Genomic DNA, 288,358 nt, shown 5'->3' with positions numbered 1-288,358 from the left:
TCTGGGATGAACAATTTTTCACAGGATTGTATCAAATGTAAGGCGAAATATGGATAGTAATATAAGACGTAAGATGGGACAGAAAGTCTTGCTCTATTTTCCTTGTATTAATGGGAACATCTTTACCAACTCTCTCAGGTGGGCTTACACACATGTGCACTTACTTCATCCTGCCATTGTCTGCTTAGTTCTTATGGCTCCAATCCTGCCAAGATAACAACAAATTGTTCCAGACAGTAGATTGAAAGCTTGCGTATATTTCTTTGTGTGTGTGTGAGTGTGTGTGTGTGTGTGTGTGTGTGTGTTCACTTTGCAGGTTGACACAAAGATAGGAACAGTATACTGAAACCATGCTCAGAACATAAGAACCCTTGACATTATTTAAATAACTGTAACTGATGGACTAACCCTTCTACTTCTAGATCTTCCTAGGAGTGTTTGGGAATTAAGATGATATGAAACAGTGGAGAAGATGTCTGAAGTAGGATGCTAGGAAAATAGGCTAAATGTGTGTCTGGAAAGAGAGTAAGATGCAGAAGAGAAAAGAAAAGGAGGTACAGGTCAGCTAGGGTAAGTGGAGCTTTAAAACCTTTTGTTGGGTCAGGGGAAGCAAACCTGATGGCACAAATTAGATCCCCAACATGGTAAAGAAGGGCACCAGCTCTACAAATTGTTCTTTCACCTCCACAAGCACACACACACACACACACACACACACACACACACACACACACACAAAGGTAGTAAATAAAGAAACACTAGTTTTTTGTTGAGATTTTACCTTTCACAAAAGGCAATGTGAATTTATGTTAATCAGAGAAAGCTGACCTCAAGCCATGCTTTAATCCTCCATTGTTCTCAGGACTATTTTCTTTTACTATTGAACCGTATTGGCATGGACTCCATTGTTGTATTACCACAGTGATTTTCTTACAAAAGTCATGTGTTGAAAGCTAACCTTGAGCATATGTGGTGACAAGAGTCTTGGTGAATGCTTATGCCTTGAGAGCAGAGAGCCCTCGGGAATGGAATTGATGCCATTTCAAAAGATACCTCAAGATTCTTGATCACTCCGCCAGTGAGAAGACAGCAGTGCATGCCTTCTGTGGAGCACAGAGCAAGCCCTCACCACGCATCAGTGAGCTGCTGCCTCACACTTGAACCTCCAGAAGGTTGAAACATCTATGCCTGCTACACAGAGATTGCCAGTCTAAAGCATCCTGTCACAGCAGCAGAAATGGACTAAGAAACACTTTGTGTCAATCAATGACAGCAGCATGAGTTATTCTCTGAGATTCCAGATACCCAGTTCGAACCTCTCCCGTGTCACTTCGACTGTGTGAAAACTTAGCTCCATCCTTTGACTCATTGGTTATGGAGTCTTCAGAAGTAAAACTCACATTCCACTAGGCTTTGTCCTTCGGTTAACAAACTTGAGGGTCACAGCATGTACATCAAGAAGCCAGACTTAGGTACCCATCCCACGGAAGCCAGTTTAAAGAGCCAAATTAATAGTGAAGTGGCTGGGGGGAAAGATATTCGATGTGGCCACATTTGGAAGAGGGACAATGAGATACAGGGACCTCCCAAGCTCCAACTTTGGGATTCGGAAGTGAGGTTAAAAGATGGGGAGAAAGCCTGGATCTTCATATCTAAGCAGCCCTGGCCTAGATGTGATCTTGATTGTCATCCTCCCACCTTTGTCTCTATGAGGCTGTGAATCTCTTTTCTGAAGAGAACCATTTCCATGCTTTTCTTCTCCAAGCAGGAAACTACAAGGGAAATAAAAATCTGTTGGAGTTCATTGTTTTGGTAGTCTGATAGTTATAGTGTCTTTTTAGAATCTATTCATTTCTTTCAGGCTGGCTACAGGGACCCAGACAGTCCCTTCTACTGTCTTTGAGCTGTAATGTAAATGTCTCTTGGGTAAAACACACAGACATGCACAGAAGTGCACGCGCACGCACACACACTCATGCATGCACACATATGTCACAAGCACAGTCAAAATGTTTCTCTCTGGATTTCTTAACATTTCAGCTCATCCTCCATTGATCCCTAACTGGTTTTCCGAGTGGTGTTCAAGACAAGTAGCAATTTTTATCAAGATCTTCTTTTGTTCTTTTTATTAACTATATTGCTAGAAAGTTCCATATTTCTTATGAAGTGCCGTCGTCTACCTACTCATTGGGAGGATGTTACTATTTCCAGGACTCCAATTTCCAGGTATGTCTAATGTCATCTAAACCCATTTTCTAGAAATATGAAGCAATTTCCCAGTGAAGCCTCTTCAATCACGTCCTTTTACTCAAATTCTCTTAAACGTTTCTTTGCACGCTGTGGTCTTATTTTATCTTTCCACTCCCAGTCCTCGAGTCACTAAGAGGAGACTCAAAAGCATGTTTTTCTTGCCCAGATTGATTGAGCTCTGGTTTTAGGAGCTTCCTGCTTCACAGAAACTTTGCCTACATGGCTCTCTACACAAACTTCGTTCAGTTCGGAACACAGCACTTTCTCTACACCTGCTACACTTTCAAGATAGAGAATCTGTGTGAATGAGTCAGGAGATTCTCCTTGGCTCTTCATAGAACTCTAAACTAAATGCTCCCCTCCTTGCTCTGAATCTTCCTTTCCAGTGTGACAGTTGGTAATTTTGAGTTAGCCTACTTACACCCAGTCTGAATCAGGGCCATTCATCCTTTTACATAATTTTGCCTTGTCTGTAATTAATCATCATAAAGTTGTTAAATTCCATTTATTTCTAATACCATTAATCTTTCATATGGGATAATTTGTGGTCTGCCACGATTAGCAACACGGCATAATTAGCAGGTTCTGGAGATCTGGAGCATAACCTTGGCTAGAACTCAGTTAGCCTTTCTCTCACCACCGGTAATTTCCGCAGGAGAATAACGAGGCTGACTTGGCCAGAGTCCTTTCTCTGGGGATCTTTACCTGAGCAACACGTTATGGTTAGAAGTATCTCTCACCACACTTTCTACTTTTTTACACCCTCTACTTGGGGATGTAGATCAACTTAAGTAAAATGACAGTTGAAATCATTTAAATATGTAGATGTTCTGCTAAATATTTGGCAGGTGCTTAATATAAGATTGTTTTCTTTGTATGTGCATATGTGTATGAGTGTTGTCCGTGTGTGTTCCCACTTGTGGAAGAATGCCAAGAGGGGCCAGAAGGGGACATCAGATCCCCTGGAGCTCGTTATAAACAGCTGTGCCCCACTCAGTGTTGGTGCTGGGAATTAAACTCTGATCGTCAGCTCCAAGACAAATGTGGAGAGGAAAAGGAGGAGCTCAAAGCAGAAGACCTACTAGCACGAGGTTGAAGTTGAGATTCTGCACTGAGAGTTGGTGAAGCCAGAGGTCTTAGAGGTGAGCAGGTAAGGACCAGTGAGACAGCTCAGTGGGTAATTGACTTTGAGACCTAAGTGGTAGAAGGAGAGAGCCAACTCCCATGAGCTGTCCTCTAACAAGTCACAAGCATAATAAGTAAATAAATAAACATGTAGTAATTAGAATATTTTAAGGGAATGTGGCATTTTAAGAGACTTATTGCTAGATAACCTAATGGTTTAAAAGTCTGATGAGTCACTGAAGACAAGCATCAGGAAAATGAAAATTGTTATTGTTAGATGACTACATGATGTGACAGGTTTCTTAAAACTGTATGATACCACTTTCAACACTGCCTGTAGTATTTAAGTTCCTCTATTATTAAACAAAATATATTTTAACTTAGTATTTCATTGCTTGGTATGTATGCTTCTCAGTGTCCACCAAGAACTTAAAGAGAAGAGGATCACTTTCTAAGCTTAAGTACATCATCTCATACATCTACGTAGTATTTTTATCTTATTATGTGAAATAAAATGTAATGCCCAATGTAATGGTTTGTATATGCTCTGCCCAGGGAGTGGCACTATTAGAAGGTGTAGTCTTGTTGGAGTAGGTGTCACTGTGGGCATGGGCTTTAAGACTATCTTCCTAGATGCCTGGGAGCCAATATTCTGCTAGCAGCCTTCAGATGAAGATGTAGAACTCTCAGCTCCTCCCGCACCATGCCTGCCTGGATGCTGCCATGCTCCTGCCTTGATGATAATGGACTGAACCTCTGATTCTACAAACAAGCCCCAATTAAATGTTGTCCTTAGAAGAGTTGCCTTGGTCTTGGTGTCTGTTCACAGTAGTAAAACCCTAACTAAGACACCCAATTGCCTGTGCGTGGGCACCCAGCACCTGTGGAAGGCAGATCGTGGACCCAAGGTCCATGCCACAAGTCATTATCAACCACTTGCTTACTCATCCAGATAGGCTCTCTCAATCAAACCCAGAGCTCATCTACAAAGCTAGTCTTGCTAGCCAACTCACTCTGAGAATTCTCTATTCTCTATTCTCAGAAGGCTGAGAACAAATAACAAATGAATAACCACCACACCTACCTAGATTCACATAGATCCTGGGGACCTCTGGTTCTGGAGCTTATGAGGCAAACATTTTAATCATTGAACTATCGCCCCCATCACTCAGAGTAGTTGGTGGTGTTATGAAAACTCTACAGAAAGGGTGAATTACTTCCTGAAGTCCTCAGAGTAAGGAAGGAGAAGAACGATATTTCTTACAATATAATTGATTATTCCTGTCCAATATTTTGCTGGCTTACTGTCTTTATTGCTGGTAGGCAACTACGCCCCCCCACACACACACACCCTGCCATCTTGTAGTTTAAAACAATGATCATTAATTTCCTCCAATATGGGAAGATGGCTATTTGAACTGCACTCATTCAGGCAATCCCCCTGCTTCTGTTGCACCAGGTGGCTCTAGTTCCTGCAGTAATCTGGTATTTCAGCATGATCAGCCGTGGTTTCAACACACCCACCATGGGCATCTTTCTATATATGTTTTTTGGGTTGGGTTGGGTTGGGTTTTTGTTTGTTTGTTTTTGTTTTCTTGTTTTATTTTTTATTTGTCTTTGTTTTGTTTTGTTTAATCCTCAAAGAGATCAACCCGAGCTGCATACAGCACCTGGGCTCTCAAAAGTAAAGACCAGATGTTCCAAGACTTTGGGGGCTTATCCTTTTAAACTGCTGATATTGGATTACCTGTTTCACGGGTCAAAACCAATTACAAGAGCAACCTAGATTCCACAAAGTAGAAAGGGCACTCAAGTTCTTGGTTCCCCAGCAGCCCCGCCTCTGTGCTCAATTTGGACTTTATAACAATTGGCAAATGCATTAGTAGCATCAGAGTGGGCCCAAGTAGTTTTCCCAGGGCCACTGCTTTGAGCCTCTTGGCTGCCTCTAGGCTGATGCTTTTATGGGGCTTGTGTGCACAGCTGAGAGGTGGAGAATCTGTTATATTTCAGATGCTATTTGCTCCCTTGGCTGGAAGCTGTTTAGGGCTGTGAGAACTGCGTAAGTGTGTTTGATAGCCCTCGCTCCATCTGACTCTGCTTTTGCTCACTGGCTTGGAAAAATGTTTCCAATAGTTTACTTCAAAGTAAGGAATTTGCGAGAATTATATTGGAAATGTTTGGCGGAGGCTGGCATAAGAGTATCCTACGCATTGTTAGCCTGCTCCCTTTTCTAAGTTTAGGTTCCCTTCAGCGACAGTATGCCCACAGCAGGTAGGTTCTGTCTGCTCATCTGCAGAGTCAACACCGATCCTGGTTCAATCCGGCTTTCATTTAGCAATCTGTCCAGAAGGCTGCTGTCATCCGCTCTCACTCCACGGCGGAGCCAAAAAAAAAGCTCTACTGAGTGTAATTTAGACACTGAAAATGACCACGCAGCAAGCATTTGCAAAGCTGCAGTGTCACCGTTTACAGAGGGGCAGAGTACTCCACATTAAGGCCAGCACTGTGTTTATAACGATCTCAGAGTCTGTGCCCATAAAATGCCAAGACAAACAGCCGCTCTCAAGTCTCATTCCCACTCTCCAAGAGGACACACAGCAAGGTCACCACATGCGACTTCGCTTCCTTCACTACTGCGTGCATGGACAGTGCCTGAGGCCCAAACCCAGCCTCTCCCTCCTTTCTCTGTCTCCAGCTGTGAGCTGCTGCATCCCCAGAAATAGGTCACAGGTGTGCACAGGTGCAGATCTGGTCTGGCTTTGAGCCACTGGGCGAGCTCCAGGACGCCAAGTGGCTATGGCCAGCAGAGCTCACGCACAGCCACTGTGGTGTCCTTAAATACTTCTTGTTTGGATTCACAGAAGGTGAAAACAGTATTATGGATCTAGTATTTACTCATTGACACGAAAGCGTAGCTTTCTGGATGCAGTCAGAGCAGAATTTCTATTTTAAGCACCAAAAGCTGTTTTATGGCCAACCTTGGGGAAAAATAATCCAAACATTCTGAGAGGTGTAACCTGAAGTACTAAAGCTTATATTTTCCCCTCCACATTCAGAATCCAGCCTCCCCCAATCTCCCGGATGCCATAAGTAAGTACGTGCATCCACATGTTTATATGTGTGTATAAATATTCATGTTTATATTCCTATAATTTATAGTGAAACATTTAGTATACTGAGCATGCTCAATTTGGCTTTGTCCTTTAAGATGTTCCCTATGCCCCCCACCTCAGCCTGTCTGAGATGTCAGACTACAGTAGATTGTATGGCTCATGAGGAACAGGAATGTGCTCCTTGCAATTCCAGAAGCTAGAAGGTACAAAATCGGGGTACCAGCAGATTTAGTTCCTGATAAAGGTTGTTTATTACAGATGACCATCCAGTCACTCATAGGGAGAAATAAGGTATTTGTTTGTGGTCTCTTTTTATAATGGACACTAACTGCGTTCATGTGAGTTCTACTCTCGTAGTCTCAGCACCTCCCATGGGCCCTGCCCTCTGCTTTACTCTTTACAGTGGGGATTTTGGCTTTGAATTTTCATGGGGAGGAACAGAAAGTTCTCCAGCATAGTAGACCCCTTCTGAATCATATGTAAGCATCTCCAGTCCTTCTAGCTATGAGAGTGACTCGTTGTTTCCATGTCTGTTTCAATAATTAGCTTCTATGGGCGAGCACTTTTATCGTCTCCAGTTAATGACACCATCAGGAGCCCAAGCAGACCAAGGAAGCCTCAAGCCCTGGGTTCCCCAGGCAGCCTCACTTTTTTTTTTTTTTGGTTCTTTTTTTTCGGAGCTGGGGACCGAGGCAGCCTCACTTTTTATTCAGTCCTTGCTAGTGCCAAGCCATGTGACCCAGGGCAAGATTCCTCACCCCTGCTGTCACAGTATTCGATAAAAAGTTTCAAAAGCAAACAACCTGTCTCATTCGGTGTCACTGTATCCACTTCATGCTCACAGGAGAGACCAGGACATCTGCAGTTAAGTTTTTGTCTATCTTGTTCCAAAATATCTACGGGATAAAATAATTCTTCCTTTGCAATCCTCATGTCGAGTTCTGAAGGCTACTTCAAGTTATCACCAGAAATGTTAATCTCATCTGTCCCTTCACATTGATCTCAATTTATTCAAGTATTTGTGTAAAAAATAATTCATGTTCATTTTTATATCCTTTTAATTTTAGGCACACATGCAAGAAAATTCTCCTTAACTTTTGCTTAGGAGCAAAGATCTTATGAAAATCTGCCATGAGATATGATAATTGAACATCACTAAGAGATACAAAATGTATCATTTTTTTTGTGCGAAGAATATGGATACACTGTAACGCCACAACATTATGTGGAATGTAGCTGTATGTCATGTGTATGAGATGTGATCCTATGTGAACATGTATATAAGAATGGATTGTATATATGTCTGCTCTAACAAGTCCCAGGAGAATTTATACTGGGTGTCACTGATATGACCTGTAGTTCTGAATCCTACCAGCCAGAGATCCAAATTTCAGGGCATGGTTCACCAATTCGAATCCCAGAATAGCCTGTGTGGTGTTTAGCTTGGTTGTCCACTTGGCACAGTGCTGACTTACCAGGGAAGGCAGTCCAGTGAGTTGTCTAGATCAGGTTGGCCAGTGGGCATTTCTGGGGGAATGTCTTGACTGTCTTAACTATCAAGGGAAGAAACAGCTAAAAGCAGTGCCACCACTCCCTGATATAGGGCACTACACTATCAGAGTAGAGAAACAGGGCCGACACTTCCAACTTCCTGTGTGGTTTGGAACCCTGACTAGGGATGGCAAGAAAATAAGGGACAGACACACAAACACACAGAAAGGCAGGGGTTGAATGGGGTGTGTGCACCCTAATGGAGTGGAACCTCAGCGTGTTTATTGTATGCAGTGCAGGGGAAGGGGTGGTCTAGCCTTCATCAGAGGTGTCTGTGGTCAGCAGTCTCAGGGTATTAACATCCCGGAAGTAGCTGAAATTGCCAGTGTCCCATGGGTGGAAGCCTTGGTCTTTGTCATGGCTCTGCTCGTATCAGTAACTCACAGTTCACCCTGGACTTTAGTTCCTCAGGGCTTTCTCTTCTTCCTAAAATGCTGAGTATGTATCATTTCCCTTTGATCGTGACTACAGAAGTGATGTTTCTAGTTTCAAGTTTCCGTGGCCTTAACGTCCCCCAGGAACAGACTGTAATCTGGCACTGTGAGCTGAGGTAAACCCTTTCTGCCCCAAGCTGCTCTTCTATCAGAGTATTTTATCCCAGCACGAGGAATAAAGCTAGAACAAGCCAGTGCTGTATACGCCAGTATATGCCCACCATGCTTACTCTCCTAATGCAACTATTTACCATTAGGTACTTTGAACTTGAAAACAGAGTTGTCTTCCAAAATAATTTCTAAATATAGACCAGTGGTTGTAGGTTTAGATTTCTCAAAACCTACTTTTAATAAGAGTTCATAAATGCCTTTACCCTACCTTCTAGCCACCACCTACCAGAGGCAGTAGAAAGGAAAGGATACAGGGGAATTAGACATAGTTCTTTGGAGCACATCCAATCTTCGCTGTCAGGGTGTATACCAGCAGTCCAGTTCAGTAGCATCAGGATAGAAAACACAAATGAGCAGGGGTGGCATGACCCAGCAGAAACAGCCAGGCCTCAGCACAAGTCAGTAGGAGTGACCAGGACCAGCTGGGAGACCAGGAGACGTTCTCTGCTGCACCTCTCTCAATGAAGTAAAGATCAGCTAAGAAGAAGACTCAAGGAAGCATTGCAAAGCTAGCTATGCAAACTATGCAAGCTATGCAAACTAGCTATGCTGTCACTGTCTATCTTAGCAAAACTCCAGCTGAGTCTGTATCAGCTGACGTCACTGCCAATCAGCCCAAATCCACAGAAGTAGCAAGAAGCCACCAATACACCATCAGAAGTTTTGTAATGTGTTTCTTTCTATGAAGTCACAACAAACTGTAATCATTAAGGAGTGGCAAGGTGTACCAATACCATCTAGCATCATCCACTGACCGTTGGGTCCTTCTTAACATCATGTGTCCTTTTCACATGTCTGCTTTAGCAGAACATCCTTTTACTTGCGTCCCCTTCAGAGCAATGTTTGACATAACTGACTTTCCAAAGAAGCCAGAAGCTTCGACTACTAGTGGTGATGTGGGGAACCCAGCCCTCAACACACCAAAGCTGGAACTGCCCAGCTTTGAAGAAAGTTCTCCTGGGAACTGTTGCTAGAGCTGGAACAGTTCCCAGAGCCCTCCAATAAGCTGTTTCTTTCAGTAAGTGGCCTTTGAGCAGGGCTGTTAGAACTCTCTTCAGTATAATCTTAAAGCTTGGACAGACAGATAGACAAGGAATTGGGAAATAGCAAGGTACAAGCCCACAAGTTGAGTCCAAGAAAGACTTAGGGAGGAGGAGATCCACGCAAGGCCACATAAAGGCTGTTCATTTACTGGTCTATATTACCTTGACCTGTAAATTCGAGGTGCAGTTCTGATTGGTTATAAGGGTAGAGCCGAGTAGCAGGTGTCCTGCATGTGGGATATTGACGGCTTGGTTTTCCACATCATCTGCTTCTAGGAAAACATTGTATCCATGTATTATTTGCTTTCAACTCTACTAGAAGCAGACCTTTCCATCCCTGCCCATCTCAGCCTGCACAATCCTGGTGCCTGGTTTCCACAGCCTCTGGAGGAGGATGGAACTTGTAGCCCAACTCTGCTAACTGCTCAGTCCCAGTCCAGAGCTCCCATTCTGAATGGGACACCATGGCTCTCTGAAGCTTGCTTCCTTGCTGATACTAGGAGAGGTTACTACTGTAGGCACAAGTGAGACCTCCCTAGAGGAAAGAAGAGAAGAGAAGGAAGAGCAAGAGAATGACATCAATGTTCCATCCCAGATCCCGGCATCCCTGGAGGCCCTGGGACCCTGCAACACTATGGTGACAATTGTACTATTGCTCCTGTTTCTTTGCTTAGGTTTTCCTGAAAGCAGAGGCTGGAACAAGGATTCCCAGGAGTTTAGGAAGTAATCCCAGAGAACAAGAACGCAGGTAGGATGTAGGGAAGAGAAATGCCAATAGACATAGGTGTCCACTGCTGGAGAGAAATGACGCCAAGGGCTCTCAGATACCCATAGGCATCGCCCTGAGTTAGCCACTTCTGAGCGTAATAGAGCATTTGTCTTCTAATTCCTGCTTACACAGGCTAAAGGGTGGTCCTGCTCATCAATAACTCTCCTTCCACACATGTGCGTTTATGTGTACGTATGTGTTGTGTATGTATTTGTGCATGTATAGGGTGACATGTACAAGAGAGCAGAGGTGGGCATCTTCACCTCAGAGCAGGCAGACTCCAAAGTGAGAGTTGGTGTGTGGGACACTGAGTCGCCTGCCACAGTGTACCTGGGCGAGGTCATGCAACTGGTATTGGCTGGAGTACAACATAGGGATGAAGGCGTTTTACCTTTGGCTCCCAGCCAGCACAGGGTATGGGCTTTTGATATATATATATATATATATATATGTGTGTGTGTGTGTGTGTGTGTGTGTGTGTGTGTGTGTGTATAATCAGAACTAAACAGAATGAATTCTGTTGTCAAAAGTGGGGATCTGGAGACCTCTTCCCTGTCCTGGTGTGTTGCTGTGTGCTAACTGCCATAAAATATGTTTCTTTTGTCTACTGTTCCTCAGAGAGAAATCAGCACTTTGTGCTGCTCTTGTAGGAGGGAAAATGCTCTATTGTCTGGTGTTTGGTTATGGTCTCTGCATTGTAAGAATGACTTGGAAGAAAGAAAGAAATTACAAAGAAACAAGGGGCCCAGGACCTATGGCTTGCCAGAAACATTTCTACCTCCATTACCACTCTTTTTTTTTTTTTAATTGGGAAATTCAGAGTTAGGAAATTATATCCTTTTACAAAACAAATTTGTCATTCTTTGAATACAAATTAGACTACTTTATCAGCATGAAAACGTTCAAGCACAATGGCGGTCTACTACTTGTGTTTGATGCTAACTTACATCAAATTGGTTTAATAGTCGTGGCTATAAATCTATCCACTTATTTTGCGCCCAGTGATAGATACCTTTGCGGGCATATTTACACACAGAGACAGATATTTATATGCAGCAAATGGCATATCTAGGTTCGTCAGTGATGTGTGTCAAATTCGTGTTAAAAGTCAAGAACTGGGGAGACGGCTCACTGGGTGAGAGCACTTGCTGTGAAGACATGAGGGCCTGAGTTCAAATCAGTAGCACCTATGTAAAACCCCGAGTGTGGCTACACATTCCTGTAGCCCCAGCATTAGGCCATAGAAAGCCATTTATGTCCCTAATAATAGGTGCTCACTGGCCAGATTATCCAAAATGGTGAACCTCTAGTTCAGTGAGAGTCCCTGTCTCAAGCAATGAGATGGAGAGCAATCTGGAAAGCAACCAAGGACCAAAGGCAGCCCTGCCCCTGTGGAGAGCAGAGAGCAATGCCTCATTTGAAAGCCCCTTTTTTGTGGCATGAGTCTGTTCACAGTCCAAACACCTCCCAGGAGAACTGGTTCTGCTATTCCATTAAGGACTGAGATTCCAACAAAGGGGCTTGAGAGGATACGGGCAGATATCTGAAGCCTGGCTTTCATTCCTAACTCACACAGTCACCAAATCCATGCAGCAGTCCCTACTCACAGGCCCTGAACCAGCAGGGCATTCTCATTCAGAAGAAATGTCACAAGCAGTGTCACCTCTCTAAATGTCCGTCTTCTCCTGGCTGTCAGGCTTGGACTTCTCTTGGCTTCTTGGTGCTTTCTTACAAGAATTTTTCCTAAGGGCTGAAGATGTAGCTAAGCAGTGGAGTCTATGCCTGGCATGTGTAAGGCTCCAGGTTCGATCTCCAGCATTAGGAAGGAAGGAAGGAAGGAAGGAAAGAAGGAAGGAAGGGAGGAAGGAAGGAAGGAAGGAAGGAGTGAAGGAACAAAGGAACAAAGGAAAAAGGAAGGAAGAAAATGTTGTTCACGAGTCCAGCAAGATGGCTAAGTGGCAAAAGGTGTCTATCACCAAGCCTGATGACCTGAGTTTAATCCCTAAACCCCATGTGGTAGAAAGAAAGGATCAACCCTCACATTTACCCTTTGACTCCTATATGTGTGTCCTGGCATGTCTACATATATGCCTCCCTACCCCCAACACAAACTCACACAAAAAAATTTTTTGCAAAATAAGTGTTCTTTATATTTTTCTCAATGTATAACTAAATTAACTTGTTCACCATCACCATGTCTCTAACCACTTCATTAAAAAAAGTTCAACAAAACTGTGTTGTCTAGGGTCTGTCTTCCAATGTTGAAAGAAACAAAGCTGCAGTTGGTACTTATGATCAGATTAGAAAGTCATTTTTATGCTAATTAGTGAGTAAAGCTTTCCAATGTGTGCTTATTGGCCATAGATCATGTTAATATTTTGTATTTTTATTTTTAAATGCTTTATGTGTGTCCTAAATTACTTTCAATATGCATTATACCCTCATTTTCAATTTTGTTCTGCTCTTTAGGAAGGTTTTTCTCTCTTTAATTGATGATTATAAGTAAATTTTAAATTTCATTTCCACTTGTCTTTATCATCTGCCTTACTAATACAATATCTACCGGAGCTGAAGTACCAGCGAGAATATTGTACCCATCATGCCTTTCCTCCTCCCTGTCTACTGAACAGTAGTCACATGGCGCTCCACTTCCTGTGCTGAAGACAGCCTTAGTCTAGTCGCTGCCTTATTAGTTGCCACACTTTTTAAAGATTCGTTCTCATTGCTTTACAGCCCACAGAGACGAGATGGTATGATAAACAGCCACTGTTGAGATTTGTATGTGACTGTATTTGACAGTTCTTTCGGAAGTACCCTTATAAATCTACTGAAAGGAATGCCGGAAGAATCTAAGACATGTAAAATCTGCAGGCAGCATTGAAATTGCGAGATGTCCTTTCTGAGTCCGAAGGCTCTGCCTAGCTGCTTCACGGCTATAATTATCTAAGGGAGAAATAAATCCAATTCTATACAACTTCCTTTCAAAGATAAAGGCCAAGGGGACGTTTCACGGCATGTTTTATTAGGACTGTACAGCCTTGACCTCGAAATTCGAGAAAGACGTTGCAAAACGAAGAGGAAAATAAAGAAGTCCAAAGTTGTCGTGAATACAGGCACACACCTCTTGAGTATGTATTATTTACCTAGCAATACATTGGAAGTATAATGGGTCAGAATAAAAAGGGAGCATGGATGATAATCTAGAAGGGGGAAAAAAGAACAAAGGTCATAGTACAGTCATAGACAAGTGTCAAATATTACCAGTGACATCATGGACACATATCAAATATTAGCAGTGACGTCATAGATGTGTCAAATTTTAGCAGTGATGTCAGTTACGGATATGTAGATACTCCAGACTATTCAGTGCATGGTTTAGAAAGTGATTCCTTAAACATAGAAAGAGTGAAGTTAATACTAAAACAATGAGAAACATGACTCAATCCCATCTTTACAACAAGAAAAATGTAAAATAATAAAGCCCAATGGACTTCTCTGAGTCCAGCAATATGATAATGCTGCCTGTCCTGGGACCTGGGGAGACTGGCCAATCTAGAGAACCAACAAGGACAGATCCAAGATCTTCGGAATCTGTAAGTTGGGAGGCATATATGCATGGTGATTTTACAGACACTATGGAGGCCACTGTGAGAACTTCAGGGTCTTCAATTCTTCATGTTCTATTCATAGCACCAGACATTGGTACACTGGCCTTACTTGCAGAAATCATGTCATGCCCTCACATGGTGAGGAACTGAGAAATAGTTCTTCTACCCTAGCAAGAAGAGGGAAGAACTCTCTTGGTCAAAAAATGCTCAGAAGATTCTTCATGAGAAAGATGTGTTGTTGAGGGGGATGCTGCTCTTTATGGGAGGCACATGTTTGCTGGAGAGTCAGAGAAGCAAATAGAGATAAAGTACCCAGATAATGAGGGTATCCAGGCAGCCCAACTCTGCCAGAGTAGCATAAAATATCACTGCTCGTTCCTGTTACCATCTGGTTAGCATTCCCATGTCCTGTTCTCAACAACAATGAGGAGGCTAGAACGATACTGTGGTAATTTGGAGTAAGAATGGCCTCCCAGTTCATCTATTTCAATACTTGCTCCCTCATTGGTGGAACTATTTAGGAAGGATTGGAGATGTTCCCTTGTAGGAGATGTGTCGCTAGGGGGCGGACTTGAGGTTTCAAAGGCCTGTGTCATTCTCTGCTTTCTCTCTGCCTCATGCTTGTGGATCAGGATGTAACTCTCAGGTACTGCTCCATCGCTATGCCTGCCTGCCTGTCTGCCACCATGTTCCCTGCCATGATGGTCAGGGGGGCTAACCCTCTAGAACACTGAGCCCCAATAAATGTTTTCTTTTGTAAATTGCCTTGGTCATGGTGTCTCTTCACATTAGCAGAAAAGTACCTAAGACAGGCATGTAGGTTTATAGACTGAAATTGTACACACTGGTACAAACTAAAGCTTGCCAAAACACCAATGCAGATGGTCATGTGCACTTACAGATACCAGCACGCCATGGGTTCTCATGGACACGGGCGTTTACACACTCTTGCTGCTCAAATAACCTAGGAATAGCACCAAGCTGGGAACCAGAAGCACTCATGTACCTGAAGTCCTAGTGACAAGAAGAGGTACGAATGCTAGGAGGAACACCCACTTCTTAAATTAGAGCAGAAAAATATGCAGAGGAGACCAGGACATCTGATAGTATCTTAGAAAATTAAATTCTTTTAAAAATAACTACTGTTCTCTCTTTTTAAAAAAAAATAGCCTAACATGGATGCTCAAATTCAGTAGTTGTAACAAGTCAAGAAGCTATCTCAAAAATTTTTAAGTTAATTTTTAAAATCTGGAAGGCATAAGACATTGGAAACCCATACCCCACAAGCATTAGTCAAAAGCAAAAAGTGTTTGTGACTATATTAACACAATCATGTGGCATATAAAGTGCCCCTGTCAATAACGGGCCACATATAAAACTGGGATACCCAGTGGCACTGTAACTGCCTTTGCTGGTATCAACTCGCTCTATCGTGTTCCAATAATGAGATCACAAAAGGATGTGTTTCGCAGAACATGTCCCTCATTAAGAGACCCATGATGCTAAGCGAAATAGACCTTAAGGAAAATTAATACCAGCAGCCAAGAGGAGCATGTCATAAATGATGGAAGATGAAGCCATTCTAACATAGTGTCCATCTAATAATGGGTCTTAACATAAGAAATGGGGACAAAAGACATCTGAAGACACAAAGAACATTGAATCCACTATCACAGTCACATTAAGGGGTAAGGAAACTTCTCTTGGCAACAGAGGAGAACCCACTACAGAAACCGCAACCAATCAACAAGCTGCAAAGTTGTAGAGCCCGGTCTCAATGAATACATCCACAAGATGCTTTTCACACCTAAGACTGAGGGAACACTACTGCAGAAGGAGTGCAAAGATTTTAAAGGCCAGAGGATCAGGGGCTTTGCTATGAGAATGTGTCTCTTAGTAGACATCAGAAGCTACACCCATAAATTACCACCAAGTAACTGCCCAAACAGGAGCTGGACGAGGACGACACTAGTGGGCAAGCCAAACTAGATGTGAATAACTAGAGTCCTCACTACATGGAGAGCTGTAGGCAACTGGGGAAAGCTGGGGTAGGAGAGGTGGTCCTCTCCAGGGGTGAACACACCAATTGGTTATCCAGCACCAAATGGTCAGTCCCAAAAATTTACATACATGCATGTATGCATGCATACATACATACATACAAATAACATTATATAGACTGAATAGATTATATTTATACAATATACACATATGTTCGTGTAATATCAGTTAGCGTATAATAAGACCATGAATTGTCAGAGGCATAGGAAGGCATATATAGGAGGGTTCGGAAGGGAAAAAAAGGAAGTGAGGAATGTAATTATATTGTAATCTCAACAATATTATCAAATTAAAAAAATAAAAGAGAGGTTAGACACCCCCTTTAATTATCGATAGACAAGAAAAGTCAAAGAAATCATCAGCTTGGTATGAGACCCCTGGGAGAGCCATGGAGTAATGCAGAAACTCAATATCTTTGCCTTCGCAAGCTAAATGCCAGCCACATGGCACCCCATCTGTGTCCACGCTTCTCAGAACTAGGGATGAGGGGCTCAGCTGTGACTCCCCTCCCCAATTCCATAAGTACTGTCTAAGCCTGAGTCACCAGACCTGCTCCCCATATAACATCAGAGCGTGTCTGTTTTCACAATCTATTCAGTCTTCTCGAACAAAAACACCTCAGACTGGAAGCCCGATAAAACACACACACGAGTTTATTTTTCAGAACCGAGTGTCAGAGTCTCCAAACTCAAGGCGAATTCATGTCCCATAATAATACCTTCCCAGTGGGTCAGTCGTTCAGCATGAAGCAAGCAAGATCTCAGGGCCTCCTTCAAATGACTGCCAAGTCCTTTCACAAAGACTTTCCCCACATATTTCCAGTCACTGTCCTCAACCCCAGCCTTCAACACCATCACACTGGGGATTAGGATTTAAGATGGGTGTTCGGGGTGGACACACTCGCTCAGATCATAGCCTCAGAAAATTATTTTTACCCCAACCCTTTTTAATGCAATTTTACCTGTATTGGATGTGCCTGTCTCCGGTGTGTGAATGGAAATGTCTTAATGCACGATAGACCAAGTAGCATCGCAAACTAAAAAATGATTTTTGCATTGTTGTAACAGTATAAATAACATGTATTAAGCCCTTAGCCGACTTTGCTTAAATTTTCTCATATGTAAGATAGAGTTAATAATAGTTATTCTATTCTCTGGCTTCAATGACACTTTATGAAGCCGTTCACATGGTGCCTAAAATTACAAGGATTTGATCAACTACTGTGATAACCACATTACCTGAGCTCCCTGCGGTGGAGGGAACTTGATGACGTAGAGCCTAATAGTAGCATCGGTTCTAGGATCATCAAGCTTGGTTCTGGAGACTCAGCTAGGAGTCTCTGCTCCTCTCCAAAATATCCTGCCACTGTCGGGGTCAGGAGAAGAAGCATTGTGGCTACAGAAACTCAGCAGACCTGTGGCTCCTTTCCCAGCCTCATCTCCTACTGCCCACTGCACATCACGCATCCTTCATACCACAACAGGTAGATGAGGCTGGACCCTGTGAGCAGCCCATAGTTTACATCTTCTGATAGTGTTAGGAGGATTGTTCTAGAACAGCGATACCTTCCTACATATCAGCTCTGTGACTTACCAGCTGGAAGACTTCTCCGTGCTCTCCGATTCATTGATCACATCCACAGAACTATTGGATAAAAGTGAGTGCCTGCCAGGCGTGATGAGGATGCACAACCAAACTACTTCTGAGGCTGAGGCAGGGGGATCACAAGCTTAGTGTCAGACTTTAAAAGGGGGCTGGGAGTGTAGCTCAAGCAATATAGTGCTGGCCTCACAAAAGCAAGGCCCCAGGTTCAACTCGGGACGATGAAAACAATAGCCTTCTTCCGTAGAGCTGTTTCGGGGGTGCAACTGGTCACTACGTATAGAAGTTCAAAATAGCGCCAGCCATAAGTGGCATTTACTCTGTTATTGTTGTCTTTTCCTGTGATGACTTCTCTAGGTTTTACAGATTCAAATCTTCTTGTTCTTTGAATATGCCAAGACCCTCTCCTGTCAAGCTCCCCTGAGGACCTTTTATATCTTAAACCTTCCAAAATATTTAGCCTTCCATTTAGGACATACATAGGATATCTACAACAGTAATGCATATGTGCAACCGTCATAGGAGGCAAATGCACACAACTCTCAAAACTGTTTAAAAACATAATTTCATCTTTCGCGCATATTGGAAACGCCCTGCAGATGAGTGTTACATGGTAGTGGTGAGGTCATGGAAAACTTCTCTGGGCTGGGAACTGTGCATGGCCCAGAGCATTGTTATCCCCCCGGGACCCAGCTAGCAGTTCTTTCCTCTCCTCTGAAGATCTGCTCCATCAGGGCCTCCATTAACAAGGTCCCTGGGGCACCTCACACTGAAGCCCTTGGTGGGAAGTGAAGAAGCTGGCCAAGACAGGCTAAGCTCAGCTATGAGGTACGGGTGAAGCGAGGTTGAGCCAGAAACTCCAAGGTAAAAGAGACTTCTGCTTTTAGCATCCAACAAGCTGAAACTGGGCCTGCTGTCTAGAGTCGGCATTTTTTTATTATTCATCCATGCACTTGATTAACTACTGATGTGTTGCTCACCAACCATAGCCTTCTCTAGTTGTTGTAGGGTTCATTTCAGGATGCTATCGGTCTGTCTTAGCTACTTTTCTGCTGTTATGATAAGACACCATGACCAAAGCAAGCTATAAAAGAGAGTATTTCGTTTGGAGCTCATGGTTCCCCAGGGTTAGAGTCCATGACCGTAGCAGTGGGGAGCATGGCAGCAGGCAGGCGGGCGTGGTGCTAGGACAGATAAGAGCTTGTATCCTGAGACAACCATGAAACAGAAAACACTAAGAATGTCATGGGGCTTTTGAAACCACAAAGCCACTCCTAATGACACACTGCCTCCAATAAGACCACACCCCCAACCCTTTTCTCAAACAATTCCATCAACTGTGGACCAAACATACAAGCACCATTCTAGTTAAAACCACCACAAAGTCCTAACTTTACCACACCAGCGGCAAACAGTGAGCCCAAGTTTCAGGAACTAATGAGTGCTGAATTGTTTGAGAATGGTTGTTCTGATGGATGTATGACTATATGAATGGCTGTTCTGTCTCTGGCTTAAATGGAGAAAAACAACGACATACCAACTGGGTAAACCGAGGAAAAAATGTCTCCCCAATGCTTCCTTCTCTTCCAAAGCAAACTTTATTTCGAGGTACACAAAAGAGCAAAAAAATGCCCTTCAGGATATTTTGTTTAGAAACAATAAAATGTTTATGAAAACTAGTTTTAAACTTCCTGTATTTTTATGGCGTCTGAGACTATGCTCCAATTTATAAAATGTTTCTAAGCTCCACTGATTCAATTAATATTTGGGTATTTTTTTTTGATGAAGTAATAAAATTATTTGCATCCACTGATTCAAAGAATATTTGGTTGTTTTTCTTGTTTTAGAAAGTCGTGCATTAAATGATCTTGCTATTGTTTCTGATCATTTGTGAGTCTGATTAAAATGACAAGAGACGTGCTGGGGGAGGGGCGAGAAGGAAGAGGAGGAGAAGGAAGGGAGAAGGGGAAAGAGGAGCAGGAAGGGGAGAAAGGGATTAATAAGAATAGAAAGAAGTCAAGTGTCCGAACACGGGGCCTGAATAAAACCTGATGGGAACCTGAGCAGATACGAAAGATGGGAAAGAAGCGCCATTCATCCCCAAAGGAACGAGGCACTTCCGAAGAGAGAGGCAAGGTGGAGCTGAAGATTAAAGAATGGATTTAAGTGCTTTAAAGACCTATGTCCTCTCACCCTCCCCCCCCCCCGGTATGAGGCACTTCCAAAGAGAGAGGCAAGATGGAGCTGAAGATCAAAGAATAGATTTAAGCGCTGTAAAGACCTATGTCCTCTCACCCCACCCAGAGATCCTAGTGATGTCTGTCTCATCTTGGAAGAAGTCTATATGCTCACTTTCTCAAATCTTGTCCCAAAATACCATGGGGTCCAGAAGAGTGAGGCACAAAAGAAAACCCGAGATGGAGTCAGCCTGGAACAGCAGCAGCCCCCCACCCATCGGTTGCTAGCCCAGTAGTCACGCATCCTTACACTGGGGGTGGGAAGGCTCCCTGCAGACACAACGCTTGTAGTAGTCACTACCCCTCCCCCACAAAAAAAGGGACCAGGTCTCTGATCAGTTTACAGTAGCGTGAACTGAATAAGAAGAACAAGTCTTCAACTGTCACTGCCATCCAACCCCACCCCAGTCCATCTCAAAGAGCAACTGCAAGGACCAGCTTGGCACCATGCTTCCAAGAGTAGAGAGTGGCCGGCCAGAGGCGAAAACATATGGAACAGACACAAAATTCAAAAGAAAAGAGAAGTATGTTTCCTCCATCCTGGATGTGGCTTCCATGAAAGGAAGAGTATGCCTAAAAAAGTATTAGAGGTTTTAAAAGATAATAGCATAGATGAGAAATGCAAAAGGCATGTTTAAATATGGTAAGGAGTCAAAATTAAGAGATTGACACTGGAGGAAAACATTCCCAAAGGGTCTGCTGAGGGTACAGAGGTGAGAGCACACAGGCATGTGCCCTAATGGAAACAGAATAAGGGTCTTAATAGATAAGTGAATAGCCCATCCACTAATTATGCTAATTAACTAAATAATAAAATCTTAGAAGAAATCTCTACCACTTAGGTGTTTCTTTTTCCCCATGTCTTCTCCAAGAAGATGACTGGTGTGCCATCACAAGAGAACTTCACTCTTCCTAAATACGTATTTCCCACAGTTTCTCATGCTGATGATGGGTAAATTATGTTAATCTGATTGAAATCCTGAAGCAAGTGCTCTTACCCATTGAGCCACATCCTCATACTTCCGTTTATTTTACTTTAGAGATGAGTTTTTACCTAAAAGATACAGTTGCTGAATATGTTTCATATCACTGTTCTCTGATAATAATTAGTGGCATTTTAAAAGTTGTTGCAGGCAGGCTAAGGTCTCGCTGTGAGTGGGAGTAAGTCCTCCCCAGGGAAGAACACACCAATTGGGTACACAATGCAAACCTGAAACCATTTGCGTTCAAGTAACACTCTGTATTCCGTTGAGTAGATTGTATCAATGCATTCAGAGTCATATGTATGTGTGTATCCAAACAATAGCAATGCAACAAGAAGAGACTGAGAATTTCAAAGGGAACAAGAGAGGGTACCTTGGGAGGGTTTGAAGAGACAAAAAAAGGGGAAGGGTAAATGATGCAATTATGTTATCATCTCAAAAACTATTTTTTTAAAAAATTAAACTTGTGGACAAGGTTTAGAGAGACCTGAGTTCAATTCCCAGTACCCAAGTGAGGAGGCTCACAGATGCCTGTAACTCCAGCTCCAGGAGAATCTAACACCTCTAGCCTCCCAGAACACTCGTAATAACATGTGTGTGCATGTGACACATACGTGCACACACACACAATTTAAGTTCTTCAAAAAATGCTTGTTAAAGTTGTAGGCATCGCTCTTATTTAATGGAAGAATTGGCAGAACTAAGGAGCACACCCCAAAAGCTAGAACTACATCGGGGAGGTGGGCCGTGCTGTTGTACCCTCCTTAAGAAAGTCCGTAAGCCAAGGAGCCCTTTGCTGCTGAAAGTTACCCCATCTTCTCCAATCACTGAATTTGCATTTGAAGTAAACATCCAAACTATAGATCTACAGCATGGCATGCCAGAGACTCAAGGAGCCCTGGGAATGGCCTCCAGTCCATACGTTACTTTCCACCTGTTTCCGCTCCGTGGAGGTAATAGAAAAGCTTAATTGGCCCCAGGGTTCCTTTAAATAATTAGCGTGCTTGTTTGCTGTATTTTCCCCCATGACGAAAGGAACTCGGGGAAATAATTCATCCTGAAGTTGAGTAATAGCCTTGGCTGTGGGTTACAGGAACAGAACAAAGCTCGTCTGACAATTCTTTAAAATGTTATTTCAATTAAATTCAAAAGACAAATGGGGGATTTTGATCGGCACAGAGCAAGTACACTCCACCCTGAATTCTCTCCTTACAGTGTCCTTGAATTTATTGTCTTCTAAGGGCTCTATTGATTACGGCAGTGCTCTGATTATTAAAAAATTCAAGTGTCTTTCTTGATCCAGTCTCTTCCAAGAATCAAATTCACATCACAGGCAAGATAGACAGTGAGCGATGGCTTAGTCATTTCAGTTTAACTCATTAAACCTCTACAGAGGCTCCACACTAAGGACGCACAGCCATGATACAAAAGGGTCCCCTGCCCTCTAGACACACGAGTATAGACACCTCAAAGAATGTTAGAGCTGCGTCCACACGTTATAAAAAGAATCTTTGAGCAGAAGGCCATAGACAGGAGAATGCCCAGTACCCAGTAGCCAGTTCGGCATCACAGGACAAAGAATTCCTAGGTCCTCAGTACCGTAGGAAAGGGGCTGAATGAAGTGTCTGTGCGACTGGATTCTCCCTTCCCCACCACCAGGGGGCAGCCTTCTGGGTCTCCTGTAACTGGGGAGTCTAGTGGGGCAGCATCCGACAGACCCACTGACCCTGAGCGAAGTCTTGAACTCGGGGCAAATGCCCTGCCATATTGGGTTTTGTCAGCAAAACCGGTTGATCTAGGAGGTTTCTATTTTTGAAAATTTATTCATTTGTTTGGGTTTTTTTCTTTTTATTGGCTTTTTTTTATTAGATATTTTCTTTACTTACATTTTCAAACATTAGCCCTTTCCTGATTTCCCCTCTGGACTCCCCTGAGTCCCCCCCTATCCCCCCCAACTTTCCCCCAATCTCCCCCCCCAACCTCCCTCTCCCCCCCCAACCTCCCCCCCCCAACCTCCCGCCCCAACCTGTTCCCCAACTCCCACTCCCCCCATCTCCCTGCCCTGGCTTTCCTCTATTCAGAGGCATTGAGCCTTCACAGGACCAAGGGCCCCTCCTCTCAATGATGCCGGATAAGGCCATCCTCTGCTACATATGCGGCTGGAGTCATGAATCCCTCCATGTGTACCCTTTGGTTTGTGGTTTAGTCCCTGGGAACTCTGGGGTGTCTGGTTGGTTGGTATTGTTCTTCCTGTGGGGTTGCAAATCCCTTCAGCTACTTTGGTCCTTTCTCTAACTCCTCCATTGGGGTCCCTATGCTCAGTCTGATGGTTACCTGCAAGCATCCACTTCTGTATTTGTCAGGCTCTGTCGGAGCCTCTCAGGACACAGCTATATCATGCACTTCTTGGTACCCACAATATTGTCTGAGTTTGGTGGCTGTATGTGGGATGGATCCCCTAGTGGGGCCATATCTGGATGACCTTTCTCTCAGTCTCTGCTCCACACTTTGTTTCTGTATTTCCTGCTGTGAATATTTTGTTCTCCCTTCTAAGAAGGACTGAAGCTTCTACTCTTTGATCTTCCAGCTTCTTGAGTTTCATGTGGTCTATGGATGGTATCTTGGGTTCCAAGCCTTTGGGCTAATATCCACTTATAAGTGAGTGCATACCATGTGTGTTCTTTTGTGATTGGATTACCTCACTCAGGATGCTATTTTCTAGTTCCTTCCATTTGCCTATGAATTTCATGAAGTCATTGTTTTTGATAGTTGAGTAGTACTCCATTGTGTAGATGTACATTTTCTGTATCCATTCCTCTGTTGAAGGGCATCTGGGTTCTTTCCAGCTTCTGGCTGTTATAAATAAGGCTGCCATGAACATAGGGGAGCATGTGTCCTCATTATTTGTTGGATCATCTTTTGGGTATATGCCCAGGAGTGGTATAGTTGGGTCCTCAGGTAGTTCAATGTCCAATTTCCCAAGGAATGTCCAGACTGATTTCCAGAGTGGTTGTACCAGCTTGCAATCCCACCAACAATGGAGGAGTGTTCCTCTTTCTCCACATTCTCACCAGCATCTGTTGTCGCCTGAGTTTTTGATCTTAGCCATTCTGGCTGGTGTGAGGTGAAATCTCAGGGTTGTTTTGATTTGCATTTCCCTGATGAGTAAGGATGTTAAACATTTCTTTAGGTGGTTCTCAGCCATTCAACATTCTTCAGTTGAGAATTCTTTGTTCAGCTCTGTCCCCCATTTTTTAATAGGGTGATTTGGCTCTCTGGAGTCTAACTTCTTGAGTTCCTTGTATATATTGAATATTAGCACTCTATCGGATGTAGGATTGGTAAAGATCTTTTCCCAATCTGTTGGCTGCTGTTTTGTCCTGTTGGCAATGTCCTTTGCCTTACAGAAGCTTTGCAGTTTTATGATGTCTCATTTGTGGATTCTTGATCTTAGAGCGTAAGACACTGGTGTTCTGTTCAGGAAATTTCCCCCTGTGCCCATGTGATCGAGGCTCTTCCCCTTCTTATCACCTTGTACAAAGCTCACGTCCAAGTGGATGAAGGACCTCCATATGTATTTGCTTTAACTGTGATTTCAGGTTCTTCAATAGATTTAAGTTCTTTATTAGATCCTTTTGGAGTTCAGATAGCATGTTAGTCACTCTCTTCGTTGCTGTGACTATAACCTGACCAAAACAAAAATAACCTTAGAGACCGGTGTTTGGTTTGGTTTGGTTTGGTTTTTGGTTTTGTTGTTTGTTTGTTTGTTTTTGGCTCACAGCCTGTGGGTACTGCTAATCCCTGAAGGGAAGGCATGGTGGCAGGAAGGTTAGGCTCTGGCCACTGTGCCTCCACAGTCCACAAGGACACAGAAGTGAATACTGGTGGTCAGTTTGCTTTCTCATTTGGATCCTCTCCCATTCCCAGCCCAGGAGAAAATGTCACCCACATTAAAGGTGAATCTTTCCGTCTCAAGTACTCCAATGTGGGACACACCTTGCAGACCTCTGCAGAGATTTGTCTGCAAGCTGAGCCTAGATCCTGTCAAGTTAGTTGGGAATCATAGAAGCATCACAACTTTTGAGAAATGAAAGTACTTGTCTGAACTGTCCAATTTAAATGTGCATTGGTTGGAAATAGTTTATTATCCTTTTACAGTATGAGTGGTCTCCGTTGTTATTGATCCTTATCTGTGGCAATGGTATTGATTTGTATTCATATGCTCTGTGTTTGTTTGTTTGGTCCGTATAAAGTGGCGAATCAATTACACCGACCTTTTCAAAACGTAAGAATTTGGTTTCGGAAACCAAAAGACTGTTGCTGATTTTAATCTGATTTCTTCTATTATCTTTGCTTTTTCGTAGTCTCCTTTTGGTTTTCTTTCGGGAATCTCGTATGACAGAAACCTTGGTTGTTGACTTGAGATTCCCAGTCCGGTATAAGATTTCCTGACTTGAGCTGTGTTTCCCACTCTCCCGGATGTTGAGCTTCTAACCTGAAAAATCTTGAAATGTGGGCTTATTTGGGGTAAGACATTAATTAATTAAGTTAGTAATGAGGTCATACTGAAGGAAAGTAATCAATCCCTAATCCAATATGGTGTTTGTTACACTTCTCCTGATAAAGAGAAAAGCAGAACACCTAGAGATACCAGACATAAACGCAGCCAGCTCTAGTCAAGTAAAGGTCCGGGAAGAGACTCCTCAGAACTCTCAAAAACTCCTAACCTGGTCAGCACTCAGATCCCACGTGCCTGGGCTTCAGATCTGTGAGACACTAAGTTTGTTACTCAAGCCTTCTAGTTTGTGCTATACTGTTCTCACAGACTGGGCAAATCAAACCACACGTTCATTTTAGTTTTTGCTTCCAGCCTTAGTTGTGCCTGAAACCTAGGGACTTTCAGATGCTAAGCATAAATGTGTCACAAGCTATACCCATGGTACCCAAATGTAAGCTATATGGACTCCCCTTAGCCAAAGCATTGCTTCAGTTGTAGGTCATACGTCTTGCTGGTTTAGTTTTTCAATATTGTTATGTCAAAACATTTTATGATTTTCCTTAAGATTTCCTTTATGACCCTTGGGTCATTAATAAGTAGCACAGCATAGAGAAGTTATTCCAACTATTTCGGGATCTTCTAGCTAATTTTCTTTAACTTGTTTCTTGTTTAATTCTATTTTTAAAAAAATTTGTAAGTCTTCAACTCTTTTTAAATGTCTAAAGTTTGTATTATGGGTTCAAATACGGTAACATTTGATAAAGTGTTGCATCTAAGCTTAAGAAGAAAGAGTATTATGCTACCACTGGGTGAGATGCTCTGCGATTCATGATTTGATCCACGTTGGCTAATGATGCGTGCTCTAGTTACTTATATTTTTTATGGCTTTTATTTTATTTAGACAATAGAGTAAAGTCTGAAAGGTATTTGTGAATCCAACCTATCTATATACCATTTCAGTTCCGTGAGCCTTTTGGTTTCTAAAGCTGGGTGTAAATGGAGTGATAGTGACATATCACACACATTTATAAATGTTATATGCTTAGTGAACTGACCCTTTCTGCCATCATTTGCAATAATGTAGCATAGTCCTACTTCTGTTCATCTTCTGTACTTCCAAGCATAAATTGTCTGATAGTATTACAGATTTTACAGCTTTTTATGAGTAATAGGGTCATGAAATTTTCCTCTCCTTTTACTTTTATTATGCCTACTCCATTATATTGGGTTTGTAATAAGCCACACTAATGTAACTATTAAGTTCTTAACTCTGTACCAAATACATTTTGGATGCCAGATGTATAGTGTGGAGATCACACATTTTATGGAATCTAAAAAGAAAAGTCTGAGTGTTAGTCTGAGTCACTTAGGATTTATATTCTATATTCAACTCTAAGCATAGAATTTAAAGAGACCTGTGGTGCATCCGGATGCCCTGGAAAGGAAGCCATCACCCTCAACTAGATGCTTTCACTGTAAGGAGTGGCCAAAGAGGGAACCAGAGGACAAAAGCTAGCACTGGAGAAATTAGTATTTTCTAATTATTTCTGCCAGCCATGGAATTTTCTACAGAGCCCAAATCCCAACCAAAGACCCATCTTCCTACCAGATCTACTTTGTTTCTATCCTTCTGCTCCCAGTTCCCAGAGCTGTAACCAGTCTATTGCATCTGTCTTATCTTCCATAAAATGTTGGCAAGACCCTACATCGTCTGAGACATGTGACCTTCTTACTCCTTTCTCTAGCTTAGCATGATATTTACTGGGCTCTATCATAATTTAATTCAAGTCATTGACCTTGTAGCTAGGAACAAGGCAGAGAAGAGTTTTTATGTTGAAGCTCACAGAGCCTGGTATCATTCTGAAACAAACTATAGCACTCTCCTTAAATAAGAAAGCATGAGCCACTTCTTACAGTATAAAGAGGCCAGTGAGAAGCTGAGTAATATTTGGGATGTATCAACACAGATCTCACAAACCAATGTCCCATTCATTATTTCCTATCTATCACATTTATCATAGCAAATCTACCTTAAACGAAAGTATGATTTTCAGACTTTTCCATCTCTTAAGATGAAGACCAAATCTTGGCCCACAGCTCAGCTTCCCTTTGGTTATAAAAATAAGAAATGCCGTGTATGGTACTTTTGTGCTAAGCTTTTTCTTTTAATTGCATATTAACCATGATTATAATTTTTCCTCAGAATCAGTTACAGGTAGCAACAGTGACATAATTTCACTATTCTTGTAGTATGTATAATATAATGCACACTATGAGATGTACTATCTCCCATATATTTTGAAAATAATAGCATTTTTTTTCTGATTGTGTATTCTCTAGCACCAGAATTCCAGTTGTATACTCAGGATCTATATTTTAATGGGACCTTACATTAGAGGATAATTGGGAGTATACATGGAGTTTGCTGGCCAGTGCGTGGTGAGAGATATGAACCTAAATCCATTCCCAGCATCTTTCTCAGGCTCTTCCTGGCATCAGCTACCACAGAGTAGGACTGGAGGAAAAGCAGATTAAGACCAAAAATCAACACAACAACAATCTTCTAGGACACGCGCTCTTGGAAGCAGCATTTTGATAGGAAGAGAAAGAGATGGGGCTGGTAAAGGAAGATGTTGGGTTCTAGGGAGAGGTGAAGTGGAATGGCCATCCTTCTGAAGTGTCCTGAGTAGGGTGAGGGGTCTGAGTGTCTACAACAGTGTTTCAGAATACACGATCACATGGTTTTCTAAACATCTTTTTTTTAAGTTCACAACAAGTTCAAACATAAATTGAAATCATAAATTGAAAAGGAAGTTACAACAGAGAGCCCAGAGATGCTTACACGTGTTTCCATTAAGACTAGTTATCTAATTAAACATTCACTGTCTGCCCCTAACTTCACAGGTTCATTAAGAGTTTAAAATAATAATTCTTATGTCTAAGTTAGCACTGTTTTATTAAGAGGCACATCATCTGCCTGGTGTCTCATTAGCATTGAAGTTTTGCATAGATAAGCCAGACAATACTTTATTTTCTGTCCTTGCACCTACAATAAATTATCTATACCCAGTTTAATGACCTTTCGTTATCAGATAATATTTTCACAGAAAGAATGCTTTTCCAGATAGTAAATCTGTTTCATGCCTGCTTTTTTATCTTAGTGCAATTAGCCCATGACACATGAAGGTTTACGGAGCTCTAATTACAGCTTTCTAAGAGACGGCTCAAAATCATTTGTGTAAGTTTAGGAATGCTATGGAATCATTATTAGGAACTATGAAATCATCATTTTTTTTCTACATAGCACAACTACAATACAGTACGTCTTTGTTGATCTACAGGAAATCTGCCACATAGGTTGGACAAATGCCTCAGGGATTATTGTATTAATTTAATAATGATGGGAAAGGAATTTCAGCTGCAAGAATCAATCCTGAATTGAAATTTCTGGAAGTCTTCAGAATTATCCAAGATAGATCACACAATATATTGTATGATCTCCAGAACATCATTTGCATGCCTTTAGCCTTTCCTAAATGACTCCCAATAGACTAGGAAATAAAAAATCAAGTCACAGGACGAGAAATGGCTTACAGTTAACAGCAGTGACTACTCTTTCACAGGACCCAAACCTCAAATAGCAGCTCATGACTACATGTAACTGCAGTGCCAGGAGATCTGATATCCTCTTTTGACCTCTATAGGCACCAGAAATAAATGATTCAAAGACCTACATGCAAAACACCCATACACATAAAATGCTTTAAAAATTACAGGTATAAAATCATTCACCTTCTCTCAGAACATGTGTGAAAGCCCATGAGACAGAGTAAGACAAAGAGTATTCTTCCCTTAACTGTGCACTGTAGGCTTCCAAAGCAGTGAGACAGGCTCCTGCAAAGGCAGAGTATCAGAAAAGCAAGCATGGTGGTATCCACAGGAATCCCAGCTACTTTGGAGGCTGAAGCTGGACCATCACAAGTTCCAGTACAACTACAGTGAAGGATTAATGTCTGTCTATACACACACACACACTCACACACACACACACACACACACACACACACACACTTTCACGTCATAATCTACCACTGAGGCAAGGCAGTCAGGGCAGGACTCAAGAAGGAACTTGAAGGTAGGAAGTGATACACAGACCAAAATAATAAAAATAAAAAAGATATGCTGCTTGCTGGCTTATTCTCCATGGCTTGCTCAGCCTACTTTCTTATATACCCAGAGTCATCCATTTAGAGGTGGTACTAGCCATATCAGCTGGGCCTTCCCATGTCAACAGATCAAGCATTAATAATAATTAGTAATGAAAATAATTAATAAATGCTCTGCAAACGTAACTGCAGACCAATCTGATGGAGGCATTTTTCCAACTGAGATTCCTTCTCAAATGACTCTAGCCAGCAACCTGCTTATTTCTTACTTTCTACACTCACAATCTGTGCTACAGTTAATGGTCTTGCACCCATCTTCTGGGGTGACTTTTTTTTTTTTTTGGTTCTTGCGTGTAAGGAACCTGCAGAAACGCTGTTATTTAGTTGAAATGCTCTCTTTAGCTTTACTAACTATGCCCAATTACCCTTGAAAGTGGTGGTGCTAATTTACACCTCAAGAGTAAAAGTGTTATCATTTCCTCAATTTATCTCACAATAGGCTAAACAGTCAACCTCCAGACCTTTCTGAAAGCAGAAACCTGTGCTAATAGTGTGACAGCCAGCCATCTATTCAGGGTAAGCGAGGTTTCTAATTCAACAAACAGTAATGTTGACCGTATTCAGAGAGCGTGTGAGCTCTTCAGAGTTCCCTTGTCTAATCTTCACAAATAGTTCTATGCTAGAGATGACCGGATGTCAGGAATAAATTCCAAAGTCAACTCCAGAGCTGAAGTCAATCCTGCTGATTGCAAGTTTGAGGCCACATGGCATGAGCAACTGAGGCAGCATGAAGTCAATGAGCACAAAACAACAGCTTATATTTCATGCCCATCTAACTATGTGATACATTATTCACTTCCTTGTTTGCAAAATGTTCTTACGGCTGGCATGGCACTCTTATGAGTTCACACTACTGTGAGTCAATGTCGGGTGGTATTTTATCTAGATTGGAGAGGTGAAGAACCATGTCTGAGGTCACACGTTGCCATGGGATTGGGATTAGTATTTCAATACTAATATAGAGGCTAGTGGAAGGGATGGACCAGTGGTCCAGGGTCCTTGCTGCTCTTCCAGCTGACCCAAGTTAAGTTCCCAGCTGTCTGAACTCAAGCTCCAGGAAAGCCAGTGCCCTCCTCTGACCTACATGGGTACTCAAGTATGCATGGCATACATACACCCAGATACACAGATACATAGACACACCCGAAGACATACACACACAAGTCAAAATTAAACACATTTTAAAAAATAAGTAAATACTAATGTCTTGACTCCATGGGGTATCAACACTGGTATTTCCATTCATGAATTATGTTAGGTTATACTAAATCATAAAACACAGTTTTTATTGGACTTAAATTATTTTCTGATAAATTTGACTTAATAACACAGAAAAATATATTCCAATGGCATTAAGCACATCTATCATGCATTGCAATGCTAAATATTACCATATCCTCCACCTTCAATTAAACCATATCATTATAATATTTCAGGTATATGAGTGGGAGAGTGAATGTCAAATGCAGGGATGTGGAATATTTCAAAGTAGACAACATATCAAGGTTTTGGGTGGTTATGTGATGGCTACATATGAAAGTATGAATAAGGGTCTAGTAGGGTGTTCTAGATCTCAAAGTTTCTAATAGAATAGTAGGCTCATGGTAGATATTTTTTAAAGGAGGGTCTATCAAGCAAAGCCTGAAAAAAAAAAAAAAAAAAAAAAAAAAGTCTATCAAAGGAAACACTGGGGGAAGATCTTTAAAGTTGGCTATGTACCATTGAGCACCTTTTGTCTAACAGTGCTACTGCTTAAAGACAAAAGGAAAAAACATCAGCAGAGATTTCTATAAAATATTTAGACTCTCCAACAAGTCTATGTTCTTGTCTAAGGACCGAAGGAGGTATTTATAATCAACCGCTTAACAAGAAGAGATAAGAAGTCTGGTGAAGTCGCATGTGACTGTTATGCTGTGGGAGACAGTGTGGTACCCTGGAGGGAAGGCATGTGGAACTGGACAGGTTCAAGTCTGTAGTCAGGGTCATCATGAAATCCATTTTGAGACGTACCTGGCATTGTACTGAAATGAAGATCATCAAGTCGCTCTTGTAAACACTGAAACTACGCTAAAGACAACAAAGACTCTAAAAGCTGTTCCTCACACTTCTAAAAGCTTTGTTTCATGTAGAGAAGTGCTTTTCTGGGTTCAGGACCTCTGCCTTGAGACTCACAGCTATTTTTAAATACCACAAAAGTGCCACATTTGTAATAGTTCCCACTCAGCAGGTGGCAGGCTGTACTGAGAGCTGCCAATTTCCACTTCCCAGGCTTTTGGGCCAAAAATAGATGTAACCTGCCCAGCCGGTGCTCCGGCTCCAGGCTGCTGCTGTTCACTGGCCCCTGTTCTACTGCACCTGCTCAGTGCTTTGCTAAGTAGTCAGGATGAGAGCATATTTGTGATGCTTTCCATATGGCCAGGAGTTTGTTCTTCCCACCGCACTCTCCCTCCAAGCTCAGCACAGTCATATCTCACATCCTGTAGTCTGAGATACACTTGGCATACACCAGTGTGAAAGGAGAGGGTGGAGTGTGTGTGTGTGTGTGTGTGTGTGTGTGTGTGTGTGTGTGTTTGTGCACACGCATGCATGCATGAGAGCACTTGCACACACATGGAGGGAGGCTACTAGAAAATTTCAAGTCATCTTCAGGAGCTGCTTCTCGTGCACTGTCTACCTTAAAGAAAAAGAACAGACTGGGCCTTTCATTGGTCTGGAACTAACCAATAAGGCCAGGCTGGCTGCCAGCCTATGGACCCACTTGTTTCCAACCCCCTAGGGCTAAGTCACAAATCCATGTCATCATGTCCAGCTGTTTTATATGTACAATGTGAGTTGAGTTCTTATGCTTGCAATGCAAGCGCTTGATAACCTGAGCCATATCTTGAGCCCCAGAATATGTTTTAGCTTGGCAAGTGGGAATAAAGAGAAAATTACTTAAGAGAACCTGGCTTATTAGTTACTTCCTTTTTTTCTCTGAAAAAATATTTGAGAGTAGCAATTAAAGAGCAGGAAGATTTCATTTGAATGAAGATTTTGTTTGAATCACAATTTGAAAGACTATAACCCATTTCAGTGAGAGTGTCATGATGGTGGAATAGCTCAAATGGCCTCTACTTACACCTTTTCAGTAGTCAGGAAGCAGAGACTTTTGGCATGAAAAGAACCAGCTATCAGCCCCAAAGCCTGTCCCCACAGCAACAGGCTTACACCAACTAGGTCCCACTTCCTGAAGGTTCCATAACTACTCTAAACAACACAACAACTGGGGACAAACTGTTCAAATTGTAACTGTCAGGGACATTTCATACTAAAACTCTAACAGTTGAAATATCAACTTTCACAACGTATCACCAAGATGGAGATATCAAAGGAAAAGGCTTGGAGCCTTTGCTAAGTATCAGCCCTATTCTGAAGGTGTGGACACAAAACATTCATGGAAAGATGCCCAAGGGTGTAAAGTAACACTTGGTGGGCACCCTGTAAATCTGCACTGAAGTGGGTAGGAGGAAGTGTACTCTCAGCTAATGACCACCACTTCACAGCCTATTCTATGGGAGTTATAACTTATTCATGGTTTCCTAGGCAATGAGACAAGAGGGACCACAATCAGCCCTGTACTTAGCTCTATCCAGGACTCGTAAACGCTGGGTAAATCTACCCCAAGGAAAGAGAACTATATTCTGACTCCATTGAAGAAACACAGTAAGAGACGAGGAACCCATTTTCTTGATTCTCTTGGTGACTCATTAGTACCTATTGCTCTTCATGCATCGGCCAGAACTAGACCCTGGTGACAGAACATGAGAAACAAAAATTGCCTGTCCTGCTGAGTTAATGGGCCACCATCAGGAAGCACAGGAAGATGCGCTATCCCTCCTCTGAGGCGCTTCTCTACTAGGATGTCTTATTCACCATCGCTCTCCCCTGGAGACTCCTTTACTCCTCAATCACAATGTAAGGAAAAATAGAGATGCCACATACAAGCAACACCCTTTCTGGGACACAGAACAATTAGCAAACATCACACTTTTGATCATTATAACAATTATTGTCTGTGGGACAGGTACCAGCATCCCATCCGTTGGTTGCAGAGGCGCTAGGAATACCTTCAGCCCTAGAGACAGAAAGGCTCAGAGATGTATACTTCAGATTACACCAGGAAATCAAAACAACTCTACACTGGGATGCTGCTCTTCTGATCCCTTGTTACCCGATTGTGTTTTGTCAACTTTCTAACACAGCTGATGGTATCAGGTAACATTGTGCCCAGTTACTGGTTTTCCAGAAATAGAATAGTTCATCTACATGGAGATTCAGTGTTCATACCCAATCTCTGACACGTCAAAGGGAAGCATCTCACCAGATCCGGACCCTGTAATACAATCCTCCATATTCTCTCTCTCTCTCTCTCTCTCTCTCTCTCTCTCTCTCTCTCTCTCTCTCTCTCTCTCTCTCAATAAAGAGAGTAATGGAATATAAAGTTGGGTGGGTAGGGAGGTGGGGAAGACGACCCAGAGGAGTAATGAAAGGGAAAGAATATAATCAAAGTATATTGTATATTTAAAAAGAGCATAATGTCAAGTTGACAATCATGATCAGTCATCACAGTTGCTCATGACTTGTCATCTTGAACATGAATGTAAATGAAGAAAGTCCTCCATGAGCTCATCAACTCTTTACAGTCCTAGGACACCTACTACTGAGAACTATTAGATTCATCTTCTTGATGCAGGTTGAGTAAAGTTTGTTTGAATTTTGCCTGCACATATGGCTGTGCACCAATTGCATGCCTAGTCCCCACAGAGGCCAGAAGAGAATATCATACCCTCTGAGTCACAGATGGTTGGGAACTGTCACTGTGGGTCCTGGGAATGAGGAATCAAACGTAGGTCCTCAGGAAGAGAAGCCTTAGCCGCTCATAACCACTGAGCGTCTCCCCAGCTCCTTGCATAAGTTTTACATTCACTCTCATATTCAAAACCTGAGCAACTGTCACTCACTGTCCATCAGTAGAAACTGTATTCCTCTCTTTACTGTGGTTGTCATTGAATACTCTGACAGAACAGCTTAGGAGAGGAAGCTGGGGTTTATTGGGGGTTTATTTCAGCTTACAGTTCCCGTAAGATAGGGTTCACATTGGTAGAGAAGAAAGGACAACAGGTGGGAGCACTGGATGTCTGATCACAACGTATCTCTTTCAAGAAGCAGAGGTTGAACATCTGAACAATAACCCCATACTTCGTACAGTGGGGCTTCATCTCCTAAAGGTTCTATAATCTTCCCCCAAAGCACCAACAGCCAGTGGGCATTTCTGTCTCAACACACAGAGAGCAAATCCTTTCCTTGGAATGCAGAGGATTCAACCTCTTTTCAATGCTTGCGTCTTTTGTGCCCCTCTGCACAAATCTACACCTCTAAGAATAGGAATGTTCACACCTTAGCTACGGCATTGTTCTTATCTTACAGTTTGCACAAAGTGCTGTCCCTAGATGTCATCGCCACAGAGGCCATTCCACTCTGTTTGAGAGCAATCATCTACACTGTTGAAAATGGTCTGTGTGTGTGTGTGTGTGTGTGTGTGTGTGTGTGTGTATGTGCATGTGTTGTGTGTGAGTGTGTGTGGGGTGTGTGTGCGGAGTGTGTGGTGTGTGGTGTGTGTGTGGTGTGTGTGTGTGTGTGTGTGTGTGTGTGTGGTGTGTGTGTGTATATGGTGTGTGTGTGTGGTGTGTGGTGTGTGTTGTGTGTGTGTGTGTGTGTGTGTCTGTGTCTGTGTGTGTGTGTGGGGGTGTGTGTGTGTGTGTGTGTGTGTGTGTGTGTGTGTGTGAAGGCCACAGAACAACATTTTAGGAATGCCATCCATCTTCTTTGATGTAGTGTCTCTGTTGGCCTGGAGCTCACCAATCAGATTACACAAGAAGGACACCAAGCCCAAACAGTCCTTGTGTCTCTTCTTCCCTGGCTCTCTGATTAAAGTACACTGCCCTATCCAGTATTTATTTGTGTGCATCAAACTCAGGTCCTCATGCTTGCAAGGCAAGCGATTTCCCCACTGATCCATCTCCACGGCCCTGGAGTGTTGATTTTAATGTGTTCTAAACACCATTTTAGGCCTTTTTAATTTCTGCTTTGCATGACAGACTTCAGAACAGATCCTGAAGAGTAGATGGTTTGTCACTTCCCTCCATCTTCACTCAGAGCCATCACTGATAGTTTCCCACAGAGAGTCAAGAAATACAGTCACAGCCATTCCACTCTGTCTCACTCCTCCCAGGAATAAAGCTCTTGCTCTCTAGGTTCCCAGAGGAAGTAGAACCTAGGCAGTGTTCTCTGTTATTACTGATTCTACTTTTCAGTGGAAAACCATTCGAGTCAATGGTTTCTCTGAATGCACGCAGGGGGCCCATCAACCGCTTACAGCAATGCCTGGGAGGGCTGGCAAAAGTTAGTCTCCTTGGCAACTAGAGGGGAGGCACATGTTGACTGGGCTAGGAATGTAAAGTCCTGGTAAGGGAACAGACACTCATACTCCAGCACAAGGAAAGCATGTGCTTAATGGGGAATAAATGGCATTTCATTTCAAACTCCTGATTCATTCTGCCCTCTACTTATACACTGCAAGATATGAAATAAGTGTGTTGATTTAAGTCACTTACTGTGAGCAAGTGTATGAGACACAAAGGAGTTGGACACATGAAAAAGTCATAGGGGTGTGTGAGCATGCTTCCGTAGGACCAGCTTCTGACTCCTCATCCAAACAGGGAAGATAAGTGCTCATAATCAAAGACCAGTGAGAAGTATGAGAACCAGAAGTTAATGTTGGTGAGTCCCCAGTGCAGAGTTCCAAATAAATCCTTCCAGTTATAACTGATTTTAGTTTTGAACAGATTTGATGTTTACTGCCTTCTCATCAACACTAAAATGTGAGTTAGTCGTTGTAAATCATTCTACTTGAGGCTGGAAAGATGACTTAGCAGATAAGAATGCTGGTTGTTCTTCCTGAGGACCAGGATGCAATTCCTAGCTCCCACATGGTGGCTCAAAACCACCTTAACTCAGTTCCAGGAAAACCAATGGCCTCTTCTAGTCTCCACAGGCATGGGGCCCAAAAGTTATGCATACAGGCACATGTAAGCCAAACACACATATGCAGAATACAAATTAAAATAAAGTTTAAAAAAGACCTGCATAAAGATGAAACACCCAAAATGTGGGTGAGATGCTAGAAAAATCACTCACAAAATAGTTTTCAAATGGTCGTTGAATTCTCAAAATGATAATGACTAGTGAGTGGGAAAGGCACTCTAAGATTTGAACAAGAGGTTCAGAAAAGAGAGTCTCAAAAATAACGGAACTCCTAGAAATTGAATGTTCAATAATCCAAATTAAAAAACAAACCAACTCTATGAAAAACATAACCATAGATTGTATAAAGCAGGAAGCAAACTTTTAGGGCATAAAGAGACGCTTGGGAGGCAGAGTCAGGAGGACCTAATAGTTTATTGGCCAGTCAGTCTAGCAAAATTTAAAAACCTCAGGCTTAGTGAGAGAGCCCGCTTCAAAACATCGCAACCAATCAACATGCAGAGCTATGAACCCGCCCCAATCGGTACATCTACAATATAACTTCTTCTACACCTAACGCTCATTGATCACTGTGAAAGAGGAGGCAGAAAGATTCCACGAGCTAGAGGAACCTGGAGTTTGCCGTGAGACTGTCTCCCAGTAAGGTCAAAAGCCACATCCGTGTGTCTCACCAACGTGACGGCCTAACCATGAGGTAAGCAAGGACAACAATGGTAAACGTGCTAAAGTGGGCAGAGGGAAGACCAGGCCTTGTGTGCAACTCTACCCAGAGACCAACAGGCAGCTAAGGGAAGCTGTGAGTAGGAGAAACAGCCTTCCCCAGGGAAGAGCTCACCAACTGGTTATCCAGCACCAACTGGTCAGCCCTGAAACACACATCCGAGTACCATCACACAGACTGAGCAGGTTGGATTTAGGGACAGATATGAATGTACATATGTGCATGAAACAGGCATGAAAAAAGGAGGCTGTGAATTTGAAGGAGAGTGTGGGAGGGTTTGGAGGGAAGAAAGGGAAGGGAGAAATTATCTAATTATAATCTCAAAAATAAATAATTAGAAAAGAAATTTTAAACTAAATATTTTCCTGGGAAAGCAGGCGTGGGACTACTTTCCCCTGAACATCTGTCATCTGGCTGTCACGCTGGAACGTAGATTCTATGATCCCATTGTGTAGATCTCTGCCATCTCAAAGAACTGAATTTCTGTCTGGGGATTCCCAGGATAGAGGCAGGAAAAATTCCCAAGCTGAGCTTTGCCTTATTCTCTGCCGGCCTCTCTCCACTCTCAGATGAGCCTTCATGTTCCTGTAAGTGAGTGATGACTGGCATGGGGTACTCAGGATTTTTTGGTACAATTGCTAGGCTTTGGAAAGGAAAGCACAGGATTGAAAACAAATAAGTAGATTTTAGTAGAACTATGCCTCAAGCGATATTTGTGTCCCGTATTTTATCTAGCTATTTAAAGAGGGTCTTTATTGAATTATCTCATGCAGTATATTCCCAGGCGAATCCCTATTTCTAGACTCCAGATAGAGCTACAAAGCTGTTCCTCACTACGTGTGCCTTAAGGAGAATGATCAGAACAGAACAGAAACTTTGTGAATCTTTTAGTGCTTGGTAGAAAATATTTTATAGAGAGGAGCATTCAACAAACATGTCTGAAGTGTATTTTCTTAATCTTAACTTACATGTTTTAGCAAAACTGCACATCAGGATCTTTGAACTGTCAAGCAAAATATTGTAAGACATTAACAGAAATAGAGTAGAAATAAAAAGGAAAAAAAATCATAGTGAAATGAATTCGAGGCAAAGAATACAAACCCCTGAGCCATGAAGGGTCACGGTACACATAAGAAACAGGAGAAAACCGTCCTTTCCAGGCATGAGCTGTAAGTGTCTTACCCATCTCCAAACCTAGGATTGTTGCCAGTTATGAGTGGCAAGCACCCCACCATCTTATTCCCTGCCCTCACCCCACCCCCACACTAGAATGACATGCTTAGCTTTGACCAAAGACAAATCTGAGTTAGGAGACGGCACAAAAGGTTGGTTCCATTTTCTTAGGATGCAGGCTCTCCCCCCAAGCATTCCAGATCTGCACCTGGACTGTATATCTCAGCTGTGACATATAGTAGGGGTCACCATCTCCTAAGAGAAGCACTTTGACTTATTCTCTTGCTGAGGACTTGGTCTTGTTGTGAAGCCTGGTGAGCCACACCCAGCTCCCTCTCTACTCTTGCTTCAATAACCAACCTGAGTGACGTCACACTGATGTCTCTTTGCCTGCCTCCTCACTCTGCTTCTTAATGTTTGTCCCCACCACCTTGGCTGCCACTTTCTTAATAAAGAGTACATTTGGATTGCATGTCGAGGCTATCTCCATTCATCTCCCAGAAAGGATGGAAAGCAAAAGAGACCAAGATTAGCTTCTGAGGCACAGATTAAACCATTCCCTTCCACCCGGAAGTGCAGAAGGTTTTGAGATGCCATACCACTCTTCATGCGGGCAGCTAGTTCTTCCACACGTTTAGAATTTTAAGTGTTTCCCCAAAGATTGTGAATACTAGAAATTAGCATCGTGACTCTGCTATTTAACATTTATTCTCAGGATAACTGCTTCTTGCCTGCTATTTTGCTATTATGTATTTATAATAAGACACCTGAGTTTTATTATTCCTTCCCGTTGAATGCTCCTGATATGCTGAAGGAAAAAAAAATCAGGAAGAAAAGACAGAAAATAGTTCATTGTCTTTCCAGGGGCCTGGCATTCAAGGAATCCATTGTAATGCTTAAGGTTTCCCACAGTTGTGTTCTGTGGCAATGAGCTTGTGACATAGAAGGCTAGGGAAGTATTAATTATCACTCATTAGGAACTGGCAAAAGAGACCTTAAGGCAAGATTCCATCAAAATCATCCAGAAAGACTGTAGGGAAACAAAGAGGAAAAGCCTCCCAATTCTAGTAATCTCTGTCTGCCTCGGCCTTCCCTCTGCTGAAACTTCCTCTCCCTCCTGAATCCCACAAGCTCTTTCAGGAAGCCTTAGGAAGAGCCAGGAGGATGATGGGATGCAGGAGGTCTGTCATGACCTCCATCGTCTCCAATCCTACATATATTTACACAAAAAGAAAACTAACTTTTCCACTGAGAAATTGTTCTTGCATATAGTTCGTGTGTATCAGACAAATAGCCATTTTAAGAAGTCTTTGAGAGAAAATAACTCAGCTGAACATGGGAGGGAAGAACCAGGAAGGGCATGGATGCAAACTTTCCTAAGCAAGCTGCTAGACATGGCCCTAGGAGAAAGAAAGCAGTTGAGGTGGGCAGAACAAGTCATCAAAATATGTCTGCCTACAGAGATGAGCCCACGGAATTAAAGCTAAACACGAACAGTAAAGACAGAAGAGTGTACAGTGTGACTCTTTTTATTATGAAAAGTTCAAAAAACAGACAAAGCCAACGTCTTCTATTCAAAGTCAATATGGGTTGACATTTTATGGAAGAGGCGAGGGCTCTGTGCTACAATGCCTTGTCATGATTCGGGTTCTGGGTGGCATCAACTTGTCCTGCCAGGGAAATCTGAGCATGCTCAGCTCTAGATGAGTTCGTCCTCCATTTTCATTTAAATATAATCTTTTCATTAACTCTGAGAACTTCACACAATGCATGTTGGTAATAGTCACCTGCACTTCTCTCTCTAATATATGTCAAGTCTACCTCCACCTTTCATGTTCTCCCAACATTCTGTCATTAAAAAAAATCCATTAGGTCAAATTTGTGATATGTGTGTATACATATATATGTATATGTAATGTATATATGTATGTATATATGTGTGTGTATATATGTATTTACACATACATATATATACACATACATATACATATACACATACATATACATATATAGATACACACACACACACACACACACACACACACATACACACACATCTTACATGACCAGGGCCATCCACTAGAGCATGGGCCAATGGAGGCTCTTGAACCCCTTCTCACTCCATGCTAAAATGTTGACTGGTCCGATCCTGTGCAGGTCTTGGACAGGCAGCCACACTACTGTAAGTTCATGAGAGTAGATGTCCTGCTGTGTACACAAGGCTTTGTTTAGCCACAACCCTCCACCCCTCCTCCTCAGTGATTCCTGAAGGGTGGGTATAGATGACTCCTTTGTGATGACACCAGTTCTCTGCCATTGGACCAGTGGTGAGCTTCTGGGTTAACCAGCATGTGCGGCCCCATGAGACATCGCTAATGAGTTCTGAGAGTTGCTTTACTATATGGGCCCCAGACAGGAATGTTGCGGGCAGTTTGGCACTGTGCCCATTCAGAATAAAAATGGAGGATTTGCACACAGTCTATAAGCTCCCTAAACATGGGTTCTTGGCCAGGTTATCCATATGCCACTGTGAAGTGAGCCTTAAAGATGCACATACCATTCATCCTTAAAGAAAAAAAAATAGATTGCTTGTTAACTATCGTCTAAGATGAGCGAGTTCTGTTCATCAGTCTCAAGGATGAGATGAGAAGTAAATTAGCTCCCTCTCTCTTTTACATTTGCCTTTGAATTCTCTCTATCCCTTTCTCCTAAATCGAATTGGCTTTCTTCTAAAAAGCTAGTCTATCTAGGGCTTGCCTCTGTTCCCTGGAAAGGTAAATCCCATATTTTATGCAACTTTCCCCTCCTTACAACCTCCAGTCCTCACAACCATCCACTACTGAGAACCCCGATCCTTGTGCCTATATCTTGAAATGCCTTTGAAGACTACTTGAGAAGCCCCAAGTCATTTAATCAAAACATTGCTGTACTGTTTGCTCAACCTGCAATAACAAAATAATATCAACTGGCGATTTAGACATGAGACATTTATTTTTTCCACAACTCTGGGGCCTGAAAATCCAAGATCACGGTGCCACTAGGGTGAGGTGGTGACAGCTCTTTCCCTGGATCACAGACAGTTGACTTTTCCTTCTCTGTGCTGGAGGGGCCTCTCGTATTCTTTAGATAAATACACCAGTCTTCTCCGATAGAAGACCAACCTGAAAACCTTGTATAGCCTGTTGTGTCTTCCCTCCAGACACAATGCCCTTGAAGACAGCCTTCAGCAAACGCATTTGTAGAGAATGACATTCAGTCCTCAACAGTCACAACACATCCTTTTAACAGTTTCTTTAGCATTTTTTGGAGTGACAGAACTCATTAAGTGTGGCTTCCCTCTGCTTGTGAGAAACCTCTTTGGAAGCCACTCATGTAATTTTTGTGTGAGATTATGTTCATCATAATTTTGAGGTGTATTTATCATTTTGAGTGTAATTACGGTATTGTTATCAATTTCAAAGTAATTACAGGCACCATCAGTTGCCAAACTTCCCATGAATTCAGTGATCTGCAATATCATTTCCACGTCTGTGTGTTCAAGCTTGCAGCACTGAGTAGAGCTTGGCTTGTTCATTGCTTGACTTCCAGTTCAGCCGAGTGGGAGACGACAGGAGCAGGGCGATGACTGGGATTGCTCTGCCTGACCCTGGGAGAGCTTCTGCATGCTTGACTGCCAGGATGTGTGCAGCTAACTGTGTGCTCCCATGCCAGGTACCACAGGCATGGAAAAGCACCAAGGGTCCTCTTTCCTCAGACATATGATCCAGGCTGGAGTAAAGTCTGTGCATGATGGGAGAATAATCTTTGTCATCTGTCTGACAATGGCACAGAGCAGGTGCCCCAGGACACATGTGATAGTTAGAGGACAACCTGCAGGAATCAATTCTCTCCTTCCACATAGGATTCAGGGATCAAACTCAACTCATTAGGCTTGGTAGCCAGCACCTATAGTGGTTTGAATGGCCATGACCCGCACTGACTCATAAATTTGCATGCCTGGCCTCTAGTTGGTGGGTTAGCTTGGAAGAATTAGGGGGGTGGCCTTATTGGCGTGGGTGTGGCCTTGCTTGTTGTACTGAGTAGGTGTGTCACTGGAGGTTTTAAAAATCCACACCCGATCCCAGATCTGATGGCTCTCTCTCTCTCTCTCTCTCTCTCTCTCTCTCTCTCTGCTTTGGGATTAGGATGTAGCTCTCAGCAGCTTCTTCAGAACCATCTCTGCCTGCCTGCTACCATGTTGCATACCATGATTATAATAAACTAACTCTGTGAAACTGTAAGCAAGCCCAGAGCTAAAGGCTTTCCCTTTTATCCGAGTTGCCTTGGTCATGGTGTGAAGACAGTGCTGGAACAGTAAGTCACAGCAATAGAAGAGTGACTGACACAGAGCTTTTACCCTCTGAGACATCTCACGGACCCAGCTCTGTCCGCCTTTTGTATTGTGCAGATGTCTATGTCCAGTGACAGTCAGCATTCCCTGAGGACTTTCAAGTCTGCTTTATGCCTTTATAACATATAGGATTCTAAAACACAGAAAGCTGTACAGACACTAATAGTGGGTCCATCTATGACTACCTGGCTATATCTTGTTTTCCTGGACTGTAAAACAGTGTCTCCTATGAGGTGCGTTGGACTGTGGTATCAGCATTTTAATGGGGTTTCTTATATTATCTTTGTTTCCATCGTTCATGTTTTCATCACTAATCCGCACATACTTACTAGGTTGTGCTACACACAAAGTACACCTGACATACAATAAAAACCCTTTAATTCGTGACCTGGCTCCAAGTAAGCAGTGAGTTTATCCCGCCTCTGTTGCAAAGATCAAGAAGCTAAGATTGGGAGGGAAAGAATTTGCTTAAGGTTGCAAGGCTATTGCTTCATCAAGTCTATGAATGTTTTTGAAAAGGAGCCTGAGGCTGGGAGATGGCTCAGTGGGTGAATCACATGTTGCACCATTGAGAAGACAGCTTGGAGCCCAGTACCTATGCAAAAGCTGCGAGCATGAAGCAGTCTGCTGAGGGGAAGGTTGCCTTAGGTTCCTAGGGAGAACTGTCAGCTAGGTGGGCTAGCTGAATGGGCATGTTCTGGGATCACCAAGAGACCCCGCTTCAGTCAATAAAGTAGAGAGCGATCAAGGAAGACACCTGATGTGAACCTGTAGCCTCCATGCATACATGCAATTATAGCTTCATAACTGTGAGCCCATGCACATGCAAGCATGAATACACACATGCATGTTCAACACACACACATACACACACAGAGAGAGAGAGAGAGAGAGAGAGAGAGAGAGAGAGAGCTTAAGAAGCTTTGTTCTAATTGAACCTTTGATCTTCAAAAAAAAATTCCAGAAACAAGGAGGTGAATTGAGAGACCAGAATGTTTCCTGCCTAACAGCCTTTGCCTCTCCAATACAGAGGCTTCCTGCCACTGTGCCCGTTTAAGATGGAGGACTGGGATCAACCCCGATGAAGCATCCTGTCCACTCACACTGTACCCCAGCCCATCGGTGCTCTCTGACATGGATATTCCAGTCACTCTTCATTTCCCCAGACCAGGAGAGCAAAGGCCACTCTCTTCTAGCAAGAACAGTAACAGGCTACTTCATTGGCTAACGAAAAGAAGTGCGGCCACCCACCACTTTAAGAAACTTGACAATTACTTCAGAATTTCGAACAAAATAATATCAGTAACCGAAGATAAGAATCCCAGATAGCCCAGATGTGTGCCTAACACTCCTGGCTTAACATAGAGGATGCTGGACAGCTCAAATGAGATCATAACAGGAGGGGGTATTGTCATCCAGGCTGCTGCCTGCCCAGTTCACTCTGGCTTGTAAATTGGTCCAAAGTGATTTATGTGTCATCTGGCCGGAGGAAGATCTTTGTCCTTAAATTCCCCAAGATCAAAGCAGAAGAGGGTCAAAGGCAGAAACTGGAGAATATTAAATCAGCTCCACTGAGGATTCATAAACACAAAAGAGAAAACACGGTCATCTTTCAAAAGAAAGCTATTAATGACTGCTTTCCTGTCCTGATGAACTAGGCAGCAGGGGATTTGCTAGGGGTGAGGCTGGGTCTCAGCCTTGGATGATGATCATGTAGAAGGCGTGATAATTAATTAATTGCTAGGGTAACAAGGAGAGGTTGCTAAGATGAATCTACATGTTTGCAAGTACCTCACACAGTACATGTTGGTACGGCTGATCCTAATGTCACTAACACAGGTGCCTTTGAGATGCTACTGAAAGCTCCAGGTCTTCCTAGATATATGTTTGTATTAGCATACATCCATTTAATTCCAGGACCAAACTAGAATCCAGATGAGGAATGCATATCCTACCAGGGATGATGAATTGCACATGCCTGTAATCCCAGAACTCAGAAGGCTGACACAAAAGGATTGAATGTTGAGGCCACCTAATCCTGCATAGGAAAACTCTATCTCACAACAGCAACAACAAGGAATACAGGTACATTTTGTTCTGGCTAGTTGTGTCAATAAAATTGTAGTCATCTGAGAGAAGGCAATCTATAAGACCGGGCCATAGACAAGCCCAGGAGGCATTTTCTTAACTAGTAATTGAGGGGGAAGGGTTCAACCCATCGTGCCTGATGCCCTCTCTTGGTTGGTGATTCTGACTTCTATAAGAAAGCAGGCTGAAGAAGCCTTGATAAACAATCAAATAAGAAGCTCCCCTCCATAGCTTCCCTACCTCCAGGTTCCTGCCCAGCTTGAGTTCCTGATCTGCGTTCAGTGTTGAATTAATGTATGAAAGTGTGTATGAGTGGAGAAAATCCCTTTCCTCCCCAAGTTGCTTTAGTCATTATGTTTTACCACAGCAATAGTAGCCTTAACCAAGAGACATTTAAACTCAAAAATTGCAAGTGATCTCCACTTATACAGTTATGGTCAAAGTAATTTGTCAAGAAAAATTTACAAAGATGGTCTTATCAGGGACCTAGAGGGAGGAGCAAGGTAAGAGTTAAATTGACAAAGGGAAGAAAAATGATTTGAAATTTATACTAAATTGATAAAATATGTTGAATTGCATTAATGAAGGTAAATAATTAGTCATGAACACATTTAAAATTTGTAAAAAATATGTAAATACAAAGGGAAAGAAATGAAAAGAATCAGTGTATATGCATGCATGCATGTATGCATGCATACATACATATGTACATACATATGTCCTGGCCAGGAATGGTAGTATATGCATGTAATCCCAGCACTTGGTAGGCTGAGGCAGGAGGATCATGAATATGAGGCTGGCATGGGTAATATATCAATTTACCATCTCAAAAAATATAAGGAAAGAAGAAAGTGACACAAATGCAGTTTATTAATATAACATGTATATAAATAGGCGTTGAGTTTGTTTAAGAAATGTATCCATGAATGCACAAGAAAAATTATAGTAGTTGCTATGAAACACAGGGAGATAAGAAAACACTTAAACTTGCCACATCAAGAAAAATGTCTGAGTATAGGTCAAGGGTGTATTATAACTGAGACAAGAAAGTACAGAAGCAGGATGGTTATTGCTAACATGGAATCCAAACCTCCTTTGTTTATTTATTCATCAATGATAACTGTTCATGAGGACCACCTCGCCATCTGGGTACTTCAGAAGCAGAACCAACAGTCCATCAGCAGGTACTTTCTGCAGGGAAGTATTGGGAGGTGAAGGGTGAAGGAGATAGAGCATGGAACAGGAGGGAGAAATCAAAATGGTGGTTTCAGGCATCATCCTGGGCTCTACCTGACTGAGTGTAGAAGCAAAAGAGCTTAGCTCTGTTGTTCCCATATCAGCCACTCTAGTCTAGTCAGGTCTTCTATTGTCTGGGTAAAGGGGATGCAACATTTGAATACATTCCCACTTCTCTGGGCAAAAATATGGCTCCAGAATCCAAGGCAATCCTCTGCAGCCAGCCAGGATTAACTCTCAGCCAGGAAACACACAGAAGCTGATCTCTGCTTGCAAAGGATAAACGAAGTCTGCAGGGATGTCCCCGGGGCACTGGTCACATGGCTGCGTTCAATAGACTGCAAGTTTCATGCTCTCAACAGATAAGGGGTGAAAGTCTAGAATCATGCTCCCCGGCATGGGAGCCACTAGCCATAGGTAGCCACTGATCACTAGCAAACTTGATAATCCATGAAGAGCTGTGTATTCCATGTAAAATAGATGTGCTTTATGAAGACTGTCAAGGCAATAGGAATATAAACTATATCTTACCAGGAACCCTTTATATCAAATAATCTTGAAATGAAATTTGATACGTCTTATAAATTGACAAAATATTTATTAAAATTTTGTTTCTTTGGACTTTTAATTTATATCCTAGAGATTAAATTTATATAAGTGCCACACATTACATTTCTATCATACGTTTTTGGCATAAATTATTTGGGACCGTGCTAGACAGTAGCAATACTGGAGTAACCGAAGAGAAACACATCTCCTGACCTCGGGAGGGACACAGTCAGAGGTTACAAGGAAAAGCAAATCCATGAATAAGCACAGTGTTATCTCCATGATGGGAGCAATAATAAGGCAGTCATAACGGATAACATGGCACAAAGATCAATGGGCCTATTACATCCCAAGAATAGGATGAGCATCAAAGGACTCTTTGGGGAGGAGTGTTTGAAGGCGCATCTGGAATGTAAAGACTGGACAGTTATGAACGTGCCTATGGAATGAGAAGAGAGTTGGCAGGGAATGGCTGAGTAGCAATGTGTTTAGCCTATTCCAACCTAGAGGCCATAGACAGTACAAAGGAACACCCACGGGCTTCAGTGTTTGTGTTTACAGGAAATTAGTGGGAGTAATGGAAAAGAACACCGAACTCCAGACATCAGACTTGATACATGCAATCAATGTCTAGAAAATTAATCATATTTGAATGTTGAGTAAGGAAGTCTTTTTTATCTTTCCCTGAATAAATTCAGACTCATTTCAGACAGTAAAATCTAAAATAGTTGGGAAACCAAAGTCTGGGGTAAGAAGACAGAATTTCTGCAATTACATTAAAATGGAAACTACTGGGAATTCAGTCTAAACAAAACCACATTGGCCTGATACTTTTTCGTTTGGAGATTTCAAAGTGATGTTAAATGTCTCATTCAACACATGCAAGAATTTTAGATAAAATTTTTAAGGGAAAAATCACAGTAACTTTCTTAAGGGAGATAAATAACAAAATGTTTTTTACAATTTTAACATCCATTGAAAAATTAGGGTAAAATTTCTTAGTATAGGAAAAGTTCCCTGATAAATATAATTTTACCGTAGCATTCAGATTTTAATATTAGTTGACACATAATTCAAACTTCTTCAATTCGATTATTCTTAACTTGAAAATGCTTGCTTCTTTATGTTATTTTATACTTATGATTCTAAATTACATCTTTTAAAATTTGATCTTATTTATCATTTCAAGTGAAGTTCAAGGCCAAAAAGAAAGATTGGGCGAGGTCTAACCTGCAATCCCAGTACTCAGGAGGCTGAGGCAGTGAACTGTGAGTCCCAGGCTAGCCTGAACTTACACATGAGACCTTGTTTCTTAAAATGAGCAAGAGTCGGGGAGGCAAGCGAGGCGATTTGGTTTAAAAGATTTTATTTCGAAAGCTAAAAATTAACATACCCTCTAAATTTGAGGAACTGGCAGGGGATGGGTGAGACAAGCCCTCACTCTGTGGGCCAGGTTGTACTAGAACCCACTCTGTAACCCAGGCTAGTTTCAAACCCAAGACAATTCCCTTGCCCCACTCCCCAGAACCAGAACTACAGACATGAGCTACCCACTCACACCTGACTTTGAATTAGTAGTTTGTGACAAATATAAAACCAGAACCCTAAGAATAAGAAAATCCTTCAAGATTTATAATTATTCTTCTGGAGAAGAGAATTAAGCAGAATTACTTTAAGAGATCTATTCTGACTTTTATTTATCAGTGTGTACATGCCTTTGTACATGTGTGTATGTTCCATGTGTATGAGGAAGACAAGAAGAGTACATCAGATCCCTTGGATCTGGAGTTACAGAACATCGTAAGCCCCGAAGATCAGTGCTGACATTGGAACTGGAATCCCGTGGAGAACTCTCTTAACTCCTGAGCCATCTCTCCAGCCGCCAGAATCATTTTTACAGGAAATTACACGCGTGATGCATATTTCAACATGGTTTTGGTGATTGTATGTGTTCATTACCATGCAGCCTGTTTTATTGAACATTGGAATAAGCTATGGCCCCTGCACACGCAAGACTTCCTTCCTGTCTTCTTCCTTCCTGTTCTATCGCTTTGAGGGAAAAACCATGACCAAAGGCAAGTGCGATAAAAGAAAGCACTTAGCTGGGCTTGCTTACAGAGTCAGGGGGTTAGACCATCCTCATGGCTGAGAGCACGGAGGCAGGCAGGGTGCTGGAGAGAAAGCAGAGAGCTATGCCCTGATCCCGCTTGGCAGGCAGAGATACCACAGGACCTGGGATGGACTTTCTCTGCTGCTGGAGGGAAGTGATAATTTAGGTGAGCCACGACAGAAGAAGGCTTTTACGAATGCCATCTAGGGGGAAACATCCTTGGAAAAGGAAATATGAAACAGACAGAAGAGTGAAACAGTCGGAGACAGTCCCTCAGAGCATGGCCAGCAGGGCTGCACAGCCCCCACCTTAGACTGAGGAAGGAGACCGGTGACTTTGAAGGAAAACGCTGCAGGAGGAGTTTGAAATGCAGTCCTTGCTCCTTGTAGTGTATAGCATTTAAGAATGTATACAGGTTTGAATGTGGTTTCTTCACTTTTATTGGACAGAAAGGAAGAAGCTGTGCGGCAGCTCTCTCTGATGCTGGTTTTCTGAGGAGACTCCTCTTCCTCCTCCTCCTCCTCCTCCTCCTCCTCCTCCTCCTCCTCCTCCTCCTCCTCCTCCACCTCCTTTCTTTCTTCTCCAAAGCTGCATAAGCATCTGCCAGGGAGGATCATGGCTTCCTCCCTGAAGCTTCTGTGCCCACTCTACATGTGTGCATGTGTGCATATGTGCATGTGTGTGTTCATGTGTTTGTGTGTGTGTGTGTGTGTGTATGTGTGTGTGTGTAGTGGTGAACAGGCGCTCATGTGGCTGCAGATGCACTTGCACACTTGTGTGTGTACATGTAGAAGTCAGATGTCAACACCATGCTACTTCAACGCCTCTCTCCTTATTTACTGAGGCTGAACCTGGAGCTTACAAATTCACCTCAGCTGAGCAGCCAGTGAGCTTCAGAGACCCTTCTGCCCCTGACTTCCCAGTGCTGTGATCACAGACACATGCCACTGTGCTGGTTTTTACCTGAACGCAGGTCTCCACACTTGTATATGAAGCCCTTTACTGACTGAGTCATCTCTCCTGACTTTTTTTTTTTTTTTTGGGTAAGGCCTTCTGACTACCTGCTCCATCCTCAGCGACCCACAAACTTCTTATTATGTTAGTTCTCTCTGTTTTTCACTATGATGCTGATTGATTTGTGAGCAAATTCAATGTGTTCCTTTCAGACGATCTGAGTCAGCCTGACAACCGCCCTGTAAATAGACTAATTTTTGTCTTTACGATTTGACGTCTCCTGTCCCAACAAACCAATGTTTTGTTAAACTTGGGAGAATTCTTCGTGTTTGACAAGGTAGTGCTAAATTAGTCTCTGAAGGCTGGAGAACATTCTACACACATGGAATAGAAGTAATCAGGCTGATTGTACTTCACTAAAGGTCATAAGGGAACCGTGTGCCCAGGAAACCACAGTATGGGATTATTCTGTAGCTCTTGTATGGCTGTGCTAACTAACACCTTGGCTTTGAAAAAAAAAAAGACTAGCCCATGAGTCAGACACAACTTAAACATTCAGCAAACTAGGTAATTCTTGGCTTAGATACAAAGTATTTGTTGTTTATATTTGCTATTGCTTGGATGTGAAGTGTCTCCCCAGAAGCTTGTGAGGTGACCACTTGGCTCCAGCTGGTGTGTTATTTTGGAAGGTTATGGAACTGTTAGGAGGCGCGACCTAGCTGGAGTAAGAAGGTCACTAAAGGTAGGTCCTTGGGCAGATCTTATGGCTGGCTTCCTCCTGTCTTTCTCTCCCTGCTGCTTGTCTACCAGAAAGTAAGCCGCCTCTTCCACATGTTCCCATTACCATGGTCTTCTTCATCATGGTCTCATAATCAAGGGGCTCAATGACAGGTGGAAATCTCTAAAGCTATGAGCCGGTATAAACCTTAAGTCATGTGCTCTAGCGCAATGACTAGAAAATGAACTCTCGTGGTTTTCTTTGGGAGAAGGGACTTCAGGATCCTCCCCTGCATTCCTTCTTCTATCTCCACACTATTAATATTCATACTTTTGAAATTGTTAAAGTCCTAGGAGAGAAAGGCTAAGAAACATGATTTCCGACAGAAGCCTGGACCACACTCCTTGCATCCTTACTCACTGTTAAGACATTAGGCAAAAGGTCATGTATTTTGAAAGCATTCCTTTCTCCAGAGCAGAACTACATGCTTTACATTTAAGATGGTTAAAAGGAATGAGGTAATGCATGGCCCTGCTATTTGCAAGTGGTGCAGCTCTCTGTAAATGTAGGTTATTACTACTACTCATGAATCTCACCACCTGAAAGGGTCAGAGATAAGATACAATTATGCTGATGTCACCCATTTGCCAAATATTAACATTGTCTATTTGATTAAGGACTCTGTAGACCATTGCAGTTTGGAGAATGTCTCTGTGTCATAGGCAAGGGAAGAACCAGGGTGGTTTTCAAGGTCAAAGTATTTTCCAGTGTCCTAAGATCAATAGGAAATGGCTTCCTGCCTCATTGGTCATCAAAGAATTGAAAAGTAAGTGTCTTTTAGGGATAGCGATATAGCTCAGTTGGTAGGATGCTTGGCTGCCATGGGAGAGACCCTGTGTACATTCCTCAATGCAGCATGAAACCAAGCAAGGCAATAGCCCCCTGTAATCTCAGCACTCGGGAGGTAGAAACAGGAAGATCTCAACCCCAAAGTCATCTTGGCTATATAAGAAGTTCCAAGCCAGTCACACAAAGTCACTATAATCTTGTTTTGTTGTTATTGTTGTTCAGGAGATGGGATCTTGCTATATGGCCCAGACTGGCCTGAAATTCATGGCAATCCTCCTACCTTGGCTTTATAAGTTCTGGGCTTACAGGTATTTCCCATGACACTCTGTACTGTTTTAATGGATTTTGCCCTCTTGGGCTGCTTTACTGGGATTCAGGATATGTAAAGGATAGAAAAGTTCTGTTTTGTTTTTTCATGGACAGTCCCATGAGCAAATGTCTAAGGGGAGTCCTTGGGTTACCCAACAATAGCCACAGCTCAGTGGGCCAAGTGTTTGCTGTGTGTTAAGCCCGTGTTAGGATGCACAATCCTTTCCAAATGTGAGTGGCACTCGGAATCAGGCATCAGCCTCATCCATCAGAAAGGAGGGTGACGTTCAATGCCTAATGCCCGTGTGGGAAAAACCACACTGAATCCATTTGCTTGTACAATTAAATAGGGTAGTAATAATTAAAATATCAAAAATATGATCCTGAAACCCACTTGACTTTTTCTATACATTAATGAGTGCCACATAGTTGGTTTCCTCCAAAGCCTCAAATGTAAGCACTAGACTGTGATAGTGATTGATTGAAAGAGAGAGGGAGGGAGAGAGGAAGAGGAGAGAGAGAGAGAGAAAGAGATAGAGAGAGAGAGAGAGAGAGAGAGAGAGAGAGAGAGTCAATTGGTCAAAGGAGTAGTAGACACTAAGTCTATGGAGATTCCATTGTGAGGCTTTTACTTTTATGACTTAGAAAGGTTCACATTGTATACACATAGCCAGTTTTTATCTCATAGAGCCTAGACAAGTCACTGTAAATTACTTTTAGTAAGTGCTAGGCCAGGACAGTCGCTGTAGCTTATAACTGCTTTGATCCACGGTGGCCATCTGAGACAAGGCACACAAGACCACTCAGGTTTTAAGCAAACTCTTGTTGGGGCCACCTAAGCAGCATTTACTGAATGGTGTGCAAGCCAGACCTGGGCTTTAATAGGCAACTGTCAGATTAATATTGAACCAAGGTCACAGCTTCATATGAGGTTACTGGGTGGAGAAGTAGGATTTTACTCTCTCAGCCTTTGGTGAGACCTTCAAATAACTGAATGAACAACCTGGGTGTGAGCCATAGGAATGTGTAGCTAGCTATTGTGTGTTGTCTCTATGGAGCTTAAGAAACAACTTTTCATATAGTCAAGGTGACAAGATAAGTTAGCTTCTTGTGGCTGTGACAAAATACATCACGAGAGCAACCCAAGGGAGGGAGGGCTTATTTGGATGTCCATCACTGTGGCAGGAAAGATGAGAGAGAGTACAGGAGCAGGAAGCAGTTGGTGACATCGTGTCTGAAGTTGGGAAGCAGAAGAGTGGATAGGAAGTGGGTTATTCTATAAAGCCTCAAGGCCCACCTGTAGTGACCCACTTCTTGTAACAAGTTTCGTCTACTAAAGGCTTTGCAGCCTCCCAATACAGAGGCTCCATCTAGGACAAAAGCCCAGGAACATGGGCCAAAAGGTTCTCAAACCACAGTACCGGGGTCGCTGTTCGTCTTAATTTTAATGATGTCTCGAGACTTCACACACTCAGATTTAGCCTTCTGTCAGTCATGGGTAAGAAGAAGGTAGATTTTATTTATAAAAAGTAAAGAGAGAAAAAAATCATTCTCATTTCAGGGATAACATGCCGTTTTCTTGAGATACAAGGGAAAAAAATCTTAAAATTCTTGCAAAGGAAAAGATTCTGGATCTTTCAAAAGACGTATGATTGAAAGCCTAAGATCAATCCCAGCTTCATGTAGAAACACGTGCTTTAAGAAAAAGTCACATCTTGTATCAGAATAAGGGAAGAGAGGATGATTATGCTAGGAGGAAGACCTGCTCGTAAAAAGAAATTTTGAAATCTAATAATCCGTACAAATATGACAGGAGGATTAGATCTTAAAGATCAGAAAGAATGGCATAAGAGAAATAAGTCTCACTGGTCTTAAAGAGGACATCAAAAGAGAAGAGAGCTGTTATAGAAACTCAGCCTTTTGAAAAGGAGCCCAAAGGAATGCCCAGAAGACAGTAAATGAACTTCTGTATGAGACTGAAGTGTCTCTATCAGACAGAACCAGGACACAGGTCCTGAGAAGAGATGACATCATAAAACTACATAGACTGAGTAAGAATGGCTGGAAAGCTTGGTGGTCTGTGTGAGAATGGCTGGGAAGCTTGGTGGTCTGCACAGTGGCCACAGAAAGCCTGAGATTTAAATGAGTGGGGTCTAAAGGGCTGGCCCAAAATGAAGATCCACCATGAAATCTGCTTTAAAGTGGCATTGCCATAGGAAATAGATCAGAAGTATATCCTGTCTACAATGCTTCCCGCAGATAGATCAGAACAGCAGTGGGTCCCAATTGCCGTTTTCACCTAATGCAACTAAATAGAAAATGAAGCCACTTTTATTTCTAGAACCTGTTGAGCTTTTCTTTGATTTCATGTAAGCCTAATTTTATCCTTAGGACAAAAAAGAAAGGTGGTGGTGGTACACACCTTTAATCCCAGGACTCAGGATCCAGTGGCAGAGGCAGGTGGATCTCCGAGTTCAAGGCCACCTGGTCTACGGAGTGAGTTCCAAGACACCTGGGAGTAGCAGAGAAACCCTGTACTGAAAAAGTAAACAGAGGGTGGCAGGGGGCAGATAAAGTACTTTTTCATAACAAAAATAATGTTGGGGCTGAAGAGATGGCTCAGAGGTTAAGAGCACTGACTGACTACTCCTCCAGAGGTCCTGAGTTCAATTCCCAGCAACCACATGGTGGCTCACAACCATCTGTAGTGAGATCTGATGCCCTCTTCTGGTGTGTCTGAAGACAGCTACAGTGTACTCACATACATAAGATAAATCATTCTTAAAAGTAATAATGTTACATTTTAGACAGTTTTTTTTAAGTTTACTTCTCTTTAAAAGGTAAGAAATATTAAGAGGTCCACAGTCCAAAGACCATAATCAGCCAGCAAATAACCCACTTTTAAGGGAATTGGGATGGATAATGGGAAATTCGAACAGATATGGTCAGAAAAGCAAGCTTGGCTTGAGCTGTAGTGAAACAGTAAAATGACCATGAACTCTCAGCAAAGCTCCTCACAAGACATAAAGCCGAGAGGACAGGCTCAGAATTGCTCCCCCTTTCAGCTGAAGTTCTTGAAGAATAACCAGCTTTGCGTGGGAGCAGAAGTTACCCAAAATAATCCAGGAAAAGCCGGAAGCCACCCCACACTTCTTGCTGCCTTGGTTGCTTATCAGCCTCTGATGTCATGAAACTTCCCAAAGGTACAGTTAGAGCCCTGATAGCTCTGAGTGTGAATGCTCCGGGAATTCACACTCAGACTTGGGTCCTGGCTCATGAACTGAACAGCAGGGAAACAATATTCTTTTCTAGCCATGGTTTGCACCTCTCCAAAATGAGATTGAAATCAGTTCAACCTCATAAGAACGTTGTAGCAATAACAGGATGGTTTGAAATCCTTTGCTAGTTATTATCAATCTTGTATCCTTATGTTGAATGCTACATCTTTCTTCAGAAAATGTTTAAAGACTAGAACTCATCATCAAATGTGTGTTGAGTGGCTGCTGTGTGATAAACACAGACTAGACTACGGGAAGATATTAAAATATAGATTGACATTCAACCTTAAAATTAAAATGATACAAATAAGTACAATTCCTACTACTGTGGCTGAATAAAAGCAACAATGAATTAGAATGGTGAAAACCACACTGGAAGTCACATTACCCCCAGACCTAGCCCGTAGTAGGAACCTTGTTAGTAAGGACTTAACTCTATCTTCACGTTGCTTCAATTTTCCAAACAAAATACAACTTTCAAAGTAGGAAATGTATTGACATTTCTCTGCTATTGTGAAGTTTAAAGAAGCCCGGAAGAGTAGACTTCTTTGGTAAAAATCTTATTATCTCCATGAGCAAACTTCTCTCTCCTATATTTATGTGATGATTTTTAGACCGTAGACAGCCTTCTATGCTCCTCTGGCTGTTATTAGACTTTTAAATTTGTATTCTATGGTGATCAAAATAGAGACTGAAAATACACAAGGAACTAAAAGGAATTTTCAGCCTTACAGTACCCAATACCTGAGCTTGTTGTTTTCTGCCTTCTGAAGCAGAGTATACCCATGGACAGAAGTAAAAACTGCCCACATATTCCATTCTTTACCCTAGAGCATGCTCCAAGTCTCCTCTGCTTGCCCGGTTAAGTGTATCCCAAGGGGAATGACCCCTTTCTGGGCAGTCAGCAGCACGGAGAACAGCAAAAGAAGGGTTCTGCTCCAACCAGTGGGTATTAGCAGTCCATTGAGACGGCCCTGAGATGAGCAGACCTGAGCTCCAACCGCAGGGAGTCCACTTTCACACTGTATAGCATGGACCTTGTACTCAGGACTGCTGAACTTCAGATTTTAAAATAGAGACTTGTGCTCGTTAATTTTAACTGTCAACTTGATGCAATCTAGAATTGATCACTTGGAAAGTGTCTTAATAAGGAATTATCTAGCTCAGGTTGGACTCTGGGATAGTCGGTAGTGGGTTATTTTGATAAGCAATTGAGGCGGGTCTTCCCACACTGACTATGCGTGCCACCATTTCATAGGCTTCTCCCTGAACCGTGAGAAAGCAACTGCAGCTAGCTGGGCAGGAGCAGCAGCAGGAGGTAGCGTGCATTTGCTGCTCCCTGCCTTTAAAGGTGAGGGAATATGACTGTTCTCTCAAGCTGCTGCCGCAGCGACCTCTCTGCGATGACAGACTATAATCTGGAACTCTAAACCAGATGAACCCATTCTTCCCCTAGGTTGCTGCTAGGGCATGGGGTTTCGGCACAGCAACAGAAATTAAATCGAACGGGACCCGCCATCTTGCTTGGAAAGCTGCAAAGCGGAAATGAGGCAAATAGGACGCCACTCTGCAACACGTTTCTCTAATTGGGCGGGTCACAGATAGTCTCTTTTATGCCAGGCATACCTTTAGAATAAAAGGTAACTGGAGAGAATAATCCACTTCAGTGAGAAATTGGGGGTGTTTGCGGCATATGGATTTTATGGTGTTCAGTCCTCTGAGAGGACAGAATGTATTGCTGTCGGTAAAAACCAAAAGCAGAGACCTAGAAATGAGGACCAATATCTCAGATAGTAATTTTTGGTTAGCAACAGACTTTATCATGCTCCTCCCCTACCTCTCTCTGCAGTTCTAGCTGAAGGTTGGTTGCAATCAGATCAAATTGTTCGCCATCTGTTCATGGTAAGATAAAACCCTGTTTCCTCTGTAATAGATCAGCGAGGATTTAAGCACAGCAATTGTTTCAAATTTCAGCATCAAACGACTGTGTTTATGCGACCAAAACTTGTGCGTGGGGGAAAAATAAAACAAGATTAGGCACGAAAACGCAGCCATAGAAACTTTGAGAGCCCCGTCTGTGTCTCCTTGATGCATTTAGTTTGCATTTTATGGAGGAGGAGAGAGAAGCAGAAATGTACTTATTAAAGTATGTTTTACAATTTTAACATTTACCTCCTTCAAAAGGATATTTTTAGTCCTTCCGATCTTTAAACTCATTTCAGGACTTAATTACTTTTCTGCTCTATATATAGAGGGAAAATTCTGTATAATATTTTACACACAGTTTATATTTCAAATAAAATATACATTCTAACATCTATTTAGAATCTCAATATACCTCTTACTTAGAACCAGTAAGTAATTGAAGGCCGAAGACAAAATCTGGTCAAAAAAAAAAAATCTATAGTCTATGGGAATTAAGGAGTGAATTTAACAAAAATAATTAGATATGAAATCGATGGAGCAAATTTATTTCTAATGAAAAATGGGAAATAGAATTTCATGGAAGAAATAATTTAATATAATTCATAAAAAAACTAAGAGGCATGTAATAATATAATGTTGGAAACGATGAAGCAAATCCAAGATCACTCACAGAACGTCTCTACAGCTGGGGGTCTACAAACCCAGGGGGCCAAGTGATTTGCATCACAAAGACGTAATTTTTTTCTCACATTGTCTAGAAGTACTAAGAACTCCCAATCCAACTTCCCAGTGGGAGAAGAGGTTCATAAGCCCCCACCCTCCCTGAGAATCTACTAATAGTTCATGGTTTTTGGAGGAAAGGGAGACATTATCTCCAGTGGTTTAGCCACTGGTAAGTTCTCACATTCCTGTAGTAGCCCCTGGCCTACGCTCCCATAAGCAACCCCAGTGATATTTACTGAGTCACATACACGCACGTTACTTTTAATTAGCAAGTGCGTTCTAATATTTATATTAAAATGCAGGAGCTAAATACTTCATGGACACCTTTGCAGAAGAACTAACTCAAGAGTAGAGGACTCACACTGCCCTATATCCAGAGTTATTAAATCTATGGTGTGACGCCAATGCAAAGACAGACAAAAGGCAGTAAACATTTTAGAAGTAGCGAAAACGTGAATACTTGCTTTAAGTATGCATTTCAGAGCAATCTATTTTAAGGCAATGAGTATAGGATGGAATTTAAAATTATGAGGCTGGGTCAGTTATATATAAATATAAAAATGATCTTGATGTCAAACTTAACAATATATGCAAAAGTCAATGCCAGAGACATTTCCCATCTAACTGGGCGAGACAAACTAGAAGTGATTTTCAAACAGAACAATAGCAGCGTGCTCATAGCCTTGGGATAGAACTCTGAGTAAGACAAAAAGCAGCTGCTCAGTAGATATACAACCATATCAAAATTGAGAGCTTTTGTTCACTGAACAAAAACCCAGACTAAGATGTGGTTCAGTGGTACAAAATTGTCCTAAGATGTTCTGTTCCAGGCCTTGGAATCTCCAACACCACAGAAAATGTGAACAAACAAAAGGGCGTGTAAAGGGGAAGTCAAAGATTTGTGACGTCACTGGAAAATATAAACTCCCCCAAAATAATCATATCTGTGCCTTAATTACGCCAGTGGCACAAAAAAGTTTGCTGCAGTGACTCACACCAACAGGATGAATGGACAAGTCACTGTGCTTGTCCACAGTCTACTAAGCTTTCTCCTTAGCGGTCTGCACCACAGAGACTCACAACCCAAAATAGAAAAAAGAAGAGACTTTGACTGACATTTCATTAAATGTAAATCTAAAATATAAGTCTAAAATGTAAATCTAAAGAATAATTTGATGCCGTGTGCCCTCGGTGTATTTGCACTAAAGATTCTTGTTGTTGTCACTACTACAGTGCAAAGCCAGGGAGGCTTGTGAATTGGTGCAAGCACACTAGAAAAGCATTTGTTGAAACACCCATGAGGACACAGGGAAAGAGGAATCCTCATTTACCACTGTAGGAGCATAAACTGGGGCAGCCACTATGGAAATCAGTATAGAGGTTTCCCAAGGCACCCAAAATAGAGCTACCATATGGCTGGGCTTTACCACTCCTGAGCATGTACCCAAAAGTCTCTACATCCTGCCAGAGGCTCTACATCTCCCCTGCTGCTCTGTTGGCTGCAGTGAGGGAATAAAATCGGGCTGGGTACCCATCATCAACAGGTGAATGGCACTGAAAACGTGGCACACAATGAAATGTGATGTGTGCAGGAGGAAAACTAAAGTGATGTACTTTACAGAAAATAGATGATCAGTGGAATTATTATATTAAGAGGGGTAAACCAAACTTGGAGAATCAAATGCCATGTTCTTTCATACATGGATCCCAGCACACACTCTCTCTCTCTCTCTCTCTCTCTCTCTCTCTCTCTCTCTCTCTCTTTCTCTCCAAATACATATATATATATATATGTGTGTGTGTGTGTGTATGTATATATATATATATATATATATATATATATATGAAGAGTGTATATGTGTATTGGAGGATGAATAGACAGATAATAGAAGAAAGTTAGATAACAGGTAGTTGATAGGTATATAATAGAGATTGATGATATATGACTGATAGATCAACAGACTTTTAACAAAAATAGATAGATAGACAGACAGACAGATAGATTTCATACTACCAGGAATACTCTCTTATGCTCTAGAAATATGCCCATTTCTGACTGAAATTTAAATGTCTTAAAGTTTAAAGAACGTAAGAATATTTTGTTTTTTACAGTCCTGTGCTGTAATGAAGTAATCTATCCTTTCAACTTCCCACGTGCCTTCCAATGAGTAACATGAGGCCATCCATCCAGGATGCTCTGTAGAGCCCATGGAAAGTTCATGCTAGGCATCCCCCTGCCTCTTAGCTCATTATGCAGAAGGGTGTTGATCTAAGGACTCACCCACCTGTGGCACTATACAAGGCACCCTGGTTCCGGATTGAGCAAAGGCTTGAAACCCCGGTGAACCTAAAAGGGACAGTAGGTGTTTCACCCGACTCCCGGAAAGCCAGGCCCCTGTCACTAGCCACAGCCCTCCCTAGATTTGTGACCATCAGTAAGGGCAATGTCCCAAGCCCCTCCACATGTAGAGGACATGACCACAGGTCACGTAGGCTCAAGACAGATCTTCATTATAATGAGATACCTAAAGGCCTGGAGGCTTAGCCAATGAACGTTCCTTCCCAGACACTCCTCCCTACAAAACATATTTAATCTCAGGCCTACCCTGAGAAGTGGGGTATGGTTTTACTCATACACTTCCTGCCATGACAATAAATGTCTTAAAGCCAGAGACTGTCTCCTTTCATCAGGATTCACCCTTGGAAGCCACAGAGAAGGCCTTCACCTATAGAGCCGCTGTCTAATTTCCCACAGAAGGCCTCCCTGTGCTCCCAGCGCTGGTCACCACCAAACACAAGCCTACTACAGTCCAGCCAAAGACTACCCACCCCCTTCAGGACCAGCAGGAGCTCCTCCTCTTCCCCCTTGCCCAGGTTAGATCCAGCCTGTGGACCCCCACTCTGTTCTAAACTCTTCTGTGGCTCCCAGTGGCTCCTGGATGCCCAAGAGCCTGAGAGTCTGACTGCCTTGGAGCCGTGTCCCAGGGCTTCCCACAGCCCAACACCCACCAAGCGGCGTTGTGGAGTAAGGGCGGTCAAACTTCCAGGATTCTACCTCCCTGAGGGGCCCAGCCCTGTGGTGGAGCAGATGTGGGACCCATAACCCTAGACCCATCGAACAGAAGACCACCAAAGGACTTAACATACAGCCACGTGTATGCTGCCCATGCAGAGTGATGGAAGATTCTCTTCTCTAGATATTGGTAAAGGAAGAGCTTTCGAGGACAAGTCCTGAAACAGTGACTAGAGTCTGCCTCAAGTCCAGCTACCAGTGTAGATCACCTACTCTGTGAGAAGAGTAATGCATCCGCGGCATCCCTTTGAAGTGAGTTTCTCCCTTACCGTCATCATCTTACTAGCTCATCGGCTGCTCTTGGTGAACTTCCTTCCTGTCAGTGATCGTCCCCATCTGAGAGCTCCCGCCTCAGCCAATTGAAAGTCTCAGTGGATCCTCAGCACATCTTGAGAACCAGCAAAAGAGAAAGTACCTCCTTTCCTTTATTTGAAAGCTTCTAAGGGATGAGATCTCTGCGCTCAGCTTTACCTATACTCAGACACAAACCTACCACAGACTTTAGCTTCCGTATCGCCTTATGGTGAGTAGTGGCAGATGTAAATACAACAGCTGGGAGATCCATGCAGGCATTTGCTCACATCTCTGCCCCAACTTTCTGTGTTTGATCCTTAGCTGCAACCATAGCTTGTCGAAATCTGTGAGCAAACTCATTTCCTTTCGAAGAACCATAGCATTTATGTCTCCTGCTCTGTCTGTACCACCCCCAAAATATTCAATAGTGTTCTGTTCCTTCTATGGATTAAGACTCTTCGGTGGGTCAGGATTTACATGTTCTGTGTTTGTGTGTGAAGACGTGGAGGTGTTAGAGTGCATTCAGTCACCAAGTGAGAGCACAGTTGTGAAGAGAGAAAAACTCCAGGAGCCTGGACTTAAGCAGCAAAGTAAAAATTCCTACATGGAATAGATCAAAGGGAAACTTATGCAAAGCTGCTTACAGAGATAAAAATGATCCCTCAGCTAAACAAAAACCAGAAAACCGTCTGAGTGAGGGGTAGGGCATCTACCCCAGCATGGCTGATCACAGGAACAGCTTGAGGCTAGACCAAAATATTGGGGTGAGGTGAGAAAGTTAGGGCAACAGATTGTCAATATTCAGGACAAAATGATGCCCCAGAGACAGCTCAGCCCAAAACACTGCAGGCAGAGACTATAATATTCTCACTGCATATTAGGTAATCTTCCAACCACAGTGTTTTTTCTTAGATTCCCTTTGTTCTCTGTGATCCTTACCACCTCCCTTACTATCCAAATATCCCTTGCCCACACCAGAAGTGAAGAAACAATGAACTGAAGATAGTGTGCACAGATCTCTGTCTGTCTGTCTGTCTGTCTGTCTCTCTCTCTCTCTCTCTCTCTCTCTCTCTCTCTCTCTCCTCCATCTCCATCTCTCCATCTACTCCCCCTTCTCCCCAACACATACATACATACATACATACATACATACATACATACATAGGCATATTCAGAGTAGACCCGCAGTGCTAATTTATATGCACAGGTTCTGTACATCCATGTATGTGCACAAGTTATTGATGTGTTTTTATTGGCATGCATTCCTTCCCAAAAAACTCAGATCAGTTCTGAAGCAGAGAAAATCCATTGAGTGAAAGAACTCTGAATGTTTTCCAAAGAATGATAAAGCAATGTCCTCCGGCCTATAGGATGGGTAGTTGAGATACGAAAGACAGCAGAAGATACAGAGTGGAGAGAGATAAGAGGTGACAAGACATTTGGGGAAGTCAAAGACAGTTCAGATGGGAGAGATCTGGTAACGTGCAGAAGTGACAGGAAATGGTGGTCAGAGGTTGAAACATGAAAACGGATTGATAGGTCAAGGCTCGCAAGCACATTGTGCTAGACATAGATTACAGAGCTAGAAAGAGGACCATGACAGAAGAGAAAGATGTGATTTCAGGAAGATAGAGGGTAATGGAATATATTTGATATGAAAGTGGCAAAAAGAGTTCACCTGGGGTAGAAGAGCGAGAGGGGGAGGGAGGAGGGAGATGAGGAAGGGAGGAGGGAGATGGAGGAGGAGGGAGGGAGCAAGGAGCCTCAGTCAAGACAAAGTGTGTACAAAAATGTCAGAATACAGCCTATTGCTCTGTAGGCTAATTAACAAAAACAAAACAAAACTTCAGAATTTAAATTAAAACACGCAAAAATAATTGTGTTGAAATCTAACAAATGCCAAAACCTGACTATTCTATGTCCTTTGGTTAAATTGATCATTTAGCGGATATTGTTCTCCATAAATCTGGAAAGCACTCAGGGTTAGGGATGTGACTGAAGGAGGCCATTAAACATGAAGCCTAAGCCACTCACCTGTGTATCTACTGCAGTGTTTGACTCCAAGGATGGTGACAGGAAGCGAGACAGGAAGACTACAGATATGGCGTCCAGTTCTTCAGAAATGGCCAATCAAAGGCTTTAACCACTTTGACACACCTATTCTTTACTTGTGTTCTGGAAAGCAAAGTAGACCTGAGGTCTTTGGTGGAGGCCCCCCACCTTTCCATGTGGCATGTTGCATTAAGAGCACATAGCTTGGTCCCAGAATATAATGACACCTTTACATAGAATGTACATGTGGCTCAATGGTTAACTGTGTTCACAGGTATTAAATGACTAAAAGAATGTCTCACGATCCAGTGGAACATTCTGGAAAATATATTTTATACTTCTCCCTGGTGACACTGAGAGAACCATGGGAAATGTAATTTTAAAAGAGCAAAGACTGTTATAAATGAGTGACAGGCCTCCAGCTGGGGAGAATTGGGTCCGGTAGAGAAGGATGTTGGTGAAGTGTCAGGGCAGGAATGTGATTCCTCCGGATTGATTGGTAGGTGGACGAGGGGCTAGAAAGATGAGGTCAGACAGTTCTTGCTCCTGCGTGTGGAGAGGGAGAGCGGGTGGGCCAGTTATAAACTATAGGCAGTCTGTTGCTAACGCTAAGTACCCTTTTCCATTTTCCTTTCCCGTTAACTGCTATGAGCATAAAGAACCAGGTGGTTTCGTATCCTGATCCTATAGCACGTTCACACTGGGTTATTTGTTCTAGTATTGCTTTAGTGACCCTGAACTATTTTACATTCAAATTGTCCTGTCTCCAGATAAAGGCAATTCTATTTCTCTCTTTCCAGATGTTCCCTTCCTCTGGTTTCCAATGCTTCATTACTCTGGTTAGACTCTTATAGGGTACGCAAAGAAAATGGCATGGGGTGTCATTGCCCTTTCCTGGGAGACATTTAGCATTCTGTGTAGCGAAAGGCTCTAAACCAGATAAAAATACTTCTTTCTGTTTTTGGTTTGATAAGCATTATGTCTGAAATATATCTGTGGCTTTTTATCAAAACTTTGGGTCTATCTGTTGGGATGACCGTTTTCTGAGTCTCTTTCAAATGTTGAATTATATTGATTGGTGTTTGAGTGGTCCATTTCCCACATAGCCTCTGTTTGGCCATAATGGAGATTGCTCTTTAGAAATTGATTGATGAATAGATTCAAAAATTTGCACATTTATGTTAGAGGGCTCCCAGGGAGACGGTAGATCGACACAATGTGATGGAATAGCTAACTTTTTAATCAGAAAATGTTGGCCTCAGAGGGGAATCATCCAAGTAGTCTTTCCTCTTAGAGATTATTGGAAAGAAGTGTGTTAAAACAACTCCTGCCATGCCCTAAAATATTTGGTAAAGTTCACCAGGGCAACATCTGGGCCTGAAGTTCCCTTGAGTGGTTGGTGTTGGGAAATGGACTCAGATCCTCTCCCAGGCCTTAAACTGTGTTTCTTGTCAATAGTATATACAGACATTATATTATTTTGTTTGTTATATATATACTGATGGTTCTTAATGTTATGATTAATACGTGTGACTTTGAACAGACTGCTCTCTGGTTAGTTCCGTATCTGTCCCATTTTGTTCTTTTCCCCTTTTTGCTAATGTCTAAGCTTTATTCCGTCTAAAATAATTTTATTATTTAGGTTTTTTCTCTGTTATTGGCTTATTTGCTTTTTCTTTCTTAAGGTCCTGCTTCCGGTGTGTGTGGCTCCCCTTTCTCGTTCACTGTCTACCCACCCCTTCATATACAGTATGATCATCTTAAGATACAGACTTTCCAACCTATCCCTCCTAGCATTTGTATCACCAGAGATATCAGGATCAACACCCAAGCTCTGATCGTCTGAATAAATGAGGCTTGGCCACCCATTCACAACACGTTGGTTAAAAATACACATAATCTTAAAAACAAGAGAAAGGCGATTTACTCAATGTTGCTGCTTTGGGAAGAGGAACAGATAAAGGGGTCCAGTTACCCCCACATCTGTCATTCAAGGCTGCTGGCATGAGATATGGGTTTAGGTAAAGGGCATGGGTAACTAAGAATTCTTGGTTGAGGCATTAGTTCTGCCCACTGCTGACCCATTGTCACTAGACTACAGTGTAGCATGATAAATTGTAAGAATACAAACTCTGAATCTAGGTGACCAGGGCTATCATCCCCGGTCTCCTACACCCTGAATCAGAGGCTTAAGTATTCTCCTTTTATTTTTAAAGATTTATTTATTTATTTCATGTATGTGAGTACATTGTCACTGTCTTCAGACACCTGAAGAGGGCATCAGATCCCCATTACAGATAGTTATAAGCCACCGTGTGATTGCTGGGAATTGAACTCAGGACCTCTGGAAGAGCAGTCTGTGCTCCTAACCACTGAGCCATCTCTCCAGCCCAAGGTGTTGTAGTGTTGTATGAGTAAATGGCAATATTGTGTGCAAGTCATTTAGAGTACAAGGTCAAAGTACAATACACACTCAAGAAATGTAGCTTGTCACACAAATGCACACCCACACATACATACTATACACATTCACACACTATTATAAACTATGCATAAACATGCATAAATATGTATAAGATATGTATTGTTTTGACTTTCTTTTGAAATGTTCTGAGTGACAGCCATAATAACCCTGAAGGGACTTCCCTTTTATATATGTTTGCTCAGCAATAAGGAGTGGGTGTCAGCCCAGTTCAAAAGACCACCCTGGAGCTTGGGCTGACGAGTAGTAACCTCAGTTCTTAAACTGTCTTAGTTAGGGTTTTACTGCTGTGAACAGACACCATGACCAAGGCAACTCTTATAAGGACAACACTTAACTGGGGCTGGCTTACAGGTTCAGAGGTTCAGTCCAGTATCATCAAGGCGGGAACATGGCTGCTTACAGGTAGGCATGGTGCAGGAGGAGTGGAGAGTTCTACATCTTCATCCGAAGACTGCTAGCAGAAGACTGACTTCCAAGCAGCTAGGATGAGGGTCTAAAAGCTTACACTCACAGTGGCACATCCACTCCAACAAGGTCGCACCTACTCCAACAGGGCCACACAGTCTAATAGTGCACTCCGTGGGCAAAGCGTATAGCATATACAGACCATCACACAAACACCTTACAAACTGTAATGAGGAAAGAGAGACAGTCCGATGGAAATCTATGCACACAATGAGAGAAGTGAGCCATTGAAGACTTACTTGGGACTCATTTCAGAGGAACACCAGTCCAAACCAGAGAAAGGCACAACCAGAAAGAGAAGAAACAGGAACTTGCCAAGTATAATTTCCCAGGGCTCTAACTTTTCCAGTAAAAAAAAGTGGAAATCCACAGGCTTTTATTTCAAAGATGAACAAACCAAGGCAGAAGAGCCCTGGGATACCTGCTAAAAGCTCAGGTTCTTCTAGCAAATAGACCAACACTGACCTCCCGAGTCAACCAAGTCACTGGCTCAGTAGCTGCCATAGGCTTTGTTTGCTGTAAGACTGCAAAGGCCAGGCCAGGCAGCAAGCACAGCTGCTCCTAGGAAAGGAGCCCTGATTGAAAGAGGGGCTCAGAGGGTAACCATGGAATCCTGCAGACTATAGCTTCTCTAAGGAAGATTCTGTGCATCTTGGTGATTCCGTGCCTGCGGGATGCTCTGAAAGAACAGATTTTCTAGGAGAGAGATTAGGGCGGGGCCGGTATCTGGAAACTAGAACAGGAAAGCAAGATCTGCCTGCCTCCTGCCAGCTTGTTTGCTTTCTGAGAGCCTAAGAAACTCCTAAGTTCAACTCTTGCACCCCAAGAAAAGTCAGGACTTCCTGTGGAATCATATACAGGAGACATTGAAGGATTATATGCCTACACCTGAACCTTGAGCACCCTAACAATCCAGGATCAGCTACCTGTTCTCAGTAAGAAAGCCAACAAGTAACAGTGAGAACAGAAAGGGAAGATGTAGTCAATGTGGAGATGTGAGGAAAAGGAAGCAGAAGGCCCTGGGCCCCGGCCCTCCACCGAACGCATCTCCCTATTGTAATGGAAAGCTTAGGTTTAACAGGAGGCCAGTGATAATTAGCAGTCCTGGTCCCTGTCCTTAGCATCATTGTCTCAGATCCAGCCTCTCAGTCTCTCCTACAAGGTGGGCTGAGGAGTAAAACAGACTGTGCTTAAACAAGGTCTCGGCTGGCTGGCCTCAGGCTAGCCTTTCCCTTCTCCCAGTGTGAGACTCCAGGAGGAATCCTAATTTCTTGGAGTCCATTGTTCCATTATCACAGCAGTCAAAGGGAAAGAAACAAACATCTGTTTGCAATATCTTTATCCTTGGAGGAAGGTTATAGGAGCCAGGGTGGGTGGGATTCAAACACCCAGAGTCTGCAGTGCTCCAGAGCCTATGTACAGTTTTGCTCAATGTATACCATTTCCTTTCTTAGGGGCAGATTCTGACAGGTGCTTTAAATAAAAATGTCCCATCCCCATCCCCTGTAGGCTCATAGGGAGTGACACTGTTAGAAGGTGTGGCCTTACTGGAGAAAGTGTGTTGCTGGAGGTGGGCTCTGAAGTTTCAGAAGCTCAAGCCAGGCCCAGTGTCTCTCTCTCTCCTTGCCGCCTGCCTACCAGATGTAGACCTCTCAGTTACCTCTCTAGCACCACGTCTGTCTGCCATGCCACCATGCTCCCCTCCATGACGATAACAGACTAACCTCTGAACTTTGTGTCAGCCCCCAAAGAAATGTTTTCCTTTCTAAGAGTTGCTGTGCTCACAGTGTCTCTCCACAGCAATAGAAACCCTAACTAAAGCATGCTCCTCACCCCCCCCAACCAGACACATGCTCACACAGTCCACACAGAAATGACAGGATAAGCTCAGAGCCCAAAGGGCAGGATGGCAAAAGATTGCTCTTGGTCTTGTTTTGTTTTTCTCTTAGAAGATGAAAGAGGTCATAGATTTGTCTAAGCGTCAACAAAACAACTTTTACTTCTCTGAGCACCTGCCTCTTCATATTAGGAGACCAGAAATGGCAGGCAGCATTCTGATTGGCAGGTGGGGCTCTGGGATCACAACAAGAGAACCAGGGCTTCCATGAGCCAACAGTAGGATCCCTGGCCCTCAGTTCACACTGTAGATACAAAAGTCAAGCTTGCTGAGCTCAACTCTGACTCCCAGGACCCTGCTGGGATAAACTTCACACCAGGAATTTCCAAATTGCTCTCTGGGGAACTAAGTTGTTGCTTCTGTTTTTGTTTTTTGATTTTTTAGTGTTTTGTTTTGTTGTTTTGTTTCTGAGAGTCCCTGCTGAGAGGAGTACAGGTTTTTTTATTGTTGCAAATTTTCAGAAAATTTCAAAAAGATATTTACTTAGTGATCTTAATAATTTTCATGTTATAATTTTTGTTAAGTGTCAACACTCGTCCCAGAGTTATTACTACCAGTACATAATGGTTTCTGTCTTTGAGTAAATTTATGTATTTGGTACCTGAAGCTTAATGCATTGACATTTTGTCTTAGTCCTCCAAGGGCCCCCTGTTATTCTGTCCTCTGCTCAAATTATCTCTCAATTTGTGAAAAACTAGAAGAGACCACCATGCTGACAGACAAACTGGGTCTTTTAGAGGTAAATACACTTAGGGCACACTAATTGCTCACTGAAGAGCAGTTATTAAATGGCACACTAAGTGACCCAATTCCCAGATTAGTGCTATAAAGCAAGTGCATTTTTTCAGATGAAAAACAGACTCAAGAAATTAAAGAGATGGAGAATGCCTATAATCTCAGCACCTAGGTATCAGAGGAAGGAAAACAGTAAGTTGTAAGCCAGCCTGGGCTAAGATCCTATCTCAAAAAAATAAATTTTAAAAATGAGATTTAAAAATAAGGAGGAAATTAAATGTCCTGTGAAGGTTGCTGTTTCATTGCTATGAAGGGACAACATGACCAAGGCAACTCTTATCAAGGAAAACATTTAACTGAGGCTGGCTTACAGATTCAAAGGTTTAGTCCATTACCATCATGGAGGGAGCACGGCAGTGTCCAGACAGACATGAGGCCCTGATTCCAACTGGGGGTTGGAGGGGAGGAGCCTGACCATAGGAGACCACCAAAGCCAGCCTACATAGTACTACACTTCCTCGAACAAAACCACACCCACTCCAATAAGGCCACACCTTTTAATAATGCCACTCTCTATAGTCAAACATTAAAACACATGAATCTATGGGACCAAACCTATTCAAACCACAACAGTCACATTGCTGAAAAGCACCACAACCAGAATGGGGACAGAGCAGACACCACAGACATTTCAACAATCTATACTTGTGGAGATTGGCTGGATCACCATTGAAAAATGTCACCTAGCGTACCACCAGATGTTCAATGTTTATTGAATAAACACATGAATGAAATACCTTATCAAGGTATAGACAGAAAAGATTTACCCTCCCACCAGCAGCAGGACTCAACAATGTCTAAGTTTTAGACACTAATTTAATTTAATTTAACTTGTGTGTGTATGTGGTGTGTGTGTGTGTGTGTGTGTGTGTGTGTGTGTGTGTGTGTGTTCCATGTACAGGGTGGCACATACATAGCACGGGGTGTGTGTGGAGGTCAGGGAACAACTTTGTAGAACTGACTCTTGATTTTTGTCTTCACTTGGTTCCTGGAGGAATCAAGCTCGAGTTGTCAGCCTTTAGTAGCAAGTACATTCATCTACTGCTCCATCTCATCAGCCCTATGTCTTAGGAACTATTTATGAACAAAGCTGTCCATGGTGGTTCATGACTGTAACTCCAGCACTTGGAGGCTAAGACAGGAGGATCCTATGAGTTTGAGTCTGGGCAACATAATGAGGTTCAGCCCAGATCAACCTGGAGTAAAACCCTGTGTCAAAACCAAACAAACCAAACCAAACCAAACACACAAACAAGAACCCAATGGAACTAATGATTGCCACAATTTTAAACTATTCCAGCATAAGAATTGTAGCCACGTAAAGCTTCGGAATTCACCCATACAAATTCTATTGGTTTCTACACACCTTTAATGCCAGCACTCGGGAGACAGAGGTAGGTGGATCTCTGTTGAGCTCAAGGCCAGCCTGCTCTACAAAGCCAGTTCCAGGACAGCCAGCGTTGTTATACAAGAAACCCTGCCTTGAAAAAAACAAAGCAAAACTACACACACACACACACACACACACACACACACAAACAAACAAATTAACTGGGGAGAAAAAGGACTTCTTTTTAGCTCACAGTTCTAAGTTATAATCCATTGCTATGGGAAGTCAAAGCAATGGAATTTGAAGCGGTCAGGCACGTCGTACCTGTAATCTTAATACTTACCGGAAGGTACTCAATGTAGTACTCAGCTCACGTCCTCTGCTCTTAACACAAACCAGGACCCTAAACCACTTTTAGCCTAGGTCTTCCCACCTTAACTAAGTCAGTCAAGACAATTTCCAACAGACTGTCTCCCCACACTGAGACTCTGGTCCTAGATGATTCTAGGTTGGGTCAAGTTGACAGTTAAAACTAGTCCTGGGCCAGAGAGTTCACTCCCTGAGGATAACCGCAAGAGACTGGTTGCAGCTGGAATCCCAAGAGCCAAACTAGGCAGGAAACCAGAAACTCTAATGTGGGGACAAAGTTGGTTCCAGATATTTCCCATGCACAATCCACTGGTCAGCTGTGTGGATATAAATTTTACATTTTAGGTGCTAACTTTAACATCAGCTCACTGGCTATTTTAAAAATTCATGATTTTCCATTTTGTACCAGTTTCATGCTGGACGGTTTAATAATATCCCCTGTCAATGTTCACTGAGCGTAAATCTCCCTTGTTTCTGCTCTGTTTTGCATCAAAGGTTAAATAAATTACCAGAGGGGTGCAGACACAGAATCTAAATCACCTATCAGCATGAATTCCTCCGCGAGTTCATTTCCTACTCACTCTCTTGCAGATCTACCTGTTACAGTATTTGTCACCAGCAAAAGGAGCGCAGCTATCCCTCCTCCCCTCACCAGCCCTTGCTACCTGGGGCTTTCTTTTCAGAAGAATCCACCCAGGAGTCAGGACTTTGACAAAGAACCAAATTTCAGAGCCATACAGATATGAAGTTGTTTATAAAAATAGAAGGAAAGACGCTTGGGGCGGGGACAAGCAGGGTTCTTCGAAGTCAGTATGTATGGGATCTCGGTGGCACTAAAGATCGCTAACAGTGATTCTTCTTTCTAGCGTTGCTGAAGGCCTATAATTTGTAACAGGTTTAAAAGCTAAAGAATGCCTCTTCTCATTAAACGGAGCTGTGAGTTGCATTACAGGGGCAACATTTTCAAGCCCTCTGAGTGAGAGAGCAGAGAGACAAAGTCGTTCGGCGCCTTAGCCCTAAGAAAGCACTGCCTAATGACGTCCCTAGTTGAGCTCTTTCTGGAAATGCGTCATCCAGCCCTAAGTGAGAGCAATTTATTTATTGACTTTGACAAGGAGCCTTTTGGAAAATACACATTCTTTCTGTTAGCCATTAGGTCTTTATAGATGGAATCTGACGTCTGCTTTTCCTAGCAGCAAATACAGATCTGGCCCCAGAGGCAGAAGACCCCCTGCCTCTCCCAGCCTCATCTCCCCATGTCGCAACTCTCTGTCAGTCTCTCCTGTCTCTGTCTGATTTTATAAACGTACAGACCCATGCATACAAACAACAGGCATGCGGACATATGCACCAGTCCCAGACACTTACATATGAATGTACGGAGGGCTCAGCTCCCAGGCTGCCACTTTAACAATTTAAGATGGTATTAGCCAGTTACCCTAAATTCTCCTGTAACAAGCACTGTTAGGCACAGGGAGCTTTTAATGCCAGGTGGAACAAGTAGGTATTCAGATTGCCTTTGCTTTACTTCCCTGCATGCTAGCATTTCTCACTGGGGGGTTGTCCCAGTGTTTGGGAAATAGGTGACCTCGAGGGCCATTTGGGAACTGAAATGTGAGGCTCCAGGAGAGCGGCAATAAAGAAGCTGAAATTGGCAATTAAGGAACAAGGAGCTAAGCATTTGTGGTGTGGGACCTTAATGAGTTTTAAAACTGTGGACACGGAGACCTGCTGTGACCTAATGGATGAAGCAGTCCAACCTCTCTCCTTGAAGAGAGGAACATCAAAGCCTCAGGGCCGTGATCAACTCTGAGGAGCACATAGCAGGAGCTCCCATCGCCGTGCAGCATGGATGTAACTCACAGAGTTACATCTCGTCTTTTAAACCCACAGAGAAGGTAGGGAGACAGACAGTTGATAACGGGCTCCCTAAACAAGCATGGGGATCTGAGAGCATATCTCCATCTGAACCTTCATTTGAACCTAAACTCCTACCTACAAAATCAGGAGTAACAGCTTACATTTATAATCTGTATGGGGGCGGGGAACAAAGACAGACAGAACCCAGAGCTCACTGGCTCGTCAGATAGCCTAGTTGATGAGATCCGTGTTCACTGAGAAACCATATATGTGTGTCTGTATGTGTTTATGTGTTCATGTTTATATGTGTACATGTATATATGTGTATATGTGTGTTGCTGTAAAATTATAAAAAAATATTGTCTTTTATCCTGTGCTAGATCTGGCACTATAGTTCCCCAAGATATCTGGTAGATACTTCATCTCAGTCAGCAAAGCCTCTCACCCGCTCTGCTCCATCCCATATCACACTGATGATAGCTTCTCTCTGAGCCTGGCAACAATCTCTCTGCCCATCTAGTTCCCAAGGCAGGTGTCCACCATGCCAGAAATATACATCCCAATTCCGTGGCGGCCTAGTGTCTCCAGCTGCCACACAGTCTCTTGAACTTAAATCACCACATGAAAGAACACACAACACAATAACCTCTGATCCAATTGATAAGATATAATTGCCCACCTAGACATACAAAGCCCTGTACACATCCATCCCTTAAGAATATTCATAACAACCTGTAAATGTGCGAAGAGGAATCTTAACATCCACCTCCATGTTCTCTCGGCGGCTTCTCCCCCGTCACTCCAGGCTCCTCCTCTCTATAAAACTTTTCTCTCACCCATCCTTCCTTCTCGTCCAATGACAGGCCTCGTTCTATCTTGTACCTGCACTCACCTATATGACATCATTCTACATAGGTGTATATATGTATATATGTATATACACTACATATGTGTATGTGTGTGTGTCTGTATATGTAAAATGATCATGAAAGACGCTTAATGTCACCCTCTGGCCTCCACACGCATCCACACACATGTACACATACACAGTATCCACACATGAACACATCCATACGAATACCTATATATGCCACACACATCTACATGGGGGCCCCTCTATGACAATGATGTAAAAAAAATCTAAGAATCTTTGCAATGATTACCTACCTCTTACTGTCCTGATCCAATTCACACCATGGCTTTTCTCACTGTTTAGCTTATGACATTGTATTAACATTTTGGTTTAGATGGGTATTCTTCTAGAGGGGCGTTCCTACATGGAATTTGGGGTCCAAACTAAGTCCTTAAATATCCGAATGGTGTTTCAAATGGTGTGTTGTAAGCATGTTTGTAAATTGTAAGCATTTTGTATTTAGACCATCTTTGAGCTATCTATCCCCCATAACTTCTGTATTTACCATTGGAGTGCCTCCTTCCAGATTTCCTATAAATAAAGAGTAAATGTACACATTAGTGTTCAGAGGAGCTTGCAAGCTGCATACTGGCAGAGTCCAGGATGGTAAACAGAGTGGTTAAGGTCGTACGGTAGTCAGGGCACATGCAAGAGCTGGGCAAGTGGCCGCTGGGGTCCTCACTGAACGGTGTGTCAGGGGCCAAACTGGGGCCCTGTAGGGCAGTTTCTACAGGGCAGCTTATGATTACTTTAAACCAAGGCCATTAAACTCTTGAACCTTTCGGCTTCCTTCTATTTAATTAATGAATCTAGGTGTTTGCAGGTGGGTGTGCGCGTGTGAGTGTGCAGGTGTGTGCTCCCATAACCCCGTTTGCATGTGGACACCTGAGACCAAAGTCGCATGTCCTCCTCTCTATTGCTCTTGTATTCCCTTGAGACAGGATCACTCAGGGAACAAGAAGCCTACTCTTTGAGCTAGGTTGACTGGCCAGTGAGGTCCTAGGACTTGTCTGTGTCCATTCCCAAGCACTGTGGTCGCAGCACACAGCCATGCCTAGGTCTTCATGTGGATGCCTGAAGGTTCAAATCCAGGCCCACATACATGCCTAGAAAGCACCTTTAACCATTAGTCCATCTCCCCAGACCCTCAATTTTAGTTTCCTATGGCAAAAGTCATAATCTTTGATTAAGATCAAGCACTAAACAGGAATGTAGCACACACACACACACACACACACACACACACATGTATATGTATATATATATATATATATATATATGCAGGCAATATTCATTATAAAACTATTCCCTTAAATATTTGTGGTCCTTTAAACTGGTCTCTGCACAACATATAAAACTCCACTTTCAGATGTCATGATACAAGAGATGGGCTTGTCTCTACTTTGCTGACCCTTAGGTCAAAAGAGGAGCTTGTTAAATCAACAAAGGGTTAATAAGAAATGTTGATATACTGATTTTCTTTTTCGTTTTTGTGATCTGGATACTTCTTGGGACAGGAATGTACACCCCTGTGGGATATTAACTCTCCCAAGCCTCTCTACTGCACTAACATATCTCCTTTTCACAGTAATTGTCAAGGTGGTATAAAAACCCAAGAATAAATTACCTTAAAAGTGTTTCAAAAGCTGTAAAAGGTGTCCACAACAGAGAAGTTGATAATTGAACGATAGAATTGGCCACATGTGTTGATTTCATAGAGCAACACTCTGGTGCTCAAAAAAAATTTTCATATATATTATCATGCGCGCTTTAAAAACTACTTGTGCTCCACTTGGTTTCACTTTCCTGACCCCGATTCCCAAAGGAGAACTATTTGACCCCAAAGCCCTGACACAAAACAAAATGTCCAGCTGAAGGACTGAAACCCATCAATTAAGCAGAGGCCCAGCACAGAAATAGCTTCTGAATCTCATGTGCTGTGTTGTAATGGAACATGTCTGAAAAACAGCTTTGCAAGCCGGTGAGGCAAAGCACTAGTAAGGCAAACGGGGCCTCTACTGTCCGTGCAAGACAAAGACAACTTTATGTGGAACGACAGAAAGCTGGGTTGGACAGGGCAGGACTGGCTTGGACAGACACCCAAGCAAGTTACCCTGTTCCATCCTGAATACCGGTGACTGATTTTCCAGATATATTTGAAAAGAAAATCACAATCCCACAGCTCTATGCCAAGTTAGCACTAGAACAAGCAGGTATTTTGGTAATGGGGTTAGGGTTCAGAAATTCCAGACTTACTGATCAAAAATTAAAGTTCTTATTTTGCCCTTCCCTTTTGTAACTTCTCTCAGGTGGACATGTGTGCACGGATGTACACATGTATGAGCATGCATGGGGAGGTCACAGGACAGCCTCAGGTGTCATTCTTCAGGTCCCGTCTACCTTTATTTGAGCCAAGGTCTCTTCCTGGCCGGGCACTCGCTGAGTTGGCTCAGCTGATTGGCCAGGGAGCTCCAGGAGTCTGCCGCCTCAGCTGAGGTGTTGTGAGCATGCTCTGTCACACTCGTGTGTTTTGTGGTTGTTTGCTTGTGTAAAATGAGTGCATAAAATCCAAACTCTAGTTCTTAGGCTTCTAAGGCAAGGACTTTCACCAACCAGGTGGTTCCCCCAGCCCTGACCCTGCATTTCTGCTTTATTTGATCTTTTCTATTTATGTTAGTAAATTCTTATAATAAATTTGCAACTTACTTTATATAATTATATATATATTCATCATAAACATTGACCATTACAGGCATGATATAAAAATCATATCCCCCTTTTATCCCTTCTCTCAAATTCACTTTCTAGAGTTCACAGTATTCACAGCCCTATTTCATCTTTGGAGGCCACTTAGCATACATAAAAATTGCTTTTGTAAAAAAAATGGTTGCATTATTAAGGGAAGCACATGGAATAACAATTCCAAATAAAAAAGAAATAAGGAGAAATTTGATATTAGATATGGAGCCCCAGCATCATGGATTCAAGGAACTATAATAGCGCTAGCTGAACCACATATCTTGCATATTAACACATAGAAACATGTACATGGGTGCACATAAACGCAATGCATTGTTGACCAATATCCTTTATGACCAGTCTTGCTTGTATGTGCTGTGTTGGAGTGTGTGCATGCATGGTAGTCTGACAGGACCATTTGGAAGCGAACCCTGGTAGCAGCGGCTAGTCAGATAATCAGAGCAGCAAACCCTAATAGCAGTGGCCGGCTAGACTATCAGAGTTGCAGGAATTTCTTCCCGTATTTTTTAAACCATTCATCCCACTGGGACTGACAACTACAGGCTGGAGAGAAAGGAAGTAGAATTATTTTTGGTGTCTCTATGCTGAAGAATCAAACCTCTCCCATGGCCTTTTGGCTGGCGCCTGGAAATTTTCTCTTATAGTTGTGGCATGAGTTGTGGCTCCCAAGGGCTGCAAGTGGAAGGCGTCTCACTTTAAGCCTTCTGCAGCCCTTTGCCATAACAGCCTCCCTTGCAGACGGTGAGGAGTGCTCCTATAGGAATGGAGGGAATGAATACACACTAGGAGTGGGTCACTGGGATGCAAACATCTGATCAAGGCAAACACTGCGCAAGGTTCCCACCTCGTCCCCTTTCTGACTGCCTGGGCTCTTCCTTCCCCATCTCAGAGAAAGACTGTCTCCTGAACCTAGGAAGACCCTCAGGAAAGATACATTCAATGCCAAGATCAAAGCAGGTCTCCTGACAAAGTATCAACTAAGGTGTGTTTTGTTTATTTCAAGAAGATATTATGCGTGACAAAACATCAAAAGGAAACATTTAATGTGACAACAGAGCTGCACCTGCCAGCTTCAAAGTACAGACAAGCTTTTTAAAGTGTCGTCAAGGTTATTATGTTACCATAGAGGATATTGTGGTTAGACTGACTCCTTCCTGCTTTATTGGCTTAAATATTCTCGCTTAGATATTCTTGCCCTATCAGCATCTAAGCATTAATTTCAATGCCAGCCTAATGGTTTATGAAGAGACCCTTCCAGAGATGATCTGCCTTTAGTCCTTGCTCGAGGAGATTCCATTTTGGTTTATCCCCGTGCCTTGTAGACAATGTCATAAGGGGATATCTTCCCACTCTTTAATTTCATATATATAATTCATATATATATATATTATATATATATAATTCATAATATATATATATATTTCTCTGGCTAAAGTCCATGGGTTAGAGGAGGCAACGTTTTTAGAACTATTGAGATGAATCGTCTGATTTCTCACACTAACCATACTCTCAAATATTATGAGGTTATTTTAGCCAACATCCAACGCATGTTATAGCATGAATGCATATTAAGATGATTGATTTTTATGTGTATGGGTGTTTTGTTTGCATGTATGTCTGTGTACCCCCACATGCAGTGTTTGCATAGTTCAGAAGACAGTGTCAGGTCTCCCAGAACTGGAGATATATAGGCTACTGTGAGCCACTATGTGGGCGAGGGGAACTGAACCTTATTTCTCTGCAAGAGCAGAGAGAGAGAGAGAGAGAGAGAGAGAGAGAGAGAGAGAGAGAGAGAGCTCTCTTAACAACTGAGTCACTTCTTCAGCTGCAGCAAACTTGTAAAGAGACCAAGCCTCTCTGACTTTAGCCTAGAACGTTGTTTCTTGCTTATTTGAATGACTACGATTATACATATTTCTGTATATTTTGAAATTCTAATATGTTAAAGAAGAGTCTACACTGGAAATGAAAGGCTGTTGCAAACAGCAAGGGTGTTGTTCCTGTGCTTCTGCCCTGGACGTCATAGTCTCTTTAAAAAGAGCAGCAGACCTATGCTATCATGGAGAGAAGAGTGGCTTAGCCACCTGCAAGGAGCCATTCTCCTGAAGAATGATGCCTGCTAGGGCAGTCAGTACAATCTGGTTTTGTGTGTGTCCTGAGCTTTAGCTCAGATGTCTCAATAATTAGAAATATTTACCATGGAAAATAGGGAGAAGCTGGAAATTTTGAACAAAATCATTAATAGGCACTTACATAATTTAAATAGCAATGTCTTTTTATCTGAACAGGACATTACTCTATGAAGAGAACAAAAGTTATGGAATGCCCAATCGAGCATCTCCCCAGGTATTTAACAAGTAAAAAGCATCTTGTCCCTTATGATCAAGTGCTCAGACATGCGGTCTTCGATGTTCCTCCAGACAAAGGATTGACTCTTTCTGCCCTGTGATTGTCACTCTTACTCTAGTTTGAAAGTGGCTGTGTAGAGTCTCTCCTACTCACTCTTCCCTTGGGCTGCTGTATAGCTCAGCTCAATAGCGCCTCCTCTCAGCAGCCTTCTGAGCACCTGACCTGAGCCATTCACCATATCCTCCCTTCATCTACCTTGTCCCCAGGTTTTAATGCCACCACGCAAATATCCTCTCATAAAGTCACCTTAATCAGAGTGCAATTGTCTTGTTTCTTTGTTTCTGATCTGTCCTTCTTGGATCACATACAGGGTCTAGAGAACAAGGGTGTTTTTTTTTCTCTCTCTCTGAATAATGTCCAAAACCTAGAACAGAAACTGGTTTCTTGATAGATATCTTGTTTGATAACACTGAATAAGTATCCACTCAATTGTAAAGCTTACTTTTTACCTTACTGCACTCAAGGAAAATAGATTTTTGATATTTGAACTGCTCAAAAATGTTTAAAAATGAATGCTGACTGTTCTTGATCGCCAACAGGTTCCATACACGCGGTGCTACACGGGAGCCATGTGAGATGCTGGTGAAACTTGGGCTCTTAGAGCAAAGCTTCAATGTTCCCGCTCAGGACCATGGAGAGCTGATGCCTGAAGAAATTCCTCATCTGAATGAGAAAGGGCAGCATGCCCGACTTTCCTCTCTACCTGTTCTATAGCCTTCTAAACTAGCCATCCCTCCCTATGGTAGACAAAGGAAGAACAATGGAGTTCATGAGGTTTCTTTGTGGAGCGAACAGGAAGATGAACCCAAGCTTCTTGTCCATTTGATGTTGTGAATTCCTCCTCAGTGTCTTTGCTGCAAAATAGCCTGGCACATCAATTATGCATGGACTCTTTAAAGACCTATCCCTTTCTCACTGCCTAACCTTTACCCGAGGAGACACTCTCATTCTATACTTATTTTCCGTGTTTGGTTTCCTTTATTTCTCAAATAGCCTGCAGTCTTCATGTTTGGAAAGTGAAGGCCAGAGATCACGAGTTCAAGGCCAGCAGGGGTCATGTGGTGATAATCTGTATCAAAAAAATACATCCTTCAGTAAAAGCAAAGAAAAAAAGAACTTGCTAAAGAAAGCTACATTTGGATTGCTCTGATTATACTTACAAGATGGTGGCACGCAAGATTCGAAGTTAGCACCATTAGAAAGGTTGTTTCCGCTTTTTATATAATAATAGAAATAGTCCTGTCTCTAGAAGTGGTTATTTTCCTTTTGTCTAAAATAATTCCAAGGTTAGAATCCACTGTGCTTTCTGGAGAGTGAGCACTGCTCTTTTATTTTATGGGGTTTTGTTTGTTTGTTTGTTTGTTTGTTTGTTTGGGGGTCTGAACCTCACTAGACTGCCTTTCTCTCTGGAAATACCAGAGAGAACACAGACAAAGCTAATCGTTATTGAGAAAGCGCAGTGTCTGTCATATTAAACTCATGCACGTAGCATCAAAGCTAACAGAGACAGAGGGAATGGATGTGATCACCCGGTGAGTCATCCGGAGAGTGTGAGACTGCCCACCTAGGACTCACCCTCCTCTCTTGCCATACTGCATAAAACCATGGAGTGGGTGGGTCTCTGAATGCCCAGGGAGAGCATGGGGACCTTAAGGAACAAGAATTACTACTGTTGGTGTTCTGTCTAAGCTCCACCCCCACAGCTACCTGGCAGCAGCCAGATATGCTCCGCCCCATAGTTGCCCGGCAACAGCCAGCTGTGCCTGACACTATAAAAGGGGCTGCTTGCCCCCCTCCTCTTTCTCTTTGTTCTTCTCTTCTCTGCTCTTCCCTGTCCCTTCTCTCTACTACCCCTTGCCCCTGCCCCTTCCCTCCATGTGCCCATGGCAGGCCTTTCCTCTCCTCTCCTCTTCTCTCATTAAGTCTCTCCAAGTGGAACCATGTTAGCTTGGTGTGTTCTGTCCAGACGCAGGCCGAGATTTAAACCCCAACGTTGGTCCTAGTTGTCAGGCAACTGTGGGGCAGAGCAGTTGCTGCCAGGTAGCTGTGGGGGTGGAGCTTAGACAGAATACCAACAACTACCTCCTCACTCCTTTTGCTCTGTTTGCAAGTCTCTCTCTCTCTCTCTCTCTCTCTCTCTCTCTCTCTCTCTCTCTCTCTCTCTCTCGTGCTAGTTCGTTTCTATCCAGCACAAAAATAATATTACAACATCACTCGGGAAAACCACCCACAGGGTGATATTCCTTGTTGTTGATAGTATTATAGTATTGTGTTAAATTATTTTTAAATTAATTTTTTTGAGATTATAACTTAAGTACATTATTTTTCCCTTTCCTTTCCTCCTTCCAAACCTTCCCATATATTCCTTCCTTTTTCTCAAATTAAGAGCTTCTTTTTCCATATAGGTTGGTATAAGCCTATGTGTTTATATGCATATATATTCCTAAATGCATGCATACAACCTATCAGCCAGTATAATGATTCTTGTACATGTTACTTTTGAGGCTTGTCCTCTCACAGAATGACAGAACAGTGGTGGAATCCTACAGAATGGAAGCCATTTGCTTGAGCACCCAGAGCTGGGCTAAACTGTGACCTTTGATAGCCTGTCTGGGATGGAGCCGGCCAGTGAAGAGGATTCCCAAGCATGAGAAACCAGCACTAAGGTCCTGATGTTGGGCTCCAGAAGGAGACAGCTGTCACAGGGCATGACACTGCTTTGCCTGTTTGGGAAAATAAAATGCATTCATTTTTCCTTCAATGTTAGGAATCACTATATACAAGAACCTGAAAACATTCAGAAAATCCCAAGAAAGACAGGTGCTGTGAGACTCTCCCTTCACCACTAGGATTTTCTTTTTCCTGCAAAATTACAGTCATTCGCTCGACAATGGCATGTTGGTTTGCTTGTTTCGTAGTATTGGGACTGGATCCTAGTACCTCTTGCAGGCTAGGCAAGCATGCTAGGACCTCCTGTGTGCTAGGCCAGCGTCTTTAACCACTGGACTACCTCACTAGCCTCAGAGTAAGCTTCTTTACAGAAAAAGGCTTGCTCGACCAAATCCACAACCCTCTACAGTTGTCGCCATTGCTCCTGCTGCTGCTGCTGCTGCTGCTGCTGCTGCTCCTGCTGCTCCTGCTGCTCCTGCTGCTCCTGCTGCTCCTGCTGCTCCTCCTGCTGCTCCTGCTGCCCGTGTCCTTAATTGTAGCATTAGAAGTCTGAGCCACCTTCCTTTCTTCTGGGGGAGGAAAAACAACCTCATTTTTCAACTCTGTTCTAAAATTTTTAATGAGGAAAGGATCCTGTTGACTGCAGTGCTGTGATGGCTAACTTCTCTTGTAAATTTCCCTGGATTTAAGATCACCATGAAAATACCTATGGCTGTGTTTATGATCACGTTTCTAGAAAGGTTTGGCTGAGGAACCCTCTCTTTAGCTGTGGTCCCAGCCTAAAGAAGAAAGAAAGAAAGAAACAAAGAAAGAAAGAAAGAAAGAAAGAAAGAAAGAAAGAAAGAAAGGAAGGAAGGAAGAAAGAAAGGAAGAAAGAAAAAAAGAAACAAAGAAACAAAGAAAAAAACAAAGGAAGAAAGAAAGAAAGAGAGAGAGAGAGCTGAGCTCCCACATTCACCCTCTCTGCTTCCCTGCAGCAGGTGCAATGACCAGGGATCTCCTGTCCCTGCCCGAGCATCTTGGTGGACTCCACCCACAAACACTGAGCCAAATCACACCCCTTTTTCCTTAAGCTACTTTGTCAGAGTTTTTCTCAGCAATGACAAAATTAACTAATGTGGGCATAAAATTTCACCAAACCAAAATGCCCAGGGTGTCACTTCCTCCTGTAGAGAAGCTAGAGAGAACAGAGCCATGAGGAACGCTAGAGAGGAAGTGACAAGCACTCAGAGGGCTCAGTCCCGACTGTCCGTACGCACTTCCTAAGGTCTGTTTGCCTGAAACCAATCACCACTTTCTATTTCACGTGCTTTAGTTTCTTCCGGAAACACAGATATAAGACGACTCAAGAGGACTATTTGGTGAGGTTCTTTCTCCGAAACAATATGCAGGAATAAAAAATCAATTATATTTTAAAAATTCATACTACATGCTACATGGACACAGTACATGCTCCAAATGAAGAAAGCGCGTTGTGCTAATGGAAGTCTAAAGGGAACTCCTCTCAGCTCTGGGCGAACCTGAAATTGTTTGTCCTGGCGGAATAACTGAGCATGGCCTTGTTTCTAAGACATCTTCATTTTAAAAGCAAAAACTATTACAACAACAGCAAGAACAGAGGACCTCACAGGGCCGGAAGGCCATGACCCCCTTGAAGTCTCTCTTAGGTAGCTTTCTGAGTCACAGTCACATGTGCCTGTCAGTAAAAGCTAACACGATCAGCCCAAAGCCAGGGCCCTGGACATGTGAGAGTCCTGGGGAAATGGACAGAAAAACAGACAATGACAAGAAATGGAAACCGCTGGATGTGTGAGTATGAGGACTATATTTATGTAGTGTGAAAACATGAGAAATTGACAAAACAAAACAAAACAAAACAAAACACCTTGTAAACCACAAAGGCCGGAAGGGGCACAGCCCAGAGACTCCAGAGATATTGCCATGCAATAAAAACCAGCTAAGACAGGAAAGGGGTCCTGCTGAAAATGGGATCATGGCCAAAGAGGGAATGAAGACATGAAAAAAAATGGGAGGCACCAATGTTAAAGCTGAGAAAAGAAGGGAGAATTTGAAAGCACGCTCATGCAGTGCGTGAGACACAGCTGCGAGGTGGAGGAGACAGACAGTACAGGGGTTAGATAAGATCAAGAGGGAGCACTTGTGCTTAGAGACTGTGTTTGCCCACACAGACAGAGTGCAACAGGCAAGGCATGAGTTTCTGGCTGCACCATGATTGGAAAAAAAATTATATCATTTCTACTGGCCAAGAATAACCAACAATAGGTATTTTAAGTTCCCGTTCACAGTAAGAACATGAAATATGAAATACTTTGGGAGTGCTCTAATAAAGGATGTGTGTGACGGTAGCGGAGAGATTGCCAGACACCGTTGTAGGAAGTAATGATTAAAGGGAGATGAGGTGGACGGCGGAAGAAGTCACCATCGTAAAGATGGAATTCTTCCCAACGCTGCCTCTGAAGGTCATAAGGCAAAACCAGACAGGAGCGGCAATTCACTGCTAAGATTCATGACAAGAGGCAAAGCCTCTCTGCTAGTCAGTGTCCCGTTACTGTAATGAATATCTGACCTGGTCACCTTACAGAGAAAAAAGGTTGAAGGGCTTTGGCCACACTCTCATAAGTTCTGTCTGCGGGGCACTGACCCTGTGGCCTGAGAGTCTGTGGTGCAGGGAATTCTCTCAGCGGGCACAGCGTGAGCGCATGACATATCTGAAATCTGCTCTATGTAGAAGAGCTCACACATCCACTGAGGATTTACTACGTAGCTTGGATTGCACTGGGCATAATGAAAACACCAGAGTATGATTCCAGACACTGCTAAGGCAGAGACTCAGGTGCGGAAACAGAAGAAAGAAGAGAATGGAATTGCAGAGAGAATCATTCTAGACTTAAATCTAGGGTATAAGACATAAACACCTCTATTTCTTTGGGTATGATCCAGAAGAACAGTCTATAGCACTAGAAGGTTTTTTTGTTGATTTTTTTTTATTTTCTTGTTGTTTTTGTTGTTGTTGTTGTTGTTGTTGTTGTTGTTGTTGTTGTTGTTTGGTTTACAGTGCTTCTTACTCTTACAGAGGACCAGTGTTGTGTTCCCAACACTCGCTTCAGGAAGTGCCAAACCACTCTAACTCCAGCTCCAAGGGATCCGGCACCCTCTTCTGGACTTCACAGGCATTGCATGGAGTTGCCCAGACCCCTCCCCAACCCTATCCCAGGTATACACATCTGCACAAATAATAACAAAAGTAAATCAATAAAGGAGGTGTTATTAACTTATAAGATGTTAGAACAACTATATAATTTGGGGAGCAGAAAAGTGACTTGTAAAAACCATGAAGACACGCGTAGAAGCACAAATGTTCTGCTTAGGATCAAGCAGGGGATGAATTACACAGTTTGGCATTTAAAATATAGCCTTGGTGAGATTTTTTAAAGCTTTAAATCAGCCAAACGTAGTCAAGGCTTGCTTATTTTAGAATCAAATTATCTTAATGGCGCGGAGAAGCAGGAGAATATCGTGAGTGAAAGTCATACTCTCTCTACGTCGTGTGTTTTTTATGTGTGTGTGTGTGTAGTAGTTTGAACAAGAATGGCTCATATATTTGAGTACTTGACCGACAGTTAGTGGAACTGTTTGAGGAAGGATTAAGAGATGTGGCCTTCTACCCAAAGACTATACATGGACTGACCCTGGGCTCCGACCTCATAGGTAGCAATGAATATCCTAGTAAGAGCACCAGTGGAAGGGGAAGCCCTTGGTCCTGCCAAGACTGAACCCCCAGTGAACGTGATTGTTGGGGGGAGGGCAGTAATGGGAGGAGGATGGGGAAGGGAACACCCATATAGAAGGGGAGAGGGAGGGGCTAGGGGGATGTTGGCCTGGAAACCGGGAAAGGGAATAACAATCAAAATGTAAATAAGAAACACCCAAGTTAATAAAGAAAAAAAAAAAGAGATGTGGCCTTGTTGGAGGAAGTGTGTCACTGGTGAGGTTTCAAGAGGCCACGCCATTCCAGTGTCTCCCTGCTCTGTCTTGTGCTTACGGATCAAGATGGCCGTCTCAGCTACTGCTCCAGTGCCTTGCCTGCACACCCACCTGCCTGCTGCCATGCTCCCCGCCATCCTGGTTATGGACTGTAAGTCGCTAAGGCGGTGTCAGATGACCTTCTTGACTATCAGCCTGACTGGATGTAGAGTCACCTGAGAGAGGAGCTGCTGGAGTCACCTGCAAGGTATTTTCTTGACCGGGTTATTTCAAATAAGAAGACCCACTTTAAATGCAAATTGCCCTTTCCGGTAGCAGCCCAAACAGAAGGAAGTCTGAGAGAAAAGCTTTCACGTTTTTGCCTCATCGCCTTCTTATCTCCCTGGCACGTTTATTTAGCCTGACACTGAAGATGATGCTGTCATTTTCCTTTGGAAACCAGAACCCAGCCTGTTCCGGCTTCCGTCAGGAACTTAAGATCAAAGACCATTCTCCAGAAACCCTCTAAGTTTTCAGTTCAGCACCAAGGTGAGACTCGGAGGCATCCAGCAAGGTGGACTGAGACGCTACCTGGTCCTTAGCCTCTCCAACATGAAGACAGCCATTGCTAATCAATCAGTATTGTGTAATCCAATCTAATTAAACTCCTGTGTGTGTGTGTGTGTGTGTGTGTGTGTGTGTGTGTGTGTGTGTGTGTGTGTCTGTTTTACCCAGGTGACCTCAGAAACACCGTTGTGGGACTTTAACAATAGCTATGGAAAATTTATTCCTAGAAAGGCGTAGGCTGTGTTTTCAGCTGTTCTGGACCTGAACTCCCTGCACTGCCATTTTCTTCGCAAATTTCTGCAGCACACGTACTTCTTGGAGTCATTTACTGGAAGCTGCAAATGGAAATCAGGGCTTCTGTGGAGGAAAGCTGGGACCTAGCAGGGCTTCTGGCCAGGCATGCCCCTGCCTCACTGCTCATGACCCTTAGCAAGCTGGACTCAGAAGTAACTATAGGTAGCACTGACTTCTTATGGGACAAAATTGGAGAAAGGCAGACAGGTCAACCTAAGAACTTACCTATTGCTGTGGATAATGATTAAATATATCCACTCTGGCCTCATCTTAGAGAAGCCCGGGGAAGCACCAACCTACCTGGCAGCGACTGCATGGTGTTAAGTGTGTCACTGTAAAATGAACACACATGAGACTGGCTCACTCTACCCAGGACAGACCTGTGAGAACATCATAGTGAAGCCTGGTTAATGTTTGTTGGTTGGTTTGTTTGTACGTTTTACAATCCAACTAACGTGTAGGCATTGTTTGTTAGGGCTTGAGGGAGAATTTGGGGGCGGGGCAGGGGGAGACGAGATTCCAGTTCTAAGATCTGTGGGAAGGTCTGAGATCCAGGTCAGTGAGTCATGATAAATTTTCCTTGAACAAACATAACACTATTAAACTAGTTTATTGTTGCAGGGAGAGTGCTCCTGATGCACAGTTAGACCTTGTCAGATTTAGAGAGCGCCCTGCAGGAAGGCCATTCCAGCTGGTAATTCCTCAGGAAGGAATGCCTTTAAGTGACAGCCTCATTTGTGCCATGTTCTCTCCATCTGACAGAATAAAGCTGATGCACTTTACTGAGCATTTAGAGAGCCATGACTGGTCCTTTCAAAGCAGCTGAAGGAAGCCAAACTTCCTTGTGTCCGACTTCTCACTGAGTGGCATGTGCCTTGGCTGCCCAGATCAGTCTACGGGCATCCTTGGATGGGCTCCGGGCTGAACAGCAATAGTGATCAGAGGCGTTATCTGCCTTCAAGGATCACACACAGCTGGTGAGCCCCAGACATCAGGAACTCTCTAATCAGTGGCACTGTATTTCTACTGAGATGACTACAGTCACAGAGAGAGTGATTGTTGTTTCTGGATGTACTCGGAACAAGATCATCTTTGGCAAGTTTGGGGTCGTCTTCCCTTCAGGGGCACTCAGCCCTTCTCATAGCCTGCCTCAACTTCCCAAACTGAACTCTCCCAGTGGACCTTCTCCCTACCTCTGAGAGCACTGTCATCCAAGACTATTGTCACTCAACTCACGAAGGCTTGACAATGTCCTGCTATCAAAACTAAGCATCCCACATAACAGAAACCCAGACACAGAACTTGTCTTGCTAACTGCAGGCTAGAAACCTGACATGTGGCTATTGTTCCACACTTTTCTGGCTTCAGCATCTAAGATACCAATACTTAGTCTCTATATGATCACCTGGAAGAAAAAAAAATGATGGCTTGACACACGTTCCCTACATTGCAAACAATCTTGCACAGAGAAACATGATACCATCTTCCTTGATGGCAACCAGGAAGAGAAAGGCAACAGGGAGAGTCTAGCTAACTCTGAACCACCCAGGCTTAATTCAGTACCCAACGCACAGCCAACAGCCCAGCTCTTCCTCTGTGTCCAGCGCAGTCAAACCTATGTCACACAGACCTGGACCACAAAGACCCCTCAAGCCGATGAGAAAGAGAGGCAAGAAGAGAGATGAGTATGTATATTTTAACTCATAACTGGCCCAAAGGCTGACTGACAAGATGTGCGTGAGATGGACAGATCTGTTTGGAGTCAGGGAAAACTGTGTTTAAAGTATGGAAGGAGAGTGCTTGCCAGAGTTGGAGGAGCATGTGTGCCATGTGTTGGTATCACTGGCCTGTGTATGACCAGGTTCTATGGTTTCCTCTGTCCTTCCTTCCCTCCTTCCCTCCCTCTTCCTCTTCCTCTCTCTCTCTCTCTCTCTCTCTCTCTCTCTCTCTCTCTCTCTCTCTCTCTCTCCCTCTCCCTCTCCCTCTCCCTCTCCCTCTCCCTCTGTCCCTCTCTCTCCCTCCCTCTCTCTCTTTCTTACATATTAGTATTTTGCATTCATGTATATAATGAACACCATATACATGCAGTGCCAAAGGGGGCCAGAAGAGGGCACTGGACCCCTTTAAAACTGGAATTACAAGTGGTTGTGAGCTGCAGTATGGGTGCTGGGGACTGAACCGGGTCATCTGTAAGGGCAGTGTGTGCTTCTAACTGCTGAGCCCTCTCTCTCCAGCCCCTGTTTCTGTTTATTACAGGTCTTGAATTTTCACTTGAGGCTAAAAATAAGTTCTGACGGAGGTCAGGAAATAAAACAGGAGGGTGCGTCTCCAGGCAGCCATTTTTACTGCTCTCAGAGTGCACTTTGGAGTTGTGACTGTTCGTCGTCTGCAGCTAATGGGAGCTGGGTTTGGAAAGTGCTTCGTTTCTGGTACTTTTCTAATTGGGTCAATAAACAAACACACTAGTCAGAAACTAGCTCCGCACGCTTCTTCCAAGCGATGCATCTGGAGATTGCCCTGGAGACCCTGGCTTTAATTAGTTTCAGTAGGGGGTCTAGAGGCTCTTCGTGTCTTTAGAATTTTCCAGTGTCCCATGAATTTAGGAAATGGTGACTAACGAATGACGCCAAAATGAGGCATCTAAAAGTGCGGTCTGATTTTGCTGCTGTTGTTTTCCCGACAATATTCCTCATTAAGAATCTTCTCAGTGATCTACTTTACAAAAAAGTAATAATTTCTAAAACGGAGGAAATTTGGCTCTGGCTGTAGCATTATCGAGTAAAGGTAATAGCCTATATGTATCATGATAGATGGGAAAATCAATAAATCATGGGCATATATAGATTCTATGCAGAGCCAATTGACCTTTTAGACCTAAATACACCGTCATAAAAAGAATCTGTATGTAGAGCAGTAGACTCATTACAGTCCTAGTTTTGAAGATATTCATATATGGAAGAAGGCTAAGGATGAGGTTGGGTTGGTAGAGCGATTGCCTAGTATGGATGAAGACCTGGATTTTTGTCACCAGCACCATGTAGTACCTGGCAGGATGCTTCAGACCTGTAAATACCAGCACTCAGGAGTTAGAGGAAGGAGAAGCAGACGTTTACCTAGTGAGCACTTATGAGATATATAAGAACGCCCCCCACATACACACATACACAAACACAGACTGATAACACTGTTAATAACATTTGTTGTGTTTCAAATACTACAATACAAGAAATTTTTTAAATTGGAACTCTCCTTTGTATACTAAAGGTGAATTACTGATATGTGGGTAACTGGTGTAATTAAAACTTGTAATTAAAACTAAATGAAACTATGAAGATATGAAGGCAGCAATAACGGAGAGGCATGCTGACCTGGTAAGCAGAAGAATGAGACAGTGCCATTCAAAAGGAGCTTCTGGGAGTGGACCCTGGAGATTCTGTCCCTTCATGATGGTCAGAGAGTGAAGCCCCAGAATTCAAAGATGTTGCCATAAGTCTTCCCGTCCATCAGTTCCCTGACTCACCCCTTTTCATATGCATCCGGCCCACTGAGAACCGCTCACAGGAGGACATCAGCTTGCTACTGCCTTGGGTATGACTAGGCACATTGAAGAATATGAAATAATTTTGAATGGCCTCGTAATTCCCAAACAGAATGACAGAAGACTTGGGGAATACCTGGAGTATTCCAGGCATGGACCTTGGCTCACCCCTCTGGCCATGGCTTCAAGACATCGATGAGGAATCTGTGCTCTCTCTGCATTGCCAACTCCATCAGATAACCTATCCGATGTCAGCCAACTTGTGGGCCTTGCAAGGTCCCTGGAGAACTAGGCCTGGCCTGGCACAACGTCATTGTCTCCACTTTCTAGGAATCAAAACGCCCATGACCAGGGAGATTCAAGGGATAAGTAAACACAGGCTTCCTCTTGGGTGGGAAAAGCTACTACTTGGTGACCATAGTTACCCAGGATTGAATTTAAGGGAGCAAGTCAAAGCACAGAAACACTCGCATCCCAGGACTGAGACTTGGACTCGGATTCAGTAAAGCCAGAACGAAGCTCTTGGATGATGAATTATCAGTGCCTTTGTCGCAGGAATAAATGAACCAGACACACCCGATCGCCTTCCCTAGACCCTCAGGGAGGTTAACAGCTCACCTGTGCGAGCCTTAGCCTTCACACGTAGTGAAGTCACCTTCTAACTCCATTTCTTGCTGTTCTGAGGAGCTACCTCAAGTTTTTCACAGAAAGATACTTTAGAAACGGAGGTATTTCTGGTCAGAAATTGCTTTTATCTGTAACGTTTTCAAATTTTCACTCATCTACTACTATTGTCCTGATTCCTTTGTTTCACTTGTAGAGTTTTGTAAAAAGACTCCATGTGGAGTCTTTGTATTGGCTGGTCTCATGTGAAGGGGTTAAATTTCTCCCAGGAGAGCTAAAGGCAGAGGCTTTATTGCCAGTGCCACTTAACCAGCTCTCACAATTCTGGTGAATCAGGGTTTTGTCCTGTAAGTGCTAATTTTTAGCTCTAATTTATTCCCATGTCAACCAGCATCAGCACCTGTGACCTGCTCACTTCCTGGGATTCTTTTTATAACTGCTTCATTAACTGAGTCCTATGCTATCCCTTGAGAGCAAGAGATATGCCTGCTGCTGGCCACGCCCCCAGTGAAGGCTGCTGCCAGCAGGGGTTGCCAGCTCTGCCTCCAAGGCGGAGCCAGTTCCAGAGAGTGATCATGTTCAGCATTTCTGTCTTTCTCCTCTCCTCATTCTACTGTCCTATTGAGAGTGCTTTGCAAACCACACAAAACTTTCAAACATGTTTTAGTTTTGTTACAAAGTAGTACTGGGACCTGAGAGGATAGTGCAGTGGATAAAGTTCTTGCTGCCCAAGCGTGAGGACCTCAGCTCAATCCCCAGGACCCATGAAAAGTCAGGTGAAATGGTCCCAGTGTGTAATCCAAGCATCAGGGGGATGGAGACACACATGTGCACACACGTGTACACATACATGACCTGATTTTCAATTTCTCATTGACTTCATATTTAATACACAAAAATGAAGATTTAAAAAATATTAACTTTATACTACTTTTCGAGCAAGATTTCGTTAAAGGTTACAAACGAGTGATGTATTCAGATTTGTAGTTTAGAATTAATAAAGGGACACATTAAAATAAGGCAGCACAAGGCACCTGTGAGTCTGTCAGTAAGGCTGCACTCTGAGTCCAGGTTGTAGAGCAAGAAGCGTATCTGTATTAAAGAGTCAATATAAATTGAGGGACAGTTTAATGTAGGACTGAAGAATGGGCAAGGAAGAAGATACTGTCATTGTGATGGCTAGCTGTAATTGTCAACTTAACATCATCTAGAACAGTGGTTCTCAAAGTTCCTAATGCTGTGACCCTTTAATGCAGTTCCTCATGCTGTGGTGACCCCCCAACCATAAAATTATTTTTCATTGTTACTTCACAACTGTAATTTTGCTACTGTTATGAATTGAAATGTAAACATCTGACATGCAGGATGTCTTATATGCAACCCTTGTGAAAGGTTGGTTTGACACCCAAAGGGTCAAAAGCTACAGGTTGAGAACAACTGATGTTGAATCACCCAGGAAGAGAATCTCAATGAAACCAATGTCTACATTGGTCAGGCTGGTGGGCATTTTGTGAGGTTTTGGATTAATTAAGTTAAGTGATGTGGGAAGACTGAGCCCACTGTGAGTGGCACCATTCCCTAGGCTGGGGGTCTTAAACTGTATAAAATTGGGAAAAAATACAGCTGAGCATAACCCAGCAAGCCAACACACAACGCATGCATGTCTTTCTTCAAGACCTTGACTGTGGGTATGATGCAGCAAACCGCTTCAAGCTCCCGCCTCCGTGACTTCTCTGAACTAATAAACTATAACCTGGGGTTGTAAGCGAGGCTAAACCTTTCTGCCAATAAATTGCTTTTTGTTAGGATATTTTATCACACGAACAGAAATAAAACTAGAACAGTCATACATCTAGGATAATATAAAAAAAACTTGTGATTTTTTTTCTTGGATTTTATATAGATCCAAATGTCAAGCATTTCTCAACACATACAGCCCTCCAAAATTCTTGTGTGTGTGTGTGCTAATAATGTTACCATAGTCATTAGCTACATAAAACAGTATGAACAGCACCCCTGAAGAAATATGATAGAAACCAGACACAAAAGGCATGTACAGTTTATAGAGAGGGCCAAGAGCCAGTACTAATGTGCACTGTTAAAAGTCAAGAGAGTGGTGGAGGGTAGAGGATGTGGGATAGTGTCTGGGCAAAGCCCAAGAAGGGGTTGGAGGCATAGTCTGTGATTTTCCATCCAGGTGTCATTGTGGAGGCATGTTCATAGTTTCTTTTGAAAATTTGACAACCTATACACTTACACTACACCACACACACTTTCCTTAAGCACATGTGTGTGTAAACGTGTGGGTGCGTGCATGCCACAGTGTATATATGGAGGTCAGACAATAACATGTGGGATCTGTTCTCTCCTTCCACTATGTGGGTTCCAGGGGTCAAACTCATCAGGGATCATCAGGCTCGGTGGCAAGTACTCTTACCTGCTGGGCTATCTGGTCAACCTATAAGTATACTGTGAATGAGAGAATTGCAGGTCCTTTTCCAGTTCCATTCCCAATGCTAATTCATGACTGTTATTTCCCAAGTTCTATAAAACCACAGACTGTCCTTCACAGCAGCCTTCAGACACAGAGTAGTGACCCTTGCAGAAGTAAAACTTTCCCCATCAACTTTGTAACTAATTATCCTCTCATTGAACGGTTACCTTTTTTGTTAGTCTTGTAGATGAGATTCATTTCCTTGCCTCAGCTCTGCCAGAGCGTGGTACCACACAGCTATGGCAAATCAGAGAGAACGTGCCACATCTGTTCTACCAGTGCAGATCACAGCTGCTGTCCAGCATGTTACCTCCAGTGTGTCACCCTGAGTGTGAGCAAGATGCTTTAATCTATAAATGCTAAATTACGTTTCCCCTGTATCCAACTAGGACATGCAAAAACCCACAGAAGCTGAAGAGATGGCACAGTGGGTAAGAAGAGGAGGATAAGGAGATGCTCTGTGGGCAAAAGGTGTGTGTGTGTGTGTGTGTGTGTGTGTGTGTGTGTGTGTGTGTGTGTCAGGGGGTGGCTCAGATCTCTTGAAGATGGGATATTAAATGAATGTATACACATACACACATGCACACATAAACATGCATATACATGCAGCTCTTTAAAATGGGCATTTGGGGTTGAAAAGTTGGCTCAAATAGTATAATGCTTGCCACACAAGCATGAATCCAATCCCCCAGAATCCATGTAAAAGGCTGGTCATGCTTATTATCCCAATACTGGGGAGGCAGAGACAAGTGGATCCCTGGGGCTTGCTGACCAGCCAATCTTCCTCAATGAGAGAGCTACAGATTCTGTGAGACACTGTCACCAAAAATTAGTTGGAGAGTAACTAAGAAATACACATGGCATTGACTTCTGGCCCACACATATATGTAGGTACATGTACAACCACACAGAGACATGAGCACACATGTGAACCTACACAAGAAAGAAAGACTGGAAACCAGCTATACATTCTTCAAGAGCAAGAAATATTGGCAAGTCATGGCATATGTGAAAAACAATGACCACATCAGTATGGGTAAAATTATAGAAAGACAATTTCAGAATATTACATCCAGTGTCATTCCAGGCACATAAAATGAAGAAAAACTAATATTTAACCTAAACATAGAAACGTTTGTTAAAATCACAATTAAAAGGGATTGTTTTGGTTAATTTCAAAAACTTGTAGAGAAGAGAGACAGAAATGAGATAAAATTAGAGAGAGACATATACAACATTGCTAAATTCTAATGGTGCCCATTTTAATTAACTCAGAGTTCTGAGTACATAGATGTACTCATTTTAATGGCATTGTCTGTATTTTTTGAGACAGGACCTTACATGTAGCTCTGGCTGGCCTGGAACTCTCTGTGGAGACCAAATTGGTCTTGAACTCATAGAGATCCCTCTGCCTCGGCTTCCTCAGTGCTGGAACTAAAGGTGTGCACCAGCCCTAGAAATATTACTGCAACAGAAATTATAAATTAAAAACCCAGTGACACTTGCCAGCTATAAATAAATAAAAACTTGAGGAAGACAATGAAAGGAAAATGAAATATTTCCAAAAAGCAGCATATGAGGCATAATAATGCAAGCAACTTTCTGAATATTTGTGCAGAAGTGTTCATGAAAATATTAACAACTACAATCTGATGGCAATTTCTCTTCATGAAAAAATGATAGAAAATTTGGCAATTAACAAAACGTACCATTTACTTTTGAAAAAGTTAAAGACAAATAGTATACCTACAAGTGATGACAGATCACCCAGTGGAATGAAGAATAAGGACTAAGAACTTTCAATCAAATTAATGATAAGTATTATTTCCTCAATGAAGAATTGGGAGAGAGTAAACATCAACCATTGACACCCGCAAGTTCATCCCTAAGAGTCACAGGCATGTCCCCATGGACCTGCTCTCTTCTTTGCACTGTAGCATCCTACTCAACTTGCCAGGAGTCTTCCTACACATTTTTGGACTTAATTGGCTCTTGTTCAATTGTCAGGTGAGCTTTGCTTTGCTTTAGAATTACTTAAGATTTACAGAGAGGTTGTTAAGAAGGGCAGAGTCTTCATATGACTCTGTCAGACACTCGCATGACACAGGTATTGAGTGAACAAGTCAGCATCAGAGGATCATTACTAACTACCAGCAACACTTCAAGTTGTTAGGTTCAGAGCCAAAGCCCTGGTAGCTAACAGGCTAAGCTCAGCCGCCATCTTTGATAGACCACTTAAAGAGAGAGAGTGAAGAGAAATGCAAGAAAAGGCGATTTAGTCGATGTGACCACATCAGAAAGAGAAAAAAAAGAATGTTTGTGACCTGCCTACCTCCAAGTCCATCTTCATGGTCCTGACATGCACACTCATCCAAGCTGCCACCTGTCGCTGTAAGCAGGCCATTTGCAGCTAGGTAAATCCTAAATGAAATTCAAGCCTTCATTTGCAACTTCACTGTGATGCAACAAGCAGCACCTGACTCAGTGTGAACCAAGGAACAGACACTCAGCAGAAGTCACACTAATGTCATGCTGTCTATGTCTCTGAAGCACAGCACCAGTACCACTCTGCCTAGGCCTTCACACTAACTCTCAGAGCTCTTCTTCTGGAAGTTACCTGAGGACCGAACCTCAGGTAGCACCTGGCCCTGTTGGTCCTGTTGAGTTCCTTGTCTGAAAGATAGAATGAAGAGCAATGGAAAAGAGAAAGGGTTTATTTTGGGTTCTAGCTCCAGAGGGACTGTAGTCCATGATGGTGGGAAATGAGCAGCATCAGGAACCATGGGGTTGGCCCGGAAGTCAGAAAGCAGAGACGAAGAACAGAGTGTGCAGCCAAGCTATACACCTCACATCCCTGCCACAAATGATGTACTTCCTCCAGCAGGGTTCACCTCCTAAAGGCTATATAACCTGTCAAACACAACACCAGCAGGGTTCGGGTGTTTACCAGCTGTTCCTGTGGGGCCATTCCCTTTTCAAACCACATCTGCTAGGATGTGGGAAGTTAGGAGTTGCTGAGATGCATACTGGTTTCTTTCATAGCTACACATTACGTACGGTGTGCATGTAGACATCTTGGGTTGAAAGCTGCTTGGCTCTTGACTGACCCCCATAGTCACAAAGCAGCTGTTCACAGCTGTTTGGAGCTCTATACCATCTGTCCTGTGTGTGCCAACACTCTCTCCAGCTCCAAGCACCCGCATATGACAGGACACCCAGAGATTCTCCAACACATCCTGACACCATCACGGCAAGTCTCTAAAAGCTCCCATGCTAACAACCTTCAAGAACGGGAAGAAGCAAGAGAGGGGACACAGTGGAATCATGGGCTTTTGAAGGCGTGTCGTACTCCGCCGCAAAGTGAGAAACACATCTGGTGAAAGCAAACTGCCATCACTCACAAAAAGCTATCAGGGCTCAGAGTCTAATTAGAGGGGGGAAAAATCAATAGTGACTCACTTCCTTGTTAGAGGAATCGATTTTCCTGATAAGCTCGCAATATTCCTGGACTTTGTCTTAATCATTTTCTGGCAAAATGGCCTGGCTCCAGCTCTCCCAAATCACACAGTTACATTGAGATGAGTGGTTTGCGGCTGCTGGGAGTCACAAATCAATCTCCTTAAAGAAGCTGCATCCACCAAGGCAGGCGAATAGATAGGAACAGAAGCCAGCCCGCGCTGACAGATAGTCAGAAGGTATTTGAAATCCAGAAATCCAGGCGTGGGTCAGGGTCTTCTGCTTCTTATTTGGACCTTAACACTGAGGTGAACATTGACCTTCACCATTCTTTTTCAAATAAATGAGCCTACTCCTTTGTACTTAGAAGACTCCTTTGTACTTGAAAACGCTTGCTGCCCTTGCAGAGGGCCAGTGTTGGGTTCTCAACCCCCATATGATGGCTCACAACTGTAACTCCAGTTCCGGGAGATCTGGCTTTCTCCAGCACAGCACACATGTGGTATATACACATATGTGCATGCAAACATGCATACAGATAAAATGCATAATAAACCTCAAAAGGACTTCACCCCGTATGCGTTTTTACACTTGCACTTGAATATTTATTTTATGCATTTATCCACAGCCATGCACTTATCCACAGCTGCAGAACAGATATTCTCATTGTATAGAAACTCACTGAGATGTATAGATTTTGACTCTGGTTAATTTTGTTGTGTGGCTTTGTTGTTGCTGTTGTTGATCTTTGCAAGTATTTTCATAATAATTTTAAAGATTCAAGTTTGATATCTCTCTCTCTCTCTCTCTCTCTCTCTCTCTCTCTCTCTATATATATATATATATATATATATATATATATATATATATTTATATATATATATATCCCCTCTCTCTCTCTCTCTCTCTCTCTCTCTCTCTCTCTCTCTCTCTCTCTCTCTGTCTCTCCTGTCTCTTCTTCCATCTTCTATATTTTGTGCCTGCGAGGCCTGGAGAAAAATAATTTCCCAGTTCTGAATACTTTCTTCATATTTAAAAGGAGATTGGAGTGCGTTTGACATGCATGCAGGCTCAGAACAATTTTATGAAATTCAACAATTGTGTGCAGTAGATATGGCTCCAAATGCAGCGATCCCTTCAACCCTCACATGACCCAGCGATGGAGATGCCAAAGTCATTCTTACTTACAGACAAGTACATGAGGACTTGGAAGGTCTTAGGTACTCTTTTCTTTACCCAATCTTACATCACATCCTACATGAGACACGAGATCTTAATGACTACATCTTGAGCTTGTCGCCGACCTATCTTGCTCTAGTTTTTAGCAGCCATCCCTTCCAAGCAGGTGTAGTTAAACTTGGTCAGTAATGAACAGTTGCTGAGTCAGTGATTGAAATGTTGGCAACTAAAACACCAGTCTTCTCTACTCTTCCGCCAACATGTCTCCGTCTAGCTAGAAGATCCGGATGGTAGATGTGTTAAATAAATCACAGGCTTTGGAGGCTTCTTTCCCTTAGGAAGGAATTAAGTCTTTTGTGGTCACATAATAATAGTCATAATTAATATCAACAGAAAGATGTATTGGCATCATTAACGGAAATCCGATGTGACAGCTGATATTCTGTCAACTTGACTGGGCTGAGAGACGCCCTGATGGCTGGATAAAATATCACTTCCGGATGCATCCTCCATGTTGTTTCCAGAAGGGGTCTGCATCAGTGGTGTGCTAATGGGTGAAGGAGATGGGCCTCACCAATATGGACAAGAGTTATCTGGTCTGCTGAAACCTGGGTGGTGTAGGAAGGTGAATGAATGCTCATGTTCTTTTCTCATGCTGGGACGTCCCTCTTTTCCTTACCCTCACAACAAAGGCTCTGTGTCTCAGACTTTTGGACTCTAGGACTTCTACCTGTTCCCAGTGCCACTAATTCTGCTTATCCATGGGTCCCTGACAGGGCAGGCATGTGACATGGATGCTGCTGCCTTCTGATCCATCGCCTGTGGCAGACCATAACACTCATCCTTTGCTACAAAGACTTTATCATTCATGCTCCGGGAAGCCAGGATTGCTTGTTTAGACTAGACACGAGACACTATGTTCCTTTATTTCTCTGGAAAGTTTAGTGGCATGGGTCATAGCAAAGTGGAATTACCTGAAAGTCACAGGTAAAAAAAATAGTATCTAGTGAACAGTATATGTGTAACATAAACCACTATGCTCATCTCCCCAGTAACATTTCTCTCATAACCAGCAAACAACAACAACAACAACAACAAAATCTAAGCAGCAAAACAAGGGACTACGACTCTGCCTTTCTGTTTCTGTGATTGAAAGCAACTTAGAAGAGGAACAGCTTTATTCGGCTTACACCTTCAGGTCATAGTTGAGCTCTGAGGGAGTCAAGGCAGGAACTCAAGCAGGAAGCAGAAACCATGGACAGAGTCAAGGAATTTAATGTTCAAAGTACCATCAAGGCACGCTATCTATCTATCTATCTATCTATCTATCATCCATCCATCTATTATCTATCTATCTATCTATCTATCTATCTATCTATCTACCTATCTACCTATCTTTCTATCTACCTATTTATCTATCTTTCTTTCTATCTTTCTCTTCAATGATCAAATCTCTCCATTTTCTCATTTTCATGCAACCTATGTAATTAGCATAGTTTTTTTTTTATATTTTTAATGGCTCTGGGAAAAGGGGAGGGATATTTCCATGAAAATTATATGCAATTTCTATCTCAGTTTCTTGCAGGGCAAGCACATCAGTTGATTGACACCGTGTCTCTGGCCACACATGTTTACCGGCATGATGTCCCTGGCTGCTTTCTTGATACAAAAGCATCACAGAATGCTTGACTTGGAGTCCGGCGGCCTCTGACCTAAAACATTTCCTGTCTGACTCGTTAAAGGAATGTGTGCTAACCCTTTCTTCCATATGCTCATACTTTAAGACAATGTGTTTTAACTGATAAAAACGTATACATTCAACAGAGCAGACCCCTGGAGCAAACTTCCTTAGCCTTTCTGTTTTACTTTTATCAGTAGAAGGCATATGGTTTAGTAAAACTCTGGGGGCTTTGGGCCTGGGATGCAACTAGGCTACCTTTATGAAATGAGTGTTGTTGGATAAAGCTGCATGAGCCTTCTTAGTCTCCACATTACCTCAAACCTGTGTGAATTTAGCCCTGCACCTACCGCAAAGCTATCAGGTGATAAGCATCAATCTTCCGTACCCCAGCAAGCATCATGCACTAGAGGAGCCGCTGCAAACAGGCACAAGGTCAGCGTGCAGCCTCAATTGCACAGTAATGGAGAATAAGGATCAGACAAGTACACCGTACACCACTGGCTTACAACCCCAGTGCTCAGGGTGTTGAAAAGGAAGAGTAGTATGTTAGGGTTATCCTAGGGTAGAGAGCAAGTCTGGGGTGAGCATGGGAATGTATGAAACCCTTCTCAAGAGTGCAAGGAAATGCAATGAAATGAGATAAAGTAAAATAAAATAACATAGCAGGTAACCCCAGCCTGCTTCCTGCAGCTGACTTACAAGCTTCCTGGGTCTGTCTGAGGGAAAACCATGACATGATTCACAGATCATTCCGTTTCATCTGTCCTCCTGCACAGCTCTCTAGACATGCCTGCTTCTTATTGCTCATGTGCCCGAAGTGAGGATGTTTTGATCCAAGCTCTTAAGAGGCAGAGACAGGAGGATCGCCATAAATTCAGTGTACTCTGTATAGCAAAGAGACACAGTTGAAGGAAGGAAGGAAGGAAGGAAGGAAGGAAGGAAGGAAGGAAGGAAAAGAAAGGAAGGAAGAAAAGGGAAGAAATGAAAAGAAAAAAGAAAAGAAAAGAAAGAAGGAAAGAAAATTTTGAATGCTACAATTCTAGCTGCTTCCCAGCTCTGATACAACTCTGGGACTCCAGCTCAGCATCCTCACAATGGGAAGGGCTTGGAGGGCTGATCACAGCTGGAATTTGTTCCCCAAATGCTTCAACAAGTTGAATGGTAAAGTGAACGTTGTCTCTTTGCTGTAGGAGTGATGAGCACAGGAGTATCTGGCCCGCCTGGCCCCTCAGCTCCCTCTGTCCTAGTATCATTCCTGTTTCTCAGGCCCGTATATTTTTTAGGTCACATTCCTTTAGCAGAGAATTTTCTGAGAGAAACACCTGGCCCCAGGAACTGATCAATAGAAAGTCCTATGGCAAAATGCGTGGCCAACGGTCGTCCTCCTTCATCTCTCATCTAGAGCTCCCAGATCCAGGGACTAACTTAGCAGCTGCATAAAGCTGGCTGCCACATTGCTTCAGCACAGGACAGCACCCTACTGTGTCTTGGACTCTGCTTCCTCCTCCCCTAGCCCCCAACTCACCAGACCAAGGCTGGACTCCCCTGTTGCCATTTTTCCTGCTCATCGCCTTCCTCTTTCCTCTCACCCTAGTTTCTTTCCATCTCTTGCAAGTTTTTGTTGTTTGTTTGTTTTGTTGTTGTTTTGTTTTGCATGTTTACTAAAAGTGCTTTATTCTTAAATCACATATTCTTGTTCCCTGTTACTAAGTCAGCGATGTAAAACAGCTGAACAGCAGACTGTGTCAGTTCTGAGAGGGGCTGCTACCTCCCCAAATGGGAGCCCCTCCTCCCAGTGCAGTTAAGCATGGATGTCTTTCATCCTAATGGAAGAAACAGCTCCGCCAGCTATTCCAGAGATAAAACTGGGAGAAGGAAACCTACCCAACTCAAATGCATCCACGGAGGGAAACCAGACTGAATGATCCATGAAAACACAGGGCATGTGACTGGCCTGAGCCCATGTCCAGCTCTGAGACCACCCTACGAGGATGAAGTCTCTAGGAAGATGCTTCTCTCAGTAATATGACACTTGAGTTGGTTACAAAACATATTTGCATGCGGGCCTGGGAGAAACACAGAGCCTGGAAGTATGCAAATCAGATGGTTCTCTGGAGTTATATTCTTGGAGTTAGGGTCCACAGACAGTACCAATGCCAAGTTGACATAAAGAAATGTATGGCCCTTTTGCAGGGTTAAGCCACAACGGGAGTCAAGATAACAAGAAACAAAAGCCAGTCCTGGGAATAGATGAGAGGTCATAGAGACTTAGACACCATATCTGATCATCATACTTCCTGACTGGAAAAGGGAAGGGGCCACACTGATTAGTGAGGAGCTGTGTCAAGCCCACTAGGGGTCTAATAGTACAGAAGAAAGGAAACAGCAGGGAGGCCATGGTGGTAGGAGGCACAGGCAACATGCAAGCCATCACCCATCCTGGCGGGTGTCAGAAAAGGCAGTAGCACCTGACAAATGTCAAGATCAGATTCTGCTGAATTGACTTGAGCCTGCTCAGGTGACAGAGAAGTAGTTAGGACATAGCAGAAGCTAAGAGAAGATGAAGGGAGGCTACGGTAACAGTCTGGTCTAGTAGAGGAAGCTGGGCTTCAGAGGCCAGTGGGGCCAACCCTACAAGACACATGGGGGTGCTAAGGAGGGAACACAAGGTAGAAGGGGACAGAAGCATGTTCAAGGTTCCTTTGAATCACTGATGGAGGTACAAGTGACAGGGGTGACTTACTAGAGAAACTGAGACAGTGTGTCACTGGGTGTCACATGTGTCACCTGTGACATCATGTAACTAAGGAGTTCATATAAGGCTTTATGGAACAAGAGAGACTTTCTAAGAGGTAAAAATATTCTATCTTCTTCATAGACGTTGGTTACAATTTTAAATAGTATCTACTGTAGCATTTAAAATACCCACTAATTATTGTCTATGAACTATATAACTACCATCTATTAAAAACTTACAATGAATATATACTGATTATGTCAGAGTTAAAGGTAATTTTACTTGAGGCTTCAATTAACAAATCAGTTGCATTACACATTAAGTCTTTCTTTTTACAGGCAGCAAATTTGGGCCCTGAGACTGCAAATTAATAATAATCGCTTTGGACATTAATTGGGTTTAAAAAATAACACTCAAAGATATCCGTGTTTATTTAGGTAATAATCCAATATTTCATTTTTTTTAGTAACAAGCTACATGGTTCTTTTCTGAGCCTTCTTTGGAAATTGTGTGTTTGTGTTTTAATGTGGTTACTAAAATTCCAGTATTTTCTTCTTTCCAGGATGGTTTATAGTTCTCGTGTGTACTGAACTATAATACCCACAATAAAATTAACTGTCTTTATTTGTGCAGCATTTTTTAAATTATGCATTCTGTATGTCCTCAACAATTATTCCTTGTATTTCAAGCATGCTTGTTTTTCATTTTGTTAGTGTGTGTGTGTGTGTGTGTGTGTGTGTGTGTGTGTGTGTGTGTACATGTGTGTAGGAGTCGATTTTCTCCTTCTACTATGTGAATCCTATAAATGAAACTCAGGTCATCAGGCTCAATAGCAAGAACCTTTACCCACTGAGCCAACTTATCAGCCCTGTATTTTAATCTATCGTGTGGTCCAAGAGCAAGTGGTCTAGCCAATGGGTGCCTCTGCCTCCTTGGGTCACCTTGGAACTTTTGTACCTCCTAATTTTTTACTCTGCTGCTTCCTAGGCCAGAGAGTGAATAACTGTCACATCTGCATTCTAATCACCAGTGGGCAAGGGCAGGTGGCTTCAATCCTGAGAACCTACTGATTCCTCATAACTTGTTGACAGGAATTGGTGGCATGACCACATCTAGTAGCAGTGGTGTTCAAAGTGGAAACTTACGGGTTCTCTGGAAAATCAGCTGTGTTGGGTGGTGTTTTCCTGGGACAAACATGTAAAGGACATGAAGCAGACACGGGAGAAAGGATGTCCTGCTAAAGCAAGCACATGAAAGGACACGTGATGAAGGATTCTTTGCTATTAACACTCATGCATTGATCTGCCTTACATTGTGTGATGAACTCCATTTGTCTGGACTCCATAGAGAGAAACTGCACCAAAAAACTTCTTGTGGTATGCTGCAATTTCTTGCTGCTTCCTTGGGCTCCGGCCAATTGGCAGAATGACGTCAGCTGAGACAGATGCATGTGCTGAGGTAAGACTCATGGAGGACACATGATGCTTGAAAGGAGTATAGAAGGGACTCAACAGACAATGATGAAGACTGAGCTAGGCTTGCTTGTAGAGCTCGTTGTGCAATGCCTGTGGGTCTTGCATCTTTACTGATCTTTGATTCCCTGAGAGAGGCACAGCCGAGAACTTCTCCTGGCATCCCTCCTGGTCCCTCCTGCTGACTAGTGCTAAGGCTGAGGCCTGGCTGTCTCTGCTATGTAGTCACCACTGCTGACTCATGCTTGCAATACCAACTCGACTGAACTGGACTGCTAGTGTAGCCATGGAGTGTCTACGTGTGGATTGAGCTGCCACTGATGATCTGTGAACTGAACTGCAGATTTCCAGACAACGTAGATGCTTCAAAGAACCATTTCTAAACAGGTCCACTTTCCCCATATCCTTTCTTTTCCACTACCTCTGGTGGGTGATGGGCTAAAAGGGAGGTTGAATCATTTAAGAACTATCATTAAAAGATGTGAAAAGAATTAATCTCCCAGGTATTAGTAAAGGCAGTCTGGGGGAGAGCTGGTATATGCCAGATAAGCACGGCCAGTTCTCTCACACAGAGAGAAAAAGATGAAGACAATAGATGCCAGGAGTGTAAAGACTCTCTTCAACACCTGTGGCAAGGCTCCTGTGATCTCTCTCCTCAAGAAGTCGCCAAGTTTGGCCTGCCACCAGGACAAACCTCATTCCAAATATCCCAGAATGCTTCCCTGGAGAACACATTGTGTGCTTGCTTGAGAGCCAGGGAAGCAGGACGACTTGCTGGTTCCAGCAAGTTAGAACAGGGCTCATCTCCTGTGAGAGGACCTAAGGGCCAGGAGCAAGCCCACCGTGGGCTCACATGGGCCAACACACTTCTTGTGTATCTTGACTTTTCCCCTGCTCTCCTCCTTCCTCTTTATTTTTTCTCTTCCTTGAAGAAAGTAAACTCCAGCTATGGTCTATATGATGTTGATGGCGTTCTTACCAACACTCACACCAAAACGTTATCCCCAAGGCAATGGGCTGAGGAGACATCATGTCTGGGCATGGTGATCATGGTTTGAATATAAAATGTCCCCTATAGGCTCATGTTTTGGAAAACTTGTCCCCCAGGTGGTGGTGCTATTTTTGGTAGCACAGGGAACCTTAAGAATGTGGGGCCTAGGTGGAGAAGGTGGACAGCTGGATAGAGGGCCTTGAACTTTACTGTGTAGCCTTCCTGAGCCACCCAGATGTGAGCAGATCCTACCACCAATGTCCAGAGCCATTCCTATAAAATGAATTATTTTAATATAAATGTAGCCAATGAATTAATCTGTCAGTTGTATATCTTCATCCTAGCTGGTTCCCAATAATGACATAGAGAGAACAAGATTTATTTTAAAGCCCCACCTCAATATCTGAGCAGTCTAATGGTTAATTATATTAATTATTTTGATAATTATATTAATTATCCCCGAAGCTAATCTGACCACCTCCCAGCCAAATTTCCATGTTATTTATTATTGGTTTGGTTCTTTGGGTTTCAGGTTTGTTTCCACGATCTCTGTCCAGATCCTTCCCTGTGGTTTCAAACCCCAGACCCCTCCTCTCTCCTTCTCCTGGCTGGCAGGAATCCCACCCTATTCTCTCTTCGGCTCAGCCACTGGGTGATCAGCGTTTATTGACAAGGCAGAGAATAAATGGTAAGAACTGTTTTCACAAACTTGAAGCAGGAAATTCTTCACCTAAGCCTTACAGTGATGGCTTGAAACTAGATACGAGGGCAGAGAAACCAGCATTTAAATAACGCAAGGGTAACCTTTACACAGTGCACAGAAAACGTTCTGCCTGTGCAGTCCTTCAAACCACAATGGACATGATGATCATCCCAGAGCTGTCAGCTAAAACAAACCCTTCCTCCCTTCCGTCAGGCAAATTGTCACTGATGGGAGGATTAACTGAAGCACTGGTACAGTCACAAGTCCCGTGATGAAGCTGGCCATGTCACCAAGGAGACTGTGGCTATGCAGCATTCCCGCAAGCCTTCAGCTTCTTTTTCACTCCATTTTTTTCTTTGACCAGGAGTCTTTGCCCAGATGTCCACAAGGCTTACTCCATTGTCTCCTGAAAGTTTATTCAAGTTTTATCCTGACCTGACACCTGTCTTTAAATTCAAATTCTCTCCTTTAGCCTATTCCTCCTACCATCGGATCCTTCCATCCAACGTTGGCACAAAGAAAGTTTCCAGATGTCTCCCTAGGTCCTTCGGGCCATCACCTCTGGCACAGTTGGCTCCATAGACTTTGGTCTAAGTGAGGAGAGATGATGAGGCTTTGTGTCCACACTGTTCTTCCAGGAATACTCTATTGTCAGCATGGGGAGCACAGAAGGCTCTCTGTGAGAGAGATGAGTCATTGTCTTTCTGATGACAAGTGTGACTGAGACCAGGGCCGAGGAGTACGAACAGTCTGCAACCGAGTTGGTTCCTTTCCCACTCATTCCATGCTAAAGCCGCTCCAGCCCAGAAAAGACAGAGAGAATGAAACAAGAACTCAGGGGTGTGTGATGCAGCCCCTTCTTACCAGACTCCTGCTCCTTTGAGGAAAGTGACAAAAAGCATAAACAATGAGATCAAATAGATCAAAGAATCAGGACGAAGGAAAATAAAGTCTAGTCCCAGGAAGTCTGAACAACAGTTGTGGCCCTGAGATATGAAACTTTCCCTGGAGATGGATGGGAGGTAAATTTGACGTGAGACTTCTTAGCATTCCAGGAGAAGGAGTATCAGCCAGAGCTAATGAGTCCAGAAAGTGTTTCCTAAAGAGAAAGAGAAACTATCCAATGAAATGCAATATTGACCAAGGAAGGACTTCTCCGTGTTTGTCTGTTTGTTTGTTTGTTTTCAAAAATTAAACAGAATTGTGAAGGTGCCTCTCTCAATAACACGATCTGCTAATCATTTCTTTTTCCATACCTCAGGTCAGAATAATCAATTAAGATAGGTACACCAAATCGTGTGCAACTAAATGAAGGGTGAAACTGTCCTGAGCTCACAAACAAACTGAATAATTCACTGACTAATGAGGGCATCCATCACAGTTCCTCCATTTCCATTTCATTTACATTATTATATTTAGTCCTTTGAAATGGTTGGGATCGTTTCATTCCACTTTTAGAAAAGGGAAAAAAACTAAGACTTACGGGGGTCAAGGACCATACTCAAGGCTCCATACCTAACATCGTAAAGAGAGCTGAGTTGATTCACATCCCTTTGACTCCATGTTGATTTTGCTTTGAGTTTTTTAATTGTTTCTTTTTAGAGTTTCCCATTATTCTTCTTTGTTAACAATATGCATTGCACGCACATATGTATATGAATAATTTTAGTGAATGCCTGTTTAGTAGAATATACCCACAGTGTACTGGTTAGAAAAGTTTCTGAAATATAGGAAAGAACTTGAAGCATCTCAAAGGACAGCAAAGAGGCTGGGTGTGGTGCCTAGAATCCAGCATTGCAGAAGCTGAGGGGCTGAAACGAACACTTATGGGTGACCCTCAGCTACACAGGAGCTGCAGGCTGGCCTGGGATAAGCAGCGAGACGCTATCTCAAATAACAAGGACAATGGCTAAAACAACAGTACTTTTGTTGTCCTGAAACAGGAGTTGACAGGAGCAGGAGTCATTGCTTAGTACTGAATGACTGGTCTCCCTACCACCCAGAAAATCAAGGACTTCCATTGGCCGGGTTGCCATCCTCACAAGGTATCTCCAGTAGTTTCCGTCATCAAGTTTAAATACAACCTCATGTAGCAAGAGAAAGATCATATTTTAAATAGCCCTATTGGGATCCAGCTCACATGTCTTCTTTGTGTTTGTTCTATCTTGCATTGAAAGTAGAGTATTGTAATATCTATGGTCAAGTTGCCCATTTGTGCAGATATTTATGGCAATTTTGCTTTATATATTTTTGTTCCCGGTTATTAAGTGACTATGTGTTTATAACAGATTTCTTGCAAATTGACCCTGTCACAATTGAGAAATGCCCATCTTTGCCTCAAGTAACATAATTTGCTTAAAGAATATCTTGGCTGATGTTAGTGCGCTTGGCTTTCTTGTAGTTGCCCTTCATGTGACATAACTTTTCCTCTATTTTGATGGCATCTTTCAACTGAAAGTGTGTCTTCTATGGAACACATACAGTTGCATTTAGGTGTTTTATCCAGTTTCATAGTCTATCGAGTGGTCCATTCTAAGTGTTATTACTGATATAATTAGATTTATGTCTGACATTTTGGGTTTCGTTATCTGCATTTTATGGTTTGGAGTTTTATTTTGTTATTTTTCTTATACTTTATTCTTTCTTTTGTATTAATGGATATTTTTTAACAGAGCATTTTAATTTGTTCAATAGTTTTAGCTGTTTTATTAGTCATTCTTAGTGATTACTCTGGGACACATAATAACATTTCAACTTACCAGAATTAGTTTCTGGCTTACAAATTGCAATTAGACATAAAAACAGAAACGTCTACAATTCTATTTTCAGCCCCCTTTTCGTTTTGTTCCGTCCCCCTATTTTGTTGAATTATATAGTTACATTAAAAAATGTTGCCAGTTTTTTATTAAAATTACCACTTTATATAATTTTGTAAGATCTATTTGTGTGTGTGTGTGTGTGTGTGTGTGTGTGTGTGTGTGTGTGTGTGTGTGTTGGGGGAAAGAATAGGTTCATATCATACAGATGCTTGCAGAGGACAGAAGAGGGCACCAGATCTCCTAGGTCTGTGGTTAACCAGTAGTTATGAGTAGCCCAACCAGGTTGCTGGGAAATTAACTCACATCCTCTGTAAGAGCAGGAAGCCTCCTAGTCACAGGTACTCCTTGCTTTTTCAGGGGGATTTGGATGTCTGTCAGAGTCACTTGCTTTCAGCCAGAAGACTGTTGGTTTTCTTTAACAGCTAGATTTTCTAGAAATTCAGTTTGTGGATATTCATTCTATTTCACCAGTATTTTAATGAGTGGATACACAGTATTCTTAATTGGTAGCATTTCTCCTGTAGTCAGGACTTTAAGCATATTATCTCAGTGTCTTCTGACTTCTGTTATCTCCATGGGGAAGTCATAAGTTAACTTGTATAAAAGTCAAGGTTTCCTTGTTGATGAATCTTTGTTCTCTTACTGATGTCTTTCTTTTCCCAACTTTTACTTCCAACACCTTTACTATAATGTATCCATTTATGAGTATCTCTACAGATTTAACCTACTTGGAGTTGAGCTTTCTAGATTAGGTATTCATTGATGTGTGAGTGCTCACGCAATATCTCTCAGTAAACGTTACTCATTTCTCTTTCTGCTGACTGGCACTCCCCTTACGTGGACATTGACACCTGCTGGTGTCCCATCTTTCTTTTAGCCTCTGTTTATTTTCCTTCATTAATTTGACTGGTTTTGCTTTTGGATTCTATAAACCTTATTGATCTATTTTCACACTTATTATTTTCTTGATATGTTTATATATATACTATTAATTTTTTAATGCATCACTATTTCCTTTACCCTACTCTCAACTCAAATTACTAATGTTTAACCTTTAATAAAACGTCTGCACTGTCATTGATATATTCTGTTTAGTGAGCTTATTGATATGATATATTCCTGGAATTCTCTAATCATGGCTTATTTACTTTTTAAACACAGCTGACACTCTGAAGGAAATATACTGTATCTGAAATCTGACCTCCCTTAAAGACCGTTCCGTTCCGTTACCTTCCTTCTTTCCTTTATGGTATGTTGATCACACACCCCTATCTCTTGGTGCTTTTCATCTCTTCTTTTTTTTTCTGGAAATTAGATATTTCAAAACATATATTATGACACTTGGATACTGGGACTCTCTTCAGGGTATCTCTGATAGTTGCTCATTCGTTTGGTAACTGGCTGGGTTACTTTCATGACCACTCTGTCCCATCTTCCAGTGTTAAGTTTACTAGCTTGATTGTCAGTAGGCACAATGTTGGGTTGGACCACAGTCCCTCTTGGGTATAAATTGTTTAGGCAATCACTGTCTTCTCTTATCACCCCTTGCACATAGGGAACGCAGTACACCCTTGTCACTCAGAGTTTTCTTCTGTGTCTCTCTCTACCTGGATGACTCTTTCTCTGGTAGAATCAGAAATATTTTCCTATTTAATGAAGGTCTTAGGTCAGTGTTTTCTTGTCTCCTCCCCCTCACACATAATTATTAATGATTACTACTACTACTATATATAATTTAATTAAAATAGAATCTACTGACTATGAATGTGGCTAGAGGAATCTTCTCTAAACATGGTCTTTGCCTGCCACGCCCACTATATTATTTTGAGACCTGAAAACAATGTCATTGCACAAAGTAGGATCTCACCAGACTTTGTCCCATAAATGCAAAAGGAGATCAATGAGGAATGAATGCATACTGATTCTGTATACTCTCCATTGCAAATGGAGAAGGGTGCTCCAGGGAAGAAATGGGGGGGGGGTGTGGTAAGAGGAGAGGGCTTTCCTCCTAACTCCTTTCCTTCCTCCCTCTCTCCCTCCTTCCCTCCCTCCCTCCTTGGCTTCCTTCCTTCTTCTTTCCCTCCCTCCCTCCCTCACTCCTTCCTTCCTTCCTTCTTTGGCATCAAGGACGTGACTCCAATATGACAGGCTCCTCTGCTTTATGTCTTGGCTCTGAAATCCCACAAATCCCCAACTTGAAGGTGCTAGCTCAGGAAGAAACGTGAGTTTGACTGTGTTTAAATTTCATAAGCACGTTCGTTCTCTGTCTCAAGGGAATGTGTCCAAAGACAACTGTAAAGAATTGTATTATGTCCGTGGAAAGAAAGCAGCTCTAGACGTCCATACAGTTGCTTCTGTCAGTTAGAATTCCTTCCGAGATTCTTCCAATGGCCCTTAAGGAAAGAGACTCAGACCCTTGGTTTCATGAAAAGATTCCACAGAAACCAGCTTTAGTCCTTTCCATGTGGATGTCATGTGACCCGTTTCCTTACTTCCTTGGCTCTTTTCCATTCCTGAAATAGATCCTTGGTCTCAGTACAACCGACCCTCCACCCTGCACATCTCACCCATCAGACACTGCTGAGACCTTTAACTCTTTTTAGGTCGTAACTTAGATCTCCAGTCCACCAGATGTCATCTCATCACCTCCAAGTAAATATCTTCCTATGTTAGGACACAGCGAGCCACGGTAACAAAGAGACTTTTTAAATGGTTTAAACATGGTGGATGTCTGTGTCTCACTCACATAGGAACACAAGGAAGGATAACACAAGGTGCAGGCTGATGTCGTCTCAGAATTCTTTAACACTTGGCTCTGAATACCCACAAAGGACTCCAACCCTGTCAGTTGGATCAGGCTAAGGGCATGGAGAAACAGGTATGAGACCAAATATGATGTTGAAATCTATCACATCTTCTTGAATCCCATGGACTAACTGAAAGGTGATGGTTTGGATAAAAATGACCCTCATAGGTTCATATATTTGAATAGCTGATTTTCAGTTGGTGGAACTGCTTAAGAATGATTAGGAGGTGTGGTTTTATTGAAGGAGGTGTGTCACTGGGGGGAGGGGTTAAAAAAACATGTCATTTCTAGTTGACCTCTCTGCTTCCAGTTTGCAGATCTGATGTAAGCTCCCAACTACTACTCCAGTACCATACCTGACTCATGCTTCTGACCATGACAGTCATGGACTCATCCCTCTGAAGTTGTAAGCAAGCCCCCAGTTAAATGCTTTCCTTTATGAGTTGCTTGGTCATGGTGTCTCTTCCCAGAAGTAGAAAAGTAAGAAAGACAGATATTAATCATTAAGCCTTGACTGTCAGCAGAGGAATGAGAAATGCTGAATTCTATCTGAATTTCCAGGAAGAAAGGAACTTGGATACCTGAAGTAGCAACTCTGCCCCAGCGCTTTATTCTATGTTGGATAGAACCTGACATTTCTGTTCCATGGAGCCCCATATGACTACCATACTCATGTCTTTCGAAGTTCTTAGAGGCAGATAGATATTGCGGTGACAACTCCCACCTTATCCCTCCTGAAAAGTAGGCTTACAGTGAACACAACACTATCTCATTGGTCACAGGTGTAGGATATCAGTCATTTCAAAGAGCAGCCTGTAAGGCCATCTTTGACAATTAGGTTGGCTAGTAGATCACAAAGGTGGGGGACCTATGGGCAAAGCTTGCTTCCGTTCATCTTAAATCTCGTTGAGTATTGAAATCCTCACCTTCATGGGATACACTTGAAGAGTAGAGTGTTTATGAACTATGAGAAGTCAAATGGGCTATAGACATTCAGCAGGGAGAGCTTGGTGAGGGAGGGACTCACACATGGCCTCCACCAAGGCCTACAAAGAAATAACACATATATTAATGAATGACAGTCCTAGTTCTACCCCCAATTAGTCAAATCTGTGTCATGCATGGGTTCAGAGCCAAGAGCACAAAACTTCTTTCTTCTTTGAGGAGCCTGGAGACTTGCAAGGGACCTAGGATCAGTTTGTTTTGGAAATACCCCTTGGGCAATTTTCAGAAGAATAGGCAGGGCAAAAGAAATAAAAAAAAAGACAGCCTGGAAATAGGCTTTCATAGTCCAGACAAGAGATGGAGTCCTATTTTTGTTTTGTTCTCTTTCCTTTGTAGCTTTGTTGATCATTCTTTTAAGGACAGAGAGGACAGAAAGAGGTCTTAATGAGAAGGGCCAAGGGGTTTAATGGTCCTTTGCATGCCCATGAGGGGCAGAACTAAGGCACAGAAGTAGATAGCTGCTGTGCAGATAAATGTCACTGGATTGATGTACTGTGCTTAGAGGATCATGCTTTGTCTAAATTCCCTCCTCTCTTCCAATCCCTTACAACTGAGAAATCAGAACTGGAATTAAGAAGCACTGGGCTCTCAAGCACCTCAGACATTGAGGTTATGCAGTCTTCTCCAGAAATCTGCATTAATGTTCAGCCTCTACCTTAATCCCCTTAAGTGAGAGGTTGAAGGCAAGGGGCAGAAGCCCACTCCAGGGCGTTTGCATTCTGTCATTTGTCAAGCAAGAACACACTTTCTGCTGGCTCTTTGTTTCTCCAGGCTCTGAGCTAAAAATAGTCTTTCCAAAGAAAGCACCCCTTAGGTGGTCCTACAGAGAGACAATTTACATCATCAGCACTGGACCTCAAGACAAATTCAGAGCACTCCTGGATTTGATGTGCCCCATTTTTTTCCCCAGGGACCACTGTATTTTGTAGACCAACTCTAAGAAAATGCTCACTACAAGAACAGGTCTGAAGCCAGGAATTAGGCTAGGAGGTGGAATGGGGCCAGCATAGTTCAGACTCTGCATTATAAACTGTTCTGCCCCGTTTTCTCCAATGTAGAGGTTTAAAGTATTTGCCTATGAGAATCGCACTCCTCTGAGCTTTCTGATAAGCGTAGAGGTTTTGCGTGCGTTCTTTCTTTCTTTCTTTCTTTTTCTTTCTTCCTTCCTTCCTTTCTTTTTTCTTTCTTTCTTTCTCTTTCTTTCTTTCTTTCTTTTTATGACTTTAATTTTTTTACAGTTCAGCTGTTGCACCCCTCCTGATCCCCTCTCCCACAGTTCCTCATCCCATTCCTCCTCCCCCTTGTCTCCAAGAGCATGTCCCCCCCACCCCATCAGGCCTCTACTCTCCCTGGGGCCTCAAGCCTCTCAAGGGTTAGGCACTTCTCCCATTGAGGCCAGATCCCAGCCAGCTTCTGCATGTTGCCTGGTTGGTGGTTCAGTGTCAGAGACCTCAGGGGTCCGGGTTAGTTGAGACTGCTGGTCTTCCTATGGGGTTGCCCTCCTCCTCAGCTTCTTCCAGCCTTTCCCTAATTCAACTACAGGGATCCCTGACTTCAGTTCAATGGTTGGGTGTAAATATCTACATCTGTCTCCGTCAGCTTCTTGTTGGGTCTCTCAGAGGGGCAGTCATCATAGGCCCCTGTCTATCAGCACACCATAACATCAGTAATAGTTCAAGGCCTTGGAGTCTCCCCTGGAGATGGATCCCAATTTGGGCTGTCACTGGACCTCCTTTCCCTCAGTCTCTTCTCCATTTTTGCCCCTGCAGTTCTTCTAGACAGGAACAATTCTGGGTCAGAGTTTATGACCGTGGAATGGCAACCCCATCTCTCCACTCAATTCCCTGTCTTGCTACTGGAGGTGGATTCTACAAGTCCCTCTCCCCACTGTAGTGCATTTCTTCTAAGTTCCCTCCCTTTGAGTCTCTCACCCCCCAGCTCTCTGGTACATTCTAGAGGGTTCCCCCACCTCCCACCTCCTGAGGTTGCCTGTTTCCATTCATTTTGCTGGCCCGTGGGGCTCCCTGCCTCCACCTCCCCATACCCGATCATGTTCCCCTTTCCACTGGGAAATATCCCTCTGGGACATTTTCTTTCTAAAGTTCATGGGATGGAGTCAGCTACTGAGTGCCACAGGTGGGGACCTCACTCATTACTGCTGATGCACTGATGCCTTGAGGCAGTCTTTAAATTGAGCCCTTGTGTCATGTCAAAGGCATTGGAGGCAATATCAGGGAGCCTGGCCTGGACCAGGGGTCATCTCTGCCTGTTGCAATGGAAGGGGTGGTGGTGGCGGGGCACAAGTGTGCTATGCCTGAGTCCCAATATCGACTACACAATTGTCAGGCAATTGTCAGGGTTGGTCCTGTCCAAATGTCCTTTCTGAGGCATGGCCCTTTAAGATACAGAAGTGTAAAATCTATCATGGCGCGAAAAGCTTCAGAGACAGTTTTAATTGGTCATTTTGACAGCTCTCCTTTCCCACCTCCACTACAGATGACATAATTAAGAAGAAATGAAAACCACAGAGAGTGAATCATCTTAGCTTGCTCCGATATCAAACATCAGAGTGATGAAAAGCAAACTTCTAAATGGAGGCTGGAGAGACCGCACAGGGGTCAGGAGCACTGGATGCTCTTGCGGGAGACCCAAGTTTGGTTCTAAGCCTAAACATGGTGGCACATACACCTTTATAACTCCAGTTTCAGGGGATGTGACGCCCTCTTCTGGCTTCTGTGGGCACCGAGCATATGCAAACATGGAGGCATTCATACGTGTCAGAATAAATAATTTTTAAAAACCATAGTATGTCATTATATATAGAGCAGCATCCCATCTAAAAATGACGTCACCACGGACCACAAGCCTTTTCGCCTATCTATTGAGTGAATGGTTGAACTAAGCACCTACTATGTGCATTAGACACATAACAGCAGCGTGCGTCCTATCTCATTTTACTCCGTATATATCTGTCATGCACGCGATGCCATGGCAAATGGTCAGAGGTCCCTCCCCTTCCCACCGATCTGGAGCCCCATTCCAAATTCTGTTACAAAATCCTACTCTGTCAACAGAATCCTCTGCTGACACTGATCCTGATGATCAGTCACCCAAGCTCACCGTTCCCTCTCATCTCCAATTCCCCATTAAGTGGTGTCTTTCCTCCACCCTCTCCGGACCTTCCTCCTGATGCCCCCTCTCCACCCCCTCAGCCCCTCCAGCAAGCGCCCATCGGAACCCTACTCCCAGCCCTTTCCCTCATGCTCCAGTGTTCTTGTGCGCTCTAATCTTTTCTCTTTCTGCTCAAGGACTCCACTCCTTATCCTGCTATAAACCCTATGCCTTGGCTTCCCACAGTGGAGGAGGCATCATCCTTGCCCTTGTGTCTTTCTCCAGCCTTTCCCTTTCCAATACCTAAGCCCTCTGGCTTCCTTCTCTCCTGAGCCTGTCCAATACACCAAACAATGCCATCACATCTTAATCTCTAGCACCCTTCCCTTCTCATGCCACTGCCTCCTCCTACGTAACAGGAACAGCAGGGCGGCCTCTGTGTAAGCGCTGGGGGCTGTGCAGCTGCAACAGCATCTCCTGCAGGAGGACCCAATTGAGGACTGCCTGAGAGACCGAAGATTGCTGGGTGCAGACAGTGCCAACCAATTAGGAGCTGCCGTGTAGAGGAGATGCTTTCTTGGGACCAATGGGGACACGGGTGGAGGGTATTCAAGGAGACTGCAGCAGTGCTCAGATGAGCTCGCCGCAGCGTTTCTCATTTCTCACCTGCTCCCAGAGTCTGTGCCCTTGTCTCTGCGCCAACTCACCCAACCGCCAAGGCAGGTAGGGCTGGACCGACAGTTGTCCAGGGCACAGGCAACACTCCTCCACCACACCAGGAGGAAGAGCCCCACCTGGGTTCTGGCTGTGATCTTTTGTGGTCTTCGCATAGCACACACACAGGGCCCGAAACCCAACTCTGCTTGGGGAAAGCCTGCCTGCTCCACCGCCCCCAGATATTAGGTTAAAAATGGTATGCAACTTGTTTGTATTTATACAAACAGGAAGAAAGGGAGTGGGGACTATAACTAAGAGAATAAATGAAATGTGACCATTTAATTACATAGTGGGTTTTGTAAAATACTAGTTAATAATGAAAAACTGACCTAACTTTGGCTGTTATATCTGAGTGCAGTGTTTACTTGCTCATTCCCAGTTTCCTGAGCTCTCTCTTTCTTGTCTCTTCCCTGATTCCTTCCTTCCTTCTTCCTTAGTTTCTTCCATTCTCTCCTTTTTCTCTCTATTGTTTCCTTTTGAGCCAGGGTCTGGCTCTTCAGCCTGGGAGTCTTCTCACTCAGGGGCTAGAAGGACTAGTGGAGGAGGGGATGATGGCATGGGCCTCCTGGAAGGGAAGATCGAAAGAGAGTAAGGTGTGATCACATTGCTTGGTGTATTGGGTGGGCTCAGGAGTCAAGGGAGACAGGAGGCCTTTGGTATTGGAGAGGGGTGAGCTATAGAAAGGCACAGGAGCAAGAACGATGCCTTCTATTTTCCTAAACTTTAACATGGGGTTCACACTAATAGGCTCTATGATTCCAGGTGAGCCTAGAGGTGAGGAATATAAGGAAACTAGCATACGTCTAAGCAAAAAAAAAAAGTTCTCAGCATCATCAAGAGAGTTCCTCCAGAACAATGCATCATTTTAATACATCATTTTCTATTACCGAAAAACAATCATTCAATACAAATCTTTCCAAATTAATAAGCTTAGGAGCCTGATGGATTTAGTAATATGGTCCCTCTTGAGTCCATGGCTTTTCCAAACAAAAAATATATTCTAAATTCTCCATTCCCCAAGGGCTCTAAAGTAAAGAGAGAGAGAGAGAGAGAGAGAGAGAGAGAGAGAGAGAGAGAGAGAGAGAGAAAGGCCATAGACTATCAGTATTTTTCTTTAACTTTAGAAGTTATGCCTAATCTTTGCATTCACAGGATTTTACATACATTCCTGGAGCATTCGTCATGATGCCTATAATTTTAGCTGGGTTAATATTTACTTTATTTGTGCCGTGAATGAGTAACGCTATTCAGTCACCCCCACAGAAAGCCTAAAGAACGTCACTAACACTTTTACATCATTATACTAGTAAAGAACGGCACAAAGGATGCTCACACAGAAATGTCTTTATGATGCTGCTTCTGAAATTCTAAAGCCTCCAGCTAGACAATAAGCAAAGAAGGTGGCAGTGGGCTGGAGAACACAGCAGGAAACAGAATAGAATCACACTGAAGGGAGGCTGTGAGGGGAGGGCTGAAAAACACCCCACTGTGGCAACTGACTTGGCCAAAGGGATCCAGAGGCCTAGGGGATGCAGGGTCCGTCAAGCCAGACTTGCGTTATCCAATTCCCTTTGGGTTTGTGGGCATAGCTCTAACTTCTCTAAATCTATGTCTAGAGTGGATGGCGAAGCTCTGGCTTTCCATCGAAAGTGACCGTATGTGAAGGAGGCTTGCCTGGTGTACTGACTGTATTAGCAGGATGAAGACAAAGATACCGTGTAAAAGCCGCCATACTCGGATCATTCCTCTCTATGTGAAAATAGGAAACCCCTCTTGGACTTTCTATTGGCCTCCATCATCTGATGTAATCAGTAGAGCCAAGCTTCCATAAAATATGGGGAACAGGGCTTCAATGATTCAGGATCCCCAGCACCCACATAAAAGCAGGGTGTGGCGGGGTGTGTCTGTAACACCTGTGCTGGGGGCAGAGGGACCTATGGACACAGGGACACAGGGCTCACTGGTCAGCTGGCCAAGCTGAGGAGAGATCAGGGTTCAGTGAAAAACTCCATTCAACCACTAACATGGAAAGTGATTAAAAAAAGGATGGACACACACACATACAGAGAGAGAGAGAGAGAGAGAGAGAGAGAGAGAGAGAGAGAGATCAGGGGCTACAAAATCTGTAACAGGTAACATCAATTGGTCCTTCCAAGAGAGTAGACTATTTTCAAAACATGTCAAAATGAGCTATTAAAAATCTCCAGGTGAAGGAAAGCCAGACAGAGATTACAATGTATGTGTGACTATTCCAACCCAGGTGTGACCACAGAGGAACCAGAATCCACCAGTAGTGGCAGTGATTTGGCATAAAGTGGGCACAGGGGTAACATAGGGGCAATGTTTGGGTTTATGCAAACAAAAGGGATTCTGGGATTATGGACACAAGCTCCTATGCCCAGCATTAACGTGGTGCTGGGGTCCTAAGCTCAGTTCCTAGTGCTTGCTTGACGTGGATCTTCTGAGCCACCCCCCCCCCCACCCCACCCCCCCCACCCCACCCCGCCAAGCCTGAGTGCTATGCCTGTAAGGGAAAGGGAGACCGAAGGTGAATGCCATGCTGGATCCAGGAGCAAACAGACATGAGTTTTAAAAAAGGAAGCCAAGCTGAACGAATAGAACAAGAAAAAGGATTGGCATAAACACCCAAAACTGATTGAGAGAACCAGAGAGATGGCTCCGTGGTTAAGAGCGTGGGCTGCTCTTCCAGGAAACCTGGACTTAATTCCTTGCGCCCAAGTGGAGGCTTGTGACTATTTGTCACTCTAGTTCCAGGGGATCTAGGCCCTCGTCTTGTCTTTATAGGCACCAGGCACACTTGTAGTGTACATACATACATGCAGGAAAAGCACCAATAGCATAACGTGAAGATGAATAAATCATTACAAATAATACTGATCGTATTCAATATTTTTCTCTTACTGTCTTCCAAGATCACTGCGGTTGACAAAATGCACAAGCGGAAGCCCTTTAAACCACACAGCAGTGAAGGTCACAGGGACCAAGAGAGCTGGTCCAGCAGCACTGCCTCCCACCTCAGACAGCCTCGCTACTGTTGACACTATCAGGTCAACACCAAAGGTGTTTCTTAATCTGGGCATTGAATTTAATTTTTCTTTTAAAAAAAAAACTATTTTTATTGTGAACATTTAAGGGGCAATAAAATGACATAGAAATGAAGAGACTCTCCTGCAACTCAGAGGTTAAAAAGAAAATGTTCATGACTGCTCCATTCACAAAGACGCTGACGGAAGTAGCAATAAGGCCCCGCCCACCACTCACAACATTATTGGTTGCCAGGCTGAAAGGCCAAGACAAGTTTTCTCCGATAAGCATTGTTTCTAGCATAAATCCTAGAGCAGTCTGTGCCAAGCACGCTGATTATCAATTAACAATTGTGCGTAATTCTTGTCCTCCTCTGGAGAGTTCCTGCTATGTTATGTATGGCCAATGCTTCCTTGCAGAATGAATGGTAAAGCACAGGGGAAAATCTAGAAACAGCTAAGTGAAGAGTTAGAAAAAGCAGAGAGGATCATGGGATAAAAAGGCCCCTCCAGGAATAGGGAGGCAAAGTTTAGAACAGAGGCAGAAGGAACACCCATTCAGAGCCTGCCCCACATGTGGCCCATACATAAACAGCCACCAAACTAGATAAGATGGATGAAGCAAAGAAGTGCAGGCTGACAGGAACCAGATGTAGATCTCTCCTGAGAGACACAGCCAGAATACAGCAAATACATAGGCGAATGCCACCATTAAACCACTGAACTGAGAACGGGACCCCTGTTGAAGGAATCTTAGAAAGGACTGAAAGAGCTTGAAGGGGCTCGAGACCCCGTATGAACAGCAATGCCAACCAACCAGAGCTTCCAGGGACTAAGCCACTACCCAAACACTATACATGGACTGACCCTGGGCTCCAACCTCATAGGTAGCAATGAATAGCCTAGTAAGAGCACCAGTGGAAGGGGAAGCCCTTGGTGCTGCGAAGACTGATCCCCCAGTGAATGTGATTGTTGGGGGGAGGGTGGTAATGGGGAGGGGAACACCATAGAGAAGGGAGGGGAGGGTTAGGGGATGTTGGCCTGGAAACCGGAAGGGAATAACAATCGAAATGTAAATAAGAAATACTCAAGTTAATAAAGATGAAAAAAAAGAAAAGAAAATGAAACAGGAAAAAAAAAAAGGCCCCTTCAAAAGGGGCCCAGTTCAATCCCTGGATCCCACACAGCAGAAGGGAAAGACTCCTCCACACTGTCCTCTGAACTCCATTTACTCCAACCCCTAAAAATAAATAAACATAAAAAAACCAGAAACGACTTTAGAATAGCATCATTACTAGATAGATATAAATTAGATATAAATTATAAGATAATAATAAATATTTTATTATAGATTTAGCCTGGATTTTACTCTTCTTTATGCACTCCTCGTGCACATGTCTGCCGGCAGGTAGAGTACATTTTCCTGCCTCTGGGATCTATTCTTTACTAGGTCATCAGTGCTGGGATGAGAAGCAGAAGTCTGACATGCATTTAAGCACTGATGGAGGCTTTACCTTTCATTGCATCCTGGGGAACCTGAGGTCACTTTGTGAGTAAGCCCAGGCTAGCCTGCTGGAGGAAGTGGGGCTATGACATCCGGTGGAAGAGCTCCTGCACGGGAACACATCCAGAGAGACTAACAGCAGAGTTACCTGCCTACATCCAGACCATAACCATAGACCTCGGAGCAGAACAAATAATTGGGGTCCTAATCCCAACATTTTGAGGTGCTATGTTATAAAATAATAATAATAATAATAATAATAATAATAATAATAATAATAATAATAATAATAATAGAATGATTTTGGACATTTTTTTCATCTCGTTGTACCTACCTCTCATCTCTGTCATGGAAATCCTCTAGATCTGGGAGGAGAGCCTAAGACTAGGGCTGCCTGGCTAGGCTAGCATGGCTGTCACAGTTAATCTTCACTATCGCCTTGAATGGATTTAGCATTGCTTGGGATGGTGAGCAGGGATGATATACCCTGAATGTGGGTGGCACCCTGTTCTGGGTTCTCGTGCTAAGAAGGGAAAGGGGATTAAGCTGGATGAACACAAGCAGCCATCTCTCTGTGTCCTGGTTGCTGCAACAACGAACCAGGCACCTCAGCTCCCACCACCAAAGCCCTTACTGCGTGGTGGGATAGCTCCTCTCAGACCAAGAGCCAACATAAACCCTTCTCTACCTCACTGGGCTTTTGTCAGAGCAATGAAGACAATAACGAACATTTAGGCCACTGGTCCCCTCCTCGGCCCCTTCCCTGTTGGGTCTCTAGTCCCTTTTATCAGAGTAAACAGAAATATCTGGTCAGTCTCTCCTGGACATGCTCAGGGAAGAATTTTCCCATCAGCCACTACTAAATCCACATCATGGAAAACATCCGTTTGCATGGACTTGGACATGGTGGCCCAACCAGTTTCTAAGTGATAGTCACCTGATAACCCAAAGCCAGTCTGTCCTCTGAAGCCCCTCGATACTACTTCCCTTCACATTCTTAGTCACGTGAAAACATTTAATTCAACAGTGTGGGGTGAACATTCATGCTCTCCCCAGCACAAGACTCACCCTCTACTGGTTCCTGCAGAGCAGCATCCTGTCAAACCTCCCAAAAGTCATCGAACTGGGAGTTACTCTCCCTTCTGCCTGAGCCGTAAGACTCTGGCAGTGATGCCCACGGGGAGCTTTATAGTTAACGTTCGATCGCCAGGAATTAAGCCTACTTCATTTTTGTGTGTTAAATGCCCTCCTCCTCTGAAGTAGATGTGGCCCACTTGGTGTCATGTTTAGAGTGAGGGGCTCACCATTTGTGACAAGAATTCCATTTTCAGCTGTGACAGAGGCAGAGAGTTGGTTCCCATGGTCGCTTGTGTTTCTCTCTTGAGTTTCGTCATCATTTTGGATGAACTGGGTTCATCCCACCACCCAGGCTCATGGTTCAGAACCTAAAATACATTTTAGAAAAGGTCTGGTGAAGTGTATTGCAAGTCTGAGCAAAACACTGGAAGAGACTGATTGATTAGACATTAATTATGCTTAAAATAAATGTCCCAAAAATCCTTAGGGAAATCTGTAGCCTAGGTAGCAGTCAATAAAAGTTGTCACAACACCCTTGAACATAAGCAAGGGAAAGTAACCTCATAATTTGATATTTCCAAACAACCTATTCCAAGGTTCTGGTTTGTATCCAAGAGCTTCTTACAACATGTTAAATGCTGAACAGGTGATGAATTTTTGTGCCAAACCATTTAATTCTCTCTTCTTCTTCTTCTTCTTCTTCTTCTTCTTCTTCTTCTTCTTCTTCTTCTTCTTCTTCTTCTTCTTCTTCTTCTTCTTCTTCTTCCTCTTCCTCTCCCTCTCCCTCTCCTTCTCCTTCTCCTTCTCCTTCTTCTCCTTTCCTCCTCCCCGTCTACCACCACCTCCTCCTCCTCATCCTCCTCTTCCTCCTCCTCCTCCTTCCTTCCTTCCTTCCTTCCTTCCTTCCTTCCTCCCTCTCCCTCTCTCTACTCATTTTTCTCTCATACAATATGGTACAAGCTCATGGATCTAAAAGTATAAATGCATGTTGAACAAGACTATGAAAAAGACATATTAAATAAATAGTGCACAGTAAGTTTTTAGCAGAATGTCAAGCACACTGGGAACCTGTTAGGGCTTAACTGTTTGCTCAGAGTCTAGTTATGTCTTACACCCAGAATATAATAAGCCAGAGGTCAGGGCTGAACATGCCAGACACTGTACATGCCATATGTACTATAACCACAGTGGGACTTTTGTTCTTTGTTTGGTTTTTGCTATTTGTGTTTCTTTGGGGACAGAGTCTCATGTAGCCCAGGCTGGCCTCAAAGTTGCTAGGATTACGGGCATTTCATATACCACACTTGGTTTCCCAAAGCCACCTAAGCTACATCCACAGCCTGCTTTGTCTTTTAAACTTACAGAGGTGTTTCATATACCAGTTTGTAAAGAGTATTTGGTGATACAGGAGGGTTTTGAGATTTTTATTTCCCTAGAATTCACCTTTTTCTTCCTCTCTTCTTCCTCCCCTGTGTCTCCTTTCTTTCTCTCTCCATGTTTTCTCTTTTCTCTTTCCATTTCTCCTTTTCTCCCCTCTCTTCTTCTCTTCTGTGACTATAATAAAAGCGGTGGCAGCTGGTCCAGAAAGGAAGGTGAGCAAGAGTTGCTAGAAGATGCGTTCGATTAGGAGAAGAGCCTCAAGGCCATGGTCAGACCTCAATGTGACAGGAAGAATGCTAGAGAAGACGTAATCCATGGAGACCTAAACATGATGGAGGCTTAAAGGGCAGGGAAGGCATCCCAGAAAGATGCTTCATTAGAGTGGTTACAATATAGGGTGGAGAAAGAGAGGGAGAAACCATGAGATCAGAGGGATCCCAGAGAGACCTCCTTAGAGTGCGCAGAGTATCAGGCATTTAAAACTGGAGCAAGTGGGAAGTTCCCTGTCACCTGATTTAGTACAACATATGATAGGTGACAAGGAGAAGTCACGTATCATAGATTGAGAACTGCTGGATCACAGCACAGGGTGTCACAGCACAGGTTGACACAGCAAAGGACATCATGACAAGGACATCACAGCACAGGATGTCTGTCACAGCACATGACATCATAGCACAAGATGTCTGTCACAGGACATCAGCACAGGATGTCTCAGCACAGGATGTCACAGCACGGAATGTCACAGTGTGGGATGCTTCTCTGTCCAGAGAGATCAGAGGGGAGATAGAGCCTGATCTCTTTAGACTATGGGATCTGGGTTCTTGAAGGGTAACCCCAACCTTACAGGAAGCTGGCCCTGTTCTTGCACCTCCACTCTCCTCTGTCTTTCCTACTGTTCCCGCTCAGCTGCTTCTTAGCAGCTGACTTTCCTGTTCTCTATGATGTCATCTTCTTCACCCATCACTCTTGGAAGAAACCTAGGGAAAGAATCCTTAAATAGGTAACAGGAAGGATATGTGGGCTTAGTAATGGCCTGGGCTGGGGGAGGAATATACATGGTAAGTGGTTCAGAAGTTTTCCCCACTTCTCTATCTCGAACATCAATTCTAACTGAATTAATTTTTCTGAAAGTTAAAATTCGACGCTAATGGAGCACAATTAAGAAACCGCATGAACCTTTCTTTTCAATAATGTAGATTTAATTTGTATTAAGGAACTCCAAGTTATCGCTAGTAGCTGAGTGTGTTTATGCTGCAGCCAAAGTCACAGGCTGACACAAAACTGACGTGCTCGGCAAACACCCCACCAGAGCGCCCCCTGAACCACAGCTCCATCTAAAGAGTTGTTCGTTGCTACAACCAGGCTCTCCCAACACTCATTAATCTCCCCAAGGTAAAAACCTTACTCCCTGCCAAGCTTTGCTACTGGCAGCATTGTGGATCCTCACAGTCCGTGAGCAAAAGCAGCATCAGAGAGCTTGTCCAATGATTATGTCTCTAGACACTGCAGTGTGATAGGGGCTTCAGGCTGAGTCCCATTGGAAGCTAAAGCAAGAGCACAGAATTACATGTGAGGGCTCCAAACACCAACCTCCCAGTCACAGAGACAATGCATGTGGCAGATTTCCAATGAGGACCTTGTTTACATCTACAACATCGGTCACTCCGATTTGTTGAACTACTCTGTACCACAGTAGTAATTGTGTGTGCCTGCAAATGGGAGATAAAGAGCTTAAGTCACCGGAACTGGTCTGAATTTTCTGCTTGTATTTTCAACCTAGCAGGGCACTATTACAAGGTCAAACGGTATAAGCACACTGCTCAGAATAGCTTTGAGCTCTTGGGCAAACTTTGCCAAACTCTGAGCCCTGAGATCCTCATCTGCCAAGAGGAAGTGATATTGTTGATGCCCAGGAAAGCACTGGATTGGCATTGGCGAGAAAATATCCAACACTCAGTACAGGTAATGCTCAGGGAAGCTGGTGAGGAAGGCCATCCATCACCGATTGTCCCTGTTCAATAGCTCGATCTGTCTGTAAGGATAAGAACGCTGACCAGAAACCACTGGCGAGAAAGATGATTTATTGTTCAATGAGAAAGACATGAAAAAATTGCCTTAGAGCACTCTGGGAAAACTCCATGACCATGGGCTATGGTTATTAACAGCCACAGAAATTTTTAAATGATGAAGTCATGTCTTTAAGGCATGGTGACTCATGACACTACCATACTATCATTTGTAACAAAGAAAGCCTATGAATTTCCCTTTGGCCTGAGCCGCCTGCCTTCACTTCAGTTAAGAACATGTGTGACTATGGTCAAGTATCTCTAAAGGAAGAAATACCCTCCATGGCTCTTGCCCCACTGGTAAGCTACAGAACCTGGCTCCACATGTGCCATTGAGCATGAAATGTACCATTTTGTTTTGAAATCATATGGGCTGGAAAGATCGTACAGTGGGTTACACACTGAAAGCTCTAGGAGCTGAGTCTGGATACCTAAAAGCCAGATATGGTAGCAAGCAACTATAACAACAGCTTCTTCTTCAAGAAGACGGTAGGCAGAGGCAGGAGAATCCACGGAAGGTCCAGGCAAGCTAATCAATCTAGTATATACAGTGTCAAATCATGAAAGCAGAAAGTGAGGACCAATCCCCCAAAGTTGTCCTTCACCTCCACACATGCACTTGGACACATGCATGTAGAATGTGTGTGTGTGTGTGTGTGTGTGTGTGTGTGTGTGTGTGTGTGTGTGTGTGAGAGAGAGAGAGAGAGAGAGAGAGAGAGAGAGAGAGAGACTTTGAGACTTCCCTGGTTTATATTTTGATTCTATTTCTGAACCCCTGGCATGGTTAGCCAAATAAAGACACTTGCCACCAAGTCTGACCACCTGAGTTGGATTTCTGGGGCCTACCTAGTAGAAGGAGGGAACTAACTACTGAAAGCTGTCCCTGACCTCTACATGGCACCTTGCTTCGTGTACCCATGAACCTCTAAGTAAGTAAGTGAATGAATGAATGAATGGTTGTAAATTTTTTAATAGAGGGCCCCATAAAGAAAAAAAAACCTCTAAATGTAGCAGATGTGAGGTGCATGCTCAATATACACACAATATACTTGTATAAAAACTTTAAATAAATAAAAACTAAAATAAAAGCAATCCTACTTCAACATTTGCAATTCCAATATCATGAGTATTAAGATCATGTGTCTAGTCAGTTCTATTGCACATAAAGTACAGCTGTGTCTGACTACAGTTGCCTGGAAAGTGAGAATAGTTTAACCTACATGTGTTAACTGGAATATGACAGGGAGGTGAGTTGTCACATGGGTGGCTGGACACCCTCCCTGACACTTGCTAGGAAGGTTGCATGTACTCAGTGCACAGAGAGTATGAGACACTGCCTCCAGCCAAATTTAGGAAGCACAACTCGGGGGTGGTGAAGAAAAGTGAGTTGTAAAGTCCTTCTCTAAAGGCCGATACAAAGTAGAGTGTGAATTTCCCATCTTCTTAATGGGTACTGGCTTCAGGAACATCTTCCTTTATTACAAAAAAAAAAAAAAAAAAAAAAAAAAAAAAAAAAAAAAAAGGATTTCAAAGCTAAGGAGCTGGGGCCTAAAGATTGAGAAGACAATGCTTTATAAAGGCAAAGATCATCTTTATAAAGGCAAAAAAAAAATCTCCTGCCTCTGCCTCCCATCTTCTTGAAAAAGAAGCTGTTACAGAAAAGGTGGGGCTAGAGGATTGGATTGGATGGACTTCAGTAGCTTCAGTATCTGCTCAGTCTTCTTGTTGTTGAAGACAGGAAAATTCATTGGGTTAGCATCCCAAAGTTCTTCCCAATCCAGGTGGAATTGGGTGGTAAACGTACCCTAAAGATAAAGGAAAAAGGAAAGGCTATAAGAAGACAGGGGAGCTTTCTCTAGTCTTCTAGTATCAAAGATAGATGCAGGAATCTAAGACTCACTTTCAGTATAAGGAGAAAGTTGAATGGATGTCCTTAGGGATAGGCTACCTAGTCACTATCTGAAAACTTTATTTATCCTTTTTGTAAGAGAAATAATCTGGAGCAGGAAGACAGATAGACCTAGATGAGCCAATTGAAAGAAGACTAGATAAATGCATGGCTACATGGTTGATGTTTAGGAAGATAGATACAAAAGTTAAAAGATAAATAGTAGAAGATAGATGACCAGAAGATGCATGGATGGATGGATGATAGATTGATGGATAGATAGATAGATAGATAATATAGATAGAGAAGATAGATAGATAGATGATAGAGATAGATAAAGATAGATTAGAGATTATAGATGATAGATAGTAGACGGACAGATACATACATAGATGATAGAGATAATTAGAGATAGGTTACAGATACAGGCAGATAGGGAAGACAGATGATAGATGAATAGATACTAGATAAGGCAGTCAATAAGTGACTGACAGAAGGTAGATAATAGGAGGTAGAAGTAGATCAATGACATGCCAGTATTTGATTGAAAGTAGATGGATGATTAATACAAGATAGATGGTAGCTAGCTAGACATATGTACGATAGGTAATGGACAACTGAAAGCAACTGCCATGAGATTCCAAATAACACAGCACAGCTTCTTGTTACGGCCTTATTTTACTAACTCGGGAAAAAAGCTTGAGGTTGGAATTTGCTCACTTATTCATCAATATTCACAGAAATCCCCACTCTGCAGCAACCTTGACAGCATGTAAGTAAATGAAGGTAAGAGGAAGCATGACTCCATTCTCAGATGTAGATCAACCACAACTTCTCCATGGTGCCTTCACACATGCATCACTTCCTGTCCATGGAGCCTGCAAGCCCACATCACTTCCTGTCCACGGAGCCTGCACACCCACATCACTTCCTGTCCATGGAGCCTGCACTCTCACATCACTTCCTGTTCACTGTGCCTGCACGCCTACATCACTTCCTGTCCACGGAGCCTGCACACTCATATCACTTCCTGTTCACTGTGCCTGCATGCCCACACTCACCATCAGTCCTTCCGTCCTTACAAGCTACTCTTCAGACTCAACTGAGGCCTCACTTCATCAGGACAATTCTTCCTTGACTACCCACTGGATGACTCCAGTTCTTCATTCCTAGCTATAGAGCCATGATGACCCATAGGTCCCTAAGCCCCAATGTTCCATGTCACATTATAGAGGATTCCTTCCACATTTATAATGCCACACTATCATAAGCCCTTTGGGAATTAAACACGTATTTGACAATATCTTTACAGGACCAGTAATATATTTTACTTGTTTGTTGCTATTTTCATTATTTACCAGTTCATTCCACTCACCTATTAATTGATTAAAAAAAAAACTAGCAAAATATATTACTGACCATGCAAAAGTATTTACAAATATGTGTTAGAGGAATATAAACCATGATGGGCATAAGATGAGTTCTTTTATCTGGACCTTGATGAATGAACAACAGTTCAAGACAAGGAAAAGCACCACAAGCTTTTGGGTGTGAGATTAGAGGGCTGGGCTTGGACACATGCACAGAAGCTAGGCAATGGGCAATCTGACGTGAAAACAAGTGAGGTAATAACTCAAGGAGCATCCTCACCACCCAGGACTGCTTTGGCTATCAGGAAACTTCCATCCTTCCATATGTATCTTTGGATTGTTGAAGTTTTGATTGAGGGTACACTGAATCTGTAGACTGATTTCGTTTGGATGGCCATTTTTACAATATTTATTTTGGTCAGCCATGTGCACAGGAGATCTTTCCATCTTCTATATTCTATAGACACTTTGATGGCGTCTTCCTGAATTTCTTTATTCAGTGTTTAAAATATTATACTGTACAGGTCTCTCCTTGGTTGGGTTTATTGCAAGGTACTTTTTAAGGTTATTGTGTATAGGATTATTTCCTTTGTATGCTTGTATAAATGAGATGCTTTCTCTGTATGTTTGGTCTACGAAAGACTACTGATTTGGGTGTTAATTTCATATCATGCCACATTGCTGAAGTCAGTCCTCTGCGGGAGTTTTCCAGTTCAATTTTAAGAATCTTTTACGCACAGAATTAAACCTGCAAATAAGTATAGTTTGACTTCTGCCTTTCCTATCAGTATTGCCTTTACTAATAGTCTTGTATTGTTGCTCTAGCTAAGACTTCAAGCTCTACGTTGAAAAGGAGTAGAGAGTGGACAATCATCTTGTCCTCTTGATTTTAATGGAAATGCTCTGAGTTTTTTTTTCTTCATCTAGAATTATATTGCCTCTAAGTTTATTATATGCTGCCTTCATTATGTTGAGATATGTTCTTTATATAACTAATCTCTATGGGCTGTCATGGTGAAAAGGTCTTTGAAAAATTCATGCTGATAGATCTTCAGACTCAATAAATTCCTTCTTTCATGCTTTCCAGTCGACTTGATGGTAGATAAAGATATTGATCTACCATCAATATCTTTATTTCAATTGAAGTTTGGGGCTTTTGTTTTGTTTTGTCTTCTTGTTGGTTTTTTTGTTTGTTTCTATTTTTTTTCTCACTACTTGATGTTTCTTTCTCTTTGAAGGGGTCACCCAACAGTATTCAAATAGCTTGTGCTTCTATCTCCTTGAGCCCTTGATGCATTAAACAGCCATTTTTCACTTCCTTATTTGCTCATCCCTACCTGACTGTCATGTCTGAATCGATTCTTAATGCTTACATCATCTTTTTATACTGAATTAGATCTTCTTCCTGATTTTGGAGAGGTCTTGTTATTTTTGTCATCGTTGTTGTTGCTGATATATTATTATACAACAGGAACTGAAACAAATAGGCCTTTGTTGTGGATTTTAAGCATCACTGTGACTCGTAGCTGTGCTGTGTTTACTATCTGTTGTATGTATATCAGATTTCAAATTATTCTGGTGTCTCCATTTCTGGTTTATGTGTCTCCTGTTGACTTCAGGTGTCTGCAAATTCCTGGAACCTGAGCTTGACAACTCTGCCTTGCTCCAAACTAGTGTTCTATGGGATGCTGCTGGCCTGGTGGTAAAGTGTAGGATAAAAGGAAGTGCCCTATGAGGTCAGGATTATATCACGGTCATTCAATGGTGAGTTCATGCTCCCACTAGGATTATGACACTCGTAAACACTCCTCACCCTATCACCTCTAAAAAGACAGAGAGGCTTCAAGGGTTTAGGAATTGGCAGTCGTCCTCCTGTCTAGATCAACCAAGGCTCTGAAGATTTCTTTTACAACACTTGCTTCTGCTCTTGCAGTTGCTTTGATCCCATGGGAAATGGTCATTTTTTTTTCCTCTCACCCTAACCCAATCAAAGGGGCAGCTTTCTACAGTTGAAGCTAAGTATCTGGGAGTGTTCTCAGAAATAAAACCCAGGAAAGTGCCAGGCAACTATTCTTTGGCCAGGCCCCTGGGAGTTTCTCATTCCCAAGCCTGTTCCCCTCAGCCTTCAGCAATTCATGGAAAATCCTCCTTAGTTCATGTTTCTTCCTGGAACCCCATCTAAATGAGCAGATCCGAATCTCTGCACATAGAACTTTTTCCAAATCTCCCCTGTGTCCTACACCCTCTATTGAAATCTCCAGTAAGTCTGAAGAAAGTCTGTTGTCTTTGCCCTTGCTCGAAGGTTTCCTGTGTCTGTTTCTTGGCAGGACAACGCTATGTTGCTTTTTTCCCACATCCATGCTAAATCCGAAGGTTCACTTTTGTAACCACTTTCTTACTGTTTTCCTACATCAGTATCAGGATGAGTCCATTGTAGGTGATGTAACTACCCCAAAATTATATGTAAATATTGTGTAGATAAAAGGAATATGAAGAAAGGGATCAATAATTTTTTTCCTTACCCACTCCCAACTCATTTCCTGAGTTGGGTGTGATTAATGCCCCAAAGTGAGGTAGTATTTTACAATTGAATTATTCATCTAAGTAGCTATTGCAACATGTAATTTTCTAAGAAGCTGGGGCAATTAGCATGAGAGTGTGGATTTCCTCACTCTCCCTAGAGATAAAAGATGTTTTTCTTCTCTTAATAGAGCCCGGGGATGAAAGTGGCCTCAGTATTTGCTTTGATTTTTGTTTTAGTGACCGAAAGTACACAAGGAGCAAATTTTGACATTTTTCTAGATGCTCTTATCTTGACAAATCTTGTGTATTTTGTCAAACTTTGTCTTACTTATGTTTTTATCTTGAAGTATTTATAGATTTATATACAGTTTGCAAGGTATGCTATGAATCCCATGAGTGCCTTCCAGTGGTAGATTCTTATTAAACTGTCCATGTGTGCCTACACTCATTTCTGTTTACCTCCTTATTCTTTCCTGAACCCTGGCAACCACTAATCACTTCTTAATTTATAAAATTTTAATTAACTTCACAAACATCATATAAATTGAATTATATAGAATGCAATTGTCTTGGAATTGGTCTTTGTCAATCAATAAACCCATTGTAATTTGTTTTGATACCAATTAATATATGAAAGTATGAACATTTCTGTTATCTATGCATATGATTGTTGAAGGACATCCAAGCTGTTTCGAATTTGGGGTTACCATAAGCATTTGTTCTAGGTCTAATTTTTTTTTCTGTCAGTGTGATAAACACCATGGCCAACAGCGACTTAGAGGAGTAAAGACATTTGGCTTACAGTTCTCAAGTCAAAATCTATCATTTGGGGGGAAGTCAGAGCAGGATCTCAAGCAGGAACAAAAGCAGAAACTAGGAAGGAATCACGCTCACTAACTTGCTCCCAGGCTTGGGTTCAGTAATCTTTTATAAAGCCCAGGCACATCTGCCCAGGGAAGGAGCTGCCTACAGTTACATGCACTCTCTCTCATGCATTAAAAATCAAGTAAATGTCCCACGGACATACGCATGGGTGGACATGAACAAGGCAATTCTACAGGTGATGTCCCCTCTTTGCAAATGTATCAAGTTGACAATGGAGCCTGATTACAAGAGTACCATCACAGCATGCACACAAAGGTTAGGGGAAGACACGGGTCTCTATTCTTCTGGGATCTGCATGATGGTAACATTGTCAGGTGGTATTATAGTAGCAACCTGAGAAATTAAAGGGACTTGCCATCATTCTATGTGATGACTATTTTATTTTCTCACCAGGGTAAGCTGGCTTATCTAGTCTCCCCTCTTCCTTACCAATACTGGCTGTTGTCACTTGTCTACAAGACTGTTAGGTATTAGGACATACCTAGTATCTCACTGGGATCTTATTCTGGTTGCTCTCATGGCTGCTGGTGGTGTAAACTGATTATGAGCTTGCCCCAGTGTCTGTGACTGCTTCATGTCATCTGTCCCTAATTCTAACTGGAATTTTTGCTGCTGTTTTGCACAGCTGAATTTTGAGATTAAATAAACAACAACAAGAATCTCATTCATCAGATGTGTTGATTGTAATAATTTTCTTTGTAACTCCCCAAGGGAACCTTTCACAAAACAAAAGTTCTATGATGAATTTAAGCTACCCAGGCTTTCCTTTTATGGACCAAAGGTATATTTTTAATTTCCTGGTTTTTGCATTTTATTTCATGTGGATGGGTGTTTTGCCTGCTTGTAGGTACGTGCACCAGACACAGTGCCTACAGAGGGCAGAATGTGTCCAATCCCCAGGTGTCCAAGTTACAGGTGGCTGTGATCCCACCATTTTGGTGCTGGTAATGAAACCCAGGCTCTCTGGGAGAGCAGCCAGTGACTTTACAGCTGAGACATCTCTCCAACTCCAGCATCCTGTGCCTGGGCCTTTAGAAAGTCCCACTATGATTCTGGTGTAGAAATTTTACATCTATCTCTTGCTAGAGCATTTTTTGGTATTTCTGGTATTCTATTATATAGGTCTCCTAGATGTAGACTGTCTTTACTTTGAAAATAAAGGTGGAGAACTTTTTCTTCTTTTACCCATTCCCAAATGTAAGAAATTTGTCCTCCATATCTCATTTACACCCATTTAAAAACCACATCTCACGGTGTTAGGTTATTCGCTTTCCCAGCAAACGTGATTTAGAAAGCTTCAGAAGAAAGATGGGTGTGGTGGCTTCTGCCTGTAATCCTAGCATTTACATGGTGTGCTGTGGGCAAGAGGATCACAAGTTTAAGGTAAACATAAGCTGCAAAGCAAGTTCCATGGCAGCCTGGGATACATGACCTCTATCTCAAACAAAAAGTAAGATGCCCCACAAAAGTTTTACAGGGCAATAAGAGTTTAGTATATTTGCCCATAATTCCTAATGTACCTTTTACCTCCTGTGTCATATTCCTGCTATTCCCATTCTTTAGGTTTCTTTCTCCTGTCCATTATTGCGATCCTGTGCTAGTGACACATTCTCTTGGTCTCTCCATCAGCTACCATTCTCTCCTTAGGACCAAATCTCTGATGAAATGGGGGTGGGGGGTTGCTTTGGCTTTCAGTTTCCTGGTGGTAGAGAAGGCAGCAGGGTAGAGAGGCATCTGATCACATTGTATCTGCTGTCAGGAAGCTTCAAGAGGTGAATGAGTGTCTGTACCCAGCTTATTTTATTCCCTCTGAGTTGATCCGGGACTGCTGTCTGTGGGTTGGTACTGCCCATAATCGAGATCGGTCTGTCCTGCTCAGTTAAACTTTTGTGGAAAACTCTCATACATGCAGAGGTGTATTTGTAGGGCAATTCTAAGTCTGGTTAAGTTGGCAAAGGATAATTACCCATCACACTTGACTGTGTTCAAAGGCATCTGGCAATGTCCTGGCTCCCTATGTAGTGTCTGATGATATTTTCTGACTTGAGATTCTGGGGTGCTATCCCTGTCCTTCTATCACTTGGGACCCCACACTACTTCTTTCAAATTCTGTGCTTTCTGTCAAAATATCATCTCTTGGTTTTGTTTCTCCTATAAGTAGAGTTATCTCTCCTTTCTTTCTTCTTTTCTTTCTTTCTCTCTTTCTTTCTTTCTATCTTTCTCTTTGTTTCTTTCTGGGTTCTTTTGAGGATGATTTTTCTGTCTACCTTTCATACATTTAACTATAATTAACTTTGGTCTAATTACTGGATTTTGGTTCATCTTCTTAAGCCTAAGAGCCTATGTCTCTGGGTGACTGTGACAGGTTTTCAGCAGTTGTCTCCTTGGACATATTTTTCTTTATTTCCACTTCTTTCCTCTTCTTCCTGGAGTCTGGTGATACGAACATTAACCTTTGTAATAGTCCTACAAGACCCCTCAGGCTTGGTCCAATTTTCCACCTATTTTTCTGTCTGCTCTTCAGACTGTGCAATTCCAATTGTTGTAATTTCCTCACAGATTCCTCATTCTGTCACTCCTTCCTGACACTGAAATGTTGATGGAGACTCTTCTTTTAAACTTTCTATCTCTGATTCAAATTTCCACTGGGTTCTCCTTGTATTGCCCTTTAAGAGTCTAGACCTCCCAGGTCTAAGCTTTCTCTCTTGCATGTTTTAGTTGCACACATGATGGGAGGTTGAAGTACCTCCATCAGCCTCCTTCAGGTTGACCAAGTAACTCTACCACCCCTGTCAATACACAACTCTCAATTCTGCTTTGTATCCCATCTGTCGTCCTCCAGTTTCTTGACATAAAGAGTGATTTTCTTTAAATCCGAGCATTTTTATATTGTGCTATGACGTTGAATTTCGCTTAGTTCTTCTCTGATATCACTCTTGCCGGGAGAGGGAGTAAGTACCATATCATTTTCACTAAGTGGAAGACGAAATCCAGATCACCAGAGGGGGTCTTCACCACAGGATGAACATGGAAGCTCAACCCCCGCCACAAGCTCTACTAATACCATGAGTAGGGTCTTCAGTGAAAGTCCTGGCTCCATGTGTCCTTCGTAAGCTCATGATCGACATCATGAGTATTGCGTTATGAGCATGTGCCATCCTACCCAGCTTATGTCTGTTTCTTACATAGTATAGCAGTATTTAAGCAACCAATAATCACATCATAAGGTACTTTGTTTTATTAGGCATCAAAAATGCAAACGAAGGACGTGATGAGATTAATAATGATGACTTCATCCAGTACCGAAGAAACAGAGTAACACTACTGATTCATGCTTACACGTTGTTCTGGTTTTCTTCCTGGGGCTATGATAAAATATTATTTCCAAAAGAAATTTTTTTGGAGGAGAAAAGGGTTTATTTCATTGGACAATTCGAGACCACAGTCCATGATTAAGGGAGGTCAAGGCCGGAGCTTGAATGCAGCTCTCCTTGTTATTGCACACGCAGTCACATCTGAGCTTACTTCACAGTCATCAACACCCAACAGGAACCTTGAAAAATGCTACTCACTGGATGGGTCACAGCACGCTTATATATCCTTACATAGCTGCTGTGTGACACTATTCTTAGGCAGACAAGGACCAATATCTACTCACCCCAGATAGGGACCAGAGATCAAAGAAAGAAACCACCAAAGTCTAACTTCATGAGTGAGTTTATTGGGGTTACTTTAAGAAGTGTGGGTGAATGGCTGCTTACAGGAGCAGAAATAAGAGTTCTGCACCAGGGAAAGATTATATTCAGCAATGTGGATATTCATGGATTCTAAATCATCTTCACACACTTTCCTTCTAATGCTGTTGTCAAAATCAAACTCGGTTTCCTGAAATAAGTTACAAAGGGAGCTGTGCCAGAGAACAATATGTTTTATGCAACTTAAAACACATCTACGCACTAATTAACTCTACGTATTTCTCAAGTATGCATACGCATCTAAGACTTTTTAAAATTGTGGTAAATATCAGGAAAGGAAAGAAATTCCGAATGACGATTAGGGTAAATTTGGGACAGTTAATTACATAAGCTAAAAGAAGGAGGTCTTTGCAAAAGCTAAAGTGGCAACATATGCCTTTCCACTGGGTCACCACTTTGTCACCTCTCTAAGGAATAGTTACAAATATTATCTTCCACAGCATGACACAAAAGTGAATAGGCCTAGATGAGAACCCATCTTAAGGTGCAGAAGGCTCATACCTTTCCCTCAGGAATTTCCACATGCCCTTCATGGTTCTCTTAGATGAACATCTCTTTGATGTATCCCAGGGCAAGATTCCCACAACCTTGTCATCATATCCATGAAAATTATTTGTGCCTATGCTTTCTCAATGTTCTTAGAACTAGTGAACCTGTCTGATGGACAGCAAGTGCCAGCAACTTTTCAATCGGTCAATGACTTATAGTTTTCATACATTTAGATATCTCTTTCTTATTTTACACTGTTCTTAGTATCTGGCATTAAATGCTAATTCGTTGTTCTAGGACCATACAAGGAGTTAAAAGCAACAGAAGCTGGTAACTTATTCTTCAAACGTGTTGAAGAAATGATGAGTTGGAACAAAGATATTTTTTTTGAAGTCTGGGTAATTTTCACAATTCAAACATTAACAACTCAATTATCTTTAAAGCTTTGGCCATTTGGTTGGTAGACTCTGGCACTTATGCAGAGTTCTTTTCTGAGAAGAAAAGTAGTTCCAAGCACATCTGGAGGTTGTTCTAAATGTTGGCCCTATGGGTCCAGACTCTCCCTCCACCTACCAGCTATGATTGTTAACTACCACACCATTTTTATTAATGTTTGAGGAGAATAAAAGTTTCCCATTGTTTCAGCCAACTCTGTAAGACAAAAGGCAGATGAAATATAGGTGTGTTTTAAATATGGTCCTTATGGGTAAGTTTGCTCCTGCTGTGGAGAGGAGAGAGCTGGCATTTAAGACTTACGCTCTGAGTCATCTTTTCCAGGCCAATTGTCAAGTGCTTGGTGGATGGCTTATGGCTGCCAAGGGGCAATTGAAGGAACGTAGAGGGTCATAGGAAGCAGAAAGACAAAGCAGTGATGAAACACAATGTTCAGAAAGCATAAAGGCAGAATTTTGGTGGTCATTTGCTCTAAGCACAGCTCTACAGATGTTCAGAGCATATTTCAAAGTGAGCTCAAGTCCTCGTGGGTAGAGCCAACACTACAACGTTGACGAATTTTGCTGTAGTGCCTTTTATTTTTTGAAGATCAGCCTTCCTCCTCGATTCTGAGGATATCTTTTAAGATGTATGAAATATTCATAACCCCATAAAGGTTGCAAAGGCGCCCAGTTATGTGTGTGGGTGAGCTCCTGACTCTGCATGGAAGGGTTCCTGACTTGGTGAAGGCCACAGTGCTTGGTCATCTGGCAGACCGAAGTTTTCCGTTTCTCTGACATCTGCTTCTCTCTCACTCTGTGACCCACATAACCCTCCAGCATCCTTCTGACATGATTGCTTCTTCTCAGTCTTGTGCTAATTATAATAAACACAGTTTCTAGACCCATTGAGTCTAAATTTCCTCCTGAAGATTGTGAAATCCTCTAAACTAGCATCCAAACCACACCTTTAGTTCTAAACAGCCGTTCTGTATGTCTCAGTCTATCCCTCTGTCTCTCTGCCTCCCTCTCTGTCTCTGTATCTGTTTCTGTGTGTGTCTCTGTGTCTCTGTCTCTGACTCTGTCTGTCTCTGTCTCTGTCTCTGTCTCTGTCTCTCTGTCTCTCTCTCTGTCTCTCTCTCTCTCTGTCTCTCTCTCTCTCTCTCTCTCTCTCTGTCTCTCTCTCTCTCTCTCCTTCTCTCTCTGTCTGCATGCAGTGTGACTTGACTTGTTGATTTTGCTCGTAAGGAAAGGGTCTGTGGAGAAATCCCAGTGGATAAAGTGCTCACTGTGCAATCCCAAAAACCCAAGTTTGTCCCCAGAGCCCATGTAAAATTCTGGGCATGTAGCACAAGCCTGCATTCTCAGTGATGTAGAGGCAGATCTGTGAGACTTGGTAACCAGCCAGCCAAGACGACTTTAAGAGCCCAGGACACTGAGAGATGCTTTCCCAAGAAATACAAGGTGAAGAGAGTCCTAAGGAGCAACACTCAAGGTTGATTTGTGGTCTCCGTGCACAAGCACAGGAAAATACACAGGCTCGTGGATACATGAAGGGAAAGAAAGGAAGGAAAGAGAAGGAAGAGAGAGAGAGAGAGAGAGAGAGGAGAGAGGGGAGAAAAAGAAGGAGGAGGAAAGGAGGAAGAGACAGAGACAGAAAGAGGGGGAAACCTTGAAAATGGCCCCATAGGCTTAGGGAGTGGCACTATTAGGATATGTGGCTTTGTGGGGCGAAGTGTGTCACACTGTAAAATTTAAATGCTCAAGCCAAACCCAGTGTCAATCTCTCTTCCTGCTGCCTGCTGATCCAGACAGAACTCTCAGCTCCCTCTCCAGCATCGGGCCTGCCTGTGTGCCGCCATTCTTCCCGCCATGCTGACAACACAAACTTCTGAACTGTAAGCAACTAAATGTTTTCCCTTATAGATATTCTGTGGCTATGATGTCTCTTCGCAGCAATAAAAAAAAAAAAAACCTTAAGACAACCCATACCTACCTCCACATGACTATCAACATTGTATAAAATCCTCTGCTTTCCTTATCCTTGTTTCAAATCAAGTGTCTCAGACCCAGATAGGGCCTTCCCCAGGTCCTCTCATTTGGCATAGATGCCATCCTCAAGTGGTCTCAAGCCATTCCAGGAAGAATTCTCACGCAGTCTCAATGTCTTTACAACCCACTGTTTGCCGATGCAAGAGTCCTCCCTGTGCACCTAAGCAACCCTACTGAAGAAGCCATAGTGCCTGCCTGCCTGCTTCCAGCATCCTCATAGACAGTAAAACTGGTGTTCTAAGACTGTCTAGCAGTAGTTATCATGGTACTTAGGGAAAACAGGCATCATGAATTTGTTGTTGTTCTCTAGTAGTTCCTAGCAAAAAGCATAAATGGTGTCTCATAAATAAATTATGATGTATCTAGACAAGAGAACACAAACAAACTTGAAAAGATGATGTATTCATATAAACGTATTGGTACAATGCTGTGCCTAAGAAATAGCACTGAAGAAAAGGGAAGGTAACGGAATGATTAATACTCAGGTCATTTTACATAAATATAAGCAAATATAAGTTTTAAACATATTCATATGGACATGTGTGTTCCAAAAGGCCATTTGTCAAAATAATAATAGTTATTAACAAATGGTAGTGGAATTTTGAATCATTTTTATATAAATTCCCTTTGAGTCTTGATTCAATAACGATAAAACTATTATTTGGAAAAATATTAGTAGATATTTTACATAACAACATGAAGTGAACTTGAAACGGGGGAAAGGATTGTGTAAGTTGATCACTTTGTCACACTCTGGAGTGCTGAGCAACAGAATAGACAGTGGCTCATTGCTCCAGAGAAACTGGCTTAGACAAGTCATCCATCTATCTGAGCTCGATTTCGTTCCCCTTTTCCTCATGTTTATGGGATGTTTGACAATCTCACACATTGTGTTTGATCACACTTTCTCCTTCCACAGCTCCTCTCAGATCTCTCTCTCTCTCTCTCTCTCTCTCTCTCTCTCTCTCTCTCTCTCTCTCTCTCTCTCTCTCTCTCTCTCTCTCTCTCTCTCTCTCTCCCCCAGAAACTACCAGTGGCCAACAGCTCCTCAGCCAGGGGTACAGACCTCCCCTCGCCATGCTGGGATTTTTGTCTGGCCTGAGTTTGCACCAATCTCGTGCATGCAGTGACAAGCACCATGAGTTCATATGTGCAAAGCCCTGCTGTTTCCTGATAGTCATCTACTACCTGTAGATCTTACAGTTTTTCTGCCCTCTCTTCCACAGTGCTCTCTGAGCCTTGGAATGAGGTTGAGGTGCGTGTGTGATACATATGTCCTAGTTAGGACAGTCTCATGTTCTTGTAGTCACCGTGACTAGTTGTGAATCTCCACATTAATCACCGGATACTGCAAATAGAAGCACTTCTGATGGACGCAAAGAGAAGCACTAATCTACAAGTATAAGGACAAGTCATTTGAGGGAGATTTAATACAAATCCATTTGTTGGGATCCTAGGCCTGCTTTTTCCTCCTCTGCGGAGTATTTATCATTCACTTTCTATGTTCCTCTCCAATGCTAATATTTTCTCATTCATCCACTCATTCGTTTAATAAACACTTCCTGTCACGTGAACATTTATGCATCAAGGGCACATGGAAAGGAGATGGGATACCTCTAACATCATGGGGCTTATGTTCTAGAAGATATAAAATATGAAAAGAAACAGGAATCAAAGAGACAGTTCAGTGGGGAAAGGCTCTTGCCATCAAGCCTGATGACCTGTGTTCCAACTGTGGAACCCACTCAGTGGAAAGAGAGAACTGGTTCTTACAAGTTGTCCTCTGACCTCTACACATGTGCCGTGCTCTACATGGGTGCCAGTTGACATGCACACACACACACACTGCCATCACAGCTGGAAACGCATGTCTTACAGCCTTCTGCAAGGTCCCACTCCAGTGCTGCTAATCGGAAGCACAGACCATGGAGGAATGCTACTCACTGGTTTGCTTCCCCTGGTTTGTTCAACTTGCTTTCTGATGTAACTCAGGTCCACCTGACCAGGGTGACATCACCCACAATGGGTTGAAAATTTACACATTGATTGTTGATCAATAAAATGACCTCCATATAAATGATCACAGGCCGATCTGTAGGAGGAACTTCCTCAGTTGCGGTTCCCTCTCCACAGATGATTCTAACTTGTGTCAAGTTGACAAAAAATAACCCAGCATGGGTGGGGCAGGGGGGATCTATACACAGCCATGCATGACAGGGACATTAGGCTCAGAAGGGGCACCACTCCGTGGGTTGACTGTGCATTCACATTCCTATTAGTTTTCCCTGTCCCATAGGCACTGACATCAATATATCAATGTCCCCACAGTACTGAGTCCAGGAATCCTCTGTTATAAACATGGTCACTGTTGGTCTTGGAAGAAGATGCAGCCATCTAAGTAGCAACATTCTCAACTCCCATCTCAGATGCTCACCTTCCATGTGTGCCAGGAACCTGGCAGCAACAAACTTGGCCCAGGCTCAGCACTTCATGCCTGCTCCCAGAGAGAGGCTGTGAATCCAACTCCCCTTTGGAAGATCTCTTGCCCCATGGAAACCTATCAAGTTTAGCCTCTACTGTTAAACTTGACACAGAGTCATTGGAAAAATCAATTAAAGAATTGCCAAGATCAAATTTGCCTGTGGCCATGTCTGTGGGGCATTTTCTTAATCAGCAATCAATGTTAGAGTGATCGGCCCACAGTGGGCAGTGCCATCCCTAGGCAGATGAGCCTAGGCCATGCTTGAAAGAAAGTTGAGCAAGCTAGGGACCTTCAGGCCAATAATCAATCTGTGTCTCTGTTTCAGATCCCGCCTCCAGGTTTCTGCTTTGAGTTCCTGCTTAGGTTTCCTTAGCAATGGACTACACCTATAAGCCAAATAAATGCTTCCCTGACCCTAGTTGCTTTTGGCAATTGTTCTCTCAGAGCAACAGAGACACAAACTAGCAGAGTCTTATGATCATGGACATCAGTGACCCTTCTGAGTCAATAAAGGCCAAATGCTTCATGTTGAACTTGTCTGATTTTAAATCCCACAGTTTCCCATATGCAGTCTGGGTCTTCTGTTCAAGGGAGGGACATGAGGTTACCAACTGGGCTACTTTAGAACTCAGGACTGTGTGACCAGCATCGTCGTAACCAACAGTGTCCAGCAGTTAGCGAAACAAGGGCAACAGGACACTGCTTCTGCCCTCTTGTAAATCCTCACCCAGCCAGAGGACAGTCCACTTTGCCATTGATTACCTAGGAAAGGGCACCATGACAACGTGGCACTCACTTGGAAGCCTAAGTGAGACGAATGGGCTAAGGAAGGAGACTGCAAAGAGCAGAAAACCGTCGTAGATATAAGTTGAAGAATACTTAGAAATTAGGTAGATAAGAAAAGATGAGATGGGAAAGAACTCGCTAGAGAAAGACGTGAAAACAAAGGTTTGGGTTTATTTGAGAAACCATAGGCACCTCTTACCTTCCCCCCCCCTCACTTTCAATCTTGCCTTTGCTCTCTGTGAGTGTGTGTGTGCGTGTGTGTGCGTGTGTGTGCGTGTGTGCGTGTGTGTGCACACAAGCACAGGTCAAAGGACAACTGCAGGTATCATTTTTCAGATGTCGTCTACCTTTTTTTTTAGACTGGGTCTTTCATTGGCCTGGAACTTCATCAAGCAGGCATGACTAGCTGATCAGCAAGCTCCAGGGGTCCACCTATCTCTGCCCTGCCCTCCGCATCACTGTCGTTACAAGTGTGGTTCATCACTCCTGGCTTTTTACATGGGTTATGGGGTAAGTTAAGCACTTTGCCAACTGATTCATCTCCTCAGGCACCAGATACCTAAAATTTCTGTTAGGAAACCAAAGGTAAGGTCCAAGGAGTTAGCTTTCTTCCAACCCAGGTGTGGTAGCTGTACCAGGTAGGTAACCCAGGAGACCTGTATTCCTAGCTTCCTCAAGGCTGAGGTAGAAGACTAACCCCAGGACAAAACCAAACCTTTGTTCTTGTGTCTTTCTCTAGTGAATTCTTTCCCACTTTTTTTATTATTTAACTTCTCCTATTCTTTGACAGTAGGGCAACAGTATGGGGAGATAGACAGTGAGTTCTATCTCAAAAGGGAACAACTACAAATCAAAAGCAACAGAAAAAGAACAGGAGATGGGAATGGGTGCGGTAGTGGAGTATGAACCCAGCAAGTGTAGGAACTCTGGGTTTGGACCCCAGCACCAAATGTTATTTCCATTAGAAGACAGAGTTATCATTCACTAATCCTACTGATAACTATAGCAAGCACTTAAAAAGGAGGGGTACCATCTTGAACTTTAAAAGAGATAAAGAAAAACATAAAACCTAAAGATAATGATTTCTTGTTGTAAACCAGGGTATGATTTCTCCCCAAGGCAGAGGTCTAGAAGACCCAGGAAGCTTCACTGCTGTGGAAAATTCCCCTGGCCCTGGATTAGTCCCAACCTCACGTTTGCACAGACTTGTGGAGTCCTGCATTGTCCCTCATGATGGTTGGCTAATTATGTGTGAGTGTGCATGGGTGTGTGCTTTGATTAACCTACCTTTATCTCTCTGTCCTCTCTCTCTCTCTCTCTCTCTCTCTCTCTCTCTCTCTCTCTCTCTCTCTCTCTCTGTGTGTGTGTGTGTATGAAATCTGTCAGTCTAACATCTCTCTATCTCTCTATCTCTCTATCTCTCTCTATCTATCTATCTATCTATCTATCTATCTATCTATCTATCTACCTATCTCTCACTTTTCACACCCGGAAGAGCAGGCTTCACACTGTAGCCAGTTCTAGAAAACAACCTGACACAAAACAGGCATGGGCTGAAGATGCATCTATACAGTGTTGCGTCCCTCTGTGCTTTTGCCTAAGGCTGGTGGTTGGTGCGGCTTCAGTGTGTGAGAATTTTGTCCCCATCCAGCAACTGGGGATTGTGTCTCCTGGAGGAACACCTGGGGCCTTCCAGGCTCTCTGGAGAGGCTGGCCTGAGTCCCAGGGGAGTTTATAGGGTTGGTTTGATTTTTAGAGTTGTTTTGTTCTTACCTTGTTTTCTTTTGTTTCATGTTTTAAGACAGGCTGTTACTATGTAGCCCAGGCTAATCTAGAACTCCTCACTTAGCCCAGGCTGGCCTAGAACTCAATAATATTCTTACATGAGCCTCCTGGGTAAAGTTTGTGATTTTGCAGATGAGCTGGAGGAGAGCCACAAAGGAGATTAAATAGGAATTAAGGTTTTATGTGTGCATATAAAAATATCGCAAATAACCCAATCATTCTACATGCTAACCCCAAATGACAAAATGAATTTAATTTTTTTAAAGATATAAAAATAAGGAGGGAATCTAGTATTGATGTAGGAAAGGCGTTTATAAATGTAGAAGTATTCCCTTTGGCTACATACTCTGTTATGTCTACAAACTAAACCAGGACCTCTGTGCCTTGGTCCAGCGATGCTCGCTGTCTCCGTGCCAATCTCCATGCCAAGAGATTGAGTAAAGCAGTCCAGTTCACCGGTCTTAGCAGGTTCTTAAACGCAAGCAGAGCCCTGAAGTACAGCCTCTTCAGCTTCTAAGTCTGGCTTAGCTTTGAGGCTCCCCAGTCCAAATGACTTGGATTTGAAAAACTCTGCCATTTATAGCTGAGTGACTTTAAGCAACCCTGTTCAAACCTAGGTTTCCTCGTCTATAAATGGAAGTGACCATGCCTAACCCACAGAGAGCCTGTGAGGCTCAGCGGGAGAAATTGGGGACCAGGTGTCCATACACCAAGTGTATTATCTGCCTGATTTAGATCAAAGCGGAACATTGGAAATTGCAGTGCCCACGGGTCAGAGGACGCCCACACTAGTTCCTGCTGTCACTGAACTATAAATTAAGCTAAGTACCACCACATCTCTCTTCACACTCAGGGCCAGGGATGAGGGGGTCGCTGAAGGTGGCCCATAGTACTTGTTTGTACTCGCTTTCTGTTCCTTGGGGGTTTTGCTGAGTGTTTTCCTTAGAACATCACCAGACCCAGCGCGGGCGCTCAGAGCTGATCTCCCACACTGTCGGAGTGGGCGCGGCCCCCTCCCGCCCTGGGTTCCCCGCACGACCACGCAGCCCCGCCCCGAGCCGCCGCCTCCCGTCCTCGGAGGGGCCAGCCCGGGCCCACCCGCCCGCTGCGGTGGGCGGCAGTCACGACTAGAGGCGCGCAATCTCCAGCGAGGTGGCCACGGGCGCTGCGCGGGGCGGGGCGGAGGCCCGGGAGGTGGGCTGGACCTGGCCAGGCGAGGCCCCAGGGCGCACGCCGCCGCCTGGCGCGATGGACATCCCGGGGACCCGGCACTGAGCGAGCGAGAGCAAGAAGTCTAGCGAGCCTGCGGTTCCCCCAGAAGCCCAACACAGTTCCCGCGGCCAAGATGATCCCTCCAAGTGGCGCCCGCGAGGACAGCGGAGACGGACTGACCCGGGAGGCAACCGGCACAGAGCAGCCGCCCTCTCCTGCGTCCACCAGCAGCCTGGAATCCAAGGTACCGCGCGCCTGCACTGGGGAAACACAGAATCCTTTTCCCTCTGACACCTTTCTCTGGGGTCTGGGTGCCAGGGGTGCTGAGACTTATCCCTAGAGAGCTGGAATGTGCTGGACCCCTTGCTTCTCATGCCGAGACAGCTGCGCAGACCCAAACCTGTGCAAAGCTTCTGCTTTAGGAGCCCACGCACTTCACCCTAACCCTGGTGCCCAGATGGCTTCCTTAAGTGGGAGAAGGAGTTCGATGATGCATGGCCTGAACTTGCCTGCGTCCACAGCCAGGGAGGGTATGAGAAGGTTCTGGGGTCAGAGAGACCAACGCAGCCTAGGGATATTCTTTCAGAAAGCTTGAGCCCTGAGCCCACAAAGTGTAGCTCATCCTGGGGCTCAGGGATCCTTCGCTTCCCAGGGTGCCTTCCTAACTTACCGTACCAAGAGTTTACAGAAATATATTAAGCGAAGACAAGAAATTGGTCTGCAAGAAAGTTAGCGTTCCCCTTGTAGAAGTTGCTACTCGGTAGAACTTAGCACTTGTCTTTTTAAGAGTCACACTAACACATATACACAAAACCAACCCCGCAGCACGTCTCCTGTCACATTCAGACTTCCTTTGAAACTTGCGTGGGTGCCAGGCACATGTTTGGAAAAGTTGGAAAAGAACCAAGCAAACCATGGCTGCTTCACAGCACAGAGCCAAGTGGCAACCGAGCCAGGAGAGTAAAAATCAGATTTGAGTTGCAGTTAGTTTCATAGATTCTTTTAAGTGCAGGGCTCCTGGCTGTGCAGAGGTTTCTGTGAGTACACGGGGCATTGGGGGGGGGGGAATGTCAGCACTCCAGTGCCGCAAAGGGGTACATTGTTTAGGGGGACATGAGCGCAAGGAAAAGTGAGACCCTCTGGTTATGCTGTGCAAGCTTGGATGGGCATCCCCGCTCAAGAGGCGCTGGTGTGGGGCAGCGTGTTGGCACTGTACACTTTCAGTGTCAATAGGTAACCACTGGAGACTGGTGGTCTAGGACGAAAAGCTTTGCCTCCTCCAATTTAGTTCCGGGCTATCTCGTCTGGGCACTTGTGGCAACTTCTCTAACTGGAAAGGCAGACAAGACCATTTGAGGAATAGATGAGATTGCCGATCTCTAGCCTGCTGCCTTGACAGACTTGTCCTTTTGCTGTGGAAGCTAGGGAAGTGGGATCCACCACTCTACATAGGCCTTTCTAAAGCAGGCTCCCTGCCCACATCCGGAAACACCTCTTTTCTACCTGGAACTTGATGCAACTCATTCTTGTCCACCAACACTCCTAGAGAGTCCAGGCGCCAGCTGCCATTTCAGAGGTGGCCTGGAATTCTGTAGATGGTGTATGTAGCACAGCGCAGGGGAGTGAAAGCCTTTATGTTTTAAACTTTGCATTGGGCCTACCATCCTGCAGTAGGTATGCTCTGGAAAGGTCTTAGCCTTTGGGTAAAACAGCAGCCTGATTGAAACACACAGCATGGGTTTGCTATTTATAGATGTCCTCATGTAAATCATTTGGCAAAGCAAAAAACCCTTCCATGTAATGCCCGTAATTACCCACCAATTTATCCGGCTTACGACTCAGGTCTGTAGACGTCCACTTTTCTCAGTCATCTACCTGCCTGATGTGTGCCTGAGCATTCACTGTGGATTAGGCGTCCTAGCCAATGGAGATGAGTTCTGCAGAAGGGATCCTGCACCCTATAGAACTAGACACAGAACAGCCTGTGTGGGTGCGATTTTGTTTTTCTCGAAGTGGTATTTATGACTGGATCGAGGGGGGTTCATACCCTCGAAAGAGGCTGGCCTGACGCTGTGGAAGAGAGGTGGTGATGGGTAGATGGCTTGGAGTAGGAGATGGCGAGACCATCATTGTGTGTCGTGAACTGCACCGGCCTTTAAGAGGCTCTGTTCCATTAGACAGGAGAGAGCCTGCTGGGAAAATGTCGGCAAAGCAGGGATGGCTATCTATTGGACTCTCCCAGGAACTGGTACATCCCACAAATGTCAAGTAAACTAAACTATAGTCCATATATCAAAAAAAAAAACCCAAATCACATGTATTACATAGTCATAATGCAATTATGATATATCAGCTAAACACGATCATTTTTTAAAAAATATCATCTGGAAGATGCACGGTGTAGGTCCTACTGGGCATTGACATTTCTCTGGACATTTTTGTACATTTAGTGTTTTGATTTTTCATTATGTGGATTAATTTAAACAAGCGTGTGTGCATGAGCTTACTACAGTGCCTGTGTGGGGGTCAGAAGAAAACTTGCAGGAGTCAGCCCTCTCCTTCTGCCACGGGGAGCTCTGGGGTCAAAGGCAGCTCTTCAGGCTTGTGGCCTTTACCCACTGAGCCACCCCACCTGTCCATGAAGACTTTTAAAATTCCTTTAAGAGATGCATTTTTAGGTGACCATAAGTACTAGATATTTGACAAGTCCAGGAGCCAGGGGAACATCCACGGATGAACAGACAGTCCAGAAACAAACTCAGGTAGCACTGTATTCTCTGCCTCATTCCCGCCTAACTTTTATGCTTGCCTGGTGCCCAGGGCACTCATGAGTATCTACTAAATATTGCCTCTAGTCAGACACAACCCTAAACTTCACACTAGAATCTTCTACTGTGGCGTCCATTTCATGAGGAGCACAGTAAGAACCTGCAAATGTAGATGCCCTAGCCAAGGTCATGGCAAAATCAGGACCAGAGCCCTGTCGCTTTGGAGTCGGAATTTTCCATCTGTATCTGTCTCTTGTTTGTGCGGTGCTCACATCAGCTGTTTCTCCTGATGTTCTAGAGACCAAAACTTCCCTGAGAGGTCACTGGTGACACATTGGGGCATTGTGTCTTTCGATGAGCTTCCTCGTTCCTTTCCCAAATCATCTTCTTTGCCATTTTGTCTAGGATAATAAACATGCATCACCACACCTGCCTGTAAATTTTTTAATTTATTATTTATTTGTGTGTATGCACACACTTTTGAAAGTGTGTACATAGCATGGTACACATGCAAAGATCTGAGGACAACTTTTGGGAATCAGTTCTGTGCCCCCACCATATGGGTTCTGGGGATCGAACTCAGGGGGTCAGGCTTAGAAGCAAGAGCCTTCATCCATGGAGTCATCTGGTCAACCCAGTCATGTCTTCTTAAGAAACAGGGCTAGAGCCAGGCAGTGGTCCTGCATGCCTTTGATCCCAGGACTCCAGAGGCAGAGGCAGGGGGATCTCTGAGTTATTGGCCAACCTGGTCTATAGAGTGAGTTCCAGGACAGTCAGAGACACGGGAAGAGACCCTGCCTCAAAAAAACAAAACAAAAATAAATGAAACAACAAATGAAAGAAAAGATAGATGCTAGGGAGGAGGCTTAATTAGTAAAGGATTTGCCATGTAAGCATGAAGTGCCAAGTTTGAGCCCTCAAACCTCCCTTTAAAAAGCTAAGCACAGTTGTGCCTACATGTAATCCCAGTGCAGGGGAGACAAAAACAACAGATCTGTAGATCTTAGCAACCAGCCAGCCTACATGCCTACTTGGCATGTTCTAGGCCAATGAGAGACTCTGCCTCAAAGAGCAAGGTGGGTGGCTCCCGAGAACGATGCCTGGGGGGTTTACCCTGGCCACCTATATTCAAGCACAAACAGGTATCCCTGCACATACATGCGCACAAACATACATGCACACAAAAGAAAGAGATCAGGAGCTGGAGATGTAGAATTCATCTGTGGTAGAATCCATGTCTAGCTTGCTCAAGGCCTGAAATTCAATCCATAGCGCTTCGAAACCAAGTAAATTAACTGAGTCACGTTGTTGGGCAAAGTGGTTGAGGACCAACTCTCATTTGGCTGTTTGGCCCTTGTAATTGATACTTCCCACGGTGAAGTGCATGTGTGGAAATAATCAAGTGCTTTATCCCTGAACCACCTGGAAACTGGAACACAGCAGACCCACTGGTCCAGAGGTCTACACAGCAACCTAAGAGGCAAGCACATATATGCAGTGTCTGAGTATATAAAACACACAAAACACCACCAGACATAAAATAAGGGCACACAACATCTCTAAAAATCCATTTTCATTGCACTTTCCTGGGAAAGTTCAATTACAGACGGTTGAAATTAATAACACTAGAGTGCATTTATTCCAGGTGTTTTTTAAAACTGTCTCCTTTATTGAATGAAACTATTTTATGGAAATTTTCAACATCCACAAAGGAAGACAGACGGTATGAAGAACCATCATAGATCAAACCAGCTAAACTTCCCAGCTTATTCATTCACGGACAACAACGTTTGCCATACTAGTCCATCACCAACACTGCTCTTCCACAGGATCATCTTAAATCAAATGCCGGCTCATCATGCCCTTTTACCAGAAAGTCTTTCAAGTTACATATCTAAAAACTAAGAACTATTCGAGGTAACCTAGGATCCCATTGGCATGGACTACAGGTCTTTGTCATTGAGGGTCAATAGAATCTTTCAAAGGCTCAAAAGCTGTGGGAAACCTGTGAGTAAAGAGAACCAACATTTAGAACTGTACAGGTGCATGTGTGATCTGGGAAAAGCATGTACACCTTACATAAGATCCACAAGAGCCTTGCTCCCCCTCTCTCTCAGCTCTAGACAAGGACAGTGAGTTGCTGACATAACATACCACAGAGAGTTAAATGGTTATTGGCTTGTTGGCTATGCTCCTAGCTGAGGACCCAGTCTTCAGTTTTGGATCTCAAAGTGATTTCCTCCGAACCAATCCCTGCAAGCACGTACAGTCACGATGTTCAATGTAATTTGTTTTTTTCCTTTCCATTAGTTGAGCTGAAAACCACTGATCTGTGTCTCCTCCTCTATCTTCCCACTGACTGTTCCAGAAAGACCATGGCCTGGTTTAATTGCAGAGCGCTGGACAGAGATCAATAGACCAAAGAAAAACTCCCCCTTGCCCCAGTAGCTGAATTCTTTCCCATTTGACTTGGTGACAACATAGAAGCTTACAAGAGTCAAATGTGAGTTTGGGGGCCATCAGGGATGTGACCAAAGGTCCTATCTAGATGATGCAAAGAGATCCTAGGCTTTGAGGTCAGATAGACAAACCTCCTAGGCGCCTCCCAGTTGCCGCTTCTCTGACTAAGCAAGTTGGCTCACTGTCTCCAAGTCTGGGTGTTACCGATAGCTTCAGTTGTCAACTTAAAACAAAACTAGAGTCTATTGAGATGAGAGAACCCTAGCTAAATAACGGCTCAGATCTGAGTGGCCTGTGGCCATGTTTGCGAGGCCTTTTCTTAATTACTATTTGGTCCAGCCCATTTGTGATGGGGGCTCTCCTTAGGCAGACTGGCCGGGGCTATACAATAAAGCTCTCTGAGTCAGCCAGTACAGAAACAATGTTCCTCCATGGTCTCTGATTCAGTTCCTTTCTTGGCTTCCCTTGATGATAGCCTGCGAGCTGTAAAACAAATGATCCATTTCCTGCCCCACGTTGCTTTTATTCAGTGTTTTATCACAACACCTGAGAAGCAAACCAGGACTCTGGGTTCTCCACCTCTACAGAATGAGAGGAGAACTCTACTGGGTTCTCCTCCACAGAATCCTTACTTGGCAAGTCCGTTGTTTTATTTTTTTGTGGTTGTTTTGTTTGTTGTTACTGTTTGGGGTTTTATTGTTGTTGTTCGAAATGGGCCAAGCTATGTAGATCCGGGCTGGTTTAGCTCAAGATGCCCTTGAATTCACAGGTATGCCTGGCTTGAACTTGAGGATGCTGGGATTAAAGGCACGGGACACAGTGCTCAGCTTTCTGCTTGGCATTTTTAATGTTGTAAGGACTAAAAAAAGGGAAGAACCAGTAATGTACGATTGGCACATGTATGCATAAAGTACTGTTGTTGACCTTCTCCTTTTGAAATGGAGGATCCCTATGCTAGCCAGACCCAGCAGTCAACATCACTGGAACTATTCCAGCTAGCACTAATGCAGCTGACTTTCCAAGGGCTCTACTGGCTGTTTCTCTTTGGACTTTTAGTTACACTGTCAACTAGGATGAAATTCTGCCTCAGCTGGATTAGTCACTGAGTTTGCATCATCACCTCCCACCCACCATCAGTATTTAAAGGCGTGGCATAATCCATTCACCTCCCCAGTGGCACCACAGACTGCTCAAGGAAGTGCCTCCACTCATAAGGATATGGCCTGGATTCTGAGTAAGGTTCTGTGCCCATCGACGAGCAGCCACTTAAGGTCTAGTTTATGCCCAGCATTTCCCCCAGCACAAGCATAAAGCGATAATAGGCAAGAAATTAAACTTCTATTCAAAGGAAGAAGATGAGGCAAAATGCATTCAAATCACTAAGGAAGTCAGGCCAGACCTAATCTAGGTTTAATCATAGGAATCTATCTATCGTATCTATCTATCGTATCTATCTATCTATCTATCTATCTATCTATCTATCTATCTATCTATCGCCTATCTATCTGTTTTGTTTTTTTCTGTGTGTAATTGAGCCCTGGCTATGAGCCATGGTCTACTTGCTTTGTAGACCATGCTGGCCCCAAACTCACAGAGATCTGCCTGCCTCTGCTTCCCCATGGCTGGGATTAAAGGCGTGAGCCACCTTCTTCAATCACTGAACTTGTCTAGACGCTAAGGATTAGAGAATGTCCGAAAGAGCAACATCCAAGTCGCTCTGTCACCTTCTTCCCACTGCAACCAGGCAAAAGCCTCGGGATCTATTGTCTTCTTCTTCTTCATATTTCCTCCTGAACCCAAGGACGGGCTTCGGAAAAGGCAGCCTGCTTATGCTCCTTCACGTTGCTAAATAATTTAAAGCATTACTCAGAAGCAGCTAGATTTATGAGCTGACTCGATCCCTATTTATGTTATGCCCGTGCATAGAAAAATAAAAGGTATTCTATGCAGACAGCTGGAGAGCCAAACTAATTTAAAGAAGAGAAAATACGCACATCCCATGTCTACCCAGAGATAAGACATCGTTCACCGTTTTGGCTGTTTCTCTCAAGTACATTTGTCTTATTGGTAAACACTGAAAATAAAATTGGAAACATCTCTTCCTATGTGTGCACTTTGCCTTTTCCACTGACCATTTCTGGACACACTTCCCCTTCTTCCGAAATCATCAGCGGTCTGATGCTCCATTCAAGCCATTCCCATGCTCCGTTACCTTGACGGTATCAGTTCCACTTGCTTCTCACATCTAGTTCTTTACCAGCTTTCAAACATTTGAAAAATAGTAAGACCTACGCCCCGATGCATAAGCGTTGCATATATTTCTGATTTGAGTCAATTCGTTTCAGGAGAAACTCTTGAGCCTGTGCACTTTTTTTTTCCCCTCTTTGTTACAGGGATCTTGAGATCCGTTTCTTTTCTCAGCCTTTCTTTTGTCACAAACTTTTCCATTCAAATTTAACATTCCAATTAAAGGTGAAAAAAAAAAGATGATTGCTCAATGAATTAAAAACAAAACAAAAACCCTTGGTGGTGGCTAGCCACTATATAAATCACAAAACAGAATGTGGCTCCCACCCCAGAATATCCCGTCTCCAGTGGCTCTCTTCTAGTCACCACCTCCCAAGGATGATGCGTTCCCTCCCTCATAACTAAATCATTTTTGTTTGTTTGGAAACTTGGCCCACTGCATCCATCAGGGCGGACCAGTTAATTTCATGGTTCTTCCTCTCTCCATGATGCTGGGCGCTTCGGCAGCCATATCTTCATTCGCTGTGTTGTATATCAACCGCTGTGATGGCTGTCTACCCATTTTACTGCTGGGAGGTATTTGGGGGGTTTCTTTTGCTGGGGTGCCCTAAGCGGTATGGCTAAGATCATTCTCGTACATACCCTCTGGGATGCGTACGAGCTAGTCCATTAGGCATATGCCTGTGAGTAGCCTTGTTGATCGTAGTGTATGCACATGCATGTGTAGATACTATTCCCACATGTCCGAACCAGTAGCATGCAACAGTTCAGTTAGTCAGCATTCCCCACACTCCGTATGTCTGTCTGATGTTTTTTTTTAATGTGTCGGAGGTGATTATTAACGTCCCAAAATATTTCAGCCTGTAATGTCCTCGCTGGCCAGTGGAGTCAGCGGGTTTTCACAAGGCTATTGGCATGTACGTTTCGTGAAGTAGCTGTTCACACCTTCTGCTTACTTTCTTTTGTCAGATTGCCTTCCTCTTTGTTGGGGTTCTTCACAGAGTCTGAGTTTGAGAAAGAGATAGGTGTAACGCACACATTTTCCTCATGCTCTGAGAAGAGGCCTCTGGGGCTTAGCAGAATTCGTGTGTGTGTGTGTGTGTGTGTGTGTGTGTGTGTGTGTGTGTGTGTGTGTGTGTGTAAGTGTGCAAGCTCATCCATCTGTCTGTCTGTCTATCTGTCCATCTGTCTGCCTGTCTCTGTGTGTGAATGTTTGGACATAGAGGCCAGAGGACCTCTGGAGTCAATCTTTCCTTAGGCACTATCTTCTTTAAATTTTTTTGAGATTAAAATATATTAAAATATATATATATATATATATATATATATATATATATATATATATGTCATCATTTCCCCCTTCCTTTCCCTTCCTCCAAACCCTCCTTGCTAACTTTCTAATCCATGGTCTCTCCTTACATTAACTATTGTTTTGTGCACATATATGTAAATGTAGAGCACAGCCATAATTGATACATCTACGTGTGACTCCTATACCTAAGATCCAGGGGTCACTGCAGAAGAGGAGGCAGAAAGACTGTAACATCCAGAGGACCTGGGGATAGTTTCTGTGAGGTTGTGTCTCCTAGCCATCTCAGTGGTGCCAACACAACTGCTGAACATGGGGTGAACGGGGACAACACGAATAGACATGCTAACATGGGCAGGGAAAGCTCAAGAGACCTCAACCCTACAGAAAGAACTGCAGTCAACTAAGGAATGCTGAGAGCAGGTGTCCCCGCAGGGAAGAGTGCACTTTTCAAAGACAGGGTCTGTCACTGACTTGACTCTCACTGGCCAGTGAGCCTCAAGGATTTGCCTGTCTCTGCTTTCGCAGGGATGGGTTTACATGTATTGTACTATGATATTGTGTTTATGGGTTTGTTTGTTTGTTTGTTTGTTTGTTTGTTTGTTTGTTTGTTTTGAATGGATTCTGGGCATGGAACTCAGGTCCTCATGCTTTACTGACCAAGTCACCTTCCCAGCTCCTCCTAACAGAAAGGCTTAATCTCGTATGGTCTGGTTTGTTAATCCCCCTCTTTAAGGGGTGTGCTTTGTGCCCTGCTTATCAATACTCTACCTAGCTCAGAAGCATGACGGTGTTCTCTATGACTAGCCCAAGAAGAGCTATCCACATAGCTTTCACAGCTAGATTAAAACCTATTGGTGGTTCTTTATTGATATGGTCTAAGTATAGATCAAGACCTAGTCGTGCACTGTAAAGGCCATGTCTTTGCCCAAATATGGCACTGCCTCAAGTGTTGGGGCTGTATTATTATGAAATCTCTGGTTTTGGTGGACTGAGCCCCGCAGCTCTGTTCTTCACTCTTCGTTATTAAGTTGATTTGTGGAGGGACACTTTTGAGTCTTCACACTGCAGAGTGAATTCTAGAATCACAAAAACACCTGTTAGGAAATCAGTAAAACCTATCCTGAGAGAATGGAATTTAGACTATGCAGTTTTCTGGTTACATCTCCCACTCAGAGCTCCAACTCCTCAGGCTACAAAATGTATTAATTTTCTAATTTGGGAATTCCTACAACCAACTTGTTTTAACATAAATTTGAGCTGCAAGTCTACGTGACGGCAAATCTGTAATAACGACCTCCCTGGGAAATATTTTCCAATCATCAATTTTTGCCTGCCTTGAGTCTAAGCTAAGATTTCCTCTTTATCATCCTGAATTGAGAAGTTTGTTTCGAGTTCACCTTCTCTTTCTTTTCTAGATTGCCCTCCACAGATGAGTTATTAAAACCTAATACTCTAGATCCATTTTTCCTGTGATGGGCTGTCTCACTATTCAAATCAGGGCACATATTAGAGTCACTGGGGAAGAGGGAACCGTATCTGATGAACTGCTTCCACCAGATTGGTCTACAGGAAAATCTGTGGGGTGTTCTCTTAATGATGGGTGTGGGAGAGCCCAACCCACTGTGGATGGAGCCACCCATGGGCAAGTAGTCCTTGGTTATAGAAGAGAGCTGGCTGAACAAGGTACTAGAAGCAAGCCAGTAAGCAGCATCCCTCCTCGGCCTCTGCTTCAGTCCAAGTCCCCATGGTCCTGCCCTGAGTCCCTGCCTTAGCTTCTCTTCATAATGATCTGTGATGTGGAAATGTAAGTCAAAACCAGAATGTACAGTAAAATACGTGGAACATGGAATTTACTGTCCGGAGCATTCAGTTGGTGCAATCCTGTGTGTCCACATAATTGCCCATCTGTCTCTAAGACTTTCTATCCTCAGTGAAATTGTATCGTTGGTCAACAATGGTTACCCAACATCCACCTCCCACTAAGTTCCAGATGAATCCTACAATTCTACTCACTTCAAAAAATAAGTTCAGCCACTGTGGCTTCTAAGTATCTCACGTGACATTGATCCTTTAGTGACTAGCATGTCTCATCAATGAACAGGATGCCACAAACGTTCTTCTGTGTTGTGTCATGTTATGAGAATTCTCTTCTATGGAGGGCTAGATAATATTCTATTTTTAACATACGTACACATACACATCTCTACATTTCATTTATTCTTGTGTTAAGAAGACTTGTGTAACGTTTGACGATTGTGTGTAATGCTGTTATGAGACGGTACAGGCAGAATCCGCTCCAACCCTTCCATTCATCTGTGGATAACCAGAAGTGGAATTGCTAAAGCTATTAGAAACCTCATCTCTTCCTGTTTTTATAAGACATTTGCATATATTCTTTGGGGAAAGGTCTAGTAAACGCCTTCGCTCGTTTTTAGGTGGATTCCTGATTTGGGGGCCGGAGTTGTGGTGTGGCAGCCTTTGAAATCAGCAATCGTTAACTAGAATCGGGGTGCATGGCTGAAGTGCAAGAGCAGACGTTGACTACATTCATCACCAGCCTAAGCGGAGAGAGAAAGGGGGTGGGGCAAGGAAACAAGGAAAGAGAGAGGGAAGCTAGGCAAACTGGGAGGAGAGCACTGAGTTTTATCCATTGGTCTAAATACATTTAGACTCGAGGGAAGATGATTTTCATACCGTTCTGTTACTTGCCCCCCCCCAGGCCCCCTGCGATGGATCAGTTCATGCCCTTGTCCATCTCTCATCCTGCATAGCCATCTCTGATTTATCCTTGAAACCCTCTATCCACGTCCTGAAGACATCGCATCACACCGCCATTTATTTTTCTGTCTTGTTTACTACATTTCAACATAGATTTGTTTTCCTTACATAGCTTGTCTCAAATTTTAGCTTTGCTTTCTCCTGTTCATTTACGTTTAGTCAAGTCCCGCTCATCCTGAGAACGGAAAAATATTAATCTATATCTCTATATTTCTTTGTGTCATTACCCTCTGAAGCTTATCTTAATACTTTATTAGCTATCTTGGGTTTGCATCATTGTAAGGGATGAAAGAACTCTAAATATCCCAAATGATTAGTCAGTGGTTTAAAAACCATTTGCTGAATAATTTATTCTTTCCTCAGTGATATGAAATGGTACATCCATTATGTAATAAATGGTAATATGTACTGGGTTTTCATTCGGAATCATCTGTTCTATTCTGATGACTTTCAAATGTATTCTCTCCTTCAGCACTGCACTGCACTGTACTTTAAAGCAGGCTTTGATGGGGGCTGAGGAATTAGCTCAGTGGTTAAGAGCACTCGCTGTTCTTCCACAGGATCTGAGCTCAGGTCCCAGCACCCAGGCGTAGCAGCTCACAACTGTCTCTAACTCCAGCTCCAGGGCATCCGACACCCTCTTCTGCCCTCCAAAGGCACCCATACTCATATGTACACATTCACACAGATGCATGCACAGCAATAAAAACTGAAAAGCTTAAGTAACCCTTGAGAGCTGATGAGAGAAGCGTGGCGTCCCCGGGATTTCCATACTTCAACCTGCACATACCTTTTTGGTTCTCCACCCAGTTATACAAAATAACGACTTCTTTTTCTTTGACGTTTTTTGGTGTCTACACAGAGCAGACAAATGTTCTATCACTGAGCTATATTCTCATTCCAAAAATAACACTTTGGCCAAAATATTTATGGGAAAATATTTAAAATCCCTTTTTTAAAAAAATAAACTACATGCAATCACTATTTATAGGCACCCTCTGGTGTCACAGCTCACGAGAACTTCTTATCTTACCCGACTACATTTTTAAAAAGGTGGTAAAGAAAAAAGGAGGTGGATATGTGTTCACATTCCCGTATGTAATGTGTACACTTACTGAAATTGCATATCACGTGGTAACTCATGAATGTGTAAAATTAAGATGCTCCATGGATCAGTTACACTTCATTTCAAATTTTGAAAAATCCAAACATTTAAAGAATCCTAATATTTTGAAAGTAATTGAGTAATATGTCTATTAGTATTGTAGAATTATTCACAGCAGGGAGCTTTTTATCCAGGCATATAGTATATTTATTTGGTTTTGAAATAGTTTTATTACTTTCAGAAATTCTTGAAAATTTATATATATATATATATTTATATATATATATATATATATTCTAGTGATTCTCAGGTATTTCCTGGCACGTGTTTGGGTTCTAGAACACAATACCAGAAACTGAGAGGTGACTTCGCAACGTCAAAAAGGTACTTCCCATGTTCATGGAGCAGGTGTCCAGGGCAAAATCAGAGGCAAGGCTGGTGAGACTGCCTCCTGGTTTAGGCATGGCGCCTTCAAAATGCCCCATGCTGGAGGAAGGGGAAGGTCATTTCTGGGGACTTCCTTTATGAGAATACTAGTCCTTTCTTAAGAGTTCATTTCCAACATGGTTCTCGCCTCCCCAAAGCCTTGTCTATTCCTACCACTGATACCTAGGCTTTAGCAAGTGAATCAGGAGAGAACATGTGACCCAAAATGAACAAAGTCACCACCTTGGAAAAGTGCCTGTATTCCTGTGTTCATAACCAGAAATGGTCACAACAATTGGAATGTGGATACAATTTATATGTGTATATGATAAATTGTTATTCAGTCTTTAAGAAGGAGATCTGTTGTCATAGCATGAGTGATTCTGAAGGGTATTGTGTCAAGGGGAAGAAAAAATACTGCATGATCTCATGTTATTTTAATAAAGAAGGGAGAGGGAGCAAGAGAGGAAACAGTGAGTGGATCGTCATGTGGCTGTGGAGAGAAGAAATAGGCAGACACAGCTCCGAGGGTATTGTGTAGCAGATGTGATTCAAGGAATAGATGGGAGGAAGTGATTCCTTAAGATTCCATAAGATTTTCCTTATCACACAGAAGCACGTGTGAAAATGGCCTCAGTAGAGGAGACACTTGACTGTCATATCATACAGCACTATGATATCAGCGTTGCAAACTCTAGTATCCACAAGGAAGTTTGCTTGAGAAAATAAAGAGGGGCTATTTAGATGTCTTTGTGGTTAATGCTCTTACGGAGGATGTATGAGAATGGCAGTTCAGATCCCTGGAACCCACATTAAAGCCTGGTGTCCATAGAAACCCCCTGTCATTCTAGTACACAGACTAGATCACCACAGCAAGCTAACTAGAGACACTGTGAGCGTATCCGTGAGCTCTCCCAGGGTCCAACTAGGAGACCCTGACTCAATGAATAAGGTAGAGAGAGCAATCAAAGAAGATAGGGGACATGAATCTTGGACCTCCACCCACAAGCGTACAGATGGACCTACACACACAGGTCCCATACATGCACACATACATGTAAACATGCACAAACCAGACAGAGAGAGAGAGAGAGAGAGAGAGAGAGAGAGGAGAGAGAGAGAGAGAAAAAGAAGGGAAGAACAAGAAAGAAAGAACAGGAGAAAGGAAAAAGGGGAAAGAGAGAGAGAGAGAGAGAGGGAGAGAGAGAGAGAGAGGGAGGGAGAGAGAGCAAAAAGAGAGAGAGAGGGGAGAGAGAGCAAAAAGAGAGGAGAAATGAGAAGGAAGGAAGGACAGAATGAACTAACAAAAGAAAGAGAGAAGAAAGGGAGAGAGAGAAGGAAGAGAGAGAGGAGAGAGAGAGAGAGAGAGAGAGAAAGAGAGGAGAAGGAAGGATGAGAATGAAGAAGGAAGGAAGGAAGAAATCTAATGACCAGACAAAGAGAGAGAGAGAGAGAGAGAGAGAGAGAGAGAGAGAGAGAGAGAGAGAGCACTGGGCTCCAGAGTCAGACACTATGTTCAAATTCCACTATGGCTCTTGGATGCCAGCTAACAGTCCCTCCCTTTCCAGAGCTATACTGTGTTTTCTGTAAAGCGAGCTGTGACACCTTCCACAGCCATCAGAGTGGAGACAATCAGTGGACATGGAGTGTCTGGAATCTGCTCACTAGTGGATAGTAGTGTGCAGTAGATGTGACATCCATGGTCATAATTTTACCTGCAGCTTCAGCCCTCTTTTTAAAGGGTCAGCTAAGTGCAGTTGTTAGGGAAATTGCAGCTCCCCCAAATACACGGCTATTACTGGAGGCACCAGCCTCCTAGCTGACTGACTTACAGAGTCACTGGAGTTTTCAGGGTCGTGCAGCTGGGACTGAGGGATGACCTTGGCTCTCCTAATATCCCTCACCACTCTGAAAACTTCTGCAGATCAGTAATTTCATTTGGGGTGGGAGTGGGGGAAGTATTGGTTACTGTGCAAGTTCGACTCTCACTTCACAGGGTCCCTCTTATGCAAACCACACACTCGGGGTCATGTTGACAAGAATTATAGTCCTTGTGTTAGAGATGGATCATATGCCTGACACACAGAGGAGTGCCCGTCAGGACCAGCTGTGGAACTGTGTCAGGTATTTAAGTCATCGGGGAGTGCTTTAGGCCCTTTGTGCCCTTTATCTGATGTGCTACATTAATAGATACCCTTAAATGCTAAACTCTTATTTACATTCTTGGCACAAGCTCTACTTGGCCAAGGGGATTTCCTTTTAAGAAATTTCTGTGGTATGATTGCCAGTGCATTATTATTTTTGAATCTATACACATATGAGAGATTATTTCCTAACTGGCACTCTTGGTCACGTTTCCTTTTTATAAAGATATGCCAAACTTTAAAAAAATTATTTTGGAAGATGCCCATCGATGCTTTGGGTTCTCTCTCTATGGAGCTGTTGATAGAGCCTAGAATTCTCCCCCTCTCCAAATGAAACTTTGGAGGAAAACAGCTGCCAGGGACGTCTAAACCTAGTACTGTCTCAAAATAAAAGTTGAAAACATTTCTTACCCTGTTCTTCTTGAATCCAAGTTGACTTCACTTAAGTTCGCTAATTTTTATTTTTTCCAGAAGGCAGACTGCTTCATATGGACCTTTGTAACATCTTTGGGTGGGTTTATAGACCCCTACGGGACCCTCCCCCACCCCCAATCCCATGCCACCTTAGCTCCAGAAGGAGCCCTGTGGGCATCCACCCTGAGCACACCCTTGGTTTCTCTCTCTGTTTTTATATGAATTGCTTCATCAGGTCTGGCTCTAGAACTGGAAGCAGTCACCACCATGGCTTGGATCATTGTGTTAGTAAGAGAATAGACACCTCTTTCCACAATCCCCCACCCTCCTGGTTCCAACCTGATCCTAACACTTTCCCCTTCTATTTCTACCCACCCTTTGTACCCTGCCCACCTTCCACATTGCCCAGTCCTCAGACACCATGTTCAGACACCCCTCTCATCCTCTGAGTCCTTCTAGATTTACTGGGGTAGCTCTTACCCATCCCTGCATGTTCAACCGTGAGCATTGCTAACTCTCCGTATCCAGTCTGACCAACTTTCTTCAGAGTCTAGACGGTATTTCCACTGCTCTTTGTAGAGCCTCTTGAAGCTTCTATCTTAACTTCAGCCCATACTTTACTAAGTCACCATCCTCCCCACTCAAATGTCACATCAATACCTGTATGTTCATCCATAGAAATTCTTCATCCATACCATCAAGCAAGCTGGAAAGCCAGAGGCCATCCTAGATGGTCCTGAGGAAGCCAAAGCAAGGGCAGGATGTTTGACAGGTCTTGGGAAACAAGAGATCTCCAGAAATTGCTTTGCAGAATTGAAAATGAAGCATGTGCATGTGACTCAGGTCATGGTGCCTCTGACAGTGAATGTTTGATCAGGGTATTCCCTTCAGAAGCAGCTGCAACCATAGAAGGAAGGACTGAAGTGAGATAGATGCACCACAGAGACTAGAGAAGGGCCTGAGGTACTCAGAATGCCCAGGAATGTTATTGCGTTCTTGCCTTCAAAGTGACTTCAAGGAAGTGAAAAGGAGCCACTGAGGTAAATGTGGCCTTCGCCATGATTCACACCCCCTCCTCCCTGACCACACTCTGCATGTCAACCAAACAAGATGACTTTGGAATCATGGAAACTAACCCCACCACAACCTAGCTGCCAGGAACTTCGTGTGACTTGGGGGATCCCTTCCTCTCCCAGTTCCATCTCCACTCGAGTCTCACATCTGCTAGTGACCTGTTGTGCAGACAGCTGCAGGGATGAGCATCTCCTCTCCACCCTCAGCAGCGGCAGAGCCTCCTCGGCTTCCTGCCCGGTGTGTCCTTCACTCTCTACTCAGGTTTCCAGGCCTCCCCTGTTGGACTTTCAAAGGCGGCTCTCCTTCCTGAGACCTGGTTCTGAGGAACACAGACTCACTTCTGCTTCCGTGTTATTTATTGTCCCTTCCCTGTAAACTCTACTCTCTGAGGCTCAATGACATCAATGACCCAATGACATCATCACAGTCACCAGCCAACCCTACACAGGCCCTCTTCCCACTGTGGAGAGCAGCACTTTGAGAAGTTTGAGTTTACAGCTGAGCTCTGGCCGTAATCTTGTCAAACGTCCTCACTGTTTTTGATTCCTGAACTGAACACACGTGTTGCCCTCCAGATCTGTATTGTAAACCCTCATCCTCAGACGGCGATACCCTCACAATGGGAGAGACCTTGCTTCCTCTCTCGGCTCTCCCCTGTGAATCAGCTCAACCATCTGTGAATCAGGAGGGAGGCCCTCCTTAGACAACTGGCTACATGCGCACTCTGACCTCAGAGGTTCAGTGTCCAGAATCCTGGGAGGTGACTGCCTGCTGCTAAGGCTGCCTGCTGGTGGTATTCTTACTATAGGTAGCATGGACCGACGAGAGTAGAGGCCAGGAGAGGATTCTATGGCAAAGCAACGTGGAATAGGGATAACATTAGTCATGTGAACGTCAGAAGGGAAGTCACCTAACTCCCTTTAGCCTTGTAGAGCTGGGATTACAGGTGGGCTCTATTACGTCAACTTTATCTGGATTGTCCAGATCCAAATTCAGCTCCTTTTGTTTGCAACACAAGGACCCTATCCACTGAGCCATCTCCCCCAGCCCCATCTCCGGGTGTTTCTGCTTAGATATTAATTATTAGTCCCTCGCTTGTTATATTTTCTTTTCATTGCTGAGTTTTTTCCCATGAGTGAATTTTCAGATCCTGTGTGCCTGGCACATTTAGAATTTCTTTAAAACACAAGTTGACTAGGCAGAATTTTCTGGTACCCGTTTGTTTAATTAGTCCATCTTTGCTGCTATAATTAATTGGCAATAATTAATGTATTGATCGGCTGGCTGCTAACCATCCTCGGTGGACCTCCTAATTAACTGTGAAGTGATCGATCTCTGGATATGAAGTTCCACTGTCATTTTACTGTACAGATGTGAAGTGCTAGTCTGGCCTTCATCTCCCCTATTCAGGCACATATTCAATAAGAGAAAATGACCAAAATACTGTTCCTCAAAAAGCTGCCTGAGTGGAAATAGAGCAAAATGTCAAAACAAAACAAAATCATCAACAACAAAAATCCAACTTGGAAAACTGAAGCATGTCTGACCATGAACACAGGAAAACCACAGAGTACAACCAGGAGACCTCATGTCAGACCACAGCTCTGTCCACTGCATCTTCTCAAGTGAGTGTCAGGGGAGGAGGGTATGTGTGCTTGGTATGTGCACACATGTGCCAGTCGGTGCACAAGCCTCTGCATGCGTGGAAGGTCAGAGAGGGCTGTCAGGTATCCTGTCCTATCCAGTCTCTCTACCTATTCCACTGAGACAGTGTCTCTCATGGAGCCTGGATCTGGGGTGTCAGCCAGCAAGCCCCAGTGAGCCTCCTGTCTACACACACACACACACACACACACACACACACACACACACACACACACACACACACACACACACACACACACATACACACACACACACACACACACACACACACACACACACACACACACACACACACACACACACACACACACACACACACACACACACACACATACACACACACACACACACACACACACACACACACACACACACACACACACACACACACACACACACACACACACACACACACACACACACACACACACACACACACACACACACACACTTCTAGGGTTATAGTTGTCCAGAGCTCTGCTTTGCGTGTGGGTGCAAAGGATCCGAACTGGAGAACTCATGCTTGCACAGAGGCACTGTTACGCACTACACCGTCTCCACAGCCCCTCAGAAGAGCAGATACCGGTCATTATGGGAAGCCTTCTGTCTCGATCACCTTGACTTGCATGAACTTGTCTGAGAAACCATAGGGGTTCGCATGCTATTTGTTATTCTCTTCTTGTGGTTAGACTCACTGTGGCTTCTTCCATAGCCTGTGTATCTGCTTTCCAGACTATCAGTGTCATCTGTAGGACCGAGGGGACTTATGGGAAGAGCAGCAGCTTTGCCTTTGTCTGACAGTGGTCAGGATAAATGTCACCTGCCAATCTATGAGTTCTCTAGTAAGGCTGGCTATTCTAGTGACATATAAACAAAAGTTGAAATTTTAAAAAGGGAAGGGGCTAGAGAGAAGGCTCAAGGCTTACGTGCACGGGATGCTCTTGCAGAGGACCTGGGCTGGATGCCCAGCGCCTACTTCAGGCAGCTCACAATCACCTATAACTCAGTTCTGGGAGTCTGACCCCCTCTTCTGGATGCCATAGGTCCTGCACCCACAGAGTGAGCACTCAAAGAAGAGGGTGCATACACATAAAGCAGGGAAATAAAATGAATATTTATTAATGAGGAAGGAAAGGAGGAAGAGAGAGGAGATGTATGCCACCACACTGGTCAAACCATAGAGGTCTGACCTGAAGGGTGCCCTCCTCTGGTGGCTGGAGCTCTGTTAGGTCTGGTGCTTAAACTTCTTAGTAGCTCATCTCTTGTCTTGAGAGAGGGTCCCTAAAGGCAGAGCGTCAATCACATGGTAGCAGCATGTGTTTTCTCAGGGGTCCTGAGATGATTTCAGGGCAGGAAGGAAGGTAGGTAGGACCCAACCATGGCCTCATCTCCACTTAGTCTCCACTTTGCCTAATCTCACCCTCAGCCTCTGGAGCCATCCCGGTCTTAAAGTAATACGTATGGCTTTTAAAACTTTACATCAGTCAAATCCTGGTCACAGAGTTGGAATGGAACCCTGGAGTGTGTGTGTGTGTGTGTGTGTGTACACGTGCTCATGTAAGCATTCATGCATGTATATACGCATTCAATCTCATTGTGTGTGTATGTGTGTATGTACTGTATGTTGACAATTTCATTGTGTGTATGTATGTATACATGCAATCTCACTATGTATGCATGTATGTATCCAATGCATTGTATTGTAAGCGTGCAATCTAATTGTATGTGTATGCATGCATGCATGTATGTATATATATATATATGTGCATGAAATCTCATTGTGTATATGAATGTTTGTAAGTATGCCTGCATATAATCTCATTGTGTGTATGTGTGTGCATGTATGTATGAATGTATGTATATATTTTCATTGTTTGTAATGTATGTATATATGTATACATATAATCTCATTGTGTATGTATGTATGGATCTATGTATGCATGCAGTTTCATTGTGTATGCATGTATTCATATATATATATACATACATACATACATACATACATACACACATGCATTCTCATAGAGGGAAAGGTCACATAAGTTAAGAATGACTCTAATTGGACAGAGATCAGTGTGACAGAGCTGCTGCAGATTAGGAATAAGACTCTGGCTGAGGATTGTGTGAGAGCCAAAGCTCCTCCCCTCCATGAAGATTCCCGCCTCCAGTACATTATCCAGGCAGGCTCGCCCCTTCTCCACAACCTACAGTTTACAATACTATTGTAAATACTTGCTTCAAAAAGCAGGGCAGATGGAGCGGAGTGCTTTTAACCACAATGCTATCTGCTTACTCCCCAACATGTAACCAAGTCGCATAGCAGAAACCATGACAGAGACGCTGTTGGTACAGATGCCACAGTGAGCATCAGTGCCCTGGGCTGAACATCAACGCTGTATGCCTGATGTACACATGCAGGTGTTCTCCAGACCCAGCTGATCTAAAACCACACCCTCAATACATAAGGGCTCTGGCTTCAGCTCTGTCACCCGCAGAAGGCCAGCATCGATTCAGCTGGCATGGAGATAATTGCAGTGACCGTACTGGATTGGCCCAGCCTTCCGTCTCCGAAGCTTCTCTCCAAGCTATAGGCTTGGTTAAAGAAATCTGGCCTCCTACAGCAGACTGACCTGCCCAGAGCTATGCAAGAAGTTGTGTCCATTTGGGAGTTAAGCCTCTAAAACGAACTGGACTTACCCTGGCTTGTAGAAGCAGTATTCATCCCACCCCAGTGGAAATAAAGGACCAAAGGACTCATTGCAGGGCCATAGGACACAGAGAGCTCCCTGCCACACATCGACTTGGCAGGGAGCTCACATTCAATGATATTTTATGGTCCAACCACAGCATAAAGTGCCTTCCCAAGCATATTCCTAAAATTTTCTTATTCTCAGAAAAAAAAAAAAGCTCCTGCCTTTCTGAAACATTAACAAAAAGACTGTGAGTTGCTTCACTTCCAAAACCATGCAGAAATCTGGTGGAGAACAGCAATTGTGTCAGGTTAGAGCTACAGCTAAAAGTCTGGGGGATCTAGGGAGATCTGCACCAAGTGCTTTAGGAATATGGGTATAAGGGAGAGAGAGAGAAAGAGAGAGAGAGAGAGAGAGAGAGAGAGAGAGAGAGAGAGAGAGAGAGGTCTTCTTAGGGTTCCCAAGCTACAACTCTCAGGCATCTTAAAATATGTCTTCTCTCTGTGCCTTGGGAAGGTAGACACATGTGTTCTTTCTGAGAACTGTGTAACTGTGTAACTGTATGCACAGTGGCCTATATGAATTGTGGGGTATGTTGTACAAAGAAGTAGAAGCTCCTTGTCCAAATATCTTTATGAACCCCACAGTGGCAACAACACAGAGCATTACAGGAAACCCGGGGTTCACACAAGTGCAAAACCCTGTGTCTGGAACAGCCTAGAGTCATTCCCTACTGCAGAGTCAAGCAGAACATGAGGAGACAGACCAGGACTCGGGCGCTCGTTTCCCTTGGATGGATTGTGCATGCCAACCTCCGTACACTATCTTATTTGATTCCCTTTTACAGATGAGGGAAATTCGGAGGCATAGAGGCCACGTAAATGGAAGCTGCTGGCCCACAACACATGGCTGATTGGAGTCTACGTTAAAATTCATTTCTGGCTCTGGGGCCCTGTTGATTTGTTCCTTGGCTTAATAATTCTATGCCTGTGTTCCTGTAGCAATTTAAAGCTTATAAGGAAGGCATTGACCTCTGCTCCAAATTGAATTCCCTTCAAGGCCAATGCAGGAATATATACTCAATAAAACTATATTAATGAATAAAAGAATTAACAACTGCTACAGATAATGGTATGATAATGATGATTAAAATTAGTAATAATAAGATAGAAATGTAGCATCAAGGAAAGAGATGAGGAAGAGGGAGAAGGAAGAGAAGAAGGCTGAGTAAGAAGCAGAAAGGAGTGAGCAGGAAGAGGAGGGAAAGCTAGTACATCCTGCCAATCAGGACGTACCACTGACCTTGGTTGGTTCATCTCATGCTTACCGCACTTTCCCCAAACATCACCTGTTTTATGCTCACTTGATAGATGCAGGCAAGCTTATAGCAGATCATAACATGCCCAAGGATGCAGGCTCAGTGTGTCTACTTAAAGAATGAGTATTGTTAACCTGGGAGGTCATCCAGTCAGAACTCGGTGAACAGGTAGAGGGAACGAGCCTGAGTACATCCATCAACTGCAGCAAACAAGAATGCACAGAGAATAGCTCAACTGAAGGATAATGAGAATGTCCAAAGGCCACAGTGAGCCATCCACATATCCCCATGTGTGACCCACCCACATTCCCCAGAGCAAAGTCTGTCTGTTGGCCTCCCTTACTCAGATCATTCTAGTCAAAACCCTATTTGCACAGAAAACTCACCAGGCTGCTTACAAAATCCAGTCAGCCCTTCACCTTTAAGCATGAATGAACAGCTAGTATGTGACCACAAATGGATAGTTCACAAAACCAAACACCCATTCAGAGAAGTGAGGGATGACACAGGGATTATGGGTTCCTCAAAAGACTGGATGTCTACCTGTTTTTAAGAAAAAAGGACAAGGGGCTGGGGATTTAGCTCAGTGGTAGAGCGCTTACCTAGGGAAGCGCAGGGCCTGGGTTCGGTCCCCAGCTCGAAAAAAAAAAGAACCAAAAAAAAAAAAAAAAAAAAAAAAGGACAATCGGTGGCTACAAATGAATTTTCAGAAAGGCAAAACTTCACATTTTTAAGTGTGAAATAGACTAATCATTTTGTTAAAAAAATATCCATGCAAGGTCTCAAACACAGAATAGACAAATCTAAAGATTGAGTCGGTAAAATGGAAGTTACGCTGTGAGGTTATCATAGAATAAAATCTAAATAATTAATGTGGATCCAGGTTTCCATTTTTCCCACTGGGAAAGAATGGTTGAAGCAGAGTGAGCAGACAATAGCAAGAGGAGGAGGAGGAGGAGGAGGAGGAGGAGGAGGAGGAGGAGGAGGAAGAGGAGGAGGAGGAGGAGGAGGAAGAGGGGAGGAGGGGGAAAGGAAGAGGGGGGAAAGGAGGAGGAGGAGGGGAAAGGAGGAGGAGGGGAAAGGAGGAGGAGGAGGAGGGGAGGAGGGGAAAGGAGGAGGAGGGGAAAGGAGGAGGAGGAGGAGGAGGAGGGGAAAGGAGGAGGAGGGGATAGGAAGAGGAATAGGAGGAGGAGGGGAAAGAAGAAAAAAGGAAATAATAATCAAATAAAAAATTAAGAACAGGGAAAAGAAAATTAGATGAGTGTATTCATCATGAAGGAGCCAAATAAATTCTCAGCAGTAAAAATGAACAATAACACTGAAAGAAAACTCTGTATCTGAATAGAGAAACCATGGCAACATTTGTCAACTACAAAGTCTCCAGCCATGTAAAAACAAATGACCTTCTCCTAGTGAGGAGTAGCAAGGCTTCAGACAGAGTCAGTCAAAGGCAGCATGACTTCTGAACCTGAGCAAGGCTGTACTCAAGCTGGAGTTCAGGGTCAGGTCATTGGGGTGAGTCTGAGAAAGACAGCCACCAAAGGACATAGGTTCGAACCCCAAGCCAAAGCCTGCAACAAGCATTCAAAATCGCCAGCCTGATTTTTTAAAACATCTTCTTGGTCTCAGAGGATGAGACCCTTAAAGAGAATGAACCTTAATAAAAGAAAAAGAAGTAAACAGGTATGTCTCAAGACATGCAGAAAGGAAAGGTATCCGATGCCCTCTTCCATTTTAAAAGCAGAAAGACTTTCCCGTGTGTCTTAGTCAGGGTTTCTACTGCTGCACCATCATGACCAAGAAGCAAGTTGGGGCGAAAAGGGTTTATTCAGCTTACACTTCCACATTGCTCTTCATCACCAAAGGAAGTCAGGACTGGAACTCACACAGGGCAGGAACTTGGAGGTAGGAGCTGATGCAGAGGCCATGGAGAGATGTTTCTTACTGGCTTGCTTCCCTGGCTTGCTCAGCTTGCTTTCTTATAGAATCCAGGACGACCAGCCCAGGGATGGCACCACTCACACACAATGGGCCCCCATCCTTGATCACTAGTTGAGAAAATGCTTTACAGCCGGATCTCATGGAAGCATTTCCTCAAGGGAGGCTCCTTTCTCTGTGTTGACACACAAACCCAGCCAGTACACCATGGTACCACTGAGGTTGAATTAATTGGAATTTCTTATTATCTAAAGATCTCTGGTAAACTTGCAGTCATTCACTTGTTGCTGGTTAGCCCCCGGTCCACCATGGCAGCTGCCTCCCATGGTGGTTAATCACAGAACCCTGCACCATGGGAGATGAGACATGAATGGTGCTTTCCTTGTGTCACTCAGCATTTTTCTGGAGGTCCAAGTTTGAGAAAGAGAAGCCAGTCTCTCTATCTTGGAAATGGAAAAGATTGCCATTATCTGAAAGTCTAAAAGGGTCATAAGAACCTCCCATGACTAATAAGACAGTTCCATACTATGTAGTCCACCTTTAAAACCAAAACTTCATCAGTTGTCCCCACACCAGTGATGACACACCTAAGAATAGCTTCAACAATAAACCTGCGGTTCCAATGGGAAGATGTAAGAAAACATATGGAAAGATAATGAAGAATCTCTAAGAATCTGGGTGTGACGACACACACTCTTAATTCCAGAACTGGGGAGGCAGACGCAGTTGGGTCTTTGTGAGTTTGAAATCAGCATGATCTATATACTGAACTCCAAACTGGACAGAGCTGCATATGGAGGCCTTGGGGTGGTTTCGATACGAATGCCTCCAAAGGCTCGTGTATTTGAATGCTTGGTCACCCGGCAGTGGAACTCTTTGATAGGATTAGAAGGATTAGGGGGTGTGGCCTTGTTGGAGGAAGTGTGTCACTGAGGGTGGGCTTTGAGCATTGCAAAAGTCCACATCCAGCCCAATGTCTGTCTGTTTCTGTCTGTCTGTTTCTATTTGTGTCTGTGTCTGTCTGTCTGTGTCTGTGTCTCTCTGTCCCCCCACCCCCTTTCTGTGTGTGACAATGAGTCAGGATGTAGCTCTCAGCTCTGCTCTAGTGCCATATGTCCTACTATGATTACAGTCTTGATGTTAATGGACTAAACCTCTGAAATCTGTAAGCAAGCCCTAATTAAATGCTTTTTTAAAAAAATAGGAGTTACCTTGGTCATGGTGTTTCTTCACAGCAATAGAAGAGTGACTAAGACCCTGTTCGTGAGAGAGAGATAACCCTAGGAAAAGACGGGACATTTTTAGATGCAAAGATTTAGAAACTTAGAACCAGAGAGAATTACTAGGACATACTTTTGATGGGCAGCAAGTGAGGCTGAGGTGGCCCTGTGCTTAGCTTCTTATTGAAATATATTGATGTGACAACCAAGGTGTCAGCCTCCTCTGAGGCTTGGGCTTCTCTTCTAAGCTCTCTGGTTTTGGAAAGGGTTTGTCTCCTTGCAGTCATATGGCTAAAGCCCCCAATGTCATAGTAGCCAGCCCAGGATATTCTGAATAACTAGAGGGGACCCTATATCCCTGTCACATGCTGTCCCGTCTTTCCACTTCATGCAAGCTTGTTTTTTCAAGGCCAACAAGATGGTTCTTCTCTCCTCTTAAACAACCTAATGAAGTTCTACTCAGAGGGATATCCCTTGCCTCTCTCAGGCTGTAACCTAAGTAATAGAGGTATCAACCCGTGGTATTCTCAGGTCTTTCTACACTGTAAATGAAGGATTATATATTCTTGCCCCAGTGAGATCTTACTGTCTTCTTCTACCCATCTGACTCCTCTATCAGTCCTTTTCCATTCTCCACCAGGAGTCTCTGTGTGCTTAGAGAGCTAGGACCCACATGCCCTTTATCTGGGCTTCCCTTTTCCTTTTCTAATGAGATCCCTCTTTCATCTTCCCATATCCAACCTTTCTGTATATGAATTTCTGTATATGAAATTTTGATGCCCAAGCATCAAAGAGATAAATCTTGATTGCTCTAACTAAGCCAAGCCTGATGACTTCATTATCCTTGCAAGCGATTAGTTTAAGAGGGACATTCATTACAATTCTGACCATCGAAACCTGAAAGAATTACAATGGAAAGGTTTTCCTGGGTCAATAAGAACAGGCGTGGTAAAGGGGCTGATAGCACTGGATATTTGCCAGTAGACAGTCACCTCTTTCTGAACCAGACTGGGGTGAAGAAGTCAAAGATGACGATAGAAAAGAACCAAAGTCCTCAGCGAGACCACTCAACTGCTAAAGGAGTGGTTTCAAGAACCTTCTGCATTAGGACCTTTCTTTACAGGCGATAAAAGGTATTATTGGGCCAAGTTGAGTCTCTGTGTCTAATATTTACAGCTAAACAATTTCCGTATGTGAATATTAATCTTTAATTGCACCTATCATGGTGCACAATGAATCATCAGAAAATACTGTGGCTCCCTTGTCTCACCAAGTTAGAGATTCTGAGATTCAAGTTCATGCCGTTGCTCCTGATGATGATGATGATGATGATGATGATGATGACGACGACGACGACAATGCCGACAATGACAACGACAAAGATGATGATGACAAAAACCACAATGTTGAGAGGAGCTGCTCCTCCCATCAAACAATGTTAACGTCACCAGCATATCAAATCCATGGCCCCTGGTTTGAATTAACGTCTTTCTAAAGCTATGAAAATGCTGGTTTGTTACAGCTCTAGAAATGTTCAGATTCTGTGTCCTCCATTTTGAAAGCTCACATTAATAGTACATGTGAATAAGAGATATTCATGGTTTTATATTAGATCTTGCCTTGATGCCTCAACCCCAGATCCATAGAGAAGACCAATCCGAATAAGATTTGAGTTCATTTGTGCATTCCAAGGTCATCTGGGCATGTGGAATTTATGTTTCATCCCCACTGGCACTGATCTAACAGCTGAGCTTCCAGAGGTAAAATCATTGTCTGCATTGTTCTGGTTGTGCAAAGAGCATGCACTTCAGCAGTGTGGTTGATGGGAACTGAATGAACGATCCTTGATTCCTGAAAGCCAAGTGGCCATGCCCATCAATAAATAAATAAATAATAAGCCCAACAGGCTTGTAGGGGTAAGAAAAAGCCATCAGATTCTATAAGGAGACTTTTGCTTGACTGTTACCTTCCCTAAATCCACCCACACACATCTTCAGGAAGAAATCACCAAAGCAAGTCATGCGTTAAATTGCCAAGGTGAAAAGACTTCAGCTCAATGGCCCCATAAAGCCAGACGGAATGAACATTCAATCGGCGGTGTCTGGAGAAATCCACCTGCCTTACACTTCTATTTTCTGTGAATCCAGTAGCAGGAGAGCTGAAAGTGGAGCATGCTGCAGATGCCGAGCCGAGGTTCTTTGTGTCACCAAGTCATGTTACTTCTGATAGCTGAGCATGAAATCCCTTCAAGAATGGACTCTGCTCTTTTCTTTGAAGGTTTATGGAGATGAGAAGCACAGCACAGATTAGCCGGGGTGGTCTATTTTTAGAGAAAATGACTTGCTGGGGATATTCGCCACTCATTCAAGAGGACAGCAGGCTCTGAGCTGTGGACCGCATAGCAGGAACAGCCAGCTCTTAGAAGACAGAGAAAATAATCTTTCCGTTCTTGAAGAACATTAAGACAGAGTGTTATCAAGTACAGAGGCAGGCAAGGCGGGCAGTGGGGAAATGAGAAATCTGATCGCGTTCTCTCTGTGCGTATACACGCAAGTGTGTACTCACTGATCCGTGCAGGTGTGCTGGTATCCATTTGGGGCATGAGCTCCAAGTGTGGATGTGAAGACAGACAGTGAGTGGCACATGTTGCCACTGCACACATCTGTGCACATAAGGAAATGCAGCTAACTGGTGCCTATTGCACTGACACTCTGACCCAGGTTCTGTGCTGAGGGCTTTATGGAATTATTGCTGTGAATTAGCTCAGCAGCCTACATTTTCCATTGCAAATGAAATTAATAGAGCTGTTCAGAATCAAAGCCAGGATTGAGACCCAGGCAGCCGGACTGTTAGAGAAAGCCAGCTCCCGGGAGGCTTTTGTCACTTACTATGTTCCTGCACTCCATGATGTCTTCCTTTATGCACATATTTGTGTGGTTTTGGTTAGGGCGAAATCTCACAGGTGATGGCTTCACTTCCTAAATGAGCTGATGTATTGCTTATGTCGACGCAATTATTCAAGCATATTTGCGTTCTTGGGAATCCATTGATTTTCTTGGCAGCAAATGAAGATGAAAACCCCAAGTCTTATTAGAGTTAGAATATGAAGTTCACTATTGATCTTTGTTTTTCCCTTCAAATGCGTGTTGACATGCATACCTCTCTCTCTCTCATAGCGTGCCATCTCGCTCCTCAGAAATGCTCGTGTACTATAAGGGACCAGATATTTAGAGAATATGGAGCCTCTTTCTTCATAAGGTGAATGATTAAAATTCAGGACAACGTGCAAGGTTAATGGCAGCTGTGACAGCCTTCTTTGATAGAGAGGCCATTCCTCCCCATTCACTAAGCTGGAAGACTATGGATTCTGAGAGTGGAGTTTTGTTTGGAGTTAGGTGTTGTTCCTAGTGACTCCTCTTCCTCCTTTTTTCTGTTGGGTTCAAGGTGTCTTTGAACCCCTTCAAGAGTCAGAATTGAGCCTCTGTCTCTGTCTTCAAGCAAGGGGATAAGTGAATTGTTGATTGCCAGGGTTAGGCAAGGATGCTCTAATCCCATCTATTCTTAGTGATCCGACAAATATAGAAATACGCATGTGAGGACAAATGGCTTCCATTTTAAGGAAACATAAGTTCACTGCTAGGGGCAAAAAGCCACAAAAGGATGGGTTCTTTCTGCCTATTTCTAGAAAAAGTCAAACTATGGTTATCATGTTACCACCTTCTCCCATCCTGGGGACTCATGACCTCAATCTCAAAAGATAATCTATGAGGACCACTTGCCTACTGTCCATCTCTCCCCATGCCAGATGATCCTCTTCACTCTGACATTCCTCTCCACAAAGAAGATAAGACAAACTAGAAGCCTGGATTCATCATTGCCTTCTGCCCCTTCATCAGAGCCCATCTCCAACCACCAAGACCACAGAGGGTTATAAACCCAAAATGTGTCAAGACCATGTTCACTACATATCATCTCTCCTGCCACAGCCTTGGTCATGTCCAACCCATGATCCATGGCCACCGCTCTAAGGTTATGGTCAAACACAAATCACAAACTTACTTAAAGTATAGTGAGGATTTTTTGGTTTGTTTGTTGTTGTTGTTGTTGTTGTTGTTGTTTTACAATTTATTCTTGTAACTCGATTACGTGGTTCTCAAGCGTGAACTTTGTGAGTGACATCATGACACAATGTCAAAAAGTTATCAAGAACTGGCACACACACTGTCGTTTGTCCAAAGAACTACTTGGCCTCTTCCATATATAACTTAACAGCCTTTTTAATATCCTGCTCATTTAAAGTCAAACGGCAACCTTCCATCACACAGAGAACAAACACAAAACCCTTTCTGTCTCCTCTGAGGTTCCATAGTCATGCAGCCACCTTTCTTCTGCTTCTTCTTCCCGTTCAGCCCCTTCCTCCAAAAAAAAATTCCTTGATGCTCATCAAATACACAGAGTGTATTCCTATCTGAGTTGGGAGAATAACCAGGATCCAAGGACACTGCTGGCAATTATTCCCACTGGACTCTTAAAGGTATACTCATAACAAGTGGATAAACTCGTGTCAGCAACATGTACTTCTGCTACAGCCAATAAGACCATAGCAGCTCAATCTAGGAGACTGTGCTGCTCCAGAATCAGGTCATGAGGTTACAGTGCTGAGAGGTCCCCCAACATCCATGATGATGAGAGATGTGCATTTGGAACATATCCTGTTGTGAAGTAACCTAGGAGGTATGTCACAACATGGATGTTGGAGTTGGAAGATTTGACTCCTGGCTCCACCCTGGTGATCACTTAAGCATCCCAGTCTCTTAGTATATCAGAGGTGTGAAATGATTCCTTTCTTGCTTTAATATTTCAGGGGGGGGCATGTATGTAGGTACCAAGAGAAGGCAGAAGAGGGTATCCAGTCTCCTGGAGCTAGAGTTACAGGTGGTTATAAGCTGCCTTGTATGGATACTGGGAGCTAAACTCAGATCCTTTGTAAGAACAGCATACACTCGGATCTGCTGAGCCCTCTTTTCTAGCCTTGTAGCCTTTTCTCTTGGATTAGGAAAGGAAAACCTATGCAGCTATATGATGTGCACTGGCCACCCATTCCTCTGAGAAAATCTGATGTATTGCCATTCTAAGTAAGACAAGGATTTTGTCAAGAAAACAGACATAAGAACTGGAAAGTGGATAAGCAACTCATGGAGTCTTGAAGTTGGGGAAAGAAATAGAAAATGGTGTTAAAGATGCCACAAGATAATCAAAACCTTCTTACAAGGTGGTTACAAAGTAGAATGGTATTGGTCACTTTTCTCAATTCTGTGACTAAATACCTAAGATGGATAGATGATAGATAGATAGATAGATAGATAGATAGATAGATAGATAGATAGATAGATAGATGATAGATACATAGATAGATAGATAGATAGATAGATAGATAGATAGATAGATAGGTAGATAGATGATAGATACATAGATAGATACATAGATAGATAGATAGATAGATAGATAGATAGATAGATAGATAGATAGATAGACAGACAGACAGACAGATAGGGCAAGTTAAGGAGTGAAGAGAGATATCTAGACTTATAATTTCAGGACTATAGTCTGTCATAACACGTAAGCATGGCAGTAGGAACTTGGAGAAACTGGATGCATGGCAACAGGGCATGTATTCAGTCAGGAAGTGAAAAGAGTTGGGTGCTGGTATTCAGCTCACTCTCCTTCATCCACAATCTGAGACCTCAGCCCATGGCATGGTGCCGCTCACCAGTGGGGTCTTTCCACCTCAATTCTCAATGGATTCCGCCTAGACAATCCTTCATAGGCACATGCACAGGTGTATTTCCGTGGCAACATTAAATGCTATCAAGATGACAGGAACTAAACCAGCACCGAGGTGGTGAGACAGGTGAAAACTGATGATAACATGACAGGAGCTGAGATGAGAGGCTTCCTCAGTGTGAAAGTGTTGCATGGCAAACGAGAAGCACCTGCTTCTGGCTGGAATGATGGTGACATCTTGGCATTCTCAGTGACCGGGCAGCAGCTGTCTGTTAAGCACCATCTGTGTACCAGACATGTCAGTGTGGATCAGTAGGACTATAAAGGGAATACAGAGAGGCCAACCTGACCCTCAGGAAGGCCACACTCAAGAGTAGCATAGACAAGACACAAACAAGCTCTCACTACAGAGCTTAGCAGAGTAGGTAGCATTCTGAAAGAGTGATGGCATCCGCAGACAGAGCAACAGTGGGCACAGAGGGTGGAGGGCAGGCTGGGGACCCTGCTGGCTGGTCACAGCTGAAACACAGGATGAGAGTGGCTGGAGAGGCAGCCCTAGCACTGGCTCCTGGCTTCACCAGTTTTTCACAGAGGACATTGCCATTCTGACTGTCAGTGGCACCATCTGCACGTTGGTAGTTGGGAAGTACACTGAGAGAGCATATGCAAAGGGCTAGCACACAGTACCTTTGATCCACAAATGAAATCTGTGTTCAGGTAAATAATGCCATGTTCCGTGGTCTGTCTTGATTTGTAAGCTTAAATTAGTCTTTTCCAGTAAGCCACACTTTCCTCAGTTGATAGGGAGCTTTGGATGTAAGGATATAAGACAGAATCAATGTAAAAACACAAAGGAATTATTGCTTAAACTAAGACATATATTCATTCCTTCTGTCAACATCTTTTAGGGTCTACCATGTGTCAGTCATGGCCCCGGGCAAGCACTTGATGTCCAGTAAAAGCGTAACAAAAGCCACACTGATCACTCAACATCTTCCGGTCACTGCATTACCAGTAAATTAACAGTCTTACATACCAAGCACAAAGCATTAGACTCAGTCCTTCAGCACTGCATAAACTGGGCCTGGTGGTGCGCATCTGGAGACTCAGCACTCAGGAAACAGAGGTAGAAAGGAGTTGAGGATCACCCTTGGCCACATAGCCGGTTTGAGAACAACTTAACAAGAGAAAACTCAGCAGTCAATAAAAAATGCTACTAGATATTTTGCACTGACTCTCCCACATCCTGGACTCTACATCCCATATCAGCCCAGACCAGCCATGTCCTACTGCCAGGCGTCCCCAGGTGTTGAGCGAAGCCACTTTAAGCAGCTCTGTTCCCCTTGGGGAATCGGTGTGAAGAAAACAGCCAGGACTCCACTCTCAAGGGCTTTGTGTTCTAGTGAAAGTAACCTAACTGGCCTCTGGGGGGTTTTTTAATTATGGGGTGAGGAATCTGCACCTGGCTTTCACTATGCCCACCAAAAAGCAATAGGACACAGCATGCTCCTTGGTTCTTAGTTTCTGTCCCCTTTTAATTAAAACCCTATACACCAACCCAACATTTCACTATCGGACATCAGTGAATCTCTTCCACAAACAGAAGCCCCAGCTCCCTAACTGCAGAGTAAATAAACACCAGACACAAGCTTGGTGCTTGCCTCCATTTTGATTTTCTCGCTGTACGAACCAGCATGGTTAGCTGCTGGGACCAACGGTCACACACCCCAGCGGCCTCTCGCCGTGGTTGTTTATCTCATGCTGCAGATTTCTCGGGGTCAAGCACTTGCAAGATTTGTATATTTCATCACGAAACCCACCAACGTTTTCCCTTGTAACTGGTAATGGCTAAGTTTATTTATGACTTTTTTGTGTCATAAATTGTCATTTCTGCCCTTTCAATTTACTACTTTTCTTCTCTCCCATTAAACTTTCAATCGGACTGGGAATTGGTCAGGAGAGAATACAGTTTGCCAGTTTTGAAGACTTCTTAATGCCTTCAAGTTCTACACAGACCCACACTCCTGCTTGTGACTCTGTCTCTCATTTCATTAACACACATGCACACCCACACACACACGTGCTTTTTGTTCCTATATTTAAGGAAATTAAACTATACTTTATGTATAGTGATACAGTTTACATACTAAATAATGCCATAATAGAATAACTTGATATAATTTTAAAAATAAAAAAATGAAAATACTCACATTACAAGCCCCTCCCCAAAAACAATTTTTTAAACCACTTTCTTAGTGGGTCAAGGCATTTCCTAGTGCAGCAAACTTTATTTGGTGGCTGTGAGTTTCTTTTTATGTCTGAAATTGAGTTGAAAATATATCCCTTGTTGTTTTAGGCATTTTTTTAAAAAAAATTCTGTGCATATATGAATCTATAGGATATTGGGATTGTATTTAAATTTTACAATCATTTGCAGAGCCTACTTCATAAAATTGCTAGGGCCCACCCACCATTCATGAACATGGTATACATTCTTACCTTATATGGACCTCATTTTCATTTTCTTTTGATCCAGTCTTCTACAACAGCCCAGGCGTGGCCTTGAACTTGCCATCCTCCTGCCTCAGGCTTCTGAGGACTGGAATGAAGGGTTTGCCCTAGCAGGCACAGCTAAGTTTCATTTTACAGTGTAGCAACCACCAATAAGTATGTTGTCCTTGGCTTCATTAATCTTTTTTTTGCTAGATTTTGTACTAATATGATTATCAAAGTATTTTATTTTGATATTATTTAGAAATTTTTCTTCCCTGTGCTTGTCTAATCTTTAGGGTTTCTTCCGTCTTGGGGTGGCCCTTTGATATTGTTAGGAATTCGCATTGTGGAATTCGTTAGCATTCACTCTCGTGTTTTTATTTCCTGCTCACCTATCCTGCTGCTTGTGTCTGGGATGTTATATGTTCCTCTCATTTTAATTCATTCTATGTTGACCATATGAACTCTTTCTGACAAGTGTTAAAAATTGCACATTAGTTTGGTGTTTGAAACAAGACCTTGGTATGCAGCTCAAGCTGGCCTGGAACTCACTATGCAAACCAAGCTGGCCCCAAACTCATCATCCTCCTGCTTCAGCATCCTAAGTACCTACCTCATGAGCCAACAGGCTTGGCTTCTAATAAATTCATGGCAATTAATTGTATATAATATGCTAATGGGTACTTTGGATACATTTTCGTTTTTTGTTGTTTTGTCTTGAAGCACGGTTTTACTCTGTAACCCAGACTGACTTGACACTCACAATGATCCTCATGATCCCCATGACCTGGCTCCTAGGTCCTGGACTTCTGCCAGACCCATCTTACCTGTAGCAAAGATCTAAATAAGCACTTTTTTAAAAAGTTGTAACATTCACTCGTTTAGTATGTGCATGTCTGTGTATGCATGTATGCATGTGGTGTGTGTATATGTGTTTCTGTGTATGAGCGTGCATGTGTGTGTATGAGTGTGCCTGTGGGGTGTGCATGTATGTGCACAGTTATAGTAAATGGTGCACATGACCAGAGGACAGCTTACATGACATCACTAGAGTCAGTTCTTTCTTTTCACCATGTGGGTCCCAGCTTGTTGGGTTTGGCACCAAGCGCCTTTACCCCAGAGGTGTTTCCCTGGCACCACCCTCTTATATAAAGACTAGTATAAATGTTCAAGCCAGCACCCCAAAACAGCTATTCACTTCTCCTCCCGCCATCAAGTTACATACTCTGGATTGGAATAGCACAGTCACTTCCTTTCTGTCCTATAAGAGGATATTAATGACAACCCCTTGTACCAACTCGAGGCTAAAGGGGGTGACATAAAGTCACATGAACACAATGTGACACACAGCCACCCCAATGGCAGCAGTAGCAATGACATCACTGTTACAGACACTGCTCCTGGAGAGATAGCGTGTACAGTGGTCACTGCACAGACAAGCATTGGGTCCCAACACCCTCACCAGGCCAAATCCAATTCTAGTTCAGGGAATCCAAATCCCCCTCTTAAAAGGTACCTGCTCTTGAATGTGTGTCATGCATGTGCACACACACAGGTGCACACACACACACACACACACACAGAGAGAGAGAGAGAGAGAGAGAGAGAGAGAGAGAGAGAGAATTTAAAATAAAATAAAATAAATCTTAAGACAGAATTTGAAACAGAGGAATTTTCTTGGTGACCTCAATTCACATCAGTTAACTTCTCCTTTATTGAAAATGTCCCAGTTACAAGTGTTTCTGTGCTTCAGTTTCCCCTATAACGCGTTGGCTTTTTCAGTGGTCCTTTGCCTGTATTCAGAATGCTTGGGTTAGACCTTAGTCTTGGGTGGCTTTTTGCTGAAGAAGAGTGTGCAATGAGGCTAAGGGCTGGCTCCTCTGGATGTGTGGACTGCACTGTTTCCTGTGAGTATGCACTCCCTTCTCATTTGCTTCTAGAACATTCTGATGAGACACTCACATCGTAGCAGGACAAAAGATGTCTCTTCACTAGGTTGACCCAACACATGGGGATCTCTGCTGTAGACCTGGTCCTCTTTTTCTTACTTATCCCAGGAAGCCTCTCACCTTACCACTGAGTGATTCTTCTACCCCAGCTACTCTAAAATCCCCTTCAAAGTCCAATTATTTTTTTATATCTCCTCCAATAATACAGTCTTTGGTGATTTCCAGTTTCTTATGTCTTTATTGTACTCTTACCCCAGCTTGGTAAATATCCCATGCCCCGAAGCCACCTTATCGCATAGCGAGTCCTTGTCACAATGATGTGGCCAAGCAAATCTCCTTCCAGCATTATAACCCTTAGATATTTTTAGGGGTGTAGGGAACTAAGGAGGTGCAACGTTCTTTCCATTGCTGTTTATGTAGGAAGTATACTGGAAGGTGAGCGTAAGCTGCTGTAACAAAGAATCCCAGTAGATGTAAATAATGAATAAACCGGATGTTGATTCTTTCCTCTCCCATCCTTCTTGGGTGTGTTTAGCAGAACAGCTCTGCTCCTTATAGTGTTTTGAGTACCCATTTTCTTCTCAGACATCTCTCCTCATGCATCGCCCTGCTCTCTGTGGTTGAAGAGGTTCTCCACCACATCCATATTAATTCAGCCAATGTGGAAGGGGAAGATGGAGTACAGGTGTGCATAGCCCCACCCCCTGATTTCAGAAGGATGCGCAGCCCTTCAGTATATCCATGGCAGGAACTCGGGGCCATTTCTGAGTGTATCAGCGAGACACATTGCAGAATGTATTCCAACCACCTACGCGAAGAAAAAAACTTAAAAGTTGATTTTGGTGAGCCACTATAGATCTCTGCCTCAAGAAAGTACTAGAAACAGTAAAGATTTCTGGCAGAAGAGGACCCCTTAATCTGATCATTCCACTCAATAAATCATTAGTACTAAAGGAAATAGAACATTGCCGTTGGGAAATGTCAGGCAAGATTCACCAACCGCTCAAAAAAGGTTCCGATTAGAGGCGACGGTACAGCAAACTGTGTACCTTCTCGTAGTCATGTGACACTCATTCATTACAAAGGGAGAAGTCCTGTTCACGTCATGAATGACCTAGCAACTTCAGCCTTAGCCCAGTAAGCAACGCTAACACTGGCTCATGTACCATGGTACATGATTTGGAGTCCTAGATTAACACTTTTGCCGAATAATGAGAAAGTATCAAATAAAAACAAACCTATTTCATGAAAGTTTTAGTCAAAGCCTTGGAAAGAGTCAGGGTTCTCAGCAGCACAGAAAAACTTGGGGCCTGCCACAGGCTGGAGGATGCTGAAGATGGGGTGTAAGGAAGCGCCTTGCAGAACGAAAGACTGGTTTCTGTCCAGAGTAAGAGAGGATACGGGATGCCAGCTACGTTTCACAAGGCAGTGTTCCAGTAAGTCTGGGGTGGGATGGCAGTTTTATGGCAGCGTTCAAGTGTTGACTGTGACGAGTGAACTGTGGTTATGTCAAACATGAGCGCAGGTGGCGGGGGAACCCCAGTGAAAGGCAGATGAGGACGCCTCTATTTTGCCATTTGCCCATATGACTAAAATTATTTCCAAATTAAATGTTAAGAAAGAGAAATGTCAAGTAAGGCATTACCGTGCTATGCTCTCATGGATGACGGAACCCTGGGACATACTAAATTGAAAGATTCAGAACAACCCTTCAGCACGTCAAGTGTATTTCAATGTTCAGAGTTAGTAGTTTGGGCTGATGAGAGGGCTCTGAGGGTTAAGCCTGAAAACCTGACTTTGACCCCCGAGACCTATATAACGCAAGGCAAGAACTGACTGTGCAGGTTGTCCCAGTACCTGAACGCATACAAGAAGGCACGGAGGCACCGACACACATACATGTACACGTACATGCACGCATACAGGCACACGTACAGTAAATAAATAATAGATAGAGAATGTAATTTTAAAGCACAAAAATAGCATATAATCAGTAGGCATTCCCCTTTTCATTTGGTAAAATCTAACTCTAGGGTATTTCTTTTAAAATTATTACTGGTATATATTCATTATGTATAGCAGTGTTGGGTTTCATAAATACATTTTTGTCCAAGCAGATTATACACTTTGACCCTATTTACTTTCTGGTACGTTCATTAAAATCTGTACCGCCTCTCTGCCCGTGGTGGCACGTGCCTTTTAACTCCAGCATTCAGGAGACAGAGATGGGAGGGTTTCCGTGATGTTCAGACCAGACTTGTCTACATACTAAGGCTCCATCTCAAAACCAAAACCGAAACAATGCTCTGCGGTTGGCCAAGGGCACTCCAGGGATTGTCTTTCTCGCTGGATCGGTTGTTCAGCTGAGGGAAGTGTCAGCTAAGATTCTGCACAGATTTTGGATTGGAGTCGCAGCTCAGATTCTCCAGGCAGCCATGAAAGCTATGAGCTGTTTAATAGGAAGTCATTTGCTAAGTTCTGTGAGCTCAGCTGCAGCCGTGGAGATGCTCCACTGTGGATTGAAAATGGGACATCAAGGCTCGCCACTCACTGCTTGAGGTACACAAAGTAGTCAGCGTATACAATGACTTCTTTTTTTGCAAGACGGAAGTTTCTCTTGAGTTCCTGCAATGGAGGACAGCAGAGCCAGGCTGTGGGAAGACCCCCAGATGTGGACTCAGATGCTTGGGTGCAACTCCTCTGCCTGCTAGTAATTTTAGATCCAGTAAGCAATGTCTCTAAAGAGATGCTCTCAAATACACAGAGGGGCAAGCATTTATGATGGCCTGAGCCCAATGCCGGGACCTCAGGCAAAGCCTTGTTCTTATTACCTTGCCCTTCTAGCAGGATGGGATGGGGCCTGTTATTCTGCTTGTCAACCTTTAAAAATGTGGGGAAGCTCTTGTGTCTTAGTTGACCATGACCTCATTTCTTTTACCATGAAGTCTACCCCATTCAAAACAAAATGCAAATCTGACTTCCTGTTGTCTCCATTCTTTCTGCCACCAACCTCCTTCTCCCTCATCCATGGACACCCCTCCAAGTCCTAACTAACCCTAGGTTGAGAACTGCTGAGGGAGAATGACCTGTGGCTCAAGCCTGCAGACAGCCTCCGCCTGGCTTTTCCTCCCTTCCTCCCTGTCACTTGCCCCATCGCCAAGTCCTCCACTTCCGAATGTATGGGGGTTTTTATCACAGAGGGTGCTTAGCAAGTCCTTTACCTGGTAGTCAACTGCACTGGGTTTAAGAGTCAGTCACGCTTGGTTTCATTCTTCCGGGCAAGATTTATTGAGCATCACTAACATCTTAGGTTCTGAGACATAAAAGGTCAGGAAACAGTGGAAATGGCCTCCCCTTTCAGAAACCTCCTTCTAACTCAGGAGCCAAAGAACCAACATACAATGCAATAAATGTGTAACAGAGCCAGGCGCGATGTGCCTCTGATACTGTGCCTGTGACATCTCTTCTGGACTGTGTAACATTCACTGGACTGTGACGAGACTCCGGACAAGCTTGGGTTACAGCCCCTTCTACAAGATGGCAGTTTTGTGCTCCTTAAAGATGGGAATGTCACCAATGCCAAAGAAAAGCTGACATGCTATTTCGAGCCAAATGAGACCAAGAACACAGGAACTAAAAGAAATGTGTAGTCTTAGATGAGCTATAAAGGAGGGTCCTTTTTTTTTAATGTTCTTGAGTTATCTCTGGTCCAGGTTTCAAAATCCGAGCATAAATAACAAACTTGCATTCATAGGTACGGTATTTTCATGATGAAATACTTTCCTTCTTCTGAACTATGCACCAAAGAATTCAGCGATGTTGAAGGCTAGTGTGTGTAATGTCTACCCCCTAAAAAAAAATGACAGCCATGACAATCATAATTCTTATCGATGAGCCAGAAGAAGAGATAGGAAAAGCAAATATTGGGAAATTATTAACAACTGTTCAATCTTGCTAAAGGGGGAGAACTGTACTCCTGGGTTATTCTTGTCAGTGTTCTGTGAGCTTAAAATTTATTCAAAATAAACAGCTAAAATAAAATGCATGTAATAAAAACCACTCCGGAAAGTCAAAGGGAACAGAGCCAGGGCATAGATCAAAAGAGACTGAGAAATAAGAAAACCTACACAGGGTCAGCAGAGGCCCTGGGCGGGGTCAGCAGGGGCCCTGGGCAGGGGCAGCAGAGGCCCTGGGCAGGGGCAGCAGAGGCCCTGGGCAGCATCACTCTCGGATTGGCTGACCAGAGCCCAAGGCATGAGAACAAAGAACAAGAGTGATTGAGATGGACAGTCCTCGGTTCCAGCCAGGCCTTGGGGGCCACTAAAGGGGTGTCTGGTGGGACAGTACCTAGGGTGAGGAATATTATCAGGCCTCCATCTTAAAAAATCACTGGGGGCCTCTTTACAGGAAGTAGAGTGAAAACACAATGTAATTCCTGGACACTAGTAGAGAACCCTGGAGAAGAGAAGTGGTTCAGGTGACGTGGCTGTCAGATAGGACCCACATGATGGCATTGGAGGTCTGCCAAGTGAACGGATTCTGCATAGATTTTTTTTTAAGAAGTCCAGATAGATGTGTTGACGGCTGGACAGGATACAAAGCACAGAGCAGAAACAGGTAATCACAGGTAACATCAGAACCCAAGGCACAATAAACTGAGTGAAATACTGGGCTGGCTACTTACCTCTGTGTGACAAGAACAAGAGGAAGGACATTGATTTCAAGGGCACAAGTTCAGCTGTTCAGGGACCTTTTTCTGTAAGAAACTAACCATCCCATAGACCACCAATCTCCCGTTACAAGGCTTTCTCAGGTCCCAGGCCCACCCCAGAAGACTCATAAGCAGAGACCAGAGTGAGTCACATGTTCCTCTAGGCTGGTTTCTGTGCCAGCAGGACACAGTCTGAGCACAGTGAGACCATGTGGGAACCTGCTCATAGCAGCACTCTATTTACCATGGCTGACATATGTACCCTGAAAAATGTTCCTTCCAGGTCCTTAAACCACCTCCAAGCTATACTCTGGTTACAGCCCCTCCTTCAAACTTGCCTGCCCACCACTGACGTTCCTCAGCCTTGAGTATGCTTCAGTATGCACTTCATAGTCACCACCCTCTTAGACTTGGGCTGATGGAACTTTTGACTTCAGGCTTCATGGTCAAGAGAAATTGTTTTCTCTATTTCCTTCTTCTCCATGAGGAAGCAGTGCTGTAAAATAGCTTAAAAGATGTGGTACAGAGACAGCGCAGGGCAGGCAACACCACAGGTACAGAGTTTTGTGGTTTGGAGAGGAGAGAGGAGGTTGGACAAAGTCCCTGGCAAAGAATGGAGTTAAAGTTGGCAGAAAGGAAGACTTGAGGTCCTGTAAGCAAGGGCACTGTTTAGATAACTCTGTGATCGCCCTCCCAATAAATCAGGGATATCTAAGCTTATAATACAGAAAACCCACTTACTCAGTTACTCACTTAACGAAGTACCCATCCCATGCCATAAACTCTTCTGTAGGGATGGATAAAGGGATTGAGCAGAGTCCTCACCACTTAGTACAGGGTGAGAGTGAGCAGAATTCGCCCTGGTGGTGCTGTGCTCAGGATGTGGCTGCCTGGCGACATGGGATACTGAACTTCATGGTGAAGTTACAGAAATCTCCGGGAGCACTGGTGATAGGCATGTCCAAGACGGCCTCCCTGTTTTCCGTTCTTGTTACCTAGCAGGCTATGCTATACCCTGGGTGAATGTGTGGTAGACAACACCAACAACAAACAGGAAGAAGCTTCGTGCAGCTCCCTCTGATAGACAGACATCACTCTAGGAACTCGGTGCTGTCCCTCTGAAAGATTTTATTGAGGACCATGTTAGTTTGTTATGGCTGCTGTAATAAAAATGCCACAAACTGGATGACATAAATAACAGGGTTATTTTTTTTCTTCATTCTAGAGGCTGGGGATCCAAATCCACATATTGAGTTCTTCTGAGGCTTCTTCCCTCTCCTAGCTTTGCAGAGGGCTCCTTCTCTGTGTGTCCTCACCTGGTCATTTCCTCATGTGTCTATGTGCATTATTCTTAGTCCATGCATCTGTGTGTGTGTGTGTGTGTGTGTGTGTGTGTGTGTGTGTGTGTGTGTGTGTGTTTGCATGAGGGTGGGTATTCGTGTGCATAGAGGTCAGAGGTCAAGGTTGAATGACTTCCTCGGTTCCTCTGTCACTCACTCCCTTATAGTTGGAGACAGGGCCTCTTACTAAACCTAGAACTCACTACTTCCGCAGAAGGCTAGCCATTGTGCTCTACTGACCTACCTATCTCTGTTCTCCAAGTGCTGGCATTAAATACATTATTCTGCATCCAGCTCTTACATGGAGATAGAAACTTGGATACCTATGCTTGTGCAGCAAAAATTTCCCCACTTGCTATCTCTCCATCCCCCAAATGTCCTCTTCTGGTGAGGACACCAGTCAGATTGGAGTACAGCACATTGTAATGGTCTTGTTTTGACTTTAATTACCTCTGTAAAAGCCAGATCTCCAAACATAGTCACATTCTGAGGTACAGGGTGGAGTGTTAAGTCTTCAGTGTAAGACTTAGGCAGGATACAGTTCAGCCTGTGATCAGTCCCTACTATTTAAAAATCTGTGCTTAATAAACAAAGCTTAACATTGTACGTAAGTGTACATGTTTATTCTGTAGCCCTGTGGTTATTTAATCAGTGGATTCTATGAATCAAATTCTTGAACAGCTCATGGCCTAAACCACTTGTATGCATTTGAGATGTCTTTTTCCATGATGCACACAGCCAACATCTATCAAGAGTCAAGCTTTTTACTCTTAAGAAGAAAAATTATTGGTCCCCAGACTGACCCCCCCTTTGTTTCCCTTAGCAACAGTAGCAGCAGCATGAGAAGCAGAAGAGACAACATATGGCCAAATGTAGTGGGGCTTGGTGGCCACAGTATCTTGCAGCTTGTCTTGACTGGCCTTGATAGGCCATGTGGATCAACAGTCATAATTTCCATTGATCCTCTGTTCATTTTAGATAGGCCTTCCCCTGGTAAGACTCCAAAGATGATAAGGGTCATTGAAACATTCATTCTACATCAGATGACTTCAGGCTAATAATGAACCCTCATGTGTAAACCTCAAAGACCAATGTCAACATTGCTAATGATTTCCTGACTTAAAAAAAGGCAAGTTTACAGCATACACTCCACCTGGAAGTATTTCTCCTCCAAATTCTTTGCCCCAATCACAACTAAATTTGCTTCCTCCTGCCCTTCCCAGCCCATCATGGTCAGCACCTCTATTTACCCAAGCACTGAGTGGCTGGCATGTAATTTTGTAAATCCCTCTCCTAACAGGACCCCAATGGAACCTCAGACTATTTTCTTATACTGAGATTAATCCCTGAGCGTATAGCCTCCCTCACCTCCGGTGGCTTCTCACCTCATTTTTTTCTCTCTTTCCAACTCTTTCCAAGACTCTCTTTCCAAGGAGGAGTCTCTAAATATATCATGTCTGACTCTGATGGCATCCTCATACTCAGGACCATGTATTACTATGCTGACATCATACCCAGGAGTCATTTCAGAAAAAAGATGTGGATAGAGAATGCATCTTGGGAGATCTGGGGTGGGTATGCGGTGCTCTGGCTACGTCCATGTATCTAAGACAGAGACGGTGACTGGAAACAAAGTTAGAGGAGTGGGTCCATCCAAAGTTAGAGGGTACAGTGGCTCTTGTGTCCTATAACAAAGAGAAGTTCAAGGTTATCTTTAGCTTCATCGTAAGTTTAAGACCAACCCAGGCTTGGAATATGAGACCCCGTCTCAAAAAGCAAAACTTAATTCTTTTTGGTGGGTTGGGAAAAAAATGTCTCTGACTCTTCTCTCCCTCCCGATGCCTTCTTTCTCTGATGGCATCAACTAGACAGCAGTCATAGTGGACTTATTACTTCGTGATATCCAGGCATGGTCTTCTGTCACCCCTGATCATTCCCAGTGTTGCTGCTTGCCTGTAGAAACAGACCCTACAGTCTGAAGAATGGACTCTGATCTTTTGTTTCACGGTATCCTGCAGTGTCAGAGCTGTGAGAGAATTTGGAAGCAGCAAGTTCATCTTCCCCATTCCTGTTGGGACTCACATGGCTTCGGGGACTTGCTTCAACCATGTAGCTGTCGGGAGCAGAATATGGAGTTGGTCCTGTTTGATAAATGGTGCTTTACAGGCTGTTCATTAATACAACTGGGAGACATTTTCTGACTTTTCAATCACTGTCTAAATTCCAGTGAATGAATCTAACCTGGAATGTATTGGGTTCACAATGAAAGACATCAGACATAGATGGGAGAGATGGCTCAGTCAATAAAGTGCTTGCCATATATGCATGAGGACCTGAGTTCTAGTCCTCAGCCCACCTAAAAAGGCAGGCATGGTGCTCTATGTGTGTAATTCCAGCCTGGAGAAGACAGAGGAAGGAGGATCTCGAGAACTAACCAGGCAGCCAGCCAATCAGTGCATCCAGTGAGAGGACCTGGCACAAGAACTAAGATAGAAAACAATTGAGGGAAACACCCAAGGCTTGGCGTTCATGTGCACACAAATGCACGTGTGCACACACAAGCAACACATGCGCACATAAATGCACACACGCACATTCTTGCACACACAGAATCCAATGCAAGAATTAAAAGCTCAGCATGAAAATTGGAAAGCTCATCGTAGGCCCCGCACTCTCCCAAGGCCAGAGCGCACTATCTGCCCACTAGCCGTGGGTGTGTCTGGGAAATACTCCGACAAACCACAGCTTCAGCTAAGCTTGAAACAGATTCGGTTATTTTGTCCACATGGTTGACGGAGGGTGAAGGAGAGTGTGTCTCAGAGAGAGTGCAAGGGTTGGGCAAGGGTTGATCGCCTGCCTCTGCTTGCCAAGGAATTCATTCCCTTCATGCTCAAATCATCAATTAAATTAATCATATCTATAGGCAAAAAAAAAAGGCAATGACTATTTCTACAGGAAGATGTAACTATTTTAGAGGACATGAAATGTCAAGAGGAAAAACATGCTCATTTTCAAAATCAAAGATGTGGGTCACATCACATAGGAAAATTCAGGACGGAATATTTGCTTGTCAACGGTTGTCTGATGACCTCATCTGACTCCTGATACGAAAGCCAATGTGGTACTGATGCTGTGGTACTGATGCTGTTTTAGATAGCGGAGAGGATGTCTGTAAAGGCAACTGATGCTTTATGCTCAACAATCAGGAAAATAAGCTCCGAGTGCCCAGAGGAACTGTGCGCCTCCCAAGCTGCTGCCTATGCGGGCAGATGGGTTTGCCGCACCCTTCCCCACATAGTTCAGACGTGTTCCGCTTGGGAGATCAAGTACATGCTGGTTACTTAGCTTCATCTCTACTGCAAATTCACCAATGGGTGAATCAACATGTCTGCATTACGGTCGCCTTCAGGCTAAATTCTCCATGTGCTCTCAGGATGCCCAGTGTCTGCGCTTCCTAATGAGCGGCCACCTGAGCGGCCCCAACATGGCAGCTGTGTAGAACATTGCTAAAATCCCAGCAGGTACCGGGGTGGCAAATCATACTAAGCTGAGAGATTTTTCTGAGAGAAGATTGAGGGTGGGTTACTTTGTCACCAAAGTTCCTTTAGCTTCGCAGGGCTTTGGAGTCAGAGACAGACACGTGGAGCTTCACTCTGTGGCTTACTGGAATTTAAATTGCCATGTGTCTTAGTTAGGGTTTCCATGGCTGAGAACAGACACCATGACCAAGGCAAGTCTTTTATAAAGGACAACATTTACTTGGGGCTGGCTTACTGGTTCTAAGATTCAGTCCATTATCATCAAGGCAGGAGCATGGCAGTATCCAGGCAGACATGGATACTGAAGGAGCTGAGAGTTCTACATCTTGTTCCAAAGGTAAACAGAAGACTTACCTCCAGGCAGCTAGGAAGGAGCTGGGTCTCAAAGCCCACCTCCACAGTGACGTACTTCCTCCAACAAGGCCGTACCTACTCCAATAGGGCCACACCTCTTAATAGTGCCACATCCTGGGCCAATCATATTCAAACCACCACACTGTATGTCTGGTTTCACCACCATACCGTATCTCTGGTTTTCATCTATAAAATAGGTAGTGACCTGTAACAGATGATCTGTGCCTTCCCAGCACCCTGCCCACCACTGTACATTGCTCCATAGTGCACCAGCCTCATCCATCTGTAAACTGGTCTTTCTCTTCCAGTTCTTGGCATCTCTTCCCTCTAACTCCTTGTTTCTCTCATGAACAATCAAAAGATCTATATCCTGGTCTAGAGGAGGCTCAGTCAGTAACACACTTGCAAATGCCCAGAAATCATGTTAACAATAAATGTTGGACGCGGTCATTGGTGCCTGCCAATCCCGGCACTGTGGAGGGGAGACAAGTGGATCCCAGAGGACGCTGTCTGGCTGCCTTATACTACTTTATGTCTCAAATAATGAGATGGACGGGCACCTGAAGAACAACACATGTGGTGTTCTCTGGCCATCACATGTACCCGCACACGCATGAACCACACCCCCACAGACAGCACACACATGAAAATCTGTATTCAACAAGCACCAATCCTGCTGGCTTGCTTGTATCCCTCTGCTAGCTGCACAAGTATTGTATGTTATGCTCACCCCTTCTCAAGGACAGAGCTCAACAACCAGCCCTGTTAGGCACCATCAAATTAAAAGCAGCTTGAAAGTAACTAGCATTTAAACAAAACTCTTCAGAAACAAAATGCTAAGATGTTACAGCTCCCTTCAGCTACCGTGTCTCCTTACTAATCGGCATCAAGGCAGACTCAGAGAAACTGTCTTTGGCCACCCACCACCAAATCTACCATCTTCTTCTCTGGACATTCTTTCTGGAAACTTTGTAACCACACATTCAGGGCTTAATAGGATCTAAGAACTTTCAAAGACCCACCCTTTGCAGTCTTAAACCTCATGTGACTTAAATTGGGGTTGGGATAAATTTGACCCTATCAGCTTTCCATCCTTCTCCTAGTCATTTTCTATCTTTAGTTTCCATAATAACCATTTCTCTAGGTCCCCTTCCTTGGCAGCTTCTTCTCAAACACCATTGCCTGGCCTCATGATTCTTCTTCTCATCTACATTTGTACTATCCTGGGCTCTGTCCTTAGGCAGTGTCTCTCAAGGGTCTGCTCATGACATATGTAATGACCTTTGGTCTCATGGCCCTACTTGCCACCCATCCCTCTTGCCTCCCCACTCACTACCCGGCTCAGACCTCCCTCCTGAATGTCAAAATCATCTATCTACTTACCAACATTTTGACTCCCCTCGAATTCTAAATAAGCCTCTCAGACCTCCTGGTCTCCATGACAACGTGTCTTCTCTGACGCCCTTCCAGTAAAAGAGCATGCCTCTGTTCACTCAGTTGCACCCATCAGAAACCTTAGAGTAATTCATTCATACCCTCTAACCCCTCACCAAACTCCTGGGTCCACTCTCCAAATGCACCTGGAGTCCAAGTGAGTCTCACCACGCCTGTCAGAATCGCCTCTCGGACGGCTTCTTTCCACAGGCATCTCCCAGCAGCTCTCTTTGCCTCAATCTTGCCTCCTAACCATCTGCTTCTCAAGCACCCCCTAGAGCAGCCCTTCCAATAAAAGTCTGCCCTCATCACCTCCTTGCTCTGAACCAGTGCCCTTAGGATAAATTCCACAGCCCTTACCATGACCAGCTAGGAAGCCTCGACCTGACCTGACTTGGAATTCCTGTCCTGGCTGCATCCTCATCGGTTGCTGCCGGGATGTTGCTTTCTTGCTGGGACCATGGCTGCTGGCTTTCTCATTACCCACAATGCTCTCCTGCTGACTGCCCGGCTCCCAGCATTGTCTTGCACTAGCTCCTTGCACTAGCCACAATGCTCCCCTGTAACATTACTCGCCCACCCAGCCGCCACTTTCTTCACATCTCTGCTCAAAGGTCACCTGTCCAATAAGCCTGCACGTGACCTTCGGAAGCCTGTCTCTCCTGTTATTTCCCTTTGTAATACACGTGCTCACCCGAGTGTGTTGCCTGTTATTCTTTATTTTCTTCTGCCTACTTTAAACCTTAGGGAGGTCGGTCTCACTGCTGAACCCTTTCTGCTGCTCAATCACCAAACCTGAGCAATATTACTGGCTCCTAGTGGCAGCCAAACGGATATTCATTAGGGAGTTGTTCAATGAGTAAGGGAATGAATGATCCCCTCCCTGCAAGGTCTTCTAATATATGAGCCTGAGGATGTAGCTCAGTGGTAAACTGTTATGTACAAGGCCCAGCGTTTCACTGCCATCACCCAATGAATACATACATGAATAAATTTTACTGACATGTTAAGCACTGAGGTCTGAATCATTTCCAGCACGTGAGAAGATACGTCCAAATATTTGTAGAACCTAACTGTGGGGTTCAGCCATTAAGAGCACTTGCTGCTCTTCCAGAGGACCTGAGTTCGGTTCCCAGCACCCATGTCAGGCTGCTTATAACTGCCTGTGACTCTGGGGTTCCCTGCACACATGTAGTGCAGACTCAAACAACACATAAAAACATCTTTTAATTCTTTTATTTTCGCAAGGTTATTATTCTAAATAGAACTTACCTCAGTGGTTGTGCATAGGAGTTAATCATTTTTAACTTTTGTGCCTGTCAAATTCTACTTGCATTTCCTCATTTTGTATCTTCCTCTCTGGTCTCTGCTCCTTGAGGGTTGTATGAAGAAAATGCTCATTTGAACTTGCAACTAGAATCCTATTTAATTGGTAGGTGTGTGTTTCTTTTCTTTTCTAACTTTATATTTGTTCTTTGTGAATTTTACATCATGCTCCCCAATCCTTATCCCACCTTGTCCACCCTTGCAACCTCCCCCACCCAAACAGAGAAAAAAAATCTCACTGTGGAAGTTGCTGTAGTGTATCACAGTGTGTCCCCTAGCCTACCCTTTGGTCCACACATCTTTGCTTGTAAATGTTATTGTAAGGACTCATTGGTCTGGTAGGAAGCTTCTGGCTTCTGCCACTCAACAGATACTGGAATCTCATTGAGACTCTTCTCAGATATCCTGTGGCTGCCCTGTATCAGAAAGCTTCTGTAGTAGTTCATTGATGGGGTGGATATTGGGGTGGGCCAATTCAAAGCTCTGGATCTGAGCCTGAGAAGTGACTGAGCTGGTCAGCCTGTCTGCTCTCTGGCTCTCGAGCCCCTGGGGCCAGCTCACCAGCAACCCCTGCAACCAGGGCCAGCTCTACCCTTCAGGTGCAGGATATGCTTTCCTGGGTAGTGGAAGGTGAAGGATATGGCCCGTTCTCCCACTCTCCCACCAGTTAGATGTCAAGAGACAAGGTGGGAGAGTGCACATCTCCCTCGCCCATGCTGCTGCATGGCAGACAAGCTGAAGGCCCAGCTCCCCCATGGCCACACCCTCAGACTGGCTCAGCTGTGTGCCCCGCAGTCAGGTTCAGCTATACTGGGCTACCTGAGTGAGGTACAGGGTCTGCTCTCTGGCTCTGATGACCTTGGGGCTAGCTCTCCTGCCTGCCATAGGTGGCAAGGAGTGAGGGGTGTGTGTGTGTGTGTGTGTGTGTGTGTGTGTGTGTGTGTGTGTGTGTGATCTCTCCCTCACCCATGTCACAGAATGGTAGGCAAATGGTGAGGCTAGCTCTCCCGTGCTCATGCCCTCAGGCCTCCCCAGCTCAGGTCTTTTCTCCTGCACCCCCTGACCAGAGTCATTCAGCTCCACTCTGCTGCCCACACAAGTGCAGGGTCCCAGTCACCTGAGTCCTGCAGGTGGTTATGGGCAGGGCCCTCTTCCTGCTCTTATGACCGTAGGGCCAGGTCTTCCACCTCTTACAGGTGATGAGAGGGCAGGGGGAAGAGGGTATCTCTCCCTCATCCAGGTAGACATGTCTTTCAAGCAGTCCATTTCAATAAGAAATGTCCCATTGGCTTCCAACAAAATCTCTGGCTCTAGAAGCAGGCAGACCTCCCTGCCTGACGCAGTGTCTACCCACGAAATGTGCCAGAGCAAGGAAGGAAAGTGCCAACTTCTGGCTAAACTTCTGGAGATCACAGCTCTCTGTCCCCATTCCAAAGCCTTTGTCCCACACTCACTGACCAGGAAAAGGTCCACATTCCTGAGACCTGGTGTAACTTCCTTCCACTCGTGACCAACACCTGGAGACTCACTGGCCAAGTAAGGAGTGAGCCTGAGGTCAGCAGAAGGCAGGTTTAACATCGAGCCTGGTTTTCAGGAGCTGTTTGGCCTTAAGCTGGCTACTCAGTCTTCATTTCTCCAAGGCTCCAATAACATCTTCCTGGCCTACACTCCTGTGTTGGTTACACAGTGTCCTGTAAGCACAGCAGATGTGTAACTTAACAGCATCAACACCATCACATGATGGGTGTGTGGACGGACAGTCTGCACAGGTCTTGGCTGGGAAGTTGTGGTCTCCACTAGAGTCCCCTTTTGTCTTGCAGGAGGTGGTATGGTTCAGGTCAGTGAGCTCCCTGGATGGAAGCCTTGTTTCACATAATCCCTCAGGTTATCACCCTCAGGGATTTGGTCCCGAAAGCATTTGTCAGGCTTCCAAAGGAGCCACAGGGTTCTGCCTTCTAACTAGCTTAGAGCGCTTCTCCTCCACATCAACACATTCTTCTTCTTACTCATACTCTTGTTATACACGAATACATACACACATGTACGTGCACACACACACACACACACACACACAATTTTTGTGCTTTGATATAAAAATCTAAGAATTCCAAATTAGTGGAAACATGTCAATTCTCTTTCCAAGACTGGGTTAATTTACTTACTGTGACTGTCTCCAGTTATGTTATTTTCCTTTAAATAACATTGCTTTTTTCATCTTTATGACTGAAAAGAATCCATATATGTGCATGTGTCTCTGTGTGTGTGTGTGTGTGTGTGTGTGAGAGAGAGAGAGAGAGAGAGAGAGAGAAAGAGAGAGAGATCTTACATTCTCCATGTTTCTCTGTTGCCAGACATTGAGACTAGATAACAGAAAAGCTAAGTAACTTAGCTTTTGCAGATGTACTCAACCAATAGCACACTTTCATGAAATGTCCTTATATGATAGCACAATATTCAATGGACATACAGTTAATTTTTTAAAATATCATTACGTGTGTGTATGTACATGTGCACCACAGTACATAGTGTCAGTCACAGTATACCTTGTGTGAGTCAGTCTTCTTTCTATCATGCGGGTCCCAGGAATGGAACTCAGGTCTCCAGGCTTGATAACAAATGCCTTTTCTTTGCTAATCCTATTCGTCAGCCTGATATTGAAGTGAAATAAAAGGTTAAAAGCCTGGCGAGCTCACATCTGAGCTCTCAGCACCAGGCTGAGGAAAGAGGACGTCTTGCGAGTCTGAGGGAAATCTGGGCTGTGTCGTCGTTAAGTTCTAAGCCAGCCTAGGCTATAATGTGAGATCTTGTCTCATCTCTGTCCCTAAAACTGGACAAACCCTTAAGCCGACAAGTTCACAGAGTGGAAAATAGACTGTATTCAGTATTAAGAGCACTTGCTGCTGTCCCAGATGACCTGAGTTCAGTCTATTGCAAAATGACACTGCAAAAGGACAAGACCATTTGGGGGTGGAGACCTACAGCTTTCTGGGGTTGTGCCTTGCTGCACCTCTATGACCACAGTGGCTTCCTAGTCCTCTGAGGTCAAGATAGAAGTGGGGAGGGAGGTGACAGGCTTGACATTGCCCTACCAGCTCCTCTTCAATGTCCTCAGGGAACCTGGCCCCACTGTGTGGAGACTCCAGTCAGCATAGGGCACCTTCACGCAGAGCTTCAGCTGCTGTACAGATGTAATTTCAGGCAAAGGAAGAATAGCTACGGATGAAAGGAGCCGACCAAAGGAGCCCACCTCAAAGGTGTTGTGACCCCTGAAAGCCAGACAGCTAATCCATTGTTTACTCCTTCCCTCTGGGTGGCGGGAAGACAGGTGCTAAGAGTTGATAATAAAATGCAGGAGAGATTTTTAATGAACCATGTTAGCTGGCAAGACTGAGCAAAGCCAAGGTTGATGCAGACTGTGACCAGTGCTGGGGACCCAGGAGTCTGAGAAGCAGAGGTTGGACTCTTTGTTTAGTGCAGGGATTGATCCAAACGTTTTGCCCATGCCAGGCAAGCACTCTACCACTGAGCCATATCTTCAACCTTGTTTTTTCATGATTTAATTTTGAGAGGTGGAATTGCCAAAGCTGAACCAAACTCACTCCGCAGGCCTTGTGATCCGCAAGCCGCAGCTTCCTGAGTAGCTAGGGGTCTAGGCCTATTCGGCTGCACATTCGGCCGAGACTGCTCTGTATGCCCAAGGAGAAGGGAGTTCTCAGCGGATTTTAAGCACAAAGCCCCTGTGCTCACATCTGTGTATCCAGAAGCTCCCTCCCGCATGGTCAGATTAGCACAGCAGACTGGACTGAAGTCCTGCTAGCACCCTTCCAAATCCATGTGGTATCTCACCATTCGTCCCAAAGGCAAGCTTACCGAGGCCGAAAACTAGGGCAAGGATACCTGAAGGGTCAGGAAAGCTAAAGAGGCATTCGAAATACTAAGTCATAAACATATACCACATACATAAACATATGTCATACATGTACCTCACATGTGTGTATGCCCCCATACCACATACACACAGGCACATACATATATATATATATGTGTGTGTGTGTGTGTGTGTATGCATGTGTATGTGTGTATATGTATATATATGTGTGTGCATACACATACATGTACATACATGCATACCACCATATAACACACATGCATGTACAAATACACATGCACATATACTATTCACATGCATAAGCATATACTACACACGCATACCACATGGGCACACAGGCGTGTCTTACACACAATACATGTTTCTTTCCACATGTTTCAGATACGAGCAGACTAGGGAGCTTCTGGTTTGTTTCCTGCAGACCATTTAGCCATACTAGAGGGAGACATGGTTTGTATAATATGCTGTCGTTAGAGACAAATAGTTATTGACCGGTCAAAAGAGAGAGAAGACAGTATTACACACACAGTCTTGGTACCCAGGAGTTCATACCTCACTTCCAACTATACAAACTCAAAAGACAAAAGGTCAAAAGCCTAGACTTCGGGCAGCACGTCTGGTGGGGCCTAAGAGAGCAAGGCTGGGAAAGATGAAGGTGGAATGGGGCAGATGGAGCCTCTGCTCACTGGCTTATGGGGCACAGGGCGGACTACTGAGTCCCATTTCTGGTATCCACTGGCCTTGGACTACCCACACTGGGGCTAAGGTATGCGTGGGGTCCAGGGCAGAACTGGCTGCATCCCCCACAGGAGTCACAGGACCCATCATAAGAGAGGCTGTCCTGTCATTACCTTGCAGCTCCAGAAACTAAAACGGTCACTTTCTTTCAAGACCAAGAGCTTGCGGAGCAAAAGTGCCGACAACTTCTTCCCAAGGACCAACAGTGATGTGAAACCACAAGCAGACCTGCTGGCCAAGGCTAGCCCAGGCCCCAGCCCAATACCCATCCCTGGAAGCCCAGCATCCATGCCCACCAAGGCTGGCCTGCACGCCGGCAGCAACAGCAAGGTCCACGCCTTTCAGGAGCATGTCTTTAAGAAGCCCACCTTCTGTGATGTCTGCAACCACATGATCGTGGGTAAGACCCCCCCACCTCTACAGGTGCAATGCCCCGGGAAACTGAATGAGAGCTGGATGCCCAGGTTCAGGGACCCACAGTCCAGCTCTGAGTTTCAGGGAGTCAGTTGCAAGAGGGCCCATGTGGGGAGTGGCCTTGAGGGTGGGGACTTGTGCAAAGCAAAGGGAAGCAGGGCCAGGTGGAGGGAGAGTTTGCTTGGAATCTGGTCAGAACCAAGACAGCAGCTGGGCATCCTCCACCAGCAGCCCCGTGCCTGTTCTACCTTCTCTGTATGTGACCCTGGTATGCCTGCCTGAGCCTGTTATTCCAGGTAGGCCCAGGAGACCTGAGGTGAAACTGGACACCTCAGTGATGGCTATGAGGCCAAGAAGGTAGAACGTTCTCTGATTCCCTCACCCTCGTCAAGGTCCAGTTAAGGGGTGGTCAGTGTAAAAGAGAAGAAGAGAGAGTTTCTTCTAGAACCAAATATTAGTGGCCATGGTCCCAGGAATACAGATTTAGGCTACCCCAATACCATGCTTCAGTGTTTCATGAGAGTTATAAATCAAGGGTTTTATTTTCCCAAATATGTGGGTGTGATTGGCAGGTCACAGAAAAGCAGGGAGGCCTCCGGTATTAGCCTCAGATGAGATCTGTGACATCCTCAGTCTTTGGGATGGTGGAAGTTTAAGGTCACCCCGTAAATTCCGAGAGCTCTTTACCCCCAAGTCTTACAAGGCTGATAGGTCAAAGGCAGTGGGTGATTAATGACTGGAAAACTAAAGATAGCCCAAGACCAGTTGTCTCTGGACCTGCAGTAGCTTAGCTCTCCGAAATGATGGAAGTTTTAATCAGTTGGAGAGTGTTACAAAGCACAGCCACACATCATACAGGTTTTGTCCCAAGACCTTCTGTTCCCAGGGGGTGGGATATTCTATGTAGGAAGCAGCATCAGAGTTATTGCTGCTGTAGCCACGAGACCTTTCAGATAAGGCTTGCCGCCTCACCAGTTGCCTTTCTGCTCTCAACTACCCCTGTTCTTCCTCCAAGCAAACCACATTTAGAAAAGGAGGTCTGCATTGGTCAGATTTCCATCCCAATGCCACAGAAGGACAGCCACACAAACACCACACTGAAACGAGCCACCTTTCAAATCTCACTTGAGCAATATTCAGATCAGACAGAGCCGGACTGACTGGGACACCACTCAGCAGCTCCATCTTCTCTTGTCCTGGCCCCTTGCTCTTTCCTTAAGCCAGAGACCCAGACTTGGCATGTCACCCTCCCAGCAAGGACAGGAAGGCAAGGTGCCATGGCTTCTTGAGCCAGAGGTGGCCCACAACATCCATTGGTTGAGTACAATGAATGACAATGGGGAAGGTAGAGAAATGCCATTTGATTTTCCAGTCACCTGGAAAGAGGGATGGATAAAGAGGTGGAGAACAGGGTCAGCAACCTGATCCGACGAGCTTAGGTCCTCTGGATTTCTCAACCACTTTGCCCAGGAGATGCAGTTCCTTCTTGGAGCTCCCACCCACTCCATCTCCATCTGAGTGTGCCACCTGGCTCCCAGCATGGGAGCCTGAGGGGGTCCCATCACACCCAATGCTCAAAGTACTTAGGCCTCCCACTTGGATTTCCTGAATGCCGCCTTTCTGAATCCCATGCCTGCATCTCTTTCGGTCCTTTTCAAGGTAGCGCTATTCATAACCCTGAAAGAGGTACTGATGAGGATCTATTTTCGGTCACATTGTGATGCGTGTGAAAAGACAGGGAGCATGTGTTTTTCAGAATGAGTAATGGAAATGAGTTCACCTCTGAGGAATGTCACAGCCATTACCCTCGTGGGGTTCTCAGGACACCACGAGCGCAGCAACTTTATAAGACTCGGTACTGAAGAAGGTTGCACTGTGTTGTATCTGAATAAAATTTTATTGTGGCTTCCTTTTTTAAAAGTATGTGTCTATGCTGGGAGGTGGGGGTGAGGGTGTAGTGTGCACATGCGCACCTATGCTCACACTGGCCAGAGTTGGAACGACACGTAGCTGTGAGCCTCCTGACGGAACAGGTCCTGGGAACGGAACTTACGTCTTCTAAAAGAGCGGCCAGTGCTTTTAACGGCTGAGCCATCTCCCCAGCTCCACCTGACTTTTTTTTTTTTTTTTAACTTTTTGAAGACAGAGTTTTCATGTATCTCAGGCTGGCCTAAGTATTTCTCATGAGGATAACCCTGCCTTTTCTCCATTGGGGAACTGGTATTACATGCGTGTGCCACCACACCTGGTTTTGTAAGGTGCTGAGATCAAAGTCAGCTCTTCGTGAATGATGGGGGTAGTGGTAGGTGCATGTGGAGACCAGAGGTTAAAGGTCATGTACCATTCCTATCACTCTCCTTATTTGTTGAGGCAGGGTCTCTCATTGAACCTGGAGTTCACGCTTTCTGCTAGACTGGCCGGCCAGGAGCACCAGGAACTGGCCACCATTCTTCCTAGCATTTATATGGGTTTTTGGCATCAAACTCAAACCTTCTTACTTGCTAAGCAAGCACTTTCTCCCTTAGTCAGTTGTTCTCAATCTATAGGTTGTGACTTCCTTGTGAGGTCAACAACCCTTTCACAGAGACCACATAAAACCACTGGAAAACGCAGATGGTTACACTACAATTCATAACGGTAGCAAAATTACAGTCATGAAGACCCGCCAAAAATAATCTTATGATTGGGCAGCATCACATCATGTGGAACTGTGTTAAGGGGTCACAGCAGTGGGAGGTTGAGAACCACTGGTCTAAGCCATCTCCAGGCCCAAAAACAAAAGCGGAAAAGGGATAGTCAACACGTCAGTCTGATATTGACAAGGATTTAACAAAGCAAATGAGTGTCTTCTTCAAGGAGAGAAGAGAATAAATAGAAACATGCCAAGGTGGAACAGAAGTGATACAAGAGGCATCTTTGAAAGAAAGATGAGGTTGATATCCTCCTCCTCCACCACTACCACAACCATCACCACCACCATCACCACCATCACTACCACCACCATAACCACCATCATCACCACCACCATCCACCATCACCACCATCACTAAAGATAGGATCATAGCTGACCATCTATTTCAAGTTCCTTCACATTCAACTTGATGCCCACGGCCCTCCCTACTGAGTTGGCTCCCACACTCTGTGGGTTAAGCAGATCGAAGCCTTGCCCTCCAGCCAGTCTAATCATGTCTCTAGGGCTTGCCAATTGGAGTGATGGTGGGCCTGCTGGGGATATTTTTTAATCGTTTGGTATAATATTTTAATTTATTCTTTGAAATCTTTATACATGAGTTCAATGTATTTCAGTCATATTCAGCCCCTGTCCCCCTCTTCAACTTTTTCCAGATCTCCAATTCCCCTCCCAACTCTATGTTCTTAAAAAAAAGAAAGAAAAGAAAGAAACAGACCTTACTGTTTGCCCCATTCCTATCCATAATCTTCTGCAGGTCTTGTGCAGGAAACCACAGAAGCTGTTAGTGAATGCAATATAATCTTTTGGTGTCCGGAAGACACTTTTTCTTCCCAGTCCTCTCCAATTCCTGGCTCTTACAATCCCTCTACATTCTGTTCCTCAGTGTTCCCTGACACTTGGGGGTAGGGGGTGTGATTTCTTCTTGCCTCTTTCTTCTTTCCCCCCCTACCATAACTGGTTACTTAATTAAGCCATGATAGACGACCCAACCTTTCATAGAAATGTGAGTGAAGCAAGCCGTCCTATGTACCTGTGAGCTCCAAAGATGAATGCCCCTGCCTCTGGGACAGCAGGACTTGAGATTAGGTGTTAGATGAAATGGAAAGAATTCTGAACTGATTGAAGTCCTAGGTGAGGGCACTTCCATTTTTCCTCCGAGTAGAGCCTCTTGTGGAATCCTTAAGGCTCTACAAGGAGAATGGGGATCGTGGACCATCTTCCTGTATGTCACCTAGATGGTGTCACCTACATGGATTCCAACTACTGCGTTCTCCCTTGATATTGAATTGAGTACTGGCCATGAGCCACGCAGGGGAACACTGGACCTGTGTGACAATATGCAATAGGTCAACCTGTGCTCTTGGGTGGCATGCATGTGAGTGCATGTGTGCATTATCACATGCTTATGTGTCTATGTACAGAGTACGTGTGGAGACTGAAGTCAATGTTGGGTATCCTCGCTCTCTATCTTATTCTTTGAGATAGAGCCTGGCATTAAACCTGGAACTTAACAATTTGGCTTGACTGGCTGGCCAGCATGCTTCAGGGAGTCCGTCCATCTCTGTCTCTCTGGTGCTGAGATTATGCCACCATACCCATCTCTTTCCCTAAAGTAAAACATGTGTTCTTAATATGAGTAACCCTGGGCATGAGTCTGCTCCATCAATTAAGGAAATTTTCCCCTACAGGTCCCAAGTTTTCATTTTTGCACTAGACACCATGCTTCTAAGGCTATTTTAAATTAATTTTAATGGCTTTAGCTGTAGTCTGCTTAGAAGATGTAGCATATTAAGTGGACTCAGATTTAATGAACAGGTTGTTAGGGAAAAAAATGTTGAATTTCCTTGCTGAAAATTTCAAGTCTCCTTGAAAGAATCCATGCCTTTCATAACTGTCCAGGTTCTCCACAAGAGAAATAATAATAGTGTTGTCTTGTGTAGGGATTATGGTGAGGGTGTTTAGTTGTAGGGTATTCCCTAGGGAGGAGAACCAAAGAAATAGAAAAGACAAGAGAAGGCATTTAATGAGATTGTGGTCTCATCCATAGACTACGTCAGACTGGCGCAAGTAAAGAATCCCTCCAGAAACAAGAGACTTCCCTTGTACTTGCCGTATCAGCCAGTCACTGGCCATGGCTGCCCTGGGATGAAAGAGGAATGGGGCATCCAGCAAAAAGGATCTTATTTGGCTAAGACTAATTATCTTGCAGAAAGGGGGAACGTATGACATATTAGCAGTCAATGATCACTGCACCAGTGTGATAAATGAACGGTGAGCAAGCCACCAGCAGGCTGTCCGTCAGCATCCCTCAACAGGGCAGCATCCTCAGCTGGGATATGAGCTGTGAGATGCCGATGCTGTAGGGGCAGCATCTTTTGATGAGAGTGCATTTAAGATGCAGAGAGACCCTGCTGCCCATGGCCCCATCGCTATTCCAATGAGTCACTTGACATGAGGAGACACTACCATACATCCAAGATAGACCTTTCTGCTGTGCTCTTGTCTGACCATCATTTTGTTTCCTGGCCTGCTCTGAATGCATCCCATTGTTCTAGCTATTAACCAATCTTTAGTAGAAAAGGCACACATACACATAAACACAAGACATGAGATTTAAAAAGAAAGGGCAATGCATATGCAAGGAATGAGTTGGATGGGAATGGCCAGAGACTTGGGAAATTTCTAGAGTCAAACATAAAGTCTGTGTGCTCTCAGAGCTGACAGAACCTCAGGGGTACCTGTGGTCGTTTCAGTGAACAGCACTGTTAGGGCTGTACAGTTTGTACACAAGAAAATATAAACATCTCAAGAGCCTTCCTAGACATATATCAAATAGAGGCCTCCTTAGGGAGTAGTGTGTCTCCTGAACACCATCGCTTTGAAAGGGTAAAACCCTTGTCCCCCTGGCATAAGAAGAAATGTGACAAGAGGCCATAGGACTACTGATCTGTGGCCATTTTTCCCTGTTTTGTCTCAGACAATCTATTCTCCATGGAATGTTCTGGATACTGTTTTCTCAGCTCATTTTTGGCATTCTGGCATTTGTCATCTGCAATATCCTTCCTTCCTTCTCTGGCCCTCCGTCTAGCTAATCTTAAATCTACTGAGACCTAATTAAGAGGTGTCTGCCAGTTCTGTAACAAACACTTGTTATCTCTGAAGTCTTGAGTCATTTCTCACAGCCCAGACTTTGGTAAGTTCCTTGAAGATTCAATCGACTGGGATAACACGAAGTACGCATTTCTGAGTGTCCTACAGTTTACTACTCAGTTATCATTACAGGACACAAATGCAAAACAACACTGTGCCCATTGAACAGATTTCCTCCCATTGCTTTCCCATTCGGTCCATCCTAAGAGAACCACATGCTGCTGGTAGGGCTGGAGAGAGTTCGGCCTTCGTTGAGTGCTTTCCTTGCAAGCATGAGGACCTAGGTTCAGTCCCCAGGACCCATGTACAGAGGCCAGAAGTGGTGACAATGCTTTTAGTCTATGCAGGAAGCGTTGAGACAGGAGGATCCTCGGGGCTCATTGGCCAGACAATCCAGGCTACTCGGGCAAGCTCCAAACCAGTAAGAGATTCTGATACAGGAAAACAAAAGTGGTGGTACCTAAAGCATCAACCCCACAGCTGACCTCTGACCTCTGACCTCCACACATACACAGTCAGAGGCAGGGTGAAGAGAGGCGAGGGACACTGTGACCACCACAGTAAGGAGATGGTAACTGTCGCTAAGGACTCTCCCTTCTAACAGCCTTGCTTCCCTGATGCCTCTTGGTTACCGATGAATACAGTTTAGCGTGTCTCTCTGTCTCGCACACAAGATTTAGAGGACCTTTCAATTCCTCCAAAGCTAAATATGTTGAAAGGTTATTAAGATTGAAATCTCGGGCTCAATGCCCTTACTGTCATTCTCAAACAGAAGTGCGCGTGGCCAGTACTCAATACCTTTCAGGTAAAAGAAGAAAGCACAAAATACTTTGAAAGCTGCATCTCCTACTATTTTTCTGATCATTTGACTGCTGCCAACAAAAATGGATTTAGAATATCTCTCCGAAAATTGCTTAAATAAAAAGGATTAAGCCAGAGGCTGGGGAAATAATGGCTTGGCTGATGAAGTGTGTGTCACACACGCATGAGGACCTGTGTCCTGATTCCCACTGTTTATGTAAAAAGCTTGGCACAACTGCACTTGTCTGTAACCACAGTGTGGGGGAGGCAGACAGGATGCTCCCCAGGGCTTGCTAATTAGATGAGCCCCAAGTTCAATGAGAGACCATGTCCCAAAAAGTAAAATGCAAAGAGATAGAGGATGACACTGAAATCAACCTATGACACACACATAGGCACACACACATGCACATATACACATGGACATGCACACGCATGCACATGTACATGCATGTGCAGGCACACATACAGCATACATATACACACATGCAACATATGTACACATAAGCACACACGTGAATACACACATGTACACATGAACACACACACCACATCACAGTTGTTCCAGCAGAAATAGATATAGATTAGACAGCAAAGAATATGTTTTTCCGTGTCTGAAGCATGGAAATATTGGCTACAGACAAGCAGGGTTTGTGGGATCATGTAGGCTTGCCTGCCATCATTTCAAAGAGGCAAAACCCTCAACCCACTGCCTAAAGAGAAAACAGGGGAGGCTGGGAGGAACTACCCATTACAGTGTCTTCCTGCTCTGCCACAGATAATTTGTTTCTCATAGAAAGTTCTAGATACTATTTCCTGACCAATCCAAAGTCTATTGAGAACTAATTAAAAACTGATCGTACAGTTCCCAGGCATAACTTTTTCTCTGAGTTTCCATGCCAGCATAGACGTTGATAAATTCCTTGAAGACATGCTGTAATGATGTGTACCTCTCATTACAACAACTGCAGGGCAAACACCTGACATACAGCATTTAAAAATAGTTGTGGGTGGGGCTGTAGCTGCAGCTCAGTTGGGAGAATATCCACCTGTGTGCATAAAGGCCTGGGCTTGACCTGGGTCTCGTATAAACTGAGAACGGTAGCAGACATCTGTAATGCCAGCACGGGTGGAAGACAGAATCAGAGGGATCAGAATCTAGGTTGTTTGCAGCTGTACATGGAGTTCAAGACCAGCCAGGACTACTGGAAACTCTGCCTTAGAAAAGGTATTCATGAACAGGGGAAATTGTTTCCGAACTTATAAAAGAAAACTGCTTTTAGTGCAAGAATATAGGACTATCCCTAGGCTACCTATCAGACCCCAGCCAGCCCCGGGGTCTAAGAATTGGCGTAGACAAATGACACAGGGGCCTGGCTTCCTTGCCATCCATACTTCTCTTGACATCTCTTCTGTTGTGTGTGTTGATACAAATGTGCACATTGCTCAGAGTTTCCTGACAGCCCCTGCTGTGACCTGAGCCCACGCCTGAGACGCGTGCCACATGATCCTCTCCAGCTGTTAGCGATGGGTGCCCTGGCATATCGTGTGCACTCTGTAGTGTGCTCTCGCTGGGCTTAGCTTCCAACTTTTTGGCATGGCTGCCGTATGCTGATTCTTTGATAATTCCATACTTCTGTGTAATCATTCTTATTACTCTTACTCTCTGCATCATCGGATGTCCCTCCCACTCCTGTCACACAACCCCAAGACCCCTCCAGACCTTTTTCATGCCCACATCCTTTTGTTTTCCTTTGTGACCCACTGAGTTTCACCAGAGCTGTCTGGGTGCCCATGGGAATTGAACCCCATGCAGCCTGATGGGATACTCCAGACTCTGCTATGTCCTCTTCCTAAAACAGACACACTGGAATTTTATGTGTATTTCTTTTTTTTTTTTTTCATCTTTATTAACTTGGGTATTTCTTATTTACATTTCGATTGTTATTCCCCTTCCTGGTTTCTGGGACAACATCCCCCTAGCCCCTCCCCCTCCCCTTCTCTATGGGTGTTTCCCTCCCCATCCTCCCCCCATTACCGCCCCTCCCCAACAATCACGTTCACTGGGGTTCAGTCTTAGGCAGGACCAAGGGCTTCCCTTCCACTGGTGCTCTTACTAGGCTATTCATTTGCTACCTATGAGGTTGGAGCCGAGGGTCAGTCCGTGTATAGTCTGGGTAGTGGTTTAGTCCCTGGAAGGTCTGGTTGGTTGGCATTGTTGTTCATATGGGGTCACAAGCCCCTTAAAGCTCTTTCAGTCCTTTCTCTGATTCCTTAAACGGGGGTCCCGTTCTCAGTTCAGTGGTTTGCTGCTGGCATTCGCCTATGTATTTGCTGTATTCTGGGTGTGTCTCTCAGGAGAGATCTACATCCGGTTCCTGTCAGCCTGCACTTTTTGCTTCATCCATCTTACCTAGTTTGGTGGCTGTATACATATGGGCCACATGTGGGGCAGGCTCTGAATGGGTGTTCCTTCTGCTTCTGTTCTGAACTTTGCCTCCCTATTCCCTCCCAAGGGTATTCTTGTTCTCCTTTTAAAGAAGGAGTGAAGCATTCACATTTTGATCATCCTTCTTGAGTTTCATGTGTTCTGTGCATCTAGGGTAATTCAAGCATTTGGGCTAATAGCCACTTATCAATGAGTGCATACCATGTGTGTTTTTCTGTGATTGGGTTACCTCACTCAGGTTGATATTTTCCAGTTCCATCCATTGGCCTATGAATTTCATAAAGTCATTGCTTTTGATAGCTGAGTAATATTCCATTGTGTAGATGTACCACTTTTCTGTATCCATTCCTCTGTTGAAGGGCATCTGGGTTCTTTCCAGCTTCTGGCTATTATAAATAAGGCTGCTATGAACATAGTGGAATTTATGCGTATTTCTTGACTGGACCTACTTCTTTTGTTGTATCTGTTTTAAAATATTTGGCTTTCCTGGACTACTCAGATGTCTCCCAGGGCAAGAAACACTGGCCATCGAGCATCATACCCTGAGTTTGCACTCCAAGAGTCACATGGTATAAGGAGAGAAACAACTCCAGCAAGCATTTCTCTGACCCACACACACACACACACACACACACACACACATACACACACACGCATGCACGCACACATACACATACACACACATACAAACACACATACACACACACATACATACACACACACATACACACACACACAACACACTCCACATATACCACATATGCACACATACCACACACACACACACCATACAACATATATACTACACATACACATACCATACATACAAACACACTACTCCACATATACCACACATACACACATATATACACACACATATATACACACACACTACCACACCACACACACACACACACATACACACTACTCCACATATAACACACACACACCATACCCACACCATACATACACTGTACACACACACATACACCACACACCACACCACATACACAGGAGAGGGGGGAATATAAAGGGTTCAGTTATAAAACAAGAGTTTTCACAGGCACACACAGGCTCCTCCTGGGAAAATACAAACTTCCCAACTTGCCAAACACTATTATCTTATCCATGTAAGAAAAATGTGGGCCTCCCTTCCTGCAGACTGTTTTACAAGTAATTAATTGGCTGGATGGAGCTTTAAGTGGTCAAAAATGGGAGGAAAGCCTAAAAGAGAATCGGTGCACAGGGAGGAAGCCAGTCTCGATGTTCCGAGTGCCCTGGGGGCTGTGCAAACCAGAGCGCAGCAGAGGTGGTCTTTCCAGAGACTAACGCACGTTCTGCCCCAGAGGAGGTTTGGATCTGAATTGAAGATCACACCATAGCTGAAATGCCCAGGAAGAGGGTTTCAGTGCACAAATAACCGCCCAGAGAGTGTGCGTTCACTCAGGACAAGCTCTAGTTAAGTAACTTACCTCCTAGGTGCTACATGCTCAAATGGCAGCGCGTCTACCCTGAATGCGCCCTCTTTTCTCCAGTGTTCTCATTCCTTTTCATTCTCTCCAGAATATCCAGGGCATGGAAGAGAAGGCAGAGTCACTCAGAGTGGATCTGGGGAAGAAGGGGCCGGGAGAGAAGGCAGACACAGCATGGTGGCACTGGAAGGGTTTACCAACTTCTCCTCCAGTGTGGCAGAGTTTCTGCCCCTGGTCTCTGCTTCCTGCCAGAGGTTAAGATGAAACCAGGATGAGTGCCCAGAGGCTGCTTGCTTCCGACTTCAGAGTCATTCCAGGTCTGAGGCCGATGGTCAGCAGGAATAGGACATCACCTCCAGTTAACCACACTGGGGAAGCCTGTCGGAGCAAGTGTCCTGCACAGCCATTCAGTTGCTGGAGCAGGCACTGCTCTACTGACCTACTTTAGGATGGTCCCCGAGGTTATGCAGCAACAATAGACATGACATCATAAGTGAGAGAATTGGGTCAGTAGTGTAAAATAGAGTAGGCAAGTCTACATATCTGGGGCTTAAAGTCTCAGTCGTGGGTGGGGAGAAGAGACGTCCACGGTTAATTCCATTGTTTTCCCAATCACCTATTAAACACTGCCCATCCACCCATCCATAAAAGCAAAGCACAGATCATGTCCGGGAGAAAATGCAGAAGGCCATGGCTCCCTCGAGTGCTCTGTCTCAACAGCATGACTGTACACAAGTGCAAGATGCCACATGGACATGTGTATACACACCACATGGACGGACACACATACACACTTCCACCTCTAGTCAGTCAGAAAAATCAGTGTGTGTGTGTGTGTGTGTGTGTGTGTGTGTGTGTGTGTGTGTGTGTGTGTGTGTGTGTGTTGGCCAGACACATATATAGAGGTCAGAAGACACAGGCCAGAGTTAGCTTTCTCCTGCTACCAGATGGGACCTGGTACAGAGCTCAGATGAGCCATCCCTCTGGTCCTGCCAGTTGTGTTTTGGAAACAGGTCTCTTACTGGAATGGGGAGCACCACTAATTAGGCTACATTGGCTGATAAGCAAACCCTGGGGATCCTCCAATCTCGACCCCCTCAGCACTGGTATCAGTCTCCCTGCCTGGGTTTTATATGGGGCTGGGTGCTGAATTCCTGTCCTTTGCACTTTATAGACTGAGTTCTTTCCCAGCCCCATGAACTGTCTCACAGCTACCTACATTACAAAACTAGTTCCCACGTGTGCTGTGTCTCCTGGCTCACCCTGCGTGCCGTTGACTGGTCTCTCAGAAGCAAGCTAACATCACGTTATTGCTTTCCTGGAGGGTGCTTGCTCTACCTTGTCATCTAAAGACGTAGCCTCAGGCTCCTGAGTCTGACTTGCTTGCTCTAAAACTTCCAATAGCTAACAAAGGTAAAGTAAGGCCCCGCCCCATCAAACTGATGGAAAACGGAACCTCGCCCGCAACTGATGTCCACGGTCAGTGTTAAGAATGCTCAACACTGGTAAGGATAGAGAGAGGGGTGTGCAAAGAGTGTGGGGGAGTCCAGGACATTATGGGGGGAAGAACTGGACAAAAAGTCATTCCCTTACTCTCAACCCTGGCATCTTTGAAACAAGGTTAGAAATAAATACAGCACTTGGATACTCCCAGAGAAAGCGGTTAGAGAGTTATACTGAAAACCTGAACCTTTATTAAACCTCTACACCAAGTATGGTGACATGCAGCTGCCCTCCCAGCTACACAGGAGAGCTCAGGCAGGAGGAACCTGGGCAACTTAGTGATTCATTGTCCCATTAAAAATTTTAGAGGGGGCCGAGAGGTAGCTTAATGGCAGAACGCTTGCCTGGTGAGGGCAAAGCTCTGGGTTCCGTCTCCAGCACTGTAAAAAACACGAAAAATAAACCACAGCTTCGTGTGCAAAAAGAAAGTTGATATCAGTCATGTGCCAGTTTCTCCCAAAGCACCTTGGAGGGAAAGGTCTGGCCATCTTACTATTTGGCGACCTAGATAAATAGAATTTCTCCAGCCTTGAGCTCGGAGAACAGGTCTGAAGGAAGCAAGTGGCATTGGGAACAGGCCTTCAGAAAAGGGGAACAGAAATCAACACCAGAGAGTGTCAATAATGGGATCGAGCCACCAGGCTCAGATGTCCCCCCACCCCCAATGACCATGAGAAAGTGGTCACGGTCGGAGGACGACTCTTCCAGAAACCTTAAGCCAAATGCACATCCCAGAAGAAAAGCTTCCCAGCTACGTATCACATTCTGATCTGATGGCCCCAGGGGCAAAGGCTGTGAACTCCAAACCCAGGAGGCCCTGCGCCAACCCAACTCTCACTGCTATTTTTAAAGCTGGGTATGGGCGAGGGGCGGAGGAAATGAGAGAGTTTTTCCACTAGTCGTCAGGAACCGAAATAGGAAAGATCAACACAGGCATTTATAAACAATGAATACCATTAATTTTTTTAAAGCTAGGACAGGGTTGGAGATGATGTTCTATAGGGGAGAGCGAGTAATATAGGCAGGGAGAGGTGGTCCAGGATCTTCTCAGCTTTACCGTGAGCATTCTGCTTGATTAATGGGATTTCAGATTCCTTGCTGGTTGGGAACCTGGGGAGATGGCACAGTGGTTAAAGTGTTTGCTGTTCATGTGGCAAGTGAGGGTAGGAGTTGGGATTCCCCAGAACCCACATAACACAGTAGATGTGGCTGCCCTCCTGCAGTTCCATCACTTGGAAGGCAGAGACCAAGGATCCTCAGAGCATGCTGGCTAGTAAGACCAGCCTTAGCAATGCACTCTGGGTTCATCTGAGAGACCATGCTTCAATAAAGTAGAGTGCAGTTGAAGAATACTCCTACCATCAGCCTTCGGCCCCCTCACTTCTATTTCCTGGAAAACTTGGCACTAACTTGGGAGTTGTGCTGAGGGTTGAGGAGACGGGAAGGTTATTTTGAATAGCTTTACCTGGGCCCAGTGACTAGATCCAGCTGTGACAGCAAGCCTGTTCCTCGTCTTCCCTCTTAACAGAAACCTGCTGATTGACACATAGGGTATAGAACTGTCTAACGCACGATGCTCTCACTGCCCAGCTCAAGATCTTTCTAGGATTTGATGCAGGGAGAACAGTGAGAAGTCAGAGTCCTTTTGGGAAGGGCGAAAAACATCAGGTCACAGAAAGCCTGCACTGAGCCCGGTCTGCTTGTCATCAGTGTGGTGTGACGCGAGTCCATCAGTCAGAGAGCTTTCCTCTGGGGTGCTAAGAACCAGAATCCTCCTGCCTCCACACCAGCCCACTGGGCCATCTCCTCAGACCTGGCCATTCTGCCCTAAGACATTAATTCCTTTCCCAACAGTGACCGACAATGGAGGTACCAAAACCCAAACTGACACAGAGGTGTCTCGTGTTTCAACACGACCCTACTTTTCTTATTCCTCAAAGATAGTAACACATACCCTGTTTGGTTTCTTATTACAAGGGAAAAATATGTTCATTGTGTTCAATGAGGAAATATAAATAAGCAAAAACAAAAACCAAGAATGTTTATAAGTCTACCCTCCCCCACCCCGCCCCACCACACACTAACTAACTTTAGTAGAGGGGATCCGTAGAGGACTTTGTCTTCTTTTCCTTAACTCTTTGGTTACTAAGTCCGAGTTTATTAGATACTTAGCTTTGAAATCCATTTCTTTTGTTGGTTGTCAGTTTGTGCCTTCAGCCTATTTCCGTTTTTTTCTCTTTACTTTCTAAGGTTCATAAATCCTATGTAATATCCTTGATTTCACAGGCAGTAGTTTCCAAGCTCTCTCTCTGTACATTGTGTGTGTTTGTGTGTTTGTGTGTGTGTGTGTGTGTGTGTGTGTGTGTGTGTGTGTGTGTGTGTGTGTGTGTGTGTGTGTGTGTGTGTGTGTGTGTGTGTGTGTGTGTGTGTGTGTGTGTGTGTATGTGTGTGTGTCTGTGTGTGTGTGTGTGTGTGTGTGTGTGTGTGTGTGTGTGTGTGTGTGTATGTGTGTGTGTGTGTGTGTGTGTGTGTGTGTTTGTGTGTTTGTTTGTGTGTGTGTGTGTGTGTGTGTGTGGGTGTGTTTGTGTGTGTGTGTGTGTTTGTGTGTTTGTGTGTGCGTGTGTGTGTGTGTGTGTGTGTGTGTGTGTGTGTGTGTGTGTGTGTGTGTGTGTGTGTGTGTGTGTGTGTGTGTGTGTGTGTGGTGTGTGTGTGTGTGTGTGTGTGTGTGTGTGTGTGTGTGTGTGTGTGTGTGTGTGTGTGTGTGTGTGTGTGTGTGTGTGTGTGTGTATGTGTGTGTTATTGTTTTGAGACCAGATCTTATGTAACAAAGGCTAGCTTTGAACTTTCTGTGTAACAAAGGATGACCTTGAAGGCCTGCCTCCACCTTCCAGTTACAGTGCTGTAGTCATGAGTTACCTCAGTGTTGGGAGTCAAACCTAGAGCCTCATGCACATTAGGCAAGCACTTTACCAACTAAGCCACACCTTCAACCATTACTACATGTTTTTATGTGATAGGTGTTAATCAATGTTTTGGTATATTGCTTTACCAAAAAATAAATAAAAAACTGTACTTAGCATCACTCTTATTTAAAAATAAATAAGCTAGTTCTTAGATTTTCTTTGGATAATTTATTAGTTTCAACTCTTAGCTTCTCACCCCATTCAACTTTATTTCAAAAATCCTTCTAAATAGTAACTGTTACTCTCACCGAAAATGAGCCAGATGCCTCGTCAACACTGTTTGTGCAATTCCTCCTTCATTGCTGATTACAGAAGTCATTTCCTCCAAGACCTGAATTCTTTCCTCTTCCTTCCCCTCCCTCCATCCTGAAAGCACTGAATTCTTCAAGCTTTTGTTTGGCGTTTCCACCCGTGTTATTGTTTACGTCATTCATTCCTCCCAGTAACAACCATGATGTGGTTTCATCACCACTGTGGCTCGTTATAATAGATTATTTTTCAAAGATGTTATGCTGTTCTTGGGCACACACTCTTCGAGATCTGTCTTGTTTATTTCAATCAATTTTTGTTTAATATACAAAGTAATGAGTTTCATGGTGACGTTCGTATGTGTATATGTCATCATACTTTGATGTTCACCCGTTCTCCACACCTTGTTGTCACTTCCTATCCTCACGCAGTCCTCTCTCTGCTCCTGTGTCACACACATTCCATCATTCCATTCTTTTGTCCCCCTGTCCATTCTTTAGATCCCTTCCTTGCTCTTCTAGTCTACTTTCATTCATAGGTAGGTAGGTAGGGAGGTAGGTAGGTAGGTAGGTAGGTAGACAAACAGACAGACATAAATACACAGATACAAACATATATATACATACATACATACATACATACATACATGACAGATACATACATAGAACATAGATGATAGACAGAGGTACACGTGCGTACATGCACAGATACATAAGTACATAGATGATAGATTGATAGATAGGTAGGTAGGTAGATGATAGATAGATAGATAGATAGATAGATAGATAGATAGATAGATGATAGATACATGTATACATACATACATACATACATACATACATAGATATATTGATACATAGATACATTGATACATAGATAGATAGATAGATAGATAGATAGATACATACATACATACATACATTGATAGATAGATAGATACATACATACATACATACATACATACATACATACATACATTGATACATAGATAGATAGATAGATAGATAGATAGATACATAGATACATAGATACATAGATAGATACATAGATACATAGATAGATACATAGAGAGAGAGAGAGAAACAGGCAGGAAGGCAGGCAGACAGACAGACAGACAGACAGATACTGTACATGAGAGAAACCCTACAGTATTGTCTATTTGAGCTCCTAGTCTGGCTATTTTGCCTCAATAGTGATCTCCGGTCCTGTCCATTTCCTGGTGGTCCCATCGGAAGTTTACACTGTGTCACTGTTCTCTGCTACAGACCAACATCTACTGACTCCTGCAGCAGGTATTAGGGAGGGACTGAGAGTTACAAGCTTTCCACTTGGCAAATACATCTGCACTCAACTGACCCCAAACCATGATTTGCAGATAGCACATTCAATACCACAAGAGGGTGTCTTTCTCATGCTAGTAGGAAGGTCAGAGCTATCAGTTGGAAGCTCTGTGTGGGAGAGATCCCAGGGTAAGGAGAGGAGAATGGTTTTGCCACTGTCCCTCCTGAGGACTTCAGAAGAGCCCAAGACCCAGGCTTCTCTGCACTGTAGCTTCCCTTCTCTCCACTTTCATGGCACCCGCCTGGCATCACAGACACCATCCAGCCTATCTGTGGCCTTCCTGCTGTGCTGTCACGGCTTCCTATTTCCTGACCTGATCTAAGGATGAGGGTCCACACTCCTGTTGCCCATTTTCTGCCCTGTGAGTGAATTGATTTGTGATTTGATTTGCTTCGTTTTGTTTTCTCTTAAGGAAGCCTTTGTCCTCTTCGGCCATCTTGGGTGTAGCCCCTTGATGCAACCGCTTGGAAGACTCTCAAGAAGGCCAAACTTAAGGCATCCACACAATCCTCATGTGTCATTTGGCCACAGCTCTTCAAAACTGTTAGCGAGACGATTTGCCACAAGTAGTCAGAGAGTTTTCAACAGCGGACTCCTACACACATTAAATAAAGTATCTTATGAAGAAATAAATATTATCTAAATAAGAATACTCATGTGCTTGATAAGTGTGGCTCACTTCGCTATGCAGTGAATTCCATAAACAATCCATCTCACTAATGTTGTATGGCATATTCACGTGAAAATGTACTTAAGAGTAGATTTTTATAAAGATGACCTTGTTCTTTAAAGATTTTTTTAATGTATGCAAGTATTTTGCCTATACTAATGTATACTACATGCATGCCTAGTATGCACAGAGTCCAGAAGGGCTTTTTGGTATTCCCTAGAAGTGGCATTACAACCAGTTACGAGCCAGCACTTGGGTGCCAGGAACTAAAGTGGATCTTCTTAACAGCTGAGGCACCCCTCCAGCCCATTGAGACTAGCTTTTGTACAGCAAGAACTTGGTTGTTTGTATCTATAAAGGAGAGATATGGGGGGCATTGCACATGGGACAGAATGGCACATGCAGATGTGTGCTAAATTGTGGTCATGTCGGTTCTTGAGTTTGACATAGCTGGGTCAGACTTAAGGAAGCTTAAGTGGTGACCCCAGAGTCAAGCGCTGCCCAGGAGGGGAAGCTCTCATTCATAGCTGGCCTTTGCTACTTTGTGGGTTCTTCTTTATCCCACCCTTTATCCACACCCCGGTTTCACCCCAAAACACTAGATAGGAAAGAAGGAAGGATAGAGGGGAGATCTCCGAATCTAATTCCTCTCTTCTTGTCGCTCCCTTGACCATGGCTACTAGCAAATGTGACCATCCTCCCTAAGTGAGCAGCAACCACCAACCCTTGGGGCCCTCAAATGTATAGGCCCTCTGAAAAGTTCCCAGAATTCCCAACATCACACCCCCACAGAAACTTCCCGTACCCAGCAAAACCACACCTCTGCTGGGGCACAACACAATTCAGAATCGGCTGCGACTGCCCGTCCAAAGCAGCCCCACATCCCTTCCCCTACACCCAAAGCTGCCCCACATCCCTTCTCCTACACCCAAAGCTGCCCCACATCCCTTCCCCTACACCCAAAGCTGCCCCTGTCCCCTACAGATGAATGTGCCTTCGTGGGCTCCCTCATCATCCAGGAGATGGAAAGGGAGCTCCTAGGCAAAGGGCTGAGTGGGGCAAAGGTGCAGCTGTTGGCTGGGATTAAAATGGAAGCATTCTCATAATAGTTCTATGGGTTTCTTTAAAGAAACCAAAATGTCAGAATTCTCAAAAACGTCATTCCACTAACTCAGAACTGAGGCTTCGCAAAAGGGCTCAGAGCACAGGGCTGCTGTGGGAACCTTTTAATAGTGTAAGACCTGCTTATTCAACCCTGCCATGCTGTCTTCATAAATTACGCATGTATATACATGCACACATACCCGGATGTGAACATCCAAATATAGCTTATGTGTGGAAGCCATAGGTTGTTAAACAGAATCCTATTTTTGTATTTTATTGTCTTACAACTCCAGTATTATAAGAATCAGCTGAAATCTTGGGAGATGGTTCAGCCAGGAAGAATGAGGTCCTGCATTCAAATCCCCAGTCCCCACAAAGACAACCAGGCAGGCCTGCAAAGGCCAATAACCCCAGAGCTAAGTGGTGGAGACAGGAAAGTCCCCAGTGCTGGCTGGACAGCCAGGCTAGCCGAAATGGCAAGCCTCAGCCCAGGGACAGCTCTGTCTCAAGTTACAAGGTAGAAAGAGATGGAGGAGGGAAGTTTGTCATTCCATTCTGCTCTGTTTGCCATGTATGTGCAATGGGCACACACACAACCAGGTACCACACACATACTACACATTAGCACATACACACAATAATAATAATAATAATAATAATAATAATAATAATAATAATAAAACAACCAAGATGAGAACATGGTTTTGATTAAAGGAAGAACTATTCTTTATCTTTTTATTTCATGGGTACAGCAGAACTTTATGGATGGCATTCAAGAGAGTAAGGAGGACTCCCTAGGCCCCTCCTGTTATTATGGGGGTCTGGGATGGAATTGTGAGGGAGATGCTCAGTATTGGGGGCCAAGTTGGGATGGGGACTCCTCAGCAACTGAGGACCTCTCTCTTGCTCTCAGTATCCTTGCTGGGATGGGGTGGGTGGGTGGTCTATTGTTTCCTACTCCTTGGAGGCCATGTAGGGAATAACAAGTCCCCAAGTAGACGCATAGCACACCTGGGAGCACGGTGCAGACAAAAGGACTAATGCTCTGGCATCCTGACTGACAGAAACGGGAGGGGGAAGAGTCCTACCTCAGAGGACTGCTAAGATAAGAGGAGGGGTCTTGGGCCATATCTCCCTGAGTGCACCACAGCTCCACTGATCTGGGAAGCTAAGCAGGGTTGGGCCTGGCTAGACCTTGGATGAGAGACTACAGAAAGACCAGAAAGCTCCCCGGCCAGTGCGTCACATTCTCAACATTGGCTCATTCTTTCCAGTGGAGCTACCAGCTACGGCTGTCCCTGCCTCCCTAGTTAAAATAACAGTTTACATACAAATCTCAGGGCTCGTTTATTAATCAAATGAACAAACCTGCAAGGAATTATTCGTCCCAGTACATGAAAGCCTAACTGTTTTTTAATTCTTTTTTTTTTTTTTACGGCATCCACATAAGAATTCAAGTTTCTGACTTCTGGTGTCCATGTGTGTTTATGTGCTCACTGACAAACTCTGATCGTTTTTCCATCAAAGTCACCTTTGTCCTGTACCAAGTGACAACATTACGCTCCCTGGCTTCATCTGCATTTGTTGGCCTTTTGTGACTTTAGGACCTTAGAAATAGTCTTTATATCGTTATATCAACTACAACTGGCATGTGAAGATAATAGAAGTGGACCCTGTATTCTGTATGTGTTAGTTGGTATAAATGTCATACTTAGAACTATACATTCTAAGTAACATGAGCACTTTATCATACTTGATTTACTAAGCGAGTAAAAAGCAGTCCCCCCACTGATAGAAATTCCAGTTACCCATAATCACCACTGAAATGTTTTCATGGGAAACTCTGTAAGTAGACAAGTCACGGGTTTTAAATTGTACACACTTCTGACTTAATGTCCACCCTGCCCCATTCCGGAGTGAAGCATCCTCTCCCCTACTGCACTGATCCTGTGTAAGTTACCTGCCTGGTTGTCACGTGGTAGCCATCTCAAGTTATTAAACCAGCTACATCACTGTTGGTCATCCCATTCAACTTCATCATAAGGCTTTAGAGCACCTCCCATCACAGGAGAGAGAGAGAGAGAGAGAGAGAGAGAGAGAGAGAGAGAGAGAGAGAGAGAGAGAGAGAGATTTATAGTCACATAAATTTCACTATGGTATAATGCTATGGTTATTTTATTTTATTATTAGTTACGATTGTTGCCTTTGCGAGTCACAATAATTCATAAATTAACTCTACCATAGGAATTAGTAGGAATAAAAATAGTGTATTTAGAATTCTGTACTACCCATGGTTACCCATGAGAGTAAGCAGCTATATTTAAAGATGCCTCTGTGTGTGTATGTGTGTGTGTGTGTGTGTGTGTGTGTGTGTGTGTGTGTGTGTGGTTACACAGGTTTTAAGTATTTTCCAAGCCAGCTGAGTGTTGCAGCACCCGTCTGTAACTCAAGCACAGAGAAGGCAGATGAAGAAGGGTCACGCTAACCTAGATTACACAGCAAGTTTGGAGTCTTGTCTCAAAGGAAAACGTTTCCCTAAATCATAGTGGGAAAAGCTTTTTTTCCTTATCCGACTTCTATTTACTTTCATCCAATGAGTTGCAGTGCTAACTCTACAATGGGAATTGTAGACAAATTTATAAAATTCACATTTAACCATTGTGTGTTGCTAACTCAAATACTACACTACGCCTGTATTTCTTTCACAAGTGGTTTTTCCCCTTTCTCCAAGTTATTTCTGCAGTTAAGGGCCCTCGATTGTTGACCCTTGCTTTATCTTTAACTTGACCGTATATCAAATGTCCCTAATAGTTAAGCAATGCCTCAATGTCAAAATCTTTTCAAAATTGATATAGACAAACTGAGCACACACCTGTAACCTCAGAATTCAGGAGGGGAAGTCAGAAGAATTAGAGCTAGATCAAGACCAGTCTGAGCTATATAGCCAGACTTGATCTCAAAAGAGAACAAAATAAAACACATGCATGCACACGTGTGTGCATGCATGCATGAGTAAGAGCTGGGATATAGCTTAGTGGTAGGGCCCCTGTCAATCATATTCAAAGCCATAGATTTAATCCCCAGCACTACCAAAAGAAAAAAAACAGGATGGCTAGCTGTAAAATATATATTCATTTCATTTCATTAATGGAGTGTCATTCTAATGAACAAAAATATCTATTCAGCTACTGACATGAAGAATAAAAACTGTGTATATTTTTGTGTGTGACGAGTGTGTATGTATGTATGTATGTGTATGTGCATGTGGAGTGTGTGTGTGTGTGTGTGTGTGTGCATATTTGGGGGTGTGTATGTGTGTGTATATGTATGTCATGTGGGAGGTTTGCATGTGGAGTGTGTATGTGTGTGTGTATGTATGTGTGCATGTGGTGTGTGTGTGTGTTTGTGTGTGCATGTGGGGTATTCATGTGTGCATGTGTGCATGTAAGTGGATACGGGTGTGCATGTGAGGGGTGTATGTGTGTATGTATGAGTAGTGTGGGGTGTGAATTGGAGCACATGTAGAGGTCAGAGGACCAACAATCTCAAGTGTTGGTTACCCAGAGCCAGCTTGCAGGGATTCTCCCATCTCTCCTTGGGAATGCTGGGATTATGCACATGTGCTATGGTGTAAAGAATAAATGAGATTTACATAGGTTCTGAGAATGTGAAGTCAGGCCCTTGCTCCTGCACAGTAAGTAATTGCTTTAATGCCTGAGCCATCTCCCCAGACCTGAGGGGGATACTCAAGTGTTTTCTCTCAAGACTTATGTGTCAACTTCTTCACACTGTAGTTTTCAACATTTAATTCTGACTCAGTAACCCCAATAAAACAGCCCAATATGTAGCCCGAACCACTGTTGTACTGGCCTCTTCCTACACATTTGGAAGTTATGTCTAACCCCAACTTGTAACTCTCAAAAATTGTCTTAGTTTATGCTACAACCTCAATAGTCCCTGGAAAAAACTATGAATTAAGTAAAAACTTGACTCATTAGTTGCTGTCAGCTCCATACATCACGAGCCCCTAGGTCTACTCTGATCTTGTTTCCTGTGTGTGTGTGTGTGTGTGTGTGTGTGTGTGTGTGTGTGTGTATGCCCATATGTGCATGTGTGTGTGTATGTGTGTGTGCATGCTCATATGTGCATGTGTGTGCACATGTGTGCATTTATGTGCATGTGTTTATGTGCCAGAGTGCTCATGTGGAGACAGAGGGCCACTTGCAGGAATTGGTTCTCTCCTTCTACTGTGTGGCTCCTGGATATTGATTGACTCAGCCGTCCGACTGAAGAGCCAGCCCCTTTGCCCACGGAGGCATCTCGCCCTTCCTCTCATCCACCTTTTCACACAATAGCACATGAGAATACATGGAGACAGATAGTCCTAAAAGTGCAACAGTGGAAACCAGCTTGTCACAGACTCACTCTGAGAGGCACTGCCACTGCCCTCGTTGCACTGTGACCTTCACAGCCAGAGTTATCAGTGACGCACCTCTGCTGTGTGTACTGATTAAAGAAGCCTTTGATGACTTTCTGCTGTAGATAGGATTCATCTCTCAGGCCACCGGAACCACACTGTCTTCCTTGTTCTGCCCTTTCTGAGACAGCATTATCGCAACAGTTAAATCACAATTTTGTGTAGATTTGAAGGTCAGTTTAGGTGCTATGATTCACCACTGATATTTGCTGATTCAAATGTTTTACTATGATCCATTTCTCTCCTTACATATATTTTATTTCCCCTCAAATTAAAAAGTCCTTTCCACTCTCTTAATTTTCTATACCTCTGTAATTTATAAATACTCCCACAGATCTTTCAAGTTCTGCTATCTTTTATAAAGTCCAATGTCAATAAACTTCTCTGTTCCTTTGTTTGACTCTGACTCAGGTTTCCCTCTTACTTCATCTTGGAGCGCTAGCCTGGGCTACAGCAGGTTTATATTGGTGACCCCACCTCTCTCCCATGTCTGCTCTACACTATATCTCCTGTTTTTTTTCTAATTTCTTGCCTTATTCTCTCATTTTTCTAAGGCACATTTAACAGTAGTGATTTTTAAGAATGAGCACATAGAAAGTATTTTTGAAGAAAGGTCTAAATTTTGAGAAATATCTGTATTCTGCCATTACATAGGTTTGGCAATTTAGCTGGATATAAAAATCTAGGTTGGCAAATAAAAAATAAAAAAAAAAAAAAAAGAAATCTAGGTTGGATTTTTCTGCCAGAACTTTGCAATTTGAATGTTTTTGAGGTTCTATGGCCTTGCAGTTTCTAAACTGCCATTGTGAAATTCTGTGTCCATGCCTTTTTTAAATTGCTTACCGTGGATTCGCTAACTTTCTACCTTCCAAATAAATATTAAACTCACTTCTACACTTCCTGTTTTCATTTCATTTTACTGAGACTTTGATATGATTAAGTGTATTGTCCCAATCCAGTACATTTACTTACTTGAAATCCAGTGGCATCCTTGTTCCTAAATATTTAAACTTACGCAATCATTTAAGATGTTCACAATCATGACTCATCTGTTCACTTGTTTATTAGTGTATCAGAGGCATGCACCCCTGCTTATATGTAAAGGTCAAAGGACAATCGCAAGTATCAGTTCTCTCCTTTTACCAGTTCCAGGGATTAGCAGCTTCTGAGAGTTGAACACGGGTCCTCCTACTTGCAAGACGAGCCCTTGACCATCTTCTCTCTGCCTCCAGCCCCTTCCAGTGCACTTCTGTTTCACAGTATTTCCGATTTATGCTTGTCTGATTAGGACATGACTTTGCCATAGGTCAAAGGCCGTCTCTTTTATGACACTGTTCTGTTAGCCACCCTGTGGGGAGAGGGTTCTCCTTTGAGGATGAAGGCTGTTAAAGGGATAAAGGTATGGGTTGCATTTTTCAATTTGAGGAGCCACAGTGGACATATTAAAAATTCAAAACTAGGTTTTTCTCTCTAGTCAAGCATAAGGGGAACATGTAACAAGGTATTGGTGATGGAAGGCAGGAGTAACAGAACGAGATCCGCCAGACCATCTCCAAATCTTTCTAGACTAAACCAGGACGGCTGCAGTGATCCGAATCACTCCTTCCCTGTTCTCTGAACGTCAGAGTAGAAGCTTTTCCCCCCTTCAGTGGAGCTTGTCATGGCACAGTGGAAATGGGGACACCTAACAGTGAGTAATCACTGGTGTTCTGACTCATTCCACGAAGCAAAGTACGAAAGCAAGCCGGAAAACCAAAGTCAGGGGAAGGAAATGCATGGAGGAAGGAAGAGGTGCTATCATTTATAATGACACCATTTCAGAGGAGAGCTCACAGTGGAACAGCTTCGCTTTGAAGATCCGGCTTACGCTCTTATGTAGGCACAAATAGCAGGCTCTGAATTGAAATGAAAGTCGTGGCTTCCAAGGCCAGCCTTTGAAAGAATAGCATGCTTTACCTGAATGATTATTCTCGGAGACAAAGGGGCTTTCTGCCCTACTCGATAAATAAATAACGATGCCTTCGTGGTGTGTGTGTGTGTGTGTGAGAGAGAGAGAGAGAGAGAGAGAGAGAGAGAGAGAGAGAGAGAAAGAGAGAGAGAGAGAGAGAGAGAACAGCTTTCTGTCTTCAGGTACAACAGCAACAGGTTCCCTGTTAAATGGCACTTCCCTAGGGGACTTTTCAGGTGACATCTTCCAAAGGATTTCTAGTTCTTTGCCTATTGTAGAGCTTGCCCCATTGCTTTTCCCAGGTTAACTGTGGATCCTTGCATTTCTCTGTTATATCATCTGATTAATCCCAAATTCATTTCCATATACATTAAGGAATCCTGCAAAAATAGGAGATGTTAGAGCCAAGCTTCAAAAGAGAAAAATAAGGAAGGGTCTTTATTGCCTTGGGATAAATCATCCCTTATGCCCTCTAACTTCTTATTTTTAAAATTAAACCATCAGATAGAACTTCATATCCTCTTCTAGCTATTAAATACTCCTTCTACAGTATTGCAGAATCTACTCCCATGAAGGACCTCAAATGGGCCACTATGGCTTCACCACATGCTGTGACTAGTTTACTTAATGCGTTGTGTACAGGACAAACCACACATATTGTCCCTGGTTTCCCTGGGCCCCCATCCAGAGGGAGAGGAAGACCAGAGCACACTTCCAAGTAAATACTTGTTACTACTTATAATAACTGTTATAAAAGATAATCCCGGGGCACTGCTCAAGGAACCTTAGGAGGTCTGGGTTATAGCTCAGTGACTGAGGAGGTCCCTGGCATGTGTGGAACCCCAGGTTCTATGTCCAGCATGCAGGGGGTGGGGCATAAAAGGAGAGAGTGGAGAATTGGAGAGGGAAAGAAAGAGAAGTAGGAGGAGAATGGGGGTGGGAGGAAGGGGAGGACAGTGGAAGAGGGAAAGGGGACAGAAAGAGGAAGAGAGGGTAAAAGGGAGATAGGAGGAATGAGGAGAGAGAAGAAAATATTTAGACAGAGGAAGGGAAGTGCTTGGTATAACTGACAGGTACAAGTATTGGCAGAAGAGCGTCCCAGATGTGAGGCAGTGTATGCAAGGGCTTGGAGGGGCTAAGAAGCTCATGTGTCCAGAGATCTGAAAGAAAGCCACATGGCTCACACCTCATGAGCATGAAGGATCACAGGCTTCCCTCAGCACACATCACACTTCCCCCAGCCTGGTGAGAGAGGTAAGGACCAGCACGGCTCAGTAAAGATCAAGAGAGAAGAGACGATGGCCCTCAAGAACAGCCAAGAACATGGATTTTGCTAACTTGGGTTAAGACAAAGAAAGCAAGGTGGCTCAGATTCACTAACATCGCGATAGCAAAAGGAGAATACCTTACAGAAAACGTGGGTTGGGGGAATGCATTCATTACTTTAAATTTTGGGCATTTTCGAGTTTCGTGAGGAAAAAAAAGTTCTCAGAGAAGAATTAACTTGTTGGGAAGTACCACTTTCTTTCAGTGATTTCAGACCGGAAGACAGGAAAGGACAATCTGTACCTAACCAAAGTTTGCTGTGTGCCTGACAGGAACACATGCTAAGCACGGACTGCGCTGTGGAGCCTGCAAGATGAGCATTCATCACAAGTGTGCAGACGGCCTGGCACCCCAGCGGTGCATGGGCAAGTTGGTAAGGGCTGGTGCCAGACAGAGCCCAGGAACTCACCCCCCCCAGAGTCCCTTTCCCCAGGAAGCCACACCCTATAATCCCCTCCTCAGGAGCTCTGAGGTTTGCTCATAAGCAGCGAGCTGCCACTCAGCTGAACTGGCCCAGTGATGAGCAGAGGTGTGTCCGTCTCTGTGAGAAAACCCACGCTGACAAGGAGTCCTGTCCTCAGCAGGGTGTCAGATGGGACCTTCTCAGCTGCAGTACTTATTTATGTTCTCCCCTCCTGAGCCAATTCAGGTTTTCAAAGAGAAAATTAAGTATTCCGTGAGCCCCTATCAGCCCATGCAAACTAGGGTGCTTTGTTATAACTGGTTTACTGGGTGTTTAGTTGGCTGTTGTTGGAGTGAGGGTAGAGAGAAAACCAAAGCGACCCCAGCCCCACCGGAATGTACAGAAGTCTACCTCCTGGGACAATCTGGGCACATTCTGCTCAGACCATCTCAGGAATGAGGGCTTTGGTCCCAGTGCACCCCAGAACACATTTGAAGACCACTGAACCCAGAGTGACTCACACATTACATCAAGAATGTCTACCATAGAGAATAAGCAATGATTTTTAGACACGGTTAAGCCCAGCCCAGGAAAGGAATTCTGTTGACTTTCCTGGCTCTAAGGAAAAGTTCACGGTAAGTTAAGTACAATATCCTAACACCAGATGTAATGTCACTGAAGACACACCTTCAGGGTAGAGCGCCACGTCTATGCCCAAAGCCCATCTCTGGCAATGCTCTGACAAAGATGAGCAGCACATTCAAGAACATGTGTGAGGACTCATAGATGCTCACAGGGTCCAGGTTACCAGGTCACCTTCCAGCCCTGGAGCATAGCAAGCCTAGCTTCTTAGAAAGCGCATCCAGTGACTCTGGCTTTCAGTGTCTCCTTCTCTTAAATCCCTGTCGCATCTTTTCCCTTCTGCCTTTCCAAGAGTAGTTCCCACAAGACAAGGAAAAAAGCCCACAGGTAATAAGCCGGAACTCAAAAGAACACACATTCTCATCTCTCTCTCTCTCTCTCTCTCTCTCTCTCTCTCTCTCTCTCTCTCTCTCTCACACACACACACACACACACACACACACACACACACACACACACACACACACAGCTAAGTGGATGATTCTTGGTGACAGTCTGAAAATATTCAAGGGCCTTGGGCATGCCCAACATCTACTTTCCCCTGTATGGGCTTTTTACAATTTGAAGTGCCCAAGGTAAGCTGTGGTGGAAAACTGTTAGATGTATCCTGGGGTGAGGGGTTTCTGCATATAGGATACAGTACAAGAGGCAGGGAGCTTACCTCTCTCCCCTCCCCCCGTCAGTGGTAAGTTATTAAATTAATAGGCTATGTCAGTACATTAGAGGAAGACAACAACTGGCCTTATTTTTAGGGCTCTTGCTTGGTTTTCTCCATCTCCTCTCTGATGTTGAGACCTTCTCTCTCTATTCTCTCCCAGCCAAAAAAGGATTCCGGCGTTACTACAGCCCCCCTTGCTCATTCACGAACAGTTTGATGCATTAAAGAAGTTATGCCCATTGGTGAGTTGGGACAGTTAATGTGAGGCAGGATTTTAGCAGCAAAGTCCATGATGACAGTCACCCTATATGGATGGACTACAGAGCCAGAAGGACAGCCTGAGATGTGTGTGTAATGGCTCTTCTAGCTCTTCTCAGTTTGCTGGAGAGGAAAAGTTTTTTCTTCGTCATCTCCCTGGTGGAGTTTGTGAAAATAGCAGAGTCTCAAAAGTAGACGCCACACTTCCCAGGCATTCAGCAACAAGACAATACACTTGCCCAACCGTCAGGAGCAGCAAAGCAGCACACCGGCAACAAGGGGCATGGTACCCGGCAGCCCTGGTGCAGAATCGGCTCCCCACTTATCAACTGTGTCACTGAACCCTCCGCCATATACTGTAAGATAGGGCTGGTGATTGCTAGTTTTTAGAAGAGTGTGTGTGTGTGTGTGTGTGTGTGAGAGAGAGAGAGAGAGAGAGAGAGAGAGAGAGATTGATTTGCTGAGTAGAAAGTTTGGTTTTTAATACACACACACGCGCGCACGCGCGCACACACACACACACACACACACACACACACACACACACTGTTTAGTGAAAACCTGAAAGCGCCCTCTACAGATGTGGTGTGCACATTTTCTTTCATGTTCTCTCTTTAATTGGCTTGTATTTCTTGTTTTAATCGCACTCTCATTTTGTTTTGTTTTACATACATGCAAGCCTCTACAACCTATGGTCTTTTTAGCTGGGTGGATTTAAAACTGGAAGTGACAAACGGAAGACAGATTTTCATTAGAAACGCAATGTTTGAGGAGGGGGTCACTTCCTGTTCTTTTGAGAACACTTGTGTCCTACACCGAAATGTTTCTCTCAAGACTAAAGTATCTTGATGAGCAGAGCTTCTCGCTGTAGGAAACGAACTGGTCCCTGGGAAGAATCTTAAAAGCGTAGTGGGAATAATAACGAAAGAGGGAAACCAACCACTGGGGAAGACTTCAGGGCAGAGTTCTGGTTGGACGTATCAAGTTCCCTGAGAGAGCAAGACCTTTTGATGTGAGCCCTCATCCATTAGAAAAGTGTCTGGTTCTCAAGGTTCTCCGGCAGAGATTGGCTTCCCTGGTCAGCTGGGCTGAGATGGGTCTTTTCTTCTTTTGCAGCTTGTGGCAATAAAGTGGACCCAGTGTATGAAGCCCTCCGATTCGGCACATCCCTGGCCCAGAGAACAAAGAAGGGCAGCTCAGGCAGTGGTTCTGACTCACCCCCCAGAACCTCGGTAACCGACCTCATTTTCAGTTCTCTGAAGGGGCTGGGTGGGCCCTGAGGAGATGGCTAAGCAGGCTAAGTGCTAACAGGGCAATCATGAAGGCCCAAGTTTCATCCCAGAACCCACATAAAAAAAAGCCAGTGCAGCTCGTTTGTCTGTAACCACAGCATTAGGGAGAGACAGCAGGTCCCTCGACTCATTAGCTACCCAACCTCAAAAAAAAAAAAAAAAAAAAAAAAGCCCTCCAATGCCACACAATTTCTGAGGAGTCATCTTTTTTAAAATGATTTATTTTTAATTTCATGGGCATTGGTGTTTTGCCTGCATGTGTGTTTGTATGAAGGTGTTGGATCCCCTGGAACAGGAGTTGCAGACCTTTGTGAGCTGCCATTGTGGGTTCTGGGAATTGAAGCCAGGTTCTCTGAAAGAGCAGCCAATGCTCTTAACTGCTGAGCCATCTCTCCAGCCCCAGGAAGCCATCTTTAAACTCGTTGTAAGCTCTGTCCGTGAGAAAAGAATCACGGTCATGTTTCATTGTCTACATTAATAAATTCTCAAGAAAGAAAAAAGTGGCAAGTAAAAAAAGAGTGAAAACAACTTCTATCACTTCCCCAACTTAGGCATAACACTGAGGCCAGCTAGATCTGTCCTCTGCTCGGTAATGATAAGCAATAGTGGTTTGTTTTCTGGGGGACACCTAAGAGGAAGGGGATGGTGCTCCCCACCCTAACGAGAGCATGGCAGCTGTCTCAGGGATACCTTAATGGTCATTTCATGTAAACACTGAACGCTTCAAGAGTAAAATGAAAGTGTTTGGCTCTAGGGGACACGGTCTCAAGGCACTTAGAACATTACCTGTGACACTGTGCATGTGTTATAGTGTATGCAGATGTTCACACATGTATGTGTGTGGGTGCATGTTGACCCCAAAGGTCAAGGTGAGACATCTTTCTCTTTCATGCTCTATCGTTCTCTCTCTGGCTAACCTCAGGGGATCTGCTTCTCTCAGTGGCCCCAGCACTGGGTTATAAGCTCCTATGGCCCTGTACCTGGCCTTTATCTAAGTGCTGGGGATTTGAACTCGGGCTCTTGTGCTTGCACAGCAACCACTTACCCAACTGAGCCACCTCCCAGTCCCCTATAACTTATCCATTTTAAAACACCTAAGCCTCATGTCATTCTCATTTGAAGTTCAAAGGATGATGTCAATTAATCTGCCGGAAGAACCATAGAAATGGTGGTGCCAAATGTGATTTCAATAAAAACCACCCAGAAGTGTGTGAGTATGAACAGACAGTTGCACACCCCTTAACATGTGAATCGAGGATGGATCGCAACTGCCGAAAGTTCACAGGCGCCATACAAATCCCTCTTTAGACCCAGCATTAGAGTTCTACTCGGTGGGGCCATGATACAATGTGGCTCGCCGGCTCATTCTATGCTATCTCCTGTTTCCTCCAAGACTTCAGAGCTGGTAGAAGTTCCTGAAGAGGCTGATGGGCCAGGAGACGCATCTGACATCAGGACACGGAGCAACAGTGGTGAGTGGGAGACGGTTCTGCAGAAACCAGAGCATGCATGGTCAGGGGCTGCAAATGGGCTGTGTCCATTTCTCTCAGGCTCCTCTCGCCCTCAGATAGCTCTGGTATGACATGAGCAAGAGTCCAGTGTTACAGAAAGAACAGTAGGCCCAGCCATGAAAATGCTTAGTTGTTGTTCACAACCCTTTTATGAATGAGTGCTTCCTCCTCTGACTCAGACTAAACCTGGGAACCTGACCACGCAGAGTTTACTTTGCACCACATCTGAGGTACATGAATCAGGTGAGCAAGGGTGCCAGTCAGAGGAGAGGGGACCACAATCCACATCCCAGCCCTTCCAAGAGGCTATTAAGATAAGTGCAAAACACACCGCAGGGGATAGGAAATAGCCCCATCAGTGCTTGCCTCGAAAGCACAGGGCCTAAGATCAATGTCTAATAGTCCACATTAATCCCACAGTAAAAAAAAAATGTGGGTAGACCTGAGGAATGACAGCCATGCAGAACAGGGCAGTGCCATCCTGGTCCAGGTCTGTATAGAACCTCATGCCTACCAGCTGGATTTAGCCAGCAGCCCCAGAGTCCCTCATCTCAACGATTAAGCCACAAGGTACATAACTAAATTTGCACATTCCTGTGGCAAGTCTAGCCAGGCACTCGTGGTGAGTCTGATCTCTGTAGTCCCCGATCTGCATGCTCTCCCCTTCAGCAGACCTGAGGGACAACTGGGCCTCAGCGAGCCTTGCTGTGGACTTCACTTTGAGACCATGAGGTGCTGAGGAGCTGCTTTCTACCTCATGTCTGGAAAGAAAATATTGACATCGCTAGAAGTCCCAATAGGCTAGGCATGGCCACACCCATGCCCGATAAGCTGATTAGATGGATGGATTCATGGTGGCAAAAAGCAGAGTGAAAAGTGTGGCCACCGTGGGGAAAGAAACAGACACAGGGGTCCAGGGTACAGTCATGAGGTTTAAAGAGAGGACAAGGTAGGCTAGAAAGATTCCTCAGTGGTTAAGAACACTTGCTGCTCTTGAAGAGGACAAGAGTTCAGTTCCTGGTACCCATCAGGCAGCTCACAACAGCCTGTAACTCCAGCTCTAGGAACTACAGTGCCCTTCTCTCTTCTCCAAAAGCACCATACACATGTATGTATACATGTGTGTACACATATATGCACATGCATAAATAAGAATAAATAATCTCTTAATAAAGGGCAAGAGGTGTGCCTTATTAAGGAGTCTTGGTCAAGCTATAAACCTGTCCTGCCCTGACCCGCTATTATCTCAGCTTCATCTACACCATGGTCCAGCATGGTGGTAAGTTGTTAATCTGATATTTGCAAGAGTACAGCCTCATCTTCAAAATGACGGTCCTCATCTGAGAGGTTTTGCTCTTCTTGGAGTCCAGAGTGACTTAGGAGGAAGGGTAAGGACCCCTGCTTACCTCTGAGCCTTAAGCCAACTACAGATACCAAGTGAAGGCAGGGACGCAGACTCTGGCCTTGCTTGTCATTGCGGGTCTCAGTGGGGAGTCAATGCTTGGTAGCAAAAGCAGCTTTTAAGTGCAGTTTCAATAACTATGATTCCAAAAGGCCACCATGATGTAAGATGTAATACCACCCACAGAACTTCAGTCCACCTAGACTGCTGAGCCCAAATGCATGTAAGATCTGTGGTGCCTGGGAAGTAGGAATAGAGCATTTAATTTCTCCCATGTCCAACATACACAGACATCTCCAAAGAGCACATTCTGAAGAGATGAAATGTTAAGAACAGCACTAAAGCCTAAAATTGACTATTGTCCACCTATTGCATGTTAAGGAGAAATCCCATAGCCATATTAAAAGAAATCTGTGGAACTGGACATTGTAGCACACACCTGAAATCCCAGTGCTCGGGAGGCAAAGACAGGAGGATCCCAAGTTCAAGGCCAGGCCAAACTACATAAAGAGCCCATTTCATTTTTTCCTTTAAAGAAAGGAATAAAGGAAAGAGAAGTAATAAAAGAAAATCATAGAGAGAGATTCCATTAGGAGTTTAGTGAGCTATATGAGTTTCCAAGAGGCTTTGAGCATTTGTAAGTCCTTTGATCAGCAATAGCTTTTTCACAATGCTTTAGCAGCCAAAGGGGTTAATTAGGCAACTGTTTTCCCACGCTCTTTAACTTGATCTCAACCCATCATCAACCCAGTCTTTGAGATGCCGGGAGAAAGCATGCTGATGTGTTCCAGCTTCCTTAGAGTCCTCTTGATCATGGCAAGAAGGTGTGGCCTTTCAGAAATTCTGTCATAGTGCTGAGTGACATGTTTTATCATGTCCAGAGAGCACACACAGTTCACAAACTTGCTATGTCTTCCAGTCAAACGCCATGCCACATTTCTTGAGGACTGTCTCTCCAACCACCTTAGAAAAGGATTCGTTTGACACTAATGTCTCCAATGCTAAGACACGTTGCTCTTCTAAATTGTCCTGGGCAGGTCTGAATTCTACTTTGTGGTTTCAGTTCTCCTGGGTCTACCACAGATGTAGACAGAGGAGGTGCTGGTCTCTGCCTTAGGCTTCACTGCTAACAGCTTCACTGGTGGCAAAGCAAGAAGGAAATGGAGAAGCAATAGCCAGCTGCCTGTTTCTGCTCAAAAATCCAGATAACAGAGTCCCGGGAGCCTTCGTCACTATGACCACACTGATCATGATTTCCCTGGAAGAGGAGAGGGGTACCAAACATGAGCAATACACAGTCTTAGAACCTTTCTTCCAAAATGGCCGAGCCAGTCACATCCACTAAGGGATATCACAAAGCCTGGTGCTGCCTCAGTTTGCACTCAGTGAAGAACTTTTGCCCAGAAAGAAAAATAAGCCAACTTAGGTTTTGAACACATACTTTTGCCTTTAGTATATGTTGTTTCTAGAGCAAAAATGCTAAAGTGTCACCAACTTGGGAGGGAAAAAGAAGAGATGGATGGGGGTGGGAAGAGAAGACAGGAAAGAACAGGAGAGGGGAAGAAGGGAAGGAAGGGGTAGGAGAGGGAGGGAGAGAGAGAAAGAGAGAGAGAGAGAGAGAGAGAGAGAGAGAGAGAGAGAGCGAGAGCTTTCCTTCTTGAATTTATACTCTAAATCCATGTCCCCTGTATAAGCTTGGCAAAATAATTTTTTTTAAATTGTCAAATGAGATCAGATCATAATTTGTGCAACAGAGGCAAGGGTAACTCCTGTCTACAGAAATTTAAATGGAGAATTCAAACACTCCCCACAGTAAAGTTTCAGCAAACACAATTTAACAATCAAAAATTCAACATACAGGGAAACGTGCTACTATCAGGGAAAGGTAGCAGGACCAGTTAATTTTAGGATCAGGGCCTTAGAGGAATAGACATCAAAACCAAACGGAATTATGTAGTCATTTATGTTTAAAATATAAGCCAGAAAATGTAACAAAAGAGCAAGAGATTATCAAATACAAAAATTTGAAGAAAATGCCAGAGAGCTTCTAGAATATTGTACAGCAGAAACGGGACTGTCATGTTGAGTCAGGAAATAGATGCCATAGAAGAGAGAAATAGCATCTAGAACAAGGCCGAGACATACTGAATACCCAGGGCAACAAAGTCCTGGAGTCTGGGAGTAAAGGTATCAACGGAAAGTGTGTACTTCCAAATGCATCCAGCTGACGCTCTTGAAGTGCATGCACAGAGGTGGGAGTGGGAGAACATTCAAGAACATTCTGACTGAAACCTTACAGAACTGACTGAAGACACCATTCCTCAGAGCCACTCCTAGGCATCTCTGTGATGCCACAGGACTTGAAAGGCGGCCACGTATTGATGCAGAGTGAAAGGCAGATCATGCACAGAGGAATGACAGTCATATGAAGAACTCCTTATGGGTTGTAGCTGAAGATAAAGAACAGGAAAATGGCATTTTTAGTAGGAAGGAAGGAAGGAGAGGGGGAGGGAGGGAAGAAGGGACTGACTGTTAACCTTGAATCCTAAAACAACCACAGCAAACACACTGAGACAAGAAGAAATGAAAAGCAAAGAGAGCAGCAGGCCCAGTGAGACGGGCTCGTGAGTAAAAGTCTATCAACATCGGTTCAATCCCCAGACCCCACTGGGGATGAGGAAAACTGGCCCCTAAAAGTTGTCCTATGCATGACGCCCACATGCGTACCACCTTCACGCACCGCATGCACATGCAATAATAACAAATAAAGGAGAAGAGGGAAAGTGACGGGTGCACAGTTCAGTCAAGCAAACACTGGCTACTTATTTTTTAAAAAGCAATAGTGCCTTTAACATCTGTTAATAAAATATCTACAGTGCTGATCTATAAATAGACAGCGGGCATTCAGAGATCCTCATGCTGTTTGAAGGAAGTGTAAAAATATTTCAGTTTAGATCTTACTGAAATGTGCTTCTTCAAAGACCCAACACAGCTACACAAGAGATAATAAAATAGATCAAACTTTCCCTACTACGAAAGCTAACAGAAACTGAATGCTAAAAGTGGAAAAGAAAAACCAATCCACTGAAGAAAAAAACAATCCTTAGAAAAGATACCCTAGGATATTATCTAGACTCCATACACATGCATGTATACACACACACACACACACACACACACACACACACACACACACACACACACACACACCCACACACACACACATAAACACACACAGTCTCTCTCTCTCTCACACACACACACATACATACATACACACACACTCACACACCCAGAAACTCAATAGACACACACATACTCAGACACACACTCACACACACACATACACTCACACACATGCACACATACATATACATGAATATGCATATATAATCAATAAAATGTCAGGAAACAAAATGATATTCCATCCATAAAAGGCATGAGGATGGTAATAATAAAGACAGGAATAGGCATCATTAAATTGCAAAGACGGGGTAATAAATCCTGTGTGTGTTAGAGAGAATAAAATTTATAAGCCCTAACAAATTTTAGGTTGGAAGAGAGTGGGGGATCAAGACCCCATATCCAGAGGGGGAACATAACACACAGGAACAAAAAGACTGCCATGACAACATTCTCACGGGAAGCTTGACAACTTTCTCTAAACAAGCTAATACCAAAAGCATCAGACTGTAGCGGGATAGAAGCAGAAAGTGTGCGCTGTTCCTAACCCTTCTAGAAACCTCACTGATAATTTTTTTTGATTATGGCAAAAATCCCAAGGATGGACAACTTCATGGGTAAATTCTACCAAACATTTAAGGAACAGAAAATTTCCACGTTATACAAACCCTCTCCAAGAAACGAAAGTACAGCGAGGAGGCCAGGCAGCCACATTCTCCAACGTGGTTTACGAGGTTATTGGAACACTGATTTCAGAACCAAACAAGGCCAGAGAAGGGAAAATCGCTGGCCACACTCTCTTGACTATGGATGCGAAGTCTGAAGTAAGAGCCTCGTGAGCTGAACCCAGTGATGTCCCTTTAAAGGTTACCACATGAGGGCTACATTGGAATTAGCCCAAGAACTCAGATTTGGGCTCACATCAGATAAGCTGGTGTAGTGTCATGCATAGGTAGGACAAGGCCATCAACTCAGGAAACAAAAAGGGAATGTCATGGTTCGTATGTGCTTAGCCCAGGGAGAGGCACTATCAGAAGGTGTGACCCTGTTGGAGTGGGTGCATCACTGTGGATGTGGGCTTTAAGACCCTCATCCTAGCTGCTGGAAGCCAGTCTTCTCCTAGCTGCCTTCGGATGAAGATGTAGAACTCTCAGCTCCTCCTGCACCATGCGTGCCTGGATGCTGCCATGCTCTTGCCTTGATGATAATGGACTGAACCTCTGACCCTGTAAGCCAGCCACAGTTAAACATTGCCCTTTGTAAGACTTGCCTTGGTCATGGTATCTGTTCACAGCAGTAAAAATCTAACTAAAACAGGTGGCATGGGCGTCACAGGTCCTCTGCAAAGTGAAAGAGACAGAAAGTGGAAAGCAAAACAAGGCGTCCCTCTGGAAGCAACTAACTGAGTTGCTGATTCTCAACAGCTAACAGCAAAACCTCCACACGCACCGGACATGGCTTCTGAACATTTGTCGTGAGATAAATAACCAAATTATTTTCCACAAAAATCTTTAAAGCAGCAAAAGTGACAGGTATGCAGTATAGAGTTTTGTGGTACACACGGTTGGACAGTATGCACGGTTGGACAGTATACAGCCATGTAGTATACGTGGTTATGCAGTACACGTGGTTATACGGTATACGGTTGTATAGTGTACAGTTGTGTGGTATATATGGTTGTGTAGTATACATGGCTATGCAGTGTACACAGTTGTACAGTATAAAGTTGTGCAATATACGGTCATGTAGTATATACAGATGTGCAGTACACATGGTTGTACAGTATACAGTTGTGTGGTATACATAGTTATGTAGTATATTGGACTGTTTGGTATACAGTTGTATAGTATATCCAATTGTATAGTATACAGTTGCATGGTATATGCAGTCACATGGTATATACAGTCACGTGGTATACCCAGTTGTGTGGTATATAGCTAGTTGCCTTACTTTCTCCCATTTAAAGCAAATTGCAGTTTCAAAAAACAGTTTGTGGCAGAGGGCAACTGTCTTGCAGGGGTTCTGAGTTCAGTTTCCAGCACCCAGCCAGATTTGGTCACCAACTCCTATGTAGAGTGGCTCACAACCACCTGCAACTCCAGACCCAGAGGATCTGATACCTTCTTCTGGCCTCCATAATCAATTATACTCTTGTACACACACATACACATACATATACATACATACTCACATGCCAGTTAAATAACTAGAAATAAAATCTTAGAAAGAATGGCTTGTGGAAATAGATTTTAAAATTTCCACTGCTTCCGGTTACATTCTGCTTTTGATTGCATATCTAAAAGCAAACTTAAAGTCACTTCAAATAATTTTCTCAGTAGTTCACAGGAATAATACATATTTTGAACTAGAAGCTCAGGTAGATATTCAATAATAGGATAAAATACTATGACATTTAAAACTGTGCAATCAGTCCAAATAGCATATTATAGACTCTTCCAATAGGATTCCCTTCTTTAGACCCTTTTTTGCCTGTTTCCATTTAAATATTTAATATTCTTTTGGGAAGAATATAGTTTTATACTTACAGAATCAAATGTTTACAGCAGGATTTCAGAAGATGATATAATACCAGAAAAGGGTGTTGCACGTCTCTGCCCTGTTTCAGCAGGTCAACACCGAGTTAAGTGTCCAAATGCCCCAGGCAAATTCTTGAGAAGGGACCACTCACATCTCAGTGTTGTACCATGGGTAGCACATAGGCACCTTGGGCATCCCTGTGTGAAAGAAACGCATCTGTAAACTCTGGAATTATAAACTGGATACACAGGATACCTAATTCTCCTCAGTATTTTTTCAGGCGCTCTTGCTTTGAATGTGTTTTTTTAACATAGAAGTTCCATAGACAGTTTTCATAACATTAGAGGTCCTGGTGGGATGGCTCAATGGTTAAAGGAGCTTATGTGCAAATCTGACAACCTGAGTTCAATGCCTAGGCCCTACATGATGGAGAGAGGGAAGTGATTTCCACTAGGTGTCCTCTGATCTCCAAGGGCCATGTGGTGTGTAACATGCACATGCATACACACAGTGTGATTTTTACAGAACTAAGAGAATGAATGAACAACAGAGAGAATGAGGATACCAATGAACCAAGTTATTCCCGTGGGATGTACCATCCTGTATTGATCTCGTCTTGATATTTTAAAGAAAAGAAGAGGGTTGGGGATTTAGCTCAGCGGCAGAGCGCTTGCCTAGCGAGCGCAAGGCCCTGGGTTCGGTCCCCAGCTCCGGAAAAAAAAAAAAAAAAAGAAAAGAAGACTGAACATGTTATTCTAAAACTGCCAAGTCATCCCAGTGGTAGATTAATTTACAGACCCAACCCTTACTGCATACGTTTGAACCCATCGACCTTGATTTACTACCCTAAGGAAGATGTATCTAGTGAGAACAGCAGCCGGCATGGTCATGGACCAGATCTGGCAAGTTTCTGTGAGGACCTCTAGGCAAGTGTGCCTCTGGGCAGTGAGAACTGCCCATCTTAAGAGGTTTCCTTATCAAAGGCAGTGCCTTCAAGGTGATACCTTCAACACAAATGGAAGAGAATTACACAGTTCCAAAACTAAGCTCAAAGAAAATCAGAGCCAACAGCCTTGGTACATTGAACATAGGCAATCGGGGGGGGGGTGTTCTGAAGTTTAACATGAATGCTTTAATCTCTGAAACAGAATAAAGACAGCATTAAGAAGCTAGCATTGTAATATTGAATCCAAAATTCTGGTGTTTAGGAAAGGTAAAATGTTCAAAGGCAACAAAATTATCTTCTCAAGAGGTTCCACACAGCGAGCACGCCTCTGCTGCTGACGGAGGACCGCCAGAAGAGACCTGAGTTTCAAACCCACACTTGGCCAGTGGGGGCGGGGGGATGTACCACTGAGCATACATAGACTGGGACTCTGACTAGGGTTAACAGGATGCTGCATGAGGAGGAGGGAAAGCATCTCTGAAAGAATGAAGGTAGGATGACAAGAGCCAGTGTCCCTAAAAAATGGCTACCGGCCACACAAAACCCCTGTGCTTTCTTTCCCCCCTCAGTGTTTACATATCCGGAAAATGGCACCGATGACTTCAGAGATCAAGTAAAGACCATAAACCACCAGGTATGTAGCCATCCCAGAACAGGTGAGAGTTCCTGGACGAAGCTGCCCACCGTCGCCCAAAGTGGATCCCAAAATGTCTTTGGGGGCCGGTGGGATAGTTTCATGTCAAACTATCTTCTAAAATCATTTGGAGAAAACTGTAACATGCCTGATGACAAGAGCCAGTGAAGCACTCTGTGATGTCACATGGTAAATAACACAGAATATAGAAGGTGAAAAGGACAAACACTGTATTAATGACATGCACACATTTCTGCCATGTGCTACTGCGAGTGAAGGCATATACTGTGTTAATCACCAAGTCATATTATGACTACACTGCGTGCTATGCAAGAATATACTTTTGTATTAGATATGTTCATTCTCATAATACACATCTAATTATCATAGATTCGAGCAATACTGCCCAAGGTTCCTGAGCTTTAAATCGTAGTAGATTGAAAGGCCTGTGAGATGTCTCAGTGAGGAAAGGCTCTGCTGTCAAGTCTACTGACCTCAGTTCAGTCCCTGGAATCCACATGGTAAAAGGAGAGAACCTTATCTTCTGACCTCCACATGTATACTTTGGAGTACACATGCTATACACATACATACATACATACATACATACATACATACATACATACACACACACAAACACATACATACATACATACACACACAAACACACACACATACATACATACATACATACATATACACACACAAACACACACACATACATACATACATACATACATATACACACACAAACACACACACATACATACATACATACATACACACACACAAACACACACACATACATACATACATACATACATAATAGAAGAGTTCAAGGTTAAAAAGCCTACAATATAGTTGTATTCAAGTCTCATGTTTTACATCCATACATAGAATATATTTATTATATTATGAAATGTACTCAAAGGCATTGTGTAATTGCATGTATGGAATATATCAGTTTAACTTGTATATTATAAAATATAAACGTATCTATAGCATTACAATTTTGGGGTTAGTGATAACAGCTAGTATTTATAGGACACTACAAGGCTCCTTTATAATCTAATAAATTAGTAAAGCCTACCTAATAGGGTTGTGGTGAACTCTAGTTATATTAACACAGGTAATAAAGCACTGGGCAGGCAGCCGGTGAGCTATCAAAGTTGGCAGCTTTTATTATCACATTTGCAAGATTTCAAAGTCAGTAGACGGTGGTACTGTGACATAAACTACCAGGCCAAAGCCAAGAATCTATGCTTTTTCCTCACCACAGATGAACACATTGCTGTGAATGAACACAGGGCTCGTTGATATACTATAGACCAACTTTCACCCAACTAATAAAAAGTCTGTTTTAAGGATCCAGAGAGATGGCTCAGTGGTTGAGAGCACTTCTCACCCGTTCTAATTAGGATTACTATTACTATTTCTGCCATAAAACTCCAGAGTTTACTCAGCCTGCTTTCTTACAGAACCCAGAATCACTTGCCCAGGGGTAGCCTCATCCACAATGGGCCAGGGCCTCCCATGTCAAACACTAATTAAGAAAATACACCACGTTAGCCAATCCTATGGAAGCATTTTCTAAACCCAGGCTCCCTCTTCTCCAATGACTCTAGCATGTGTCAAGTTGACACAAAACTATCCAGCACAACAGATTCCCTGTCCTCTTGACACAAAAACGCATCACTGTTAAGCCTAAGCCGCAACCTTTCCTTTCCTATTTTCCCCCAAGGCCTCAAAGCGTAAATAACTTTAAAAGTCTTGCAGTGTTTACACATTCAAACACATTAAAAGTTCATTCCTTTGGAAATAGTCAACTCTTTAGAAATCCAAACTCCCTTTTAAACGTTTAAAATCTCTTCAGAGGACTCCTATAAAAATAAAAATTAAGCTAAATACCTTCTCACTTCAAGAGGAAAAAAAACCAGAACATGTTCACAATCTAAATAAAGCAAAAGCAAACTCCAACCGTGTAAATGCCTCAATGTCCAATATCTGGGGTTCACTAAAAATCTTTCGAGCTCCTCCAAGGAGTCAGGTGATTTCTCCAGTCCTCCAGGCTGCAACACACACACCTTGTCTCCTCAGCTCGGGCTGACTTCACTGCACATCTGCTTCTGTCAATCATCCCATGGTACTATCATCCTCCAAATGCTGCTGCTCTCCATGAGCTGCTCAAAGCTTCAAACCCAGTACCACCCGGGTGTCTTCCACACCAAGGGCCAGCTGCAGCACAAGGTAAAACCTCTGGACCACACAGCTTCTGTGTGCTGACTCTGAGGAAACACATCTCAGAAGATTTCACCTCACTGATGCTGGTCTCTTCTTAATCACCCCTAATTTCTTCACTCCAGCTAACCAGCATCAAGTGTCCTGGTAAAACAAAGGTTTTACTTCCATGGCCCTGGTATTTGACTGATTCCACCTGATTCTTCAGCTGCAGCTGACCAGAACCACAGATTCTTAACTCAAAGAAGCAAATGGCCCTGTAGAGACATTAAAGGATTCTCTCATGCTTCCCTCTGAGGGTTCACAGGACAGGCCTCCATTGTCTGCATGGCTCTGGATATTCTTATCTTCCAAGCTCCCCCAGAAGAACTCCTCATTGCTTTGAACACTCAACGGCTTTTCCAGCACAAAATTCGCAAGTCCTTCCACAATCTTCCCAAAAACACAGGGTTGGGTCTGTCACAGCAGTACCTCACTATCCAGGTACCAATTTCTGTCCTATTAGGGTCACTATCGCTGTGATGAAAAAACCATGGCCAAAGCAACTTGTGGAAGAAAGGGTTTATTTGGCTTACCCTTCCACATCACTGTTGATTATAGAAGGAAATTGATACAGGAACTCAAACAGGACAGGAGCCCAGAGGCAGGAGCTAACACAGAGGCCATGAAGGAGTGCTGCTCCATGGTTTGCTCTTCATAATTTGCTCAGCCTGCTTTGTTATAGAAACCAGGACTACCAGCCCAGGGGTGGCACCACTCACAATGGGCTGGGCTCTCCCCCATCAATCACTAGTTAAGGAAATCTTCCACAGGCTTGCCTACACCCTGATCTTAAAGAGGCATTTCTCAATTGAGGCTCTTCCTCCTCCAATGACTCTAATTTATGTTGAGCTGACATAAGTTTTGCCAGCACATGACCCTTTGAGAAGATCCAGGTTCAGTTGCCAGCAGCCACATCAAGTGGCTCAAAACCTTCTGTAACCCCAGCCTCACAAAATCTAATACCATGCTCTGGTCTCTATGGGTACATAAAGTGTTGTATCTATGCACACACACACACACACACACACACACACGCGCGCGCGCGCGCGCGCGTGCACACACACATACAAACAAATGACTAAGGCATTTTATAAAAGTCTATTTAGACCTGTTCCCAGGACTCTCATTTTTTAGAGAAAGTGTTCTTACTTGAGATAGAGGAGAGGACTGCTCAGTGGTTAAAGCACTTGCTACACAATCCTGAAGACCAGAGTTCAGAACCATATCGCCCCTATTAAAGCAAGGAGAGCTCAGAGGCCCACTTGTAATTCCAGCCTCAAGGGATAGAAACGGGATCTACAGAGCAGGCTGGCTAGCAAAAGATACATCTGCAAGCCTCGGGGTTGACTGAGAGCTCCTGCCTTGGTGACGAGGGGAGATGAATGACTGGGAGGAATCCTAACATAAGCCTTGGGCCTCCACATACACATGCACACACATGCACATGCACATGCACCGGAGAATATGTGAGCCCCAATATGCATAATACACACACACATGCCTGAAGATGAAAAAAATAGAAAGAAAACATCCCCATTTCTGTCATTTTTCTTGAATGATTATGTCAAAGAAAAGAATCACCCAAAGAAAAAGGCTATTTCTGAGATGTCCCAACCATTTCAAATAGCTTGTAGTGGAGTCCAACTCCAGAATTAAAAGTAACCTAAGGAGTTGGGAGTGGTAGCACACGCTTTAATCCCAGCACTCCGGAAAAAGAAGCAGGTGAATCTCTTGAATTTGAGGCCAGCCTGGTCTACAGAGCTAGTTCTAGGACAGCCAGGGCTACACAGAGGAAACCCCTTCTCCAATATACTTTAACACAATGTAATGTGATTTTAAAAGCAAGCTAAGAGAGAAGCCTCAGGAATAGCCAGCTGTGTGACTCCTGAGAGCCACATGTGGGCACTGCAGTATTCATCCACTGTCAGTCTCTCCTGCTCAGTTTTCTCTGTCTTCTCTGGCAGGGACCTCTTTCCAAAGACCCATTACAGATGAACACCTACGTTGCCTTGTACAGATTTATACCACAGGAGAATGAAGACTTGGAAATGAGGTAAAAACATCTGTGCGTGTGTGCGTGTGTGCGTGTGTGCGTGTGTGCGCTGTGAGCTGCTTGCTGTCCTGCTCCAAGTGTCTTGTTGAACAGATCTGAGGGGAAGACAAAGAGCGTGCATGTATCCAGTCTAAAGGCGATGCTCGTGCTGTTCAGGGACCTTTGCAAGCATGTCTTTAGTGCGTGACCAATGGGATATGAAGGTTTCCATGCAGGTTAAGCATTAGATGTACTTGATGCTCACTGTCTAATAGATAATCAAAAGGTTTATTTAATCCTTAAATTAGCATCAATGGAAGAGTTGAGCTTCAATTGTTAGGGTCAGTCTCCTGCCTCCCACCTCAGGTCAGCTTTGCTTGACTCTGTCTTCAAGTGATGTTTGATCTTCTTTTTTTTTTTTTTTTTTTTCCTCCATCTTTATTAAATCAGGTATTTCTTATTTACATTTCAATTGTTATTCCCTTTCCTGGTTTCCAGGCCAACATCCCCCTTGCCCCTCCCCCTCCCCTTCTATATGGATGTTCCCCTCCCCATCCTACCCCCCATTACTGCCTTCCCCCAACAATCCCGTTCACTGGGGTTCAGTCTTGCAGGACCCAGGGCTTCCCTTCCACTGGTGCTCTTACTAGGCTATTCATTGCTACCTATGAGGTTGGAGCCAGGGTCAGTCCATGTATAGTCTTTGGGTAGTGGCTTAGTCCCTGGAAGCTCTGGTTGCTTGACATTGTTGTTCGTATGGCAGTGTTCAGAGTTTGCATCTTGGCCTCTTTTCTTTTCTTCTTGTTGTTATTGCTGTTGTTGTTGTTCAGATGATGACAACTGGATACTGTTTATAGCTGCAGATTGGAGTCTAAGAGCAATCCTCTGGGATGCATAGCAGCAGAGTGAGTAGCAGTAGTGGCCTCCATGCAATGCATACTTTTGCCTTGTCAGTTTCCCTGTGTAAGTTCTGTTTGGTGCGTGTCACATGTCAACCTTGGCACAAAGGTGTTCATTCCAGTCTGGTTTCTTTGTGCCAATTTTTGCTTCAGTCTCCACCCTACACTCCTGCCATACACTTCTGAGTTTTCTCCTTCACAGGGTAAACTTTCCAGGATGAACTCGTCAGGGTATAAGCATTGTCTGATTCATCCTAGAATGTCAGGAGAGATGCCCTGGTACTTTCAGGTGGACTATGCTTCATCAGAGACAATCCAAGTCTCTAAGTCATTGTCTCTCTGGCCTTGTGACTGCCATGTGACCTTCAGGAGATGGCCCATAGCTGACTAGATATGAATGGAGCTGAGAGTGGCAATAGTGAACCATACTGAGTTCCGTGAGATGGCCATTTGCATGTGTCAGATTTACAGTGAGATACTTGATAGAGATGGGCTCAAGTGGTTAATGTGCTTGCCTTGCAAGCACAAGGACCTGAGTTCCATTCCCAAGAGCCTGCTTTCATGAAGAAGAAAAGGAGAGGGAAGGAGGAGAGGAAGAGGGGAGAAGGAGTGAGGAAGAGGAAGAAGAAAGGAAAGGAGAAGAGGAAGAGGAGGAGGGGGAGGAGGAGGAGGGGGGAGGAGGAGGAGGAGGAAGAGGAGGAGGAGGAAGAGGAGGAGGAGGAGGAGGGAGAGGAGAAGAGGAGGAGGAGGAGGAGGAGGAGGGGGAGGAGGAGAAAGAGCAGACATGGTGGCACAAGCTTGTAACCCAGAGCTAGGGAGACAGAGATGGATGGATCTCTGAGACTCCTTGGCCAGCAGCTTAGTCTACTCAGAAAGTTCCAGGCCAGTGAGAGATCCACCCGCAAAAATCAAGGGGAATGGTTCCTCATGAACAATGCTTAAAATTGTCCTCGGGTATACACACACACACACACACACACACACACACACACACACACACACACACACACACACACATATCCCCCGCTACTGCATTAGAACAGTATTCTGAATTCTCTAGATTTTTTTTTACAGTCATTACAGAGCAAGACTGAGTGTTACCAGGGACACTGATGGGTGTCTGGCTCTGTGCAGGCTGTCGTAACTCTGTGTTTATTTTTTGTTGGTTGCAGGCCATTAAAAGCCAAGATGTCTGGTCACGACTCCAACATTTACAATCTGCTTACAGACAAGCAGGGCTATTCATTCCCAGGAGTGAAATGCCTGCATTTCGTAGGCTGGGAGATTGAAGTGATAAATGACACATACAATTATTTATTTGTTTGTTTGCTTGTTTATTATTTTTAACTAAGGCATTGTAGGTTCTCATTTTTTTAAAGCCAACAACTTGGTTAGCATACTCAAAACAATACAGAGAGGAAGGAGTATAATTTCCCGGATGAGTTGGGACTTTGTGAATTATCTTTCCCTCCTCAACCATAAGGGGAAAAAAATCATTTTGATTAGATACTATTCTTATCTGCCTGCATACTTACCCAGGGGAACATGCTGGGTATCTTCCTTGGGAGAGAAAGCAAAGGAGTAGCATAAAAGGAATGTTAGAAATATGCATTTGGGAAAAAAAAAAAAAAAGGCTGAGATATCAAAGCCACCAAAAGTCAGAGCGGATGAGTCATAGCTTCAGTAGATTCCTTAGGGATCTGCCTAGTAACAAGAAAAGTTTTATCTACCAGAGGCCAGTGGTGCAAATGTCTTCATAGTCCTCCATATTAACTCACCACCCCTCCAGGTACCAGCTCTCAGTGGATCAGGGCATCTCCCTGCTGATGCACCCCCCTCCAAGCCCATCCCCCATGAAGAATGAAGTCAGACTCCACTGTTCTCTGACCAGCCTGAGGGGCTCCTCTGAACCTCATGTTTAGAATGTAGTCAATATTCATTCTCTATTTACTCATCTAACACTTAGTAAACTCATCCCCTAGGATCTGGACCAGATTGGCAGGGGGCTACCTGGTCTAGGGCTTTCCAACTCTGTGTCTGCTACTGTCCCCTACAGCTCACTATAGATGCCCCCCAGTATTGAAAATAGGGACAATCAAATCTGGGCTTCTAGGATGAGGAGGTTACAAAAGGACACAATATCCAGTACATAGTAGACAAGTTACCATTTCAGCTCCAGTGTACTTTGGCTGTTTTTCTTGCTCTTTTTTGTTTCTTTTCATGTTAGACCATGCATCACTCTGTAGCCCAGGCTGACCTTAAACTCAGGATCTTCCTACCTTGGCCGGTAGGTGCTGGGATTATAGCTATGTGTCACTGTGTGCAACTCCAATGAGCTTCAAAATTAGGTTCTTTCTCTTCAGAATACAGGGATAGAGGAAGAGAAGAAGGGAGAGAGGGAGGAAGGCAGCCCGATCTGGACAGCCGAATTCACTGAATGTTTAAGAATGCAAAGCATGATACTACTTTGCCTTGGCTTAAGTCTTGGGCCAGTCACTCATGCAGTCACATGACCCCACATGTGTGGAGAGCTGCACAAGCTGTCTGAGTCTCTAAGGATCCCTCATAGTCCCCAGGTTGGCTCCGAAGCCACAGTGTCCTCCATTGCTTTTGGATCTCATCCTGGCTGGCTTCTGTTTAATTTGCATCCCTTCTGCAAAAGGACCACAGCACCATAGACAGGGGTCCTTTGTGTCTTATAGTCTGTGTCATCCTGTACCTCCCCATCACACACACACACACACACACACACACACACACACACACACACCTCTACCTCTTGAATTTCTTCATGCTCTCAGTCCTAACTCAGTGTCCCTTGACTGTGGTGTTTCCTCCCCTGGTGACTCTATCTGGATTATTTCTTTCAGAGAACATACCTCAACTTGTATTCATACAATTCTGGAATCACTGAGTTATCTCTGTCTTCCCCTGTGAATTCTCTCTCGGGAAAATCTACATTCAGCACTCACAATGTAACTACCCCCAGGATCTCTACTGCTCTGAGGATGAGAACGGCTTGAAGTCATTGCTTCTTATTCACACCCAGGCATAGTTTTTAATCAGTAGGAATAACCTATATGGCTTTGCCAGGCTGGTCTTTCAGGTAAATCATCAAGAGATATAAATTACTGCATTTGCGAACTCGGAAGCAAAGGTTGGAGAGTAAGCGGAAGAGCAAAGGGTTCAAATACATATTCAGTGGCCATGTTCGTGTTGATGTCAAAGACTCCACATCAACTTCTCACATTAAGCCATTTTCTTTTTTATCAGTTCTCTTCAAACAGATTTATATGATAATGTTTCTTCAGGTGGGGAGAAAAGATGGCAGGTTTTGGATGAAGAAAGGCTTAGGAGCTATGACTGAAAAAAGGGGAATTGCTTTTTCAATATTATTACATTCTAAGGAAGATATAAATTAATGACTGTGTATGACAGAATACCTAGACAGAGAGAGAAAGAGTTAGTTTCAGAGAAAAACACATCTCTTCAACACCAAATAAGGATTTAGAATTGTGAATCACCAGGCTCTAGGAAGCTTTACGTCTCTGACATTCTGTGGGTGAGTCTGAATGAAAGCAAGCAAGCATGAGTTTCGTTAACTAGTGTCTAAATGAGAGCAAGCAAACATGAGTTTGGTTAACTAGTGTTTGTCTGAGAGCAAGCAAACATGAGTTTGGTTAACTAATATTTGAAAGGACCCTGGGAAATGGGTAGCCTAAATTTATCTCTCTTGAACTTGACATTGAGTTGAAAGTGACTTTGACCTACATATGGCTTTTTCTAGGATGTATCTCAGGGAGTTGTCCCTTGTTTGAGTTTAAGGAGTCATGGTGCTGGGAGGCATGGGAAAAGCAGACAGAAATTACAGTCTTGTGTGAGGTGCTGGGCATGGGAGACTTGGTACTTCAGCACACCCCAGAGGAACACTGAAACAGTCCTGGGACTTCAAGGAAAGTTCTACAGGAGGTAGCAATGGCACCCAGTTTGCAGAAGTCTGCCTGTGAGATTTGGGGGTAAAGGATAAAGAGGTAAAGACTTAATTGTCCAGATTTAGAGAAACTGAGTAAAAAGCACCAAGTTGGGAGCAAATGCCAACACCAGAGAAGGTCTTGAAAATTCGGGGCAGAGGCACAGGAAGTCAGCTGTTGGTTCTTGCATGGAATTCTTTGTCTTCTGGGAGACCAAGTAGGAAAACCAGTAATAAGAATATGGGTAGAGGGGTTGGGGATTTAGCTCAGTGGTAGAGTGCTTGCCTAGGAAGCACAAGGCCCTGGGTTCGGTCCCCAGCTCCGAAAAAAAGAACCAAAAAAAAAAAAAAGAATATGGGTAGAAAGTAGAGACTGGGTCCTGAGCCCAGAGGCTGACCATGCCAGCCTAGCTCCCACCTGTACTTTGCACCCTCTCTGAAAAAACTGTGAATTTAAGGAGTTAAGTTTTCATTTTTTAAGTGTGTATATGGACACTTGTGTGTGAACTTCATGTGTGTGTAGGGGGGTGAGTGTGTGTATATACATATGCATATACATACATGTGCATGTGGAATAGCTTTGGGTATCATTTCTCAGGAATATCTTGCCTTTATGTTTATTTTTATTTCTTGAAATAAGCTCTCACACATGCCTGAAACTCACCATGTAGGCTGGGCTGGAAAGTCCTAAGTATCTGTGTGTCTCTGCTATGCTAGCACTGGGATTAGGAGCATGTACCACCATGCTCAGTTTAACAGCTTTCATTTTGTTTGTTTTAGTGTTTTGTTTTTGTTTTAGTATGATCTCTGGGAACCAAACTAAGTTCCTCACCAACCAACCTCTCTCTCCAGCCTTAATTTTATTTTTCATTGACACATCATTGCATGCATTCATAAGCGATTACATGCTAATTTAATAAATGTTTATAGCATATATTGATTAAAGTGGGTAAATTGTCACACCTGGTGCCCTAAAGATTTATCATTTCTGTGTTTCAAACATTGGGAATTATCTTGACTATTTTTAGACATAAAAGTGTCATCAAGTTAACTGTCGCTGACCACAGTCACCCTACCATGCTGAAGAACACCCCTGATTATCCCTGCACACCTGTTATCCATCCATCTATCCATCCTCCATTTGTTTTTGGAAAATTAGTTTAGACAATGTAGTCATATCCCAAGTTCATCATGCATAGTACTCTCTGAGTCCTGATAAACTAGGTTTGAGCCCAGAGCCCAGGAAACCTGTGGTCTGCAGTCTGTGCTCATGAAACCTTGCTTCTGGTGCAGAAATTTTACAGTTGAGGTCAAACTGTGACTCTCATCTATCCAAATGATTCTCTGACCCATTAAAAAATGAGAGAACTGGTAAGATGTTACACCTGGTTCCGAGGGAACCCAGTGCACCAGATGTGTGAAGACAGTGAGAGCTTGCTGATGGGAACTGACAAACCAATGCATGGACAGCCAGAATTCATGGGGTTTTCCTGATGAGATTCTGCTAGGTACAACCCTCTTTCATTTCTATGGACAGTGATAATTGTATTATTGTCCATTTTCTGTAACTTTTATGCAGTGAAAAATAACAAAGTCATTGAAAGGAAGGCAATAACCTGATTATTTTGCCCTTTTCTAAGTCTTCCATGATTTTACCCCTGTCCCTTATGTTCTTTAGTAAAGCTGTGAGGTTGCCCAAGACAACAGTATTTTAGAGGAGAAAGCTGGCTGGAATATTAAAGCCATTGGTTATAAACCATAAGATCCCTGTAGAGAACATTATTAAAGTCGAGATTCCTAAATACACCAAAGACCTATACCCTAAATCAAACCCTGCCTGGAACTCTGTGTGGTTAGATGTTCACCTGCATTCTGATTGTGTTCTAGATTTGAGAGCAATTATGACTCAAATTAGCCAGTGACAGACTCAAAACCAGAATACAGGGCGACAGAGCCAATCCAGGCTATAACATGCTTGACTCATAAGCATGATGACATGAGGTCAGTGCCCAAAACCTATGTACAAACAAAAACAGGGCATGTAGCATACACGTGTAATCCCAGCACTGAGGAGGTAGAAATGGCTGACTCAGTAATCTCCATGCCAATGAGAGAGACTCTGCTTCAAAAACCAGAGGGAGACAGCTCCTGGGCAACAACAACATTCCATATAGTCCTCTGACCTACACACATACAGAGGGGGCGGGGGCAGAGACACAGACACAGACACAGACACAGACACAGACACAGACACAGACACAGACACAGACACAGACACAGACACAGACACAGACACAGACAGGAGAGAGAAACACCAGTTTTCCTGTTTCCGTTTTGACTTGTGGAGAGCTGCATTCACCTTTGACCCACTCTGAAGTTCACCTTGCCTGTTGTGTACAACCCTCTGTAAACTAGGAAAGGAGGAATGCTCGAGACAAATGAGACAGAAGAAGACTCCCCTGGTGTCTCATTTCCATTCTCTAAGTACATTACTGCTTGGCAAATGCATCAACTTAATTAAAACTAAATGTAATTCTAATGCACCAATTTGATTTAAAAATAATCTTCACAGTCGCCAGGACATCAAAATCCAATTAAGGCTATTTGAGGAAAGTCTCTGGTGCATATTATTTTGTGATGCTGCACTATGTCAAGAAACCCAGACCTTCCCGAATGTCACTAATGTGTTTAGCCGCCTCCCTCGCACTCAAACGCCTCTCTCAATTAGGTTCTAGAGAGCGTGATCCACGACAGTTCAGGAACATCTCCCAAATTCCTTCCAAATGGCCCTTTAACTGAATGTTCCTGCTAGAATATAGACCTGGGAGAAAACACAAACAGCCTTAAGGCTGGAAATCAAACCGCAGAGTCAAGGAGTTCCTGATGGGCCAGGGCTGTAAACAATTCTGGGCCAGATTAATGCAAACTGAGAAATCAGCCTGATGGGAAAACTCAATGGTAAATCTCAGATGAACGGAGTAATTTGGCTAGTTCCCTTTGCTTCTCCCATTGGCTGGCCCTTTCAAGGACATCTGTTTTGTTTGAGTGGTGGTGTTGATAGACTCAACGTAGACGTCTCTTCATCTAATGAACAGGCTAGGGTATGGAATACTAAAACTGTCCAAAATGCCTGCAGAGTGGTATGGGCAGCTCTCATGCATTTTGATAAGCCATGAATGGTGTTAGAGGCAGCTTGACACCCTGCAGCTAGCCACGGAGCCAAAGCCTGATGTAAGTAGTCCAGTGTCTCTGTCTCTGCCGACATGTACACAGACGTAGCTGGCCTGCCCATTTCATGAAGTGGGCATTGTTCCTCCTACAGGAAAACTGCTGTATTCAGCCCTACAAAAATGCCACTGTAATAAGGCACAGAGTCAACTGCAAAGCCAAGCTTTGATGTTACTTTGTGGTCAGAAGGATAAAGAGAAAGGAAACCGGGTCTACACAAACAAAGGCAGAAGTCCTCCTGGGTTCTGAATTATCCCAAAGACTAGGGTCTGAGGCTACCAAAGGAAGTGAACATCTCACTACCAGTTGTCCAGACCAAAACTAATGTGGGCAGTGTCGCAGTATGCAGTTCCATTCCTCCATAATCCCAGGTCCACTGGAGGCTGAGGCAAGAGGTTGCAAGTTCAAGGCCAGCTAGGAAACATAGAAAGGCCCACATCTTTATGGGCTGGGGATGGAGGGAGACAGAGACAGAGCAGACCACACCCACTAGACCTTGTCTCTAACTGGAAAATGACGGGCTTGGGAGCGAATTAGCAATTTCAGAGAACCGAAGACTTCCATGTGTTTTAACTCAATCCACAGAACAAGTTTTCAAAGCAACTATTTCATAATCTACTCACTAGTATGCATAACATATGAACGTAAAGAATAAGACTGTGACAGCTCAGGATCAGAGCCGGACGTGCTGTGATTTCTGCCTGGATCTAACTCCACACTTGGTCTGCTTCACGTGGTACTTGTTCCTCATTCATGGAGGAAGCTCACTGTCGGTTCCCCGTCCCTAGACTTCTGCTTTTTAGATGACCAACGTCCTGAGGGTGGTAATAATGGCTTACTAACAATGGTGGCCGCCACTTATTGTGAACTTGCCTAAATGTTTTATATAAACATCAACGCCAACTTAGTGTTTAAGAACAAAAACCATAAAAGCCAATGCCCCTCCCCCTAGGCCTTGAATGGCCCAGCCTTTCATGTGGGATTCTAAGGTCTGAGGAGGCTTCTGTAAGCCTTGATCTCTCCTTACCCCACCTGTAGAAAATAATGTGCCATCAGAAGCTGCTCATTGGAGTTAAAGAGACTGAGGCGTGGAGACATCTTGCTGTCTCTGTGCTTCTGGTTCATAGTCAAGGCCTGAATAGCATAGGCGCTCAGAAAATATGAGCTCACATCCTAGAATCTTCTTTGGCTATTCTGACAGAGATGGAGACCATTTTTCTGAAGATCATTTTTCTGACTTCCTCCTGCTCTCCCAACAGTGGAAGGGCTGTCCTCAGAACAAGTGTCTTCAATAGGGAATGAGGGCATCCTCACTCCTCAGAACCCTTTATCCACCCAGGGCACAGAAGAGATTGGCTGGGGGGGCGGGGGGGACTTAGCCAGCCTCCCCCTAGGAGCTCTCATCCATGAAACAGGAAGCCTGCTTCAAGAGCAGTTCCCAGAAGATTCCACATAGCCAGCCCCACTTGGGTAGCACCATTCCTAGCTCTGTGCACAGCACACTTTTGCCAGTCGGGGGTCATCTTCAGGTAAACAAGCATTAGACTTGTATTCTCCTCAGGCAGATAGGCAAAGCTCTCTGAGTAGAGTTGGTTGACTCGGTGTTTTGGTTCTTGGATAGCATAACACTGAGAAGAAGCACACTGAGAATCTCATCCAAGGTGAGAAGGTTCACCGAGACAATGGACAATTGGGAACAAAGGGCTCTGAGGAAGGGTGGCAGGGTTTGTTCTCAGGACAACAGCAAGCTCAGGTGCCCAAGGCACAGGGTTTCCTGGGGCTCCTTGTAATTGGTCAGGCTTCAGAGCTTAGGTATGACCCATCATTGTCTGGTACCTGGCCCTGGGGTGAGATATCGGAGTCATAGCACAGTAACCCGGAACCATGGAGCTCTAGGAAAGGAAGTACTGGCGTGTGGAGTTAATCTGGTGATTAATACAGAGAACTAAGCAAAGTAGCTGGAGCCCCAAATCTGGGCCAACACAATTTTTTAAATTAAAACAAACAAACAAACAAACAAACAAAAAACAACAACACAAAACTATAGGTGGTGGCAGTTTAGGCCGCCTGTCACTGAGAGCCCAGAGTCAGAGATTAAACCTTTAGATCGCGCTTTACCCAGAGCACAGATAACCTGAGGAAACACTGGATGCAGATCCTAGATAGTTGTCTTCCAGTTCATCTCAGCCAGACCCAAGGGAGTGGGCTCAGAGGCCGCTGTCCTCGGTCGGAGGCTTAGTCTTGCCCTCCAGCCAGGTGCTCAGCCTTGTCTGTGACACTGTGACAAAGATCTTGTCATCTCCTCCTCTCTCCATAAAGTGGGAGTTACTCAACCACCAAAGTGGCTGTCTCACTTCCTTCTGGGTGGCCTTTTAGCATCTAGATTAAAGCTTAACTCAGAAAGGCAAAGGTGTGGGCTGGGCTGCTTAAACTGTAAGTATGCAAAGTCCCTTAACCTACGTGTAGGGGTGCTCTGACAGTTCGAATTCTAAAAGTGCCCCTATGCGTCCCCTGTCACAGCTGGACTCCTAACATGGCACGCCCAGTGTGGGAAAAAGATGGAGTTCAGGTTTCATGGAGAAGAATGCTCTCATTGTGCGATGGTGCCTGTCAGGCACGAGAGCAGAGTGATCCCACCAGCTTTGGGGTCATACGTGGGACGTTGCTGTCTTGGCTTTGAATGCAAGAGACACTTATCCTTAGTTATGTCTGCCAGAAAGATGGGCAGTTTGACTAACCTCTGTAGGAATCCACTCCTCTACACCCCGAGTTCCCGCCGTCGCTTTTTAAGGCAATGTGTGGTCGTTTATATTGTTGTTAAATGGTTTGCTCTTTGTCTTTCTTATTTATAACTCATGTTTTGCATTAGAATAGAAGTCCTAAGCGAGGGTTTTATTTTGCAGTGCGCACCTGGTGTCTGGTAAAATAGCTCCTTCAGAATCTACCCTCTGTGGGTATTTGTTGAATGAGGAATTGAATTTTTTTTTAAAAAAAAAAAAGCAAAGAATAAGTGGATTGCTGTATCTCTTGTCACCTATCAGGCACTTTTCTGGCTCTGGTCAAGATCTTTTGCTGGAAAAGCCAGACTCTACCTCACTGTCAGGGGTGTACCTGGTACTTTATGGTAAATTAGTGCTGATATTTCAGTGTGTGCCCTATTGTAGTAGGTAGTTTGCTTAGCACAGAGTAGGTGCTCTGGGACTGCCCACTCCTGAGCACTTTAAAGAGTGGGTCTCTAGCTGGTCTCTGATTCCACAGTTTGAGGCCAGCATCCTCCTCCATTTTCCCTAGGTGAGGCGCCTCCATTCTCCTGCCACATCTCCTATCAAACCATCAGCAAAGCCTTTGCATTTGATACTGATGTGCGGTTTCTTAGGTTACAGGGTTAAATAAAATCTGCTGGAGCTTAGCAGATTTCTCTACAATGACTTTCATCCGCGATGCTTAATTAAATCCCTCACCTGGGAAAAAGCGATTTTCTTCAGCCTTCCAGTGGCACTGGCAGGCGGCCGCAACTGTCGAAATGGCAAAATGTCAGCCGTATTTACTGCTGCGGGGCTGCTGTAGCAGAGTGGGTAGAAACTGTGACTTTTGCCCTACATTCTTAATCTTTTAATGACCCATCCCTTTCACTTGAGATTCTAAATCCTGAAGTATTCACATGAATTATAGAAAATTAATAAGTTTTGTGAAAGGGAAAAACACAGCTGTTCCAACAGAGGCAGAGGTCATAGGTCAATGGGCTTCAGAAGAAGAAAAGGGCTCAGGGTCTAAGGTGCTGAGAGTGAAGGGTGAGGACCTGAGTTCAAATCCCCTGGGACCCATGTAAAACCCAGACATGACAGAGCATGTCTGTAACCCAGTACTCTTAGGGCAAGATGGGAGGTGGAATTAAGAGGATATCTATGGGGACTCCCGAAGGCCAGCGAGCCTTGGATATGCAGTACGCCAGTAAACAACAAAACAGCCTGCTTCCGATAAGGTGGAAGGGAGGACCAATACCCAAGATTCCCCTCTGATTTCCATATACTCAATGTGGTACCCACACATCATACCTTAACACATCAGACACAAAAAAAATAAAAAGAGGATAAGGAAAAGGGGGGAGGGGAACGAGGAAGAAGAGGATCAGGGACAGGAAGGAATGCTCTGGAGAAAAGGAGCTCAATCGGCATACAAACTCAATGCCTGTTGCTTCAGCATAACCTCTTGGAGTTCTAGAAGAGCCCTCCACATGCCTGAACCCTCCAAAGGCAGTGGCCTGTGACTGGAGTCTTCCCTGCCTCCCTCTGAGCTGCCCTTGAGTAAATCTGACACGTTCCACGGATCACTGTCTCTGTAGCTTTCCGTGGAACATCAGGGAGAACGGCATGGTGCTTAGATTTCAACAACCATCAAGCCTACGTGGGAAGCCCTGGTTGGAATAACTGAGATTTGGCACTGACAGCAGAAGAGATTGAAGCAAGAGAGCAAAGTGAGCACAGGAATCTACTCTGCTCTATCCAGTGCCCGAGAATGTCAAAAATGGTTTTTTTTTTTTATAAAAAGAGTGCTTCCGATACTGTACAAAATAAAACAGTGGAGGCCGTAGCCATAAGCAGTGAGTCAGGGCATGGCGGATGCCAACTTTGTAAGGCTAGCACCACAGGAATTCAAATGATGTGAATTCGTCTAATAACAGAACAGCTAGACTTCACAAGGATGTTGGGAGACGAACGGGAAGGAGCAGGACTCTTAGGAGACTCCCAGTAGGGAGCAGCAAACGCAGGCAGGGTGAGAAGATGGCCAACAGCCCAAAAATGACAGGCCATTGTGTAACAGCCTGGGCATCCTGGCATCGGGAGGCTAAAGCCAGGGCACTGCAGCCAGTTCAAGACAAGCCCGGGCTACAAAGTAAGACCCAGGCCAGCCTGGGCAACGATGTGATAATAGGTCTTAATTTTTTTTAATTTGTACTCATAAAAATGTAATAAACCCCTGGTATAAGAGTCAATCCAAACGCTGGGCAAAACCTGACTCTGGGTCTGCAGTTAGAGTGACTGCTCTGAGTTCCTCCCTCCCTGTGTATGCCCTCCTCAGCCTGAGATATTGCAGTGCCTTTCACAGATGTGGGGCCTTCTGGCCCTTGAGTCTGGAGTAGCCTTAGGAGTTGCACTGGCCCATAAAGAGTTAAACATGAAAAGGTAACTTTCTCCTGTCCTTACCTATTTATCGAGTTTGAGACCAGCCTGGTCAACATACAAACTTTGCCTCACCAATATCCTGTGTTTCTCCTCTTTTCTTTTTTTTTTTTTAATTTTACCTGCATTGGCATTTTGTCATCGTGTGAGTCTGTGTGAGGGTGTTAGATCCCCTGGACCTGAAGCTATAGACGGTTGTGAGCTGCCATGTGGGTGCTAGGAGTTGAATCTGTGTCCTCTGGTAGAGCAGCCAAGGGCTTTTTTTTTTTTTTTTTGGTTCTTTTTTTCGGAGCTGGGGACTGAACCCAGGGCCTCGAGCTTCCTAGGCAAGCGCTCTACCACTGAGCTAAATCCCCAACCCCGCAGCCAAGGGCTCTTAACCACTGAGTCATCTCCCCAGTCTTGCCTGTGTGCTTTTTGATCCAATCAAGGTGATGATGAATTAACCATCAGAAATAAAGATAATAATAAAGAGTATGACTGGTTTTAGATATAAGTACTGAACAACAAAATAAAAGCAAAATACAGAACCTGGGAGGAAGCTATACCTCAGGGCAAAATATACCCTGATACTTACTGAATTCTAAACCTGGCCATTTTTGCAATGTGAATATTCGCTTTCCATTTCCTTGGAAGGGAAGGGCCAGTGAAGTCATGCTTGCTTTACTCCTATTTATTTTAGGATTAATAAATAGAAGGATTATTGCATGAATAAAAAAGTACCTCACGCTAAAGAGTATTTTCTCTTCCTCATTTGACTTCCTCCCCCCGAACTCATGCATCCTTCATTTTTAGGCCAGGAGACATGATCACTCTCCTAGAAGACTCCAATGAAGACTGGTGGAAAGTAAGTGTTTCAGGCTCTAAAAAGAAAAAAGTATCCCTTGGTGATGACAGTTACGATAAATGTTGCATTTGCCGCTGAACGCCTCCTCTTCCATTTCAGGGAAAGATTCAGGACAGGGTTGGTTTCTTTCCAGCCAACTTTGTTCAGAGAGTAGAAGAGCATGAGAAGATTTATAGGTGTGTCCGGACCTTCATTGGCTGCAAGGACCAGGGGCAAATAACACTGAAAGAGAATCAGGTAAGTAAAGTTCACAAGCCCCTACACACACACACACACACACACACACACACACACACACACACACACACACACACACACACACACACATACACACGGACACAAGAAGGGACCAAGTGTACCACTTGAAAAAAGATGATCGGATACCCATGGTACATGGATAGTTAGAATCCAATATGCAAAACCGAAGTGCCAGGAAACCTCTGCCTTAATTAGCTTTTAATGTTGTAATAGAACACCATAACTAAAAGTAAGTTAGTGGGGAGAGTATTTACTTAGCTGAGAGTTTCAGAACATGAAAGTCCAGAGTGACTGGGAAGGCATCGGCATGGCAAAAGGCAATGAAAACCTCGCAACAGGAAGAGGAAGCTGTCCAATCACATTTCATTCCAACACAGGAAGTAGAGCAAGAGAGAACAGGAAGTGAGCTATAAAACCTCAAAGCCCACCCCTAGTGACTCACTTCCTCCAGCAAGTCTCCACTTCTTAAAGGTTCTGTAATCTCCCCAAACAAATGCCACCAACTGGGGACCAGGTGTTGAAATACATGAGCCTTTAGGGGTCCTTTCTCATTCAAACCACTACACTCACTCAATGGTATCTGTCAGAAAAGAAGCATAGATAATGCCACAGTGTCCGGAGAGAGCACTTGTGTCTGAGGACCGTTAGTCACTGAAGTTAGCAGCTACTCAAGGTTAGCTCTGGGATAGCCCCCAGCAATATGTCATCACCTAAAGGGAAAAGTGGCATTGTGTGGTGCTGTGCTCCAGGGTTTGGTGTGTTGGCTCCAATGGACACTTCCCTGTACCTAATCTACACATTACTGATACCTTTTGCTCTGCTGATTTTCCTGAGCCCTCTGTATTTATAATGTCCTTAAGCCACTTCCTTCTGGACTCCTTACCTCACCCGTGGAATATAGATAGAAACGAACAGGACAGTCACACCTCAGCTCTGCCCTGCTCCTCTCTGTGTACCTCCTCCAGCACAGAGAAGGTATCCTCCCATCCGACTTAGTTCTTCTCATGGCGCATGCGCCATCTTCGCTGCAGGGCTCTCACCGCCAAGACTGCTCTGGATGTGTTAGAAGAGGATATGGGGACCGGAAGTTAGACATGTTCTTTCTTTCACAAAGAAGCCTCACAGTTGATTGCCAGTTTTCAATTTGAGAAGTCAGAAGTTTGCTTCTTTCTGCATTCTTGTAACAATATAGTAATTCTAGCGTTTCTCGAGGCGATGGATATCTTTAGTTGATTATGTGGCTATGAGAAGGTTCAGTCTGCAAGAAATTAAAGAACGAAATATGGATTCATAATTTAAAACTTGTCTGTCCAACGCGGTTGCTCCAAATGTACCCTAGGTGGCATTTATATGTGTCTGGAGATTCTGCCGGCATAGATGTGTGTACCAGCGTGCCTGGTACTGTGGAGGCCTGGTGAGGCACTGAATTCCCTGTGATCTGGAGTTATAAACAGTTATGAGTCAACATGTGGGTGCTGAGAATTGAACCAGAGTCCTCTGGAAGAGCAGCCAGTGCTGTTACACACTGAGTCATCTCTCTAGCCATCCTCCCCATTTTGGGAATTACCTTCAAAGATAGTTCTGAACACACACACACACACACACACACACACATACACACACACACACACACAATCAGTCATTACTTATAATTATAACTGATTTATCATTCTAAGATGATGTTTAACTCAATTTGATAAACAATTTTCTTTTCTACATATGGCTCCAAATGATTTTTTTTCAACTTGACGAATGTCTCCTCACTCTGGACATCTAGTTCACCCTGTGTAATCCCAGCATTTAGGAAACACAGGCAAGAAAATTTCAGGTTCAAAGTCTGTGTTTAATGAGTTCAAAGCCAGGCCAAACTATTTACCAACCAAGAACCTGTCTCAAAATAGCAAAGGCTTAGGATAGAACTAAGTGGTGGAACACAAGGCCTAGAGCTTGTTTTTCAATAATTATTCATTCATTCTTGTAGTTCGCCAATAGAATGGAGAGAGGGGAGGGGGCTAAAGAAAACTTACAATGTAAAGAAATGTCTTTTATAAAAAAATTAATGCCTATTACTTTTAAAGTCTAGCAAATAAAAATTATTAAGGATAACATGCCAAAATTATTAAGGATAAACATGAGCATTGTTTTCCCAATATATCTTAACAACAGCAGCAGACGGAGTCAGTGAAGTCGGTTTTCTATATATGCTAGTATGCATTAGCTGCTGGATTTCCATAGTTGCTTCAGACTTGTGTATAAAGAGCCACAAAAATTACTGAGCCTTGTGCATGCTATAATTTTTTGCCATGGACTCATAAAAATAGTCTATGCATGGGGGAAAGCTGAGTGAGGAGTGGCAACTGCCACAGTAATCTCATAATGGTGAGAGTAGGAACAGTCCACGATGACAGTGGGTCAGTCAAGAGTAAGGCTCTTCTGAGGGAAGGAGCTTGGAGAGCGAGGTGATAATGCTGTAGACAGGACACAGAAATCAGGCCCAGACCTTGGCCATTGCTGTGCCTGGGTAAGGATGTTTCTTAAAGAAAAGTCTCTAAAAGATGAGAGGGCAGAAATGCAGACAGAGTGTCCTCAGTCACGTTCAGCCCTGTGACTACAGTGATGGAAATGGGGGGTGAGCTAGGCACCTAGACGATCACACCATCACGGGCCACCTCACCTTGCCCTCAGCACAGCCACCACACCACCACCACCACTATCTGCTACCCAGAAGCTCAGGGGACAGCAGCACCAGGGGGCCCATGGTAAAACAAAAGGCCAGGAAGAAACATAGCAAAACTGGCCTAGGAGACAAGGCCAGTTGCCTACTAAAGGAAGAGGCCTGGAAGAAAGCGGAGCCGTGGCGAGTCCCTGGATCGTGAGCTGAGTCAAACTTTCCACCCTTGAAGAAGCAAGACAGACAGAAGAAAGACACCTCAGTGCTTGGAAAGTAAAGGCAGGAGGATCAGGAGTTCTAAGCCAGCCTGGGCTACATGAGATCAAGCAACAGCCTTAATTTAAGAATGCTATTGTAGAAGATTGGCATCGTTAATCCCAGCATTCAGGAAGGAAAGACAGGCCAGTCTCTATGGGTTCAAGACCAGCCTGGTCTACAGAGTGAGTTTGAGGCCAATCAAAGCTACATACTTAGTGAGACCCCAACTCCCCCACCAAAAGAAAATGTTATTATTAAAGACAAAATTCAAAATTTGATCTCTACTTTAAGCTTCTACATTATTAATTTATGTGGAAACTTTCAAAACCTCTTAAGGAAATGTAACGGAGTAGAAAGGTCACCGATGCCAAAGTGATGGAGAAATGGATCCGCGTCATGTGTGGTTTTGATAGTCACCTCTACATGTCACCTAAAAGAGTCAGTACGCTAGAATCTCCCTGATGCAGACCTGAGAGTCCGGCGTGGCCACTTGTGTGGGACAGCATGATGCCTGAACAGCATGGGTGCTTAACAAAAGTCCTCTCCCACCACCATAACTCAGAGTAGGTCTCAATGAGGATTTCATCTGCAGTGTGAGGAACCCCACGGGCACCAGAGAACAGCAAGGGTGATATGTGTAACTCTAAAAGCATAAAGTGACGAGTGGCCATTAACAGAGAAGTCAGAGGAAATTGATTCTGAAAATGAATGCGGTGCTTTTTTTTTTATTAAATCACATTTCTGTCTCGAAGGCTAATCTTTCATAATTATTACAATGTTTATCCACAGAGCTCTTGTTTCCAGATGGAATTACGTTATCTATTATGAACACATAGGCGTCTGACTTGACAGGATGAATTTTTCTTCATTTTTTTAAACTTAAAAGGGACCCTACTTAACCAGCTTTAAATTCCTTTAAAACACTCTTATACTGTCATCCATGGGTCTGTCACAGCTATAGAAATAGTTTTGCGGATTCCTTGGGCTCTTGCAAGAAAAAAAATTAAACCAGAAATTATATTTAGAACATAAAAACAGAAATTTGTTTATTATAGTGATATTTAGAAAATAGTATTTTAAAGATGGAAGAAAATAACAACCACAGCAACCACAGCGATTCAACCATCAAGTTATTAGCATTAGAAAAACGCAGACATATTTCATGCCAAAGCTTTCCTTTGAATTCAGAGTTTAATATCGTATTTCATTTAGTCTATCTACTTCTATTTAGTTTCATCAAAATACAATCCTTAACTATTCTATGTACAGAAGAGTGGCAAACAGTAAGGAAGTGGAAACCTCAGCTCCACAACCACCAGGAGCAACAACTTCAATGCCTGATGTACCTTGAATTGAATTCACTCCTGGAGAAATAGAAAAGAAAGAAGACAGAGTCTTTTGGCCTCTTTAACCTTGACCCTAGAGCTCTTGAAACAAACAAGAAAATCTGTCAAGGTCCCATGCTGTCAGCCCCAAGAGCCACACTGCATTGGATCGTTGTCACTGAATGGCACTACGCTGGCCATCAGCAATAGCTAGCAAAATGCACATCACAAGTTAGGAAACTGATTTGACTCAACCTCCAAGGTTTTCTTCTAGTGCAGAACGAGGGTCTGCTGTGGGTGGTTGGACCCCACAGGCAGGGATATAAATCCCTTCGCCTTTCTCTTCTAAGGTCTTCGGAATGTTGGCTGCCTCCCACTACAGGCCACCTAACGAATGCCTTTCCAACAATGGAAGCAATGTTCTTCAGAGTGCACCTCTCTGTAGAGCAAGAGGAAATTTCCCCATAGTCCCTTGGCAGTACTCCTTGTTTCATGGACCTGTGTTGCATTTGAGGAGGCCATGATCAGTACAGAATCCACCCTGAAACCCTGAGTAAAGTAGTCTAAGTCCAGCCCAGCTCCACTGGGACCGAAACCCAAGGGAGAAGCGCAGATGCATGGCCTGAAAGTGATGGTGAGAAGGGCTGGAGAGGTGGCTCAGTGGTTAGGAACACGGTCTGATCTCACACAAGACTTGAGTTCAGTTCCAGCACCTACACCAGGCAGCGTGCAATTTCCTACAACCCCACATCTGGAGGACCTGATGCCTCTGGCATCCACGGGCACCCGCACTCCTGTGCACCGAGACACAGGCATACATACAGTTGGAAGAAACTAATACGAGGTAGGGGAGATGCCTCGGTGGTTAAGAGCACTTGCTCTTCCAGAGGACCTGGATTTGATTCCTAATACCCACGTGACCAATCCTGATGGTCTTGAACTCTAGTTCCAGGGGATCTGACACCTTCTTCTGACCGTGTGGGCCTCACAGACGCCAAGTGGTGCACACATACCTATGCAGGCAGAAAATGCGTGTAAAATGAAAGTAAATAATAATAATAAAATAATAAACATTTTTAATGATGATGATGACGGCCATGAGGATTACTATGACAAAAGGGTAAGTGATAGAGTTGACTTTAACTCCAAAGCAGGAACCTCCAACCCAGCAAAGAGCCTGTGCTCTGGAAAAGAGAGTTGTGAAGAAATTGAGTCCTAAAATAGCCTCGCCCCGTATTCAAGAAGTGTCAAGCTGAGGGTCAAGTCATAGCTGGGCTGGACAGCTGCCCACATCATTATTTAGGGTCAAGGTGTCCCTCCTCAGAATGCAGTGCACAGTCTCCCCCACAGAGGCTGGCACTGTGTGCCCCAGTCAGGTCTGCCTGATAGTAACTGTGCTGGTCCTGTCAGGAAGGAAATGTATGCATCCCTTGAGAAGTTTCCAGTTGGAAAGAGAAAGGAGGTGGGGGAGGGGGGGACAGAAGGGGAGGGAAGAAAGGGGAAGTAGGAAGGGTTGAAGAGAAATAAGGAAATACCATTTTCAGTCGAGCTGATCACTTTGGTTGTCGTCTTAAAAATCCCTCAGCTTCTGCCAGCCCTGTAGCCATGTGCAGAGCATCGTGCCTAAGCCTTCTGATTCACTCACACCCCCAGGAACCTTCTCAGGCCTCATGCCCTTCAATGCCCTTGGCTAGCCTGGGACCAGTGCCTGGCAAGGGCACCCACATGGATTTTCACCACCTCCTTTGAGGTCTCATACAGGCGCCTGCTCTAGAATATGAGAGATGCTCTTGCTAAGTTGCCTGGAGCTAGTAAGGAAATTGTCGCTCGGCTTTCTGGTGTGGTAGGGAGCACACATAAGATTCCGAGCACTGGACAGGAGCCAGTGAGTGGCAGCTGTTATTTTGGGTCCTCGGCATAATGTACTGGGGACCGGCATGCCCTGTGCCAGTTCTGCGATATGAGTTTGTCGTTCTGTCCTTACAGAGACTCTGCAAGGAGTCACGGTATTTAATGCCATTCTCTTTATCCTCACTCATAAAGCTGGAACCCAGAAAATATTCTGCATCTGGGCCTGTTTCCAAACCCAGGTTTGCATGTCATGTTTTATGGAGCGTTTCCTCACATTGCCGCCTCCCCGACCCCCACCCCTGACTTCCCACTCCCTGAGCCTTCTCTCCCCTCTCCCAGCTAAGTGCTCCTGCATGCCCAGTCAGCAGTAACCTCTGCTGCAGTTCCCCACTAGTTCCTGCTGAACTGAATCCTTTCCTTTCTCTCCCCTGGCCCTCAGATCTGTGTGACCTCTGAGGAAGAACGGGACGGCTTCATCAGAGTCCTCTGTGGGAAGAAGAGAGGCCTCGTCCCATTGGATGTACTGGTAGACGTGTGACTGTAGCAGACCCTCCCAGTGCAGGAGGCCAGCGCTGCTGATCTCTCTGTGTCCACCCAGAGGAGCAGCTGCACTGATGGGTGCCCAGAAAACAGGGAGACTTGAAGATCTGAGAGTGTGCTAGCAATCTGGAAGCAGGCCAACTGCACAGCACACCCAGGCTGCCTGAGAGCAGCATCCCAGAGCTGAGGGCAGCTAGGGGCAGTAGGTGGGCTGTAGCTAAGGCTGCCCCAGGACTCAGCTCCCTTCCTGCCCACCTGTGCAAGGCTGGAGTCTGCTCCAGGTCATGGGTGTGCTCCTGATGAGAAGTTTGGAGCAGAGTAGCCAAGCGGTACTCTGGTTCTGGATTACTGTTCCCCGTGCTGGCCAATCAACCTCATCACGACTCTTGCAAAGAATCAAGAAATCCATCCTCCCTGCTCCCAACACCCCAGGGCCCACTCCAGCTCCTGCTCAGTTTGTGTCTTGGCTGGCAGGACTATCCTTTCTTTCTCTTCCATTCTTCAAGCACATCCTAGGCAGGGCCGAACCAGCATGGTACCGAATGCAAAGATCTGACTTACCTACAGATTTCGAAGGAGGGCAGCCTTGCTACTTTAGTGACTCGAAAGTGACAGGGCAAGGTCCAAGGCACAGAATCAAGAAACAGCAAGGAGAAGTGGGTGTGGGGACAAGGAAGGAGTCCTTATACATTGGGATCGTACAGCCATTTTAGTTGGGTGGTTTTTTTCCCCCCAGAGCAGGTGGGGCTGGGAGAGGGAAGTAGGTAAGAGTCTCCGTTTTCATTTCATATCCTCTTTATCAGGAGCAGCCCTTCTCCGTTTGTGCAACCTGTAGGACTGCACTGTGGTGAACGAGTCCACCGTGCAGGGATCCAGGGGAGAGGGGAGCACCACTGAGGAAAACATCTTAGTATAAATGTGGCCAACTTAGACTCCATTCTTCTCCAGGGCAATGGTTTCAACTCCCGCAGGTGTGAAGTGAAAAGGACAGGAAATGCTTCTTCCTCTTTGTGCAAACAGAGGAAGCTTGCGGCTTTGCTCACACCACCTGGGGATATTGCTCTCCACCTGTACCGATGTTTACAAGAACATACCACACTGCGATGCCTTCCTCCCAGACCCTGTCCCAGCATTCAGACCTGCTTCCCGGCAGTCACTGACATGTCTAAGTGATGTGACTTTGGGATTCTTCGTTGCTTTGATTTATTTTGCCACTGAGCAATAAAATCATTAGAACCATCTCAGTTCTGCTTCGTGTTGCTTTATGGTTTGTTTTGTTGATCCCAGGAAGGATCTCTAGCCAAGGCTAGCCTCAAACTCGCTGCAGAGCTAAGGATGGCCTGGAGCTTCGACCCTCCTGCCCTCACTTGCACAAGGTCGAGGTTACAGGAGTACGCCCACCACTTGCAGTGGTTTCGTGCATGCTAGGCAGGAACTCCACCGACTGAACTACATCCCCAGACCCCCAACGGCCAGTATTTTGTTTTGCTTCCATTTTGAAGACTTACATGACTACATTGAGGGTATGTCAACCTCACTCCCTAAACCAAAGAATCATTCGTCTCGTTAATATTTTCGTTCCTGCTCAGAGTGAAGTGAGGAGCTGAGCTACTACGGCAGCAGCTGGTCTCACAGTCTAGACATCTTACTCCCACTCTGTAGCCAGCAGGACGGCTGCTACAAGTACCAAGTTTTATGTTCATCCGACAAGCACTTGTAAAACCAGGGTCCCAGACGCAAGACCTTTGGGAACACAGGTGGATCACATGACTGCCTTTTATAAAACTGAACACCCAATGAGGACATTTCTGCCTCCCAACAACCATCTTCTGTTTAATCAAGATGGCCTCCTGACTGGATGGAATGTAAAACACATACACCCATTCTCTTCTCCCTGGCCTAGTGTCCGATGCAGGCTTTTGGTACAAGGGCACCTAATTTGCATTTTTAAAACCAGTTTGCCTTTTCAAGTTGAGGAGAAGGGCGACAATATGGTGTCCAGCCTCCCAAGTGATCTCCCCATTGATCTTTGCCTCCTGATAGTGTTGTCTTTGTGTAGTCTCTCCCAACATTGAATCGGGGTTAGTCTTAGTGGCCAGTGAAATATAACCAAAGACAGTGACTGACACATAAGGCTGGCCCACAAAACTCCCAGCTATTGCTTTGACCTATCAGAGAATGCACTGTTGGGGTCTTGGAACAGCAGGTGAGGAGGGTTTTTTGCCTGAGGCCCCTATGCAGGTCAGGCTTCTGTGTAACAACCACACACTTAAGCAGCTGGGGCCCCAGCGTCGTTGATTGCCAGAGCAATAAGGAGCCGTTCCTCCGACCACTGCTTGGGTCACAAGTTTATGGTCCTTCTAAGTACATAAGGTATTTTTCAGGGTAGCTTTTAACTTGCTATTCAGCAACAGGTAAGCGGGAGAGGAGACCTGCAGTTGCCACCCAAGAAGAGAGGTACGCAATTTGTACATTGAGACCCGCAAGCTTTGCTGGCATGAGGTATTGGCGTGCCCCCATGCCAGGTGTATAGTATTCTCCAGAGATCTAGAGCCTTTCAAGCAGAAAAGGAAAGGCAAGAGGTTCTATATGCTCTGCATAGATTGTCATGGATGACTCTCATACATACATACATACATACATACATACATATGTATGTATATACATACATACAGAGAGAGCGTAAGAAAAAGAAGGGGATTATAGAAGTGGTGGCCTTTTCCATTTTCTTCTGGTTGGCAAGAACCAGGAGGGCCTGGCCTCCTAGTATTGACTTGAGAAGCTGCTGGACTGAAGTGAGAGGAAGTGAGGGCCTTCAGAGACAAATCCTGTCCAGGGACAGGGAAAAGAGAGCAAAGTATCAAAGTGGACGAGATCAGATGAGCTCAGGGACACACACTCTCCGTAGTGTGGGGGGCACATGGTGCTTGGTTAGCACCTGTGCCCCCTCCTGCAGAGGAAGGCACAGATAGGGCCAGCTCCATGCCACAGCAGCTGTGCCCTGCACCTCACTGTAGAACATGGTTCTATGTCAGAAAATTTAAGGTAAAGAACTCACTGAACATTCCTTAGGGATCAAGAAGGTGGAGAAAGGAATTTCTCTTCCCCCACCACCATCACTACCTGCCAGACTTTCGTCCAGTTTTAGCGTAGACAACGGGGCTGTGAAGAGAGGCCAGGTAGAGATGTCTGGTCTCTGTGGTGACCGGCCGAGTTGATTCACATATCACTTTCCATTCCAGCTATATAACCAGTGCACACATACAGAGAGAGAGACAGAGACAGAGACAGAGACAGAGACAGGGATAGAAAGAAACAGAGACAGAAAACCTATATTCTGATAATGAAGAAGAACCCAGCATCTGGTTGCATATTTAAAACAATAGATTGGATAAAACATGGTAGGGGGTGCTTACTGGAGTTAGTCTTCCATATTATTAGAGTGCAAAGCTTAAAATCAATGGAAAAATCATACACATAGCAAAAAAGCAAAAATTGTGAGGTTTGAAAGCCAGTCTGGTGTTCTCTAAGCAGAAAAGAGCTAGAGAGCAAAGAGACCACTGAACACAGAGCCTGGCCCAGGCAGAAGCAGCCATGTGTTCCGGGACAGGCTTGCACGTACTTAATTGGTCTGGTAACTCTCGAGCCACCCTGAGGTCCCTAACACCCAATTCTTCCTTCAGGTCACTAGAAAGGAGAAAGCGGTTAACTGTCTGCTCTGGACTGAGTCTTCTGGGGGCAGGAGAGTGTGAAGACCTTTGCACTCCAGAATTGAAGGCTCTGATAGCTTGAATGAGTGCTGAGCGCCTGGGAGGAGGCTGGTGCCAGTGTAGAACAAAGGAAACTCAGCCATGCTCATAAAGGAATCCAGCTAAGTGAGCAGGTGGACTCCAACACTCACCACAAACAAAATCTCCTAAAAATAACTCGGAGAAAAAAAATAATCCAAACTAATAAATGATATTGCAAACCCTTCTCTGAGATTTTTCTTAGTCACCCACCCTGCTGTGTGTTTTGTACACCTGGTGGTTTTGATCCTGGGAACGTGGTTTCTCTTTTGCTTCCCACAAGGAGTTTTAAATAGCCTTCAGTCTTCCTGTAGATAATGAAAACCTGTCTTAAAGTGTCCATGAGGCCATAGCCGTTTATTTTAATAGATCTCTTTAAAATAAAGAAGTGCACCTAGTTTTTAATACAGTGTTATTAAATTTGAGTAGCCAGTGAGCATCTCTGATGTCTTTGTAGAAGTCAGGACATCCTGAAGCCTCAAAATACACCCTGGAAAAATGCAAGCGCTACTTCCAAGAGTAAGGGCGGGCTGACTTTAGAACTGCTCCAGTGATGCCTGGCATGGTGACACACGCCTGTAATCTCCCATGAGGGTGGCAGACCCAGAAGGGTCAACAATAATTCATGATGGACCAGGGCAACATCAGTGAGTTCCAGGCTAGCCTGGGCTACAATGAGATATCCTGTTGAGGGGGTAGGAGGCAGGAGGAGGAGGAGGTTATAGGAGGGAGAGAGGGGGTTGGAAGGGATACAACTTCTTCTATGGACATCATCACACAGTTCTGGAGTCCATTGATTTCATCCTTTTCAGCGAATGGGCACATTTTTATCTTCTTCCCCTACCAATTTACAGAAGTTAACATTTTTCAATCATTTTTATCCAAGGAAAATTGTCGTCTAAGGTTCCTGATCATTTCCTGATTCCAGCTTTGGCCATGTTAAATCGATGCTCCCATTTTCACTCCTCTCTGAATACTGTGGTTTAAATTTTGATTTTTCTCTTTGATTTAAAAAAGAAAAGTGGTGTGTGTGTGCGTGTGTGTGTGTGTGTGTGTGTGTGTGTGTGTGTGTGTGTGTGCCATTGTATATAGTTGCTTGAAAGCGGTTTCTGGAGGGCTTCTGCTTTGATTAACTGATTTGTTTTTGCGTTTTTACATCTCACTGATGTTTATAAATATTCACTGGATCTTGGGGAGATGGGTCTAGTCTGCAATGTGTTGATTTGGCTACATATCTATTAAATAAATCCTTAAAAACATTCAGATTGCCTGTAAATTTTTTTTTTGCCTATGGGTCTGTCAAAGACAAAGAACAAAGACTAAGTAACAATGGACATTAATAAAAGAACCCTTGTGGGGACCACCAGTCCCTACCAAAGAGCAGCCCAGAAGGAGGAAACAGCATCAGCCCCTCTTATGCACTTAGATCCAATTGCTTTGGCCATGTCCTAAGTAAATATTCTCTTCAGCTCCCTGGAACACACTATACAGGAGCCTTTTTTTTTAAGTGAAAGCGTCACAAAAATGTTCTTGGGAAACTTTAATATAGAGACATGTCCCTAGAAATTCATACGATAGATATTGGAACCATGATCTCTGATGAATCGATGTTGGAGGTGAGGCTTAGGTGGCATCTAGTTTGGGTTAGTTTTGGGGTGCTAGATATGGAATCCAAGATCTGAGCATACTGGGCTCCACCACTGAGCTATGCATCCAGCCCGAAGTGGGGTTTCACAGGAAGTGTTTGGGTCCTGAGGCCTCCACCTTCACAGGATTGTAGTTATTACAGAGTGTGCCCATCCTCTCTTGTGCCCAGTGCTATTGCGTCTTAGCATGGAACAATCCAGCACAAAGGCCCTGACTGGGAGCACGTGACTTGACACTGAGCCTCCAAGAGGAAATGCCAATAAACGTATTCTCGTCACGGTAACCCAGTCTGTGATAGTCTATCGCAGCAAAAGAAAACAAACAAAAATGCTAAGATACTGTGTTTATGATATGATTAATAAATATTCAGAAATGTATAATACGAATTGCTTATCCCCACAGTAAAAATGTCAGGTGACCTGCAACAGTACGTGGGAGCTTTGCTGGCTCTGCTAGGATGAGGATCTGCATGATTTTAGATGACAAGGGATAAGACGAGAGATTTTAGATGCAAGTCCATGTTAATTTCCCAACACCTCAAGATCTTCAGTCTCTCTAGACTTCACAGGTAATGAGGGAGAGTATTTTGTGGCAACAAGGAGTCTTCTGTTTAATCAGAAATGCTTCTGAGAGCATGCTTCCTTTAAGTTGGAATGCTAAGCAACTGAGCAGTGTCACCACAGTAGTGTCAGATTGTGTAGGGACAGAGCGGTTGGCAGGAAAGAAGAAGAGGTGGGTACGGCTCATATGTGAGCAGAAAGAATAAACATTTGCCTTTGTTTTATTGGTTTTTATTCACGTCACACCTCGTCCCCAGAAACTTTAGCAGCTCCTGTCATAAGAAATGGCCCAAGGACACTGAGCCATCAGAATAAGGATCCTCTCTTTCTACATCAGTTCTTATAGGTGGAGCCCAAGGGGGAAAGGTTATGTACAGGATAATAAAGGTTAAAATGGCATCAAAGGGGACTGGAGAGATGGCTCAGCTGTTAATAGCACTTGCCGCTGTTGCAAAGAACCAGGGTTTGATTCCCAGCACCCACAGTTCACAACCATCTGTAACTCCGGTTCTAGGGGATCTGATACCTTCCTCTGGCCTCCTAAGGTACTAAGCATGACTGTGGTACACATATGTCTATGCCTGCAACCACTCACACATATAAAATAAGAAATAAATAACTCCTTAATATGTATTATTTATAGCCATTTATACATATATACAATAAAAATTGAAACCAATTATAACCAATAACCAATAGAACAAGGGTATTTTTTTAATTGCAGACATACGGTGAGAATGGGCAAAATGTTATCATATCCACAGCAGGATTTCTGAAAGCCTTCCAGTTGTAAGGCGATCTCAAACTCAAAGCATCTTGCCCCTAGCATGGGGAAATTGTTCTTCCCACCTCCGGAGTGTCTCTTCTTTATTGGCTTCACCCCTCAAAGTGTGTTGCCTTATCTCTGATTTGAAAATTATAAATTTTAATATGAAGAAATGAGCGTACGACTCTTACAGATGTGATAACAGAACCATGAAACTCAATACAATGAAGCAGTATAGACCCTGAGCTAGGGCTGGAACTAAGTCTGTGGGCTATAAGACTGTGTGGTTCTGGTACTTATAAAAGAATCGGCCATCTTGGAATAATGGGGATATAGCTGTAAGACCAATGGTTCTGATACTAATGGAAGAATCAGCCATCTCCGGGTTACGAAGGACTCTACAGAGTGAGAAGTGGGACCTTGAGGGTCCAAGATCTTGGCAGGAGGACAGCCACAGGAAAAGAGCTAGGCTCTAAGGAAGCCGCCTATAGAATAAGGCACTAAGGAGCCACTCTCAGGCTTTGGAGATGGCCCTGTCAGTCAAGTGTTTTGAACCTACCTCAGTTTGATCCCAGAAGCGACATTTTCAAAGAGGAGGCTAAGCTTAGTGGCATGTTTGTAAGACAGCGCTGGGGAGATGTTGACAATCAGCCTAGCCTACTTATCCAGCTCTAGATCAATGAGAAAGCTTGTGTCTTTAAAAAAGTGCACTAAAGAAGTATTCTGTATTCAATCTCTTTGTGTTCTCCCCCTTGTGACCCTTTCCCCTTCCTCTGTCCTCCCCCTCCACCACTCAAGATTTATGCCACCTCCTAGAAATGACCCAGACTCTGAAAGATAACAATGGCTCTTCTTCTTCTTCTTCTTCTTCTTCTTCTTCTTCTTCTTCTTCTTCTTCTCCTCCTTCTTCTCCTCCTCCTCCTCCTCCTCCTCCTCCTCCTCCTCCTCCTCCTCCTCCTTCTCCTTCTGCCTTCTACTTTTTCTCTGGAAAGGTAAGTTCTAGATCAATGATAAGGCATGGCCTAGAGAAGGAGATGCTTAGAGGAGAAGCATCCTGACCCTGGGCTGCAATCTTTTTCAAATACACTTTCCATTTGTGCCTCAAGGAAGAGCAACCATTATGCAATGACAAATAACCAGTATAGCACAGGAGGAAAAGGTGTCTGTCAAGAGAGGATTGTGGGAAATAAGAAGAATGCTTGAAATGATTAAGGTTGGGAAAGGTTTATGGATCATCATGAGGTATGGATGAAATCAATATCCTATCCAGATTCTAACTGAGATTGGGATGAAAATACAGTTGGTATTAGGACAGTTAAGTCAGAAGAGTATGTTTTGCTCTCAGGAACAAAAAACTACAAACTGGAAGCATGGGAGGAAGCAACTATGTAGCTGTTCCTATAGCCATGTAGGGCAACAGCAAGAGGTTCATGGAGGTACAGCGAAGCTTGGCAGCTCCCATGGGCACCGTGGGACCACAGAAGTCTTCCCACAGCCTTTTTTGGTTCTGGTTGTTCCTTAGATACAGCATGAAAACCAGAATTGGGCTTCCAAAGTTTCATTTTGATAGTAATTATCACTTTGACAGGATTTCAAGACTCATTTAGATTAATTGAGATCTCAAGATCCACTGGAACTGGGCGGCACCATCCCCTAGGCTGAGGTCCAATGAGTAAGATGAAGAAAGCAAACTGACCAGCAGCATCCATCACTCTCTGCTTCTCCTCTGTAGATGATGCTATGTGACCAGCTGCCTCCAGCCCCTGCTGCTAGGACTTCCCCCACACTGATGGACTGCATCGTATGAACTATGAACCACAATAACCCTTCTCTATCACAAAAACAGGAAGAGAAACAGAGTCGCCCTACTCAAAACCCTCCAGGCACGTGCCAGGGCTATAGAAGACAGTCTAGCACTACACTGGGGTCCTCTTTAGAGGCTCTGACCCTAGTCCTAGTCTTGAGAGTGCAGAGCTCTGACAGAGTGGATCTACTAGCATCTATCACCTCACTGGTCCTAACTTCCACACTGTTGACCCTGTCCCCTTGTTGACCCCCACTGTCTCTGAAAGCGGTAGAGACTGGAGGGGAAGGTGCCCAAAGGACTCTTGTGGATCACCCTTCCAGTCAGCGTTCTTAGGTCCTTCCTTCACAGCATCCCTCTGCCAGCTGTGACTGGCTGACACCATCAACCACCTTGCAGTTCCATGAGGGCAGCAGTGAGGCTTGATTGCCTCTGAGGAAGGAATAGGTTCATCATGTATAGAGCTTAGCATCGTCACAAGCACCCCAGCTGCTGCTACTCACTGCCCCCCAGCTCTTAGCACATCCAGGCTGTGATACTAAGTAACCATGAATTCTAGCAGGTCCAGAGAGTCAACAAAGCTCTCAAAATAAAGATTGAGTTCAAGAACTGAACCATAGGAGTGACTATGTCTGCCTTTGGCAGGGACTGCATCCCTGGCAGTCAGCTACAGGTCAGCAAAAGATGCTAAAGACCCATTAGAGTCAACACCTAACATTGATTGACAGCCAGCTCACAAGACCCTTCTGTATATCTACCTCCCCAGTCTCCACCATTCCCAGGTATAGATAGGGACAGAAGGGGAGCGGGAGTGGGGGAATAGAAATTGTTTGCACATCAGAGATCCTTAAATCTCAAGTTGTAGGTGCTGTTCAAGTAAAATGGAGAGAGTAAGTCTGGGCCTGAGATTAACCTTGAAACTCTTAGGCTGGTACCCCACTAGAAACACAAATGAAAACCCAGTGCCCTAACAGGTGGCCCTAAAGTGGTGGCTGATGGGATCCCTGTGCTCGGCACAGCTGTGCGAATTAGCAGGTCACTTCCTGAACTATAAATCAGCAAGGCCCAACCTAGGGTGGGTACAGGGCATCAGATATGGAGATCTCGGTATAGGTGTGTGGCTTTTGAAAATTGCTATGCAAGAGGGCTAGAGCTGTGCACCCGGCATGAAGTTGTCCTGAACCTTTTACCCACAATGAGCCATTATTGTTCCCTCACTCTCTATGCCCTGCTAAGGCAGGATGTCCTACTGTGCCCTGCTCTGTAAACTCAAACATTGCTAGTCCCTCTGTCACTGGATTATGGGCGATGTAGGAGAAAGAACTGACCTTTGTCATAGTTTCAGGAATACACATTTGTGGGGAAGATAGTTGACTCTTTTTTTTCCCTTGTACCCAGCATGATTCTCTCTAGAGAGAGGACCTGTTCAACAAACTGTAACATTTCCCGTCAAACTGAATATGTATCCAAAGCAGAAGTGCCAGCCAGCTTGGGTCTCTTTGTCCTTTTAAAATCTAGAGAGGGATACTTGAGAGGTTCAAGTCCCTCATACAAACAAGTACAGAAACCTTTGTCACAACGTCTAGAAAGATCCAAAGACTGTTCTGCTTTGCTTTGCTGAGCCTATGACCTTGAAAGCTGTTTCCAACTCAGGCTGGAGGCAAAACTCTGTCACCTCAACATTGTTCACAAGAAATCCACCCCATAAATCATGTGCTGAGCTTAGAAGAATTGACCTGAAGAGGCCAACAAAGAAATCAGGGGGAGGGGAGAATCTTAGCTCAGCTGTCCACCATTTCTCCTCCCTGCTCCCCCCAGCTCTCCCCAACCCTGCCACTACCAGACCCCAAAGAACCCCTCTTCTTCCAGGAACTTTCTTCCTCTTGCACCTCAGCAAATCAAAGAGTTCAGTAAACCCGGGAACAAAGGGGGGCGGGAGCCTTTGAGAACTCTTCCCCTCTGTGAAAAAAAGAAAGCCTCATGAATTTTAATAAATTATAATTAACAATTTTAATTAATAAATTATTGAATATAAATCATGTAAATATCTTTAGTTACAAACCGAGCCTCCGCTCAGAACAATGACAGGAGAAGCCCTAAGGGTTTATACCTCCGGGCCCTGGTCCTGGCAGTTGTCATAGAAAACAGGCCCCTGCCTGGGGCATGAGCTGCACGGTCCCGGGTGAGGGCAACATGAAAAGTGGCCCAGGACATCGTCCCCCTGGCCATCGTCCCCCTGGTGAAATCATGTCAGCCTCCTAACTCTGCTTCTGAAAGTCTCACTACTGTCCCTCCTCAGTGACCAATCAACGTGAGTAAAGTGTATCTGTTGGCTTCCTAAAAACCTTCCTTCCGTGCTGGACATGGAATTGTTTTTGGTGTTCTCTGGACTTCATGTACATATACACATGAACACGTACGTGGACACACACAAATGACTTCTGTTGGGTTTCTGATTTGAAAACTGATAACTATAGAAAATAGATTACTTCTGGGAAAAACCCATTCCTGACACACTAGAAAAGAAACAATTAGAAATTCTTAGTGATTCCTCATTCTCAGAAAAAAAGGAGGTGGGGGGGGACCCGTTGTGATGCCTCGGCAAGTAAGAGAGATCACCATTCTTGCATGTGTTGCCTGTGCCCTGGACAGCTCTCTGCCTGACCCTCCCTGCTCTTGGGGGTTGGGGGTGAATTGGCACAGAGTCAGTGACACAGACTCCTGGGGCAGGTGAGAAACACTGCAGCAAGCCCATCTGAGCACTGCTGCAAGCTCCTTTAATGCCCTCCACCCGGGCCCCATTGGTGGAAAGCTTCTCTTCTAAACAGCAGTTCCTGATTGGTTGGCATTGTTTGCACCAGCAGTCCTTGCTCTCTCAGGCAGTCCTCAATTAGGTCCTCCTGCAGGAGATGCTTTTGCAGCTGCACAGCTCCCAGCGTTTACACAGAGGCCGCCCTGCTGTTCCTGCTACATGCAGGGACCTGAGTTTGCTTCCTAGAACCCACATCGGGGCACTGACAGCCTCTTATGACTCCAGGTCCTAAGAGATTCATTGTCTCTGGTTCCGCGGTGACCTGCACTCATGTGCCCATTCCCACACGCATACACGTAATTAAAAATAAATCTTTTTAAATGAAAAGTGGGAAGTATAGACCTGGCCAACTGCAGCCGTGGAACGGCAAGACTCATGCTGCTCCCATGAGTGTGGCAGACAGTGCTTCCGGTTTCTCTTCAAGATCCCTATTGCATCAGCTCCTTGCCGCTTCCATCATGGAAAGCCTTTGGCCTTCTTCCCTTTCCAGGAATTCAACTCTGATTGGCTTCCCTCCATCCTTCTTCCAAAAAGCATAGACTGCTTGATCAATACAAGAACAGGGACAACAGTATTTACTCTCGTGTAAGCTAGATCCACTATTAATCTAGACATGTATTCTAAAATACAGCACCCATAAATAACATAGTCCGTAAAGGCTTGTTTTATCATTTTAGTAATACTGGGTATCACCCGGAGAACTGTAGTCAACACCCCCAGAGACGCTCTCACAGCGGTGTTTGCTGCAGCAGCGCCCCCAGTGGCCAGAAGTGTAATTGCAAGTTGTCATATTCAGTCAGGCTCGGGAAGACAAAACACTAGTACATTCTCTCGCCTTTGTGGATCATAGATCTGTTCAGATACGTGGATTCATGCACGAATATATGACATAAAGGTGGAAGTAGTCTAGGTCTGTGAGGTAGGTTAAAAGACAGCGAAAGGGAGAGAAAGGGAGGCTAGGAAGACATGGGAGGTGGTATTCTCAGAGTACGTCTGACGCCCCATGTCTTTAATGTGCCATGACTTTACGCCGATCTTGTCAAGTTTTCCTGCCCGTTGTTCTTCAAAAATGTTGTCTTCCTATTAGGAAGCTACTTGTCTCCACAAGCTTTTGACCACAAGGCCTCTGTCTTCTCATGTTTCAGAATTACCATCTTCCACTTAGAATGTGAAAGGTTAATGTCTCGTAAACCAGAAAGAGTGCGCTGGTCGTCTCTGTCTCTTCCCTTCACCGTTCTGCGACCTGAGGGTAAAGCGGAGGAACCAAGACCTAGCCCACGCCCCATGGACTGGCCGCCGCCTCCCTCAAGAGCTATGGGCAAAATTCTTCATGCTTATATGGTCCCTATGTCTGCAACTTCCAAAGCATTTTTTTTTCCAGAGATTAAATCAGGACTTTCCTATGACCCTGGTTAATAAATGTCAAGCCTTCTATGTGAAAGCTCAGAATATCCTTTTGGGGAAGGTGGCTGACAGCCTTATCTTCCACACAAATAAACTGAGGCACAGTGAGATAGTTCGGGATGGCTGCCGAGGCTTCCCTCCACATGTGTGCACTTGTGGTTCATATGAAGACCAGAGATTCACAGGGGGCACAGATAGCATGCGCGGGGATTCACAGAGGCACAGTTGGGTCTCTTGGGGACAACACCTACTAGTTTCAGTATTTGCCTAACATGGTTGTACAGGTTATGGGGTATGGGGGGAGGGAGGTGGTGCTGAGACAGAGGTTGCCTTAATTGGAGAAAGCATCAGTGTCAGTGAGATCAGTTCATGCAGATAAGCCAGAGTTCCAACAGTGTGCGATATGGTATCAAATATGAGTCCACAAACTTCCTACCTGAGGTCAAGTCCCCATGGCCCCCATAAACCTGTGCCTGGGACAAAAGAGGAGTTAAGGGCAAAGAGATTGAGAAATAGCTCTGTGCCTAGGCAGGGGCAGAGACCTTTCATCGGCATCTGATGCCCCTTTCTGGCCTCCTCAGGCATTACATATAGGTATATTTACACACACACACACACCCACACACACACACACACACCATTCACCACACACACACAGTACACATAGCACACCACACACACACACACAGTACACATAGCACACCACACACACACACACACAGAGTACACAAACCACACCACACACACACCCAGTACACATAGCACACCACACACACACAGTACACATAGCACACCACACACACACACACACACAGAGTACACAAACCACACCACACACACACACAGTACACATACCACACCACACACACACACACACACACACACACACACACACAAGCATACACACAACATTAACACCACAAACTACTCACACAACACACACACACGGTGCCTCACATACCACATACACCACACACCACACACACATACATTCACACACCACTCACCACACACACACCACAACTAAAACCTAAAATAGATATTTGTGGTAAAAGGGTTCAGGACAGGGGCTGGAGAGATGACTCAGCGGTTAAGAGCGCTGGCTGCTCTCCCAGAGATCATAAGTTCAATTCCCAGCAACCACACGGTGGCTCACAACCATCTGTACGTAATTGGATCAGATGTCCTCTTCTGGTGTGTCATCAACAGCGTGCTCATATACATAAAATAAATACATAAATCTTTAAAAAAAATAGAAAAGAAAGGGTTCAGACAGTCCTTCCACCCCTAGCCCACACCCCAGCAGACTCTGGGCACGGCCATCCCTCTGTCGCTGTTTTTCTCAGACCAAAACTTTCCCCCTCTTTCTTCTCGTCATCTGACCATGTCAAGAAGTGACATTATCAGTCACTAAACAGTCAGTGTCTAACACGCTGTGGCTTTATAGACCCTGCCCCATGAGGAAACCCCTAACCTGGGACAGTATCTTGAGATTTCCTACCGTGGATGGCTCCGGGTCTGCTTAGCTCCCAGAGAAAGCTCATGTGGGACTTGAAACACAGAAAAGACGCAGCCACCATTCTTTCCACGGTCTGAAGGCTGGCGAGGGGTGCATGGCACAAGGAACTGACGCTGTGCGTCCCTCGGCTCCTGCTGTCCTCCCTCAGCTTCTGCACATATAGATGTGATCACTCAGCTCTGCGTGTGAGTCACTGAGCCAACATGCAGGACCCCGATCAGAAGTCGGGACCCTTTTGTCCCCACACCCAACCCGGTCAGCCTGCCTGGCTATTGGAGTACAGAATTACCTTTTTAAAAATTAGTTTATTTTACTTGTATTCTGGTCTCTCTCTCTCTCTCTCTCTCTCTCTCTCTCTCTCTCTCTCTCTCTCTCTCTCTTTCTCTCTCTCTCTCTCTCTGTGTGTGTGTGTCTGTGTGTGTGTGTGTGTCTGTGTGTGTGTCTGTGTGTGTAAGAGGGAGGAAGAAGAATAAAACAGGAACATGTGTGTCAGCGTGTGTGTCAGCGTGTGTGTCCGTGGATGACAGAGCAGAAACTCAGGTGCCGGGGTCTCTCGTTCATCTTGGTTTACGTTAAGCTTCCTGACTTGAGAACCACTGTAGACTCTCCTGTCTCTGCCTTCCATCTCTTCTCTGGAGAATTAGGATTACAGATTCATGCTACAGAAGATTCCGGGCATCCAACACAGATCGCCACACTTGCACTGAAAGTGCTTTATCTGCTAAGCCATCTCCCCAGCCTGCCACACCCACTTCTTTAGAGCACTCCTCTCACAGACTCTTCTGCAAACCCAGACTCTGCATTCTCCTACTGGAAGCATCCAGAGTCCTGCCTCAGGTACCCCCTCATAGTAAAGCAGGTGTAATCCTGCAGAGCTTACAAGACAGGCATGGGAAGGCAGGGAGCTAAAACGAACAAACAAACATACACACACACACACACACACACACACACACACATCACACATGCACATGTGCACACACACATCACACACACATGTGCATGCACACATACATACACATCACACACGCACATGCACAGACATACATATACACACATCTCTCTCTCTCACACACACACACACACATGCACACACACATCATGCACGTGGATGCACACACTAAAATTTTTAAAAATTAGATACCAAAAAAGACAGAAGCCTGCCCTGTCTGTACAAATGTCCTGCCAGTTCCTGGTGACTTCTCTTGCTGAGAAGCCAATGGCACTGACTCAGGGATCTGCCTTTGATTAGGTCTCCAGGGAATGAGAGGCTGCAATGTTCCAAGAATGAGTTGGAGCCCTGCGCCCTGCTTACATAGCCGCTAACAGGAACGTAAGCACATGCACTAAAAACAGCAATGCTCAGAACAGACCCAGAAATAAAACGTAGCTTTTCAACCCAACAGACTTGGGAAACTCTGGTGACAACATCTGAAGTGTCCAGCACAGGAGAAGAGAGAGTGAAACAAGTCAATAAATAAACTGGTTCCTCTAAAACCCAGTGGTTTGAGATCCAAGAACTCTATTTTTGAATCTTATAAGTGGAAAATAGCGTTTGCTCGGTGCTGTTTATCATGGCATGTTGCTGCTTCGAATTGCATAAAATTAGAAACAGTCGAGATGTGGGGCAAAGGGGATGGGTCTACGGGGATATAAATAGATGGCGCGGTGCATCCGTGCTATGGGATACGGGTGGCTTGTCTCCTCTGATAAACAGTATGTGTGAGCATTAAGAGAATGGGAGAGACTTGATGTGCTTGGGGGGGGGTATGCCCAGGGGCCCCACCCACTCAGAGAAGGGGAGGGGGAATGAGGGGAAGGATGGTGGGAGGGGGTAACCGGAGGAGGCAGTGAGCAGGATGGAAAGTGAATAAGTAAAAAGCAATGATAATTCATTTAATTAAATTCAAAAATAAAAAATAAAAGGGAGAGTGAAAACATGGAGCACAGAAAGAGAGGAGGTGGAACAATAGATATCTGAATAAACAAAGAGAGAGCTGCGCGATGGGCGTGCTCGCTGGTGAGTCTCTCTGTGGGGCTAAATCTATGATGCCACGCGGGAGAGCCAGGAAAAGTCTAAAAAAAAATAATCAAAACTAGCAATATAGATATCGTACAAGTAAATGCATTAGTATATTCTATAGATATAGTACGATAAATAAATTCATAAATAATTTTCAAAACCCACACCACCAAAACTTGATCTTTAATATGTGTTTCCCGACCGCCACCCTCACGCTGAGAGTCAAAGTCACACGGGTCCTTTACGACCAAGCTACGTACTCAGCTCCCAAAATTGATTTTAAAAAAAAAAAAACCATATTCCCCCCACCTCAAGAAACTCACATTTAAAATTCCTCTGATAATTTTTTTTAGAAAATATAATCAAACTCTTTTGATATGAAATTATATTCTTTCTAAGATATGTATGAAGGCTGTGGGACGGCCCAGAGCTGAGTTACAGGAAGTTGGGAACTGACAGACACAGGTATGGGGAACTAAACTCAGGGTCTCTGGGAGAGCAGCAGCCGCTGAGCCATCTCTCTAGCCCCAGAGAGTTATATTCCTATAGATATAAAAATTACTGTCTAAATTACTCAGTTCATGAGTAAGAGCGTTCAGTGGAATAAAGGAACAGTTCTTTGTAATATTCAACAAAAACACTTGCCTGCAATTTGCCCCGGATTGGAGGGACCGTCTGCAGTTTGTTCAAGAGAGGCTCTGCCTCAGATCTAGCTTTCTGTTAACATTTCCCGACGATGGGAACTGTAGCCGCTCGACATTAAATCGCATTCTATTTCCACTTCAACCTCCGTGTCAAGCACCAAGGTAGAAGAACATTTTGATGTCACAGAAAAGTTATAGACAAGTTTCTGTGAGCTCCCGGCAGTAAGGGCGCTGCCCCTCCTGTTGTATTCTAGGGGACTCAGTTCCTCCACACATCTCTTCCCATCTCCCCATGATGGCTACTTTGCTTTTCAAACCCTATGCTCCTGCAAAGCTTACCACACGCTGTGCCAGCTTCCTGCAGCCCTTTCCAGGTCTCAGAAACCTTTTCTCTGACATCTTCCTCACAGTTCTTGCCATTATTCTTGTTCCGCCTACACACATGCAGACAACCGAGTCAAGGTTGGTTTAGTATCACTCACCTACCTTCCGTGACCCCTCCTCCACCCTGTCTTAGCCAATCATTCATTTCCACCCTGTTCTCAATGCCCGCCTCCCCGTACACCACAGACCACCCCAGTTACTCTCATTCATAAGCACAATACAAGATTACAGGACCAGAAGAAAGGGGGGGTTGCATGAAAGACAGGAAGAGAGAGAAATCCAAGGTGATTTCAAGACACAAATCAAAAACGGTGTGAAGAAAACTCCAAAGTGGAAGATGATGGGGAAAAACCAAACTCCCCTCCGTGCCATGACATCCGGGTCACCAGCCTTGGTGACGGATGAGCCACGGGGAGGAGTTGTTACAAGAGTAGACACTGTAGACACTGTGCTAAGCAGGATCCGCTGTTCATTCCCAGCACCTACAGCTCAAGCTCCTGTAACTCAAACGCCCTCCTCTGGCATCCAGGAGCACATGCACTCATGTGCACAGACAGGTAGACAGACAGACAGACAGACAGACAGACAGACAGACAGACAGACAGACAGATGACCTGTCCAGCAGGTCCAGTTATTCAGGGTCCCGAAGAGGCGCTACCCGAGGGTCAAGGCGGGGGGAAAGAAGGAGACCAAGCAAGGTTCTGTTGTCAAGGTCTTGTTTATTGAGAGGAATGTACAGCATTTAAAGCTCTGAAGCAGGAATTGAAGCAGGAACTGAAGCTTAGGGTGGGGGAGTACTGGGAAGTGCCCAAGGATATAAGGTGAATCACTAAACTGCAAGATGTCCTCCTTAAACAAAGAGGCAACGGTCTTCCGGGGACATGTTCTTTGAAAAGGTCGAGCCCTTCTCAGGAATCTGCTCAGGGCAGGGCACTAGCTTTGCTCAGGCTGCAACATCCTGTGATTGTTCCCTGAATCTTCCTGGGAGAGGCTTTTGTCCAACAATCTCAGAATCTTACAGCAGCCATCTTAGGGGTGAGCATCTGTGGCCATACAGCCCAGAGTCACGTAGCCACCTTGAGCTATACAGTCACAAAGCGGCCAGGCCCAAATCCAATACGGCTCCCTACAGACAGACAGACAGACAGACAGACACACACACATACACACACACACATTTAAAATAAAATAGATCTTTTTATAAAGACTGGCCACAGAAGGAGGGAACCAAGTGAGGTGAGAGTATTGTGGAGTATTCCTTGCATCCCTTTACATCCAGTGAGCCTGGCCATGGCAGACACCAGCCGAGGAAGGGGCTGGGTATCAGATGCTAATGGCGAGGATACAGACATGACCCACTGCCAACAGTGCCTACGTGCTTCGTCATGCCTGGTTTCTGGTTCCTGTGCTATAGACAGACTGTCATTTTTATTATATTTTCTGAGGTTTTTATGGTGAAAAGGAACCCATTCTTATATAATTTGTGGCATGCAAATATTTTTGTTTAATTTTTAACTTTTAGGGGATGCGTGGCATCAAACATGCATCTTACGCATACAGTCTAAACCACTGCCTGCTGTGTCTGAGACTTTCTCTGCCTTGGAAGTCTTTAGCTGGCCAGGAAATCAAACCTCATCAAACCCCCTAGATGGTAACATTAACAGTTAGGAGAAGTGTGATGGTTTATATATGCTTGGCCCAGGGAGTGGCACTATTAAGAGGTGTGGCCTTCTGGGAAGAGGTGTGTCACTGTGGGTGTGGACTTTAATGCCCTCAACCTAGCTGCCTAGAAGTCAGTCTTCTCCTAGATGCCTTCAGATGAAGATGTAGAACCCTCAGCTCCTCCTGCACCATGCCTGCCTGGATGCTGCCATGCTACTGCCTTGATAATAAAGGACTGAACCTCTGAACCTGTAAGCCAGCCCCAACTAAATGTTGTCCTTATAAGAGTTGCCTTGGTCATGGTGTCTGTTCACAGCAGTAAAACCCTAAGACAAGAGGTAAAAAGCCTGGCAGGAAGGGGAGAGATTCCTATATTAAATCACCTTCAAAGTGCCCTTTCCTTTTGTTCTACCTAAACAACCTCGCTAGCAGGTAAGTTGTCTCAGAATGTATCTTGTGCTTATTCCTGAGTGTAGCCAGGGATGTTCTACAAACTATCTATAATGCAATGCATGTATGTCCCAGGGACTTCTATAAATATATGAATGATGCAACACATCTGAACACAGGAGTCTTCCTATCCTCATCTTGATGATTCAATCTATGGACTCGGAAGACTTTCAAACACCCATCTTTCCTTCTTCAGCCACAATCCAAGAAATGTGCCCAGTAGTGTGCATGCCACCCTCCCTGTTTTCATCAATTCTGTTGCTAGGAAAAAAACACTAAAACCAAGGAAAATCTTTTTCTATAAAAAAAAAAAAAAAAAAAAAAAGCATTCAACTGGGGCTTAGTTACAGTTTCAGAGATTTAGTCCACTGTCATCATGGCATCCCTGGTGCATGGTGGCATTCAGGCAGCCATGGTGCTGGAAAGGTAGATGAGAGTGCTACATCCAGATTCACAGGAAGCAGGAAGAGAGAGAGAGAGACACTAGGCCTACCTTGGAATTTTGAAACCTCAAAGCCCACACCCAGTGACAACTTCTCCCAACAAGGCCACACCTCCTAAGCCTTCTAACATAGTGCCACTCCCTCAACTATTTAAATAGTTGAGCCTATGGGCGCCATTCTTATTCAAATCATTACTTTTCTCATCCTAAACCCTATGCCTTTTTAGGTGACTACATAGAGCTCTCCAGAATAAAATTCCCACCCTTTCTTTGTTCTAGGAGAGCACTGTCTCAAGAATTCTCCTGCAGAAAATAAAAAATTCCCTCCCCCTTTCTCTTTTGGCGAGGCTGCCCTTCTGCACTCAGTCCCTGCAGACCATCTGTGTTTGGATGTAAAAGGAAGATGGTCTGTTCATGCGTTGACCCTTGTCCTAAGATACTTAATGAGTTTAGGTTTAGAATATATTCTCTCGGTCTCTACTCACAAATAATTTACATTTAATGAGAGAGAGAAAAAAATAGGTTTCCAAATTCAGTGAGTTCTGCGTAGTTGCAGGCATGTATCTAATAAAAACATAATCATAATTGGTTTTTCCATGAAGGGATCCAATTTAGGCTCACGGTCCACTTTAATTGGTGGTTTTTCTCTTGCAACTCATTGTTTGTAATGGAAAAATTTAAGAAACATAAATTCCCCTGGCAAGTGGATCCGCCTTTAGCTTCTGGGTCAGTTAACGTGTCACCTGCTTCCTTTCCCCTCTAGTCATGCAGCTCCGTTTGAGCCTGCAAGTCTTCTAATCACGTCTCTCTGCCTGGTTGTAGGTTAAGCGCTCTGGAGAAGGTCCAAGAGAGCAGTGGGGCCTTCAGAGTCAATAGGTCGTTTTTGTCTAGACGAGCCGTTAATTGTTCATTGTGATGAATGCTTTCTATGTGCCAGAAACTAAGTTCTGTGGCTTAAACACATGACGTGACTTGCTCAGTGGGCATGAAATCTATGAAGGCTCAACAGTGCCCCCCAAAACACCCGAAACACAAGGCAGGAGTGCCATCCATAGGGTGCTGAGCCATTTGCCAAGCATAGGCCCACTGTAGCCACCGATGCTCATGAGAGATCCTCCTCCTCCTCATGTAGCCCATGTGGCCCTTGCAGGCAGCATCCTTAGACTACAGAGCTGGCTGGGATGTCGTCAGCCTCCCCCTGGTCCCATGATCCCCCTGTTCTTCCAGACACAAATCTGGAACTGTGGGTTCCCCTTCCTATGTGATTTTGGACTTTCTAGCAAAAGTACCTCAGATGGTGAGCTGAACAGTCCCTACTTGGTACTGAGCTCCACAGTCTGTGGGATCCAGGGTGTGGTAACTGCAGATCTGGTGTCTGGGAGAGCCATTTGCTGGCTTGTACACAGCTCCTTCTTCACTGACAGAGAGTCCAGCTCCTTGCTAACCATTCGTCTCATCAGAAAGGCTCCACTCTGGTGATATAAACACAGACACCCCAAAGTCCCACGTCTAAGTGTTGGCTTGAAGAGGATTGAACTTCAGCGCATAAATTTGGGGACTCAAAACATTCAGTCAATAGCCCTCTTTTCCCAGGGAACCTGGATCATCCTTTTAATCTTCTCAGTACCATGGAGGTCACAGCCATAAGCAGTCAGAGCAGGAATGGGCGATGACAACTATCAATCAGTTTTGTGATGTTAATACCATAGGAATCCAAATAACGTGAATTCATCTAATAACAGAGCAGTTGTAAACGTCAAGAGGGTGTTAGAGGTGTTAGAGCAGGCATATGTCAGTAGCAAGTGACCCAGTGGATCTGGGATGGTGACAAGAACTCAGAAACAGAAAGAAGTTTATACATCAGGAAAGACACACAGAAGGAAAAGTGCCCTTTAAGACCTATAGGCAAGACTCTCAGAAACCTACAGAACTCAAAAGCTCTGAACCAAACAAAATCATTTATTCAAAGTATATTGCACATTAAGTAGTTCAACAGTTAGAGCTTCTACCCGGCCAGGAGTGTGGACGATACAGAGAAATCATCATGGTGCTTTGTTTTGTCCCTATGAAACACCAGTTTGCACCTCAGGGCTAAATTAGCATTGTCCTTGCAGATTAAAAAGTCAGGGTAAAACAGAGCTAACCCTGGAGCCACAGCCTAAAGCCAAGTCCCCAGGAAGACAGAAAGTCCTCGATACAGGGAAAGAAATGTCCCCTGAACAGCAAGAATTATCAGCAGGAGATTCTCATTTAACGATACTCAAAGTGATCATCAGACAAATATAAAAGGAACAACTGAGCCTCCTTATTCTGTAATGAAGCTGCTCCCTCAAGAGGTGCCTGTTTTAAGATCTGGGGGTGCTATCCCATGCCCCCAATGTTCTGCAGGCCAGGTGCCTTTCCTCAGCCCAGAATCACTTCCCAAGAAAGATGGTGGTTATGAAACAGGCTGGTGGCACTCACAGGAACTAGGAAGGCAGTGTACTGGCCAGACACTAGGGATGTGAGTGGGCCTTTACGGTGTACAACACACAGTCCGCTTGGAAATGCTGTCTTCGCTGGGCCTCACGTTCATCTGCCTAAACTCTGCAGACACCAGTGCCAGACAAATCTTCTTCCAGGGCCTCTAAAACCCTGAAAGGCCCCTTGGGAAAAGCTCTCAGTTGGGAACCAACCTCAACACCCAATTCTGAGAAGCAGATCAAGAGGAAAACACCAGCAAGCCGTACAGCAAGCAGTATTGAGTATTGATTGCTGCTGCCAGACACCCTAGGCTACAGGATCGCATAGCCCTTGTCTCTGAGAACCGGGACCAGAGCCTTGCATCTTGGGTGAAGGGAAGATGGAGGATCCTCTACTCCAGTGCTTGTCTCTTTGTGTGTGCAGCTCCCGTAATAATAGTTTACTTCAGTGGCTTATTTCTCTAAGACTTAATCTCCTACACATTGATCCTTTACTGCCCAAGTTCAAATGGCTGAAATGGATTTACCTATATGGTACCAAAGCAAACCACAAACACACAACCATAAACTGAACAGGCATCCACTTTCACACCAACTATTGAGTACTCAGAACTTAATGGGCTATTCTGTGGGAGCTTGGAAGACTGGGGTGAGGAGAACAGTGCAGACAGTGGAGGCCTGGCTTGTGACGTTTCAGGGAGATGTACAGACTCTACCAGAGCCACTTGAGTGACATTTTAAACCAAGAGTCTATAGTTCCAGACAGCTGGGGCTGAGGAATCAACTGGGATTAAGAAGTGACCAGCAGAAGTGGTACATGACTTTAAACCCAGCACTGGGGAGGCAGAGGCAGGTAGATCTCTGTGCGTTTGAGGCCAGCCTGGTCTACATAAAGACTTTCAGGGTAGCCAGGGCTACGTGGAGAGGCCATTTCAATTTTTAAAAGGCAAGGCAGAAAGGAAGGAAGGAAGGAAGGAAGGAAGGAAGGAGAGAGAGAGAGAGAGAGAGAGAGAGAGAGAGAGAGAGCATCACTGAGGCAGATCTTCTGGGAAGTCTCCTCAGATCAGCACACAAAGGCTGTGGTCCAGCGAGGACCAAGTCTGTACCTTGTGCTGGCAGCTGAACCTGCTCACGTGTGCAGTCTCCCAAGTGCTCCTGGGTTTGAAGGTATGAAGAAGAGCTGGGGCTTGGCCCCAGGAGAAGCCATTGGTGAACATCTAGGCTCAGTTACATTAGAAGCCCCAGGATTGTGTGGGGTCATAGAGTGAAGTTGAGGCTTGGTCCACTGAGGCAGGGTCAGAGGCCATGAAGACAGCTATTGGTGAAGGTGCAGCCCAGTTACAGTGAAGATCCCAGCACATTAGAGATATCAGGATGGGCAGAGGACCACCATAGACAGCAGGCTGTAGTCAGCTGAGCCTATGAGACGAGTTGTGTGTGCTGTGGACAACACAGCCAGAGACCTGGAGGGGTCCAAGCCCTTTGGAGCTAAGAAAAGCATGAGTCCCAGATGCCTGACATGGAGCTTTACAGTATCAGGTTTTGGTTTTCCTTTGATTTGAATATAACCGTGTCCTGTTTATTCTCTGGTAATAAGAAAGCATTTAATTTATATTTGTTTGTCTGTGGTTTTATAGGAAAATACAGTTGAGAGACTGAGGATTTTAAAGACTGAACCCAGTAAGTGTTTGCATTTTTAAAGACTAGAATTATTTATTTTATTTCCATTTCTTTGCCTTCCAAATGTTTCCCCCTCCAAGAGTTCCTCACCCCAAACCCTCTCCCCTTTGCTCCCCCACCTACCCACTCACCCCCACCTCACTTCCCAACCCCCGCATCCCCTTCCCTGGGGCACCAAGTCTCTACAGGTTAGGTGTCTCCTCTCCTACTGTCTTCTGCCGCATATGTGCCAAGGCCACAGACAAGCCCATGAATGCTCCTTGGTTGGTGGTTTAGTCTCTTAGAACTCCCAAGGGTCCAGGTTAGTTGATGCTGTTGGTCTTCCTACGGTGTTGCCATCCCCTTTGGCTCCTTCAGTCCTTCCCCTAACTCTTCCATAGGGGTCCCTGACCTCAGTCAACCGTTGGCTGTAAGTATCTGCATCTATGTCAGTCAACAGCGAGTAGAACCTCTCAGAGGACAGCCATGCTATGCTCCTGTCTGTAAGCACAACATGGCATCATGGTAATAGTGTCATGATTTGGTGCCCACCCAAAGACTAGAACTTTTAAAAGTTGAAATGTGTTTCATATTGAGATATTGTTGTTAACATAAGATTATGGGGATAAGTAAGAAAGGAATGGTTGTGGTTTAATAGTGATATGTTTGTCTCAAGTCGACAAGAGGTCAGTTTTTCTGACTGGTTATGTCAAGTTGTTTCTTCTAGACAAATCTAGACATATCTAAGAAGAGGGACCTTCAGTGGAGAAAATGCCTCTGTCAGATTGCCTTTAGGAAAGTCTATATATAGGGCATTTTCTTGATTAATGATTGATGAGGGTGGGCCCAGCCCACTGAGGGCTGTGCCATTCCTGGGCAGGTGGTCCCAGGGGTATATAAGAAAGCAACTGAGCAAACCATGAAGCAGCACTCCTTCATGGCGTCTCAGTTCCTTCCTCCAGCTTCCTGCCTTCACTTCCTGCCAGTCTTCCCTCAGTGATAAGTTATGACCTAAGAGTTGTAAATGGAAACAAATGCTTTTCTCTTCAGGTTGCCTTTGGGTCATGGCGTCTTATCACAGCAATAGAATCCCTAGCTAAGACAGTCACAGACTGTCACTCACAAGGCTTGCTCACCTCTGTCCCCAGCATGGACGATGGAGCTGGGCTATTAGGGACCATTCCATCCACATGTTCCTCTCTTGCCTCTGCTCGGCCCTTTTGAAATTTACATTCACCAAGCAAGACTCAAGAAACACCAGATGCTGTTTAAGGCTGCGAAAGCTCTCACCCCATTGAGAGAGGAGTGGTCACTGTTTCCTTCTGTTCTCACCAGATGTGTTTGGGAGAACAGCAGGGTCCAACAACCCACACTTAGATTTTTCTTTTGATTTATTCAGAACTTGGTGTCCCTACCATTTTTTTCTTCCTCTGTTTCTACCCCAGCTCCAATTAGACAATTCTATGGAACAGAATTCTACTCCACGGGAACCTCTATCCAATTAAGGAAGCCATTGGTATACGGAGAATTCTCATTTTGAGAGGGTAGGACAGTACCCGCCATGTAATCAACAGTGATTAAAGACAAGCATACACTTGTGAACAAACACCCCTTGCATGCACAATTATGGAGAATTGTTGTTGGGAAGGCATTTTCACACATGCTGTGCCCCTTTGGGGACAAGATCACTTATGTGGGACTGTGAGCGTGAGTTTTGTTTGCATTCTTAGGCAGGGTTGGCAAACACAATGCAAACTCTGCTTTTGTAGCATTTAGCCCTAAAAGAAAAAG

The 288,358-nt window shown here is 44.0% G+C and overlaps 1 protein-coding gene across 1 annotated transcript; it reads left to right on the top strand.

The window, feature by feature from the left end:
* Positions 1-144,062: 144,062 nt before the first annotated feature.
* On the top strand, positions 144,063-263,785 carry Stac (SH3 and cysteine rich domain). The gene is given in 14 exon segments (XM_032909793.1): positions 144,063-144,304; positions 197,297-197,576; positions 224,008-224,108; positions 225,101-225,107; positions 225,608-225,625; positions 225,628-225,651; positions 225,654-225,680; positions 226,813-226,928; positions 228,382-228,460; positions 237,138-237,202; positions 241,447-241,535; positions 255,587-255,638; positions 255,738-255,875; positions 262,441-263,785. Coding segments are annotated over 14 exon segments (1,206 nt in total). The 5' UTR covers positions 144,063-144,193; the 3' UTR covers positions 262,540-263,785.
* The last annotated feature ends 24,573 nt before the right edge of the window (positions 263,786-288,358 follow it).

Source organism: Rattus rattus, chromosome 8 (genome assembly GCF_011064425.1).
Source record: "Rattus rattus isolate New Zealand chromosome 8, Rrattus_CSIRO_v1, whole genome shotgun sequence".
NCBI classification, from domain to species: domain Eukaryota; kingdom Metazoa; phylum Chordata; class Mammalia; order Rodentia; family Muridae; genus Rattus; species Rattus rattus.
This window is presented reverse-complemented; position numbering and strand designations above follow the sequence as displayed.